Source organism: Mustela nivalis, assembly GCF_964662115.1.
Source record: "Mustela nivalis genome assembly, chromosome: 6".
NCBI classification, from domain to species: domain Eukaryota; kingdom Metazoa; phylum Chordata; class Mammalia; order Carnivora; family Mustelidae; genus Mustela; species Mustela nivalis.
In genome coordinates, this window is record NC_139025.1 from 124,625,094 (window position 1) to 124,913,451 (window position 288,358).

Here is a 288,358-nt window from a genome sequence, read left to right on the forward strand (position 1 = left end):
TAATGTTCTCAGTCATAATTCTAGCTGTTGTTTATATAGACCAGAAATAACTCATTTCCTGTATCAATTTTGTTATAACGAATTCTCATCTTACCTTTGCCATTTTTAAGGTTTTTGCTGTTTACAGACAATTATTGTTTTACTCCTTTAAAAAAAAGACTTCATTTATTAATTTGACAGGGAGAGACATAGTGAGTGAGGCAACACAAGCAGGGGGAGTGGGAGAGGGAGAAGCAGGCTTCCCGCTGAGCAGGGAACCCAATGCGGGGCTCGACCCCAGACCCTGGAATCATGACCTAAGCCAAGGCAGACACTTAAGGACTGAGCTGTCCAGGCGCCCATTTTATTCTTGATGTTTTTATAAATATATTTCATCTTCAGATAAATTTATAGAAAATACCCTTATTAGTACTCTAGAATGCAAGTTTCTGATAACTATGATCATAACACTGAGCTGGATAAGAATTTCTAAAACTGGGCCACAGGGGTGTCTCAGTTGGTTAAATGTCTGCCTAGGGCACAGGCCTTGATCTCAGGGTCCTGGGATCCAGCCCCTGCATCTGGCTCCCTGCTCAATAGGGTGTCTGCTTCCCTCTCTCCCTCTTCCCCTCCCCACTTATGCACACTCTCTCTTTCTCAATTTCTCAAATAAATGAATAAAATTTTTTAAAAAAGAATTTCTAAAACATTGATGGAAATTTCCAAATTCATAAAATTGCTAACAAAAGATCAAAATCAATAATCATTAATTATAGGAGACTAAATGAAATAATGAACATGATTATAACTTTTATCACTTCATTTAAAGCATTCATCATTCTTTAATGTTTTGTTTTCCAGATTTAAAAATGTCTATATGGCCAATCATTATTCCTGCATGTGTATAAGTAATCAGGCCAACTTTATTAAAGCTAGACTTAATTTGCAGACAAATTAGTCTTGCTATGGTTGTCTGTGATGGAAACGGAAATACTGTGGAGGAAAAATTACATTTCAGTAATTTAACCTTATGGATGTCAGATTCTGGAACTGTTCATTGTCTTTGGAGATTTTTTTTTTCCTACCTATAAAATGGACTGGGTCCTAATTTCTAATTTTCTCTAGTATGTGGCTAGAATTCTATAAATCAGCATTTCCAATTTTTCCCACTATTCTGGTTTGGAATCACTATGTAACTAAAATTGTTCTTTTCCCAAAGCTAAACTAAAGCTGGACAACTTGATACACACCTCAGAGATGTCACCACAATAGCACATGTGTGGATGATCCTCACAATTGTTGCTATGAGGCCACTCAGAAAGATTGCCAGTGACATTCACACTCCTAACTGTGATGGCGACTGCTTTGCCCTTCCTCCATCTAAACATGCTTAGAATCCAATATTTAAAAATCTTCTCAACTGGCTAGCTCTCCAAACTTAGAAAACTTAATCCATCGTTTGCTCAAACTATTAACATTTAGTTTTCTTTAGTTTCGATAGAAATGTCTCTCATTATATTACCTGATTGCTCACATCATAAAAAGGCCTGGTTTCAATGAAAGCCCACCCACAACACCTCTTCCTGAAAAGAAAGTCATCCTCTCCTATGTAATCATGAGCGTTATGTGTTTGCTAATACATCACATTGTCCCTATGCAAATAACATGAAAAGCGATTTGTAAATTGACTTAGAAAGGTAAAACCTGAATCTGATTATAATCCTCTTGATTTATTTGATTGGTTAAATCTTGGCTCCTGGGAATCTCTGTTCTGGGTAACGTTCAATCACAGGTTATTATGTATTCTTTTTATAGTCATCATATTGTGTTGTACACTCTCAAAGGTATTAAATGCCTGTCGGCAGCTGCTCACATGCAAGTGATATCCATCAGGATCAGACAACTAGATGAAACCAACAGTAATAACCACATGAATGATGAAGATGGTGATGGTATGGCCGTCTAGTCTAATGACTCAACGAATAGAAACAGGAAATGTGTGAATCTTCAGCTTGACTACATCAACAGTGATAACTGAGAAAAAAGAAAAAAAAACCACCACCACCAACACTCTAATGGTCAGTCATACTCTCAGCCTGCTGACAGAATGACCAAAAGGGGGGGACTTGTTAATAATAAGGACAGATGGAGACTAGGCTTGAAGATTCCCTGAGGAGACAGAACCAGTTTAATCATGCTGGCAATAATTGAGATTACTTTGCAAAGCTAACTTGACCTGCATCATTTCTTGCTTGTGCATCTGGAAATGATAAGCGAAACTTGAACTGTTTCCCAAGATTTATATGAGGGAACCACAGAAAACTGTAATATTGTAATCAATCACCATGAAGAATAATCAGCCATTGCTTTCTTGCTATTTAAGCTGTTTTATAACAATATACCCCCTGAGCCTCATTCTTTTTTCTAGTTTGAGTGTTCCCAGTTTGCAAACAGTCTTTTTGGTGCATGCATGATAAATTTTTACTAATTACTACTTTGGTGATTCACTGGTTTTACTTTAGCTGTTTTGAATTTTTTACAAAGCTGTGAACCCTGAGCTCAAGCTGTATAGTTGTGTGGACTCCAAGTGATGCCACCTCCTGAGATGGGACTCATCAGCTGCAGAGACCTCCTAGACAGGTTTGGAAAATTCCAATGGTAAGAGCTCCATTTGTGTGGAGCTGAATATTTCCTCCATGTAATTTTGACCTGTGGGTCCTAGCCCCAAGGTCTGGAAATGGCACAACAAATGGAATTTTATTTTCTGTGATGGTTCTTCCAACCTTTGCCCTGGGAGAAGTGCTTGGTACTGTGAGAGGCATCTGTGAGCAGAGGACTCTGGGGTCATTCATCTTGGTGCACTGTGACCTGGAGGGGATAGCCTGAATGTGTCTGGGCTCTCCTAACAACTGTAACATGCAGATGTTCAACCTGACGTTTGGAGAAAAGTAGTGGAATTGCAGAAATAATCTTCTAGGAATCCAATTTCTTTGTATTTGGGAAAATAACTTCCAGGTGTGCAAAAAATATTTTTTGAATATACTACAAGCTTATATTGATAGCATGAGCAAGGCAAGCTTCAGGCATCTGGTCAGTGGTAGAGATGAAAATGAGACCCCAAACCCAATGCTTTTTTCCAGCACTTGATTCAACTCTCTAACTTTTTTTTTCTGTCAAAATTCTGGCTTCCCTTTCATTGTCCTAGACATAGAGACCAGCTTAGAGCTGTCTCCCTGACTGACAGTTTAACACGTGGTAAATATCATCATTCTAGTTTTAAGGTTTCTCCCTAGAACCCCTTCCTTTCCCACCTCTCTACCCACCTGTCATTTCTAAATCATTCCATTTCCTTCCTTCTTTCCCCTTTTTAGCACTTGTCCTCTTCATCCTATTCCTTATTCCAGAAGGACATGCCCAGGTCCCTTTGCCTAGAATATATTCTCCTTTCCTGTCACTGCTTTTTATCCTCATGCCTCTTTTTCCTTCCCTCTTTCCTTTCTAGCAGCTTGTTCCTCACCATAAGAGATGAGGAAATGCAGACACAGACATTGGCAAGTTTACCTAACACAGTCCAGCAAAAAGCCCCTTTCCTGAACATCTGGGAATCTCCAGGTTCTTCTCACACTTGCATTGCGGGAACAGTGAGAATGAGACTCTCCTCCACTATACTCCATTATCCTTTGCTGCAAGTCCAGACTGGCATCATAGAATCCAGGGTTCAAATAGCTCCATATTAGGAGCTCTTAACCCTTTTTTACCTTGCCAGCATTCACCTTCTGAGTCTAAATGTTCCTGTCCTCCCTTCTTCACCTCCTCCTCTTCATCCAAATACCAGTTCTCCCAAGAATTCTTGTCCCAAGTCCTTAACTATGTAGAAGAAGCACCAACTGAAACACTAACCAAGCAAAATGGACCCTGGTGCCCCTTCCAGACAGTTGCTGTGGGGTGGGTTAGGAAAGGTCTGGAGGAAAGCCAGGATGAACATAAGGTCCTTGGGAATCTCCTTCTTTTAACAAGTAGACCACAGGAGTGCCTGTTGAATGTCAAATATGCTCATCATTGCTATTAGGTCTCCTGTTCTTTTGTCCTTCTCAAAAGATAAGTTTGGAGGAAGGAATCTGTAGGCTTCTTGAATCAATTTCCCAGTCCACTCAACCTCAAAACCATTCGTGGCTGCCACCAGAGGGGATCGACCCCTCTGCAGCACCAGTCAGCAAATCCTAACCCCAGCCAAGCTCTTTGTCCTTGAGACTTCTGTCTGCTCTTTTTATACTAGCAAAGATGGTAGCTGTCTTTTCTCTGGATGAAGGAGGTTCTAAGAACTGCTGACAGGACAAAAAACAGAAATGAATTTCACCATGAGGGCAAGGTTGCTGCTGCTTCACCCTGTCACCTGTTCTACCTAAACATTGTTATCTATTAGAGAAAATGCCCTAAAATATTTAATTATGTTTACCTCATTATTTTTTTTATTTTTTAAAGGTTTATTTACTTATTTATTTGAGGGAGAGAGAGAATGAGAACACAAGTGGGGAGGAAGGGCAGAGGGAGAAGCAGACTTCACACAGCAGGGAGCCCAACACAGGACTCCATCCAAGATTCTGGGATCATCACCTGAGCTAAAGGCAGACACTTAACCAACTGAGCTACCCAGATGCCTTGTTACCTCATTTTTTCTTTTTTTAATTAATTATTTTTATTAACATATAACATATTATTTGCCCCAGGGGTACAGGTCTGTGAATTGTCAGGCTTATGTACTTCACAGCACTCACCATATTGTTACCTCATTTTTTAAAAGGACTTTTTAAAAGGCTAACTTGGACAGAGGAGACTCTGTCTCCAACCTCCTTCTTTGGTCAATAAAGAACTCTAGTTACTATAGCATCATACTTGCTTTTTTTTAATCAATACATTTTCCTATTAGAATGTATTGGGTAATCAAAATACCCTCTACATGGCATTCCTTTTAAATCCCAGAATATTCACCAAAAACACAAGATTTATAAAAAATGTCAGCTCAGGATTATAAAAATCAAGTGGCATTTGGTTGGTTGATGTTGAAAGACCTGTAGCTGACAGAAGTGAGAAAGAACATTTGATGTAATGTGTGGATTTTTTGAAAAGTCAAATTTAAAAGCTGCATCTGTGACTAGTGTATGAGAACCTCTTTTTTAGTCTTCCATTTTTAATTGGATTAATTTGCTATGAGGTTGATGGAGCAGACTTACAAACTTGCTCACAAATCCTCACATTTTCATTCCTATCTTTTCGGAATTGAGTGAAAGTTTCCAAAGTTTTGTGAAGGCTGAAGAAAATGGCTGCTGACTTTACAACCTGTTTCAGCCCAATTGCAAGGCCCAAAGAGTGAGCCAAGTTCCTCCCTGGGATCATCATTCATTACATTTAGGAGGGGAAGGCTGGCCCCTCAGCCTCATGTTACCAGTGATGTTTGAAAAACAGTTATTTTCTTTTACAAGTTTTGGTGTTCAGCAGTCTGGGAAGTGTGCTATGCTACTCTTCTCCAAGGTCACAGGTAGAAATTTCAATGCTTTGTCTCTCTTTTTTCTCTGAGAGCTTTTCTCTCTCAAGGCTTACACCCCACCTCTCTCTGCAAATGACCCTCAAAACAACTGTTTTTTATACTAGTCTCTCAGCTATTTCAATGACCTTACTTCAATTCTTTGTTTGCAGGATGTTCTGATGAAAACAGTAACCAGTTCTGCATACAATTGAAAGGTCTGCTTGCAGTTTGTAGTGAAGGTCGATGCACCCTCCCAACTCATTCCCTTCAAACTTTTACTTGAGTAGTTCCTTAAAATGAGGTTATGGTGGTGTTTAGTAGAGCAACCCAGCAGTCATGCAGCACATCATGGGCTGGTGACCCATCCCAGCTGCTTCTGTGCATGCCCTAGAGATCCCCTTCCCTGTCATTGAAGTGCTGGCACATATGTCCCCATTGATACTTGTCAAATTATTTCCTAGCTCAAAGCTGGATCTCAAAGGTAATTTTCACTAAAATACAAAGCAGATCCTCTTACATGTCCCTGGAAACTGCCAGTTTCAGCTGCCTACATGGAGGAGATGACAGGAGACATCTGCAGATGTCACTAGGAAGGCAAACAGACCCAACCTTGTCAGGCCAGCCTGCATCCCCCTTTCCTGTTGCCATACTCATTAACAGTCCTGGAAAACTTTCCCCTTGAGATTGAAAGATCATCTTCCTGTGAGCATTGTGATGACCTTTCTTCCTGTGCCTCTGTGCAGGAGCTGAGCCATGGCAGAGTAGCGTAGGCCTTTTGTGGAAACCTGCCATCAAATTTCACCACTCCCTGTAACAAGTGTTGACTGAGCACTTACTTTATAGCAGGCGTTGGATGAGTCATTGCTGGTACAGGGGCCTACAGCCAGATAGTCTGTCTAAAGTCTAGCTGCATATAAAGAACATTCAACAAATAATTGCATATACTGGTGACAAGTACCAGAAATTAAAGCGTGTATTATCATAAAATGTACCATAAGATGGGTTCCTGAATTGGGGTAGAGATGGGATGTCTAAAAAGGTTCTCTCAGAGAAGTGTCATTTTAGAAGGAACCAAAGAATAATGGACCTGAGCCAGCCAGAAAATATAGGCCCTCCTCACTGGACCCTGCTATGGGGCAAACCCAGAACACTCTGAGAAATGGGGCCTGGGGTGGCAGGAACAGAGGCCATAAAGATAATGATGCAGGGTCATTGAGTTCAATGATCAAGAAAGAACTCTTGAGATGTTTTATGTTGAAAAAGGTGCTTTTATTATGGCATGAGGATGGCAGTTATGGTCAGAAAGAGCACTGTCTGTGATTATGAGATGGGACTGATATATATATATTTTTAAGTTGGGAGGGCAGGTAGAGATAATGGAAGCCTCCAAGGGATTTCTGTATATTATAGGATCCTGGAAGTCTGGCTATTGTCAAGATAAGCTTGCTTTTAGTCTCTAGCAAGAATTTACATTAACACAGTTGTGAGTTCCTTGAGGAATGTCACCCTCTGCATGTCTCAGGTATTTATCAATGAGCTGCAGGCTGTAAGGAAATTTAATTTTGTCTATATTCCTCTCGCCTTTGTTCTACTCATCAAAGAGGGGTCAGGTAGCTGTGCAAGTCAGGGGTAAGGCTTTGGAGTAGGCACAGATTGTTTTGGTGAAATTGAGTGAATTTGAGAATAGCAGGTAGTGGGAACACCAGGAAACCTTTGGGGAAAGAGAAGAGAGAGTAAATGTGGGCTGCATGGGCTCCATAGCTATAAGGGCAGCTTTAGAAGGTAGACACATTGTGCTGGGTGTGAGGTGGGTGAGATACAGAGAATCACGGTGCCAGCCTTCCATGGGGTCAGGAGCACACATCCCAGGGCAGATGAGAAGCAAAAAAGGCCCACAGGAGGAAATTTACCAAATGGGGCCAGTGAGGAAGGTAGGTAAGTAGGTTGGAGATTGAGAATCAAATTTTCCCTAATTCTGTGGACCAGGCTTTCCAAAATGCTCTTTCCTCAATTTTTTGAAATATATACTATTATTGGAGTAAAATGAACTTCTACATGCAAAACTTAAGCATAACATGAAGAAATGAAGTGAAAATTAAAGTCTACTTCACATCTACCCAACTTCTGGGACACCTCCTGAAAGGCAGTTTTTATTTATGTATTTATTTATTTATTCATTTATTTGATTTTATTCCTGTAAAGGATCTGGTTACCCCACAATTCTTGATTTAGACACTTTCTATTACTCCTCACCTATTCTCTAACTCTACTCACTTCCAGATTCTTCACAGTTATGTTATGATTTTTAGTTCTTCTACTGGTAACCTTTAACGTTTTGTAAGAGTTATGTAAGCCTATTTTTCTTATTGCATGGATTTGACAATCTCTTGTCTGCCTTGTACCTGAGATGAGAAAATATTCATCCCTGTACTTCCCTTTCATCTCCAGCTTCTGCTGCTGTGCATGACTTTCACATTTACATGCTTTAACACTTATACCGCTTTTCTTTTATTATTATTGTTTTTTTAATTAAATTGATTTATTTCTTTTCATAAAAACAGTATTCATTATTTTTTCACCACACCCAGAGCTCCATGCAATCCGTGCCCTCAATAATACGCATCACCTGGTACCCCAACCTCCCACACCCCCGCCACTTCAAACCCCCCAGATTGTTTTTGAGAGTCCATAGTCTCTCATGATTCACCTCCCCTTCCAATTTACCCCAACTCCCTTCTTCTCTCTAACACCCCTTGTCCTCCATGATATTTGTTATGCTCCACAAATAAGTGAAACCGTATGATAATTGACTCTCTCTGCTTGACTTATTTCACTCAGCATAATCTCTTCCAGTCCTGTCCATGTTGCTACAAAAGTTGGGTATTCATCCTTTCAGATGGAGGCATAATACTCCATAGTGTATATGGACCACATCTTCCTTATCCATTCATCCGTTGAAGGGCATCTTGTCTCTTTCCATAGTTTGGCGACCGTGGCCATTGCTGTAAACATTGGGGTATACTGCTTTTCTTAATCCTCAGTGTGTGTCTGCTCTAGATGTTGACTGAAAGTTAAGAAGCAGCTTTCACAATGCTAGCATTATCTTAATGACTGTCTTTGCAAATATGAGTACTGTAGTCAGATGCAGAGAGAGGGAGCGAGGTTTCCTGAATTGATAAATCTGAGAGGTATGGACCAAAAATTCAAGATCAAATGAAGTCTCAATGAAATTGAGCCTTATCCGATGTTCTACAGCAGAAGTTAACAAACATTTTCTGTCAAGGACCAAATAATGCTTATTTAGGCTTTGCATTCCCATGGTCTCTATCAGAGCTGTTACCCTCTGCTGTTGCACAATGGAATGAACCACAGAAACATTTTTTTGTAGTTACATGCATCCAGTAAAAATGTAAACAAAAACCGTCCAAGGCCAACCGCTGATCTAAAGCAGGGCTCCTCAAATTTTAATTTGCATCAGAATCTTGTACAGGGTTTCCTAAAGTCATATGACAGGGTAACACCTCCATAGTTTCTTACTCAGCAGGTCTGAGATGGGCCTGAAAATTTGATTTCCAGCAAGTTCCCAGGTGGGAATTGCTAGTGATGCTGGTTTGTGCTACATGCTTATTGCTTTGCACTAGAGCACGACCCCCTTGCACGTATCTGTTCATATTTTCCTGGCATTCCGATATTCTTTTTTTTTTTTTTTTGTACTTAGCACATGAATGCAACTTGTCGCCAAGATTTTCCATCACTATGATGATTGTTCTTTCATGAATTTGCCTTTTTCTTCAAATGTTTCCTCCCGGCACCCTCAATCTTACACTTTGGTAGACCAGGTGCTCTCTGAGCCTCCTGCTCAGCAGTAATCTGAAACTGTCCTTTATTGTCTCCAGGAAGGGCTACTGTCTCTCAGGTTCTGGGCCTTCTTCCTTCTGTCCTAATTTACGTTGGTTTTGCTGTACTATATCATCAAGATTTAACTGTTTCACTGAAGATGCATGAGATGAATTCTGACACTTAAGATGACTGAAAGTATATAACTTTAACATCACACTTAATAGAAATTTAAATTTTGACCAGGTATAGAATTCTAAGTTGAAAATAATTTTCCTTCCAGACTTTGAAGTTACTGCCTTATTGTATTCTAGCATCGAGTGTTATTACTGAGAAACCTGATGCTTTTTCTATTCTTTATTTACAGATCCCCTGATTTATGTCCTTTCTTTTCTAAAACATCCAAGATTAGGGGTGCCTGGCAGGTAGAGCATGCAACTGTTGATTTCAGGTGGTGAGTTTGAGCCCCATTTTGAGCACAGAGATTACTTAAAAAAAATCTAGGAGTATTTTTTTTTCTTTAATTTCTCATGTTCAACTGTCAGTGTCTTTGAAAGTATAGAAGCAGGGCACCTGGGTGGCTCAGTGGGTTAAAGCCTCTGCCTTCAGCTCAGGTATGATCCTAGGGTCCTGGGATCGAGCCCCTCATTGGGCTTTCTGCTCAGCAGGAAGCCTCCTTCCCTTCCTCTCTCTCTGCCTGCCTCTCTGCCTGCTTGTGATCTCTGTCTGTCAAATAAATAAATAAAAATCTTAAAAAAAAAAAAGTGTAGAAGCTCTCATACGCCTCCCCTAGGCTTCAGAAAATGATCTCCTAAACAGATACTCTTTGATCATTTCTTTTCTAACATTTTCTCTGTTTTCTTTCAGGAACTGTTGGGTCCCCAATGTTGGATCCCCCTATAATGGGTCCGTGATTAAAGGAGTGAGACCGATACAAAGAGAAGGTCAAGCAAAGCTTTATTTAGCCCCAAGCATCAAGAATCAAACCAATTGTCAAACAGACCGGTTGGGGCCACCCTTTACAGAGAAAGCAACCCCTCTCTGTTTCACAGACTAGCTTTTAAGGGCAAAGGCCATGTGGTTGGGCCTGACCATGCACAGGTAACCAATGAAATTGTAACACACAGAGAAAGCTGCACAGTCATGCTAGGTGATCAATTGAATTACAATTTACTCTAGTAGACATTTGAACCAGCCTATCACATTGTTCAGAACTGGCGCCCAAAAGGTGCCCAAAGGGCGGGGCCTATCCTCCTTGGTAACTAGGGAGACAGTATGCATGCTTTACTGATTGGATGTCTCCACCTGACCTGACTCATCCTTGCATTCAGGCTATTATCTCCATCTGACCTGACCCACCCTTGTATTTGGGCTTTGTTACCTGGGACTGGTTTCCCAGAGTTGCTTTTTTTTTTTTTAAGATTTTATTTATTTATTTGACAGACAGAGATCACAAGTAGGCAGAGAGGCAGGCAGAGAGAGAGAGAGGAGGAAGCAGGCTCCCTGCAGAGCAGAGAGCCCGACACGGGGCTCGATCCCAGGACCCTGGGATCATGACCTGAGCTGAAGGCAGAGGCTTTAACCCACTGAACCACCCAGGCACCCCCTCAGACTTGCTTTTAAGTAAGTTCCCCTGCAGGGGGACAGGGTCAATTTAAGTTTTACCGCATAAACAACAAAACGGCAGCGTGGGGTCGCTCTGGCTGAATAGGCCCTTACAGAACCCCTTGGACATCTTGTATTCAATTTCTACTACTAGAATTTTCTTCTTGTTGGGTCCATTATCAAAGGAATGAGACTGAGACAAAGTGAAAGTTATGCAAAGCCTTATTCTATGCCAAGCATTGGGAGTTAGACTGACCGGCCATGGGAATGAGACTGAAAGAAAGTGAAAATTATGTAAAGCTTTATTCTATGCCAAGCATTAGAAGTCAGATTGACTGGCCAGGGCCTACTCTGAAGAGAGGCACACCCCTTGGTCTTGCAGGCTAATTTTTATAGGGCACAATTGTATATATCTACATATGTGGCTTTGGCTGATTGGATGTCTCCTACCTGTGTGTTTTAGTAATGGTTACCTGGAACCAATACTAGTAATTGCTGATACACTTATTAAACAACAAAATGGCCTTGTTTTAGGTATGTGTTTTAGCAATAGTTACCTGGAACTGATATCAATAACTGTTGAGGCATTTATTAAACAACAAAATGTCTACCTAGGGAACATGGAGTCACTATGGCTAAGTTGGCCCAGGCAGGCCCTAGGGGTTTAACATGTTTTAACATGGAACTGACCCCAACATTCTCATATGTCTCTTCATTTTTTTTTCTTTTTGATCTATAGGTTGAGTGTTTTCCTCATTTTTTTTTTCTTTTGGACATTATATCTCTATTTACTATAACAGTCATATTTATTTCTTTTCTGATTTCTCTGTTTTTTGTTGCTGTATGCCCTTGTTTTATGGATACAATATTGCCTTGATTTTCTCTAAGGTCACAGGTTAGGATTTTTAAAAAAAAACATTTTATTATTTATTTGACACAGAGAGAGAGAGAGATCACAAGTAGACAGAGAGGCAAGCAGAGAAAGAGGGAGGAAGCAGGCTCCCTGCTGAACAAAGAGCTCAATGTGGGGCTCAAGCTCAGGACCCTGAGATCATGACCTGAGCTGAAGGCAGAGGCTTAACCCACTGAGCCACCCAGGTGCCCACAAGTTAGGATTTTTTTTAAGTATATTATGTTTTATAATCTTTTTGCCTTCTTCCAGCTGTGTCAGCATTTCTGGTTTATTATTATTATTAAGACCCTTCTTTTGAATGTACAGTTGACCCTTGAGCAATGCAAGGATTATGAGCACTGACCCCTGCACACCTGAAAATGCCCATATAACTTTTGACTCCCCTGAAAATTAACTACTGATAGCTTATTATTCGTTAGAAATCTGACCCACAACATAAGCAGTCAATTAATACATATTTTGTATGTTATGTGTACTGTGTATTGTATTCTTAAAATAGAGTTAAAGAAAATAAAATTTTACTGAGAAAACAAAATGAAAAAAGAGAAATTACATTTAATTCTCTGTACTGTATTTATCAAAAAAATCCACATGTAATTGGCCCCATGCAGTTCAAACCTGTGTTGTCAACTATAGTTGGGGTATTTTTGTTATTGTTATTTTCTGTTTATTTATTTGTCTTTAAAGATTTTATTCATTTATTTTAAAAGATATAATGTACACATGAGCAGGGAGAGGATCATAGAGAGCACACATCAGCGTGAAGTGCCACATGGGGTTTGGTCTCACAACCCTGAGATCATAACCTAAGCCAAAACCAAGAGCTGGGTATTTAACTGACTGAGTCAACCAGACAACCCCCCTGCAAATAGTTTTGCACTTTTAACTGATCTACAAGTTTATTCTCCCACCCTTGAATGACAGACTGCTGCCCAGTGCATATGTGAAAATGTATTTGTACAAGTCAATGATCAAGTATGTAGCCCTAATACCTCCCTGCAGTTTACTCAATAATGAATATATTGACTGCTGTTGAATGTCCAAGTCAGTATGTGCTCAAGTAATAGCCAACTGACATTTGCCTGCAGAATGGATGTGCTATAAAGTATGTGAATTACTAAAATTGATTTGTCAATGTGGTTTGGGAAAAGAGTGTTGCCTTTTCTTGAGCAAAACCTCAGCATGGGGTCTGGGGTCACCTCTTGCGAGATGGCCTAGTGCAGGTGGAAGCTAAGCTGAATTCTGATTAGCCCTCTTAGCACAGTGTTTAAATAGGTTTTTTGTGCTGGATGGGAGTTCAGGATTCACACCTCCTACTCAAAGGTTTTTCAAACAAAAATATTTGGAAAATCATGTAAGGCATATCTCTTCACCTTTGGAGACATAAGGTTATAAGAAGTTTTCCATGAAAAAAAAATCTTCTTTAATCCAACACTTCTTAAATGTTCTTGGTTTCCTACATAGAAACTACCTCCATGAAAAAAAAAATCTAATATTCAGAGAAACTCACTTTATAAAATGGGATTTCAGTACTGTTATTGGTGCTAAGTCACAAAAGGAAGGCCAAAAGAACCAAAGCTCATATTGCAGAAGGTCAAGCATGAAGATGGTTCTAAGTGGCATCAGGTTTCAGAAGGCACTAGACTTATTTTTTTATTTTTTATTAACATATAATGCATTATTAGCACCAGGAGTACAGGTCTGTGAATCACCAGGTTTACACACTTCACAGCACTCACCATAGCACGTACCTTCCCCAATGTCCATAACCCAACCACCCTCTCTCTACCCCCCTACCCCTGGAAACCCTCAGTTTGTTTTGTGATTAAGAATCTCTTATGGTTTGTCTCCCTCCCAATACCATCTTCTTTAATTTATTCTTTTCCTACCCCCCCAAACCCCTCATGTTGCCTCTCAACTCCCTCATATCTGGGAGATCATATGATAATTATCTTTCTCTGACTAACTTATTTCGCTCAGCATAATACCCTCTAGTTCCAACCATGTTGTCCCAAATGCCAAGATCTCATTTCTTTTGATGCCTGCATAGTATTCATATATATATATATATATATATATATATATATATATATATATATCTCACATCTTCTTTATCCATTCATCTGTTGATGGACACCTAGGTTCTCTCCATAGTTTGGCTATTTTGGACATGGCTGCTATAAACATTCAGGTGCACATGCCTCTTTGGATCACTAAATTTGTATCTTTAGGGTAAATATCCAGTAGTGTGACTGGTGGGTCATAGGGTATCTCTAGTTTCAACATTTTGAGGAACTTCCATGCTGTTTTCCAGGGTGGTTGCACTGGCTTGCATTCCCACCAATGGCATAGGAGGATTCCCCTTTCTCCACATCCTAGCCAGCATCTGTCATTTCCTGATTTGTTAATTTTAGCCATTCCGACTGGTGTGAGGTGGTATCTCATTGTGGTTTTGATTTGTATTTTTCTGATAGAAGGCACTAGATTTACCTAGAAACTGAAGAAAACTACCACGTTTTCTTGGTAGTTTTTCTTGATTCTCTTAATGAAGAGCCAGGGAATAATTCAACATGGCTCTGGAAGCCAAATCATAGCTGTGGTGCAAACTGAACAGAGGATACCCTTGATGGGTAATCAGGAATTTCAGATGTGGCTTCTCAGGCAGAAGAAATGTGAGACTCTGAGGGGTAAGGAAGGATATAAGAACCATTCTGGGTGTTATGGGATGAATTTGCATCCCCTCCAAATTTTTATTGAAGTCTTAGCCTCTAGTAGCTCAGAATGTAACTGTATTTGTATATGGAGTCTTTAAAGAAGTAACTAAGGTTAAATGAGGTAATTAGGGTGTTCTCTAATCCAATATGACTGGTATCTATAAAAGAAGGGGTGATTAGGACACAGGACTATATACAGAAGGAAGATGATATGAAGATGCATGAAGAATATGGACATCTATAAGCCAAGAAGAATTAATTCAGTAGAAATCAAACTTGTTGACACCTAATCTTGGACTTCTAGCCTCTAGGAATGTGAAAAATAAATTTCTGTTCTATATATTATTAATTTAATTTTTTTTAGTTTTCCAAGATTCATTGTTTACTGAACTATAACCAGAACTCCATGCAATAATATGTTCCCTCCTTAATACCCACCACCTACTCCCCCACTTCCCTCCCCTCCAAAACCCTCAGTTTGTTTCTCAGAGTCCACAATCTCTCATGCTTTGTCTCCCCACTCCAATTTCCCCCAATTCACTTTTCCTTTCCTTCTCCTAATGTTCTCTACAGAGTAGAGAGTCCAGATATCAACCTGCAACTCTGGCCAAATAATCTTTGACAAAGTGGGGAAAAAAATCCAGTAGAAAAAAGACAATCTCTTCAATAAATGGTGCTGGGAAAATTGGACAGTTACATATAGAAGAATGAAACTTGGTCATTCCCTTACACCATATACAAAGATAAATTTGAAATGGATAAAAGACCTCAATGTGAGGGAGGAATCTATCAAAATCCTAGAGGAGAACATAGGCAGTAACCTCTTTGACATCGGCCACAGCAACTTCTTTCAGGACATGTCTCCAAAGGCAAAGGAAACAAAAGCGAAGATGAACTTTTGGGGCTTCATCAAGATCAAAAGCTTCTGTACAGTAAAGGAAATGGTCAACAAAACAAAGAGGCAACCCATGGAATGGGAGAAGATATTCGCAAATGACACTACAGAAAAAGGGCTGATATCCAAGATCCATAAAGATCTCCTCTAGCTCAACACTCAGAAAACAGATAATCATGTCAAAAAATGGGAAGAAGACATGAACAGACACTTCTCCAAAGAAGACGTACAAATGGCAAACAGACACATGTAAAAAAATGTTCATCATCATTAGTCATCAGAGAGATTCAAATCAAAACCACATTGAGATACCGTTACACCAGCTTGAATGGCCAAAAGTAACAGGAAAGGAAACAACAAATGTTGGAGAGGATGTGGAGAAAGAGGAACCCTTTTACACAGTCATTGGGAATGCAGGTTGGTGTAGCTACGTTGGAATATAGTGTGGACATTCCTTAAGAAATTAACAATAGAGCTTCCCTATGACCCTGCAATTGCACTACTGGGTATTTGTCACAAAGACACAGATATAGTGGAAAGAACAGCCATCTGCACTCCAATGTTAATAGCACAAATGGTCACAGTCACCAAACTGTGGAAAGAGGCAAGACGCTCTTCAACAGATGAATGGATAAAGAAGATATGGTCCATATATACAATGGAATATTATACTTCCACCAGAAAGGATACAACTTTTGTATCAACATGGATGGGACTGGAAGAAATTATGCTAAGTGAAATAAGTCAAGCAGAGAGAGTCAATTATCATATGGTTTCACTTACTTGTGGAGCATAAAAAATGATTTCTGTTCTTTAAACCACCAATTCTGTTTGTTATGGCAGCCCTAACTAACACACTAGGGGAGCAGAATAGATGAGGGAAGTTAGGTGGGATTTTAAAAATCCAATTGCCAATGAAAATAGTTGCAAAAGAAAACCATGATTATAGCTTATGACAGTCAGCTTGAATCTAATCTTAAAACAATTGGCCAAGGAAGAGATAGACAACCAAGACAAGGTTTTGCCAGAGATTGGGCATTCCAGAACTGAAAGACAGGGTAAAGACTCAGCCTACATCAGACTGAATCAGAGACTTACAGCCACAAGGAGTTCTTTAGTGCTGTAGCTACAGCCATTGTCAAGATATGAATCCATGTGAGTAAAAATGGGATAATGAAGAAACTGATCAAAAGTTGTTCTGATATGATCTTGAATATATGATACCGGTGACATGAGGCAATCCTAAGTATTTCAAACAATTTAAATTATGGTTTTTAAATGTAACTCCATTTTCATCAAATAATTTGGAAATCAGGGTAATAATAAAGAAATTACTGCCACTTAGTCTCAGGAAATCCAAATTCAACTTTTAAGCGAAGAAGAAGAAGGAGAACAGGAAGAGAAGGTGGAGAAGGAGGGGGAAGATAATATATTTTCCAGTGTTTCCAAGAGAGAGCTAGTATACAGGCCCTTTACAAAAGAATGTCTGGAGAAGCACAATTTAAATATGCTTTTCACTATGTCTGGAGAAGTAACAAAACACATTATGAGAATGAACTAGGTATTTTGAAATGGTGAAGTCTGTTAACCAGAGACTGATTACTCTTGTTGAAAATGGCCAAGTCTTTAGTTCCTCTTCAACTCTTCCACTACTTATTTTTCATTTTCTTATTGTTAGTTCTTATTTTAGAGAATAAAGAAGAAAAGGGCATAGAGGGTACTATTGTGTGGATTTTTAGCACACCTGAAGCAAGTGTAAGTAGGCATAAAAGCAAGATAACCCAGAGTTTTGAAATTTTAATTAATTACAGTTTTATAGAATGGGAATGCAAGGTTACACTAAAAGAAAAGGCTGGCTCCAGGCAAGAACAAGACACAATTGTGTTCCAGTTGATAGTATTGATCCACTGAAAGAATAATGCATCTTTTAGAAGAAAAGAGTCCAGTATGCATTTTCTATTTTCCCTATAAAATTTTCAGATTATCATTTGACTTATTTTAAATCAATACAAATATGTAGTTCTGTGGTAGTTAATGCTTTTTTATTATGACATGAATAATTATTTAGCTTTATATATTGGATTCCTTTCCATTATTTTTAATTCTCTTCAGTGATGAGATGGAGCTGTGTTAGGCCATGGAGAAAAGTTTTCATGAGGCAAAAGAGGTGTCAGCCCCTAAAATGCCGTGGCATAACTCAGTATTTATGGGGAAAGTGCCCCTCTTGGAGAAAGTATGCAAGACTCCCTCTGATATCCTTTCACATGTCCTTGGACTGACATTGACTACAAGTTTTGGGGGAAAAGACAATACCTTTAATGACAGGGGATTTGAGGAATTTATGTGGTTCTACTTGTGTCTGTTCCTTGATTATTTTTGACAAGTAAGATTGAGCTGACCATAAACTTTATTGTTGGAAGATTCCTGGGAAAGGGAATTGTTGGGCACATTCAAAGATGATATAAAATAATCTCATTATTGTTTGCTTAGTGAAATGATTATCTCAGCTTAATAAAATTTCCAGGTGTGTTTTATTTCTTGCAGCTAAAACCATTATGGTGGTTTTATTTTTTTAATATTTTATTTATTTATTATTTGAGAGAGAGAATAAGCAAAAGGGAGAGGCAGAGTGAGAGGAAGAAGCAGACTCTCTACTGAGCAGGGAACAAGACATGGTGTTTGATCCCAGGACCCCAAGAGATCACAACCTGAGCCAAAGGCAGATGCTTAACCTGCCGAACTACCCAGGACCCCCTTTAAGGTAGTTATAATGATAAGATGTTTGCAAGTGACATTACAGATAAAAGGTTAGCATCCAGTATCTATAAAGAATTTCTCGCACTCAACACCCAAAAAAAAAAAAAAAAAGTTAAAAAATGGGCAGAAGACATGAACAGACACTTCTCCAAAGAAGACATATGAATGGCTAACAAACTCATGAAAAGATGTTCAACATCATTAGCCTTCAGGGAAATTCAAATGAAAACCACAATGAGATACCACCAGTTAGAATGGCAAAAATTAATAAGGTAGGAAACAACAAATTTTGGCGAGATATGGAGAAAGAGAAACCCTCTTACACTGTTGGTGGGAATGCAATTTGGTGCAGCCACTTTGGAAAACAGTATAGAGGCTCCTCATGATGTTAAAAATAGAGCTACCCTATGACCAACAATTGCACTACTAGGTATTTATCCCAAAGATACAGATGTAGTGAAAAGAAGGGATTCATGCACCCTAAAGTTTGTAGCAATAATGTTCACAAAAGCCAAACTGTGGGAGGAGCCAAAGGCCCTTCAACAGATGAATGAATAAAGATGTGGTTCATATATATAATGGAATATTACACAACAATCAGAAAGGATGAATACCCACCATTTGCATCAACAAGGATGGAACAGAGAGGATTATGTTAAGTGAAATTAGTCAAAGAAAGACAATTATCATATGGTTTCACTCATATGTGGAATGAAGAGAATAGCAAGGAAGACAATAGGGAAAGGAAGGGAAAACTGAATGGGGGGAAATGAGAGAGGGAGAAAAACCATAAAAGATTATGGACTCTGGGAAACAAGCTGAGGGTTTCAGAGGGGAGGGAGAGGGAAGGATGGGATAGCCGGGGATTGAGTGTTAAGGAGGGCATGTGTTGTAATGAGCACTGGCTATTATATGCAACTAATGAGTCATTAAACACTACATCAAAAACTAATGATGGTGGCTAAATTAACATAATAAAAAAGATTTTTTAAAAGATTAAAAAATAGAATAAACATTTTAAAAGTGAAAAAATGTGCATGGGAGTATTTTGGTTTTTTGTTTTGTTTTGTTTTGTTTTTAACTTTTTGAGAAATGAAAATAAATGCATCATTTTCCTTAGGAAGCTGAAGCTTTGTAATACTTATTTTCCCTAGAGCTTTCTCTTTTTTTAATTAAGATTTTATTTATTTATTGACAGAGAGAGCGAGAACACAAGTGGGAGGGCAGCAGGCAGAAGGAGAGAGAGAAGCAGAGTCTCTGCTGAGCAGGAAGCCTGATGTGGGGCTCAAAACCTAGGACCCTGGGATCATGACCTGAGCCAAAGGCAGACACATAACCAACTAGCTACCCAGATATTCCATTTTCCTAGAGCTTTCTATGACTTGTTTGTAAATTGAAAAATCAACAATGAGAACTTATCTTTTTAAAATATTTTAACTATATATTTAATAATTATGCCTTTCAACTTCTTTAAAATTAAAAACTTGAGACAATATGGGGGGAAGTAGGAGGAGGTGATTTTTCAACCTATACCCTAAACTGAGCTGATTACCTACCAAAGAATTCCAATTACCCATGAAAACAGCCTGAGATCAGAATTATACACGTCTGGATCTCTACAGGAGCAGAAGACGCCAGTGGGCAGTCTTTTTGTTTGTCTGTTTTTGTTTGTATACTTCCTAAATATTACCTTGGGGCCCATTTGGGCTGAACCTTCTCTTTTATCTTCCCTTTTTTTCCCTGTCTTTCTCTCTCTCTCTTTTTCTTCTTCTTTTCTTTTTTTATCTCATTTGGGTGGGGAATCCTGATTACTCAGAAGCACTCCAGGGTGCACCTTGACTGAATCACAGTCGATAAATCCAGCTACATCGATTCAGTCATCTCTCACCAAAATAACTAGGAGGAGGAATGCTCAACAGAAGAAAAATACAGAGGATGGGCCTTCTGCAAAAGAGCTAATGGCTATCAATATACACAGTATATCGGAAAGAGAATTCAGGCTAACAATTATCCAAGCAATAGCTAGGTTGGAGAAAGCCATGGATAATCAAACAGAATTGATTAGGGCCGAACTGAAGGTGACCAGGGAAGATGTTCACCATGTTAGGGCTGAGCTGAAAGCTACTAGGGAAGAGGTTCACAAAGCTCTCAATGAGTTCCAATCTAATCTAAATTCTCTAAAAGCTAGGGTAACTGAGACAGAAGATAGAATTAGTGATCTGGAGGTCAAACAAATAGAGAGAAAGGATCAGGAGGAAGCCTGAAACAAACAGCTTATAAGCCACGAAAACAGAATCAGGGAAATAAATTTTGCCATGAAACGTTCCAACATCAGAATTATTGGAATCCCTGAAGGGAAGGAGAAAGAAAGAAGTCTAGAAGACAGAGTGGAACAAGTTCTTCATAAAAATTTTCCCAATCTCACGAATGGAACCAGCATTCATGTACTAGAGGCAGAACAGTCTCCACCCAAAATTATAGATTCCAGAAAAACATCAATGCACCTGATAGTCAAATTGAGGAATCATAATTATAGGTATAATCTCTTGAAAGCCGCTAGGACAAAGAGGCTCCTTACTTACGGAGGAAAGCCCATCAGAATAACATCAGACCTGTCGACAGAGACCTGGCAAGCCAGGAAGGACAGGCAAAATATATTCAGGGCACTAAATGAGAAGAATATGCAGCCAAGAATACTTTATCCAGCAAGAGTGACATTCAAAATGGATGGAGAGGTAAAGAATTTCCAAGACCAGCAAGGCTTAAAAGACTATGCAACTACCAAACCAACACTGCAGGAAATATTAAGGGGAGGTACTACAGAAGAGGAAAATCTTAAGAATAACATTGAATACAAATATAGAGACAATCTACAGAAAGAAAGACTGCAAAGGTAACACGATGTCAGTAAAAACGTATCTATCAATAATCACTCTCAATGTGAATGGCTTAAATGCACCCATAAAATGACACAGGGTTGTATATTGGATAAAATGACAGGACCATCCATATGTTGTCTACAAGAGACCATTTTGAACCTAAAGATACACCACGACTGAAAGTGAAGGGATGGAGAAGCATCTTTCATGCCAATGGGCCTCAAAAGAGGCTGGGGTAACGATTCTCATATCAGATAAATAAGATTTTAAACTAAAGACTATAGTCAGAGATACAGAAGGACACTACATCATTCTTAAGGGGACTATCCGCCCAGATGATCTAACAATTGTAAATTATCTGTGCTCCCAATATGGGAGCAGCCAATTACATAAGAAAACTGTTAATCAAGATAAAGAGTCATATTGATATGAATACACTAATAGTAGGAGATCTTAACACGCCTCTCTCAGAAATAGACAGATCATCGAAGCAGAAAATCAATAAAAAAACAAGAGCACTGAATGACACATTGGATCAGATGGACCTCATAGATATATACAGAACATTCCACCCTAAAACAACAGAATACTCATTCTTCTCAAGTGCACATGGAACCTTCTCAAGAATAGACCACATACTGGGTCACAAATCAGGACTCAACCGATACCAAAAGATTGAGATTATTTCCTGCACAATCTCGGATCACAACGCTTTGAAACTGGAACTCAATCACAAGGAAAAGTTCTGAAGGAACTCAAACACCTGGAAGCTAAAGACCACCTTGCTTAAGAATGCTTGGATCAACCAGAAGATCAAAGTAGAACTGAAACAATTCATAGAAACCAATGAGAATGAAGACACTTCGGTCCAAAACCTATGGGACAGTAAAGGCGGTCCTAAGGGGGAAATACATAGCCATCCAAGTCTCCCTCAAAAAACCTGAAAAGGGGGCGCCTCGGTGGCTCAGTGGGTTAAGCCGCTGCCTTCGGCTCCGGTCATGATCTCAGAGTCCTGGGATCGAGTCCCGCATCGGGCTCTCTGCTCAGCGGAGAGCCTGCTTCCCTCTCTCTCTCTCTCTGCCTGCCTCTCCATCTACTTGTGATTTCTCTCTGTCAAATAAATGAATGAAATCTTTAAAAAAAAAAAAAAACCTGAAAAGTTCAGAATACACCAGCTGTTTCTACACCTTAAAGAACTGGAGAATCAACAACAAATCAAACCAACTCCACACATAAGAAGGGAAATCATCAAGATTAGAGCTGAGATCAATGAGGTAGAAACCAGAGCTACAGTAGAACATATCAATGAAACTAGAAGCTGGTTTTTTGAAAGAATCAATAAGATGGATAAACCATTGGCCACACTAATCCAAAAGAAAAGAGAGAAAGCCCAAATTCATAAAATTATGAATGAAAAGGGAGAGATCACAACGAACACCAAGGAAGTAGAAACAATCATCAGAAGTTATTATCAACAGTTATATGCCAATAAGCTAAGCAACCTAGATGAAATGAATGCATTTCTGGAAAACTATAAACTACCAAAATTGAACCAGGAAGAAATTGACAACCTGAATAGACCAATATCTAGTAAGGAGATTGAAGCAGTGATCAAAAATCTCCCAAAAAACAAGAGCTCAGGACCTGATGGATTCCCTGGGGAATTCTACCAAACCTTAAAAGAAGAAATAACACCTATCCTCCTGAAGCTGTTTCAAAAAATTGAAGCAGAAGGAAATCTTCCAGACTCTTTCTATGAAGCCAGCATTACCCTGATCCCCAAACCAGGCAAGGACCCTACCAAAAAGGTAATTTTAGACCAATATCACTGATGAATATGGATGCTAAGATTCTCAACAAGATCCTAGCCAACATCCAACAGCACATTAAAAAGATTATCCACCATGACCAGGTGGGATTCATCCCCAGGCTACAAGGATGGTTCAACATTCGCAAATCAATCAATGTGATACAACAGATTACTATGAGAAGAGAGAAGAACCACATGATCCTCTCAATTGATGCAGAAAAAGCATTTGACAAAATCCAGCACCCGTTCCTGATTAAAACACTTTAAAGTATAGGGATAGAGGGAACATTCCTGAACTTCATCAAATCTATCTATGAAAGACCCACAGCGGGACGCCTGGGTGGCTCAGTTGGTTGAGCAGCTGCCTTCGGCTCAGGTCATGATTCCAGCGTCCTGGGATCAAGTCCCACATCGGGCTTTTTGCTCGTCAGGGATCCTGCTTCTCCCTCTGCCTCTGCCTGCCATTCTGTCTGCCTGTGCTCTCTCTCTCTGATAAACAAATAAAATCCTAAAAAAAAAAAAAAGAAAGACCCACAGCAAATATCATCCTCAATGGGAAAAAGCTTGCAGCCTTCCTGTTGAGATCAGGAACACGACAAGGATGCCAACTATCACCACTCTTGTTCAACATAGTATTAGAAGTCCTAGCAACAGCAATCAGACAACAAAGAGAAATAAAAGGTATCCAAATTGGCAATGAAGAAGTCAAACTCTCTCTCTTTGCAGATGACATGATTCTTTAAATGGAAAACCCAAAAGACTCTACCCCCAAACTACTAGAACTCAAACAGCAACTCAGTAATGTGGCAGGATACAAAATCAGCATACAGAAATCAGTGGCTTTCTAATACACTAACAATGAAAATACAAGAAAATACAGAAAGAAAATATATAAGAAAATACAGGAAAATACAGAAAGGGAAATTAGAGAATCAATTCCATTTACTATAGCACCAAGAACCATAATATACCTGAGAATAAACCTAACCAAAGAGGTAAAGGATCTATACTCAAGGAACTATACACCACTCATGAAAGAAGTTGAAGAATACATAAAAACATGGAAGACCATTCCATGCTCTTGGATCGGAAGAATAAACATTGTTAAAATGTCTATACTACCTAGAGCAATCTATACTTTTAATGCCATTCCGATCAAAATTCTACCGGTATTTTTCAAAGAGCTGGAGCAAATAATCCAAAAATTTGTATGGAATCAGAAGAGACCCCGAATCACTAAGGAAATGTTGAAAAACAAAAACAAAACTGGGGGCATCACGTTACCTGATTTTAAGCTTTACTACAAAGCCGTGATCACCAAGACAGCATGGTACTGGCATTTAAACAGACACATAGACCAGGGGAACAGAGTAGAGGGCCTAGATATGGACCCTCAACTCTATGACCAATTAATCTTTGACAAAACAGACAAAAATATACAGTGGAAAAACTAAAGTCTCTTCAATAAATGGTCCTGGGAAATATGGACAGCTACATGCAGAAAAATGAAATTCGACCATTCTCTTACACCGTATACAAAGATAAACTCAAAATGGATAAAAGATCTCAATGTGAGACAGGAATCTATCAGAATCCTAGAGGAGAACATAGGAAGTAACCTCTTCAATATCAGCCACAGCAACTTCTTTCAAGATATGTCTCCAAAAGCAAAGATGAACTTTTGGGACTTCATCAAGATCAAAAGCTTCTGCACAGCAAAGGAAACAGCCACGAAAACAAAGTGGCAACCCACGGAATGGGAGAAGATATTTGCAAATGACAGTACAGACAAAAGGTTGATATCCAGGATCTATAAAGAACTCCTCAAACTCAACACACACAAAAGAGACAATCATATCAAAAAATGGGCAGAAGATATGATCAGACACTTCTCCAATCAAGACATACAAATGGCTATAAGACACATGAAAAAATGTTCATAATCACTAGCCCTCAGGGAGATTCAAATGAAAACCACATTGAGATATCATCTTACACCAGTAAGAATGGCCAAAATTAGCAAGACAGGAAACAACATGTGTTGGAGGGGATGTGGAGAAAGGGGAACCCTCTTACACTGTTGGTGGAAATGCAAGTTGGTGCAGCCTCTTTGGAGAACAGTGTGGAGATTCCTCAAGAAATTTAAAATAGAACTTCCCTATGACCCTGTCATTGCACTACTGGGTATTTACCCCAAAGATTCAGATGTAGTAAAAAGAAGGGCCATCTGTACCCCAATGTTTATAGCAGCAATGGCCATGGTCGCCAAACTGTGTAAAGAACCAAGATGCCCTTCAACGGACGAATGGATAAGGAAGATGTGGTCCATATACACTATGGAGTATTATGCCTCCATCAGAAAGGATGAATACCCAACTTTTGTAGCAACATGGACGGGACTGGAAGAGATTATGCTGAGTGAAATAAGTCAAGCAGAGAAAGTCAGTTATCATATGGTTTCACTTATTTGTGGAGCATAACAAATAGCATGGAGGACAAGGGTAGATGGAGAGGAGAAGGGAGTTGAGGGAAATTGGAAGGGGAGATGAACCATGAGAGATGATGGACTCTGAAAAACAATCTGAGGGTTTTGAAGGGGCAGGGGGTGGGAGGTTGGGGGATCCAGGTGGTGGGTATTATAGAGGGCACAGATTGCATGGAGCACTGGGTGTGGTGCAAAAACACTGAATACTGTTACGCTGAAAATATAAAAAATTAAAAAAAAATCAAAAGCTTGATGTTGTCTCCATGCATCACTGAGAACTTTGTGAAGAATCAAAACTATACCAAGAAAAAAAAAAGATAGAAGGAACTAAGATGGTGGAAAATGGATTTAATATTTCTTCATGAAATAGTATTATTTTTAGAAAGTATATCAGAAAAGCCAATATTCTCCAAAATTGTTAAGTTGTTCAAACTTTCCATAAATCTGTTTGTATTTGAATATATAATTTATAAAGAATGAAATCAAGAATAGTCAGATGGAAGAAATGCACAGGGCAAAGTATGGGGACGTAGACATCAGCATAGAGCTTCTCTATCCTCTCTAGGTGCACCGCTCTCCCAGCATATTGATTTGTTCACCAATCCTGATCTTTCCCAAATCTTGCTATTCAAGAATTTTTATTAAAGTTTCTTTATGTAGGTATGATTGATGAAATAACTGGACATTGGGAATTGAGCTCAATATCAGGCACTCACCCCTCCTCAGAGGTCAAAGGGTAGGGCTACTACTTCTAACCCTCTAATCAAGTGTTTGTTTTCTCTGCTAATCAACTCTTACCCAGAAGCTACTAGTACTGCACACACCCACCAAAAGTCATCTCATTAAGGTAAACTTGGGTCTCAGTTATGGTTGAAAGGGACTCATTATAAATAACAAAAGACACTGCTATCAGTCAGGAAATTGCAAGGATTTTAGGTGCTCTGTGCCAGGAGTCAGGGGCAAATATCAGGGGATATATATGTGACTAATAATATATTATATACCTACATTAAGACAGTGTGCTTTTGACAGAGGGTTATCCATATAGATCAATAGAATAAAATAGATACCCCAAAGAGACACAAAGCCCAACTGAGTTTTGTCAAAGTTTTTCAAGCAGTTCAGTGGAGCAAGGGGTAGCCTTTTTACAACTGGGACTGGAGCACTTGGACATCCATAGCAAAACAAAGTTTAAAAAATGACAAACTTTATGACTAACACAAAAACTAACTCAAAGTGGATTGTTGACATGTGTGCAAAATATAATTTTTTAAAAAGACACAAGAGAAAATCAGGACATATAGCTAAGCAAAAATATTTTAGACTTGGCACCAAAAGCATGTTCTATAAAAAGAAAAATTGGACCTTATCAAAACTATTGCCCTGTGAAAGATCATGTGAAGTGGATAAACAACTAGGAGAAAATATATGCAGCTCATATAGCCAACAGTGACCTCGTGGCGCAATGGTAGCGCGTCTGACTCCATATAGCCAACAAATGACATATCTATAATATAAAAAGAATCCTCAAACCTCAACAGTTAGAAAACAATCTAATGAAAAAATGAGCAAAAGATATTTTACTGAAGAGGGTATCCAGATGACAAATAAGCACCTGAAATGATGTCACCATTAAACGTTAGGAAAACATAAATGAAAATGAAAATCACAATGAAACATCCATAAACACCTATCAGAATGGCCAAAAACAGAAACTACAGAAACAAAAAAGTGAAAACATCAAATTCTGGCAAGAATGCAGAGTAGCTGGAATCATTCATAGTTTATTGATGGAAATGTGAAATGGTACAGCAGCATAGTCACTCTGGAAAGACTATGGCAACTTTTTAAAAAATACAATGTAATTATTATAGAACTCAGCAATTATATTCTTAGACACTTCTTCCAGAGAAAAACTTTTGGTCACAAACAATGTGTATATGAATGTTTATAGTAGCTTAATCAGTAATCGTAAGAACCAGAAATGACTAAAATATCCCTCACTAGTTGAATGATTAAATTATGGTACACCTATACCATGGAATTATCACATCAACCAATAGGAACAAACTATTTTCATACTAAAAAAGTTGGATAACTCTCAAGAAGATTATGCTGAGTGAAAAAAGAAACCATGAGTTATTATATACTGTGTTTTGTGCTTTTATGTACTATATACAAAAATTTATATAGTGTGTGATCCTACTAATATAACATTATTAAAATGATAAAAGTGGGGGCACCTGGGTGGCTCAATCAGTTCAGCATTTGCCTTTGGCTCAGGTCATGATTCCAGAGTCCTGGGATTGAGGCCTGCATTGGGTTCCCTGCTGCGGGGAAAGCCTACTTCTCCCTGGCCCTCTCCCTCTGCTTCCTGTTCTCCCTGTTCATGCATTCTCTATCTGTCAAAAAAAATAAACAAAATCTTTAAAATAATGACAAAAATGCAGAGATACAGAACAGATTACTGGTTGCCATGGGTTAGTGACAGAGGGAGAAGGCTGTGGCTGCAAAGACTAGTAAAAAATTCTTTTAATGGATTTGTTTTGTATCTTGATTGTGGTGTTAGTCACGTGAATCTATAAATAAGGTAAAACTGCATAGAACTAATGTTTACACACATACCAATAAGTGCACATAAATAGGTGAAATCAGAATAAGGTCAATGAATTGCATCAATGTCAACCTCTTGCTTATGATATTGTAACTGCAGTTATGCATGAAGTTACCATTATTGGGGAATGAGGTGAAGGGAAAATGGGATCCCTATAATTTTTTTAGACTTTATGTGAACCTATCATTATCTCACACTAAAAAGTTAGAAAATATATATACAAAATATATTAATCTATCATGTTCTGGCTCCCAAGTTTACCACTAAAATTTGATGATGACAAGAACATAACCAGGGTCTCTGGGAACAAAGCCATGCTCATTTATGGGGATGAATAACCTTCTCATCATGTTAGGGTACAGGGTAGCTAATTTTGAGGTGGGGGAAGCATAGAGCTGAGCAATTTTGGTAGTTGATATTTTAATAGACAGATTTCAGTCGTCATTATGGGAGGGGTGGGGAATGGGAGAGAGAATGAGAGAGAGAGAGAAAAGAGCAAGTGAACAAATTTTAAAAATCACCATTTTTAAACTTCAGTAAAACAAGTGATTGAGATAAGGAATTCATCAAGAAATGCTAAAAGCACTAGAGGAAAGGTGGTAAGGAGCAGCATATTTCTAGTTTCATAATATCACCCTATAGAGTACTTGCTAATTAGAAAGAGGAAAAATGTACCTTTCTGACAGAGCATGCAGGCTGTTACACTAAGCTATGTGATCAAATTAGCTTGACTAACAGAGACTCTTTAATGTTATCCACCTCCTGATGGGATGTGGTATGAAATATATGGAAGCTGTATTATTGCCAAAAGCCTTTAGTCTAAGTCTGTACAAGTTTTTAAATTTGATTTTATAGTTTCACAAAATGTTGAAAATAGAACAAAATAGAACAATCAACTATATAAATCCAGAATATAGAATATTCCATAAGCTTAATTTCTTCAATAAATCAGGCTCATTTTAAAAAGGGGGGGGGGATAAGGACACCTGGGTGGCACAGGTGGTTAAGTGGGTGACTCAGTTTTGACTCAGGTCATGATCCCAGGGTTGTGGGATAGAGCCCCACATGCAGTTCTGCACTCAGCATGGAGTCTGCTTGAGATTTTCTTTCCCCTCTACCTTTGCCCCTCTCCGCTCTTTCTTTCTCTCTCATAAGTAAATAAATCTTAAAAAAAATAGAAAGAAGAGAAAAAATAACATCAGCAGGATGACAGAATAGTAGTGGTTCTCTGCCTTCATCTCCTGACAGATCATCAATTTTGATAACACCCATGGATAATAATACCTTTGTAATAGAATGACCAGCAGAGAAATTCTATCACACTGTTGAAGCAAAAAAACTCCCTGAGAATAGATACACTGAGCATGGTAAGAGGGAAAACTCATTTTACCCACATCACCCCTTCCCCAAAGCAGACAGCTCAGTGGCAGGAGAGGCGTCTTCAGTCAGTGATTTCTCCCACAGAGAAAATAAGAACATTTTCTCTGAGTGACTGATGGGTTATACAAGATGCTTCCCAAGAAGACCATTTTTTCTTGCCTCACCTAGATTATTGAGGTGATATCCAAGGCTGGGGGGTTGAGAGCCTGTGAGCACAAGAGCCAAGCTTGAAACTCATCAAAGATTGCTACTAACAGCTTCCTCAGCTCTTCCTATTAACTAATTTGTGGAGTGCATCAGGAAGACCACCCATGAGCCGCTGGGAACACCTCACCTGCAGAACTTCCCAACTTTCCTACAGGAACCACCAACACTTTGCACACTTCATCCCAGGCACATACTTCTCCCTACCATGTCTAGCCAACCAGCACATACTCACTGTGAATGGTAAATGGAAGCCAATTGCAGACAGCTAGCAAGCAAGTCCAGAAAGCCAGATCAACTCTACGGAATTGGAAGAAGGCTTACAAACTTGAGCATTCCAAGACACTATCTTGGGGGAAACAAATAGAAGGATCTTAAAAATTAACATGGTTTTGTGGGATTACTGTAAGGCATATGATCTCAAGAATTTCCCAGGAGGGAAGAAGAGTGGGATCCATAGAAAAGATATGAGAACACCTCAAAATCCTTAGCTGAACTGATTTGTGAAGTTTTATCTCAAAGTCACTCAGTTAAGACTAGAAGAAGTTACTGTTTCCTTGAATGCAAAGACAATAATGCAAAACTTCGAAGAGCACACAAATTTCAGCATCCATTCATGATAAAAACGCTCAACACATTAGGTGTAGAAGGAATGTCCCTCAATACAATAAAGTCCATATACAACAACCCCCCATCTAACATCATACTTACTAGTGTAATGAGAGTAATCCCTCTAGGATTAGGAACAAGAACATCATTCTTACTAGTGTAATGAGTGTAATCCCTCTAGGATTAGGAACAAGACAGGATGTTTCACTCTTGCCACTTCTATCTACATAGTACTGGAAGCCCTAGCCAAAACAATTTAGCAAGGGGAAAGGAACCAAATATCCATATTAGAAAAGAAGAAATATAATTGTCTCTGTTTGTAGTTGGTGTAATATTGTATACAGAAAATCCTAAAGGCTACACACACACACACACACACACACACACACACAGGTTATTTTTTTTATTATTTTTTTTTTTTTAGCCCTGGGTTTCCCCAGGGAGCCCTCAGCCCAGCACCTATTCCCAACGCCCAGCTGGAGCAGGCCTAGCTCCAGGCACGGGGCTGCCCCAGCAGAGCTTCTTGTGGAATGTTTTCCAGAGGGTTGATAAAGACAGGAGCGGGGTGATACCAGACAAGGAGTTTCAGCAAGCACTATCCAACAGGTTTGAGTTACACTTAGAGGAGTAGAAGACAGGGTTACTAGAAATATGTCAAAACAAGCTTGGAATCCAACAGGCTATGATCTGGCAAATCTTGCTTAAAACTTTCTAAGTGTTGGGGTGCCTCAGAGGCTCAGTTGTTAAGCATAAGTCTTTGGCTTAGGTCATGATCCCAGGGTCCAGCCCGGGTTCCAGCCCCACATCCAGCCTGGCGTCGGGCTCCCTGCTTGGCAGAAAGATTGCTTCTCCCTCTCCTTCTCCCCCTGCTTGTATTTCCCTCTCTCACTGTCTCTTTCTGTGTCAAATAAATAAAAATTTAAAGAAAAAATTTTTAAAAGATTTTTATTTATTTATTTGATAGACAGAGAGAGATCACAAGTAGGCAGAGAGGCAGGCAGAGAGAGAGGGAGAAGCAGGCTCCCCCGCTGAACAGAGAGCCCGATGTGGGGTTCGATCCCAGGACCCTGACATCATGACCCGAGCCATAGGCAGAGGCTTAAACCACTGAGCCACCCAGGCGCCCCAAAAGAAAAAAATTTTTAAAGATTTTACTCATTCATTTGAGAGAATCGATTCTCTAATTTCCCTTTCTGTATTTTCATTGTTAGTGTATAAGAAAGCCACCGATTTCTGCACATTGACTTTGTATCCTGCCACATTGCTGAATTGCTGTATGAGTTCTAGTAGTTTGGGGGTGGAGTCTTTTGGGTTTTCCATATAAAAAATCATGTCATCTGCGAAGAGAGAGAGTTTGACTTCTTCATTACCAATTTGGATGCCTTTTATTTCTCTTTGTTGTCTGATTGCTGTTGCTAGGACTTCTGATACTATGTTGAACAAGATTGGTGATAGTTGGCATCCTTGTTGTGTTCCTGATCTCAACGGGAAGGCTGCAAGCTTTTTCCCATTGAGGATGATATTTGCTGTGGGTCTTTCATAGATAGATTTGATGAGGTTCAGGAATGTTCCCTCTATCCCTATACTTTGAAGTGTTTTAATCAGGAACAGAAGCTGGATTTTGTCAAATGCTTTTTCTGCATCAATTGAGAGGATCATGTGGTTCTTCTCTCTTCTCATATTAATTTGTTGTATCACATTGACTGATTTGTGAATGTTGAACCATCCTTGTAGCCTAGGGATGAATCCCACCTGGTCATGGTGGATAATCTTTTTAATGTGCTGTTGGATCCTGTTGGCTAGGATCTTGTTGAGAATCTTAGCATCCATATTCATCAGTGATATTGGTCTAAAATTACCTTTTTGGTAGGGTCTTTGCCTGGTTTGGGGATCAGGGTAATGCTGGCTTCATAGAAAGAGTCTGGAAGATTTCCTTCTGCTTCAATTTTTTGAAACAGCTTCAGGAGGATAGGTGTTATTTCTTCTTTTAAGGTTTGGTAGAATTCCCCAGGGAATCCATCAGGTCCTGGGCTCTTGTTTTTTGGGAGATTTTTGATCACTGCTTCAATCTCCTTACTAGATATTGGTCTATTCAGGTTGTCAATTTCTTCCTGGTTCAATTTTGGTAGTTTATAGTTTTCCAGAAATGCATTCATTTCATCTAGGTTGCTTAGCTTATTGGCATATAACTGTTGATAATAACTTCTGATGATTGTTTCTACTTCCTTGGTGTTCGTTGTGATCTCTCCCTTTTCATTCATAATTTTATGAATTTGGGCTTTCTCTCTTTTCTTTTGGATTAGTGTGGCCAATGGTTTATAGATCTTATTGATTCTTTAAAAAAAAAAAAAAACCAGCTTCTAGTTTCATTGATACGTTCTACTGTATCTCTGGTTTCTACCTCATTGATCTCAGCTCTAATCTTGATGATTTCCCTTCTTATGTGTGGAGTTGGTTTGATTTGTTGTTGATTCTCCAGTTATTTAAGGTGTAGAGACAGCTGGTGTATTCTGGATTTTTCAATTTTTTTGAGGGAGGCTTGGATGGCTACGTATTTCCCCCTTAGGACAGCCTTTGCTGTATCCCATAGGTTTGAGAGAGAGCAAGGGAGAGCTCCTGTGCACCAGCAGAGGGGAGAGGGTCCTGGGATCACAACCTGAGTCAAAGGCAGATGCTCAATCAACTGAGGCACCCAGGTGCCCCCACTCCTCAAAAATAAAACCTTTTAAAACCAATAAATGAAATCGCTAAAGTTGTAGGATTCAAAAATTAGCTTTGTTTCTATACACAAAAAACAAACTATGTGACAAAGAATAAGAAGACAATCTTATTTACAATAACATCAAAAATGATAAAATACTTAGAGATGTATTTAACCAAAGAGGTTAAAGATACATACATTAAAAAGTGTAAGACATTGATGAAGAAACTGAAGAAAACAAATAAATGAAGAAATCTCTGTATTTAAAAAACTGCATTATAAAGTTAGACTAATCAAAACAGCATGGTACCGGTATAAAAAGAGACATATAGATCAATGGAACAGATTAAAGACCTCAGAAATGAATCCATGCACATACAGTCACTAGTGTTTGACAAGGGAATCAAGAACATAATGGGGAAGGGAAAGTCTTTTCAATACAGAGTATTGGAAAAACTGGATATCCATATGCATATGAACGTGGACTTCTATCTTATACCTGAAACCATAAAATATCTATAAATAAACAGTGGAAAAGTACTTTGACATTGGTCTTTTGAATGATTCTTTGGATATGACACCGAAAGCACTGGCAACAAAACCAAAATCAACAGAGGAAATACAACACACTAAAAACCTTCTTCACAACAATGGAAATCATCAACAAAATGAAAAAATAACCAATAGAATGGAAGAAAATATTTGCAAGCCATATGTCTGATAAGGGATCAATATCTAAAATATGTAAGGAACTCATCCAATCTGTAGCAAAAGTAATTATTAATAATAATAATCCAATTTAAAAAGGGGCAGAGGATCTAAATAACATGTTTTCAAGAAAGAAATCCAGGTGGCCAAGAGCACAAGAAAAGAGGCTCAAATCACTGATCATCAAGGAAATACAAATTGAAACCACAATGAGCTATTACCTCACACCTATTAGAATAGTTATTATCAAAAAGGCAAGAAATAACAAGTGTTGGGAAGCATAGAGAGAAATGGTAACCCTTATTCACTACTGGTAGAAATGCAAATTGGTTCAACCATTATGGAAAACATTTGGAGGTTCTTCAAAAATTAAAAACAGAACTACAATATGAGATAGCCATCCCACTTCTGGGTCTATATCTGAAGAAAATAAAATCAATATCTCAAAGAGATATCTTCACTCTCATGATTATTGCAGCATGATTCACAATAGCCAGGATATGGAAGACAGCTAGGTGTCTGGATGAACAAATAAAGAATGAGATAAATATTGTGACATATATGGGGATATACATAAATAAATATTATATAATTACATATAATATGTAATATAGCATTATATTGCATATGATTATAAATAATCATAATATATAATAAACATAAAATACTAATATGTACAAAGAAATATTAATCAGCCTTAAGAAAGAAATTGGACAGCATTATTCTAAATGAAATAAACCAGTTGTATGTGCAATATATATTTACATATATATTTTATTTTATTTTATATATAATTTATATACAATCTGTATTATAAATATATATTTATATAAATGTATTATATTTTATATAATATATTATATATAATAGATAATGTGTGCCTATTAATAATTGTTTTTATGATTATATATGATTATATGAATATATATTTAATATATAAAATATATAAATATAATAATATGATTATTAATATGAATGTTATTATAATTTATATATATGATTATATATATAAATATATAAATATATATAAATATATAAATAAAAAAATATATATCTATATATAACTATATATTTATATATATATCTATATATAAATATATAGTTATATATAGATATATATATAAATATATAAATAAAATATATATATAAATAAAATATTTATATATCATTACAAATATTTATATATGATTTTATATATTTCATATATATAAATGTTATATATTTTTAGACATATATATGTCAAGCTCAGGAGCAAAGTGTTGAATGTTGGTTCCCAGGAACTGGACAGGGAAGAGGGGATAATTGGATGTTGGTCAAATGACATAAACTTTCAGAGTTAAGTTGAGGGTTTAATGTATAGCATGGTTACTATACATAATAAAACTGTATTATACACATGAAATATTAAGCATTCTCACACCACATACACACACACACACACACACAAAATATGTGAAGTGAGATGATGGATGTGTTAACTTGATTGTGGTAATCATTATACAGTGTGACACAGTGTGACAGTGTACACTTTAAATATATATAATTTCATTTGTCAATTTTACCTCAATAAAACCAATTAAAAAAGAAAAAAAAGTGAAAAGGACAAAGGAGAGGACTTTCTAAACTAAAGAGATATATTAACAAAATGTAATGCATTAATGTAGATAGTTTTCTGGTTTTAATGAAAGTCGTAAGTCATGTTTGAAACAGCTGAAAAATTTAAATATGGACTGTGTATTAGATAATATTAGCAAATTACCTTGAATTTTCTTATCTTTGATTATGAGATTATAAGATTTTTCTGACAGTTCAACAACATAAAATACAATAAAAATATAATACTTCACAAATATTTACAACTGTTTATTGTAATGTTTATCTAGTATAGGGTTTATCAATGTACTATTCTTCCAACTTTATTGGATGTTTGAACGTTTCATTTTATGAATGTTAAAAAGCAGAAGAACCATACAAAGATGAAAGAGGTACTTTGAGAGGTGTGAGTGTCACGAAAGCATGATTCCACTTAGGAACGGTTTCTGTCAGAGAAGTCATGAGGGAATTTCTCCACTAACTATAAAAATTGAAATTTTTATAGGTCCTTCCCATCTCTAGAGGTCTATAACTCCATGAAAATGTATCATGTTCCTACAAAACAGCTTGGTTTAATGAGAGATTAAATTAGATAATGTCTGTGTCTGGCACAAGTACTTGATTTATGGGAAAAACAGGTCCTATATTAATGGAACTAAGAATTTCAGGTACAGAAAGATATTATGCTGAATAACAGGAATATCCACTGTGATCTTAGTATGTCCATAGCATCACTGATAGACAGAAGGTAGGATTTTATTATTTCCTGAATATCTTTCCATAAAGGCACATACCATGATGGGCAGTGCATCTCTAGAAAGTGGAGAGTAATAGGATACAATGTATTTCTTCTTTTTAAAAAGAGTCCTAGCACTGTTGGGTTATAAACTAATGTAACCCTGTTTTCATTCAGGCACAATTTTGATTTCAAAAATACTAAATAATAGAGGAGAAGCATTTTAGTTTTTGGAAGTCAGAATGACAAAGAGAAAAAAAATCTTGGAAGTAGCCCTTTTTAGAGCCTTCAAACTCCATGCGTGGTGTTGCCAGCTAAGAAAATCAAGGAGCTAGAACTCTTCCCTGGTCTCAGATAAGTTTTCAGACCTGGACCAGATTGTAAGGCATTTTTTGAATGTGACGTCACAAGGAACAGAGTCGGGTACTTCTTAAATTCCCAGATTTGTGCACAGCATTTTTCCATAAATATCTCGTTTAATCCTTACAACAATCCTCTGAATTGAACATGTAGGGGGCTTTCTACTAAGATTATCTGAAAGAAGAATCATCTCGTGTAAAATAATAGAAAAGTGTCTTTCTTAAAAAAAAAAAAAAGAGTGAAGATTCTAAAAAGGATTCATTTGGGTGCATACAGCTAATTGGAAACTTAGTCCTTAATGCAGAATCCTTTTCAGAAATTGAACCCTTCTGATGACCAGATAGACTCATTTTTGCCTTTATAAGATGTTATTATTTTAAGTGTTCCTAGTGATTTTAGTATTATGACTCCAAATCTTTATACAAGAATATGGATTTGAACAATGAAAACTTAGACAATTCCTCCTGCACATTAAGTCTGAGTTCCTTAACTTCACAGTCAGTTTTGAATGAGTAATGCAAATATGGGCATAGCCTGTGTATTATGCAGAAAGTAGAAACTCAGGTAGAAATAATAGCCATAACTCCTTAAAAACCTGAATTAATAACATGTGTGTTCTTAGTTCCATTGTAGATCTAGAATACTGTTGTAGATAAAGAGTATCAATGAACCACTTCCTAAAAGTCAGGCAGAAGTTACAGTTTTATATAGCAGCAAGCAATCTTTCCTATGTGTCTAAAAGTTACAACCGGAAGGTGGTGAATGAAGTGGAGACAATCTAGTAGTTACAGATCCTGGAAATGGTCTACAATCTTCTTTGAACTGGTCTGATATTTTAAAGTCTGCACAGAGCACTTCAAATGAATTAAATGAGGAAATTAATTTTACGGACACTTTTGAAATAAGGAAAAATAAAAATCTTCCATAGGATTTTGTGAGATTTCAGAATTCCACAGAATAATTTATAAATGAAGATGAACAAAAAATGTGAAAAACTCTAATGGCTCAAAATGGATAAAAGACCTCAACATGAGACAGGAATCCATCAGAATCCTAGAGGAGAACATAGGCAGTAATCTCTTCGATATCAGCCACAGCAACTTCTTTCAAGATATGTCTCCAAAGGCAAAGGAAACAAAAGTGAACATGAACTTTTGGGACTTCATCAAGATCAAAAGCTTCTGCACAGCAAAGGAAACAGCCAAGAAAACAAAGAGGCAACCCACGGAATGGGAGAAGATATTTGCAAATGACAGTACAGATAAAAGGTTGATATCCAGGATCTATAAAGAACTCCTCAAACTCAACAAACACGAAACAGACAATCATCAAAAAGTGGGCAGAAGATATGAACAGACACTTCTCCAATCAAGACATACAAATGGCTATCAGACACATGAAAAAATGTTCATCATCACTAGCCCTCAGGGAGATTCTAATTAAAACCACATTGAGATATGGGCGCCTGAGTGGCTCAGTGGGTTAAGCCGCTGCCTTCGGCTCAGGTCATGATCTCGGGGTCCTGGGATCGAGTCCTGTGTTGGGCTCTCTGCTCAGCAGGGAGCCTGCTTCTCTCTCTCTCCCTCTCTCTCTGCCTGCCTCTCTGTCTACTTCTGATCTCTCTGTCAAATAAATAAATAAATAAATAAATCTTTAAAAAAAATTTTAAAAAAACCACATTGAGATATCACCTTACACCAGTTAGAATGGCCAAAATTAGCAAGACAGGAAACAACATGTGTTGGAGGGGATGTGGAGAAAGGGGAACCCTCTTACACTGTTGGTGGAAATGCAAGTTGGTGCAGCCTCTTTGGAGAACAGTGTGGAGATTCCTCAAGAAATTTAAAATAGAACTTCCCTATGACCTTGCCATTGCACTCCTGGGTATTTACCCCAAAGATACAGATGTCATGAAAAGAAGGGCCATCTGTACCCCAATGTTTATAGCAGCAATGGCCATGGTCGCCAAACTGTGTAAAGAACCAAGATGCCCTTCAACGGACGAATGGATAAGGAAGATGTGGTCCATATACACTATGGAGTATTATGCCTCCATCAGAAAGGATGAATACCCAACTTTTGTAGCAACATGGACGGGACTGGAAGAGATTATGCTGAATGAAATAAGTCAAGCAGAGAAAGTCAATTATCATATGGTTTCACTCATTTGTGGAGCATAACAAATAGCATGGAGGACATGGGGAGATGGAGAGGAGAAGGGAGTTGAGGGAAATTGGAAGGGGAGGCGAACCATGAGAGATGATGGACTCTGAAAAACAATCTGAGGGTATTGAAGGGGCGGGGAGTGGGAGGTCAGGGTATCAGGTGGTGGGTATTATAGAGGGCACAGATTGCATGGAGCACTGGGTGTGGTGCAAAAATAATGAATACTGCAATGCTGAAAATAAAATATAAATTTTAAAAAATTCTAATGGCTTGGAATACTTTGTAATTTGGTGTCAAAAAAAAAAAAAAATTAAACCATCATGTTGAATCTCATGCCAGGGGATCTCTTATGAGAGAGTCTGGAATTGCCATTACCTGCCGAAATGGCTTTTCAGTACAATGAATTAGTTTCCTCTGTAGGTATTGATTCAGGGTCTTTTACATTTGAGGATAATGTGGCTCATAGATCTGAGTCTAGGAAAAGTGATTCACAAAAAATTAAAAGAATCTGTAGTGTCCGCAAACTTCTTTTTATAAAGAATTCCTTTGTGTCAATTTTGTTACTTTTAATCTAAGAAAATCTACCACATTATATGATATAATCTTATTGAATTTTAATTTTGAGAATGAATTAACTTTTCCCAGTGAACAGGGTACTAATTTTCCACCCTCTGTCCAGGGTTTTAGATTATCCTCAGACCTGCCAAATTATAATGAATAGAAATGGAACCCAGTATGATATTTTTTATAGTTCCTGAGGATAAAAACAACAACAATGAGTTTTCTATTCCTTATGTGAAAGACACCAATGCTGATTGAGGATTTTAGAAATAGTTTTTTTTTTAAATGCAGAACTATTATAAGTGGAGAGATAATACAGATTTAACCATACCTCATAATTTTATTTAGTTTTATTTCTTTACTTAGATTTACTAGGAATGATTTGCCCTACATTTACAAGGCAATATAATTTCTAGACAAAAATAATATAAATATTTACCAATGCACTCATACTCTGCCAATTCCCTGCTCTGTACTTGTGTTTAGAGCAACAAAAACAGAAGTGTTCTATGACAAGCTTATACCAGACCTACCCTTGGTTAGGCATATTGATCTTCATAGTTCTAAACAAACATCATCTCAGAGAAAAGAAAACAAAAGATTACTAAAGATTTTAGCATCCCTTTTTATGCTACTGTTAGGATCATTGGAAAACTCATACCTAAACCTTGATCATTCTCTGTATTTGAGTCTGGTTTGTGGTTAATTTAGCTTGTTTCTTTGAACAAGCTGGTGGTTGCCAGGAGGGAACTGGGCGGTGGGGGATGGGTGAAATAAATAAAGAGGATTAAGAGGTCCATACTTCCAGTTATAAAATAAAAAAGTCACAGAGATGATAAGTACAGCACAGGGAATACAGTCCATAATATTTTAATAATACTGTATGGTGACTACACTTATCATTGTGAGCACTTAGTAATGTAGAGAATTATTGAATAAATATGTTGTACATCTGAAGCTAATATAACATTATATGTTAATTATACTTCAATTAAAAAAGTGTTACTGAGAGAAGTACTGTCAGAATAAATTGCCTTACAGAAAAAGCAGGATTTGAAAAGGAAATCAATTATGTTGATAAAAGCAGCTCTTCAAGACATTTGTAGTCATTAACCAAAATTTTCTGGTAGACATTTTCAAGGACGATAAATATTTCTTACGATTCACTGTGCAATTTTTCAATGGTGTTCTCAAAAGGGACCCTATAAAAACCATTATAAATGCACACAAGTTTTTCACTAAAATGTGTCACTTCTGCATAGAAGGCTAAAGAGAAAAAAGGAAAGAAAGAAACTGAAAATATACCTACTGGATTGTTTCCCTGAGGAGGATGACTACAGGGCAGTGGCTTTCCAGCACCAGGAGAAGAGACGATGGAACAGCAAAACAGCAAAGCAGAAGAAGCTCATTGAATGGGCAGTGTAGGGGAGGCAGAGGGGCTGCCACATTTTATGCCCATCAGGGAAATCCCCAGGAACAGATGAGTGGAGTCATTTGCCTGCTACTGCAGAGTTCTTTGAGAAAGTCAATTCCTCCTTGCACCATGCAATGTTTCAGACATCCATGGGCTGCTTGGGGACAAAGGGAGAGAATACTCCATGTTAGTGTTGCAGCAAAAAAAAACTGAAGAATTAAAGAAGAATGGTGGTAATTCCTACCTCTCTGTGATTATAGGGATAGGAAAGCATAGCCAGGGAATAGTCTTTGGCATTGAGCCAGTCACCAGTATATTCCTCCCAAGCACCGCTTCAGGCTCTCCAAAATTAGACCATGCAGCTCGAAAGTCATGCTGAAGTAAAGGCCACTTCCTTGACTTAGAAATGTAAAGAATTTAGTAGAGAAACCAATCCAGAATACATTTGCATACTGAAAGGCTTTTTATGACTTCACGTTATGTATGATAAATTTTATCAACATTGTCCTTTACACTGAGCAATTGATTTGTATGGTTCAAATGGTGAAACTGTTTTCAACAAATGAATGAATTAACTGTGAGACTACTCATTAAAATGTAATATTGCAGCTATCAGTTGGGGAATACATTATAAAAATTTCAGCCAGTATGTGAGAAACAAATGTTTTTATTTGTACTATAAAGATAAAGTAATTCTGCTGTCAACTCTGTACGTTTTTATTGAAATTTTTTATAATTTGTTTTTTTTAAATTTCCTCTAAAACCATTTGCAAATTATGTGCTTAGTTTAATAAAATACTTTAGTCACCCTCTGGCTCCCTTGCCAAATGGCTATTACGTGTATGCCAAATAAACATTATATTGTCCTTGAAGACCAGAAGTTTGCTTGGTCAGCCTATCTGCTTCCTTAAGTTCTGCTGACTTACCATGGTCTTCCATTGCCACCCCTGAAAGGGTTTAGGGGTATGTGTTATTTTCCTAGGAATTTTTTTTATCACAAAATGAGTGTCTTAAACAACAAAAACTTACTGTCACACAGCTCTGGAGATAAGAAGTCCGAATTCAAGATGTTAGCAGGTTTGGTTCCCTCTAAGAGCTCTGAGGAAGAATCCATTCTATTCCTCTCTCCTTCTTCCCTCCATGTATACATAGCTCTGTGTCCAAACTTCCCCACTATATAAAGTCAAGAGTCATATTGGATTAAGATCCTTCCAGTGACCTCGTTTTTCATTCCTATCTCCAAATAAGGTCACACTCTGATGATTGGGGGTTAGGACATTAACATATGCATTTGAGGGGGATGCAAAATCCAACCTATAACAAGATAGATTCCCCTTCTGGGAGCTGTTCTACCCATACCATCCCAGGCAGAGTACCAGGATCAGAGCTGAGGAATAAAGGGCCTTTATTTGCCAGGCTTGGGTTTCTCTCTTGCAACACAATTCCCCTAAAAGTCCTACTGGCTGAACACATCAAGAACCTCCAATATTCAGTGACTAAGGCCAATCTTTTTGCATGAAAATCTTCTAAGTGTGGACTTGCCCTCAGGGTATTTCTAGCTATAAGTATGTCTCTCTCCACTCCTCATGCCCCCAGATAAATGAATTCTACCCTTCCCTTTGCTTCTAACTACAAGAAAGGAAGTACTAGCCTCCACTTGCTCAATAGTCATCCTGTGGCAGGCTGTGTGCTAAGTTCCTTACAGAAAATGTTCTCCTTTTATCTTCCTTATAAGCGTAAAAGGTAGGCAATAGTATTTCTGTTTTATAGACAAGAACACTAAGTCATAAAGAAATTAAACTATTTGCTCAAAGTGTGTGTTTAGCCTTTCATACTTTTTCTGAAAGGCAAAGGGAAGGAGTGCTAAAAGAACAGAGAAGTTAGAGGAATCTCATGAGTCTCTAGGATTAGGACAAACTCCCATGTTTAAAAATAAAGAGTATTATATGTTCCCAGTAACATTATTCATAATAGACAAAGGGAGGAAGTAACTCAAGTGCCCATCAATGGATGAACAGATGAACAAAATATGATATGTACACAATGTCTTAAACAGGAAGGAAATTTTGACACCTGCTACAATGTGGATGAAACTTATGGACATTGTATCAAGTGAAAAAAGACAAACACAAAAGAAAGAATACTGTATGGGTCCACTTATATGATGTTCCTAGAGTCATCAAGTTCCTTGGATGTGGAAAGTAGAATAGTGATTTTCAGGGGCCAAGAGGAGTGAGGAATTACTGTTTAATGAGTATGGAGTTTCAGTTTAAGAAGATGAAAGAGTTTTAAAGATGGCTGGTGGTGATGGTTGCAAAATAATGATTGTACTTAATGACATTGAACTGTACACTTACAGTTAAGGTAGTGTAATTTACCACTATTAGAAATGATTTTTAAAAACTAAAAACTATTTTGAATCCATTTATCCCTGCAATGATATAAAAAGTATTCTGATCAATCACTCAGAAAGGTCTACAGGGAATTCTGAATTTATATAGGAAATAATAACCTTGAGACAGAAGCTGGGTTTCTGTGTGAATCTTCAGTAAACATTTTGATAACACATCCTTGTTCCACTTAAAGGCTGGTTTTAAGATCCATTGTTTCATAAGGGGTTGGCACATGTATGCACACTCCTGAAGAACAGCTTTACGGTGTGGGCTCTGGGACTTCTCACTACAGTTAAGTTCTTCTTTCTAGGGACTTCTTACTATAGTTAAGTTATTTTTCATTTTCGTCTTCTTCCTCTTCTTCTCCTCCTTCTTCTTCTCCTCCCTCTCCCCCTCCCCCTCCTCTTTCCCCTTCTTTTTCTTCCTTTTCCTCTTCTTCTTCTTCTCTCTTCCTCTCCCTCCTCTGGCTCTCCTCCTCCTTCTCCTCCTTCATCTTCTTTAACCAGCCTGTGCTCAGGTGAGTCTAAGCAAGACAGGTGGTGATAGGTAATAGAAATGACAAAAGGCACATCCATTGACTCAGCCTTGACTGAAAAATGAAAGGGTGCTTGGATTAAGGGGATAGCTAGTCCTTGAGAAGCTCACTCCTTAACCAAGAATGGGGGTATGGAGATGACCTAGGCACACCTAGAAAAAGACTTCCCACCAACTACCTCTTTTTCTCTCAGCCTCTCTGCTATGGCCACCAAAGTTTAACCCTCATAAATTTTTATCTGGCTTATTCCTCAGAGGTCTCCTCTGTTCAATCTTAAAAACATTCCAATCCTTCTACAATTGAAGTAAGAATGATGATTATAAAATGTAAATTGAATTACACTATCCCTCTCCTTAAACTCCTCCCTATGTCCCACTTTGTTATGGGAAATGACTGAAACCCAATGAATTCATGTCAAGATCTCCTTCTTGCCCATTCATCTAGCCTCTGCTCTTACCAGTCATCACCCTGACATAGACTCACACTCAACTTATAGTCTGCAGCCCTGGAAAATGGTGCTCTGCCAGGCTGCACCCCATCAATCCTTCCACTGCTATAACCCTCCATTAATGGCTGTTTCATAAAGGCAAGTTAAGTTTCCCTACTTACTTTAGACCTCAACATTCACTGATTGTTTTTGTCCTCCATCTCCAGCTCTGGAAGGAGAGTCCTTTAGAGGGGTTTTCAGACCCTTGGTATAGTGCCTGCTTCTTCACGGGATTTAGTAAACTGTGCATGTTAAAAGCATGGTGCTAAGTATTTTTGCCTCTCACTTAACCTTTTCAAAGCTCCTCTGGTCTTTTTATGTGCAACAGGCTCAAGTCCATCCTTCCAGGTGTCCTTGCAAGGCGCTACTACAGTGCATTGCACAGTACATTGCACAGACCTGTTTTTGGAAGTACATAGGATATATCAAGGACTTTTCAACATTCATTATCTATTAAGAATCTGAACAACAACAAATAATCCTTTGGATTATTTATGAACCGATTGCCATAAATATAGTGAGAAAAAATAGAAATGTTATCATTTGCTTTTATTTTTATTTTTTTATTTTTTTTATTTTTGGTTAAAGCATATCATTTGCTTTTAGAGTAATTCTCAAAATATGAAGAAAAAATTCTAAATTTCTAGAGATGGTTATTTGCTTTCTTTCCCCTAGAATAACTGAATTCTTAAAAATCAGAATCTAGGGGCGCCTGGGTGGCTCAGTGGGTTAAGCCGCTGCCTTCGGCTCAGGTCATGATCTCAGGGTCCTGGGATCGAGTCCCGCATCGGGCTCTCTGCTAAGCAGGGAGCCTGCTTCCTCCTCTCTCTCTCTGCCTGCCTCTCTGCCTACTTGTGATCTCTCTCTGTCAAATAAATAAATAAAATCTTTAAAAAAAAATCAGAATCTACAGGGGGAAATAAAATCAGTCAGTTGAAATGATAGACTGATGCACTGTTGCCTTAATACAGAGGCAACAGAAATGATAGACTGGTGCACTGTTGCCTTAATACAGAGGCAACAGACGTTTCAGACAGGTTTCACCCCATGTTCCTCTAACTAATTGGATAAGGAGACCATAGAGTTAAAGGAAATTGCCAGGTTGGGAGGGTAACAGGAATTTCAAGTCAGGGAAGGGGCTTAGGTATAGTAGACAAGAGGATGATCAAATTTAGTGTTTTCCCATGACAATATTAATAATTGTATTTATGATCTACAATCTTTCTTTACTTTTTTCTATTTAAACACAACAATGAGAATATTTTGCCATGATCATGATCATGATGATTATAATTACTATTACTATTCACACTTTCAGAGTGCTGTTTTCTATCAAGTCCTAGCTCTATCTATCTATCTATCCATTGCAACATAAGTAAATGGCATTGGCTGAGTTCTCTGGTCCTCCAATACCAGTACTTCATGGGGGATTAATCCAAAGGATTATTTGTTGCTGTTCATTTGTTTCCTATAATGAGTACACACTCCTTGCCACATTTAAATAAAAGCCCAATTATATCTCCATAGCTACAAGTGCTATTTATTTTTGTCTGGCTATAAAAGTTAACGAGTTTCCTATTGCTTTACAAACTTTAAAATTCTTCTCATAAAGGCTTCATAAAATAAGATCCACTCTGCTTTGCCTTTTTTTTTTTTTTTGAGTGACCCAGGACTTTAATTATTTTACCCTATATTGCTTCTTACTTTAGAATATGGTCTTCTAAAATAATAGAATATGGTCTTCTTTGCATGTCTCCCCCACCCTCTTTTTTGGACATAAGTATAAAAAGGGCATTAAATATAACTAGACAGTCCTGAAAAAAATTGCATCAAATCAATTGAAGAAAACTGAAGTACTTTTTTATGGGCTACATTTTTTTTGAGGAGATATACAGGGCTGACAGCCTAATAAAAAATTAATACCATGTGCTCACCCACTTGCTGGGGGATCTCAAGGTCTTCTGCAGCAAGGATGCGCCTGGGAACTGCCAGGACAGATTCTCAATTATTAATTATCCACTGACCTCTGTATTAAGGCAACAGTGCACCAGTCTATCATTTCAACTGACTGATTTTATTTCCCCCTGTAGATTCTGATTTTTAAGAATTCAGTTATTCTAGGGGAAAGAAAGCAAATAACCATCTCTAGAAATTTAGAATTTTTTCTTCATATTTTGAGAATTACTCTAAAAGCAAATGATAACATTTATATTTTTTCTCACTATATTTATTGCAATCGGTTCATTTTACATAAAAAGAAGCAGAGACCTGGAAGAAGTGCCAGGTGGCCTGGTGCAGGTCTGGTTATAAATGACTAGTGAACTTCAAGGACCACAGTAAGCAGAGAAACTTAGTGCATGCTTATTTGATGTTTACAAAAATAAGCTTTAGTTTTTCTTTTAAAAGTGGGTCAGACTAGTTTAGTGTTCCTGATTTCTTCTAATCTTATCCCTCCTCCATTTCATGTAGGGAAACTCAAAGATGATGACCAGAATTTTAAGCTGACATCTATTTAAAGATGACTTTTCTTACTCTTAATCTTCTTCAACACTCACAAAAATATATATATATATAAACAGCAAATATAGATATGTATATGGAAAAAGATAACCATCTTAAACAGAGAACAAGAGGTATCCATTCTCTAAAACAGGAACATAGTTATAATTTTAAGTTATTTCTTGAGATTTATTTATTTATTTATTTATTTATTTATTTATTTTAGAGCAAGAGAATGCACAAGTAGGAGGAGAGGTAGAGAAAGGGAGAGAGAATCTGAAGCAGATTGCACATTCAACATGGAGGCCAACATGGGGCTCAAACCCACAACCATGAGTTCATGACCTGAGCTGAAACCAAGAGTTGGATGTTTGACTAAGACACTCAGGTATCCCCATATTTATAAATTTAAAGTAAAAGCTTTTTTTTTTCCTTTTTCTTTTCTTTTTTATTTTTAAGATTTTATTTATTTGAGAAGGAGACAGAATTAGCAGGAGGGAGGGGAGGAGGGAGAGAGAGAAGCAGACTCCGTGTTAAGGAGGAAGCCTGATGCAGAGATGAATCCAAGGACCTAGACATCATGACCTGAGCAGAAGGTAGATACTTACCTGACTGAGCCACCCAGGCACCCCAAAGAAAAAGCTTTGACATCTAGACTGGAGCTAGGGAGTACATAAAAATTTGTGCTCTGCCCTCTGAGACCCCAGGTCAGCCTAGCCATGCTCTTCAAAGGGAGAGTCCATGCTCCATCTCTGAGTTCCAGTCTTCAAATTCTTCCTCCATTGGAAGAGAGAAAAAGATGTACAGGATACAAAGGGTGGGCAGCAGCAATTGCCAATGTCAAGTTGGAGAGCCTTGGAAAGACTTGAGAGGTTAAAGGAGGGTTGGGAGTTGGAAGGAAGATCCTCAGGGCAAAAACACATACATAAATAATAGCAGCTTTTATTGAAGGATATTCAAGAACAAATGCAAGTGAAAACAGTAGCCAGGACCCCAAACCACTTCCTGCCACACTCCCATTCCCACCTTCTCTACCACTAGCTGAACAGGACTACAGCTTGTTCTCTTCAGAGGTAAGTCACACTAAGATAAACAGTCTGAGCCTATGGGTAAAGATTGCCATCAAGCATTCAATCAGCTGCATCTTTTGATGGAAGGAGAAAAGACAAGACAGGGAAATATCAAAGACACACAGCACAAGGGCCATTACCCAAGGAAACAGAGAGGAATTCTGACTAAAAATATGTGTAGCAGATAGCATGCCATGTCTTGAAATAAAGGCTCCTATAAAAGTTAGGATGCTCAAATAACAGGCCAGGTGAAGGTGGGAGAGGATGTGAACAGAGCTTTGGAGTTCAGAGGTTGGAAGAGAGGAAGAACACTACAGAAATGAAAAATCTTTATGAAGAAATTAAAAAAAGATTAAAAAAAAAATACGAGGTGGATGATACCTGATTAGGTATCAGCAGATAGACCTGGGGGACATCTCATAAACTAAGTATGATGATCTAGAGAATTTTGAAAATGCTTTTAGAAGAAACGATGGCAGAGAAGCAAAAGATACAGGAGTGGTGCAGCTTTGCCCTGATGATTTAAACCTCCCAGCCTTCCAGTCCACACCGCTGGCCTTGATGGGGCAAGCAAACACGCTGCCCATCCTCATTGCTGTGCACTTCTTCTTGGATGAAGCTGTTTTACTGGAATTGGCCTCCCTGTTCTCTCTGCCAGATAATATCCTTTGCTTTCCAAATATTTTCATGAAACCTTTTCTCTGTGAAATCTTCCTGGTGAACTCTGACACCGTGCCTTCCACAGGGACAGTGAAAACAGGTCATCTCAAAGTTCCCTTCCTGCTATGGTTCAGTGGCCAGCAGCAGAGCTGCCTTTGACCTTCCTGCCACCCCTGGTTGGCCTCTGAGCCCAGAGAATGTCTTTCCTCAGAAGAGATGGCATTTTCTGCTCTGACATATTTCAGGTCAGGGCACCAGTCTATCTCCACATTGGTTAATTTCCTGCCCATTGAAAAGAAAGAAAACAACTTCAGCTTTATTTCAGACAAAAGAGGGCTCTTTATTATGAAAAAGGTATGATTCTCAGTGAAAACTACCAGTCATGAAAATCTGCACCTAATTTTACAATATCAACAGTTAGAATACAAAAACTATGGAAAATACAGGAAAGAATGGTAAGGGACTTGATGCTTCACACTTAGTCCTTGAGAGGGCAGTATTGCCACCAGAAAGAGTAAAAGATATTTAAATCATGTAATTGACCAGGTAAATTATTGATCAAGTAAATTATTATTATTTTTCTTTTTAGAGAGAGAGAGTGTGTGCAAGTGGTGGGAGAGGGGTAGAGAGAGACAGAGAGAGAGAATCTTTTTTTGTTTTAATACTTATTTATTTATTTGACAGAGAGCGAGTACAAGTAGGCAGAGAGGTAGGCAGAGGGAGAGGGAGAAGCAGGCTCCCCAAGGAGCAGAGAGAGCCTGATGTGGGACTCGATCCCAGCACCCAGAATCATGACCTGAGCCAAAGGCAGATGTCCAAAAGACTGAGCCACCTAGAGGCCCTGAGAGAGAGAATCTTAAGCAGGCTCTACACCCAGCACAGAGCCTGACACAGGGTTGAACTCACAACCTTGAGATCATGACCTGAGCCAAAATCAAGAGTCTGATGCTCAAGTGCCCCTAAGTAAGTTATTATTATATTTCAATGTGGAGTTTGGAATTTGTATACATGTGTTGCACTTTATAGGTGAATTACACCACATAAACCTATTTATCTGTACATATATGTATAGACACATATGTATAATTCATTTATACATACATATATAAATATATACTTATATGTGTAAGGTATGTGTATATATATACCTACACTCAGACGATAGAGAATGTACCATCATTCTTCCACATTCAGACTATAGAGAATGTAACATGGTTCTTGCAGGTGACCAAACATACACAAAATTTGACCATGTATTAAGCCACAAAGTAAAACCCAATAAGTTCCCAAAAGTAAAAGAAAAACAGACAAAACATTTTCTGAATCCATTATAGTGAAACTACAATATTACAGCAAAAATATCATACACAAATATCAGAAACTGGAAATAAAATCTCTTTGATTAAAAAATAAATTGAAGCCAGTATGCTATAAGGAAAATGATAATGAAACATATATATCGGGCACTATGGGTCCAGCTAGAACAATGCTCAGGATCAAATTCATGAAATACAACAAAATTAACTGGAGCAGAAAGAAGCCGGTAATAAGGACAAAAGATTTTTTTAATAATAAAATAGAGGGGCACCTGGGTGGCTCCGTGGGTTAAGCGGCTGCCTTCAGCTCAGGTCATGATCTCAGAGTCCTGGGATTGAGGCCTACATCGGGCTCTTTGCTCAGTGGGGAGCCTGCTTCCCTCTCTCTCTCTCTGCCTGCCTCTCTGCCTACTTGTGATCTCTGTCTGTCAAAATAATAAAATATTTAAAAATGATAATAATAATAATTAAATATAGGAAAATTGTATAACCAAATTCCAGAATCAGATCTTTAAAACTAATTAGTTTTAGTCAATGTAATCAAGGGGGAGGGGAAGCCGTTTTTTTGATACCAAAAAAAGAGAACATTAATAAATAAGACTAATTGGCTCAATTAGTAAGGAAAACGTAAGGAAAGAGGCTCAGTTGGTTAATTATATGACTCTCGATTTCTTCTCAAGTCCTGATCTCAGGATCATGACCTTCAGGTCCTGAAATTCTGCCCAGAGTCAGACTCCATGCCCAGCATGGAGCATACTTAAGATTATCTCTCTCTCTATCTCTCTGCTCCTCCCCATGACTCTCTTTCTCTTCCTCTTTAAAAACAAAACAAAAGAAAAAAAAAACAACAACAACAAAAAAATGGAAGAACCTAAATGAACTAGATTACTTCCTAAGAAATACTTGGGAAAATACCAAAAATGATCTCAGGGGAAATTGAAAATGCAAACATAACAATTTTCATAAAAAAGTTAGAATAATTTGTCAGTAAGTAAGTTATTCAAACACCAGGCCCAAACACTTACATGGAGAAAACTTTACTAAATATTTAAGAAATGCATAAATGCTGGGGCGCCTGGGTGACTCAGTGGGATAAAGCCTCTGCCTTCAGCTCAGATCATGGTCCCAGGTCCCGGCATTGAGCCCCGCATTGGGCTCTCTGCTCGATGGGGACCCTGCTTCCCCCACTCTCTCTGCCTGCTTCTCTGCCTACTTGTGATCTTCAAATAAATAAATAAAACCTTTAAAAAAAAAAAAGAAAGAAAGAAATGCATAAATGCTATATTAATGCATTCAGAGCACAGTAAAAAAATGAAATTTTCTTAATGAAACAAACAAAATTTATAATTATTTCAACCAGATAGCACAAAAAGATACATATCCATCTTTATCATGAATATTAATGTAAATGTCCTAAATAAAATATTAGAAACAGAAGTCAGAGTATAGCATTATTCCAACAATACCAGAATGGCTTAATGCTGCAAAACCAATTTATCTAATTTATTATGTATTCAAATGATATATTATATTAAATTAAAAAATGAAAAAAGTTATCTCTACAAATTCCGAAAAGATATTTTAATAACCTTCAACATTTATTCTTGGTTTTAAAAAATGGATTTTTTAAAGAAATCAAGACTAATGAAATATATATACCAACCTCAAATACATTATTATAATTATTATATTATAATACACTGAAGCTTTCCCATTAAGGTCAGGACCCAGATTAGGATATCAAGCACCATTATGGCTATTAAACATTGCTATAAGAGCAATATCTTAAAAATTTAGGAAGAAAGAAGACATGTGGAAACTGGAAAGGAAGAGGTAAAGTTATCTTTGATTGCAATTAGAATGATTGTATACCTGGATAAACTAAGTAATCAACAGATATAAGGTAAATAAAAAGAATTTGATAAAGGAGCTGGGTAAAAAATATTATATATATATACAATTTTTATATGGATGGAGAATATATATATATCTATATGTATATATGTAGCATATATACATATTGCACACAACACTTGTAAGTGATACCAAAAACAACAGGAAGAATTATCCACCATTAGAATAAGAAATCCAAGACCTTTATGAAGAAAATTGTAAAGTGCTACTGAGGGACTTAAAAGAAGTCTGAAACTGAAACAAATGGAAAACTGTACAGTGATGTTGAAGTGAAAGAGACAGTAATCAGATGTCAATTACATTAAGCTGTATTTGAGATCCAATAAAAGTACCATTAGGATTTTTTCTTTGGAACCAGAGAAGTTGATTCTAGATTTGAAAGAGGAAAATGGTAAAGGAAAGTAGTAGGAAAATTCTGAATATGAAAAATTATGAGGGTAGAATACCCATTCAGATATTAAACTATATTATAAATATACACTTAATAAAAGAATGTGCTACTGGTACATAAGTAAACAAATCCACAGAATAGAATTAAAAGTCCATAAATACAGCACAATATATGAAGGCATTTAGTCAGTTGTTATGGCAACATTTTAAATAAGTTAGAAAAAATATATAATCTTCAAAATATAATGTTGATAATTTGTATCTATATGGAAAAAAAAGTTAGGGCCCTAGTTGACATGGGGCACAAATCCTAAATAATCTAACTTTGCTATCCTAAGAGAGAAAACATAAAAATACTAGAAAAGTATTTTCAACGAAGAAGTAGAATAGGGAAGGCATCTTAACCTATTACACAACAACGAACCTATGAAAGTATTGATAAATCTGATATTTAAATGAATATGATATACTCTGCTTAAAAAAGATAATTAAAAAGAGAAGTGAAAAACAGAAGCATAATATTTGCAAGTTATATGATGATAAAAGAGTGAAATATATAGTCCCATAATATATAAAGATTACCAATTAAGTCAATGAGAACAAAGACCAAATGCTCAATAAAAGTGAACAAAAAATAATAAAATATTAAAGTACAGAGTAAGAGAACACATAACAACTACTGTGCTTCTTTTATCAGTTAAAGATGCAGTCAGGAAAGGACAGATGCTGGCGAGGATGTGGAGAAAGGGGAACCCTCCTACACTGTTGGTGGGAATGCAAGCTGGTGCAGCCACTCTGGAAAACAGCATGGAGGTTCCTCAAAATGTTGAAAATAGAACTGCCCTATGACCCAGGAATTGCACTACTGGGTATTTACCCTAAAGATACAAACGTAGTGATCCAAAGGGGCATGTGCACCCGAATGTTTATAGCAGCAATGTCCACAATAGCCAAACTATGCAAAGAACCTAGATGTCCATCAACAGATGGATCAAGAAGATGTGGTATATATACACAATGGAATACTATGCAGCCATCAAAAGAAATGAAATCTTGCCATTTGCGACAACATGGATGGAACTAGAGCGTATCATGCTTAGCGAAATAAGTCAAGCAGAGAAAGACAACTATCATATGATCTCCCTGATATGAGGAAGTGGTGATGCAACATGGGGGCTTAAGTGGGTAGAAGAAGAATCAATGAAACAAGATGGAATTGGGAGGAAGACAAACCATAAGTGACTCTTAATCTCACAAAACAAACTGAGGGTTGCTGGGGGGAGGGGGGTTGGGAGAAGGGGGGTGGGTTATGGACATTGGGGAGGGTATGTGTTTTGGTGAGTGCTGTGAAGTGTGTAAACCTGGTGATTCACAGACCTGTACCCCTGGGGATAACAATATATGTTTATAAAAAATAAAAAATTTTATTAAAAGCCTTAAAAAAAATAAATCCAAGTTATAAAAAAAAAAATAAAGGGCATTCTTTAAAAAAAAAATACTTTATTTATTTATTCGAAAGAGAGAGTGAGAGAGAGGGAGCACAAGCAGGGAGAGGAGCAGAGGGAGAGGGAGAAGCAGACTCCCCACTGAGCAAGGAGCAGGATGCGGGGCTCAGTCCTGGGACTCCAAGATCATGACATGAGCCAAAGGCAGCGGCTTAATCCACTGAGCTACCCAGGTGCCCCTAAAGAACATTCTTAATGAAAGAAAAGAAAAGAAACAAACAAACAACAAACAAAAACAGACTAGAGGGAAATATGTATAATATGGGTAAGAAAAAAATAGTTGTTAACCAGAGGAAAAAAAAGGACTGAATCCTGGAAAAATAACACAAAACTGACAGATAAACACTAAAAGTCCTAAAATTTAATATACTATCTTGACATCTTTGAACCTCATGGGGCCCCAAATGTCTATCTGTAGCTTCTTCCCCTGTTTTCCCTTGAGAGCCCCCCCCCCAGTAGGAAAAGTCTCCTAACTGGCTAATTCCCATTTCAGCTGGACCAGATGCAGTCCACCTGGTCCTCACCCTACTGGCCTTCACTTCCCCGCCAGCCCATGAAATTATTCAAACAAGTTAATTGCATCCTCTGGAAAGCCTGTCTCCCACAGGCCCCCTGCATGGTATTCAGTGTCTTCCTCTCTAAGACCATGAGCATATGTGAATAATAACCTGCTGAGAATCTCCTCTGCCCAGTGTCAGGTGTCATCTGTCTCATCCTATTTAGGACAGAGGATCCTCCCTCCCTCATTTCCCACTTTTCATACTGTACTCTTTGGAATGAAGTCACTGTAAATCAGTTCATACTTCAGTGTGAGTATACAGGTGATCAGAACCATTACTTCATTTGTAATTTGAGAAACATTTACTGGAACAGTAACAAGGTGGGATATTTTACTCAACAGATTCACAAAATTATGAACAAATGATTGTAAACTGATGGCAATAGTTCGGCTGGGCGTATAAATTCGATGATTTTTTTTCTTGTGGTATCTCTAATTTGTCTTCTATTTATCTTGTAGAAACACTGACTTAGATGCACTGTTGATAACAAAAAGAAATGGATAGAGCTTAGAGGTCGACTAGTAAGACAATAGTTTGATGAATTTTGATAAAAACACCTGTATTTGATTCTTGTGAATTGGCTCATTCATCATCATTTCCAAACTTCGTATATGCTTTTTTGTACTACAGAGGTTGGAAAGCTGAAAACTGTATTTGCTAAGCTCCGTTGATTACAAGCATAACTTAAGTCTGTGAATTAAATGTGCTCATGTGTGATTTGACTTTGTATCTACATTAAGTGGGATAGAGGCAACATGAAGCACCATTAAAATATTTAATTTTTAGAACATTATTAGATTTAAAGAAACAATTGAGAAGATAGTACAAAGCTCCCACAATACCCTCATACTCAGTCTCTTACATTTGTAAGATGTTTCTTCTCCTTCTTCTTCTTCTTCTTCTTCTTCTTCTTCTTCTTCTTCTTCTTCCTCCCCTCCTCTTCCTCCTCCTCCTTCTTCTTCTCCTCCTTTCCTCCCACTCCTCCTCTTCCTCCTTGTTGTTGTTGTTGTTGTTGTTGTTGTTGTTGTTACTACTAAAGTCTATAGTTTACTGAGATTTCCTCAGTTTTCACAGAATGCCTTCTTTTTCAGGAACTGCCAAAGTTTCAGTGTTTAGTATTTAACAGCATGACTGACCAAGGTCCAAGATGTGGAGTTAGCATGTTCAAGAAACTGGGGACAGAATCACTCTATAGACTAACTATATAGTGTGTGGTAAGAAGAACTCACTCTTTAGAATAGAAAACCTATCTACACACAGTCATTGCTTGGTGTTCTGAAGTACAGAGTGAATTAGCCACCTTCAACTCTTTGGTGTGTCAGAGATCTTGTTTTCAGCCTCTAGCTCTTCCACCCCAGCCTGTGTCATGAGGTCTGCAATTTTTTTCTCCAGGTCGTCAATGCAACTGCTCATGTCATCAATTCTTCCAATGACCTGGTCAGACATGGTCTGAAATTTATCTTGCATCTGTTGCAGGAGTGTCTGCACCACTGAAGGAAGATCCTATAAGGTCTTGGGGTCATTCTCAGCCATATCCCCAGTTCCCAGCTTGACAGAAAATTCCAGAATGTCCTTTTCTGTTTTAGAATTTTGTTCAGGATCCCACTTTACATTTACTTGTCATTTTTCCTTGGGTTCATTCTTTCTCTTTTTCTTTCTTTCCCTCTTCCTTCTTTTCTTTCTTTCTTTCATGTTATGTTAGTCACCATTAGTCATCATTAGTTTTTGATGTAGTGTTTCATGATTCATTGTTTGTGTATAACACCCAGTGCTCCATGCAATATGTGCCCTCCTTAATACCCAACACCAGGCTATCCCATCCCCCACCCACCCCCTCCCTTCTAAAACCTTCAGTTTGTTTCTCAGATAAATGATGAAAGACCTCAGTGTGAGACGGAAATCCATCAGAATCCTAAAGGAGAACACAGGCAGTAACCTCTTAGACATCAGCCACAGAAACGTCTTTCAACACATGTTTCCAAAGGCAAGGGAAACAAAGCGAAAATGAACTTTTGGGACTTCATTAAGATAAAAAGTTTCTGCACAGCAAAGGAAATAGTCAACAAAACAAAGAGACAACCCTTGGGATTTTTCTTGGCTGTGGCATAATTCTCAGACTTTCCTTGTTTTTAAGGATCTTGACAGATTTGAGGAGCATTGGTGAATTATATTATAGGATGTCCCTCAAATGGAATTGTCTGAATTTTTTCCTCATGATTATACTGGGTTTGTAGGTTATTGGGAGGAAAACTGCAGAAGTAAAGTGCCATATTCATCTCTTCATATCACGGATACATACTGTCAACGTCACCTTATCACTGGCAGTGTTGACCTTGAATTACTGGGTTGGGATAGTTTGTCAGGTTTCTCCACTGTAAACTTTATGTCTCCTTCACACTTTTCATACTGTACTATTTGGAATGAAGTCACTGTAAATGAGCTCACATTTAAGGAGTGGGGCTTTAAGCACACCAGAATGGTTTCTCCGCTCTAAAAATCCCTTCTGCTTCATGTGTTCGACTGCTCCACACTCCTGAGCCCCTGACAGTACCTGATCTTTTTATTAACTCTATACTTTTTCATTTTCCAGAATGTTATAAATTGGTATCAGATTATACTTACCCTTCTCAATTTGGCTTTTTTAATATAGCTATATGCATTTGAAGTCCATCCATGTCTTTTCTTGAATTGATAGTTCAGAAAGAAAGGAAGAGAGAAAGAATGAACCCAAGGAAAAATGACAAGTAAATGTAGAGTGGGATCCTGAGCAAAATTTTAAAACATACATACCCCTGGTTTTGAAATAAGGACAATGATTGTCTCAGAATGAGTGAGGAAGTGTTACTTCTGCTTATGTTCTGGAAGAGAATGTAGAGATTGGATATCTCTTCTTTCTCAAATGTTTGACAGATTATGTCAGTGAAGCATATTTTGTTCTGGTGCTTTTGTTTTTGAAAGATTATTAGTTACTGATGTAATTTATTTAATAAATGAAGACTTTTTATGCTGTGACTTTTGGTAGCTAGTATCTTTCAAATAAATGTTCATTTCACACAAGTTATCAAATTTATGGGTATAGAGTGGTTCATTTTATTTATTTACAATTTTCTTTTAATATCCAAGGGATCAGCACCTTCAACTTTTTTTTTTTTTTTTTTTTTTTTTTTTTTTTTTTTTTTTTTTTTTGGAAAGACAGACTGCCACATGCAGTGCCTCATTTGGATATGTCTGGAATCTTGGAAACCTGACTTTTCTACTGTTTTCCTACAAATGGACCTGGAGAGATTGTTTGGAGAGTCTACCAGGCAAGTGCAGGTGCACCCATACCTTGACTGAGGAAAATGGTCCTCCTGTATGGAGGAAGGTTGTTCTCTTGGGCCAAGCACTCAGCTTCAGGAGGAGAAGTGAGGGAGAAAGGGGACACCTACCCAGCCAGCAAGACCAGCCAAGTCAACACTGGTGATTAGTGAAGTGACAGATACCACAGCCAGATCACCCTCACATCCTTAACTAACTTTTAACTACTGGTATTGGTAATTTTTATCTTCTATTGTTTCTTTGTTTGCCTCACTGGAATTTTATCAATTATATTGATATTTTCAAAGAATCTGTTTTTGATTTTTTTCCCTATCATTTTCGTGTTTTCACATCCATTGATTTCTGTTTTATTTCTTTTCTTCTGATTGTGTGAGGCCTAAATATCTCTTCTGTCTGCAGTCTATTATGGTGAAAGATTAAATTATTGGTATTGATCTTTTCTAATAAATACATTGAATGCTGTAAGTTTTCCTCTGAGCATTGCTTTACTGTATCTCATGCAATGTTACAATTTGCCTTTTCATTTTTTTTAAGAATTTATTTATTTCACAGAGATAGAGAGAGCACAACCACAAGCAGGGGGAGGGAGAAGGAAAAGTAGGCTCCCTTAGCAGGGGGCCCAAGTGGAACTCAATCCCAGGACCCTCAGATCATAACCTGAGCCAAAAGTTTAACCAACCAACCAACCAACTTAACCAACCAACCCAGGTGCCCCTGCATTTTCATTTTTAATTAGGTCAAAATTTTTTTAAGTTTATCTTTACACTCCTTCTTGACCCATATGTTATTGAGAAGTCAATTTATAGATATTTTCAGACTTTTGAGCCATATTTCTGTTAACGATTTTTAGTTTAATTCCATTAGCATTTGAGTTCATACTATATAATTTGTATTTGTTTAAAAATATTAAGTGTATTTTATGGTCCAAAATATGGTCTATATTGGTGAATCTTTCATGGCAGTTTAAGAAAATGTGTATTCTGCTATTGTTTAATGGAGTAGCCTATAAGTGTTACTTAGGTTCTGTTGATTGATGGTACTGTTCAGTTCCACAATAGTCTTACTAATTCTCTTCCTTTTCATTTACCAATCATGGATAAGGGTATTGAAGTCCCCAACTCTAAGTATTAATTCATCTATTTCTACTTGTCATTCTATCAAGTTTTGTCACATGTTAAGATACATTTTATAATATATACATTTTATAAATACACACAATGATTATTATTATATCCTCTTGGAAACTTGGCCTCTTTTATCATTAAGTAATCATCTATGTTATTCTTTTTTTAATTTATTTTTTATTTATTTTTAGCATAACAGTATTCATTATTTTTGTACCACACCCAGTGCTCCATGCAATCCGTGCCCTCTATAATACCCACCACCTGGTACCCCAACCTCCCTCCCCACCCCGCCCCTTCAAAACACTCAGATTGTTTTTCAGAGTCCTTAGTCTCTCATGGTTCACCTCCCCTTCCAATTTCTCCCAACTCCCTTCTCCTCTCTAACTCCCCATGTCCTCCATGCTATTTGTTATGCTCCACAAATAAGTGAAACCATATGAAAATGGACTCTCTCTGCTTGACTTATTTCACTCAGCATAATCTCTTCCAGTCCCGTCCATGTTGCTACAAAAGTTGGGTATTCATCCTTTCTGATAGAGGCATAATACTCCATAGTGTATATGGACCACATCTTCCTTATCCATTCGTCTGTTGAAGGGCATCTTGGTTCTTTCCACAGTTTGGCGACCGTGGACCATTGCTGCTATAAACATTGGGCCCTTCTTTTCACGACATCTGTATCTTTGGGGTAAATACCCAGGAGTGCAATTGCAGGGTCATAAAGAAGCTCTATTTTTAATTTCTTGAGGAATCTCCACACTGTTCTCCTTGATAGTTTTCCTTGTCCTGAGGTCTTTAACTTGTCTTAAATTAACTTACCCTAGATTTATTTTGATTAGTGTTAGTATATTAGGTCTTTCTCCTTCCATTCAGAGGGCTTTTTTCCCATTCATTTTTAAAACAGTGAAATACACATGACACAGAATTTACCTTCATAACCATTTGTAAGTATACAGTTCAGTAGTGTTAAATATGTTCTTAAATTTGTGCAACCATCACCACCGTCTATCTTCATAATTCTTTTCCTTTTGCATAATTGAAACTCTAAACACACTGAACAATAACTACATTCCTCTCCCTCCCAGGCCTCTGGCAATCATCATGATCCTTTCTGTCTCTATGAAATTGACCACTCTAAGTACCTCATATAAATGGAAGCATATATTTATGTTTTTGTGACTGACATATTTTACTTCACATAATGTCTTCAAAGTTTATCCATATTATAAGATTCAGAATTTCCATTTTAAAGCTGAGTACTATTTCATTGTAAATATATCTCACATTTTTCTTATTCATCCATCTGTCTATGGACACTTGGGTTGCTTCCATATTTTAGCTATTCTGAATAATACTGCTATGAACCTACAAACATCTCTTTGAGACCCTACTTTCAAACCTTTTGGGTATACACCTAAAGGTGAGATTGCTGAATCACACGTTAATTCTATTTTTATTTTTTTTTAAAAACCACTGTTAATGTTTTCCACGGCAGCTGTGCCATTTTATATTCCCACCAAAATTGCACAAAAGATTCAATTCCTCACATCCTCACCAACGCTTCTCTTTTTTTCTGTTTTTCTTCATCAGAGCCATCTAAGTTGTCCTTTTATTGGTAAATTCATTTATAAGGCTTCAAGTTATGTCTAGCGGCCTTTCATCTTGCAGGAGTCTCTTGAGCAATTCTTACAGGGCAGGTCTAGTGGTAACAAATTCCTTCCGCTTTTGTTTAGTTGGAAAAGTCTCAAATTTCCCCTTATTTTTGAAAGTTAGTTTGGTTGCAGGGTTGCAGGATTCTTGTCTCAGTCAAAGAATAAATCTCTTGGACAAATAGATGAAATGAAGTGAAAGTTTATTAAGTAAAGGTGAGAACAAAAAGGAAAGGGAAAAAACCTCTCCAGAGTGAAAAGTGCCCTGAATGGATTAGCACTGAGGGTTTTATGGTTGGTCTTTTATAGAAAACTGATCAGGTACTAAGGAGGGAAGTATTGCATGAACACTGGATGTGATGCATAAACAATGAATCTTGGGACACTAAAAAAAAAAATAAAATAAAATTAAGATGTTAAAAAAAGAAGATGTGGTATATATACACAATGGAATACTATGCAGCCATCAAAAGAAATGAAATCTTGCCATTTGGGACAACATGGATGGAACTAGAGCGTATCATGCTTAGCGAAATAAGTCAAGCAGAGAAAGACAACTATCATATGATCTCCCTGATATGAGGAAGTGGTGATGCAACATGGGGGCTTAAGTGGGTAGGAGAAGAATCAATGAAACAAGATGGGATTGGGAGGGAGACAAACCATAAGTGACTCTTAATCTCACAAAACAAACTGAGGTTTGCTGGGGGGAGGGGGTTTGGGAGAAGGGGGTGGGAATATGGACATTGGGGAGGGTATGTGCGTTGGTGAGTTCTGTGAAGTGTGTAAACCTGGTGATTCACAGACCTGTACCCCTGGGGATAAAAATATATGTTTATAAAAAATAAAAAATTTAAAAAAAAAAGAAGAAGAAGTAAGAATATGACACAAGGACAGTCTGTCCTTAGCCCACTAACTCACTGGGCCCATTCAGCTAGAACAGTGAACAATATGATTGAAAGAAGAGGTAAAACAAAAGAAAACATTTTGTGTGTTTCTCTCTGAACTGCCCTAATATGATGTCAATTTAAGAGATTTATTAAATGTGTATAAAGAGAAAAGAAAAGAAAAGAAAAGAAAACTGATCAGGGAAACTGATAAATATTTAGTCAATAACATGTCAAAGGTACTGGATTTATAAGTATCATGAGAATATCCTGTCTATATTTAGAAAGAACATGGTAGATGTTAGGTTCCCTTCTCTCTAGTTGATATCTTGTCTATAAGGTTTCTTCACATCTGGGATTTCTATAAGCCTGATTAGTAGCCTCCTTCCCAAAAGGGGAAAAAAGAGAAAACTGAAGGTGAAAGAAAAGAGTGCCAGTCTTTTAAATGCCATGGAGCAACCTTCAGCCAGAGAAGGAAGGGCTTACAACAAATGGGGTCCATGCAACAACAACGTCCTCCACCTCTCTGTCTGCAGCTCTGTGATCAGAAGCAGCAATACCAGCACTGATTCCTGACATTTGGAAGAACTTTTTGCCTATCCTGGCTCCCCTAAGATTGCCCTAGGACCACCTGCACAGTTGCCTGCATGAGGGTTGAGTTCTACTATGAGCTGAAATAGACTGAAATTAACTGTCATTGACCATTCAAATCTTCCCCTGGAAGTTGAAACATTCAGTACATTCCAGAGTTCCAAATGAGTTACATCAGACAGATTCTGCAGAATAGTTGTTGTCCAGATGGGGAGAGGGATTCTTGGTGCTTCATACTCTGCCATCTTCCTCCACCCGTTTACTGTAATGTGTCTGTGTCTTCAAACTTAAAAGGGGTATGTTGTGTAAAATATATAATTGGATACTTTTAATCCCATATGACAATCTTTGTCCTTCAATTGGCATACTAAGATATTTCACATTTAATATGATTGTTGATATTATTGGATTGATAACTACCATGTTTAGGATAGTTTTCTGTTTATTATAGTTCTTTCTATTTTTTTCTTCTTTTGCTCCTATCTAGTTTTAATTTTACATGCATATAATTAAATTTTTCTTCTCTCTTTGCATACTTTATACTTTAAAAAATTTTAGTGATTGCCCTATAATTTGCAATATACATTTACAACTAATGTAAATTTATATAACATGATACCTCTTCATGGGTAATACAGTAATTATAAAAGAATATTCTTAATTCCTCCCTGCCTCTTTTATAAAATTGTTGTCCTTTATTTGCCTTATTGTATCACGTAATCACACAGTACACTGTTCTGTTACTGCTATTGTTTTAAATGAGCATTTCTCCATTAGATCAATTAAGGATAATAAAAATAAAAGATTTTATTTTACTTTCTTTTATTCCTTCTCCAATCTGTTTTCTGGTCTTTTGAAAATGTAAATTCAAGTTTCCAGGCTATGATTTTCCTTCTTTGTGTAGATCTTTTCTTGTATGTGATGAATTCTTATCATTTTTTGGTTTTCTCGTAAAGTCTGTATTTCTAATTCTCTTCTGAAAAATGATTTTTTGGATATAGATTCTTTGAAGGGGATTTCTTTTAATATATTATGATATGCCTGGATGCAGAGTCTTTGTTATTTATCCTACTTTGTATTCTCTGAGCTTCCTAGATCTGTGGTTTGATGCCTGCCATTAATTTTGAAAAGTTCTTATCCATTATTGTTTCTAATATTTATTCTACTCCATTCCTTCTTTTTTCTCTTGATATTTCATTATGTATGTTAAATCTTTTGAAATTATTCCAAAGTTCTTGGATATTCTGCTATGGTTTTTTTTTTTAATTCTTTTTTTGTTCTCTTTGCATTTTAATTTGGGAAGTTTCTGTTGACACATTTTCAGGCTCACTGATTCTTTCTTTGGCTGTTTCCAGTTTACTCATTAGCTTATTAAAGGTATTCTTTATTTCTGCCACTGTTTTGTTTTTTCAAACATTTTCTTTTGATTCTTTCTTACAGCTTTCAGTCTAATTTAACATTATTCATCTGTTCTTAAATATTGTTTACTTTTTTCCCATTATTATCCTTAGCAAATTAATTATAATTATTTTAAATTCCCTCTCTGATAAGTCCAAAATCTATATCAGGTGTGAGTTTTATTCAGATTTGCCTTCAGTGTAAGGTTTTAAGTTAATCTGACTAGAAGTGTTTCATGTTTGCTATAGCTGTAGATGCCAGTGGTTTTAAATTTGTCTAGTTTTCATGTTTCTGTTTCTCTTGTCTGAGTTTCCTTAAGAACTTCTCAAATAGGGTCTGATCTTTGCAGCAATTTTAGCTTTTCTAGTTGTAACTCACTGTTAACATATTGAAGCCCTGTTAATGCAACGGTGAGAAGTGAAGGAGAGTCCCTTATGGTTTAACTCCCTTTCTGTTTTTATCACTTAACTCTAGGAAACAAACTGAAGATTGCTGGAGGGGAGGTGGGTGAGGGCATGAGGTAACTGTGTGATGGGCATTAAGGAGGGCACTTGAAGTAATGAGCACTGGATGTTACATGCAACTAAATAGTCACTAAATTCTATCCCTGAAACTAATAATACAGTATATGTTAACTAAATTGATCTTTAAAAAAGGGAGGGTTGGGAGAAGAATGGCAGGAGAGAAGTGTTCCATAGTCTTATGATTAAATTTCAAGGTTTTCTTAGTGGACCTGAGTCCTTGGGCACTGATCATCACATTTTTTAAGTGAGATAGAAGGCCATGAGCCTTTACATATAAGCTGTTTTTGATTCCAGACATCCTGGAGTCATTTAATGAATGAAAATAGAAGAGACACATTTGGTTGCCCAGATCTATCTTAGGTCTAGAGATCATGGCTTGCCCAGCCCTGCATGAGCCTGAAGGCACAAAGTAAGAACCTCAAAATTATTAAGAAAGAAATGAAGTAGTTATGGAGTTTCCTCACTCCCATTTGACTTCCTGGAGAAGATATGGCTTGTACAAGACCTGGCACTTTCTGTCCACAAAGACACACAGGAGATTCTGATCAATCCTTAAAGTGCACTGTTGATAATATGAAAATGTGTTTCTAGGGAACTTTCTCAGTGGCTATGACTTTCTCAGATGACCTGGTGCTATATTAATAAAATGTTAAACCCACAAACTCCCCACTAGTCAATAAATAATGCAAGCTGAAATCACTAAATATTATGCCTCCGAGGGCTGTTTCATTGAAATTCACTGATTCAACAATTTTCCAAGGAAGTTCTGCCTCATTCAGCATTCTTACTCTAGAGTTTGCCAGCCTGAATACCAAGGTCCTTCAAGGCCCTTCTTACTGCTGTCACCCTTTCTCAGCACTCAAATGATGGTGATATAAGCCTGGTTCTCAGAGAACTGCAATTGTATTGAGTCCCTAAAGGCTGGTTCATTTCTACTCAGTCTCCAAGTCTGTGGGAGAAAATCAGATATGCTATCTCTGTGCCTGATGAGCAGATTTTGCTTCTCTCTACTCCCACTATAAAGTTTAAAAACACAAATTAAAAAGCTTTAAAGGCTGACTCAAAGCCTTTCCTTCTGTTAACAATCTCTTAGAGTATTATATTTGGAAGACTTGGTTTCATAATGTATCAGTGCGCGTATTCTGGAATTTCTGAGCCAATTCTTCAAAAATGGCTTCTCCATAAAGCCCATGCAAGTTGTGTGCTATCAATATGTCTGCTAACATCAAGGTTAAAAAATTCAGCAACACTTCTTATGTTTCCTTCCATAAGTGAGGACAGAGGGTGCTCATCGGAGGAATTGTGGGAAGAGGACGGGAAACACGAGCCCAGTTGCATCCTCAGAACAATTGCAGTTGGGACACAAACCACACATTGAAGAAAGTAACCTGACTCTTCATTTCCAAATTCCTGTAGTATCACATGTTTCTTTGGGTGGTGTGTGTCCCCAGGCACAAAGATGTCTCATACTGACACCTAGGCATCTGTCCTGTATGTGCTATCCTTAACTAGAGAGCAAGGAGAGAGTTTCAGAGCAGGTTTGTATACTCCAAGCAGGTCTGATTCCCCATAAATCTGTATATTGGACTCCACACTTGCTTCTTTCCCCTTCCATAGTCAATGGTGATTTATAAGTATCCTTCTGAATGAATTTGTGGTATTGAGGAAAGACCTGGGAACATCAAATTTAAAACAAAACAAAACAAATAGGGGCCAAAGTAAGTCCTGAGCCTTTCCTTGTTAGTCATGAGTTTGGGGGCAGAGACATCATTTAACTTAACACTTTCTCACCACTAAAGGGGGACCACTGATAACATCTACACATGGATATAATCAGAGGAGATAATGGGTATTTGCAAATAATTGTAAATGTCGAGGAAAACATAATGTACCTCTACTCTGCCTTTCATTCCTTCTTCACTAGGTTATATGTTTCTTATAACTTTAATCATGCAAGCTACAAGGGATAAGACTTCTATCAAACTAATTCAAGACTGGCTTCTGGTGGGATATTATATACAAAACAATGGGTAAATGGTTGCAGGCATGGATGCAAGGAACAGTACAGCTGCTTAAGGCAGAATGGAACTCCAGGTTGTGGCCAACACTCAAGGCTGATGGTCAGCAGAATGAATTTGATGTTGGCATCTAGAGCAATTCTTAGTCCATCAAAATCCTTTTGCAAAATGCTGAAGTGTTTGTGCAGAAGGCTAATTTCTTTCTAGAACAAGGTTTTTGCATTACATTTCACAAAAAGTTCTGTTCCAGATCAAGACTAAAATGAGCTTTCTTGTGTAAATATTTGCCAAGTATCTAAAGCTCTGTTAGTATCTGTTAAAAGGCAAAAGTCTGCACCAGCCTTTTAATATTTATTTGCTCTTTGAGTCTGGACGAAGTCATATTGCCCAAGCAAAACATTCAGGATGTTTAGAACCACCTAATGGACAGAACCAGGCCAGCTCCAATCTAGAAGGGATACTTGATTTCATGATCTCAGTGTGCTAATTTGTAAAGGAGGATAGAACCTCCTTTGCCCTAGAATGATGGGAAGGCAGACCTTGGCAGGATTCCCCACCCCCACTCCTATGTGAAACCCCTGCCTTAGGTCAAGAAGGAACTGGCCATTTCTAGATAAAGATCAGGCTATCTTAGACATCAAGTTAAGAGATCCATCATTTCTGGTTGCAAGTTTTGAGGTTATTTTCTTCTTCCCTTGGGGGCAGTGAGAGGTAAATTTCAGTGAAAAAAAATATAAACATTTTGTAATTTGAAATATTGGCCTCTATCGTCCTTATGTTAGTTCTGTGGGACCTGTTCCCTTAATAAGATCTTAATTTAAGAGTAGAGTTGCAGATCCCAGCTCAGTTCACAGGGACCAGTTAACTCTGCCTGCATGTAACAAGCAAATTATAAAAATTATCCAGAGGATAAAAGGTGCAATATACAGACAATCAAGCCCCAAGATGCTGGGATCCTTAGACTAGCAGAAGTAAAGCAATGAAAGCAGCATGATCCCTCTGCCCACCCAAAGAGAGGATTTTGAGGTGTCAATGCCTTGGACAGCATACTATGGCCTGCTCCATGCCATTAAGTCATTCACTGAGGAGTTCTTGAACCTCACCCCATACCTACAGCTTACAGCCCAGCCCTGGGCCTGAAATGTACCAATTACTCATCCTTATCCTCCAGGGGTTCCCACTCTGGCTTTTGAGAGAGAAGACCTCAGAGAACAATCATCTTATCACAGTGAAGAAACCTGAATTTGAGGAGTTGTCATTAAATATTCATGTTGTCTCTGGCTATATATTTAATCTCTCTCATCCTCAGTTGTTTATTTTTTATCCTTGCCTTTCACTGCAATGAGTGCATCTTACTGTTTCTAAAGCATAAGAATTCTGTTTCCAAATGAAGATTAACTCAGAAAATGCATATGTATATATGCATAAATTTATATACCTATGCACAAGTACACAAATACATACATATCGTATGTGTATATATTCACATATGTATATATATTCATACATTCACACATGTAGATACACAAAGACACATGCATATAAAAAGCACAACTGCTTTGGTTGAAATTCATTCTCTGTCTCCAGTCTAGCTTTCATGGTGACCCCAGGAACTTTCACAAAATTCTTAGGTTCCACCCACCTCTGTTAAAATTGCCAAGCTTTACAATTCAAAGTCAAAGGCCTGTCTCCACCAACCATATTGCCAATAAATCTGAAAGTGCAGATTTTCACATCAATCAATACTGCTTAAACCAAATCTCTTGAAGGAAAAGGGACAATTTTTTTTAAATTTTATCTTTAGGAATTAAATTTGGCAAAAAGCAAACTTCCTTTAAGAACCATGAGAGTTAACATGGGGGGTTTGGGGGTAGGAAAAAAATAAATGAAACAAGATGGGATCAGGAGGGAGACAAACCATTAGTGACCATTAATCTCACAAAACGAACTGAGAGTTGCTAGGGGGAGGGGGGTTGGTAGAGGGGGGGTGGGGTTATGGACATTGGGGAAGGTATGTGCTATGGTGAGTGCTGTGAAGTGTGTCAACCTGGCGATTCACAGACCTGTACCCCTGGGGATAAAAATACATTATATATTTATTAAAAATTTAAAAAAAAAAATTTAAAATTTAAAAAAAAAAGAACCATGAGAGTTCAGTGAGTGTGGGCCTTAGATACTCCAAACCTTTAAGACCTTTAGACCACCCAAAATATCTTTAAAGTGGACAGTCTATGTTGTAAGCACTTTTTGTCACAAATAAACTCTAGTTTTCTGTGCTTTCTGCCTTTGGGCAAGTTACTTAACTTCCATAAGCTTCAGTTTCCTTGGGAGTAAAGCAAGAATAAAGATAACACCCATCTCATGAGGTTTTGCTGAAGATTGTACAAGATGACCCATGGAGAGGACTTAGATGAACACAATGTTGTCATTTTTACAAGTTCCTGCTCTTGCTGTGGCAGAAGGACTAGAGTTAGCAGCACTGGCAATAGTCATAAAAACATTTTTGGAGGAGAGTAAATGTGACTTGGTGACCTTTCAACTTTAGGGGGCATAGGAGAAAGAAGGAAGCATTCAAGCCAGATAGAAGACATGTTATGGGATACAGAAGCATGAGGTGATGAAACAAAAACTCATCAAATGAAAGGAGGGGCATTAAACACTCACTATGTAATACTAGTGGCTTAGAGCCAGGTGAAGACCTTGGGACAGGTATGGTATGCGAGCCGAGCATTTAGAAATTGATGGGTCTTTGGATATGTAGGAGGTAGTATTGTGGGAGGGGAAAAGTGACGAAAATCATAGCTCCTGATGATCACAGAACTCAAAGGAGTAGAGAAGTTTACACTATGAAAGGGAGAGCTTATAGTTGAGATCAGGGAGAAGATGAGGGAGGTTTGAGGGACCTGTGGAGGGCTGATAAGGGGCAGACAGAATGTAGAGCCTGATCTCTAAGTGGGGTAAGAGCTTTGCTATGCTGGGTTCAGGACTAAGTGAATGAAGGCAGTGGTCTCACCCAGACTTGCAATGAGTGAGCAAATAAATGGCTCAAAAGAAACAGTGATTAGATTACCTTAGTTCCCTGCTGCATGGGCATCTTCTGGTAAAATTGATGACAGTTTCTGTCAACTTTGCATTAAAGGTGTGTCTCACCTTATAGTATATCTCAGTGCCAAGCATTCACATACTCCCATCAAAAAGATCAAATAGACTCTCTCTCTCTCTCTTTCTCTCTCTCTCTCTCACACACACACACACACACACACACACACTCCTAGTTGCTACTGCCCTTATTTCTGTAATGATCATGGGGTCATAGCTGATATGTGTCTTAAATAGTTGTGGCTGTTTTCCCAGTTTAGGTGACCTAAACTTTAATTCCTGGAGGGTCTGAGTCCTTAGCTGTCCCACTTTTATGAAACTGTTGTTGTCTGCATCTGTTTCCAAAGGATGCCAAGCAAATCATTACAAACTGGGTGTCTTAAAACAATAGAAATGTATTCTATTATACCTCTGGAAGCTATCAGCCCCAAATCAATGTGTCAGCAGTGGCAATTCCTTCTGTAGTTCTTGAGTAAGAAACTATCCCATGCCTCTCTCCTAGTTTCTGGTGGTGGCTGACAATCTTTGTCATTCCTTGACTTGTTTCTACACAACTCCAACCTCTCTCCATTGGCACATAGTGTTTGTGTGTGTGTGCGTGTGTGTGTGTGTGTGTGTCTACATTTCTTCTACACTTCTTATAAGGACACAAGTCACATTGGATTAGGATTCACCCTAAGCCAGTATGACCTTAACTTGACTATATCTGCAAAGATCCTACTTCCAAGTAAGATCACATTCACAGGTACCAGGGTTTAGGATTTCAGCTTATCTTTGTGAGTCACACAACTAAATTCATTAAAGTATTCACTAATATCTACTCTTGGACATGACAGAGACATTCCAGAGCATCCTCTGTGTTCCAGATAGAGTCCTCCCAAATCCTTTGTGTAACAGAAATGCAGGTCCTCCTTAGTAATCAGAATCAATCAGCCTGGCCAGGACAGTAATTCTCTTCTTTATAGCAGAATAAAGAGCCCCAAATAACAGGCTACAGCTTCAACTTCAAATTCAATGGATATATCATTGTGTTCTCTGGCAAAAGCATTCCTCCCTTTGGAACTAAAACTTTCAAACCGGCAAAGCACAAAGTTATAGCGGTGAGAAGCCAAAATCCTGCAGAAATATTAGGCATAATAATGAGAAGAACCATTTCCAATAATGTCTCTTCAATTTCCAGATTAGTGTATTCTGATCATTGGTTGTTATCTCAAAGTATATATCACTTCCACAATGCCATCTCCCAATTGGTGGATAACTGAGTCTTCTCAGGTCATTCTGGCATTATATCAAGCTGACTATTTCTGAGTGACTAGGAATATAGTAGGATGTATAAATCGGGTATAAGCCTATGGCCATAATCCTTTTATTATGAAGTGAATTCCTGGATCAGAAGCAGTGTTGTATGAAATAACTTATTGTGGAGATGGCATTCCACATCCGGAAATGTTAGGGCTGGGAGAAACATTACCAATATGGAAAAAATAATTCATATCTGGAATGTTGGTTTTTTTTGTTTTTTTTTTCCAAAAAGAAAAGGCAGCAATTTAGGGAAATCAGTGTTGTAATAGGCTTGCTACCATATGACTGATTCCTCTAGAAGGTAAGTGTTGTTGAGCCCATGCATGGCCTCCATCACTGCAGCCTTAGCCACTTTGTACATGGCGTCATGGAGCCTTTCATGTCACCCATAGAATGTACCAAATTGCCCACCTAATTACTTCCCTATAGAGGGAAGCTTGACTTTTGATGAACATTCACATAAGACACAAATATGGCATCTTGTTTCCATTCTCAGTGGTCATTTACATACCGCTTCTCCAATTTCTTTCAATCTCTTCTTTCTTCCAATCTCCATTTCTGGCCATTTCTTATCCACAAAGTGAAAAACTAAATGTACTGTTCAAACTTGTGTCCACTTAGAAAATATCCCTCTCCCTTGTTTTTCAGGGCCACCCTTGAGTGAAGCTGGAGAGTGCAGAATTCTGCCTACGGTTGGTGCCAGTGTATCAGGCAGAACCATCTATAAACCCGACTACCATAAGGAATACCCATGAAGTTATACATGTAAATTGTGAGGAAAAAAATGCAGAGAAGCAGGACAGGATGCAGTAGGAGTCTGAGCTAACAGACCATGAAACTTTCTGTACCCTCTAGATTTGCTCAAATTTATTCTCTTATAAAAAACTTCCACCCAATTGCCTGGTGTGTCGGAGTACACCAAAGTCATGATGAGTAGCTTAGATCACATTGTCACTGAGTCCCCATTCTGTCTTTACAGTGCATATCAATATAAGACTTGATTCTTAAAATTAATAATAATAATAATAATAATAATAATAATTGTATACAGCATAGAACATGGCTTTGCTCCTAAACCTGGATATTTGCATTTTAATTTTCTCATTTAAGCTTGCCAGAAGTTCCATACAGCATCCCTGTTGGAAACAGACATTTCAATTACCATTATGCTGGTCCATTAGGCCCAAGACACCTGTTCCAGGTCCCACTCGAATCTGGAATTTTGTAGATTATTCAGTAAAGGTATTATAACAGCACTTTCAAATATGGTATATGTTGTCTTCAAAGAGACCCATCCTAAATGGTCTACTTTTAAGTGGTAGGCAGTAGAAGAAATAGCAACTTTTCTTTCACTTTGGAGGGAATGCTCCAACATGTTTCAGACACCTGGTCATTAGAAACAGCTCCAAGGTCTGGGCCCCTGAGATTTCATGTGGGTTATTTCTCATCCTCTGTTACACACGTGTCTCATTAAGACATTTAAAGTTCTTGCTATACCTGCTTGCTAGGTTCTTCATACCAGGAGATGAGTATGTTCTTCTACAGAATGCAGAGATTTCTGCACAAGGGGCTATCACAGAGAAGCAGGACAGTTTGGCCTCACTGGGTGTGGGGCATTGTGGAATCTAGTTTTCATTCTGCCAAACAGCAAACTGAGAACTACTCTAAGGTACTCAATTAACCCATTTAGCTTGAATCTCTGTATATCTTCTCCTGGGCACAAAGTCAGCCTTAGCCAGTGTTGAATTTCTCATTCTATGGTTTAGCATTCTTAGAGTCCATGTCCATACACTCACATATGTCTCTGGTCATTTAAATTAGCAAATATTTCCCTTTTTATCTTCTTCCTTCTTTTCCCTTTCTTTCTGTACATTCCTTTTTCTCTCTCTCCTTCTGTCTCCCCTCCCCCTTTCTCTTAGCATCAACTGTCTCTTCATGGATCAGATTTTACGTTTGTCTCCCTGAATCTTACTTGATTATTTGTGACCCTAATTTCGGGTCCCAAGTCAATACCAAGTGATAGGGGTAGTTCTTGTGGATCATAAGCATCACCCCATGTAAATATTAAGGGATTTTTAAATAAGGAAATGTTCTTCATACAGAGTGAGTGAGCTTCTTCCAGCAAGTGTGGATCAAAGAGTCTTGGGAGTTCAAAGTCCCCAGCTTTCCTTGAATCCACACACATATCCCAATTCCAAGTCTCAGAAGGGCCATCTGTATCACAATCAGAGCCTCACTATACACAAACGTATAAACAAGTCTGAGAATTCAACTGTCATTGTGATTGTGCAATCCACTCAATTAACCTCTGAATCCATTTTGCAGTCATATCTGCCTTCCTGCTAATAAAAAAGGAAAAAGATGTTTTGTCTTCTTTTGCTTTGAACGTCACTGCAGAAGCTGTCTGATTTCTGATCATGACAGCAGTCAATGGTTTAAAGTCAGGCATGTTGTCTTGGGGCTGCTTCCCTGCGCAGTTGCCATGTGGTTTTCCCATCCCTCCATGCAGGTCTTGTCATCATTGTCCCCACCATGAATGTCAAGTACAGCACCCAAAGCATTTGCTTCAATAAGCGTTTCTTCCCCAGCAACCTCAGGTGACAACTGAATCCTAATGTCATTGCTCATTGTGGATTATTGGAATTCCATTTTCCACTCTGCATTACATTCAAGGTGAAGGGAATAGCCAAATCAATCCTGAAATCCCATATTGGATGTTAGTAACAGGCTCACACTAGCTGTGTGTGTATATAGATATATAGATAAAGATACAGATGATATAGATGTAGATATATATCTGTGTATATCTATACATATATATATATATAGAGAGAGAGAGAGAGTGTTAACTGGATATTAACTCTACTAAAGTTTTAAAAAATAATTTAAAAAAGTCAAAGGGGTGGGAAAGCTCTGGAAGACACTCATTGTTATTGGAGTTCATGATTTTGTTTTACTATGTTCAGTAAGCCAACATATAGTATATCATTAGTTTTTGATGTGTTGATTAGTTTTTGATGTTTTTGACGATTATTTAAGCTTCAAAAATACAGGTGGTGGTGAGTATTAAGGAGGGCATATATTGCATGGAGCACTGGGTGTGATGCATAAACAATGAATCTTAGAACACTGAAAAAAAACTAAATTAAATTCAAAGAATTAGAGGCCAAAAAGAGGAATAGTAAGACAGTTTGAAGTCAAACCTCTTACATAAAAAGTCACTTCTACTAAAGGAGAACTATCTTGTTTAAGTAAAAAAAAAAAATAAATAAATAAAATACAGTGTTTAAACACGACTTACTGGATAAAGGAGTATGTTTTGGTCAGTGCAGATTTCCTGACTGTAACCATTAGCTCTACTACCATGAAAACTCATCATTAAGTACTTATTAGTGAGTGCCCTTTTGACTTCATCCCCACCTCAGTGTCTTTGAATGGCATGAACCATATTCCAGTAAATATCTGTCCTGGTAGTATCCAGAGGGCTGGATACACCACACACCACATCACCACCTGTTTGTGGCTGTGTATAGGGACCCTGCTTACATCCACACTCTAGGATCCTAACTCAACAATATTGGCTGGATGCAGTCTGTGGTCTTCGTAAGGCCCAAAAGGGCAAACTTGGTTAACTTCTTTATTCAGAAGGAGTAATGTTAATATCGTTAATGTGGCTTGTACCATTAAGGTTATTAAAATTCAAGCACTTAATAGATTTCTCCATCTACTACATCAATGGTAATTATAGGAATGAGCTGAAATGCACTACCACTTAAATGCAATGGAAAAATACTTTGTCTTTTAGAATTCCTCCCTACTGACCCCCACTTTTTTGATACTAAAAGAGTGAGAAAAATGTTATTTTTCTTTAAATGTTATTTAATGTTTAATATATTTATTTAAATGTTAAATTTATTTAAATGTTATTTAATGTTTTAAATGTTATTATAAATGTTTTCTTTAAATGTTATTTAAAAATGGGCCATTTTTATTATGTGTGTGTGTATATCTATATACATATACACAAACACACATAGATATCTATATATTATATAATATATATTATATATATATATATAAAATATAATATGGGATTATATATATAATCCCATATTAAGTGCTTCATGAAGCAGGAGGGGTTTTTGTTGTCTGGCCATTTCTGCAGTTTTGGGCTGGCAGGTGTTATTCTGTGCCCAATGGATCTAATGGCTTTTCTTATTTGGGTTCAATCCCGCTGTCACCCCTGAAAGCAACTTCTGGTGTCTGGAATATGGTATCCACGGCTAGAAATGCTTAGGCCATCTATCCATCTTATAATTTACTGGGCTTTTCAGGAATCATCTGGATCATAATTTTTTTTTTCTGATCAGAGAAATTCTAATCGTTTTAGTCATAGAGCAGTTTCCCCAAATCCCTGATCCATTTACTACCAGTCAAAGCACAATCCATAGAGCTCTTGATCTTGATCTATTACATCTTGGTTAACTGAGGAAGAAGAAACTATTTTGTGGAGCCTGAACTAGGACAAGAGACCCACATAAACAAGGAAAGAGTTCTGAGGGATTTACTGTCATTGGAAAGCCTAGTCCAGTGGACACAAGAAAGTCACAAAATAACACCTGCTTAGGAGCAGGGCATGGGAACAGAAAATAAGTTAGTGAGAATACCTGAAAATCCAAAGCAGGAAAACCCAAGTGCCTACAAGTATGCATCTTTGAACTGGGCTGCAGTCCCTGGCAAGCACTTGTCAGGAACATGACTGAGTTCTGTGACCTCTCTGACTAAATCCTTCTACTCTTTCCCTTGTTCATTCTGCTTCAGCACCATGGCATCTCCTCTTTCATGAACACTTTGGCTGTGCTTTTATCTCAGGGCTTTTGCATTTGCTGTTCCTCCATCCTGGAAGGTACTTTCCCCCTGATATACAAATGGGTCTTTCCCTCACTTCCTTCACAGCTTTACCTAAAAGTCATCTTCTCACTCGTTGGCCTTCCCTAACACGTGATCTCTATTTTTGTATTCCCTCTCCCTACAGACCAAATGCTATGTCTCTTTTCTGTTTTATTTTCCTCTTGAACACTTATCACTATCTAATCCAGTATATATTTTCTTATTGACCTCATTTATGGTGTCTCCTTTACTAGAATGTAAGGTCCATGAGGGAAGGGCATCTATAGGGTGATGACTTTTGTTCATTGTTAATTGCCCAATGCCTAGAATAGAGCTTGGTACACAGTAGAAGCTAATAAGTATTTATCAAATAAATGCATAAAATAATCATGCAAAATCTTGTCTTGAGGATCAACACTTAAGTATATGTAGTAGATTGACATACTGGCCCCAGTCCTGTACTCCTATAGGCAGGGATGTCAGACCAGCAGTGTCTTGACTTTGGACTCATCTCTGGGACTCATTTTGGCCAAGGGAAGGTAGTCAAGAGTGATGGTGCACAGTTCCATGCCCGGGCATTAAGGAAGTCTTGCATGTTTCTGTTCAGGCTCTTGAGCTTCTGCCACCAGGATGAGAAGTATATGTCCTAACCAGTCTATTGATCGAAAGAGGAGGAGAAACAGGTGGTGCATACCAAAGCATGGCTTACAGGCTAAGACAAAGTTGCTCCATAAATCAGAGATTCATGAGAATAAGAGATTGTTGTCCAGGTCCACTGAGTTTGTTACACAACAGGATTGCGACAAAATCTAACTGATCCAAGATGTGTCCTTTCTATCATTTTATTACATAGTTACAGAATTGATCACTCTATATGCATTGTTTTTTTAATGATATGTCTTAGGGATCCTCCAAGGTCAGTACATATAATCTAACCTTTTCATTTTTAATGGTGACATAGTATCCCACAATATGCAAGTAGCACAATTCATTTAGTGAAACCCCTATTGATGAATATTTAACTTCTGATCTTTCTTTAAATCAACAATGAACATTTCTTTAAATCAGCAATGAACATTTCAGTATATTTACCTCTATTCACATATAGGAATATTTAAGATAGATGCCTAGTGCAAAGTTCATGAATAAAATACATACACATTTTATTTATTTATTTATTTTTACATTATAGATTTTGACAAATATTCATTTTTTCTGAAACCAAAACTTCGAGATTTTCACCAGAGATGAATAAGAACACCCATTATTCTTCATATTTTAAATTAATCCCAATATAATAGATGAGGGAAAAAATTTATTATGGTAGTAATTTGCTATTTCTTGATTTTGAGTGAGACCTAACATCTTTTCATATGCTTGCTTATTGGCTCTTTCAGGGTTCTGTGAGAATCATGTCCATAGTCTAAATTTTTCTATTAAAGTGTTTTCCTCCTAATTGTTTTTTTAGATCTTTATACATTTTGCATATTAATGCTTTATTGATTAACTATGTTGCAAATATCTCCCACCAGTCCATCACTTACTTTTAACTTTACAGAGACTTTTTTCTCTACAAAAGGTTTTAGGTTTTATGAAGGCAAATACTTCATTAGATTTATTTGTGGATTCTGAATTTTACACTTTGCTTGGACATACTTTCATGCCACTCCAACATAATGCAACAGTTCCCTACATTTTATTTATCAAGTGCACAATTTTGATTTTTATCTGGCTTTTGCAACACTTCCATGTTATAAAAACACTCTGTAATATTTTTTCTACGTTTAAAAGTTCTGCTTTTTATTATAAACTGTATTTTTTTTTATTATTTATAAGGGAACATTTTCTTCCATATGGGTATGGAATTACCACCACATTATTTCTTAAATGTACTACCCACTTACCACTAACTTGAAACACCCCTTTTTATTATCATAAGCTACTGTCTTATCAGTACACTAAAAGATCTGTTTTTAAACTAATTTAATTAATTTTTTTAAGATTTTATTTGTTTGACAGAGATCACAAGTAGGCAGAGAGGCAGGCAGAGAGAGAGAGGGAGGCAGGGTCCCCACTGCTGAGCAGAGAGTCTGATGTGGGGTTCGATCCCAGGACCCTGAGATCATGACCTGAACCAAAGGCAGAGGTTTAACCCATTGAGCCATCCAGGAGCTCCTAATTTAATTAATTTTAAATGGTGGTTAAAAGAGTAACAGAATTTATCATTTTAATGTGTATGATTCAGTAGTATTAAGTATATTCACATTATTGTGCAACAGATCCAGATTTCTGGATCCTCTAGTCTATTTGCCTGTCTACGCATCTATTTTTGCACCAATACCACTATGTTTTAATTATGATAGATCTATAGTGATAATAGCATTATAATATCCTCTTTTAAAAATTTGATACTATCATATAAAATTAGAATCATTTTGTCAGGTTCCATTAACATTCAGTTAAGATTTTGGTTGAGGATTCATGTGAATTCTAGACAAGTATGGGGAGAATTTATAGTTTACAGGCCTGTATCTTTCATAAAAAAACAAAATATGTCTCTCCTCTTTAGTATTTTTTAACGTCCTTAAGCAAACTTTAAAGTTTTATTCACATAAGCCTTGTACATTCTTTGTTAGATTTGTGGCAGAATTTGCTGGAAGTTTAAAATCTAGTTTTCCATTCTTCTTGGGCAAACAGCCAGACTTGTTGTCCAGCACTCTTTGCAATTAGATTGGGTGATGTAACTGAGGTCTTAGTCAGTAGAATGTGAGCAGAAGTGATGGGTGTTACTGCCAAGCCAGACCCTTAAAACATGCTCACACTTTATTCCAAGGTCTCCTCTCCTACCTCCTTTCTCCTTCCAGAATGCCTTGGAAACCATGTGCTATTCAAGAGTCAACAGTATTTGAAAAATGTGTACAAATTTCTGCCATTGGGGAAAACCCATGCCTCAGTTTAGAGAAATACTTACATTTTTTTTCCTCTTTGGATATTTTATGTAGAATTTCAAAGTTTGAACTGAAAGTGAACTTCATCCACATCAGCTCCATTTATTATAACAAGTAGAATCTTTTGAAATTTTTAAACTGGTATACATAATTAATATGCTGTTCATACTTTTATTCTTTTCATTGTATATCATGGAGACAATAGATTTGTTCTAGCTGATTCCTGCGCGTGTTCCATGAATTTGGGTTTGGTGTCCTCACAGTTACACACTTCTAAATAATCTAAAATGTTGTGATTTCCTCCCTAATTTAAGAAGTATTAAGAAAGGTGGGCTTGTTAAACGGGGACAGATTTTTTTTTTTTTTTTTTTTGCTATCCCTTCATTCTTAATTTCCGATTTCATTGTTTTATAAAAGGAAATATGCATGTATCATTTTTAACTTTCAGAAATTTATAAAGATTTTCTTTGTGGACCAACACATGGTTGATTTTTCTAACTATCTGATGGGATGGGCTTTAAAAAACACCTGGGGACAGGAAGAAGGATCTTTGAGTATCCTAAAACCATGATCAGTCTTGGCTTCCCAGCATCTCAGGTGTTTGGCATCAGACAGGTTTCAGGCTGAACCCCTGGATTAAAAGCTAGGACCTCTCCTGACTTTTGTCCCACTGCCCTGGAGGAAGAGCTGAGGGGAACTATGGAAAAACCATATCCACTTCTTTTCTATGCACTTGTATCAACATGATCTTTTTTTTTTTATTGACATATAATTATCATACAATATTATATTAGTTTCAAATGTACAACACAGCAATTTGATATTTCAAACATTACTCAGTGATCACCACAGTAAAGTGTACTCACCCTGCAAACCATTACAATATTACATTACTGACCGTATTCCCCAAGCTATCCTTGGCATCTTTGTCATGACTGACTTACTTTATAATGGAAAGTTTGCCACCCTGTCTTGAAATCCAGTACAATCATCCTGCTTGTAGAAGCCAGCACTCTGGGTATTCTGACTAACCTGGGTTATGGGAGGAGGAGGTAAGATAAAGTAAAGGGAGGAAGTTCAGGTGCTACTTCTGTGGCATGGTGCACTTTGAGGGAAGCAAGACTTTGAGGATGGGATTTTAGGAACAAAGAGTGGAAGGAGTGTCCTAGAATCCTAAGGAAGAAGAGCAACATGTGTCCAAGATAGGCCCTTCCCACCCCTTTCCCTAAACATGAAGATGTCATGTCATGCTAGTCTTGTGTCCTGGGCTTGCAAGACATGGTTTCTATTTTTCTTATAATTAAGCAGAGGTGATAACTTGTTTAAGTAAAAGACAAAACTAAGGGACTCTCTGGCCAGTCTCAGACAGCAGGCTGTGTATTTTAGGATGGTGAGAGTTTTGTGTGAGTTTTGCCAACACTTATGGGGAAGTGTAGAGAGAACAGGTGCAGCAAAAGTTTATGCAGCAGCAATCGGAGAGACGGGGGCGAATTCTGATGTTCAGATTTGCCCTAGACACCCCCGTCCGCCCCAACTATTTTAAATTACAAGTTATCCATACAGAAACCGGAGTCTCTTTTAACTTTCTATTTCAATTTTTGGTCATATTTTGTCTTAGATAATTTTCTAAAATTGGATAACCTGGAGACTAATTTATTTGCTTGTCACTTTCCCATTAGAGGGTTGAATTCATTTCTGTTTTCATTACCGGTACACAGTGACTTGTCCAAAATTGCTTTCACCCAAATCCCACGTGGATGAACTTACAGCATTTTAATAAGATGGCTCTTTGCTTTGGGAAGGATTTATAATGGATAAAATAAATCTTCTTATCTTTGAAGTAATACCTCACTTTTGCCAGCAGACATATAGACACACAGTCTTAAAGGTTGGTAGGTTAGCTTGAATGTGAGACTAAAGTAAGTCCTTTATACTGGGCCACATGATAATCCAGGATTCTTTCTTTAGAAGTTCAATACTGAAGTTGTTATGCAACATTTTATTAGATGATAAAAAGCCCCTTTTCTTCATATATACTCCATAAACTGCTGAGTTGTCAAAGTTCTCCATAAATAATGCAAGCCTCTTGCCCATCATTAACAAAAAAACACTGCTAAGTGGACAGAAAATTCAATGATTCCCTTTTATGGAGATCATAGGACACATACTTAGCACAATTTGCTGACCTTGCCCTCAAAAAAATAGTGTCTGCATAAACTCTGGCCTGGATCTTTTATGGGAAACAGGGACGTGGGGATTTTAAAAGGAGACATTGAACATTGGTTAAAACTCTGACTTGACTTTAGAAGCGGTCTACTGAGAAAAAAACAAAACTATTGCTTCTCTTCCTTTCAGAGCACACTCCTCCAGCAAAGGCATGCTGAGCCAGGAATCTGAGCTCTTTCAAGAAATCAACTTGCAGGAAGCCCAAGTGAAATGCGGAGTCAGATCCCAGTGTGGTAAGTTACATTATCATTCACCATAGTCCATGAATCATCATTCATGTGTCTCATTTGTACCACCAGGATTATGCCAGTCAAACAGACTCACTGTATCTCTGTCCCCAGGAATTCAGCTTGGGAAATGCAACATAAAGTAATAGGTGACTTGGTAAGTTTATGAATACAAAGAAAGCAGGTGTCCATAGGGCAAATTTGCCTAAGACAACCAGATGTCAAGGTATTTGGTCTGGGCACATTCTCCCCCAGCCCTAAATATGAAGTTTTGGTGCTGCATTTCTCAATATTCTAAGCAGAAACAAAGCTCAAGTCTGTGCTAAAATCTCTGGTTAATATATGGCTTCTGTATACTGCCTATCTATTCCCTGATTTGAAATATTACTCAACAGTCAGTTGACCCTGTATTCTAGAAAGTGCAGTTAGACGGACTGTATTGTAGAAACTCTAGCAGCCACTCCAGATTTCTTTCCAGCAAATGCACAAGTTAGACGCTAGCCATCCCCAAATATCCCATTCCATACCTTGAAATCCACCTTTCACTTTTTTCTCTTACTCAAATCAGAGTCCAGACTGCCAAAACCCTTCCAGGGTGCCTGGATGGATTAATTGATTAAGCATCAGACTCAGTTTCAGCTCAGGTCACGAATTCCAAAGTTTTGGGATCAAGCCCTGCATTGGGCTCTGTGCTCAGTGTGGAGTCTGTTTCAGATTCTGTCTTTCTCTCTCAAATAAATAAACAAAATATTTTTTAAAAAGAGAAGATGGGGTGCATGGGTGGCTCAGTAGGGTTAGTGTCTGCCTTCAGCTCAGGTCATGAACCCAGTATCAAACCCTGCATCAGGCTCCCTGCTCAGCAGGGAGTCTGCTTCTCCCTTTGTCTTCACCCTGCTCATGCTCTTTTTCTCATGCTCTCTTTCTCTTACCCTCTCTCTCTCCTGCTCTCTCACTCTCTCTCAAATTTTTAAAAGAAGAATCATTTGCCATTTTATGGTCATATGATTCACCATAACTAGCCTCCATGATACACAAACCCGTGCTCTCAGAAGGGCTAATGCTCCATTCCAGAAAACATGCACTACCTCTCTTAGATAAGTCCTGATGTCTTTCTTTTCTATCCAATTGCTTCAGAGCATGTTAAAAATGCTCTGGGCATGCTAAAGATTGGATTTCTGGTCCTTACCCCTGACCTTCTAAGTTAAAATTCCTGAGAACGGGGCTCAGAAAATTTTAGGTTTTATAAGCAACCATATAGCTGTGTAAATGTTGTACTTCGGGTAGCACATGTAGAGGGTTTTCAGCAGGACTCATTTCTGCCTTACTGTTCTGTGGTTCTGGATACATCCAAAGATGTGCCTGCATGCCTCAGAGAGACAGTCACAGGGTCCGCTGCTGCCAGCAGCCACCCCATACTCTGACCATTGCAGGACCTCGCTCAAGGAATGCTGAACAAGGCAGAAGGGGGCTGAAGGACATGTGAGGGTTGGAAATTACAAACCCCCATTTGAGTTCAGCACCTTCATGTCTGACTCTGCTGTCTTAGTTATAGTGCTTCACCTTTCTATTGTTGGGTTTCTCTACAGGAACAAAAACAGTCAAAAACAAAACTATTTCCCATATCGTAAAGGGATTGCATGAAGCAATGAAAAGACAGGACCTTGCACATAATAATGCTCAATTGGTATCTGATTTAACTCAGTAAATGTTACTTTCCTTCCCAATTTCTCATTTGCAAAGGAATCGTGACTGACTACTGGCTTGTGGGTGGTTTTGAAGAGCATACCGGATGTATGTGAGTAAGACTCTTTACAGATAGCTCTGTGAGGAGCAGGGGACCCAGTAGTCCCTCTGCCTTGAAAGAGGGACAGACAAGGCCATCAGTTCAATCTGAGATAAGGGCTGTGTGGTCAGCTGAATGATGGGCTCTTCCACTGCCCCTGTCCTAACCCTTGGAATCTGTAAATATCTTACATGGCAAAACGACTCTGCAGATGTGATGAAATGAAGGATTTTGAGATGGGGAGATTACCCAGGATCACCCAAGTGGGCCTTACATGTAATTATACATGCCATTTCAAGAGAGACCAGAGGAAGACTTGACGTGAGAAAGGAAAGGCAGTATGATGGAGAAGTAGGAGAAGAAAGGGCTGTGTGCTGCAAAGAAGGTGTCATAATCTAGAGAACACAGGTGACTTCAGAAACTGGAGAAGGCAAGGACGTTGATCCTCTCCAGAGCCTCCAGAAGGAGCCAGGCCTGCCAACACCTTGGTGTGTTGTCCCTATTAGACTCATTTCGACCACAAGAATGGTTGGGGAATCCATTTATATCGTTTTGAGCCACCGAGTTTTGGCCATTTGTTGCACTGGCCCTAGGAAACTAACACAGGTGGGTTTTAAATAAAATTATTTCTAAGAAAGTAAGGGAAATGTTTTAATAATTTACAGAGGAGAAGTATCTGAAACTCTAATAAGGCAGTTTGAACTTGTATGTATGTTCCCCGTCAACGCTGACAGGGCATGTGCTAAGTGCCTTGCACAATCCAGTGTCCGTGGCCTCAGTCCCCCTGCCCCACTTGAATGAAGCATCTCTGGGAAACAGACGAGATCCCTCTTCAGACTTCAGATCCTGGATGGAGCGACACTGGCACAGTTTCCCCAGAGCCGGATCTCAGTATCTCTAGAAACAGCTTCCTGGAATCCTTTTCTGGAGTGAGTTTTTCAGGTTCGCTCCAGTGAACCGGTCCCTCTGAGGCCTGCAAAGGTCAGGAGACCCAGGAGGGAAGGGTAGGATTTCTCCTCTGCATTCCTACCATTTTCTCTCCTGTCTTCATCTTTTTTGTTTCCTTTTTGTCCCATTTTTCCTCATCTTTGTTCTGTCTGCCAGAATCATATTGCCCCCCTATTGCAAAGGTGGATTCTATGGTTAAAACAAAGCTGATGCAATCAGCTCAACCCAGAGAGGCCCCTGAGCTAAGAATAGGATGATCATGTAATTTATCATTCACAGCAGGACACTTCTGCATTAAAAGCAGCCTTGTTGACCTGAGACAGAGTAACTGCTGGAACTGGCAAGCTCCAACCAGAGACAGGCATAGCCAGCCCAGAGCAGGACGGCTGCTGGGACAAGGAAAATAAAGGCAGGCAGTCCCTCTATCAGGCTTCTGTCTTCCTTCTTGTCCACACTGAGCACTACAGGCCAGTGACTGTCTTTGGCTTTCAGGAGAGCCCAAGGGCGGACCAGAGTCCTGTTGGGGTAGAGAAGCAGGACGTGGACCTCTTCATTCACTTTATCTAAGAACACTGCCTCACAGCCAGTCAATTTTGAGCCAAGAAACTTGACTCAATTTACTCCACTTAGCAGCACATACCTCAGCCTCCTGCCCTACCATTCTAGGCTCTGATGGGTAATCAGACCTTCCTAAAAAGTCAGAGATCTTGAAGTGGTTGGATGGCTCAGTTAGTTGAGCATCTGACTCTTGATTTTGGCTCAGGTCACGATCTTGTGGTTGTGAGTTCGAGCCCCGTGACAGGCTCCATGCTCAATAGAGAGTCTGCTTGGGATTCTCTCCCTCTACCCATTCACCCCTTCTCCCACCCCATCTCTCTCCAAAATAAATAAATAAAATATTTTAAAAAGGAGTCTAGGACTAGACTATCTAGAACCCATCAACAGGCAATCCTGCGCCACTCATACTGTTCCCATGTTCTCCTTTGCCCAACCATTGGTTCCTGTTCCAGCCAAAGCTTCTTGGTCATTTTCAGAGCAGTCAGGAACTGCACACCTGGAATCCCATCATAGGCCAAATCTTTCTTAATTTAGAGCAACACCTCCACCTGACTGGTTTTTAATATTATTTTTTTGTGATGACCTCTGGGAAGATAAAACACAGGGTACCCCGTGAAACTTGAATTTCAGTTGAATAATTTTTTAGTGTAAATATGTCTCATGTACTCTTATCCTATCCTGTATTTTTATTTTCTAGATCTACAAACCCTACTTTCCTTCATTCCCTTCTCCCAAACTCAAGGAGATATTTTCCGAAATCCTATCGTGGTTGTATCGTATCAAAAATATATGTCTAAAAGCTTTATTTGCTTGTTTATTTATATTAGGGTTTGATGTAAGATGCAGTGGTGACGATTTCATACCCACACCGTGAATTCCATGAAGGGAGGATCACCCAGTGGTAGACACTGTGCCTGTTCAGATTTCCTCCACATCTTCTCCTGGGAGGGGTAGAGAGAGCCACTGTGCAGAGCTGACAATGTCTTCTGGAAGCTTCTATAACTTCATCTTCAACTCCAGACTCAGTCGATATGTAGGCTGCTCAGACATGTGTGTCAAAGGCTTCATATGATGTGCAAAGATCCTGATTTTGAATATTGTCCTTTGAGCCATTTTTCTAAAAGTCTATAACCAGAAACTTTAAGTAAGTTCTAGTTATTTATTTTGTTTGTTTCCTTATGCTAACATTTAAAATGAACAATTTTGTGCAACTCAGTGAGCACACTGGTGGTGGCTATCCATTATAGCACCTTTTTTTTTGTTTGTTTTTTGAAAAAATACATTCTTTGAAAGCAGATACAAAGTAATTGGAAGCTAATGGAGTGTGTCTCTTGGGGACAAATAGCAGGAGAGGTGAGAAGGAGAGTTTAAAGGCATCAGGTGGTTTTCATTTGTCATTAGTAGAATCAGCAGATTAATAATTGAAGAAAATGTGATCTCCAATCTCATTAAGTTACTCCTGCTATTTATTCATATACCACAAAAATTACAAGGATGTTCTTAGCTCAGAAGTTAAAATCTGGAGTGTTCCAGAATCCTAGGATTTAGCAAAAGTTGCATTGTCATGAGGTTGGTGGCCAGGTGGGAGTTAAATATGTCAGTTTTTTGACATATTTCAAAAGGCCTCATGGAAATTAGCCCATAAATGCTACCTGAGTATATTGTAACTGAAAACGTCCTTCAGCTGGAGACCCCCTAGGAACATGTCTGCATTTGAACAAAGCAAGCTTATTGCTCCTTTGGAGCTGGAGCAACAACCCATGGGGCCTCTCTGGGGAACTGTGGGGCATCTGGGTAAGGGGGTGTCAGAAAGGATTTCTTACAGGACTAGGGCTAGCGTTGGGTGACTCTGGAGGAGGGTTAAAAGAAGTGGGGCTTTGTTTTGGGTTGGATGCTGTCAGGAAGCATAATGCTTTGCTTGGTGACCTAATAAATCACATCTAGAAGAAGGGCAGACAGAAGTGAGGTGGCATTCTTTTAATTATAAGGAAGCAGCACTCTCACTTCATCTGGGAGAGGGGGATGTGTGGCCAGTTTTGGAGCTTGAACAGTGTTCCTGCTTTGTCTGTATTCAGACATGATGATGTACTGGTCTCGCTCTCACCCTGATCCATCACAAACACTGAATGGTTTTGCCTGCTGCATGCAATGTGATTGTTGACGCTTATCAGGAGAGCACCAAGGCCCAGCCGTGAGCGCCAGACGAGTGCCTGCCCATCATTTCTCTTTCTCATATCAAATCAGTAATAATCGATGCAAAATATGACTAAATTAGCACTTTTTTTTGTTTTTGTGTACTGCAGGATTATTGATGAATAACATATCATCAACTTTCTTTTCTTTAGAAACACTGGGATATGATTAAGTGGGTAGATATGATATTTCAAATTATGGGATTCATAAAGGAAAAGTAATAAAAAAGTCTTGGGCTACAGATAATCATATCTTGCACTATTCAAAGAGGCAGTGATACTGCAGCCACTAAACTGAACCCCAGGAGACCATGGAGAGGCTACGTCTGTCTTCATGAGTGCCTCTTGCACTGTGGTTCCCTCACTTAGGATGCTCCTCCGCCCATAGCCCTGGGGATATCTACCCAATATCTTCACAATTCCTGGACTCCATGTTTCCCAACAATCCATGGCCATACATTTCCCCCTCCAAAAACAGTCTATGATAAACATGTAATGTGTCCCCATTTCACTACCCCATCTGCCATTTGGCCAAGATGCATAGACCACTTCTTGCTGCTCCAAGCACAACCAGATATTTAGAGTAACCCACAAGAGGCAATCATAGAACTCTAAAAGGTGGTCAGAGGGTGGAGGGCTGCTTTGGGACCCTAGGAAGGAAGGAACAGTGGAAGGAAGACCTGAGTTTCTCCAGCCCAACAGAAGATGATCCTAGCCCAGAAGCTGAAGATGGCAGGATGGACGTGTTCCTTCTCTGATGAAGGATGTTCTTCTGACAATTCCAGCTCAACACCACTAGCAAGGGAAATGGATCCCAAGAACCCCCAGTAAGAACTGCCAGGGGAGGCACTCTCCCTTCTCAAAAGCTGAGATCTTCCTCGCCACCTAGGGATACCAGATGAATAAATGGTACCTGCAGGGGAACTCCACCTGAGAGGCCTCTTTGTCCAGCACAGATCACTCTGCCTCACCGGGAGACGCCCAGGGCTGGGGGAAGACCCTTCTGTCCATCAGGCAGCATCAGTAGGGACCATGGGAGATCCAGTGACATCAGAGAAACCAACAGGGGAAAATAACACAGCAGAGACTCTGATACTGTCATCGGAACCACAGCACACAGAATAGGCCAGGGCATGCATTCTTAAATAGGTGACTGCCTGCTAAAGTAAAAGATTTGAAAAAGACCCAGAGTTCCCTACATGACAGACAAAATGTCTACAATATACAGGAAAATCACCTGTCATATCACGAACCAAGAAAATCACAACTTGAATGAGAAAAGACAAGGGCCACCAACACAGAATGAATCAGATATTGGAATTACCTGACAAGAAAGTCGCCATCACAAAAAATTGCTTCAAAAATGATACATCGGGGCACCTGGGTGGCTCAGTGGATTAAAGCCTCTGCCTTCGGCTCAAGTCATGATCCCAGGGTCCTGGGATCAAGCCCTATTTCGGGCTCTCTGCTTAGTGAAGATCCTGCTTCCTCCTCTCTCTGCCTGCCTCTCTGCCTACTTGTGATCTCTGTCTGTCAAATAAATAAATAAAATCTTTAAAAAAAAATTTTTAAAAATCTTAAAAAAAATTTTAAAAAAATGATACATCACCTTTAAATAAATGAAACCCTGGAAAATCTGTCTTTCCCCTCAGCTCCAGGGCTGGCAGCTGTTTTCTGTGACCCAGCCTCTCTATACACATGAGAGTCCTTGATCCCTCCTTTCAGTCTTGGCTACCTTTGACTGCTTGATGGTTCTTCGAATGAAATTTTCCATGCTCACGTTTCTGCCTCCCGTCTGCACAGACTGGCAGATGGGGCTTTGCAAAGTTTAGAAAATATCATTTGATGAGATGGAGGAGAGTGTTTATATCATACCTGTCTAGAAAAATGCCTCAAAATCCCTTTTGACTTTGTGCTTTCTTCTAGGTCCCTCTGTCCTGGGCTTTGATAAAAGATTGGTTACTCATTCATTCATTAGCCAAGTCTCATTGGTTGTGACCTTCCATCCCCCATTATGCAATTCTCACCCCGTTTCTCACCTTAAAAATGGTCGGGCGGGGATGCTGAAGGGGTGACTGGATAGGTCAGTTGGTTAAGCATCCAACTCTTGTCTTCTGCTCAGGTCATGACTTCAGGGTCATGACATCAAGGTCCACACTGGGCTCTAAGTTCTGTGGTGAGTCTGCAGAAGATTCTCTCTTCTTCCCCCTCTGCCCCATTCCACTGTGTTCTCTCTCTCCCTCAAATAAATAACTAAATCTTAAAGGAAAATCAGGGGGCTTCGGCTTCTGCTGTCAAACTTGTTTAGGCTTTCAGCATAGTCCTCAATATGTGGGGTGGAAGTGGTAGCAGGGGATATGCTGTCTCCCTCAAACCTGTCTGTAAGAATCTGAAGACAAATGGGATTATACCACCGTCCTGCTGGAACCTTCAAAGCCTCCCCATTGCTCTGAGGAAAAACAGTGACACCCCAGTGTTACCACTACCAGCTCTTAACCTTAACTGACTGCTTGTCCCTCTGGTGCTACACAGGGTCAGGGGCCTCTGCTGTGGGCTGCCACTCCCATCCACCACGCTGGGTTACTCTGCTCATCCTTGCTTTATATATTGCATGAGGTTGCCTCCAGAGAGACTCTCCTGACCCCTTCCCTCCACTCCACTCTCCCAGGGCTTCATCCTGTCACGCCCATCCTATCTCATTCATGTCCATGTCTGTACACAAGTTCATCACACTCCCTACCAGACTCCCAGACTACCAGACGTGTGGATAGGCTTCTCCCTCTTTCCGTGTGGGAACCTGTGGAGCGTGTAGGAGGCATTGAATATGTACTCATTCTGTGATGGCTCTGCTGCTTTTCATGTGGAATGGCCCCTCCCTACCCACTGGCCAGCTTTTCTGGGGGTTCACTGCCAACGCCCCTCTCTACGTGTTTGACTTGTGCGTTTCAGTACTGGGGTTCTGGAAAATACCACTCAGAAGAGATGGCAGACAATGTCTCTCTGAACTGCTTTTTCTCCCCAGGAACATGTGGCTGGATGTCCTCACCAGTGGGGCAGGAGCAGTTTGTTAAACTTGAAGGCAAAGCCTGTGACAGAACAATTGGGAAGCTGTTTGTCATAAGCCTTTAAAAACAAGATCCAACTTACCTCAAATGTTTTTATTATGGGCACTTTCATTCTTTCACATTCTTGCAAGGCAATTTTACTGTTGCCCAATATGGTAAGTGTGTAATAGTATGTCATTTTAGGTTTTAATTTATTTTTAATTTAATTTAATTTAATTCCAGATTCATAATAAAGATAAACAGTTTTTATAAAAAAAAAAAAAAAAAAAAAAAAAACAAGAACCGAATGTCTCCCGTGTGGGATGATGAGGTTTGAACCTGGTGAAAATGAACTTAGCTCACATTTTCTGATTGTTTCCTGTGTCCTGTATCTGGAAACCTGTCTCAGCAGATAGAGCTATTAGTCATTTACTCTTTACGGATGGGGAAACTGAGGTTGAGTAGCGGGCTGGAGGTCAGTCATTGAGTCATTGCCGTGCCAGAGTTGGGTTTGCGGGTGTGATGGGCTGACCTGGGCTGGCCATTTCTAACCACTGCACTAGAGAATTGATAGACAGTTTGAAGGGAATGGATTTGCAAGCCACAAAGTGCCTTGGAGAGATTTTCTTAATCACTCCCACCTGAACTTATTTGATTTATGGCAGCTGAACAGAGCCCTAAACCACTCTGTGGGAAGCTCTAGATACAGGGTCTCAGGGCACCATTCCCAGTTGCCCCTTGCCACCCATGCTTCAGCTAAAAGCGCTTTCAGGACCACCAGTGTCCCCAAAATGATGGCATTGAAGAATTAACCTTTCAAAGAAAAATGGTTTCAGACAAAATTTTCATCCACAGCTAACTAATGAAGACAGCACACGCCAGTGACAGAAAAAATAATCACTTCGAAGGATGTAATGCTGAGTCGGCAAGGCAGCCATAGCATCTCTACACTTTTGTTTAAATCTGGGTATTGAAGGACAGGACAGCATTCTCCATTTCCAAATTAGGACAGACGCGTCTGGGGTAAATGAATACAACCTTAGGACATCAAGTCTCCAGTCCTAATTCAAAAGCAATAATTTGTGAGAAACTCAACACATGATTGGTTTTGGCCCCAGTCTGGCTGTCTGATTATAGCTGAGGCACCACCTTCTCTGGGAAGTCTTCCGTGATTTCCCAAGCCTGAGATGCCTCACTTCTTGTCTATTTCTGCATCTAAGTCTCTCCCTGGGAAGACCTCTTTTTCTGGATGAAGAACTGTTGTTCTTGCACATGACAGCACCCACTCTTCACCGCAGAGCCTGACAGGGGACATTGCATCATGGGTGGTTTATTAGTCTGATAGAACTGCTGTACAGAGAACAGAAGACTGGGGGTCTACATGACCAGGGTTTACAGTCTCACAGTTCTGGAGGCTAGACGCCTGAGATTAAGGTCCCAGCAGGCTTGGTTTCTCCTCAGGCCACTCTGCTTGGCTTGCCAATGACCTTCTTCTCCATGTGCCCTCACATGGCCTTCCCTCTGTGGGTGTCTGTGTCCTAATCTCCTCTATTTAGAAGGACACCAGTTAGACCAGATTAGAATCCACCCAGATTGTAACTGAAACAACATGACTTGACTCCTTGGGGAGTCATAAACTGCACGGGGTCGTTGTGGCACAGAAAAAACTTTATTTGCAACAAATAAGAAAATCACAGGGAATGACTTTCAAAGCTGTGACTCCCCATGCAAGGGTGGATGTGACCCTTTTATTTAGGGTTAAGATGAATATTTAGATAACGAAGCCTTGTATGTATGTAGGGGTGGGCATAAAGAAACAGGCCTGTACCTGCATTGTATGTATGTGAATGAGGCTCATGCTCCTCCTTGAGTGGGAGTTGTAGTATTATAATGAGGTAAAGGTAGTCTTTGGTCATTCTGGAGGTCACTCCAGGGTCATATCTGCACAGGCACGAGTCAGAGTGCCTGTGGGTGTTCTGGGCCAGCTGCAAGTCTTGTCAGGGAAGCTGCTGTTGTTCAAGGGTCAGTTTCATTGTCCATTTGCCTGACTTAAGAGATAACCTGGAAAGAAGAGCGGAAGGAAAAACGTAGAGCAAAGGTCGGTGAGCACAAGCAGGTGGGAATGAAGTTCAGGTTTGGGGATCTTTCTAGCTGGTGACAAATTTAACCTTATTCTGCAAAAGATTTGAGACACTGCTTTCTCAAATGCATAACCACACTTCCCTCTGTAGAAAGCATGTGAGCCTCGGCAAATGAGGACGCCTGAGGTCATCACAGAGGAACCAGAAGGCCGAGGTCGACAGGGTATAGGGATCACACCGAAGTATAGACAGGACGAGATCATATTATAATTTCAAATGGGTAGTTCTTTTCTGAGCCCTATTACGTTTGAAGAGTGTAACGGCAGTTCACACTGTATAGTAATTACCAAAATGCACAGGAGAAAACACACCACTCACTTTAAGTCAGAAGTATTTATTCCTTCAAGACTGTCCATATCTTAAAAGATAGTTTGGTATAACAGGTCTTGAAAAACAGTTATGTCATTAGTATTAATAGAAAGATATACTACAATAAATGGCCAGCTCTTGGCTGCTTTCATTTACCCTGGGGAGAAAAATGGGCAAATAGAGGTGGAGGAATATTAAGCTGCACAACCAGATGCTCCTTCAACATAAAGTTAAAAATAACCTGCCAGGATACTTTCAAGTGATTGAGAATATAACTATCCACTAGCCTTGGTATTTAAGGATACAACACTTATTCTCCTCTGTTACTCATTTTTCCGAATATAGGTCAAGGGCCTTAAAAAGGCATCATGAGCGGAGGAAAGCCGAACCAGATATGCTCCCAGCCAAAACAGCGAGAATGCTAAGCAGCAGAGGGAGGTAAATGAAGTGACAGAATTGCATGCTGCACTTTTCAAAATACTGCAGCCACGAAGAGAGAGATGAGAGTGGTGTGGGCCTGCAAGGCTCACACCCTGCCTCCGTGTGACACCCCTACTACGTAGACGTCCCACCGAAGCAGCTGACTCCACTCTGCCCAACCCCATCCACACCAGTCTGGCATACTGAAAAGGGAAGTTGTAATCCAGAGGGGAACATTTCTAGAAACCCCATGAGTGCAGAATGCCCTATGGACCCCTTGAGGATCTCTGCAGAAGCCAGAAACCTACCACATTACCCTTTGGAGATGGACGGGAAAAAAGGGGGGGAATGCGATTTTTAACCACCTCAGAGGCACAATCAGATCAAAAGGTAGTGTTTCCACATCGCACCCATTGGCGGGAACAGCAGCTCTGTCCACCAGTATTTTTTCTTCTCTCTGTCCTGAATGAATGGATTTAAGGGTAAGGGCTGGGCCATGCTGCTGCTGAGATCAGGCTTAAATAATCAGCTGGTGGGAGGCTCCAGGACTTCATGCTGAGTTAGAGAAAAAAATGGAAGTTTCTGAAAGTGGTACCTCATTTGTCAGTGGCATTTAGCAGGCCAATAAGTACAGCAAAAAGGTAAACATAAACCCTAGATCTTCCATCCTTCCTCTCAGAATCTTAGGGAAAAGAGCAGAAGAGGGAGGAGTGGGCTTTCACCTCAAGCTTGAATGGGAGAATAATTAGAGATTTGGGAAAGGGGGTCAGAGATCTTCTCAACCAGAGGAAATGGAAGGTCCACACAGAGCTGCTCAAATTAAGCAGAAGGAAGACAAAAATAAATGGCAAGGCATTCATGCAAACAGGTTCCTGGAGAACAGAAAGGAAAGTGTGACCCATCTGGAAGAAAGGCAAAGATTCTACTCAGCAAGGACAAAGAACCCAATGAACAGAAGGAAATGCTCCAAAATTGGTTATAGGAAGTTAATGAGAAATTGATTTCAATAAAACAAGAGCTAAAAGAAAAGATCGATGAATCAAATGAAAGGCAAATTGTAGAGCTTGAGAAACAAATTGAGAATCCAAAACCCACCATTTCAGAACATGTGAGAACACTGAAAACAGGCTCAGATAGATAAATCATGAAATATAGGTTTTATTAAAAAAAAGAAATATAGGTTTTTTTATTATGTAAAAGTATATAGGTAGCCACTTTAAACAGATACAAATAATAAATCTTTGATTTTAACAAAAAGAAAACCCACATCCCCAAAAGAGGGGAGAGGAAACCCAAAACATAGGATGCAAAAAATTTATATTAATACAGAAATCATTTGAGGAAAAATAATATCAGGACAACCATATCAGTTACATTTAAAGTTTAAATGAGTTTCAAGATGAACCTACAACAAAGTGACTCAAAAACGGTTAAAAATACAATCAGGAAACAACATGTGTTGGAGGGGATGTGGAGAAAGGGGAACCCTCTTACACTGTTGGTTGGAATGCAAGTTGGTGCAGCCTCTTTGGAGAACAGTGTGGAGATTCCTCAAGAAATTAAAAATAGAACTTCCCTATGACCCTGCAATTGCACTCCTGGGTATTTATCCCAAAGATACATATGTTGTGAAAAGAAGGGCCATCTGTACCCCAATGTTTATAGCAGCAATGGCCACGGTCGCCAAACTATGGAAAGAACCAAGATGCCCTTCAATGGACGAATGGATATGGAAGATGTGGTCCATATACACTATGGAGTATTATGCCTCCATCAGAAAGGATGAATAACCAACTTTTGTAGCAACATGGACGGGACTGGAAGAGATTATGCTGAGTGAAATAAGTCAAGCAGAGAGAGTCAATTATCATATGGTTTCACTTATTTGTGGAGCATAACAAATAGCATGGAGGACATGGGGAGTTAGAGAGGAGAAGGGAGTTGGGGTAAATTGGAAGGGGAGGTGAACCCTGAGAGACTATGGACTCTGAAAAACAATCTGAGGGGTTTGAAGTGGCGGGGGTGGGGGAGGTTGGGGGAACCAGGTGGTGGGTATTATAGAGGGTACGGATTGCATGGAGCACTGGGTGTGGTGAAAAAATAATGAATACTGTTTTTCTGAAAATAAATAAATTAAAAAAAAAATAAAAAAATAAATAAAATCATGAGGGAGGATATATGAAGCATAAGCTCAGGGAAAGAAATCTGGGGCCCTGATTTTGAAAGCAGACAAGTATGTATTCAAGGTAAACATTTAGAACAGAATCAAAATATGATGTATTGTTAGATATCACCTGGTAAAAGAAAGAAAAATGAAAGAAGTACAGCTAATAGAGTGTGACCCCTCTTGCCAGACTCTGACAGTTCAGTGTGAAAAGGCGGAACTCCAAGGTCATACTCTGGGAAGGACCCATTCCTACAGACTGATTATATTTAAAAAACAAAAAAACAAAACAAGAGTAAAACCCCTCAAAATATAGCTTAATAAATTATAAATAATAAAAATAGTACAGAATACATGGTGCTCAAAGAACAATGTAATACAATAATAAATTTTAATTTTTAAAAATGTGGAAATTTTTTAGATGCTCAAAAACGTTCATTTCAAAGAAGATGTCAAAACAGAATGTAAAGAATATCTAGAAAATGAAGGTTAAAAAAAACTACATCTCAAAATATGAATTGCTGTTAAAGCTTTGGTGAGAAGACTATTTAGACCGTAAAGTACTTATATGAGTAAGTCAGAATTAATGAAATTAGATGAACTAGCTATCTACCGAATGAATTAGAACACCAACAAAATAAATGATATAATAGAAAAGAAGCTACAACTTGGATGAACCTGGAGGACATTATGATAAGTGAAGTAAGCCAGTCACAGAATGACAAACGACAAAGTGATTGCACTTATGTAAGTTACTTAGAATAACCAAATTCATAGAGACAGACGACAGAATGGTGACTGCCAAGGTCTGGGGAATGGGAAATGGGGCGTTAGTACAAAGTTAGGTGTAGAGTTTCAATTTTGCAAGAAGAAAAGAATTCTGGAGATAAATGGGTGATGGTTGCACCACAATGTGACTTACCCTTAATGCTATTGACCTGTACACTTAAAAATGGCTAAAACTGGGGGCATCTGCATGGCTCAGTCAGTTAAACATCTTTCTTTGGCTCAGGTCATGATCCCAGGGTTTAGATTGAGTCCTGTTTGGGGCTCCCTGCTTAGTGGGGAGCCTGATTCTTCCTCTCCCTCTCCTTCTGCTGCTCCCCCTGCTAGTGTTCTTTCTGTGTCTGTCTCTCTCTCTGTCAAATAAATAAATAAAATCTTTAAAAAATTTGTTAAAATCATAAATTTTATGTTGTTTATATTTTAGCACAATTATATATTTATAATAGTTTTCTAAAAATATTACCTTCAAGACTTACTATAAAGCTACTGTAATCAAGATAGTGTGACATTAATAAAATGATAGACAAATAGAACAGAATAAAGAACTCAGAAGAAACCCAGTGGAACAGAAGGGAGAGCCCAGTAATAGACACATATAAATACAGTCAACTGCTTTTTGACAGAGGAGCAAAGGTAATTCTGTGGGAAAGGATAAATTTGTTTTTATGTTTGTTTTGGCTTTTTGAGGGGGGAGGGGCAAAGGGAGAGGGAGAAAAATAATCTTAAACCAGCTCCATACCCAAGCAAGATCCCAACGCAGGGCTCTAGCTCACATGACCTGAGCTGAAATCAAGAATCAGATACTTAAGTGACTGAGCCATCCAGGCACCCTGGAAAAAGACAGTTTTTTTTAAGCAAATGATGCCTGAAAAACTGAACATCCATATGCAATACAATGGAGCAAACAGCTTTTTCAATAAATGGTACTGGAACAACTGGATATCCACAGAAAGAAAAGAAAAGAAAGAAAAGTGAAATAAAAGGAAAAAAAAAAGAAAGGAAAAGAAAAGAGAGGAAGGAAAGAAGAAAGGAAGGAAGAGAGAGAGAGGGAAGAGAAAGAAAGAAAGAAAGAAAGAAAGAAAGAAAGAAAGAAAGAAAGAAAGAAAGAAAGAAAGATTTTACACGGTCTAAAAAATTAACTCAAAATGGATCACAGGCTTAAATGTAAAACATAGAATTATAAAACTCCTAGAAGATAATGTAGCAGAAAATCTAGATGACCTTAGATATGCAAATGAGTTTTTCAATACAATAGTAAAGGCATGATCTTTGAAAGAAATAATTGATAGACTAGACTTCATTTAAATGCAATACTTCATTCTGTGAAAGACAATGTTAAGAGAATGAAAAGACAAAGCACCGATTGGGAGAAAAAAATTGAAAAACACATCGGATAAAGGGCTGCTATCCAGTATCTACAAAGAACTCTTAAAACTCAACAACGAGGAAAAAAAACAACTTAATTTAAAAAATAGGCCAAAGCCCTTAACAAATACTTCATCAAACAAGATAGACATACGGCAAATAAGTATATTGAAAGATGTTCCACATCATATGTCACCAGGTAAAGGAAAATGAAAACAACAAAAAGGTATTACTATGACCAAAATCTGAAGGCTGAAAACACCAAACTCTGGAAAGAAAGAGAAGCAACAGAAACTCTAATTCACTGCTGGTGGAAAGACAAAATGCATTTCACTTTGGAAGAGGGTTTCTTACAAAACTAAACACATTCTCACCATATGATCCGGCAATTGCACTCCTTGGTAGTTACTCAAAGGAGTGGAAACATTATTTTCAAACAAAAATCCGCACTTGGATGTTTTTGTATCTTTCTTCATAATTGCCAAAATTTGGCAGCAACCAAGATGTTCTTCAGTAAGTGAGTGGATAAATAAACTATGATACATCCAGACAATGGAATACTCTTCACCTGTAAAAAGAAATTAGCTATCAAGCCATGAAGAGACAGGGAGAAACTGTAAATGCATATTACTAAGCAGTCAGTCTGAAAAGGCTATATACAGTATGATTCCAACTATGTGGCGTTTTGGAAAAACAAAAGCAGAATTTGAAGACAAAGATCAGTGGTTGCCAGAGGTTGGTGGGGGTAGGGGGATAAACAGGCAGAGCACAGTTTTAGAGCAGTGAATCTGTTCGGTGTGTTACTATAATGGTGTACACATGTCTTTGTCCAAACCCATAGAATGTGTAACATCAAGAATGAACCTTAAAGTAAACAATGGGCTTTGGGTGGTTATATAGTATATAATATACATTGACAATGTATTTTTGTCAGTTGTAACAATTATGCCACCCTGGGTAGGGGGTGTTGGTAGTGGGGGAGGCTGTGCATGTGTGTGTGTGTGGGGGGGGTAATATGGAAACTCTCTGTACTCTCTCGTTATTCTGTATCTAAAACTGCTCAAAAACGAATCTTAAATGTAAGAAAATAAAAATAAGAATAGAGGAAAAGGGCTGAAATATTAAAAATAAAAGTAGAACTTTAAGAATTATAAAACGTTTCCGTAGAATTTGTTGATGGGCAGTATTTGTTAGAAGGTAAATTCATAAAAATCCAATACAGCAGAAGAGGGACTGGTAATAAGGTTTCTGGAGAAAAAATAATTTTTAGAGAATGTACAATTTTAAATGAGACATTGGAGTCAGGAAAGGTTGAAGAACTGGGCTGAACTGTGGAATATCGCGCACTCCTAATTGGGGTGTGAAAATACGGTGACAATCGATCATAAGAGTTCAAAAAGGCTGAAACTATGGATAGTACCTTCTTCCCCTTCCCTCCCCCCAGGTATGTATCAGGACCCCCTCTCCATATTATCATAATACCTGATATCATAATGTCATATGCAAATGGAGTAAATGGTTTTTAGTTAAGGAGCCATGAGCAGTGAGGTCAGTCCTGTGTGGATTGGGGAGGGTTTGGTCAAAAAGAATGCATTAATGAGAGAACATTAAATTATGTGAAAAAGGGATACTTTCAGTGGCCTGTGCCTCAAGATGGCTTCTGGTTAAAGCTTTAAGTCCATCTATTCTCCAGCAAACTATGGTCGTCTCTTCAGTAGAATGGTTATTCACGTGTGCCACATCTGTGCTGCCTGGCCTGGTTTGACCCCTGAGCTCCCTCTGCCTAGTGATACTCCTGCTGTGGCCCCGGAAGCCAGTGGGAAGGTGGCTCCTCATAGCTGGGGCTCCCTTGAACAGTATACAAGCTGTCCCAGGACAGGTCAGGTCAGCATAGTGCCAACAGGGGCTGCACCGAGTTCTCCAAACGGATGAAAACGTCTAAGGGTTTGGGGTCTGAAAACACAAAAACAAAATCCTTGGTGAGCCATATCAATAAAAACAGAAGAAAGGAGAAATGTACACAATTAAAAATGAAAGCCTGAGAATAAGCTACCAACACAGAGGAAATTAACAAATCCTAAGTGCCTATATTGTAAAAACTATGCAAATATGTTGAAAAAAGGGACTGTCATTAATTTTCTTTAACATCTGTAACTAAAGTTGACTCCAGAAGTCAACTTGAGGATCTAACCTTCCCAAATGGGAAGAATTCAGACACATACTGGTGGATGCCCAGACAGCCCCCAGGTGTGTTCTTTTACCCTTAAGAAGATGATTCTCAAACCAAGTAACCAGGTGCAGATTATAGAGATATTTGCTTAGTACACAAAAGCAAGCAACAGAATGATTAATCTCAATTATCAGTACTAATAGGGAAAAATCACATGTAGGGATCACCTCACTCTAACAGTGGTTTGGTCTTAAGAAATCTATTAATATAATACAACATACTATTAGAGCAAAGGGAAAAGCTTTCTGATCATCTCCATAGATACTGTGGGGCTGTCACAATAATCTAACACCTATATATTCCCCCAGAAAGCCTGAATATTTTGAGAATACACGGACACTTTTTTATTATGACAAGGAAAATACATGTCTTCATACAAGTTGAATATTGAGACACTGAACCATCCCATTAATGTCAGGAACAAGATAGGTATGCCACCTGAATCACTATTATTTGACACTGTTCTCAAGCGCAATTGCCTAAGGGAAAGAAATAAGGGAAATTATTGGAAAGGAGAAGGCAAAAGAAAATCTTAGAAACAATAAAAAAACACAGTTAAAGCCGTTATGGCATTAATATACAAAATCAACTGTATTCTTATACATCCAGTTATCAAATAAAATGGAAGAAATATTCCATTGAAAATGGTAACGAACAATAAACTATCTAGAACTAGACAAGAAATTCATAGAACCTATCTGAACAAAACCATAATAATCTATGAAGCGGCATAAAATTAGATTTGAACACATGCCTGCAGCACTCTTGAATAGGAAGACTCATATAAATTCATTGTGACCTCAACGAGGGAGACAAACCATGAGACACTCTTAACTATAAGAAACAAACTGAGGGCTGCTGGAAGGGGAGGGGGTGGGGGTGAGGTAACTGGGTGGTGGGCATTAAGAAGCGCATGTGATGTGATGAGCACCAGGTGTTCTATGAAATTGGTGAATTACTGAACTCTTCATCTGAAACTAATGATGTGCTATATGTTGGCTAATTGAATTTAAATAAAAAAAATGTGTGTATGAGAGAGGGAAATGGAGGAGAGAGAGTAAGAGAGAGAGAGGAAGGGAAAGGCAAGAAATGTTAAGGGGATGGTTAACTTGAAAATATCGATTTGTGAATATTTAATATTAACATGAATAAAGCTTCAGAAATGAAAAGCATTCATGGAGAGACAAACCAATAAGTAGAAACAGCCCCAAAACACTTGACAGGAATTTAGTTTACAAACAAGGAGCCATTCTGAATAAAACGGGGAAAAGACTAACTATATTACAGGGATACACTATTATATATTTTGTTGGCACAACTGACCATTTGGAAAGAAAAAAAAAGTGCATTTTTACCTTTATTTCCTGCAGTAAGTGAATTCCAGGGAGTTAGAAGATGTAAAGGTAAACAAATGAAACCATAAAAATTTAGAAGAAAATATGAGTAAATTTATTTATAATCTCAGAATGGGGAAGGCCTTTTATAACTGGAAACAAATCCCAGGATCTACCCAGGCAAATATGGATAAGTTGACAACATAAAAGTTTAAACTTTCTATATGCTAAGAAATAAACAAAACAATAAATAACATCAAAAGACAAAAATAAACAAATAAAAATATTTTCTAAACAAATATTTTCAAGATAGAAGACAAGAAAGTTCCAAAGTACACAGGCAAATTAATTAAGAAAGAGCCAAATAACCCCAAATTATGTAAAGGACATAAATTACAAAAATTGAAATGTCTAAAACATATCTGAAAGATACTCAACTTTATTCCTAATAAAATAAACTAAATCAGAATAACATTGCAATATAATTTTTCACCAGATTGGAAAAAAATATATTAAGTTTGATGATACCCAGTACTGAGAAAGTTGAGACACTAGCCTTTTCATTATATTCTTGGTAGGTATATCCATTGATTGGTATTTGGAGGGTAATCTATCAATATCTACCGAATGGTAAATGCACAGAGCCTTGAATCCAGCAATTCCATTTCCCACTTATACCATTCCCATTTATACCAAGATATGGTCACAAATGCATGCTAAGGTATAAATCAAGGATGTTCATTACAGATTTGTATATAAAAATAAAAAAATCCTGGAAATTATATGTTCACTAATAGACTAACCAAAAAAAAAAGTCCATCGAGACAATGGAATGCTAAGCAGCTATTAAGAAGAATGAGGTAGATCTTTTTATGTTGCCATGAAAGGATAAAACACTAATCACAGAAAGCAAAGTGCAGAGTGCTGTGCATAGCAGGAGGGGGTAGCAAAGGAGTCTCTCTGAGCCCCCTTACACCCCCTCCCGGCCTCCCTCCCTTTCTTTTTCTTCCTTTCTGGAAATGCCCCCCAGTCCTCAGAAGCTCATTCACCAATGGTCCCTGTAGCTATTTATGCTTTTCTTACTACATGTGCATCTTTTCCTTATTATCACTTTCTAAAATGGCAGAGTACTGGTCAAGGGGTCAAAAAATAAACTACTTCTGTTTGCTTTTTTAATGTTTTTCTGTATAAAATACAAAATCAAAGTCAGTTGGTTTTTTTTTCCCAAGCAAAAGTGTTACAGAGGTTTTCAGGTAGCAATAAGAAATGAAGCATTCTCTTATATATCAAAACACTTCTACTTGTGTCTACAATAGGAAAAAAAAAAAAAAAAAGGAAAGAAAAGATTGTGCATTGTTCATCCATCCCATGTAGAACGGCTGAACTCTGAGGACAACCCTGCTCCAAACGGCATGATGTTGGCTAGAATGCCCTCACTTATCAACCTGCTTGCCCCTCTGCAGCTGCACACTCAGCTTTCATGCACACCCACATTCGGAGCATACCCAAGCCTCCATTCTCCTCAGTGCAAACAAATCCATGTGCGTTACCCAGAAATGAGTGAAATAAATGGCCGGAGAAAAGTCATTTCTTTCTCTCTGAACACATAATCTTCCCTCATAATACACCCATCTCAGGGGTTAGAAGCAAATTAAAGATCTCCAGGAGCTCAAAGCCTTCTGCGGTTTTGAGCTCTGATCTGTTTCTAGATGAAACAACAGAGCAGGAGAGATTTTGTTGTGTCTCCTTCTGATTGCATTAAAAAATAAGGAAACTGGGAAGAGTCAAAGTGACCACTGTCAGCTAGATAATGTAACTAGAGAATTCTGTCACTACACGGGTTTAAAATGAAAGATTCCTTTGCTTTCAAAATGCTTATCTCCAGTGAATCTACCTTTTCAAGCTACCTTTCTGGGCTAACATTGGAGCTGTTGAGCTGTGCGAAAGCAGATCCCTAAAAGCCAGAGACTGGAGTTACTGCTCCAGGAAAGCTGCTGCCCACATCATCCCCTTCCCAGTTCCTGCCATACAAGGAACCAGAAAGGTCCCAGATCCTGCTCCTTGGCCTTGACACATAAGGAAAGGCATAGCATACTTTCACTTTATATTGTGCATTTGTACAGACCCACAATTTTCTAAGACTAATCAACTCAAGTACATGAGAAACATCTAATGCATTATTAAACACACACACACACACAAACACACACATAGCTGGCTTAATTTAACTTTAGCTATTACATTGGGCTTATATTTTTAACAGAATTCTATTTGCCCTTTGGGTTTTTCAGAATAGAGCAAATTCAGCTCCCCAATGTCTGAGGGCAGCATAGGAAGTTTGGGAGTCCCCTGGTATCTACAGACATCCCCCTGACTGGGCCAGGTGTGGTCCTAGTTCAGAATCAACATACATCTTTGTCCCTCCTGATTCCCACCACAAGGTAGCTTGGCAGAAAATCAGACTGGTAAAAGCATAATTTAAAAGACCAACTATGCCTCTTTCTCTCTAATAAAATGCAGGAGCGGTGTAAAATTGTTTCTCTCTACCATCTATGGCAGAGAAAAATAAAATCTGAATCACAGAAAAACGAGCAGTTAGGTTTTCCCTTTTAGTTTTGTGTCCTTTTACCAATTATCTGAATGGATCTAGTGAGGGTGGTTTAATACTATTATTGTTACTTTCCTTCGAGGTTTGTAAACAAGCAAAAGCTTATGTTGAATTTTCAAATAGGCCTTCTGGCAAGTGACATGCAGGCATGCAAAACCAACTGTACAGGCCTCCCCTGGCGGTCTGGAGCCACCCTGACCTCTCTGAAGGGCTCACCAGGCATTAGGGAATGGGCAAAAACAGCTTTCAGTGGTCCTAGTGACCCTAAGGATGTTCCAAGAATATCAAGTAGCCCATCTGAGAGGGTTCAACAAAACGTGCTGAGATTGTATTATTCAAAGTAACAAGGAAACTAGAACGGATATGACTGGCAGCGAGCGCTCTGGGTACATCAGCATCCCCATGTCTAGTGTAGCACCCCAGATTCTCCCCAAGCCAACGGCATCGCCTGTCGGTGCGTTTCCCACATGCTGGGGACCAAGACCAGGTTAAGCGAAGTCTTTCGACACAGCCTCGACGAAGTTTGGAGCGGACATCAGGATGCCGATGGTGCAGATGATGGTGAAGACAGAGAAGGCCATGAGACACAGGCGGTCCACCACGCACGCCGCGAATTTCCACTCACTGCAGATGGCCTCGCTCTCGTCCTGGCAGCGGAAGCGGTTGGCGATGTAGCGGACCTCCTCCAGGATCTTAGCCAGCTCCGGGTCCCCCTCGGAGGACTGCCCACCATGCAGGAGGTGCTCATCGTGCGTGGGGGAGCAGGCCATGCGACCACACACGACGCCCGAGTCGGGGGTGGGGGCACAGTGCACCCCATCCAGGCCACGGAAGCCGATGTAGAGCAGGTTGCCGTTGGTGGTGGGCGGTCCGGCCACCGCACTCATCTCCACGCTGGCCAGGCTGCAGCGACGCTGACGCTGCTTGTGCTGGCAAGCCGGCCTCACCTTGTCCTCCCCCGGCCTCTTCATGCGCAGGAACCATGCGCACCAGTTCAGAAGGATAACTCTGGTCTGGGGAGACAACAGGGAAGTTAGGAGCAGGTGGAAGCGAGCATCAGCGGGTCCTGATCACAGCCCTACTTGTCGGGGAAAGGGGTTCCTGGGGGAGCCAGGCTCCCACTTCTTCCCTGAGTTTACACAGGCAAGCAGTGCCAACATGTTGCAATGGTCGGGTCAAATGTGAGCCTAGAATAAACCAATCCAGAAAGTCACCCTGGGAATGAGCGGAATTCTCAGTGGCAGACACACTGCAGTCTTGGGGCAAATAGGCATAGGGGAGGAGAGAGCTGTCTTGGAAACAGAGCCCTGCCTGAGATGTGTAAACAAAATAAGTCACCTTCCCTCTCCAATCTTCCCCCATCCTCCACCAGCCACCATCATACCCAGCTGTCTGTGGGGCATCCCAGTGCCAGGGCAGACTTGCAGGGGCACACCGCTGGAGATTTTAAAACTTTCAAGGGGAATTCCGTGACACCTATCAGATGCTGCATGAACCCCCAGCTTGAAATAGTGCCTGCTGGAACACCGGGTCCCTTGTAAGGATGGCATATCATTGCAAAGCAGGTTTTTGTCCTGATGAAAAGCAAGTGCCAAGAAAGTCAACATGGAACAGAAAACGGGGACACTGTGCTCCTAAGATTTGAAAGGGTGTGCTGTGCCAACAGGTGCCTCGGGGTCAGGACATAAATACTTAGTACATTATTTTGACCACCTTAATAAAGAGAGCCATTAGGTGGGGTTTTTTTGTTTTTGTTTTTGCCCTAGGGCCTGTGAAAAAAATCCACAAGACACTAAAAGAGCTGTGAACCAGGAAAGTTTAGGGACCTCTAACCTAATTCATTAGGCTGCAATGAGGACAGTCAGATGATGTGCAGGAAAGTACTTGGGAAAGTCGAAAGCAGGGGTTGGCAGAGTTTAAGGGGCCACATAATAACCTCCATAAGGTCTCTGTTGTAACTACTCAGCTATTAATAAAGTATAGAAATAGTCATAGAAAGCTTGTAAAAAAATAAACATGGCTTTTTTCTACTAACATTTTATTTGCAAAAGCAGTTGGTAGGCCAGATTTGACCACTGGAGCCACAGTTGGCTGACCTCTGGTTTAACATGTTTTATCAACATATACTGCCTACGTGCAGAAGATGCTGGAGAGAAATCACTGAGATTTCTGGTTTTTCCCTCTAATGAAAAGAGGGAGCCATGCAAAGCCTTAATTCAGGTTAAAAAATTTCTTGGAAACTTAATTGAGACAAGTGTGGGAAGAGTGGGCCCTTTCCCTGAAGTTATCCAGATACCAATTTTAATTTTGGTTTAGGATTGCGGTGAGTTCCATCAGCAACATAAAAGGCATGTTTCCATCTATAAGTACAGGCAGTAAGTTGTGAAGTTTATGCCTGTAGCACTTTGATGGCATCTTCTCAGAGATAACTGCAGTAGACCTGTCTGGAGACAGGCAATGAAAAGAACAAGAAGCGTAAGTGCAGGTTCACTCCAGCTGTAAAGAGAACCCTTTGCTCAGGGCAGAGGCACTCTGCATATCCTGCCCACACCTTATGGACAAGTCTCCAGAGCCGGGAAATGCCTGTCTGCATACCCTGGAGGGTTTTCCATGACCAGTAAGGAGCAGGGACATATGGCACCCCATGAATCTGCAGGTCAGTCTGGCCCTCCACAGGAGGCTGAGAAGACATGCCAGTTCAGTTGCTCCTATCAGGGCCTTTGTGAAGTGAGTATAATTTCCCCACCCATTTTACAGATAAAGAAACTGAGGCTTCAAAGAGGCTAATAAATTGGCTCAAGGTCACACAGTAAGCAAGCCATCTATGCGTTTAAGCTTTCACGGCTCATCTGTGAAAGGGTCTATGAAGTCTTTTTCAACACTCCTGTGACTTTAGCCCAACCCCCACTTCAAGGAAATGCATTGGGCAACGAGTGCGTCCAAGCCCAGAGACAGCTATACACATGGAGTGTGTGTATGTGTGTGTGTGTGTGTGTGTGTGTAGCGGGGGGCGGGGGGCAGGGGAGTCTGTGCCTACCCTGGAGCACATCTCAAGCTAATGTGGTCCACACCACCAAGTCTGTTCTGAGTTCCATGGCTTGAATCATTAGCTTTCAAGGCTAAAGCATCTCCAAAGATGCAATTATCCTCTTGACACTTATCAAACTGTGCTCATGACCTCTTCTGTTGGGTTATGGTTTTGTGTCTGGCTGTGTAAATGTCACATAATGCCACGGCACCGGCAATATCTTCTTCATAGCAACACATCATAATAAAAGTTCCTTGGAGGCTATTTATTTTTCAAATACACACAGAGAGAAAGAAAAATGCAGGAGGTTATATAAATTGAAAGTGAGAGATCCAAGCTTCATATTTCATTTGCAGCCATTGGTTTTAACACACTCCCGTGCTGAGAGGTGAATAATTAGCATAGACTCTTAATTAAGATTTTTTTTTTTTCTGGGCAGTAATACTATATCAGGTCTTTAAAAATGGTTTTGTGTCTTAAACAAAGGAATGATAATATGTGTTTTTAGTTTTACATTTGCATAAACACTTGAAGGATAATGGGGAAATTGCTTAAAATGGCTATCAGTATTGGTGGTGGAAGCAATGAGGGCTGGGAATGAGAGCAGGATTTCCTTCCGCATGATTTAACTTTCACTTCGACTTTTGAAACATGTGAATGTATTACCTTTTTCAAATGGAAGGAAGGTAGCCAGAAAGTGTGTCAGGGCTGTAAAAGTCAGATGACAATGTAGCGAATATGTGCAAATGTGTCCCACTTTTTAATGGGGGGACCTTCTCAAAACAAGCCCACGGACTGCAGTGATGGGACATATGTAGGAGACAGCACCATTTCTGGGGGCTCATTCCAGTGCTGATGCAATGAGCTATGAGAGAAAGTCATTATTAAGTGTATGAAATTGCTGTGGAAAAGAATCTAAGAGGATACAGTAACTCGGTAAAGTAAAAAAAAAAAAAAAAAAAATTTTAAATTGGTCTTTCCAATCACTTTGGGTAACTGTAAAAAGAATCTAAGAGGACACAGTAACTCGGTAAAGTAAAAAAAAAAAAAAAAAAAAATTTAAATTGGTCTTTCCAATCACTTTGAGTAACTTTAAATTATTGCACAATGAATAGTTTTAGAAGGCCTGGGAATGCTTTCTTCCCAGAGGTTCACAAAATGTCCCTGACTTCTTGCACCTGCATTTAGTGTGTGTGTGTCGGGGTGGGGGGGGGGGGTTCTTAGAGTCCCTTCCAAACTTGGATGCAAGGTTATAAATCTCCAAAGAACACAGCCTTGTTTTGACAAGAGAGGGCTCCTTCAGAACCCACTGTGCCTAGGCCATGCTCTCTGGACAAGAACACTGGAAGGTCTGCAGGGCCCAAGTAAGGATCCATCCCTCCCCTGGCCCTGGGTGTTGTCACAGTGTGCTGAGGTGAGGAAAGCCCAGGCCATACTTGGCCCTAATCAAGGTTTCCTGAGTGTCAGGTGAGGAACGGAATGGAGCTTCTGATCCCGGACCCCAAGGGCACAGCTTGGTAAGCATCTGCCTATATCCCAGCGCCCAGTGCTGAGCAGGAGCTGGGAAGGTATGGCATGGCCCAGGGCTGACATAATAGGCTGTTATATTCAATCATTTATCTTTTTCCCTTTTGCTTTTATCCTAGCCCCCCTGCCCACTGGTAAGCACTAACCTTTATTAGATAAGCCTGTGGTACGCTGGCATTCGTCCAGGCACTAACTACCTGTGTTAATACATGGCTCACTCTCTCTCACCCCGTTGGTCTTCATTCTGTTTGGAAGATCCAGCCACATGGCTGGGTGCTTATCTCCTCTGCTGCTTCCAACCACTGTCCTGTTCTCCACAGCGTACGTGCAAAATGTTTTAGAAACACACTGGTACCCAAACGTAGAGAGCGGCCAGTGTGTGGGCCCCGTTCTGGAATGTCAGGTTGCAAGAACAGTGCCATGGGCCCCTAAGAGCATGCTCACCGTAACAGGCCAGAGATAATACAATAGTGCGGACCGATGAGGTCCTGTGGGATACATGGCTCTGTGTTGAGGGCTGCTAGCTGTCGGTGGGAGTTTTAAAACAGATAATTCATCTGCGGAGTCACCCGCGCTGAGGGCCCCTGACTCCCTGTGGTGAAGAGCAGGAGGGACGCACCCACTTGGGCATCTTGCCGCCGTCGGGGTCATGGTGGTGGTACTGCAGCACGATCACCGTCACGACCACGGAGAGGCCCACGATGATCATGGTGCTGGCAAAGTACTGGGCTGCGGAGACAAGAGATGCAGGGTGAGCCCCGGGCCCTCCACGGCACAGGCATCATGGCATGGAAGGCAGAACCAGATGGCGATCTCTGACTGCCTGGGACCATGTGGCAGAGCTTGGAGCAGGGCAGGACTGTCTACAGGCCTCCAGAACCCCCGCCCACACTCTTGGCAGGCAGAGGCCAGCCTGGAGCACGGGGACCAGCTTTCCCATCCATGCCAGCTGCTTGGCTTGGCTGACCCCACTTTTGTGACTCCGCCAGCCTCCTCCTCCAGGGAGGGTTAACAGTGCCTCACAGGACGCTGATAAGGTTGTTCCTAGGACAAAGGCTGTGGACTGTGATGGGAGCTGAGAATACCGCGGTAGTGAAGGTCTGGTCCCCATCGTGATAACTGTAGGCCAGGGACATGCTGGAGGCAGGGATGTAATAAGGACAAACCTGGGCATCACTGGCAGGGTACCTAGAATTAGTGTGGGAAATGAGCCTGGTCCCATCTAATGAGAGATAGGAGGAGGTGTCAGGTGTCTGAAGAAAACGTGAAAGATAGTGACTTCCCTGGCTGAGAATGCCAGCTTCAGCTCTGGTGGGCAAGGATGCATTTCTTCTCCTTGGTCCACATGAGAAGCATGGCACATCCTAAACAGCTCTCCACTAACCCACTGCCTCCAACCATGAGTTCAGACATCTATGAGTTTAGACAGGCTACTCAGCCTGTCTGGGCCTCAGGTTCTTCAGCAGTATAACAAGGATGGCAATGCCTTCTTTTGTGGGGTTGGTGCAGGCATTAGCAATTATATGAGCTGAAGATCTAGAAGAAAGCCTGGAGAAGGGAAGACATTCCTTGATTGGCAACTCTCATTACTAAACCTTTGGTGTGGCTTTCAGCTCAAGGGGGCTGAGCTCGAAGCAGAGGACATCCTGGTGCAGAGGCTAAGTGCATGGCCACACACTCAGTTAAGAATGCCTCCTTTTCTCTGGGCAGGAAGGAAGTCACTGCCCTACTGCGGGAATCAAGAGGTACATGTGAGAAGCTGTGAGAGAAGGATATCTGAGACTTCAAGTTAGCACCAGGGATCTCTAAGAAAAGGAAGGAGGTAAAACAAAACTGTGACTTCTGTGGGCTGAGTTTATATTTATATGTTGAAGCTCTAGCCCCTGGTATCTCAGAATATGACTGTATTTGAAGACAGGGCCTTTAAAAAGGGGGTTAAGTTAAAATGAGGTCCTTCGAGTTGGGCCTGATCCTATCTGACTAGTGTACTTATAAGAGGGGAACTTTGCACACACAAAGGGGTACCAGGAATGCACCCAGACAGGAAAGACCATGTGAGGGCACAGCAAGAGGGTGGTCATCCACAAGTCAAGCAGAGAGGCCTCACTAGAGATCAAACCTGCCGGCACCTTGGTCTTGACTCCTAACCTCCAGATCTATAAGCAAATACATTTCTGTGTTTTGATACCCGGTCTGTGGAATTTTACTGTAGCAAACCTAGCCAACCAAGACAAAGACCTGTGGAGACATGTGGGGTCAAAGGATCCCCACAGCTGAAATCCCATCTTTCTAGACATGGGCTATGCACCAACCATGTCTTTTGCTCATCGGTTCATCGGTCAAGGCAGGGATGCCCTCTACCCCACAGAGCCTGCTTTCTGTTTGAAGTCTCTACTGAAAGCATTGTGTTGAAAGGTAGGAAGAGTGGGCTGAAGCATGGTTTCTTGACGTCTGGATGGTAGTGAGAGAACTAGGAACACCCACAAAGGCTTTTCATAGCAATACTGTCTCTCTCTGGTCAAAATATCACACATTAGAGGAACAAAGGAGAAACTTGCCTTTGTAGTTTGTGAAGCCTGGGAGTATCTGTGTAAGATAAATAGGCTCCCCTAGACCTACCCTCCCTTGTTAACCACACAGGGTGGCCCTCAGGTGGCCGGGAAACAGGAATAATCATAGACTCCATTTGTCTTTCTGAACTCCATCACCCAATTGGAGGAGTGATGCTCATATTAAACCCAATATCCCCTATGAGGCTGTTTGCTTCCCATTCTCAAAACTGGCTTGAAGGTTTGGTTCCCTGACCAGGAACAGAGCCCTGGCTGTAGTGGCGAAAGTAGCAGATCCTGACCACTAGACCTCTGAGCACCCCTCTGCACGTTGCTGCTTATTCCAATCCAGGGAGGTACACAGCCACGGGCAATGCTATCTCCTGTTTCTGTCATCCTGTCCTGGGCTGGAGGTCATGATTTATATGTGTCTTGTCCAAAACATATTTATCCTGTTTACATTTTCTCACAAGCTTTAACTTTATCCAGAGACACTGAGGCATCTCAGAGTTAAAATGTGAGCTCCTCCGATTTTGACAAAGGATTTGTGGAAGAACAATGACTCAAAGCTAAAGTGACAAATCTCTAATGGTAAAATCTCTGGCCGCATAAGTGTGAGGGGGAGAACAATGGGAGGAAGGGTGCATTTCTGTACCTTCAAGTCAAACCATGAAGCTTGACTCCCCACACTGCCTTACATGTACCCAGGGAAGCAGAGTCTATAGGTCACTCAAACAGTTCTAGAAAGTCACTCCTCCTGGGACCATGTGGCTCTCCAGGACCCTCACTAAGCCCACATCTTTAAAAGAGACCTGACATTTGCTTACCTATCAAGGGCACCGAGTCAGATGTCGCAGGCATGATCTCAGCCACCAGCAACATGAAGACAGTAAGAGAGAGTAAAACTGTTATCCCTGAAACATAAACACAGCAGTGCCTGAGACAAAAGAGACGATAATGCCTCAAGTCCATTAACTGTGCCTAATCTGAGATTCAAAGGAGGGAGGTGTGGGGTAGGGACCAGTGATGTCCTAAAAGTGAATGCAGGGTTCTCTCTCTGTCTGTAAGGGTATGGCCTTTTTCTGGGGGCTGTTCACATCAATTATCAGAGTCCCAGATCGAGGTAAGTTTAGGAGCCAGAACTTTAGAACAAGGATACAAAATGAATTACTGAACTCAACACAAGTATCTCTCGTTTTCTTAATTACATTAGAATTGAGAGGTAGTTACATATAGCAGGAAAACAAAAAACAAAACAAAGCAAGACAAAAAAGCCACACAATCTTAAGACCTCACTTTTGTTCTTGACTTTGCTATTTACTACATGTGTGACTGTGGATAAGTCACTTAATGTGCCTGAGCCTTGCAGTCAGAAGATAAGGGTTTGAGGATGATTTCTACATGTATGACATATGACCTTTAATAACTCTTTACGATGTTGAGAAATTCATTTCACCATTCTAAGTCTTAGTTTTCTTATCTTTCTATTGGATGATCGGAAGGAATTATCCTGTGTACAGCAATATAGAGATGCAAACAGATACTGAACTAACTAAAGTGTTGCCTCTGCATAACAAATGCTGGCCAGCTGCTCCCCAAGAAACAGGATGGCACAAGAAGAGAAAGTAATGCCCCTCAGGACAGAACCCAGTAGTCTCTTCTTGGGCAGTCCCATCTTCTGTGGAGGAGCCTACAGATTCTCAGGAGGGCACTGGGCATCTAGCATGAAGCTAAATCAGGAGGCTGGGGTGTTGAGGAGATGTCCCGGGCTGGGAGGTCAGTGTGTGACCCCACATCTCTGCCCCCATAGCCATGACATGTCCTGCATCATCCACCGGGATCCCTAGAGAGCTGACCTCAAGGCAAGGGCCTCCCATCCTGTCTCAGACTCACACCCAAGATCAGGACACTTACCCAGGGAAATTTTCTCCCCTGAATCTGCAGGAAGCAGGAAGACGAGGAGGGCCAGTGCAGAGATGAGCACACAGGGGATGAGTAGGTTGAGGCCATAGTAGAGGGTCCTGCGGCGAATGGTCACTGTGAAGGTAACGTCTGGGTAGGGCTCTTTGCAGCACTCATAGAACTTCTCACTCCGCTTGCCTGGGATTCCTCCATGAACAAAAGGGGAAAGGAAGAGTGTCTGAAGAAAATTACCCTGCTTGTTTATTTTAATGGGCATATCATACAAATGACCATGGAGTTTGTTAGGTGCTAAAACAAAAAAAAATTAAAAAAAATAATAAAACTGGGTAATCAGTGTTTGAATAAACTCTTTCTGGTGTATTTGAGTTGTTCACGAGTATCTTAGTGATAGTGGAGCAAACCAGGAGAATTTTTTTTAATGGACTGAACTAGATGAGGTATAGAGTAAATGTTTGTGTCCCCGTAGGAATATGTTTAACATATTCCTATGTTGAAATGTTAACCCCCACAGTGATGACTTTCGGAGATGGGGACTTTGGGGGGGCACGCTTAAGTCATGAGCACAGAGCTCTCATGAATGGGATTATTGCCCTTAGAGAAGAGGCCCAGAGAACTCCCTAATCTCTTCAGCTGTGTAAGAACATAGACAGAAGACAGCCATCTCTGAACCAGGAAGCAGGGCCTCAGCAGACACTGGATATGCCTTGATCTTGGACTTGATCTTGGATTTCCCAGCCTCCAGAACTGTGATAAACAAATTTCTGCTGTTTATAAGCCACCTAATCGATGGTATTTTGTTTTAGCAGCCTGAATGGTCTAAGACACCATGATTATAAATAATACATTATGCATTTTACACCATTATAAATGTAATTACTATTTTTTTCTATTAAAAATAATCAAATATAGGTTTTTGTGAACTGCAATTTGCTATCCAACCTGATTTTAGGAATGGAGCAGATTCTAATAATATAGTCATGCCTATACTAGCACTGACTTCTTTAAATGGCTGCACGTTTCTCATGGAAAGCTCTGAATTTTCTAATTGTTTTTTGTTTCTTATTGTATAGCTCTCAGTAAATTATAGAGATTGCCGCAGGGTTCAATAAATGCTTACACTGAAACCAGAGTGGAAAATCCAGACTTTTAAAGCCAGTCCAGGAATAAAAAGCAGCTTTCATGGGGAGGGGGGGTTTAGGGAGAGGGTGGTTGAGTTATGGACACTGGGGAGGGTATGTGCTATGGTGAGTGCTGTAAAGTGTATAAACCTGGCGATTCACAGACCTGTACCCCTGGGGCTAATAATATATTATATGTTAATAAAAAATAAAAAATTTAAATTTAAAAAATTGAAAAAAAAAAACCCTAGGAGCTAATAAATGGGTACTGTTTTATAAATATAGATATATTTTTTAAAAAGCAGCTTTCTACAAGGCTGCTAGTCTCAGGTCTTTGCTGGGCTTACCCACAAGGTCCCATTCTCCGTTTGGGATATAGCCGCTGATATCTGCCTCTTGCATCTGTAGATCCAAGGACCACCCTCCATAGGACCAGGACCCAAACTTCAGTTTGCACTGCTGCACATCGAAGGGGAACCAGCGCACGTCAATGTAGCAGGAGCTCTTGAATATGCCTATGTGGGCAAGAAAACAGTCAGAAAACCGAAATGGAAGGGGACCAAGCCCGGCTTTAAATACCCAGCAGATTCACACTGCTGGTGGAATGTGAACTGGTATAGTCATTAGAAAACCGTATGGCGATTCCTAAAAATATTAAAAATAGAACTGTTTTATGATCCAGAGATCCCACTTCCGGGAATATATCCAAAGGAAACAAAATCGCCCTCCGGGAGAGAGAACTGCATCCCCATGTTCACTGCGACATTATTAGCAACAGCTGAGGAATGGAAACAAGCTAAGTATTCATCGATGAATGAATAAAAACAGAAAAAGATGATCAAACCATACACACATGCAAATGCGTACACACACACAGTGAAATACTATTCAGCTTAGAAAAGACAGAAATCCTGCCTTTCGCAGTACCACGGATGACCACGAAGGACATCTTGCTAATTGAAGTAAGTCAAAGACAATACTCTATGATCTCCCTTACATGTGGATTTTGAAGTAAAAAAACAAAAAAAACAAGAACAAAAAACTGAACTCACAGAAACAGTGAGTTCCCAGGGGCCTAGGGGAAGTAGGAAAATGGACAGGGGCTGGTCAAGGGGTACATTTGGAGGATCAGCGGTACAGCAAGGGGACTCTGGTTAGTAACACTGTGTACTTGAAATGTGCTAAGAGAGCAGATCTTAAACATTCTCATGAAAAACAAAACAACACAAAACCCAGCCCTGTAAGGTGATGTATGTGTTAACTTTGGGGCATCATTTCACAGTGCATGTGTATGTGCAGGATAATTTTAACTAGTTTAGATCTTAGATTAAGAACAAAGACTGATAGGTTTAAATGGAAGACAGTGCTTGGGCTCAAGTAAAAGTTTCCACTGAAAAGAGTGACTTCAGCCTCAGACAAGTTGGAAGTGAATTTTTGGCAGGTTATGAAGACGAAACCAGATAAGCCCCCTTCAGTAATTTATGCCCATGTGCTCCTCCCTGCCCAGAAAAAGGCTTGAAGGCTGTGGAAGGCACAAAGAGCTAAGGGTGCCCCCTATTCCTGGGGACAGGGTTAGTGCTCCATACATTTCTGCTAGTAATTGAAAAAAAAGAAAAAAGAAAAAATGAATGGTGGAAGGGACTCAGCAGCCTTGCAAACACAAACCTGCACTCCACAACCAAGCTGGGAAACGATAAACAATGTCCTATCCTCACAAGTTCCTTTAAGTGCCATGTCTGCTGTTTATAGGAATCCACAGATGCTGCCCTCCCATTAATGGACGAGATCCCCCTGAACCCACACTGCTTGTGGAAAATGTAACTCCATGACTGAATTATTCCATTTCCATGAAATGGCCAGAGAAAGAGTATCCCTAGAGATAGAAAGCAGATCAGTGCTGGTCTAGGACTGGCAGTAAGGGTGGGGATCAACTGCGGGATGGTAAAAGGGATCTTTTGGGGTGGTAAAAAGTGTTCTAACACTAGATTTTGGTATTGGTTGTACAACTCTGTGAATTTATTAAAAATCGCTGAATTGTGTACTTAAAATGGGTGACCTGTATGATATGTAAATTATATAATAAACCTGTTAAAAATAAAAACATGAAATAGAATTTCATAACCAAGTCTTTATTTCAAATCATGCACCCAAAACACTTTTTTTTTTTTTCTTGCCTGTACTTGGTTGCATAAACAGAACAGCATCCCAGGTCAGTCCTACATGACCCCAGGGCACAGGCTTGCTGCCCCAGGCCAGAGTGCTCCATTCTGATCCTGCCAAAGTAGGGGAGACTCCCACACTCACAGCACAACTGCCCTGTCCTTCCCAGGCTCCTGGGGCCATGAAGGCTGGGACACAGGCACAGAGCCCTAGAGGAGTTTGCTGCACACAGGTGGCCTAGGGCTCAGGAATGCTGCTTCTTGTAGCTGAAAATAGCCTCCGCCCTCAAAACAATGTGCAGCACCATATTCTTGTACACTGATGACTACCGGAGATCATTTTCTAAAATAGCTCTCATAATAGAAACTGTAACTCCCAGGCTGGGGAAAAAGAATGAATGCATGTGTGATGGAAGACTCCTCCCATAGCCTCAGTCCCCTAGGGGCCTGCTGTTAGGCAGAAAGCAAGCTTCGGCTGGGGGAGGGGTGAAGGAACAGGGGAAGCAGCAAGGAAGCACATGCTTTCAGGTAGAAAACCTGGAAATCTGTGGTTCTTCAGTCTCTACAAACATTATTGGGAGGTATCTGCCTTTGATGGGTTTAATCACTCACACATTCATTTATGAACAAGTGGGCCAGGTGCCTGGTTGATTAGTGGTGGTTCTAAGGTGTGTAAACACAGAATCTGCCCACGGGATGCTTATCATCTGCTAAGGAGGAAGAATGTGTAAGCAACAACAAGAAACAAGGCTTTGCTGTGTTCTGTGAATGAAGGTGTGAGAATGGGGTTTACTACAGCAGAAAGGCTGTGTGTGTATGTGAGTGTGGTATGTATTGTGTGTAGTGTGTATGCAGGGGAGGGGTTGTGGTTGGTGTGTGGATATGCGTGTGCAGGAAGTAGGTATGTAGGGCATATATGTGGGATGTGTGGTGTGTAATGCATGTGTGGTGTGGGGTGGGGACAGTAGATAGTGTGTGGATATTGTGTGGGTGTGTAGTATATGTATGTGGGAGAGGTGGTTGGAGTGTGAATGTGTGTGGATTTGTGGGGGGGAGGTATGAGTGTGGGTATATATGTGGGGTGTGGTATGTGTGTGTGGTATGTAGTGTAGGTATGTGGGAGATGTGACTGGTGTGTGAACATGCGTGGATATATGAGTGGGGGAGATATGGATGTAGTTGTATATGTGAGGTTTGATGTGGGTCGTGTTATGTGTGATGTGTATGAGTGGTGTATTGTGGGCGGGGGGCTTGCTTGGTGTGTGAATGTGTGTGGATATGTGTGTGGGGGAGATATGGATGTGGGGTGTATATGTGGGGGGGTGTGCGTGTGATGTATAATGTGTGTGTGTGGTGAGTGTGGAGTGGTAGGTGTGTGCATATGGTATGGTGTGTGTGTGTGTGTGTGTTTGTTGGTGTTGGGATAGGAGTTGGCTGCAGATTGCCTGGAACAGGAAGTTGAACAGTTGCAGTGGGGGAGATAATCCTGGAAAAGAACATGTTAAAAAAAAAATCATCTAAAAGATTTTTAAAACTCTGTTAATATCTGCCTCAAAGCATTAAAACCCAGATTCCCCATGCTCTGTATTATTCAGTGAGCAGCCTAGGGCTCAATGAATGGAGAGAAATGAGGGGCTGGTGGGAAAAAAAAAAATCAATCCCAGGAAGCAGTTAACCAGCAACTGGCTGCGAGGGAGAGAAGCTCAGTCAGGGATAAGACACTAATGAGCCCCACTTTGAAACCACTTGCTCTTCTATCTAACATGCAAGTTTTTTAATGCACATGCTCAAAAAGCCCGCAAGTCCATCATCTTGCCCCCAGCACCTGGAGAACAGCCCCGGCCGAGATACGCTGTCTGGCGGGAAGGGAAGCAGCCAGCTGAAATGGTGGAGGGAAAGGCCAGGGTGCTTGCCTTGAAGACTGTAAGGAGACCTGGAAGTGACCTGATGAGGGAGACCTGCTTTAACTGTGGGTTAACTTTAAAGAACACTTGGCACACAATAAGGACATATAACACATTTTGGCAAAGACAGTTTGAGCCACGACCCCAAGACAAAAAAGAGGAAGATGGCATTGTCATGTTCAGGAAATATTTGCAAACACAGGAGGGGTTGGGTATGAACGAGGCCACACTCATGTGAGGACCATTGGAACTGGCACCCTGAACTCACTTAAATTGTCTAATTATAGAAGGACAAAGGAAGCAGGTCTTACCTGGAGGAAGGTACTGGCAATGCCCAGAAGAATTAACTAACACGTTGGTGTGGAATGTGGCATCGAATCTCTCATCAGCACTAGAAACACGAGAAGGATTTCATGAGTCAGCACTGCCAGGCGGTGGATTTCTCGGGGCTCTTACGTCTGTCCTGACTGCAGCTAGAAAAGCTTAAGAAGTGCTACCCTTGGTGCTTAGACCATGCCGACACCATTTGCAGCTGGCCTGGGAGATCTTCTCAGAGCACAGGCTGGTAGTGGCCAATGTCCATCTACGCCACCCATTTCATATACACTCTGATTTTCATATGCACATAAAACAAAGTTTTTAGCAGAAGTTAAACCTGAAGACAATTTCACAGGACATCAGCAGATGAAACATTCCGGTCTCTCTGTAGGAAATAAAGAGCGGGTAAGCATTCTGCTATGGACAGCCCCATGTGGGCAGGGATTCTGACCCACTACCTCCAAAGCTCCAGTTCCCGCCTCCTGAATGCCCCCAATGCTTAGCAGGTGCTCAACCAATATATCTTGAGGGACTGAACTGACCAGCAGAGCCCAGAGGCATTCTGGGCCCCATGATCAGCGATGACAGGAAGGAGGGCAGGTGAAGAGAGCAGAGATAGGAACAGGTTTCAGACAGGTACACCCCAGGCCCCTCCCTGTCCTTGTTCAGAACTTCCTGCAACCAGAAGTTACCAACTTGAACAAAGACATGAAACAGGAAAAAAGAACAGTTAAAGCCATCAGCCTTTATTATTCACGTCTTGTATCTTCTGTATTCTGATGCTTTCCTGACCCTGGAGGAATTGTCCCCCCTCCACTGCCAAGTTAGCCAGTTCCTAGAGACAGGAGACAACATGCTCACCAGTGCATCTGTCAAACGCAAACCATCTAATCCAGAGCCCATACCCCAGCCCCTTCCTCTAGGTCTCACACTCTGGCCCTCTCTCCCTCTGTCCTGATTACCTGAGGGCAAGGAACCAAGCAACTAGCGATAGCCCCTATGACTCAGAACCCACTGACATCCTTCACACCAGCCAAGCCTAACCCAGCTCACCCTGCCTCGCCAGTTCCAGTCCACGGACACCACAGTAAAGGCTCTTTCCCTCCAAGAAGATGCCATCAATGAAAGGAATAAAAATTTCTCCTTAAAAAAGTAATATCCTCTCAGAAATTCAAGAGGGCATTGCATTTAGAAAGAGAAATATGAAAGTTAAAAAATGATTTATGAAATAAATTTTTATAAATGGGTGGGAGGTTGGGCTGAGAACAATCAGAGATGAAATTGTAGGACAGAGACGAGGAAAGCCTCCAGAGCCCAAGACCCGAGGAACTCACTTGACAGATGCTGGAGAGACAAAAGGGCGGGAGACAATTACTCAAGAAATCACACAGAGAAATGCTGGAGCTGAAAGAAACCAGTCAAGCACGAAGGCAAAGGGAGGCACTTTCACAAACGTTAAAGGGGTCAGAGGGCTTGTGTCCCACATGTATTTTCTTGATCATGGATTTGAGGATGAGCTCTAGGAAAATGAGGGTGAATACTGAAAAAGGAAGGAATAAACTTTTGGACTAAACCTGGGGATCAAGTAAATGTATTTCCGTATTGAGCTGTGCAGCGGGCCTAGAAGAGGAGGGACTGGGAGACCTGTCCAAACTACAGCAAGAGATGAGGGGTCTCAGGAGAGTGAAGTAGATTCAGAGCAAGGGAGAAGAGAAATAAGCTGGAAAACACCATGCATTCTATCAAGAACACATTTTTTTAAATTACAGTAAAATATCAACCAGAAACTTCAGGGGGAAAAAACTATACAAAAAAGCCAGGGCTTGGGGGCGCCTGGGTGGCTCAGGGGGTTAAAGCCTCTGCCTTCAGTTCAGGTCATGGTCTCAGGGTCCTGGGATCGAGCCCCACATAGGGCTCTCTGCTCAGCAGGGAGCTTGCTTCCCCCTCTCTCTCTGCCTGATTGTGATTTCTTTCCCTATCAAATAAATAAAATCTTCAAAAAAAAAAAAGGCTAGGGCTTGAATATGAAACAAATATGTGTTGAGGTGCAGAGGAAGAAGCAGAGGAGAGAGACTAAGCTCCTAGCTTTGGGATGAAGGACACTCCTACATCCTTTCTGGCAAAACTGCACAGGGAGAGAGAGGAGGAGGCCGGCTCAAGGTGCAAATATTCTCTGCTTGACTGTGGTCTGTACCCAACTGTCTCCATGAAACAAATGATAAACAGTGACTGAGCACAGAAAAGCTGAACATGTGGACCATCACAAAAGCGCTCTAGCTCAAACCATGATTTTCAAATCGGGTTCTCTGGAACCCTGAGATTTTCTGAGTGTGCTCTGGAGTTTCTGTACATGTAGATTCTGATACGCTCTTTTCCTTGTACTTGGAAATACTAATCAAATTCCAAAGACACTCAAAGGACTTTTAGAAAATTCTACCTCTTCAGACTAGACGACAGATAGATTACTACCTGTGGCCCATTTGCCCATTTAACTCCCTTCTGGCTGAAAGTTAAGCTAAAACTTCTCTTGCCATGCCTGTGCATGGATTTGAATCTCTTGCAAACGAGTTACCCGGTAAGATTTCAGTTTTGCACTGCTCTTTTTAAAAATCCACATTTGAGCCTAGAGTTCTAGCACAGAACCTGGAGCCCACTGCACAGCCCCTGTTCCCACCACTGCAACAACTGAAACTGTCTCGGGATGCATGACACAGGATGCACGGTTCTGCTTATTCTAAGCTTGGGTTTCTTCTTGTCTGATTTTTATATTTATAACAAAGGCTGTGAGCATCTGTTAGATCAGTGACTTAATTCTAGAGGAAAAAAAAAAAAAAAAGAATTCCTCCCCGCTCTTCCTCCACACATTTGGATCAACTTAATTGAAGAGACTCTTGAGATGAAAAGACAAATGTGTAAAAACAAGATAAAAATCGGTTTCCATTAGCAACAGTTTACCTGTGTGACTCACTGATTTCTAAACACAGTTCAACCAAAACAGAATATTGAGATAAACAGAACTGTGACACTGTTATCATTATCAATGGTCAAATCTTAATATTAGTTTTGACAGTCTTAGAGTTCTTTGCTATTTTCTATACCAATGATGTAAAAGTAAACTGCTGTAATAATTGTATGCTAATACCACTTTATCTGTTTTGGCCATGAGAACTGGAGATGAGATTTGTTTGCAAAAGGGCTCTCTTGCTAAAAACTGAGGCTGAACAAAGCTCTGTGAAACACGTGTGGCCCCAAGCCACTGCCATGACATTGGGGTGTGACAGTGTCAGTGAAACATGTCCCGTGGCCCAGCACTAGGTCATGCAGTGATGTATAATGGGTGCCAGGGGAGAGGGAGCATGAGGGGTGAGATCACACAGCTTTGTAGCCAGCAGACACTGCTAACCAACCATGGGAGCTGGGGTAGGTGCACAGGCCTTGGCTCACTCTTCCCTCTGCTCTGGTGTGCACGCGAAACTTCCTGTATTAAACAGTTTGAATATGTATACTGGTTATGTCCTTAAGACATGATGAGCCCTCAGAGTTCTTGACAACTCAGGCACATGGCCGCTTCATTCCCATCAACAGCTCCTCTTTCCAGCTGCCTGCATCCTTGTCCAGCCAGAGGATGACAGACAAGCCCTCCACTGGTGTGAGGAGAAGTCTGGGTACACCCCCCCTCACACACACACCAATGGGGCAACAAAGGGCAAAGTGGCTTTGTCACTGAGAAGTGATCATGGAGAGGATGGATATTTAGCCCAATTATTCAGACCCTAATGTCCTACATAGGGTGGTCAGGAAGAAAGGGCAACTGGACAGGCTTGAAAGGTGGGCATAACTCCAGCAGGTGGAAAGGAAGGTTGGTACATCCCCAGCAGAATGCATGGTCTGATCATATACCTGTAAGTAAACTATACGGAGGGAAGCCCTGTGAAGGTGTGGTTTGCCTGGATGCTGGAGTGAGTGAGGTTTGCCCCAATACCTTATCATAGCACTTGCCTTAACAGGAAAGCTAGCATCAGGGCTTGAGGGCAAACCATGGGTAGCCGTGCCTGCAGGGTCCAGGGTTCAATGCTCAGTGAGTTCATTGCAAACTGTACTTTCAGAATTCAAGGAAGGCACAGGCAGAGATGAACTTGGTGGTCTGGGATTAGATGTCTTCCTGTTCTCCATCCCCCTGGGGCTGTAGTACTGGCTCCTGACCTGGGAAGCAGAGCCTCTGAAGCCAGTTCACCGTAGCCTCCTGCTTAGCTTGCCCTACAGCACAGACCCCTACAGTCTGCAGGAGTTTAGCCTTAAGCCAGGGAAAAGAAAGTGGCCGTGCCACTCACAGCATCATCTGTCCCTGGAGTCCAGCTGTCAGTGCCCTGAGAGAGAAGAACAGGGGGGCCAGTCATCAAGGAAGCCCAGAAAGACCAACCCCCAACAGACACATGCTCACTAAACCTAAGACTCTGAATATTAGTAATGCAGAAGGATTAGAGAAAAAATAATCCAGGGTCACCCTGCTGTACCAAAGAGCCACTAGGTGTGTGAGTTCATGAGGACCTTGATGAATAAGAACTCATGTGCAGCCCATCCTGTCCTCTCTGAGCTCACATCATCCTTCAAAGAGAAACAGAAAAGCAGAAGAGAAGAAAAATGATGTCAACTGTTCCCACCGCAAAATGAAATAATGATTATGTGATGTGCTAGAGGTGTTAGCTAATGCTCCAGCAGTAATCTTATTGCAATATACACATGGATCAAATCAACACATCACACACAGTAAACTGGCATGTTACATGTCAATTATATCTCAAAAAAAATAATAAAATTAAAATATTGGAATGAAAAAAAGTAAAGGAGGAAGACAGAGAGAGCCAATCTATCTCAAAAATATAGTGGATTTAAGGTATCATTTATATTAAATCTCTTGCCAAAAAAAAAAAATGTTGTCAATTACACGATAAAACACCTCTTATGGGGGCGCCTGGTTGGCTCAGTAGGTTAAAGCCTCTGCCTTCGGCTCAGGTCATGATCCTAGGGTCTTGGGATGGAGTCCCGCATCGGGCTCTCTGCTCAGCAGGGAGCCTGCTTCCTCCCCTCTCTCTCTGCCTGCCTCTCTGCCTACTTGTGATCTCTGTCTGTCAAATAAATAAATAAAATCTTTAAAAAAAACAAAAACAAAAACAAAACACCTCTTAAGTAAGGCATACCTAGATGTCAGAAGGGAAAACAGTCTGTTTAAAAGAGATGATTTTTTTTTCAAAAGTAATGAGTCCAGTTTCTGGATTGTTTGATTTAGTTTTGCCTTTTTGATTTAGTTCTTTTTTTATTTAGTTCTTTTTGATTTCTGCCTGTTTGATTTGGTTCTGCCTTTTTATCTAAGATGTTAAGGGTCTACAACCAGCATTGTGGCCAGTCATAGTCCATGAACAAAGTCCTGAGCAGAACTAAAAATTCATGGTCATTTCTACCTGTCAGAGATCCCAGGAGGCAGCTATCAGCATCAGCAGAAGGCTTCCAGAGGAATGCATTCAAGATCCTTTCTTTATCCACCAATTTACATGTTAGGTGGCACATAACATGGATATTATTATAACAATTGAACGTAACATTGGATGGATTATAATAATGTTATGAATAGGATAATGTTAGCACAGTATCTATCAAGTTTCTGAGCTCCCTATTTTGTTCTTTAAACTGTATGACTATCCATGACCTCCTACAATATTATCTTTGTTTTTAAAGAGAGGAAGAGAGATGGTGAGGGGAAGGGCAGAGAGAGAAGGAAAAAGAATCCCAAGCAGGCTCCATGCTCAGCACAGAGCCTGACTCCAGGCTTGATCTAAAGACACTGAGATCAAGACCTGAGCCAGAATCAAGGACCAGACGCCCAATTGACTGAGCCACCCTGAACCCCTCATATAATATCATCTTAATCTACAAAATAATAAATTGTTGTATTTAGCAGAATAAGTCCCCCAACTTTGTTCTTTTGTTAAAACATTGTATTATCTATCCTTAACACTTCCTTCATCATCGTAAACTTTAGGATCCACTTGTCCAGTCCCACAAAGACCTTGCTGAGACTTCAGCTGGAATCACATTAAATTTATAGAATAGTTTGGGAAAATTGGACATCTCTGTGATACTGAGTTTTCCCAGGATTAAATATGACATAATCCATCCTTTATTTTGGTCTTTCTCATGTTTGTTTATTAGTAATTCTTGCCATTTGCAGATATTGGAAATAAAACTGGTTAACTTACATTTTCTAATTGTTACAAGGGCAAAGGAATACATTCAATATTTTCACACTTGTTTAGTATCCAACATATTTTGTCTGTGTAGTCTCTAAAGAGTTCTTCTTAATGTAAACAAACAACAGTCTACGAATAATGGTTAATTTAGTTTATTCCTTTCTAATCCCTGATATTTTAGTACTTTGCTTTTATTACTACTTAGATTCATACCATTATTTTTTTAAGATTTTATTTATTTATTTGACAGAGAGAGATCACAAGTAGGCAGAGAGGCAGGCAGAGAGAGAGGAGGAAGCAGGCTCCCTGCTGAGCAGAGAGCCCAATGTGGAACTCGATCCCAGGACCCTGAGATCATGACCTGAGCCGAAGGCAGCGGCTTAACCCACTGAGCCACCCAGGCGCCCCAGATTCATACCATTATTAAGATATATGATGACAATGGGTATCCTTATTTCGTTCCCACATACAGAAACTTCTAATGTTTCACATTAAATGGGCTTTTGGTAAAGATCTTACATCAACTGAAATCAAGTTTTATTCTATTTCACAAACGGGTATCACATACTATCAGTTGATTTTTCTCCACTTACCAAGATACCATATGAGGATGAATTATATAAATGGATTTTTCTAAAGTTAAACAAAACTTGTATTTCTAATAGAAAACTAAATTTGATTGGATTTATTTTTAATTATTGCTAGATTTAGCAAGCTAATATTTTGGTTAAAATTTATACATGTGTGTTCATAAGTGACACTGTATGTTAGGTGGAACTTGCCTATAAACCCCACATTTTCTGCTTTCTTTTTCAAAATGTGTCAATCAAAAGAATGAAAAGGCAAGCTTCAGATGGGGACAAGATATTTGAAGAAGACATAACTGATAAAGACTGTTATCTAAAATATACAAATAACTCTTGAAATTCAACAATAAGGATAAAAACAACCTTTTTTTAAATATTTTATTTATTTGACAGAGAGAGAAAGAGAGATCACAAGGAGGCAGAGAGGCAGGCAGAGAGGGAGGGGGAAGCAGGCTCCCTGCTGAGCAGAGAGCCCAATGCAGGACTCAGTCCCAGGACCCTGAGATCATGACCTGAGCCAAAGGCTTAACTCAGTGAGCCATCCAGGTGCCCAACAACAACCTGATTTAAAAATGAGCCAAAAACCTGAATGACAATTCAGCAAAGACATACAAATATAAAATAAGAATAAGAAAAGATTTTCCACATCATAGGTCATTAGGGAAATGCAAATTAAAATGGATTTTGGCCAACCAGCCTAGCCAAAATCGAAAACACTGACAACACCAAATGCTGACAAGGATATGGAGCAGTAAGAACTCTGATTCATTACTGGTGGAAATACAAAACAATACAAACTTTGGAAGACAGCTGGGCAATTTTTTACAAAACCAAACATACTCTTACCATACAATCCAACAATCACACTCCTTGGTATTTACCCAAAGGAGTCGAAAACAGGTACACAAAAATTTGCGCATGGATATTTATAGCAGCTTTATCCATAATTCCTAAAACTTGGAAGCCACCAAGATGTCCTTCAGTGGGTGACTAGATAAATCAACTGTGATACATCCATACAATGGAAAATTATTCAGTATTAAGAAGAAATGAACTAACAAGCCACGAAAAGACATGGAGGAATTGTAAATGCTTATTACAAGGTGAAAGAAGCCAATGTAAAAAGGCTGTATATGTATGATTCCAACTATATGACATTCCAGAAAAGGCAAAACTACAGAGACAGTAAAAAGGTCAGTGTTTTCCAGGGGTAGTGGTGAGGGAAGTATACACAGATAAAGCAGAACATTTCTAGGGCTGTCAAACTACTCTGTATGATATAAAGGTGGCAGATACGTGCTATTACACATTTGTCCAAACCCAGAGAATATACATCGAGGGAACCGTAATGTAAATCATGGACTTAGGTGATAATGATGTGTCAATGTAGGTTCATCAGTTATGTTAAATGTCCCGCTCTGATGCGGTGCGGGGGGGCGGTTGCGTAAGTGGGCACAGGGGATATAGGGAAAAATCTCTCTCTTCCACTCAATTATGCCATGAACCTAAAACTGCTCTTAAAAGTAAAGTCTATTTTTAAGAAATACATGTTGATTCAATCTTATCTATTTTTTTTCTGTTTTTGTCTAGAATCAGCTTCTGTTTTTCCAGAAAAAAATAATTCTGGCTAAATTTTTAAATTTATTGGCATAAAATTATCCATAATAGCCCCACTTGTTTTAAAATGCCTGTCGAAAAATAAAATAAAATAAAATAAAATACCTGTCCGCAGTTACAAACCCTTTTTACTGCTAATTATCATTTGTTTGTATCTCCTTTATTTTCTTGGCAATTATTCTGAGGTATATTCATCTTATTAGTTCTTTTAAAAACCAGCTTATTGGGACACCTAGGTGGTTCAGTCAGTTAAGTGCTTGCCTTTGGCTCTGGTCAGGATACCAAGATCCTGGGACTGAGCTTCACATCAGGTGTCCTTCTCAGGAGGGAGTCTCCCTCTTCCTTTGCCCCTCCCCCACAACTTGTGCCCCCTCTATCTCCCTCTATCAAATATATAAAATCTTTAAAGAAATAAAATGAATATAATCAGCTTATTCCTTCTTGATTTCTATGTTTCTTATTTAAGGTATTTCTACTCTTTGTTCTTCCTTCTTTCTACTTAGTCGTTTTCCTAACTTCTTGTGATTGATGATCAAATCACACATTTGCCTTTTTAAATCTTTTCTAAAGTAATTATTTATGGCTATGTATTCTCCCTACACACACAGACACAGACACTCAGGCACACAGACACACACACACACCAAAGTTTTTATTCATATATGATATTTAGTTCTGCAGATATTTATTTTTCGCATAACAAGGATAAATCTATTCCTATATCTGTCTCCATGTGTATCCCTTTAACTGTACATATTTATATATTGGATAAGTCTTGTTAACTGTGTAGTTCAAAACTGAGAAATCCTTACGCTTTTTTCTCTTCTTAAACTATCAATTACTAAAAAAGGACATCAAAATCTACCATAATTATAGATTTGTCTGCCAATTTTCTTCATTTGTTTTAAAGGTATTTTGTATTTAGTACATACATTCTTAGAAATTGTTTCTTTTTTATCATGGACTTGGCCTTTAATATTTTTTTTTCTTACAGTGTGTGTTATGACTTTTGGTTTTCTGTTTTTGGGGGTTTATTTTATTTTTGGTTGCTGTTTTTCTGTTGTAAACACAGTCATTCTCATTCCTGGTTCCTCTTTGTCAAGTATACCTTCTCATTTTTTACGTTTTACTTTAATTAATGTGTTTTGTTTCTTATGTACTTAAATGCTTTAGTTCTATCCGAATGACCTATAGCTAGATTTTTAAAAGTATATATAACATAGTTGGGAAACATCAGTACTTTTAATCAGCTGCCTAATCCATTTACTTTTATCTTCTCTGTTGATACGCTTGGTTTTTCTCTCTACTACTTAATTTTGTGCTTTTGATTTCTCTCTCCTTTGACTGCATTTTCCCCTCTTTCCTTTGGTTTACTCATGTTTTCCTTATTCTCCCACCCTACCTCTTTGAAAGTTCACTATATTATTCTTATACTTCTAATGGTTCTTCTTACATTTTTAACATGTGTCTCTTACTCAGAACTGACCACTCTGTGGCCTGCCAGAGCAACAAGGGAGTATTTTACCTCCACCTGCTATCCAAGTACCACCTTTCATGTTACTATTTTCTAGCATCTTAAACTCTTTGTTTTTAATATCCCCAAGTTCATTATTATTTTTTTAAATATTTTATTTATTTATTTGACAGACAGAAATCACAAGTAGGCAGAGAGGCAGGCAGAGAGAGGAGGAAGCAGGCTCCCTGCTGAGCAGAGAGCCCGATGCGGGACTCGATCCCAGGACCCTGAGATCATGACCTGAGCCGAAGGCAGCGGCTTAACCCACTGAGCCACCCAGGCGCCCCTAGATTCTGTATACCAGCGGGGGAGGAGCAGAGGGGCAAGCAGTCTCCTCAATGAGCACAGAGTCGACCTCAGGTCTCCATCCCACAACCTGAGATCATGACCCGACCTGAAGTCAGACCCTTAACCAATTGAGTTACCCGGGTGCCCTTATATTTACCTGAATTTCTAACCAACTGCTTTGCTTATCATTCCTTCTCAAAACTTGTTCCTAAATGTTTGTTCTGACAATTTTCTTAATAGTAGTATTTCTGGTCATTTCCCCTTCATGGGAAACTCTTTTTGTCTTTGTTTTCCTGAAGATGTCAGGATGTCTAATTTGCCCCTAAAAAATGTTTGCCTGGGGAAAGAATTCTAAGTTGATAATTATTTTCTTTCAGTATTTAGAAAATACTCTCTCTTTTTTTCCCCCTTAGCTTCTATTGTGGCTTCTAAAAGGTCCGCAGGCAGTCTAATTCTCAGCTCTTCATTAAGAAGCTGCCCTTTTTGTCTTCCCTTGTTCCCAGGATCTCCTCAGCTTCAGGTGTTCTGCAGCCTTTAGCACAGTATGTTTAGGGGCTCATTTTTTACTATCCACCTTTTCTTAGGCTTGTTGTATGTCCTACAAGCTGAGGACTTGTGTTTTTCATCAATATTATTAAATTTTCAGCTATTCTTTCAGAATATGGCTTCTGTTTAAAAAAAAAAAAAAGATGTATTTCAGTGGAAAAATCTCATCCTCTCTAACACAGTTCTGAGTTAGCCTGTACTGTGTTCAAGCTATTTTGCAGTTCTTTATAAGCCATAAGCAACTGATAGATGTATAAATTATATGTTGTCTGGTACCGATTTAACTGACAGTGACTTGACTTTCTGTGCCCTGTAGGAAAACAAGTTTTGTGTCCACCTCTAATTTATCTCAACATTCCAGTCCATATAAATTTGTCCTGATTTGACTTCTCCTTTGAACTGGCTCTAACATCTGCCTGGTTTCCTTGTGTTTTATGAGTAAAATAAATTCTTTAACATGTGTTCACTTTTTTATCTGTTTACAAGTCACAATTTTATCTTTCTTCTGAAAATAATCTTTGAACACTTATCCCACATTCTTTCTATTATTTCCTTCTATTGTACTAGCAAACATGTGTGAGAATACTAATCCTACATATGAAAGGAACCCATACTCCAGGTCTTGCAGGATTAAGTACATGGTATCTCCTGGATGGATTCATGCTTCCATATATGTTTTCCACATAACCTCAGACATACTGTACTTTATTGTGATTTTGATCAATTAGTCCTATTTTTCCCTATTGGAAAATAGGAATAATAATAGTACCTTACTATTATTATTGCTATGAGGAATAATAATAGTACCTTCCTTGTTAGTCTATATGAAACTTCAGGACCAGGACCTGGCACAGAGAAGCATCATAGAAGTGTTAGAAATTTTTGCAACTGTTCACTGTTCTTTCATATTTTCATCTATTTAGCTCACTGTGATTCATCTGGGAAATAGCTTTTTCTTCAACTGTGCCTCATTTGATAATCAATGTCTCCACCGAGTTTTTCATTTTGATGGCTAAATTTCTCAATCTATTAGTTTTACTTGACTTTTAGAAGGTGCTTTCTAGGGATGCCTGAGTGGCTCAGTCGGTTAAGTGTCTGCCTTTGGCTTAGGTCATGATACCAAGGTCCTGGGATCGAGCCCTGCAACAGGTTCTTTGCTCGGGGGGAGCCTGTTTCTCCCTCTGTCTGCTGCTCCCCCTGCTTGTGCTCGTGCTCTCTCTCTCTCTCTGACAAATGAATAAATAAAATCTTTAAAATAAATAAATAAATGGTGCTTTTTAGAGGGTGTGCCACTCTTTTCTTGTGTTTTCAATTCTTAATCATTTTTAATTACCTTAAAATTATTTGTTTCTATGACCTAAGATTTAGATCTAAATCTGTTGCTTGCCATGTTTACTATTTGCTCGAAGTGAGCTGTTTCCTTATAAATTTTATAATTTTAATTTTCAACTCATCTTCAGCAGGGTGTGTGTGTGTGTGCGTGCATGTGCACATGTTTAATTGAGTTCCATCTTACCTTCCCTACTGCTTTATTTCCGGTAGAGTCTTTGTACAATTTTCTGTAAGAATGAGAGCTCAGGAGGCATCAATGCAGCAACAGTGCTGGTGGGAGAGGAGGCTGAGGGACGTGAGGGGACAGTGGGGAAAAAAAGAGTCCTGTGGCTTTCTCCTCACAGCTGTTGCCTCCCACTCCAGACATTTATCTACTTGTGCCTTGTACTACTTGTTAGGCTGCACAAAACTCTTGGCTCAAGTGCAGATTTCCCACCCACAGAGCTTGAACAGGGCATGCTGTAGCTTTTTGCTGAGACAGACCAGAATGAACCTTGAGCCTTTTAGCCCCAGGAGGCAGCTCCCCCCCAGCACAGCATAAAACAGGCAAGCTTCTTTTTAATCCTCCTGTGCTGAGAAGCAAATGCTTTTCAGTCCAGCTTCTCACTGAGGGCAGCATTTCCACAGCCAGCCAGCTTTCTCAGTTCCAATCCACCTTGTATGGGGCAAGAGAGCAGAAGCACCGCTATCACTCCTGCCTTAGTTTTGTGACACAGAACAGTTCATTGAACTTCTCCAGGGCTCCATGCGGGAAAGAGAGCTGATCTCCATTTTCCTAAATCTGCTACCTGGGCAGAAAAGAAAGCCTGGGCATTCCTTCTAGCGGTGTTTTAGCCCATATAATCGATATGAAGACCTCAATGAAACAAAAAGTAGTTTTTCATTCCTAAACTATGCAAACTACGACTTCCTTTCTGGCTCCAGATCTGTGGAACAAAGAGAAAAAGAGGAAAAGCTAATCGCCTGTGCTAGTGGGCAAAGTATTCTGCCACTGGTATGATTATATGTTAAAAGATTATAAATCATATGCAGAAATTCACAAGTGTGTGTGTGTGTGTGTGTGTGTGTGTGTGTGTGTGTGTGCAGGGTGACTGGAAAACACAATGGTAAATGTAACAAAATCACACTTTGCCCCCCTGGGCTCCAGCAATCTCTGTCAGTTTAGGAAATGCCTATGTAAATGGTGGCCTGAGATCCATGCTGAGGTAACTGGCTAAAAAGTGACCACAGTAATTTTTTAAAGGGACTTTCCTTTTTAGACTGAAGATAGTAAAGAACTCCATCAGCATTAATCTGAATGAATATGATGTCTATATAAAGTAAGCATATGCTTTCAAAAAATATCACTTGCTATGTATGACATTATATTAAAAAAAAAACCAATAAACTCAATCTAAAGATTTCCTGCCCATAATTATTTCAAGTATTTCCACCAAAAAACTGAAACAGATTAATAATTAATTATAAAAATCAAACTTGGTTTAGAGTATGTGGAATATAATACTGGGGCCTTATTTTCTTCTTTTTTTTTTTCCTTTCTTTTTTTTTTTTTTTTTTTAGAAATTATGCAAAGTTTAGGCCAAAGAAGTAAAATTAAAAAAGCTGTTGGAAATGAAGGGTCTTATTTTCTTTATGAGTAAACCACGTATAACAAGCTTGGAAAGAAATTTCACAAAATATAGTAAGAGCATTTAGGAGCCTTAACATTTCCATATTTTGTCTGAACTCTATAATCTGGGATTACCTATCAACGAACTAGAAAAAGAAGAGAAAAATAAACTCATACTAAATAGAGGGAATGGAATAATAAAGATAGGAACAAAAATCAATGAAAGTGAAAAGAGAAAAAAATAGGGAAAATCAATGAAGCAAAATCTACCTCTTTGAAAGGATCAATAAAATTGACAAACCAGTATCAGGAAGGAATCTGAGTATAACACTGCAAGTTCTATAACAATGAAAGGATGATAAGGTGATAAGGGAATACTATAAACAACTCTTGACACATAAATTTGACCAATAGATGAAATATGCCAATTCCTTGGAAATCACAAACTACTAAAAATTTACTAAGAAAATTTAGCCAAGAAGAAACTGAATAGCTTTAAAGCTATTTTACAAATTAAATTAATAATTTTAAAAATTCTTATATGAATTCTCTAGATCCTGATGGTTTTACTTGAGAATTTCATCAAGCAATCAAAGAATAATGAATACTAACTCTGTAACTCTCTCCCAAGAAGCAGAGGATGAGAGAATGTCTATCAACTCATTTTAAACGGCTAATATTCTGAAACTAAAACCACAAAGATAGGACCACCCCACACCATCCCCCCCAAAAAAAGGAAAAGAAGAGTAAAAGGAAAAATATAGCTAAAAACTACATTCCCTCATAAATAGACATTAAAAAAGCCCTTAATAAAATATTAGCAAATATAATTCAGCTGCATATTTAAGTAATTGCACATATGACCAAAAGGGGTTTAGTCCATGGATGCAAAACTGGTTCAGTATTTAAAAACTGATCAGTGGAATCAAGCATATTAAGAGCCTAAACAGCATGATTATACCAATTGGTAGGAAAAGATAGAGTGATAATAGTCAACACTTAGCCATAATAAAAACTTTCAGAAAACTAGAATAGTAACGAACTTCCTCAGCCTGATAAAGAACATCTAAAGACAAACTAAGCTAGCATTATATTTCATGGTAAAAGGACTGAATGTTTCCCCCCTAAGATCAGGAACAAAGCAAAGACACCTGTCTTCATCACTCTCATTCACCATAACACTGGAAGTCCTCACTTCGAAAATAAAGGGAAAAAAAGGCATAAAGATCAGAAGGAAAGAAAATTGTCCCTATTTGGGTTGACATGACAGTAGAAATCATCTACACGATTATGTAGGAAAAAGATCCCGAGAAGTCTCTTAAAAACAAAAACAAAAACAAAAACAAAAAACAGCTCTTAGAATACACGAGTTCAAGATCAGAGGATACAAGATCACCTTTAAACAAACAAACAAAAAAACAAAAAAAAATTATGTGTCTATAAGCTAGCAATAAACATATGGAAACTGAAAACACAATACCATTTATAATCACTCAAATAAATGAAACTCGAATATAAACCTAACAAGACATTCATGGGACTTTTATGCTGAAAATTACAAAATGTGGGTGAAAGAAATCGCAGAGGATTTAAATAAGAGACACATACCGTAATCATGGATTGGAAGACTCAACATAGGATGTCAATTCTCCCCAAAATGATCTGTAGGTTTAACAAAATTCCTATCAAAATTCCAGTAAGTTATTTTGTAGACATAGACAAGGTCATTCTCCAATTGATACAGACAGGCAAAGGAATTAAAACAGCTTAAACAATTTTGAAGAAAGAGGAGTGAAGTGGCAGAAAATACTCAATGTTTAAGTCTTACTGTAAAGCTTAAGCAAGGAAGACAATACAGTATCCGTGGAGAGACAGACAAAGAAACTAACAGAACAGAGAACCCAAGTGTACACCCACATGAATACAGTAGTTCCCCCAGCCCTTACCCAAGATTTAACTTTCTGTGATTTCAGTTACCAGGAGTCCAGAGGCAAACCATCTTCCTTCTGATGCACTGTAAGAAGGTCAATAGTATCTTAAGTTGATGTTACAATGCCTACATCATTCACTTCATTTCATCTTATCAGTGAGGCATTTTATTATCTCCCATCATCATAAGAAGGGTAAGTACAGTACAACAGGGTATTTTGATAGAGAGACCACATTCACATAACTGTTATTACAATATATTGTTATAATTGTTCTATTTTATTATTATTATTGTTAATGTCTTACTGTGCCTAATTGATAAATTGAACTTTATCATAGGTATATATCTATAAGGGAAAAAAACATATTCAGGGTTAGGTACTACCTGTGGTTTCAGGCATTAAGATCTCCACTGGGGAACTTGGAATATTCCCCATGAATAAGAAGGGACTATAGGACACCCCGCTGATTTTGACAAAAGTGTGACACACAAAGGAGGAATAAAGCCTTTGCAACAAATGGAGCTAGAGCAATTGGAAAACCATAAGCAAAAAGATGACCCTCTAGCTGAGCTTCACCTGTTATTCAATAATTAACTCAAAATGAATTAGAGACTGAAATGCAAATCTTAAAACTATAAGGCTTGGGAGAAAATCTTGGGGACTTGGGTCTAAGCTAAGAGTCCTTGGATTTGATACCAAAAACAATCCATTAAAGTAAAATTTGATGAACTGGATTCCACTAAGTTTTTTAAAAAATGCTCTGTGAAAGACTCTGTTAAGAATGTGGAAAGACAACCCACAGAATGGCAAAAGCTTTTTTCACATGGCATGTCGAACAAATGACTCATATTTACAACATACAAAGGACTCTCAAAACTCAACAGTAAAAATTAAATGAATAATAAAAAGCAACAATCCAAATAGAAAGAAGGGAAAAATACATGAACAGAAATTTGATTAAGAGAATATACAGATGACAAGTGAATACATGCAAAGATCAGCCTCATTAGCCATTATGGAAATGCAAATGAAAACCACAATGAGATATCACTACATGCTTATCAGAATAAAAACTAGTAATAACATCAAATCTTGGCAAGGACACAGAGTAACTCAGTCACTCATACATTTCTGGGGTTAGGGGATTGTAAACAATGCAGATACTCTGAAAGATTTATGGCAATTTCTTGTAAAACCAAATATCCACTTATTCACTTATTATGTAAGCCCACAATGGCATTCTTACTTAATTCATACCAGATAAATGAAAACTTATGTTCACATAAAACCTGTACACAAATGTTCACAGGAGATGCACTTATAACAGTTAAAGACTTTAAACACCCCAAATGTTCCTCAATGGATAAATGGTTACGCAAACCGTGGTACATCCATACCACTGAGTCCTATCCAGGATAGAAAGATAGACCTCCATGTATACTTTTTAAAAAATTTCTTGTGAACCTATAATTATTTCAAAATGAAGGTAGAATTTTTTTTTTAATTAGAAACTTGGGGCGCCTGGGTGGCTCAGTCATTATGCATCTGCCTTCAGTTCAGGTCATGATCCCAGGGACCTGGGATGAAGCCCCACATCTGGCTCACTGCTCAGCAGAAAGCCTGCTTCTCCCTCTCCCACTCCCCCTGCTTGTATACCCTCTCTTGCTGTCTCTCTCTGTCAAATAAATAAATAAAATATTTGAAAAAGTCAGAAACTTACAAAATATCCAACAATGTTCAATAAAATACACCTTCTCGATGGGCTACTATGTCACCATTTAAATGATGATTAGGAAAAGTCCATGGAAACAAAAAATATCTATAACTGAAAAATTATGTCATTATAATCCCATAAAAGCATATTAAGCAGATGGACTAAAGGAAGACATAATAAAGTGAAATTTAGCTATTTAGGAAAGGAGGGACAGAAATTAAGCATTTTTACTTTTTCATGGCCATTGATGGTAGTCTTTAAATATGAAGAGGATCTTCTTTACCTTGCTCTCAGTCTGAAGTTAGCTTTCATAATAAATAAGGGTCAACAGTGACAACACAAAAAGTAACAACATCTACTGGAAGGTCAGAAGGTACTGAAAGATGCTACTGCCACCGATCTTTAGGACGTCTTTTGGAGGCAACATCCAGAAGACCGTAAAACGGAATCCATACCATGTTCTGCATACCAACAACATCAAAAGACTATGTTATAATAACACATTTGTTGATTACAAAATAGGTAAGGAATCCTGTAATGATTCACTAAAGCTGTCTAGCATTAGTGCATGCATCCCAGGGAAAAATGAGAAGCACTCACTAGGTAAGTACCAAAGAGAAACACTCAGATGGTTACAATCAAGTTCTCATTGGTTCTTTTATCATAGCCCCCAATGGCATGAGTATAATTCACCATTCAGTTGGTATTTCTCTGGACAGCAAGAGGGAGACAAGAATATAACTGAGGTTAGCGTATGAGTTGAAATTCAGACTTCAGGCACTAAATTCCTGCTAACTTCCATCTAATTAAAAAAATGTAAGCAGGTGTTAGTGCTAAGCAGGCAGAGTCTTTCAAAGCTTGGTCTGGGGACCCTATGTAGCAGAGTCCTGAGCTGTACTTCTTCACACCTGCTGGGTCAGGCCCTGGAGGTGGGTAGAAGGGAAGTCTCCATTGTTAACAAGTACTGAAGGAGATTCTTATGGCAGAACCGCTGAGCAATCTGAAAATTTTCAAAACTAATCTGTCTCCTTGTGGACCCTTTGTCCTAGTACAGAGAGACTGCAGATAAAGTTGTAGAGCCTGATCCAGGAAGCTTCCCTAGCAGTCTTCCTGCAGCATGCTGCTTCCGATGTCTGGGTGGCCACATGGGGAAGAGGGTTAGGAAGAATACATATGCCACTTCTGGCTGTTTCACTCCCCTTGAGGTGCTTTGGTGAATTTTTATAGTTTTCCTAACAACAGGATGGTGCCTTTGTACCAGATTTATTCCTCTGTATCTCAGGGTTATCCCAGACCCTTTATTCCATGTTGCTATCCGCTGATGTGTAACTCAGCTGTCATCTTGCCTTCTTCCTTGCTCTACTCTCTTATTAGCTCAAAGTTTGTCAGCTAATTCTATTTTTAGGTAAATAATCAACTAGGAGCAATAACAGTGTTATGTCTTCCTCTGTAATATTTAGATTTCTTTTTATTTTTAATATTTAGATTTCTTATTTTTTTTATTTTTTTATTTTATTTATTTTTTTTTTTTATTTTATTTATTTATTTGACAGACAGAGATCCCAAGGAGGCAGAGAGGCAGGCAGAGAGAGGAGAAAGCAGGCTTCCCGCTGAGCAGAGAGCCCGATGTGGGGCTCGATCCCAGGACCCTGGGACCATAATCTGAGCCGAAGGCAGAGGCTTTAACCCACTGAGCCACCCAGGCGCCCCTAGATTTCTTATTTTTTTAATTTGCTATGGCTAGGGCCTCCCAGCAGACCGCTGACAGCAGGAATATCTGGCATCTTCCCTTTCTAACTTGGATGGAATTTATCTAACTTTTCAACAGTTAGCTGCAGGAGTTTTCTTGTGGATAATATTTATCCAGTTATAAAAGTTTTCTTCTAATCTTAGTTTATAATGTGTTTTTTAACATCTATTTATTTATTCGACAGACAGAGATCACAAGTAGGCAGAGAGGCAGGCAGAGAAAGAGGAGGAAGCAGGCTCCCTGCTGAGCAGACAGCCCTATGTGGGGCTGGATCCCAGGACTCTGAGACCATGACCTGAGCAGAAGGCAGAGGCTTTAACCCACTGAGCCACCCAGGTGCCCCTTTATAATGTGTTTTGATCAAGGATTGTAGCTGAATTTAAAAAGTTTTCTGTCATTCGAGATTTTGTCTTTGTTTCCTTGTTCAACATGGACATGCAATGAATTCCATTAGCAAGTCTACCAAGTTAATCCATCTTTGCATACCTGGGATAAAATTTATTTGTTTTTTTTTCACCTAATGCACTGCTGGATTTTATCTGCCAGCATTTCATTTAGAATACCAGCATCCATATTCACATGCAAGATTTGTTGATAGTTCTCTTCTATTGAGATCTCTTTACCATGTTAATTTATATCAGTGTTATACATTTTCCATCTTTTATGCATGTTCTATAATAATTTATATAACGTAGATTTATCTATTCTTGAAGATGCAAAAGTCCAATGTAAAAATGTATCTTTTAAAATATAAATCTTGGCCTACTTTTCCCATTTTTTAATGTATTTTTAAATCTATCCTGATTTTCTTCTCTTTAGGTATATTTAGTAATTTGTATTCCCTTAGAAAATCACCCATTTCAACCAGGTATATATAAATATATATATATATATATTTTTTTTTTCCATTGGGAGTTTATTTTTCAAAGAACTAAATTTTAGTTCTTTTCCTTTCTCTAAATGTGTATTTGTTTTATATCTTTTAGAAATAATTTCTGTTTATGCCTTCACTAATTTATTCCTTCTGCCTTCTTCAGGTTTATTCTGGTATGGATTTTCTAATTTTTTTAAAGATTTTATTTATTTATTTGACAGAAAGATCACAAGTAGGCAGAGAGGCAGGAAGAGAGAGAGGGGGAAGCAGGGTCCCTGCTGAGCAGAGAGCCTGATGCAGGGCTCTATCCCAGGACCAAGATTATGACCTGAGCAGAAGGCAGAGGCTTAACCCACCGAGCCACCCAGGTGCCCCAATATTTTCTAAATTTTTGAGGTACAAACTTACTAACTAAATTTCAAACTTCCTTCTTTTCTAATTTGTGCTTTGACAATATCTCCCTGGTCTTGTTATGTTCACTCTCATTGTCATTCATTCCTTAAAAGATATTTCTTGAAAGGTTCTATAAACCAAGTTAATTTGAGTGTCTTTTTTTAAAAAAGTGCAGATTATAGATACATATGCACACAGAATGCCCTATCATAATCCCTCTGTTGTTATTCATCTTTTAACATGTGATCAGAGAATACGAGCTATGTGAGATCTACTTTTTTAGAATACACTAGATATTACTTATAGTTCAAAAATAATTTCAGGGAGTGCTTGGGTGGCTCAGTCATTAAGCATCTGCCTTCAGCTCAGGTAATGATCCCAGGGTCCTGGGATTGGGCCCCACATCGAGCTCCCTGCTGGTGGGAAGCCTGTTTCTCCCTCTCCCACTTCCCCTGTTGTGTTCCCTCTCTTGCTCTCTCTTTCAAATAAATAAATTAATTAAAAAAAAATTTTTTTTGGCAAATATTTCAAGTGTTTAAAAGTATTTTTTGTTTTTTGAGTATGAATTTCTGTATTTCATGATTCGGTCTTATCAACTATTTTATTTCATCCTATTAACCAAATTTTTTTCCCTGAGATTATGGTTTTGTCTACTTCTCCTACGTACTTCATCAGTATTAGCTGCAAATGTCTTGAATTACATTGTTTGCTACATAACTTCTCATAATCACTTTGTTTACTCAGTAACTTTGCCTTTAATCAATATAAAAAGATTCATTTTGTTCCTTTTCATGTCTTTTGTATTCTATTTTTGATTTTTATTTCTTGAATAAGAACACTGCTAAGTCAGGTGTCTTTTTTCTTGGTACTTTCCAGACATAACTTTTTCAATTCTTTTCTACTCATTCTGCTGCATCATTTTGATGAAAATTTGTCCTCTGTGTACAGCCTACAGTTGGAGTTTTGTTTGTTTTTTTCTTTTTCTTTTTCTTTTTTTTTTTTTTACTGGGGTGCATATATCTTTTTATTTATTTATTTATTTTTAATTTTAGTTTTTATTTTCAGCATAATAGTATTCCTTGTTTTTGCACCACACCCAGTGCTCCATGCAATTCGTGCCCTCTCTAATACCCACCACCTGGTACCCCAACCTCCCACCCCCCGCCACTTCAAACCCCTCAGTTTTTTGTTTTTTTTTCTAAACCAATCAGAGAGTCTATTTTATGTTAGATATTGTTATGGGATGTAAACCTATTTGCATTTTTATGATTAGTGACTATTTTAACTTATTTCTGCTTTTCTCTTGTCATTTTACCATATTTTCTTATGTTGTTTCTTATTTTTCCATTTCTGCATATAATAACTTCCAAACCACTAGACACAAAACAAAGCAATCCTGATTGATTGCTTTGTTTTGTGTCTAGTGGTTTGGAAGTTATTATACCATGTCTGTCGCTCTAATATCTACCAAAATTTATAACCAATCAATTTAATCGTACTTTTTGTCCATCCTGTACACTTAACTAGGGTATCTATCTGTCCCATACACAAACCACAGTAGAGCGAACTTCCACGTCACTCCTCGATGCCTCAATCTCCTACTAACTTAAACAGCATATTAATTTATTTAAAAATATTATCAAATATTTAAACTTAGCTATAACTTCTAATGTTTTCTTTGGTAACCACTGCTGACTGTACAACAGTCTTTTTTGCCTCTCTTTTGGTTTCATCCCATTTTGTTCAGTCTATCCTTGAGTAAATCACTCAAGTCTTCACAAATTCTAAACTACCTTAATTTTTGCCTGGGTAGTACAGTTCATTAAAATATTTTATTATGAAAAGAATTTTACCTCTAATACTAGAAAGTAAGGCTCTATTAACTTAGGCAATTTTTTTTCCTGTTATAAAGATCTTTTACTTTGAGAACTTTGAGAGGTTTTCCTTTCATCCTCAACGTTTGTAAATTTCAAGTGATATTCAAGACATAAGTCTCTTTCTGTTTACCCTACTTAGTATTCAGTATGCTATTGGTACATGAAGAGACAAATACACCATCCCATTTCAATACATTGGGGAAAAGATGGAATGCTCAACCAAATCATGTTAATCATTTCCTATTCTTTAGAGTGAAATAATGTTAGACTCTTACCTCATACCATATAGGAAAATTTCAGGGAAATAACAAAAACCCACAACATAAAAAAATCTTCTCTTGGTTTACTTTAGCAGTCAGTTTAGCTCAGTACAAACTTCTTAAAGTATTAAAAGAAACTATAATAGAATGCACGTGTCATCTGTTGGCATGGAATCCCAAAGTCTTAGAAGACACATAAAAAAAAACAATAATAAAAACAAAATAGATCTGATTTACTAAGAATGAAAATTTATTTTAAATAAAAGACCATACATCATGCTAAAAGACAACTTGAATAATTTAAATTGAATAATCCTTCATGAGAGATTGGTATGGAAAGTACTATAGAAAAGAGAATGACAATCTCTAGGTTAATTTGTTTTTCAGGCTACACCATGTATATTTTAGGACCCATACCCAACACCCCCACCCCAAACAACCAAAATTCATGTATGTTTATAGGTAGGTAGGTAGGTAGGTAGGTATGTGTTTGGTGTTGGGGAGAGCAATCGGTCAATCCAGACAGTGTGAGTTCCAGTGCCATTACCCAAACTCTGGGCTCCAGCCACTCCCTAATGGACCCACCTAATGGCTCCAGTAGTGCAACTACTCACAGTAATTTGATGCTGTCTAGTGCTATTTGCCACACTAACTTTTGGGGATAAAACATGTGGACAGAACATGGCCTCCCTGACAGAGATCACTGGCCAGTGAGGAGGAAGGAGAGTGTTAAACCTGATTTTCTATGGGCCATGTTGCTTAGAAACAGCAAGTTCCTCCATGGTCCACAGTGGCCAAGGCAGGGACAGTCCCAGAGGAGGAGCCTGGCCAGACTGATCTGAACTCCTCATTGTAGTTCATCCTGACCTTACTATCTTATCTTCATCCCCTCCTTTGCATTAAAAGCAAATCCTGCAACATTTGCTTCCTTCCAAGTTTGACTCCCATCACTTCCTCAAGAGCCCTCTGCACGCCATGGCCTAATTCTTATTTTCTCATGAAAATGCCATATATCTTGGCTCCCATGTCTTAATCTAACTGTCCTCTCTAAGCAGATAGACACTGTTCCAAAGTGAGGCGACCACTTAAATTATGGTCTAAACTGAGTTACTCTTAGAAGTGAAATGAAGCATTATTAATAGCTGTGCCAGGACAGAAAACTGAACTCAGGCCTGTCCCAGGCTCCCAGGTAGAAAGATCTGGTACAGCCACCTTCCCACAGACAAGTACTCCTCTCCTGCCTCTGGATGAGGCTTTCGGTCTTCCAGATCCTTCTAAGATGCCGGATCCCTGATACATCATTTCTCCTCTGAAAGACGATCCATTGAGCCTTTGTCAACACCAGGAAGAAGGTGTCAAGCATTGCAAAAAGCAAAAGGGTTTGGAGTCAAGGCTGTGGTTCTGTGTGAACAGGCTGTTTAATCTCAGAAACAGATGAACTGGGGATAGTAATTTGATGAAATCAAATCAGATGAGACCACCTAGGGTAAAGTGATTTTTTTTCCTGATTACAAGTGCTTTCAGGTCACTGAATGTGTGTCCTTTTAGAAGCACAGAATCTCACACCTAGTAGGTCCTCAGAAAATCCTCCAGAGCTGAACTGATAGCATCAGCCACATCAGACAAGTAAAGTCTCGGCTCCTCCAGGTTTCCATACACTCTGATATACTCTATGGGGCACAGTCAGCTAGGGCCCCACACTCTGTAGAGGAGGTTGTGAGGGCTTGCTGGGGAAGACCAGTTTTTCTCCCATACATCTCTTCCTGTGACTCACAAACCCCTATGTGCTGCTCCATGCAGGCAGCCTTGAGCACAGTCCTGGGCAGAGGGCAGTGGAAATTTGCAGGGATCCCCAGAGCCGTCTGAGGAGGGCAGGCAAGGGCTGATCTTGCCCACCACCACTGTGCTACCTGCCCCGCCCCTTCCTCAGGCAGCTCATGATGATGACTGAACTTCCCATCGAATTCCTGTCTCACATATTTATTACACAGACCCTTACAACCATGTTGGCTCTGTGTCCAATGTCACTAAGATCAATAAGCTCATCTCCAAAAGCCATGCTCTTGGACTCAATCAGTCTCACAGGCCCTCAGGGTGCAGGGAGGGGGTGGCCGCTAGTGGACTGGCCCTGTGCCAAAGGCAGAAAGACCGTTTGCCTGGGCCATCTGGATGCAAAGCCCTCCCTAGCAAACCCCAATCGCTGCAGCACCTGGCCCTCTGTTTGAAATTCTGCTCAAACCCTTGCACAGTGGTTTGCATTTTGTCATCCCACTCTAGCTGGCAAGGGATTTGGTGAAAGAAAAGTTGGATGTCACATGCTCTGAGAGTGGGAAGAGACAGACTCACCTTTCCAGAATGAAAGACAAAAGAGAGGCCCAGTGAAGGTCTAAAAGTAGAGTCAACTCAGAGGGAGGGAGAGAGGAATTATTTTGTTTTGTCTAACTTGTAGAAAAATAAAGGATCTCTGGCCTGACCAGAGGCAGGCCAGCCTGAGGTACATCAGACTATGGCATTGGGCACACACTGCTGGGTCACTCTGGGCAAGTGACTAAAGCTCTCTGGGTACAGTTTCTTGTCCTGAGAAATATGGATGCGAAAGACTGACTTTGAAGTCATCCAGCCCTTTGCAGAAAGAATAGGACCAGACAGAGGTGCTAAAGGTCCAGCAGGGACAGTCTGTGATGTCCAGTGCAGACAGGCTGGCCTCTGAGTCAGCTTGAGGCAGACAAGTATGTGGGCTAACAGTGGCTGAATGACGGCATGTGTTCATGCGCCCTCCCCCACTCAGCATGACCAAAAAGCTAGAGGAAACAGAAGCAAAACACATCCTCTGCCATCGGCTGGGAGCAGTGTGCAAGCAGAGAACAGGTAACTTCTGGACAAAATAACCATGGGATGGGAACCATCTGGTGGCAGAAGGAGGAGTCAGAAGGAGAATATGAATAAGTATTTTGACAATTATTCAGAGAAAGAAAGAAATTAAATTCTACAAAAAGGATGAGAGCCTCTCCCATCTCATTCTTGATAAGAGCCAAGCCCTCGAATACTTGGGCCACATCCCATCATGTCTCTGCCCTTCTCCACCCACGCACTCCAGCCACACTCTCCCTCGTGTTCCCAGACAGACCCAAATGGCATGTTCCTATCTGAGAGTGATCAAAAAAGGTAAATTCTCTCAAAGATAAAAGCATGACACTTGCACAAAATACAAAGTGAACATGTGTCAAAATCTTTACTTAATCATTAATTAATTAGGGAAGAAGCAAGGTGTCAAAAACCAATTCTAAGGAGCATCCAGAAAGTAGACACATACAAAGGCAATCAAGAGTGGGGATCAGATCTGTTAACGGAGAAATCAGCCCAGGAGACAAAATCCATTTGCTTCTCTATGCACTGCAGTCATTTAAATGCATTACTCTCGGTTTCCTAGAATGTACAGAGTTGGAAAGTAGTTCAAAGTCCATGACAGAGTTTGAGATAGTTTCTGCTAACCTAGAAGGTGGGTGTGACCACACACAGCATGCCGTAGGCCACCTGGTCATCTTTCTCTTGTCTGTTTTGCTCTCACATTGCAAGGCTTTTTATAACCTTTCCTGAGAGGCCTTATTCTTTCAATCAAGAACATTCATCTCCCTGATGCCACATGACTTGTTACCCCACCTCCTCTGGACCTTCTGCTGACCTCACATCTTACCCATGGCTCTACCACTCCCTATCTTCTCTCCCTGCTTTCTTGTTCTTGGAGCCCCTATAATCTGGCGTGTGTGCTCCCATCTTTTCTCTCTCTCCCTTTCTCTAGAGAGCCGGGATTTCTGTCTGTCTTGATCGCTGCTGTGTCCTCAGATCCTAGACAGTGTGTGATAACAGCACATAAGCCTTCACTAAATATTGGTTCAGTGAACGAACAAATTAAAAACAAACATCAAAGGCACAGGGGTAAGAAAGGGGAGGTTTGGGCAGACAGCTCGGAGGACAGTTTTGGAAATGCACACATAGATCAGATCGTTCCACTCACTTCTTGAAAACAGGTGACTGCTCCGATCTCTTCCTGTTATACCTTCTTAGGAACAGCCTCCCTCCAGAGTAGGTCTGAATGTTTGATAAAGCAGATAATGCTGTAACAGCACATCCTAAAACCTCCTTCGCTGGGAGGTCTATAGTTGCAAAATTACCTTTGTTCAACTGGAGAGTTCTGCTGCATCTAAGAGCCGCTACTGATGTCCTTTCGGTGATGGCCTCCTGCCTCCAGCCCCACCCCCCACAACCAGCCATCACTGCACATGGGCTGTTGAGTACTAACTCATTAACCTTCTCCACGAGGCATTAACAGTGACAACACTGAATAAGAGATTCGCTCCCTAAAATCCCTTTGCATATGTAGACTGATGTGAAACCATGATAACACACGAAGGTCACAGAGGGGCTAAGGTCACTCGCAAGAATATAGGTCCTGGCTCTTCTCTGTTACCTTTGCTACCTGCCTGTCTCCTCTCTGCTTTGGCTGAGAAACCCGCCTAGTCCTTACGGTGTTCTCCCTCCTACTTGCATCACTGCTGCCTTCCACAACAGAGGGAACTGCACTGGAACCTCAATCAGGCCAAGGTGACAACGACTGAAACGTGAGTGTGCAACTCATCTGCACTGCAGCTGACCAGGATGACAGCCATCCTTCCCAGGCCCAAGGCCCTGACATCTGCCTATTGCAGGCATCAGCAGCCCGGCTTGAGGTTTGAGGACCAACTCACACTCGGTCTCTGCACAGGGCAGGCAAGCAGAGGTGGTGTCAGGGAGGTGACATTCCTGGAAGCAGCGGTCCACCTATCACAGGCAGAGGGCAGCTGGCAGATAAATAGCCCAGAGGTTTCCAGTGAGAATGGGCCCCACTGCCCAGAGCAGTAGCTTGCTTTTTAATTCATCTTACATTGGCTTCCTTCCTTCCCTGTCTCGCTTCTCCCAAATAAACCATGTGCTGAAATACTTGTCATAGATTGACTGCTGGGGGGAACAAAAGACACTTGGAAAGGAAATAAACTCTATTTCATGGGTGAGTCACTGATTAGCACACAATTACTGGCCCTCATGGGCTGGAATACACTGCATCCAGGCTTGTTCTGCACACATCACCCTTTCCCTAGGCTCTGCTATCAGGTACAGGGTTATGGGAATACATGACAGAAAGAAGGCTATAGCCAGGGGACTGGAGTCTCTGAGCCAGACATGAGCCTGCAGACATGGAAATGCAATTTTGCACAGGCGGTAAGAAAGGGATGGTTGACACATCATGCTGTCCTAAAAATACAGAGCCAACAAAAACACCTTCAAATACATTCATCAGCAAAGATTCCACTATTATAACTGATTGAGCAGCTCAGGAATGGAGAAGCCCAGAGAGGCGGAGGCAGTTGCCTGTGGTTGCACAGTGCAGGGCAAGCCAAGGTGTCCCCGCGGTTCAGGCTTTCTTCTATGAGTCGACTGCTGATAATGGACGCCTTTCATTCCATCCAAATGTGAAAATCATGAAAAGCTATCCACAATTGCTACTCACTTTGAGCAAGGCTGTGTTCAGAAAAATCCTTGAACTGCAGGCTTAAAGTAAAGCAGAATAAAGCAACCGAGAAACTACTGGGATCAGCATCCGGCAGGGATGCTTTTATCAGCGTCCGTCCTCTCCTCAGAGCAAGCCGGCCAGCTGGCTGGCAGCACTGTAACTTGTTCTCCATCCATCAGGGAAATAAAGCATCCTATCCCAGAAATGATGCAGAGATGGCTGTTTTGCAGTGACCCAGCCTCTTCAAAGCACAGAAAATGTATTCTATCCCAAAAACCATTAGTGGCTCACACTTGGACTCCATTATCAAACCAGAATAGACCAAGAAACGTGATGGACATGTTTGTGATGCTTCCCCTAACCTGAATCAATGCTCCTTTTAAAACCATGACTTACACAGAAATGCTGGTATGCCCCCGTCCTTTAGGAAAAAAGCTCCCCCTGCAAACACAACATGCTAATGAACCATCTCACAAGCCTACTGAGGGAACATACCATTTGGAGTGCCTGGAAGCTGGCAGAAAGTATTAAGCTCAACATCTCTCAAAATCTCTAATAACGGAATATCAGAAGGTCAGGATCCTATTAAATTCAAGCCTGTTTTTGCTACTTCCTGTGTCAATTTTTTGGCTCCATTACAGGTTCGTATTTTCCAGCTTGCCCATACGATTTCTTTTTCTTCTTTCCCTGCTGTTCTTAACAGCACCCACATCACATGGCTCCATCATCTTCCCTCGCTCCTCTTAACTCCTGCATCCTCCCTTCCTCCTTCTATCCTGCCTGTGCACAAATATGTATTAACCACCCTCTAGACCCCATGTGCTATGGGCGGCAGGGCCTCTTTCTGTGACAGAGCGTGACAGAGAGACACACACCAGGGACTCAGTGGGATAGGGCATCAAGCTGAGGCCCGAGGGAGGACAGAAGAGTGACCATGTCAAGAGGGGAGCTCAGAGAGATGTCCTGTAGTGGGAGAGTCCAGACACACCAAGGAGCTAGAAGACAAACTTCTAGCTAGGGAGCAGCACGTGTTAAGAGGCAGCTGGAGGGGATGGGCTGGGCCACTCCCGCCTGCTGGCCAGGCCTTGTGACTTCTGTCCGGACAGCAGAGGTAAGCCAGTGAATGGAGTCAGGGGATGAGAGGATGTTGGGAAGCTCTCTCTGCTTGCCTCCCTGTGCACTCTCTCCCTTCTACAGGTCCCTCCAGGGTGCACTTAACGGAGTCCTCCTTCATTACACGTGTCTGTTTTGGTTCTTCATCCCCTCCCCCCACAACCATCGAATCTGGCCTTCATGTTTCACCCCTTCCCTTCCACAGAGCCCAGCATACCTTTGTCTTCCTTTCCCTCCCTCCCTGCGTGCCCTGGTGAGGTTGACTTCTGCTCCCCTGATCCAAGCTGAGCCCTTGGCTATTCTGCCCAACAGGGTGTAGTGAAGGGGCTATTCTGGGGTTCTTATATGACCAGTCCCTACAGAGCCTCGTGGCCCTCACTTCCTTCCTCTTCAAGCACCCCACTGGGGGATGCCCATACCAAGTGGAAAAGATTTTTAAAAGGAAGCTGAGGCGGCAGAGGTGACAGCCCCAGCTGAGCTCCCACCGGCAGCTGCCATCCCTGCCAGCCATGGTGCTGCGGCCCTCCACATTCCAGCCTGTCTGAGCCCCAGGCCCCTGCTTCCTGCCGACATTTCACGTGCAGAGACAGGCAACCACAGGGATCCAGTCAGTCCATAGCCTGGTGAGAAGTAACATGTCCACAATTTTTTAAGACACCAAGTTCAGGGTAGTCTGTCAAACAGCAAAGGATAAATGACACTGTGTCTATGACAGGCTTAAAATATATTCTGTAACCTGCTTATGCTACAACATGTTTGTGTGGGCATGCAAGCCATATATTTAACAATTACTTCAGAAAGGAGGCTCTACCTCTCATTTCTCAGAAAAACTGAAGCTGAAGAGGAGGCAGCCTCTACAGATTCTATGAGAGGAAATAATGAATGTGGCCAGCAGGGAGGTGGGGAAAAGAGGGAAAAAAAAAAAAAAAGATAGTTATTTAGAGCTCAGGGGGAAACTGAGAGGAAAGGGTTTCTGGGGCCATTGGTTGGGTCAGACATATGGGGGGAAGCATTATTTCTGAGGGCCTGCTCCCTGGTGATGGCAGGTGGAGACTTTTCCTTTGCTCCTTGAAATTCAGTTTATATAGAATTCTTGGTAACTCTTCATTATCCAGAACATTAGAATCATCAAACATTTTATTTATTAGGGTTTGAGGCCCTCCATATAAACCATAAAAACCATCTTTATGGCCTTATTAAGATTCTACCGGGGCACCTGGGTGGCTCAGTGGGTTAAGTCTCTGCCTTTGGCTCAGGTCACGATCTTAGGGCCCTGGGATCAAGTCCCAAATCGGGCTCCTTGCTCAGTGGGAAGCCTGCTTCCTCCTCTCTCTCTAACTGCCTCGCTGCTTACTTGTGATCTCTCTGTCAAATAAATAAATAAAAATCTTTATAAAAAGAAAAGATTCTACCACATTGTAATATTTATTCTTGACTTCAAATAAAAAAGAACTAAGTTAGGCACAATGCAAAACCCGTACAGACATTTCCTTCTGCATTGCCATACCCTCTTACTCTACGCGGAAATCCTCATTACCATCTCTGTAAATGCACTGCCATTCAGTCTTTGCCAAGTACCACACCGGGCATGCTAGGTACATCCACAGAGTGATCCCTTCCAAATTCTGTGAAGCTGGCATCTCCCCCGTTCTGCAAAGCAGGAGTCTGAGACTTCACAGTTGTACACACAGTAAACATTACAGCTAAGATTCCAACTCGGACTTCTCCAGTCCTGACTCGTTGTCCTTAAGGAGTCAACTGCAGTGCCCCTGTTAGGGGCTGAATTGTGTTTCCTTCAAATTCACACGCTGAAGTCCTAGGTCCTATGCTGAAGTACCTCAGTACGTGACTGTATTTGGACAATCTTTAAAGAGGAAGCTAAGTTAAAATGAGGTCATTAGAGTGGGCCCTAATCCAGTATGATAGTTGTCCTCACAAGAGATCACAGAGCACAGACATGCACAGAGGGAGGGCCATATGAAGACAGAGGGAGAAGAAGGACATCTGCAAGTTACAGGAGAGGAGCCTCAGAAGAAGGAAACCTGCTGACACCATAATCTTGGGCTTCCAGGCTCCAAAATAAAAGACATTTCTGAGGGCACCTGGGTGGCTCAGTGGGTTAAGCCTCTGCCTTCAGCTCAGTCATGGTCTCAGGGTCCTGGGATTGAGTCCTATGTCAGGCTCTCTCCTCAGCAGAGAGTCTGCTTCCCCCTCTCTCTCTGCCCGTTTGTAATCTCTCTCTCTCTGTTAAATAAATCTTAAAAAAACAAAACAAAACAAAACAAAAACAAAAAAACAATTCTGTGAGAAAACAAATTCTTGTTGTTCTAGTCACTCAGTCTGTGGTATTTTCTTATGGCAGTCCTGGGACACTGAGGACCCAAAAGATGAGCCATAGGATTTCATGTGCTTCACCTACTCCGTAGGGGACCACGTACTCTGACTTTAGACATGTTGCAAAACTCAGGTATTGGAACTAATTTAAGGAGCTGAAGTCTGGCAGCAAATCAGGAAGGGATAATATTCTTCTAAAAACAGGCCCAATAATTCAAATGAAATGTAATCTCCAGCAAATTAATAGCTGATACAAGATAAGAATCATCCAGCCTCCTGGAAGCAGTCAATATAGGACAAACATATCAGCTGGTCCCAGAACCACTCTGTGGAAATCAAAGGCAAGGGCCTTTGATTTCAATGGTCACATTGGTCACACTGTTTCCTAAGTCAGGAAGGTATGGGGCTTCCTTCTTTTCCAGGTAGGACCAAAGGCAGCAGTTACCACTAGGAAACATCTTTCTTTTACATTAAATTCATTATCATATTCTACACCTTACTGGAAAGAGATGTTCTGGATCCCTATTTTGATCATGTAGCTTAGCCCAAAATTTTGTGCTTCTAGAAATTTACTCTGCCTGAATACTTGCCTTTTGGGCATCTAGTCTACAAATCAGAATGTCCTGGATTACTAATGAATCCCTCATTTCTTGACCTCAGGAGCAGGAGGACTATTAGAATAGGACTGTTATGTGCCTTCTGTCACTCGACCTGTATCACGAGCTTCCAAGCACAGCTAGAGATGACGATCTCATGCACCCAGCTACACACAGTGGGACTCTCCCAATGCACGTTGGGGAACGCACCCAATGAGGACCTGGGTCCAAAGAGTAGATTCCAGTCATGCACGCCATTGGCCAGCAACTTATGCTGTGACCATAATGCTGCCATTCAGGTGCAAAGGTTACTTCCACATGCAAAAATGCCTCAGTGCCAATATGTACAAAAGTATGTATGTATCTATCATGCACAGTCCTAGAGACATGGTCATCATAGGGAGAGTAGTAAGTAATACAAGCCTGCATGCCACAGCAGAGAACATGGGGGGAGGCAGAAGGCTGCTCAAAGGCCTGGGCATTCACAAAGCATCATGGACAGCAATGATCTCAATACAGATAATGTATCCAGTGTTTCTATAAAATATGTAAATATGCTTGGTTATTACATGTATGTAAGAATAAAATCATTTTTCCTTTTGTCCAGCATGCTTACCTGTTATAGAGAAGAATGTCTGGCTTCCAAATCAGGCCATCTGGGAAACGGACAGTCTTCACACCCGGATATTCTGACATATTCCATTGTAAATAGTAATCTGTCCAAGACTGACACACAGATACAATGACATTAGCAGCACTTTGCTTCCCTGCCTACTTATATTTCTTCTACAAGATTATTAGATACACTTAGAGCCAAAACGAGATCCAGATACTTATTTACACAATTTAATTGTTATCTACAAAATATAAGGAAACTGAGAATTAAATAATCTCTTCCAAAATGACCATCAATAGCACAAAAAAATCACATTTAAGATTCGGCTGTCACCATGATTACATTCAGACGGTAGCGGTAAAGTTAATTCTGGTCCACTGCATGCCCTCAAGCCTTTCCCTCCCACAGCAGATGGGGTTTTTCTAGCCAAATGAGTGACTGTTCTGCTTTCAAAGTTCTCCACTGAAAGGACACTTGGGAAAAATAAATTCACTTACTTCAACTGGAATACGAACTGAGCTGGAAAAAAGGAGAATATTTATTTCCATGAAACAATTTTGTGCAGCTGCTGGGGAACCTCTCAGAACCTTCTAATGGGGGGCTGTTTTTGGACTGGAGTCTGTATTCTCAGGCAGGAATAGTGCTTCTGATGTCACAACCGAAAAATACAAACACTTGGCCTTGGTGGTAAAACACTGAATCAGGACAAGTGTGCAGATGAGGACTCAAGAAATAGTCCTAGACACACCAGCACAGGTGCATCTCCTTGGGGCCAGGCCTTAAATTGGTTCTTGAGTGACCTCTGCCAGAGGAAGGCCCGTGCCTGGGGTCCCTTGTCCAGGACCACATACCCCAGTCCTACCTGGAGTCCACTAGCTCTATAAAGACTGGTCAGGAAGGATCCCACAGGCAGCTGCTATATACAAAGAGCACCACCAAGCCAGGGTTGCTGAGCTAGCCCATTTGGACTCAGCAGCTCCTATAAATGTGCCATAATCAGAGAAGACCCAAGCAAACGCCCCATCCTGTACCCAGTCTCCCTGGAGCTCAGACCTTCTCAGACTTAGAAAGGTATCTGATACAACACTTCCAGCTGGGACCAAGGCAACTCCCATAATCAAACTTATCATTATTTCTGCTGAAAAACATGCATACTGATACTAAGTCAGAAAAATAAATGCCTTCACTGCATATCTATTTCAGTTTGATTTTTAAACTCCATGAGTCTGATGCAGAGTTACAAAAACAACATCAAGGGAGACAAAAGTCCTTTAATTTTCAAAGCTGTTGAGATTTGTGAATTGCAGCCAAGTGGTAGTGGATCACAGAGCATGTCCCAGAGATCCCTGCATCCTCTGGAGAGGACAGGTAAGTATCTGGAAAGGTGGTCCCACTTCTGGGACCATCTGAAGTCAGATGAGAGGGAATAGCTGGGAGAGTAATGTCACTTGACAGCCAGGAGCCTCTGAGAATGAAGATTTGTCAATGCATAATGTGCTGGAGAATCACCTGGGGGTATTTAGGATAGAAAGCCACCCCACTGTTAGTTCTAATTGATGTGGGTGGTTGGTGGAGGAGAGGGGAAGGAAAGTTCCCAGAGGGCCAGTCTTGGTGAAGCTGGTTTGCAGGAATCCCTGGGCATCAACAAACTGTGTTTGCTCCAGACTGCTCCATCTCTGTAGCCACCGGCCCAGGGCACCATTCTTTTTCCTCCTTTGTCCTGGTGATGAGCCCGTTCATACCCAACACCTGTGATTTCCTTACTAGAATCTCATCTTACCCTGGGATGCTTCTCTGGGTTGGTGACTCATTATTGCATAGCCTGTTACTCTCAATATGTTAATGAGGGTCACATGGCTCCCAGAATGAAGATGTGCAGGGGAAGAAAATACCCATCTCCCCAGCCTGCTGAAATGAGGAGCAGAGCAGGGAGGTAAGGCAGGGAGTGGGAGTGCTTGGTTGGTTGGTCAAAGCTCAGCCTCTTCTGATGGCACCATGTGTGAGCTCTTGGCTACCTCCCCAGCATTCTCCCCCTACCCGAATCATGATCTTAGCTGCATGTGTCCTGTAGGCATATACCCTGACCATCTTGTTTGTTTCAAGTCATGTGTACCTCGCTGGCCATGATCCAGGAATACTAGCATGACAACTATTCCTATTTACAAGAGGAGACTGGAGCACAGAGAAGCAACATCCTTTCTTTCAATCACTGGGTCAAGACTCAGGGCTGCATTGTTTGACTTCAAGAAGAGTGATCAGGATATAGAAGGAAGCAAGATGGTGGAGGATTAGCAGACTAAAATATCATCAGGTCCCAGGAGTTCAGCTACCTAGTTATCAGACCATTCTGAACACCTACAAACTCAACAAGAGATAGAAGAGAAGAAGAGCAGCAATTCTTGGAACAGAAAATCGACCACTTTCTGGAAAGTAGGACATGTGGAGAAGTGAATCCAAAGCAATGGAAACAAGGACCGCGGGGGAAGGGGCCAGCTCCCAGGAAGTGAGAGAGCAGCGGAGCACAAAATTGGAACTTTTAGAAGTCTGCTCCACTGAGGGATATCGCTCCAGAGGCTAAGCAGAGGGTGGAGCCCTTGGAGGGACAGTGTGGTCTCAGGACCCATGGGGTCACAGAAAGACCTGAGTGTGGCAGAGTTCCTAGGTATCAGAGTGATGAAGCTGGCTACAGAGATGGAGCTGAGCAGTGGGCTCTCAGCTCCGGGCCACCTTAAACTGTGGTCTGAGGCAGAGTTGGGCCACTGTTCTTCGAGTGGGGACCCCACAAGTGGCAGATCCAGAGACCTCTCCTTCTTCCTCCTCTGGGAGAAGTGACGCGGGAGCATGCTGCAGGAATCTGCTGGATTTGGAGTCTCCAAACAGGGCTGTGCACCAGATATAGAAATGCACATCACAGGCTGGATGAGCACAGTGCTGGATGGCTAGAGACCAGGGAGACAGGAGGGATTAACTGCTTTTCTCTGAGGAGTGGGGCCCTGAGTTCTTGGCTCCTCTGGACAGGAGACTGAAAGGCTGCCATATTCATTCTCATCCTCCAAAGCTGTATGGAAAGCATTCAGGGAACAAAATCTACCTAGAGTGAACCCGAGCAGATTACTTAGCCTGGCCCCTGGCAATATCAAGGGCAGTGCAATTCCACCTCAGGCAAAGACATCTGAGAATCACTGCAAGAGGCCCCTTCCCCAGATCAGCAAGAACATCCAGCCAAGACCAAGTTTGCTAATCAGTGAGAACTGTGGAACTCCAGAGCTAGGGGAAAGCAATACATAGAATTCATGGCTTCCCCCCATGATCCTTTTGTCTTTCAAAGATAAATTTTTTAAATTTTATTATTTTCTTGTTCTATTTTTTTAACTTTTCTTCTTTCCTATTTTAACATTTTTTAACTATTTTATCTTATAAATACCTTTTTCAAAAAAACTTTTTAAATTTTCATTGGTAGTGACATCGTAGTGCAATGGTAGCACATCTGACTCCATAAATTTTCATTAGTATAGTCATATTTTATCCCTTCATTGTATTTAACCTTATTTACTGTATATGTATAGATATTTTTTTCTTAAAAATTTGGACATATTTTCTAATAGATCAAAATATACCCAAAATCTAGTGCACAGATTTGTTCTAGTCTCCAATCTGATCACATTTTCTCCTCTTTTTTTTCCAAATAACTTCTTATCAATTCCTTTTTTAGAATCTTTTTTTTTAAATTTTATTTATTTATTTGACAGACAGAGATCACAAATAGGCAGAGAAGCAGGCAAAGAGAGAGGAGGAAGCAAGCTCCCTGCTGAGTAGAGAGCCTGATACAAGGCTCGATCCCAGGATCCTGGGATCATGACCTGAGCAGAAGGCAGAGGCTTAACCCACTGAGCCACCTAGGTGCCCCCCTTTTTTAGAATCTTTTAAAATTTTCATCTGTATAGTCATATTGCATCCCTTCATCATCTTTACCCTTATTTTCATATATATTTAAGTTTTCTTTCTTTAAATTTTGGGAGGTAGTTTCTTCTAAGAGACCAAAATACACCCAAAATTAAGTGGGTGGCTCTGTTCTATTCACCAGTCTAATATATATATAATTTTATTTATTTTTTTATTTTTTCATTTTGCCCCCTTTCTTCTCCCCCTTGTTTTGTGTCTCTTCTGATTTGGTTAGCATCTTATTTTTCTGGGGTCTTTGCTACCATTTTCAGTATTTTGTTCTCTCATTCTTCTATTCTTATCTGGATAAAACGACAAGGCAAAAAAATTCACCACAAAAAAAAAAAAAAAAGAATTAGAAGAAGAATAACTAGAGGCAGGAACAACAGCTAGGGATCTAATCAATATGGACATTAGCAATATGTCAGAACTAGAGTTCAGAATGATGAATATCAAGGTGCTAGCTGGGCTCTAAAAAAGCATGGAAGATATTAGAGAAACCCTTTCTGGAGAAATAAAAGTCCTTTCTGGAGATATAAAAGAACTAAAATCTAACAAAGTTGATATCAAAAAAGCTATTATTGAAATTTAATAAAAAATGGAGGCTCTTACTGCTCAGATATATGAGGCAGAAGATAGAATTAGTGTTATAGAAAACCAAATGCTGGAGAATAAAGAAGCTAGGCAAAAGAGAGACAAACAACTACTGGACCATGAGGGGAGACTTCAAAAGATAAGTGATACCTGTTGGGTCAGCAGCCTGGGAATGCAGGAGGAATAATAGAAATGACCGCTGGGGGCGCCATCTTCCAGCCCCCTCCCCCTATTCTTCAACCCTTGACCCTCCTGCCAAAAGGATGTATGCCCAGGTCACATCTCCATAGGTAACCTGATACCAATGCAGGAAACAGAAGTATCAGGATGCCTCCGATCATCAAACACCCTACCATATATGGATGTGAGCCCATGCCCTGCCTTGGCCCGATAAAAGACCCCCACCGCCTCCCTCCCAGCGTGACTTCCCCAACTCTGCTTTCCAGATCATGGAACCTCGCCCGAGGGTTCACACCTCCTTCCTGTGCGACATTCCTGGCTCCTCTTTTCTTGAGCCCTGAAACTTCGCCGGAGAGTGCCTTTAATAAATCGTGCCTTGTGCCTACCTCGCCTGGTGTCATTTTATCTCGCCTATAAAACTTTACAATACCATAAGACAAAACAATATTGGAATAACTGGGATCTCAGAAGAAGAGAAAGAGAGAGATCAGCAGAAGGAGGGTGTATTGGAGCAAATTATAGTAAAGAATTTCCCTAATATGGCATAGGAACAAGCATCAAAATCCAGGAGGCACAGAGAACCCCCCTCAAAATCCACACTCCATCATCTAATAGTAAAACTTACAAGTCTCAGTGACAAAGAGAAAATCCTGAAAGAAGATTGGGACAAGAGGTCTGTAACATACAATCTTAGAAATGTTAGGCTGGCAGCAGACCTATCCACAGAGACATGGAAGGCCAGAAAGGACTGGCATGATATATACAGAGCACTAAATGAGAAAAATATGCAGGCAAGAATACTATATCCAGCTAGATTGTCCCTGAAAATAGAAGGAGAGATATCAAGTTTCCAGGATAAACAAAAATTAAAAGAATTTGCAAACACTAAACCAGCCCTACAGGAAATATTAAAAGCGGTCTTCTAAGCAAAGAGAGGACCTAAAAGTAACAGACCATAAAGGAACAGAGACAATATACAGTAACAGTCACCTTACAGGCAATACAATGAAACTAAGTTCATATCCTTTGATAGTTACCTTTGAAACTAAGTTCATATCCTTTGATGTAAATGGGCTAAATATCCCATTCAAAAGACAGAGTATCAAATGGATAAAAAAACAAGACCTATAGATGCTGTTTATAAGAAACTCATTTTAAACTCAAAAACACTTCCAGATTTAAAGCGATGGGGTGGAAAACAATTCACCGTGTTAACAGACATTAAAATGAAGTTGGGATGGCAATCCTTTTATCAGATAGATTAGACTTTAAACCAAAGATTATAAGAGATGAGGAAGGATGCTATATCACACTTAAAGAGTCTGTCCAGCAATAAGATCTAAAAATTTTAAATATCCATGCCCCTAACATGGGAGTAATTATATAAACCAATTAATAACAAAATCAAGCAAACATGACAATAATACAATAATAGTAGGAGACATTAAGAGGCCCCTTACTGAAATGGACAGATCATCTAAGGAAAAGATCAACAAGGAAATAAAGGCTTTAAATGACACACTGGACCAGATGGACATCACAGATATATTCAGAGCATTCCATCCCAAAGCAACAGGATACACATTCTTCTCTTGTAGAAGAGAACATGCTCCAGAATAGATCACATCCTGGGTCACAAATCAGGTCTCAACTGATAACAAAAGACTGGGATCATTCCCTGAATATTTTCAGACCACAATGATCTGAAACTAGAATTCAATCACAAGAAGAAAGTTGGAAAGAACTCAAATACATGGAGGCTAAAGAGCATCCTACTATAGAATGAAGGAGTCAACCAGGAAATTAAAGAAGAACTGAAAAATATTCATAGAAACAAGTGAAAATAAAAACATAAATTTTCAAAATCTTTGGGACACAGCAAAGGTGGTCCTGAGAGGAAAGTATACAGCAATACAAGCCTTTCTCAAGAAACAAGAAAGGTCTCAAGTACACAGCCTAACCCTACACCTAAAGGAGCTGGAGAAAGAACTGCAGAGAAAGCCTAAACACAGCAGGAGAAAAATAATGAATATCAGAGCAGAAATCAATGAAATAGAAACCAAAAAAACCAGTAGAACAAATCAAGGAAACTAGGAGCTGGTTCACTGAATTATTAAGATTGATAAACTCCTGGCCAGACTATCAAAAAGAAAAGAGAAAGGATCCAAATAAATAAAATCATAAATGAAAGAGAAGAGATCACAACTAACACCAAAGAAATACAATTATAAGAACAAATTATGAGCAACTATATGCCAGCAAATTTGACAATTTGAAATGGATGCATTCCTAGAGACATATAAACTACTAAAACTGAACTAGGAAAACAGAAAACCTGAACAGACTCATAACCAGTAAGGAGGTTGAAGCAATCATCAAAAATCTCCCAACAGGGGCACCTGTGTGGCTCAGTTGGTTGGGCGGCTGTCTTGGCTCAGGTCATGATCCTGAAGTCCTGGGATCGAGTCCCACATAAGGCTCCCTGCTTGCCAGGGAGTCTGCTTCTCCCTCTGACCACCCCCCCCCCTTCTTGTGCCCTCTCTCTGTCTCTCTCAAATAAATAAATAAAATTTGAAAAAAGAAATCTCCCACCAAACAAGGGCCGAGGGCCAGACAGCTTCCCAGGAGAATTCTACCAAACATTTAAAGAAAAAATAGTAGCTATTCTTCTGAAACTATTCCAAAACCTAGAAATGGAAGGAAAACTTCTAAATGCATTTTATGAGTCCAGCATTACCCTGATCCCCAAACCAGACACAGACCCTATCAAAAAGCAGAATTACAGACCAATATCCTTGATGAACACAGATGCAAAAATTCTCACCAAAATACTAGCCAATAGAATGCAACAGTACATAAAAGGATTATTCACTATAACCAGGTGGGATTTATTCCTGGGTTGCAAGGTTAGTTTAACATCCTCAAATCAATCAATGTGATATAATACATTAATAAAAGAAAGAACAAGAACCATATGATACTCTCAATAGATGCTTTAAAAGCATCTGACAAAGTACAGCATCCTTTCTTCATCAAAACTCTTCAAAGTGTAGGGACAGAAGCTATATACCTCAATACCATCAAAGCCATCTATAAAAAACTCACAGTGAATATCATTCTCAATGGTGAAAACCTGACAGCTTTTCTCCTAAGGTCAGGAACACAACAGGTATGTCCACTATCACCACTGCTCTTCCACATAGTACTAGAAGTGCTAGCCTCAGCAATCAGAAAACAAAAAGAAATTAAAGGCATCCAGATCAGTAGAGAAGTTGTCAAACTCTTACTCTCTGTAGATGATAAGATAACTTATGTGGAAAACCCAAAAGAATCACTCCAAAACTGCTAGACTTCATACAAGAATTCAGCAACATATCAGGATATAAAATCAATGCACAGAAATCAGTTGCATTTCTATACACCAACAGCAAGATAGAAGAAAGAGAAATTAAGGAGACAATCCCATTTACAATTGCACCCAAAACCATAAGACACCTAGGAATAAACCTAACCAAAGGGGCAATGAACCTGCACTCAGAAAACTATAAATTATTCATGATAGAAATTGAGGAACACACAAAGAAATGGAAAAATGTTCCATGCTCATGGATTGGAAGAGTATATATTGTGAAAATGCCTATGCTACCTAAAGCAATCCGCACACTTAATACAATCCCTATCAAAATCCCAACCATTTTTTCCAAATAAATGGAACAAATAATCCTAAAAGTTATATGGAATCAGAAAAGACCTTGAATAGCCAGAGGAATGTTGAAAAAGAAAGCCAAAGTTGGTGACATCAGAATCCCTGACTTCAAGCTCTATTACAAAACTGTCATCAAGACAGTATGATATAGGCACAAAAACAGACACATAGATCAATGGAACATAATAGAGTCCAGAAATAGACCCTCAACTCTATGTCCAACTAATCTTTGACAAAGCAGGAAAGAATGTCCAATGGAAAAGAAGACAGTCTCTTCAACAAATGGTGTCGGGAAAATTGGAAAGCCACATGCAGAAAATGAAACTGGACCATTTCTGTATACCATACACAAAAATACACTCAAAGTTGATGAAAGACCTCAATGTGAGACAGGAATCCACCAAAATCCTTGAGGAGAACACAGGCAGCAACCTCTTTACCTCAGTCAGCCACAGCAACCTCTTCCAAGAAACACTGCCAAAGGCAAGGACTTCATCAAGATCAGAAGCTTTTGCATAGTAAAGGAAACAGGAAACAAAACCAAAAGATAATTGACAGAACAGGAGATGATATTTGCAAATGACATATCAGATAAAGGGCTAGTATCTAAAATCTAGAAAGAACTTATCAAACTCAACACCCAAAGAACAAATAATCCAATCAAGAAATGGGCAGAAGACATGAACAGACAATTCTGCAAAGAATATTTCCAAATGGACAACAGACACATGATGCTCCACATCACTCAGCATCAGGGAAATACAAATCGAAACCACAGTGAGATACCAACTCACACCAGTCAGAATGGCTAAAATTAACAAGTCAGGAAACAACATATGTTGGAGAGGATGTGGAGAAAGGGGAACCCTCCTACACTGTTGGTGGGAATGCAAGCTGGTGAAGCCACTCTGGAAAACAGTGTGGAGTTCCTCAAAAAATTGAAAATAGAGCTACCCTATGACCCAGCAATCGCACTACTGGGTATTTACCCCAAAGATACAAATGAAGTGATCTGAAGGGACACGTGTCCCTGAATGTTTATAGAAGCAATGTCCACAATAGCTAAACTATGGAAAGAACCTAGATGTCTATGAACAGATGAATGGATAAAGAAGATGAGGTATATACATATATACAATGGAATACTATGCTGCCATCAAAAGGAACAAAATCTTGCCTTTTACAACAACATGGATGGAACTAGAGGGTATTATGCTGAGCGAAATAAGTCAATCAAAGAAAGACAAGTATCATATCATCTCTCTGATATGAGGAATTTGAGAGGTAAGGTGGGTGGTTTGGGTGTTAAGGAAGGGAAAAATGAAACAAGATGGGATCAAGAGGGAGACAAACCATAAGAGACTCTTAATCTCATGAAACAAACTGAGAGTCACTGGGGAGTAGGAGGGTAGGGATAGGGTGGCTGCATTGTGGACATTGGGGAAGGTATGTGCTATGGTGACTCCTGTGAAATGTGTAAGCTGATGATCCTCAGACCTGTACCCCTGGGGCAAATAATACATTATATGTTAATTAAAAAAAAAAAAAAGAGTGATCTGTAGGCTCTACCGTGGCCGGTTCTTCTTAGCAAATGTCTCTGCACTGGCAGACTTCCCACCACAAGGAGGTGGGCTCCTCATCATTCCAGAAGGTGCCTCGCATCTGCTCACTTGAAGCCAAGCTGGGTCTCCCCCACCTCAGGACAGGAAAGGTGGGCTGCAGGGAGAGGTGGAAATCAGGCAGCCCCAGGTTCTCACCAAGCCTGTGGCAGAGCCAGTTGTGTGAGCTCAAGCAAGTTGTTAAACAAAAAACCATGGGCCCCAAATTACTTGGCCAAGTCACCAAACTGGGCTTAATACTTAACTGCAGTTTCAATCAACCCCAGAGATTTAAGCCTTAAAGGGCCAGTCTTGAATTTTCTGATCAGCATCAGTGAGGTCAACTGTCAAAAGCCCACTTTGGAAAACAGTGTGGAGATTCCTCAAGAAATTAAAAATAGAGCTTCCCTATGACCCTGCAATTGCACTACTGGGTATTTACCCCAAAGATACAGATGTCGTGAAAAGAAGGGACATCTGTACCCCAATGTTTAGAGCAGCAATGGCCACAGTCGCCAAACTGTGGAAAGAACCAAGACCCTTCAACGGACGAATGGATAAGGAAGATGTGGTCCATATACACTATGGAGTATTCTGCCTCCATCAGAAAGGATGAATACCCAACTTTTGTAGCAACATGGACGGGTGTGGAAGAGATTATGCTGAGTGAAATAAGTCAAGCAGAGAGGGTCAATCACCATATGGTTTCACTTATTTGTGGAGCATAACAAATAGCATGGAGGACAAGGGGAGATGGAGAGAAAGGAGTTGAGGGAAATTGGAAGGGGAGGTGAACCATGAGAGACTATGGACTCTGAAGAACAATCTGAGGGTTTTGAGGTGGGGGTGAGAGGTTGGGGGAACCAGGTGGTGGGTATTAGAGAGGGCACGGATTGCATGGAGCACTGGGTGTGGTGCAAAAACAATGAATATTGTTACGCTGAAAAAAATAAATTAATTAAAAAAAAAAAAAGCCCCTCTCTATCCTCCAGTGGAAGATGAGATAATCTGCTTGATAAGACCCCCTACCCTTCCCTCTCAGGGAAAGTGACCTTGTCTGAAACAATTCTTTCTTTTCTCTTGCTTGTAATTTTCTTGCCCTGCCCTCCATCCTTTAAAAACTTTCCATTTTGTGCAACTCCTGGGAGTTCATTCCTCTCTACTTGCTGGGTAGGGTGCCGCCCAACTCTCGAATTGATCATTTAATTAAGCCAATTAGATCTTCAACCTTACTTGGTTGCAATTTGTTTTTTCACAAGGTAAACCTCCCTCTCTGAGCTGTGGCTTCGTCACAGGTGCCCTGCCTCGCAGGGCAGGATGGTGCTGTGAGGATGAAATGTGTACAGTAGCAGGTCAGTCACATGGCCATAGCAGGAATGTGACAAATAATGATGGCTTACCAAAAAAAGCAAAAGAAGGACTTCTCCATTTCACAAGACCCTATAGGACAAGACAGCGGTAATAACCAAGCTTTACCCAAAGGTATAGAGGCACCATCAACTGGGCACAGGAGGCTGTAGCAGGAACCTTGGCTCTGCATGCCCTGCAAGCAGGATCAGAGCCCAGGACCCCAAAGGTTTCCATGAACATTTCTGAAGACTGAATATGTAAAAGGGCTTGTAAGCAATCATGTTCCAGAAAGAGGTTTTTTATCCTCTTGAAGCACTCACTCCCCACTCAGAAAGTAGGTCCCTGGAGGGCAGAGGTCCTGCACAAAATCTTCCTACAAACTGTGCCTGGCATGTTGGGTACCTGATAGTAAGTGTCAACCTAGAAACGACAGCCATGTTCTTCATCTGGGATCAGAACGGTTGACTCAAAGAATTTTCAAAACATATAAGTGGGGCACCTGGGTGGCTCAATGGGTTAAAGCCTCTGCCTTCAGGTCAGGTCATGATCCCAGGGCCTTGGGATCAGGCCCTGCAGCAGGCTCTCTGCTCAGCAGGGAGCCTGCTTCCCTTCCTCTCTCTCTGCCTGCCTCTCTGCCTACTTGTCATCTCTGTCTCTCAAATAAATAAATAAAATCTTAAAACAACAGGACAACAACAAAACAGCCACAAAAAAAAACACATATGTACGGAATTTTCCAAAGCCAAGTCTTTCACACCAACAACCAGTTCTTGATTCTCTGGACAGGAACTGGGTGTCCAGGCATTCGGTTCAATTCAGATCCTCTTTACCTGGAGTTAGTGTCAGATAATCACTCCCAGAGCATCTGGAAGAATCTCTGCTTTTCCTTCTCTTCCATTTCTGAGGGATCCCTTCTCATTTTGTCTTCGAGATATGATTATGTAGGGTTGTTATGGGGACATACAAGGGAGGAAGGGGCCCTGGATGTGAAACACACCATAGGAACCCCAATTCTTTCATGCGTCTGAGAACTGGCCTCATTAGAATTTGCCTTGAGCCCACAGGAAACTTTTTAAGTGTGTGTGCATGCACATGCATGAAAATATTTATAGCAGGAGAACGAGAGAGAAGAGAAAGTACCTCTGGTATAATAAGAAACATATTTGGTCTATGTCCCAGGTTCTTGGCACAGGGTTTCTAAAACCTTGGTTATTCCCTGAGGATAGGAATGTCTCTTGTTATTCATATATCTGAGCCCATCTAAGATTATTCTAAGGAGGTGAGGTGACTTAAGGTGGACCCCCTAGATCACCTCAGGTAGCCAGGATGAAGCTGGACATCAGAGAGACCAAGCTTTGACTCCCGGGTGGGATTTTTCAGCCCCACCCAAACTTAATATCCAGGCAGAGGAGAGAGAATGAAGAATGGATTATAAAAACCCTTGAACAAAATTCAGAGCTTATGGGTTGGTGACCAGGTGCCAGGACAGTAGCCCACAGAGGGCAGAAAACCTCTGTGTCTCCCCCATACCTTGCCCTATGCCTCTCTTCCATTTACTTGTTCCTGACCAGTATTCTTTATAATAAATCAGTAAATATAAGTGTTTTCTTGAGTTCCATGAGCTGTTCTGAATTTGAACTCAGCTGGACAGAAGTAGGAGTAGCCTGGACACCCACACTGTGGCTGGCATGCTTTGGGAGTAGTCTTGCGGGACTGAGACCTTGACTTGTAGGATCTGATGCTAACTCCAGGTAGAGAGGATCAGAATAGAACTGAAAGGCTGGACACCCAGTCTGTGTCCAGAGAATCAGAGAACTGATCATAGGTGTGAAAGAGCATGTACTTGGTGTCAGAAAACTCCATACATGTGTGTTTTGAAAATTCTTCGAGTCAACTGTTTTGATCACAGATGAAGAAAGTAGGCCTCTGGGGCGCCTGGGTGGCTCAGTGGGTTAAGCCACTGCCTTCGGCTCAGGTCATGATCTCAGGGTCCTCGAATCAAGTCCCGCATCGGACTCTCTCCTCAGCGGGGAGCCTGCTTCCTCCTCTCTCTCTCTCTGCCTGCCTCTCTCTCTCTCTTTGTAATCTCTCTCTGTCAAATAAATAAATAAATAAAATCTTTAAAAAAAAAAAAAAGAAAGAAAGTGGGCCTCCTCCTTCCTCTTTCCTTCCTTGTTGGGTTGGTGGGCTCCGGGAGTGCAGGAGGAACAACAGAAATGACCGTGGGTCCTGCCATCTTGCACCCTCCTCCCACACTTTCCTTCACCCTTGACTCTCCCGCCAAAAGGATGTATGCCCAGGTCACATCTCCATAGGTAACCCGATACCTATGCAGGAAACAAATAAAAGACAACCCCCCCCCCCACAGCCAACTCCCTCCCAGTGCAACTTCCCCCACTCCTCTTTCCAGAGTCAAGGAACCTCGCCCCGAGGGTGCGCACCTCCTCCCAGTGCGACTTTCCTGGCTCCCTTTCTCCTGAGCCCCGAAACTTCACCAGAGAGTGCCTTTAATAAATCTTGCCTTGCGCCCACTTTGCCTGGTGTTGTGTTTATCTCGCCTATAAAACCTTACACCCTTGACACTTGTAACATTCTACAATGTGAATACTATTCTTTCCATAATTGGAATCAGGAAGTAGAAAATAGAGAACAAAAAGGATGGGGAATGTAGAGCCAGAAGAATGGTCAAAATTCCGAGATCAGAGGCCAGACTCTTTTGAAAAGCACAGGCAAGTCTTTGGATTTCTCTTCAGAAACCAAAATGGTTCTTCTATTTCTTCTCACAGATTAAATCAGATTATATCTGACAGGCTCCCCAAAATGATGAAACTACTCTATAGAAAAAAAATACCCCAAGTGCTTCCTCCTAGGAATAAGAGGTAAACAAAAAAGCAACTTTCTCTTCCTTCAGGTTATCTAAATAGCTGGAAATTCCTGCCAAATCAAGGGTGAGTGAAAAAAAGGAAAACACAGTAACAAACTGTAACTCAAAAGAAAATCTAATTAATTAATTTATTTTACTTTTCCATCCTTCTATTCAGACTGTATAGAAAATCTCTCATTTGCAGAATATTGACCTCAGAGTTCAAATACCCTGGGGGAAAAGATTATGCAGATTCAGGTTTTCAGAACAGCAATTCAGCAACAGGAAGCTCTGGGAAATAAAATTTGCTGAAGGCAATTTCCTTGATTTTTCTTTCCCCTCCTGTCCATATTTCTACCCTGGTCTACTGCTCTCTGATCTTCACATTAAGACATTAAGAGAAGGAAAGGAAAACTGAATTTGGGTAAATCAGAGGGGAAGAAAAAGCATGAGAGATGGTGGAATCTGAGAAACAAACTTAGGGTTTGGGAGGGGAGGGGTGGGGGATGGGTGAGCCTGGCCTCAGGTATTAAGGAGGGCATGTATTGCATGGAACACTGGTTGTGGTGATAAACAATGAATCTTGGAACACTGAAAAAATATTAATAATAAAATTAAGATGTTAAAAAAAAAAAACGAAACAGTCCATTTCTGTAAAGCAGAGATTTTCCCCACCTGTGAACTCCATTGTCCCTACCACCAGCTTGCCTCTTGCCATATCTCTAGGGACTCACTTGGTCACCATATTTTAACCTTTTTGGTTGAATGTAAATTGCACAGCCTGATTATAAATGGCTTAAGAGAAAAAGCTGGGTCTCATCTACTTCTGGGTCTCCCTCACATGACCTAGTTCAATGCCTTCCTCATAACAGGTGCTCAAAAAGATTTGTTAAATAGATAAGTGAGATAAGGTGAGTTTTAGAACAAATGAAGTTGCAGACAATTCTGCAAGTGCGAGAATTAATTAGAAACAAGCTGTGCTTGAGAGAAATTTAGAAGTCTCCAGCGACATCCTTCAAAGCAACCATGTTTATTTATGAAGACCGTGAACTCAATGTAATAAGTAATAATCTGGCAAAATAATATTTTCCTGAAAAACAACAACTTTGAAAAAAACATTTGCCAAGTCATATATGTCACTGAAGATCATTTGCTTACTGTGGTATAAGGAATGTAGGCTTCAAGAAGACAGACCTGTCTGTGACCTCACATGCAGTGAACATATTAGGTGTCTCTCTCTATATAAGAAAAATGGCAACAGCAGGACTGTACCATAGAGGACACGGGCAATTCTGGTTTTATGCTAAAAAGGAAGCATTTGTATTATCTCCCAGAATTTCCAGAGCTTCAACCTTACACTACAGTGTTCAGATGTTATTTGGAGTTGGCTTTATTTTGTATCATGGTATCTTAGCCCTTCCTAGGTTCCTAGGTTGAGTTTTTTTGTTTCATTCGTTCCACAAAAATTATTCAGTGCCCACTGGGGGTAGAGTAGTGAATAAACCCAACTGAGTCCAGCCCTCCCAGTGTACATTCCAGTTGTGGGAGGGAGACTCAGAGCCAGAGAACAAATAAACAAAGGATGGGACAAAGGCTCTAGAAACAAAATGAAATGGCCTTATGGAATGCACGCTTTCCTCAAATTGCTATGCTGAGCCCTAATTCCAATGTGAGGATGTCAGAGAAGGGGCCGTTAGCAGGTAGTTAGATCATATGGAAGAACCCCTCCCAAATGAGATTAGTGCCCTTATACAAAGAGGCCAATAGCTAGCTCACTCCCTCTCAACCATGTGAGAACATGACACAAACACAACTCAAAAGAGGGCCCTAATAGAACCCAACCATGGCTGTGTGGCACCATGATCTCAGACTTCCAGCATTCAGAACTGTGAGAAATAAATATCTGTTGTGTATAGCCACCCAGTTTATGGTATTTTCTTATAGCAGCCCAAACAAAGGCACCGGGTAAGGAGAATGGAGTGAGCTGGGGTAGCAGAGGAGGGTGTGAGACAGTAGTCAGGGACACCGGGAAGACCTCACTGGAAAGGTGATTTTCAGGAAGAGACTAGTAAGAAGTGAGGGAGAAAAGAAGTGGTTCTTGGAGAAAGAGTCTTCCAGCTAGAGGGAGCAAGCACAAAGGCCCTGAGGTGGATGTGTGCTTGGGTAACGTGTGCAGGGCATCAAGCAGGGCAGGGAGCACAGCAAGAAAAAGAGGACTGGGGGGGATGTGGTAGAAGCAAGGGCCAGGCTGACAGAGTCAGAGAATACCTCAAGGACCTCAGCTTGTTACTGGTGAGACAGGAGTCTCTGGAAGGATCTGGGTCAATGAGGCTTGTGGTTGAACCTTTATCTTCTCTTATTGGGATCATACTGACTGGTATATTGAGAACAGACATCACTAGGGGAGGTAAGAAATGACACAGAAAGTTGGGCTAGGAGTCTCCACAATAGCATGGGTGAGAGAGAATGATGGATTAGACCAGGGTAGAAGCAATGGGGTTGACTTGTGGTGATTAGAGTTGGATCTGTTTTGAAGATCGAATTGCCAGATCAGATGTGGTTGTGAAAAACAAGAGTTAAGGGTGACTCTGAGGCTTCTGCTCTGAGTAAATGAAGACAATGGAGCTACCATTTATCCCAAATGGAAACAGCTACTGTAGTGGCCAAGGGCAGCTGCCCAAAATGTTCCACTGTGTTATACTGATTATTTTATTTTATTAATTTATATTCAATTATCCAACATATAGTACATCATTAGTTTTTGATGTAGTGTTCAATGATTCATTAGTTGCATATAACATCTAATGTTCATCACATCACATGCCCTCCTTAACGCCCATCATACTGATTATTTTAAATAAAAGTTACCTAAAAAGGCCTGTGCAAGAAGGATACTCTGTCTCCCTGAAAGCAGGAAATAAATTTCTCCCATGAAAGATACCCTCCCTGGACCAGGAGCTAAAGAGACATAATTATCACCAGAGATAGGAAAATTTAGAGCCAAAAAGGCTGTAGAAACAATCTTTGTTACTTTTTGCTAATTTCCCAGCACAGTCCAAATTTCCTTCAGAATTCCTTACTAATTAAAACTCCCAAAGACAAGGGTCTTTGTCCTGTCAATTCCTCACAAATGTGTCTCTTTGTCTAAGAAGCTTAAAAGTATCTGTCTTGGTCATTTCTGTAGGTCTCAATGCCATTATTGGGCCTCCATATGCACATAACAAAACTGTGTTTTCTCCTGTTAATCTGTCTCATGTAAATTCAATGTTAGGCCAACTGGGAGGACCTTAATGGGTGGAGAAAGATTTTAGCTTCTCTTCACTATGGAGGTGGCAAGTGTGAAAGGAAAAGAATGAATGGTCTGGAATACACTAGGGTTAAGAGCCTACTGGGTGCCCACATGGGGACACCATGAAGGAAGTTGGGTTGGTGCTGTTAGCTCCTGAATGGTGCCTTAAGCCAGGATCCTCCAACTCCTGAGACAAGGAATGGCTGGACAGACATGAAGAGACAACAGTGGGAACTTAGGAGTCTGAGTGAATTAGGAGAAAAACTTAAGGAGAAGTATCTAGAAAGATTTAAGAAAGAGGGACCAATCAACTCTACCAAATGCCCTGAGAGACCCATTAAGATAAGAGGGGGGAAAAATCAATCCCTGAAAAAGATAAAACAATGGTATTCTACCCGTGGTGGGGAGTAGGGGGACAGGGCAGGTATTGACAGGTAAGGGACACAAGACATCACCCTGGATGATGGCAAAGTTCTGCTTCCTGAGGAGGGTGGGATTGAAGTGCTGAAAGCATGCCTGGCAATTCACTGACCAGTACACTTAGGATCTAGGCATTGTACTGTACCTAAAATTTTGCCTTGAAAGACACCCTAGTCAAAGAGCTGCATGAAACACATGGGTGAAGGTGACCACTGTCTGCTCTTCTACTTTAAACAGAATTTAAAAAGAAGCTAGATCTATAGGAAGATGGATAGATGGCCAAATATGGGAGAAAGCAAGAATTACAAAGTGCTAATTACAGAGTCTATGAGGCGAGGACATACACTCACTGTGACTTGACTGAGCTTGAAATTTTTGAAAATTTTCAACAAAAAAACTGGGGAAAATTGTTATTCATAGTACAGCATTCAGCAAACTGGGGTTAGTGGTTTGTTCACCCCAAGCCAGGCCAGGGTGAGTTTAACTGAGAAGCATAGGAAGAGGCTGGGGGCAGTCTGAGCCCAGGGAGGCACCACTTGGAGGAACATTCCTGTAAAGGTGAGGAGGAAACTAGAGTCACTGGAGGGGTTAATGCGGACAAACTGAGCTCTGCCTGTATGCTGAGAATGACCTGCAGACTCTATTATGAGGTTAGAGGCAACAGGGAGGACCATGAAAGCAAGGTTCTCAGCAGTTACCAAGAGAGGGAACCCCTTCCCAGGAGGGAGAGCCCTTCTCTAGGGGAGCATTGACCCTGTGCCCATGATAAAAGGAGGGAAGCTGGAGCAGGTGTGCACAGGCTTTGAGGTAGGATGTGCTCACTAAAGAATGTTGCTTTAAATCCTGCAGCAACATCTCTAAAATGTTCTTTGAGGGATCTCATGTAGAGTGAAGCTTACTTGTGGGACACAAGGCAGATGGCTTTGCATGAATCCATTTTCTCTCCCTCAACGTTCACATGCATTCCCACTAAAACTCACCTGCCCAAGAACCACCTGGGAGTACCCTTTTCCCCACGTTTCCTTCTCTCATTTCTCCTTACAAAGAAAGGCATATTTCCCTTACCCCAGCTCCTATCTTAGGACAGTGGCCCAAGAAGGAACAAGTCAATTCAAAATGTCAGTATCTATGCATTAAAACTTGGGTGACAATAACTTTCAAATGATCTTTGATGGGTTTTAATTCATTTCATTCCTTTCTTTCAACAAAATTGAAAGAGAAACTAATCAAGTTGTCAGCTGATACATCCTGATAAAACTATATTATCTTTGGCACGTCATCTGGAGGAAGTTCAAGGAATTGATTAACATTGCTGTAAGAAAATGTCTTTCATTATGAGTGACACATTATAACATCTATTTTAAAAAGTCATAGAACTGATGGTGAAATAGGCATCAGTATCTCATTTCTGATAATAAAAAAATAGTCATCCATGAATACATGAATTAATTTAAAACAAAAACCCATCTTTGGTGGAGAGATGAATGTCACCTTGATGAATTAAGTACCAATAATCCTTGTAAACCTAAATCAATCTAGAAGAAAAAAAATTAACACATTGTCTAAAGGAATAGTTTTTTATGTAAATATTTATATTTAAGAGAACCAAGACAGAGTGATTAATAAAAGACCTGCAAACACAAAATTATATTATGTTAGGGTAAAATTCTGTGTGAAAATTAGAATTGCAATGCCAGTGCAAAGACGACAAGGACTGTGTGAAATATCTGGCAGTTAAAGAAGACCTTGTTTATATATTTCTTAAGTGAATGATATGGATATCAAATTATTATGGCATTTAGATTCCACCGAAAATAGAGACTAACAGTTTTACTTTCAAATGTCAATATTTACAATTTGATGGAAGAGACATCATTTGCAATTCATTAAATTTAGGTGAGAATTTTAGATGTCAAGTTAAAAATCTATGAATGGAATATAGCGTTTCCAAATGTTTGCAGGGGCCACTGGAACACTAAGTGTGGAGGCCTCTGGCTTAGGCAACTCCTTAATATTCTAATATGTGCATCCAGGGGGCATGGCGAGGTGGGAGAGGCAGGTGCCCCTGAGCCCTGGGGTCCAGTTAGTGCAGGTTATAGACACGTTACAGACAATGCAGATCTTAGTCTTATTATTTGTTTTGCATGAAGTGGTTTTAAAATGTCCCTCAAATCACCGCATAGAGAAACATAAGCATGCACTCGATCCTGCAGGATGCAATGAGAAACCCCAGAGTGGGCATTCTAGTTCACATACACTGGCATGTGTGCAGTGAGGGAGGACTTCCCTGGCTTTGCTCAGGGGTCCTCTGCTTCCCCTGCATTTCAAGCACTGGCTACTGTGAAGTATGAGCAGGAAGACTGGCAGGGGAGGACTGCCATTGTCCCGACTTACCATCTGCAGCCAAATGTTGGTGGTTAAAACTTGGTTCTTCTCATCCTTCAAAGAAAAAGAAAGACCCATATAAATATGGTTTATATGGTTTACAAAAGAGGGAATGATACTGTTATTCATGCAGGAATCAGATTGCTCAGACTGCTGGAGTGTGTGGAAATTAGGAGGCATTGAGCACTTCCAAATACACACAAGCAGCATTTCCCCAGAGTTAAGCTTTTCTCTTTATCCTGAAATTATGTACATTATAGAGCACTTACAAAATATGAAGAAGTATAAAGAAGAAAATTAAAACCCCACAGCCCCGTTATCCAGAGATGACACATGCTAATGATTTAGCTTATTCTCCTTTGTACACTTTACCTTAATTAAAATGCTTAAGAAAATAAAATTGGGTACAAATTCCAATTCTTTAAAGTCAAGTTTATTACCAGAATGTATACAGTTTTAAACAAATATCAATATCTCGTGCTTCCCTCCCCCAGGAAAGGGAATATGACCCTATGGCAGCAGACACACTGTATGCCAATGGTGCTGCATGGGTCACATTTCTGCCTGGTCCCTGTGGATCTGCCTACCTTTTCTCTCATCTTCTAGCTACCAAGAAGGATGCCTGGCCCCTGACATACACCTACAAGGTAAATTCTGTCCTAATGAGCAAACCAAGTTTCAGCAAGGTAAGATGACTCTCCGACGGAGCTAATCAAACTTGGATCTCTGACTCAAAGCCCCTTCTCCCCACATTTCCAAACCACCTAAGGATGGGATCCAGCAAGGTGCCTAGACTGTGCTCTAAGCAGAACCTGGGATAGTATAATAACCATGGCTTTGCCCCAGCACAGGACGTCTACAGAAGATTCTAGGCAATATCAACCTTTCCAGCTGGGATGCAAGCATCATCTTATCACAGCTGGCCAAGCCCAAGATGGCTCAGCAAATACCAATGTGTGCAGGCTAATGAGCAAGTCTCCTGCAGTAGTTCTACTGTGATGGTGTTATGCAGAACTTAGCACCCAATTCCCACCTAAACGACTCTGTAAATTGGCAACTGCCAGTCTCTTTAGGAGAAAGTATTAAGCAATGCCCCCAAGTAGATGTGCCTAGAAGCTGAGACTGTGAGTTCCTCCACCAGGATTTACCTGGCCCCTTTAACTGATGGCTTACACAAAAACAGACCCAATGGAAGAAACAACATGGCATCTGCTGGGGCGTGGCCAGAGGGCTGGGATGCAAATGAGAAATAAATGCTGTTCCCCATTAAAATAAAAATGTGTTGAGGGGCGCCTGGGTGGCTCAGTGGGTTAAAGCCTCTGCCTTTGGCTCAGGTCATGATCCCAGGGTCCTGGGATCGAGCCTCACATCAGGCTCTCTGCTCAGCCAGGAGCCTGCTTCCTCCTCTCTCTCTCTCTGCCTGCCTCTCTGCCTACTTGTGATCTCTGTCTGTCAAATAAATAAATAAATAATCTTAAAAAAAAAATGTGTTGAACATGTAAGGATTTGGCAAAGATTCTTTGATGCACCAATGCCCCTGGCTCAGCCGCTCACACCCAGAGCAACTTTGAGAGCTGAACTTGGCAGGCAAGGAGGTATGTGAATCCCAAAGAAAGAACAGAGCTGCTTGGGAAGCGACAGGTGACAGCATCCTAGTAAAGTCTCGGGTTGCAGCTGTGTCCAGAAAATGTTGTCAGTTTGGTTAAAGCAAAAACACACCCTATTTTCCAAAATAAAACACGGCAGTGTCTTTTTGGTGGAAAAAGTTACGTAGCTGACGTTTCTCTGTATTCTGTACTGAGCAAATGGTCCCCGATAGAGCCGTGTATTTGCACTGCAAGAAAACTCTTGTTCCGGGTCAATCTCCAATATTATTTGAAAGCATCTCTTTAAGGACATATATCCATTGCATCAACTTATTAAGGAGTTGTTGTTTTTAATGGACTTAAAATTAGCCAGTGTTCCATTTGGGTGGCTTTCCTTCTTTTAATCGCATCTGTGTCTTCAGCTTCTGAGAAAAAAGCTTCTGTGGTTTGGGAACTCAATTACTACCAATCTAATTAAAAGGCTTTCTTCTTTCCAACATTCTAACTGAAACCTCATTAGAGTGAAACGGAATTTCTGTGGTGTGTAGCAGCATGGGACTGAAGTGCCGGCATTTCAAACTGTAATCAACACTAAGCAGCAGCCAGATACTGCCGGAGAGCACAAGGATGCCAGGTAGGGGAGCCCTCCGCGGAGACTCCGGGGACCAGCCCACAGATCAGCAAGGAGGCTGCTGTGTGCATCCCAGAGTGGGTCTCTTTCTCCTGCTTCCAGCCCAGGGCCACCCACTGGCTGTGTCTCTCAGCTTTCTCAGTCTGCCCAGCGACAAAATGTCCTACCTCTTTCCCACCCCCGGGTGTAGTACCCTCTCTCCATCACACACTGAATGTTTGTGTCCCCCCGGAAATTCCCATGTTCAAACTTAACCCCCACCGTGATGACATCTGGAGGTGGGACCTTTGGAAGATTAGGTCCTGAGAGCAGAGCCTCCTGTGAATGGGATCAGTGCCTTATGATAGAGACCCCAGAAAGCCCCCTCACCCCTTTGGCCCTGTGAGGACACAGGAGAGAAAAGAGCAGTCTATGAACCACGAAGCAGGTTCGCACAGATACCAGATCGACCAGTGCACTGACCCTGGATTTCCCAGCATCCTCACCTGTAAGAAATAATTGTGTGTTAAGCCACGCAGTCTGTGATATTTTTGTTATAGGAGCCCAAGCTGATGAAGATAGTACCCCACCACACACTGGCCTCCACTCAGCTCCAGATGGGGCTCTCTGCCCTTATCCAGCTGCACTGCTAACAGAATGAAGTCTACGGTTCCTAGTGTAGTACACAAGCCACAGTCCAGCCAAGTGTTCATTCATTTATTCATTCACTCACTCATTCAACAAATGTTTGCAGAGCACTTCCCGTCTCATTGCTATCCGGACATATACAGTAGGAACTGAACATCATTCTTGAGCTCGTAGAATGTAGAATGTGAGTCAGGAATGGGATTAGACAACTCAAGAATGATATAATTACAAAAGGTGACAGAAAAGGAACAGGGTGCCTTCAGACAGAATGACAGGGATGGAGTCCCAAGAATGAGCCTTCCTTTTGACACCCTATGATACTGGAAGACCAAAAGACATGGCTCCCTTATCACATCACCTGTATCATTTGCTCTTCAAGACCTCACTCCTTCTCACCTCCCAGGACCTGCCCTCTCCCTACCCTCTTCCTTTCTCCTGCCCAGACTGAGGCTGCCTCCTGACTCAACAGCGGCTCCAGCATAGAGCCGGCAACTCAGCTCAGGACCTCGGCTTTGCAAAGGAGAATGAGGAGCACTGAGGAGAGACATAAGAGAGATTACAGCCTGCAAGAATCCAGCCTACTTCAGAAAGCACCTGGTAACCAGCTCCTGGAGTTATAAAAACAGAGGATAGCCACCTGCCTGCAGAGGACACTTCAGTGGCCCTGCAAGCGTGCAGCTTAGGTGACCCAGGGCCTGCGCAGTCTACAGTGGCCAGATCTCCTACACACCCTGGTGCCCACGCCAGCCTCTAGCCATTCCTTCTTGCCACCCCCAGCATACCCGCAGTGCCCTACTTCCTGAGCCTTCTGCAAGAGGGCCCAAGGCAAAACTTAAGCCTGCATTCAACTATCATGCCTCAGGGTTTGCATTGCTGTCCATGCTGAGGTGATGTGGAGAACTGGGCACGGAGACTGAGGCTTTGGTTTAGAAAGTTGGCAGATGGAGCTGTGGTTCCCAGATGCGTCTCTGGCCTCAGGCATTTGGATGTTCCTGGCAGGGTTTGCAGGGGCTCCACTCTCACTGTCCAGAAGCTGTACTTATTCAACCCAGGAGGGAAGCTTCCTTCTCTCCCAAGTAAACATCCTCCACTGACAGAAAAGCCATCAGCCTTCTGCACTCCCTTGAGCTTGTTTAAATCCTGAATTAGCTGATGAAGCTGCTTTCAATAATCTCTTTCCTCATGAGCTGGGTGGCACAAAGGACAAACACTAGGATTCCTGCAGGGAGGGGGAATGATATCTCCAAACCCAAGTCCCAAACCCTAGCCCCAGGGTCTCTGAATAAATAACCAGCAAGCAGCGCAGAATCTGAACATGAGTTTCAGTGATTCCAGACCCTCAGGCGGCCACCTGGTCATCCCTGATCTGATCCAGCCCTGCAGGACAGCGTGGAGGGGCAGACCCCATACCAGCAGAAGACCCTCCAGGCTCCAATCTGAGCCCTCCAATCATAGGCACTCAGTTTCTGTGGGTTCCAATTTTCTGTCCTAGGAAATAAGGAGATAACAGAGGCCCTGACCACCTTCTAGAGTGGAAGAGGCAAGGAGAGCATCCTGAAAACTGTGACATGTGACTCAGTGCCAGTGGCTGTCCCTGTGCAGCTGCCCTCCCCACAGAGCTCTCCTGCCATGGAATCATAGGAGGCCCTTGTGACAAAGCAACCCCAAAGCCAGCTAGTCTAATGCCTCATTGTTTTTTTGTTTTTTGTTTTATTCTGAGCACCTCAGAATATTATTCAGCCTTAAAAAATATGGAAATTCTTTTTTATTTCTTTTTTTAAATTTAATTTTATTTTTTCAGTGTTCCAAGATTCATTCTTCATGCACCACACCCAGTGCTCCATGCAATACTTGCCCTCCTTAATACCTACCACCAGGCTCACCTAACCCCTCAATCCCCACCCCTTCAAAACCCTCAGTTTGTTTCTCAGAGTCCACAGTCTCTCATGGTTCATCTCCCCTCCAATGTCTCCTAATCTACTTTTCCTTGCGTTCTCCTATGTCCTCCATGTTATTCCTTATGCTCCACAAGTAAGTGAAACCATATGATGATTGACTTTCTCTGCTTGACTTATTTCACTCAGCGTCATCTCCTCCAGTTCCGTCCATGTTGATACAAACCTTGGGTATTCAGGCTTTCTGGTGGAGATGTAATATTCCATTGTATATATGGACCATATCTTCTTTATCCATTCATCTGTTGAAGGGCATCTAGACTCCTTCCACGGTTTGGCAACGGTGGCCATTGCTGTTATAAACATTGGGGTACAGATGGCCCTTCTTTTCACTACATCTGTATCTTTGTGGTAAATACCCTGTAGTGCAATTGTAGGATCATAAGGAAGCTCTATTTTTAATTTTTTAAGGAATCTCCACACTGTTCTCCAAAGTGGCTGCACCAACTTACATTCCCACCAACAGTGTAAAATAAGGAAATTCTGCTATTTGTGAGAGCGTAGATGAACAAGGAGGGCACTATCCTAAGTGAAATAAGTCAGACACAGAAAAGCAAATACCACCTATATGAGGAATCAACAAGTAGTTGAGCACAAAGAAGCACAGAATGGAATGGTGGCCGCCAGGGGAATGGGAGGTTTTAGGCCAGGGGAACCAAGGTTCAGCTCTGAAAGATAAACAATTCCTAGAGATTTCTGGTGAGGCATGGAGCTTATACTTGACAATACTATATTATATACTTAAAAATCTATTAAAAGGGTAGATCTTGTGTTAAATGTTATCATAGAAATAAATAATAAATAAATAAATACAAATAAAGTTTCTGTATATCACGCATACTTCAATAAAGGGAGTGTTGTTTTCTTTTAAAATTACACTTTGATTGGGGCCCCTGGTGTCTCAGTGGGTTAAGCCTCTCCCTTCGGCTTGGGTTGTGATCCCAGGATCCTGGGATCAAGTCCTGCATCAGGCTCTTTGCTCAGTGGGGAGCCTGCTTCCCCTCCCCCCTCCCCCCGCCTGCCTCTGTGCCTATTTGTGATCTCTCTCACTCTGTCAAATAAATAAATAAAATATTTTTTTTAAAAAGTGCACTTTGATTTAAGCAGCCATGCTTTTTGAACAATCTCCCAGAATAAGCATGTATCTGCTTTGGGCACACCAGTTCTGATAATGTGTAATGTGCTATCTTGTATTTCATATAGCAATTATTCTTCTGGAAGTTGTACGGCAACATTATTCAACATTATTTTGCAAAGCTCCCAACACTTTTTCTTTGCTTTTGTATAGAAGCTGAGAAAAAGTAGATAACAATATATCTCACTGTGTCTAAATTCTTGTTTGCAGAGAAAAATTGCTGGATAACATAAATTCCTATTTGTGTAGTCTCTATTTTATACCAAGGATTACTTCTTTTATCTAATTTAATTTTACACCAACCATATTTTTGTCTTAGTTTTACAGAATAATAAACTGAGATTTTCCCTAAGTCAGCAAGATAGATCTGACACACACGCCACAGACACATACCCCTCATATCCAAAATAAGAAATAAACTCCTATAAATCAATAAGAATAAGGCAGACAATCCAACAGAAAAATGAGCAAAAGATGAACAAGCACATGATTTTCACCACAGAGAATATCAGTAAATGACATCTGAAAATACCGTAGTTAAATCTTCAGTAGACATCTGCATTCTTCCCAAATGTCATGTGTGCACACAGGCACGCACACAGTTTTGCTTTTTTTTAAAGTTTGTGACAACAACCCAGCTAAGTCAGTACTATTATTATTTTCCTTTAATAATGGGGATTATGGGAAGGCTCCCAAATTTAGCCTAATATATGTCTCCGTTCTGCTCAAATATGTTCAGGTGAGCCTATGTCTTCCTTTATAATCAAGAGGGAAGGGGTGCATAAAAATATCAACTGTGAAACAAAAGAAGCTCCTGGCCCCATGCCCCACAGCTGAGCGTGGAAGCTGAGATCCACCCCCTTACCTCTTTATCCCAACACCTGTGTTTGAGCTACCATGAGACTCTGCTCCCAATGTCCGAACAGTGAGCACCTTGGTGATGTTAATGAAAAGTGGTTCCCTTTGGTATTTGTTTTGTACAGGAGTTCTCGAAATATCACCTGGAAACCTCTGAGGTTCTGAGATGCCTTGGAGAATCAGTGAAAAACTTTTCATAATCATTAGAAGTTATTAGGCTATTTCCCCCTCATTTCCTCATGAGCACTGAGCAGAGCTTTGCAGAGAGCCTATGGCATATGATGTCACCAACAGACTGAATACAGAAGCAGATAAGAGAATCCAGCTGTCTTCTATTAAGCTTGGCATTAAGGAGATTGGCAAAATATAAAATAGTGCCACCCTTCTCACTAATTGTTTTGCTTGGATAAATGTATTTACTTTTTTAGAAAAATACTGGTCACATTAACATGGCATGGGTTTATTATAATTTTAAATTAATTAATGGACTTAAACTGTTTTCTTAATTTCCATTTTTAATATGGTAAATATTGATAAATTTAACTCACATGAGAAAAATTGGGAGGAATTCCCATAACTTTTATGAGAGTAAAGGGGGTCCTGAAGCTTTCAAGTTTGAGAGTCACTGATAAAGGGCCTTAATTCATTAAGAACTTCTGTTTCTTATACCTAAAACCCAGCCCTCTCGTAGTGCAGAGCCCTACCACATCTCTGTTCTCCTTTTGGGGTTGCTCATGGTCTGTGACATGGGAGTACAACTGAAAAATCCAGACATCACAGGCAGACCTGGCTGTGTTACTTACAAGCTATGTAGACTTAGGGCAGTCACTGAACTTTCCTGAGACTCGGTTTCCTATACATAAAAATAGGAAACTGATTGCCATCTCTCCAGCAAACTGCAAGGATTAAACGAGTAGCACACAAGAAGTCCCGAAAACACAGTAAAGTTTTCTGGCTTTCTTTCTTTAAAAAAAAAAAAAAAAAAAAAGTTTGCTTATTTAAGAAAAAGAGAACATACGTGAGGAGGAGGGGCAGAGGGAGAAGCAGGCTCCCCATTGTGCAAGGAGCCTGAAGGTGGGCTTGACCCCTGGACCCTGGGATCATGACCTGAGCCAAAGGCAGATGCTTACCTGACCCAACCAGGTGTCCCAAGTTTTCTACCTTTCAGTGATCAGAAACAAGTTCCTCCAACAGAAAGGTACTGGGGTGACTTAGAAGGTTGTCCCACCAAGACAAAATCTCCTCTCTACTCCCAAAGGCCTGCCTTTGCAGGTGGCACATAATTACATTTGTTTTCTCACAGAAATCTGGGCCCAGAAGGTAGATGTCTTGATGTCAACATTCAATTTTCCTAACGGGTTAAGGGTATTGTGATATATGAATGTGCAGATGTGAATTAAAAAAAAAAATGTGTGCCACAGTTTCAAGTGCTGGATGTTTATGCCCTTCCACCAGCATCCGGCTTCTCAGCGGGCTTGGCCTTGGAACCTCACCATTTTCTTACTAAGGTTCTGGAACTCTTTACTCATCACTCAACTGTTTAGAGATATATACTTATTTCTAACAGTATTGTTAAGTACTTATAAATAAAGGAAATGTGTTATTCTGTGGTCCTTTAAAACATGGCTCTCTGAAGAGCCTGATACTGTAGACAGTGCCCCAAAGAACTCCACCAACGCAAATTATGGTCCTTGGAAAACTGCCTCTCGAATTCCCCAAAGTGATTTTTGAACCCTTTTATCCCATTTTTAATTACCAAAGTTAATCTTGCATAGCATTAGAACACTGTTTTCAGGAACAATGCAGAGGAAGCCTGGAAGAAATCTGTGAAATCAGACCAGAGTATTATTCCAACAGGTCAGTGTATAATTCCTTACTGACTTAAGCCCAGTTAAGATGCATCATAACCAAGGGTACAAAACTGGCCCATCAAGCTGTCTCCTTGGAAAGTTTCCATGCCAGGTGAACTAATAGCAAGTCTGTCTCCTGAGCTTAGGTCCTTGATTTGGCCAATGCGAACTGATTTTTTTCCCCTATAAAACCCATCACCCAGGGCACCTGGGTGGCTCAGTGGGTTAAAGCCTCTGCCTTCAGCTCAGGTCATGATCTCAGGGTCCTGGGATCGAGCCCCACATGGGGCTCTCTGCTCAGAAGGGAGCCTGCTTCCTCCTCTCTCTCTGCCTGCCTCTCTGCCTACTTGTGATTTCCCTCTGTCAAAAAATACATACAATCTTAACAACAACAACAACCCACTGCCCAGTGCAATATCGAAGGGACGGGGGCTCATGGCCAAGCCGCTTCTGCTACCTGTGTGTGCAGGTATGAGAGGATTCCCTGGGGAAGTAACCTGCCCTGACGTTATATGGTTCCTGCTGGGTGAACCCCATCCCCAGCACTGCCCAGGTTCCCCAAGGAGAGGGAGTAATTTCAAGAGTGCACTTTTTACTGAGACTGAAAGGCTTTCTTTCCACTTCTGCAAGAGGACGGGCCTCCCTATCTCCCCCCAAAGACCAAAATTTGGAGGAACGAAGCTGGGGAAGGTGATCATAAGAGTGATCCTAACCAAGAAGACACTGTTCCTGGAGTTTACAGAGCTGAGAAGTAGAGGACATGGTGGCAGGAATAGGGGAGATTATGGAGTGCAAGAGAGGGAGAAGTGCTTCAGTGGCCCTGCATGACCCAGGAATCAACTTTATCTCAACTCTGCTTGAACAGATACAATAAATTTCCCTTTACACTTAACCATCATCCTAACTGAATCAGTGTCCAAGCATTGCCTTCACTACTACACATGCAGTGCACATAAAACATTATCTTTGAATGGGCTAAGAGCAAAGAATCACATGTACCACCAGATACCCCACAGATGCCTGAGAAATTACAGAGATGTGTGCAGCTTCAGCACCAGGCTTTTCCAATGAACTCTGCCAGGAACTGACTGTGGTGTGTCTCATTACAACCGAGGTCTTCTAAAGACATCAGTTAGAGATACAGGGATCCCAACAGAACAGCCCATGTGTAACTGATGCAAAGGTGGGTTCAAAAGGCCAAAAAGGAGGGAATGAAGGGAAGGTAGAAGCAAGATATAAGAGAAGTAATATTTTCTCCCTTGGTTGTTATTTGGCATTTCTTGTATTTCTACAAGTAATATAGATTAATTGGTTTAATAAATTAAGGAAAAATAAATAGGACCACAAGTAAGGAAAGAATGATGGGAAAAAATAGTTCACTACCATTACAGCCCAGAAAATTAAAAATTAAGAGTAGGCACATATGAGGATAAGGCCTGGGCAAGATGAAATGACAGCTGCATAAATAAAATATGGCAATAAATGAATGAACAAATGGATGGATACATTTTTAAAAATAGCAAATACAAAGAAGAAAGGAAGGCTCGCAGATAGGCACAACTAAAATGTAAAATAATGTCTGGAAAAAAAACCCAAACAAGAAAAGCATGTTTCCCATGAGTTCTTTAATACTATATAACTTAATAAAACCTTGGATCAAATTAAATATGATTTCAAAGACAAGATTATAAAATAACCAAATGAAATGAAAGGGAAACTGCAGAGTTAAATAAATAAACTGAGAACCAAAACAACATGATTACATAGCTAATAAATTAGACCCAGAAAGGGACAAAACAGGCCCTTAAAAATTGAGTTACTGGCATGAAAATGAGGCATGAGATGATCACAGTTTGTGCAAAGGAAAAACACAAAGCAATTAAGTCCATTAGGGAAGAGGTCAGAGATGGAGGTGACATAAGAAGACAGAAGGAGAGCGGAAACGGAGAGCAGACCCATGAAAAAAGTTAAGTGCACAGGAGACATACTTCTGGTTCTGGCAAAATACTAGACTCCATGTCCTGAACACCATCGTGCCACAAAACACCTAGAAATGGTGAAAGAAATCAAACAAAAAAATTTTTAAATGAAAACCTAAGCTCATAAAAAAGGTACAAAAAATCCCTCGAAACAAAAATCCAAGAGAAAACTAAAAAGAACATTGTGAGTGCATGAATTGATGGTGCCAGAGGCCTGGGCATAGAACAGTGGTGGCCAGTTATATTCACAGAGAACTTGAGCAGTGCCTTGGTGGGACTGAGGACAAAGCTTTGACTCCATAGTTGGAGGGGAACTGAACCAAACCCCCAGACCGCATTCGTCCACATGACACAAGCCACAATTCTATGGACACCTCTATGCTTCTATGGATTTTTATCTCCAGCAGCACCCCCCTCAAGTTCTCATGGAAAATATGCAAAATAAGATCACTTTTTCACTCTGATACAGGATAGAGGGAGCAACTCTAGGGAAACAGGTCACTCAGAGCCTTCTCCTTAGCAAAGTCCTACTCTCCAAAAAGTCCTACTCTGACTTTGTCAGATTTATTTCTGCTGGGAAAGTGCACCTTGCCCACACCAATACCCTGTCATCTTTCTGTCTCACCAGATTGGGGAAGGGAAGAGCTATATCACTAGGAAACACCCAGGAGCACAGGCCCACCAAAATACTGTGATTTTACCATAAGATTATAGAATGCTTCCTCTCCCCCCACACTTCTCCACCACTACAACTCTCCAGTAGGACACCAGTATGGGTGTAGGGCACCAGGGTATGGCTGAAATAGTCTGCTGACTCCCTGAGCAAGAGTGCCAAGGGCAGCCCAAGGTCAAGCAAGGAGACAAAAATAAGGACACTATAGGAATGTGACAAAAATAAGGACACTATAGGAATTTTGGCCCCCAAAGCTACAGCAAACAGTAAGACCTAACCAATAGCCAAACTAACATAAATTTTCATACTAAGTTGTATTTGCCTCAACTCCTATTACAGGTCCTTTCTGACTTATGATAGAAAAACCACCAGGCAGGTAAAAGACAAGAAAAAATAATCTGAAGGGTCGAAGCAAGCATCAGGACAAGACTCTGACATCCAATCTTAGATGCCATTCAGCTGTAAGACACATGTATGTTACAAGAATGTTAAAATGTGAAAAATAATCTTAGAATTGATGGACTATGGTACAAAATGTATTTTTTTTACTCCTTCTTTCACAAGTTAAAGAAGGCATGAGCAGTAGCAGAGACTTCTAATGACCCATCTCAACCTCATTTGTTCCAGTGTTGGAAAACGCAAAGAGCCTACACGGGGGTTTCTTCCAGAATCAACGTTGAAATTTTTACACGCTATCTGAAAGGCAGAGAAATTTCTAAGCTTGCAGATATTCCTAAACTCATTCAAACGGAGAAGGCTGATGGGAATAACCTATAGGAGTATGTTGTTAAACTTAGGAACTAGAAAAACAAGGAATGTCATTGTGGTGGTTCCAGGACACTAACAACTACAATTCAGGAAAAGAAGTTGAGAGTCCTTGTCACCATTTCCAAACAGCATGTTACCCAGCACATCTTAATCAAGAAGCGGACAAGAAGCAAAATGAGAATATTCCCCTCTTTTGAATATTTCAACAAAATATTTCAATCGAAAAAGAAAATATGGCATTTAAAGCAACCAAAGATCTAGTAAGGAAGAGGCCAGATGGTGGGGACTTCTGTAAAAAGATAAGCCAATTTTACCCCTGGGCCCCTTCAGAGGAGTCAGAGGTCAGATGGTAGATAAGACTGGGCATGCGTACAGTCTATGCAGTAGGTCCACAACATGGTCCCCCCATGCATGTGGTCCCCCCAGCATGGGGAGAGAGCATCTCTGAAATAGTCTAAATTTCCTGCCCACAGCAGCTGACTCCAAGTGTCTTCCTCTTCAACCTGACTATGGGACCAAATGCCCACCCTGGTGATGCATTTTTATTAAGGACCTGCTCTCTGCCATACAGATACCTGAGGGAAAACCGGGAACATTATATGGCAACACTGCATCCTCCACAGAAGTTCCACAAGTCCCACGCTGTCCTAAAGGTGGCCCAACATGACCCAACATGCCTGTTCTGAGTTTTTGATGTTCTCACACATGCTGCTACCTAGGCAGTCCCCAGTGCCAACTCTGACTAGCAACACAGTAGCAGAGAAGTCTGCATTCAAGCTTCTACCCTTTAAAAAAACCAGGCTGGGGTCATCTTGGAAACCCCAGGGCTAAAGTGTATAACCTAAATGATGTATATCAACAAAGAAAAACACTAGGATGCACCCTCATAGACCCCAGTTCATGCTGTTATCACGAGGATTTTGATAAGTCCCAAAGAACCTGACAAAATTTGTGGTTCCCAAATGGAATTATAGGATCCTTTTTGTTCTTCTATACAAGCTATAATTAATGAGTCCTCTACAGATCTTTAGGCTCTAATCCTTTTCTTACAGACTTGTAGAAAGCGAATAAATGACCAGTACCCAGAAATAACTTGGCACTTCATTCTAACTAATCATCACAGAGTTCTAACACTAAGAAAGGAAAAGTCTACACCTTTCCCTTCCCCAGGATAGAAGTCCATTTCCCATCTAATACAGAGCATATTCAGATGCCCTATTCTACATGGAACAATAAGGAGCTAAATAAGCCAAATTCAGACTATTCACAGACCTCATTTCTTCTTCTGGAAAGTACAATGAAGTGACTCATGCCATAAAGCACACTATACCAATTACCAAGAAAAATGTTCCTATCACAAAATCAGGAACAGATGACTTTGGAACTTTCTTGTGATTCCAGTGATTAAATAGTTTGCCTAAAGTTCCAAAGTATGCCCTTCCTTAATAAATGACCTTTTGTTACATGTCAGCCACTTAATATTTCAGGGAAATCTTTTTCATTATAAACCCTGAATCCACTATTAAGAAAATGCTCGGTGCAGGAGATGCCTGAGTTGAAATCTACAACTGGAGCTGAATCTCTCTTCCACAACTTCCCATTTCCTAACCCCTCTCGATCTATAATCATGCCTTCACCAGTAGATCAAAATTAACCTGCACCTATTTTTATATTCATTATAATCGAGAACAGTCAATTTCTCTTTAGTTTAACAAGGGAGATGCACTTGCCTTAAATTGGATTTCATAAACAGATTGTTATAAAAGATTAGGTTATGAAATAAGGAGAGATTCCCAGGGAAGGAAGAGCCCCCTTGACATTTCCTAAGAACTTTCACCAACTTCCACAGTGAGTTGTTACCTTCTTCCTCACTCCTAAAGATACTTTGTAACCTCCCCTGATCAACCGCATGCTGAAGCACTCAACGTCCCCTTTTGCCTCCAGTAGGACCTTCCTGAGATGCCATCTAACTTATTTGGCAGAAGTTTAAATGCACCCCTCTGTCCTCATGTGTCTTCACAGTCCCTGACAGTGGCCAGCTCCATAAGTGGCACAGGGGAATAACAGTTAAGAGGATCAGAACACACCTTCTCTTCTGGCTCTTGAAAACTGAATAAGTACTCATAAGAAAGAAAATCTTGTCCAATTAACTCACAAGTGAAAAGGAAAGGAATAATAGCACAAAGATTGTGAATATGTATTGCTGATTTGGAAGAGGGAGAAAATGAGACAACTCAAAACATACAAATGGGAAAAAAAAGTGACAGATTGCACTGAATATGTTTGACTTCTCTCATTTTATTGGATTAATTATAACATCAAATTTATAAATAATGAACAAAACTTTGAAGTATTGCTACATTTCTACATCCTGGACTTGTCCTCCTTTAGGTATGGGTTCATGAATAGACAGTAGGAAATGATCCTGAGAAACTGAAAGAATGACTGGCTTCCACCACTGTGGGCCATTTTCTTAAATCTGCATTAATGCAAAGGTGTATGTGCTTAAAATAAACCAAGTCACCTTTTAAGTAAGTCTTTTAAAATGATAAGACTCAGAACTGATGATGTTATAGCAAAACTGGTAGCTTCCGATACTGTGAGTCAATGTGTAAAGTACTACATACTTTCTTCAAAGCAACCTTTAAATTTGCCTTTATGTAACAGAATTAAAAAAAAAATACTATTAAATTTGGGGGCTAATTCCACATCTAAGAAATGGCCTTAAAGAAATAGTCAGGAATCAGAATTAACAAGGAAGTCCAAAGGTACTGATTACATTACTTACAGTACTCACAATATTATAAGCAAATTAACTGCCCAATAATAAATTGTAGCATATCCATAAAGGGAAATGCCATGTAATTACTAAAATGTTTCTTAAAAAAAATACAATCATCTGAGAAACACATTAGAATGTGTTTTGGGAGAAAAACATCCCATAAAATTGTACTTATAGTATTATCCATTGTTTAAATTCTATTCTGTGATTCTCCTATTTTTTCATCCCCTGCTTACTCATGAATATAATCTGATCCTTTCAATACTGAACTGCTCTCTGAAATCTTCTCTCACAACCCACCTGCTTTACTAAGAGTTATTTGACCTCTCTAAATAAAATATATAGAGGATGTGATACTGACCTTAACATCCACGCAACTATGGGAGTTATAATTCTTATCTCATTTTTGATACTACATATTTTGGCTTACTGTAGAATTTTTAAATGCTCATTGCAAGAGCCATAAAAATGATTAAGTTCCAGAAAGATGGAGTAGATATGATTTTTCCCATTCTTACCACTAAATACAACTGAAAGCAACTAAAAACTCTAGATGTTATATATAAGGCAAACAGGAAAAGACTCTAAAAAGTGTGCAGGAGAAGGCACACTGCCTATAGACCTTAGTACCAAGGAATAACACTTCAGTGAATTCCCTGGGTTTTATTTTTGATTCTTATGTCCCAGAAGGACAATTTGAAAGCCATGACTTTCATTTCCACTAGGCAGTAATGGAGGCGGGAATAAAAATCTGTATCTGCCTAGCAGTAAAAAGGGGCTCATCCCTCTCCCATTCCTTCATGTAAACCAACAGAAGCCAAGTAGCAAATCTCAACGTCCACCCTCACCTAGCAATTAGGCATTGCCCCCTGTTCCTCTGCTAGAGTAGTGTCAGAGAAAGATACATAGATAGAAAGTTTAAATATGACCCAGAGTCTCATAACATAATAACCAAAATGTCTGGGTTCTTACTGAAAATCAGTCACCATACAAAGAAACAAGAAGATCTCAAAGTGAATTTTAAAAGACAATCAGGGGTGCTTGGGTGGCTTAGTGGGTTAACACCTCTGCTTTAGGCTCAGGTCATGATCCCAGGATCCTGGGATCAAGCCCCACATAGGGCTCTCTGCTCAGCAGGGATCTGCCTCCCTCTCTCTCTCTGCCTGCCTTTCTGCCTACTTGTTGTCTCTGTCAAATAAATAAATAAAATATTTTTAAAAAGTAAAAGATAATCAACATGGGGTGACTGGGTGGCTCAGTCAGTTAAATCTGGGATTAAGCCTGCCCCCACATCTGGCTTTCTGCTCAGTGGGGAGTCTGCTACTCCCTCTGACCCTCCCCCCTTTCATGTTCTTCTCTCATGATCTTTCTCAAATAAATAAAATATTTTTAAAAGAGACAATCAGCAGATGCCAAAAATAAGATGAACAATTCAAAGATGTTAGAATTGTCTAATAAAGATTTTAAAGCAAACATCATAAAAGAACTCAAAGAATTATGAGCAAAACAGTAATAAATGAAAACATCGTCTCAGCAAAGAAACACAAGATGCAAAGAAAAATCCTGAAAACTTCAGAGGTGAAAAATAAAATAACCTAAAGAAAAGCTAAGTGGACAGGCTCAAGAGCAGAATGATTGAGGAATGAGTGAACAGGCAGATAGAACAATGGAAATCCCACAATTTGAAAAACAGAGAAAAATTAAACTAAAAAAAATGAACAGAGCCTCAGCAACCTACAGGACTACAACAAAGATCTCACAATTGTATTATTGGAGTATTGAGTCAAAAAGAATGTGGAACTGAAAAAGTACATAAAGATATAATGGCTGACACTTTCCAAATGTGAGAAGACATACAAATCTATAATTTCAAAAAGTGGCAAATCCCAAACAAGACAATCTAAAGAAATCCATACCAACACACATCATAGTAAAAACTAAGGACAATGAAAAACCTTTGAAAATAGCTAGAGAGGGGCACCTGAGTGGCTCAGTGGGTTAAGGCTCTGCCTTCTGCTCAGGTCATGAGCTCAGGGTCCTGGGATGGAGCCCCGCATAGGGCTCTCTGCTTAGCAGGGAGCCTGCTTACCCCCGCCCCCCCCCCCCCACCGCTTCTCTCTGCCTGCCTCTCTGCCTGTCAAATAAGTGAATAAAATCTTTAAAATAAATAAATAAATAAATAAGAACAGCTAGAGAAAAACAATACCTTACCTATAGGGCAAAGACAATTCAAATGATAGTGTATTATTCATTAGAAATCATAGTGGCCAGAAGGACACGGCATAAGACTTCTAAGTGTAAAAACAAACAAACAAACAAACAAACAACAACAACAACAAAAAACACATAGTTTATTCCACGGTTTAACATTTAAGAATCAAACAATATAAAAACACCAGAATATTAATAAGCAAAACAAGAAAAAATTCACACAATCATTATCAATTGCATATGGATAGAATAAAAAGTAAACTCTAAAATAAATAATGGGAATAGAGGGAAATGCCTTCAACTTCTTAAGGAACACCTACAAGAAATCTATTCCTATTCAATATAGTGCTGGAAATCCTAGCATTGCAATAAGTTCAAGAAAAAAAAAAAGAAAGGCATATATATGGGGAAGGGTAAAATAAACTGTCACTATTTGCAGAAAACATAACTGTCTGCAAAGAAAATTTTAAGAAGTCTACAGAAAAAGCTCCAGTAATAAGAGTTTAGCAATGTGGTAGAATACAAAATGAATACATCAAACATAGTTCTATTTCTACATACTAGAAATGAACAAAACATGAACTAAATTAAAACTACATTACTATTTATAATTGCTTACAAAAAGAAAGAAGGCATAAAGGAAAGGAAGGGAAAGGAGGAAGGAAGGAGGGAGAGAGGAAATCTTACACAGGATCTACTGGACTTACACACTGAAAACTAAAAATATGGATGATAAAACAATCAAAGATCGAAATAAATGCATAGCCATAACATATTAATGAATCAGAAGACTCAATATAATACTCTCCAATTTGATACATATATTTATTTGAAATTATTTTAATTTATAACAATATCCCTGCAAGATATCTGTAGATGTCACAAGATTTTAAAATGCATATGGAAAGATTAAAAAAAAAGAAAACAATTTTGAAAAATGTATGAGAAATAATCCTACTACATTACAGTTTTATTAAACAGATTCAGTAATCAAGACCATGTGGTTTCAGTAGAGGGCTTAACATACAGATCAATGGAATAAAATAAAGAACCCACTAATAGAGTCACAGAAGTGTGGCTAACTGATTTTGACAAAAGTGCAAAAATTCAATAAATAAATGATAATCTTCTTAACAAATAGGTCTGCATCAGTTAAATAGCATATTAAAAAAGTCAACCTAAATTTCGTATCTTATACAAAAGGAACTCAAAAAGGGTCATAGATTTAAATAAAAAATGTAAAACTGTAAACTTTTAAAGGAAACATAGGAGAAAATCCTCAGAACCTTGGGCTTATCTTTTCACTTTCTTATACTATCCTTTCATGCACCAAGTTTTTCATTTTGACAAATCCAATTTATTTTTTGTTTCAGTACTTGTACTTTAGTTGTCCTAAGAAAACACTGCCTAATTCAAGGTCGCAAATATATACCACATGTTTTCTTTTAAGATTTATACAGTTTTAGCAGTTAAATTTAGCTCTTTGATACATTTTTAGCTAAATTTGGTATATGGTGGGAGGTAGATGTCCAATTCTATTTTTTAACATAGATACCCAATTGTCCCAGAACTGTTTGTTAGGGAAAAAAAAATCCTTACTTACCTTGGCACCTTTGTCAAAAAGCAATTGACTGATAATTTGTAGATTTCTAGATTCTGGATCCTAATCCATGGATCCAGATGTCTAATATTATGTTAGTATCATATACTCTTGATTGCTGGAGCAAGGCTTCCAACATTTTTTTCAAGATTCTTTTTCCTAAAAAAGCCATCTAGAAATCTGATAAGAATTGCATTGGATCTGCAGATTCATTTGGAGAGTATTCCCATTTTAGTAATACTAAATCTTTGAATCCATGGACATGGGGTGTTTTTCCACTTATTTCGATATTCTTCACTTTTTACTGAGGAATAATTGATATAAATTAGTTTTAGGTATACAACATAATGATATTTGTATGTATTGTGAAATGATCACCACAGTAAGTCTAGCTAATATCCATCACCATATATAGTTACAAAATGATGTGGAGTTTTAAAATCTGAAAATACATTAATTTTTGAAACACAGTGTTGCTGGATATAGAATTCAAAGTTGTGTCTTTTTTCTTTCAGTATTTTGAATATGCCTTCCAACTGTCTTTTATCCTTTATGATGTGTATAGATAAATCAGCTGTTAATCTGAAGATCTTTGCATTCTGTTTTCAAAATTCATTCTGTGTTTGGCATTCAATATTTTGATTATGAAGGGTTTTTTTTAAGTTTTTATTTTAATTCCAGTTAGTTAACAGACAGTATTATCTTGGTTTCAGGGGTACAATACAGTGAGTCCATACACAAATTTCATATACCACCTGGTGCTCATCATGACAAGTGCACTCCTTAATCCCCATCACCTAATTAACCTACCCCCTCACCTGTCCTCTGTTGGCCATAAGTTTGTTCTCTATAATTAAGGGTCTGCTTCTTGGTTTGTCTCTCTTTTCCCTTTGTTTGTTTTGCTTATTAAATTTCACATATGAGTGAAACCACATGGTATCTTTCTCTGACTGTTTTGATTCACTTAACATTATGCTCTTTAGTTCCATCCATGTCATTGCAAATAGCAAGATTTCATTCTTTTCAATGGCTGAGTAATATTCCATTATATATATAAATATATGTAATAATAATATATAATATAAATACATATGTATTATACATAATATAAATTAATATATAAAGAAAAAATACATATATGATATCTCACATCATCTTTATGCATTCATCAACTGATTATGAAGTGCTGATCCCTTTGAGTTTACCCTACTTGTAGTTCACTGAGCTTTTGGGATTTGTAGATTAATGTTTTTCATCACATTTAGGGAGTTTTCACCCTTTATATCTCCAAATATTCTTTCTTCCCCTTTTCCTTCCCTCCTTGTAGGACTCCCATTTTACATATGTTGATATATTTGTTGGTGTCTCACAGGTCTCTGAGACTTAGTTCATTTTTTTTAATTCTTCAGAGTGAATAATCTCAATTTATATTCATATTCCTAGTTATATTCTTTCACTTTACTCTGCTGTTGACATTCTCTGGTGAATTTTTTTATTTCAGTTACTATAATTTACAACTCCAGAATTTATATTTGGCTCTTTTTTAAAATATCTCTTTCTTCAGTATTTTGTGAGACATAATTCTTATATTTTCCTTTATTTCTTTATACATGGATTCTCCTTAGTTCATTGGACCTATATAAATTCAATGCGTGTGCCTCCTCAGAATAGTTTTATTGATTGCTTTTTTTCTGTGTATTGGCCATACTCTCTTTTCCACTGCATGTTTTGTATATTTTTGTTCAAAAGTGGACAGTTTATATAATGTGACAACTCTGAAAATCATATTCTCTAAACCTCCCCCAGGTTTGAACTTGTTGTTTATTTATTTAGTAACTTTTGTCAATTAATTCTGTATTCTTTGCTGTGTGTGGCCAGTGAAGTAACTGTTTGATTACTTAGTTTTCAGTTGTTGATGGAATAGAGATTTCCTTAAATGCCTGGAACTAATAAGTCTCCTAATCTTTGTCAGCAGGCTCTTTGTGTATGTTGAGGTAAATTTTCAACAGTCAGCCAGACAATTGACTATTTTTCTTTGGTATTTAGTTCCTGCTTCCACACAGCTTCAAGGTCAATCAAAGGTGAAGAGTAAGGGCTTCTCAGGTCTTTTCTGACCATGTGCATAGCCTTATATGTGCTTTCTGGATATTTTCAAGGGCCATATGGGCATCTAATTCCCCAGCTTTCCTTTCAGTCTTTGGGTTAGTTTGGTGTATTTCCCACATCCATTGACTCAGGCAGCTCCAAGCTTAAGCAATTACTTCTAAAATTTCCAACCTGGATAACATATAATTCAATAACAAAAACAGCAAATAATCCAATTTAAATAATGGGCAGAAGATCTAAATAAATTTTTTTTCAAAAGAAGATATATAGATGGACAATAGGTATGTTAAAATATGCTCAACATGATCAATCATCAGGGAAATGTAAATCAAAGTCATAATGAGATATCACCTCACACCTGTTAGAAGACCTCTTACTAAAAAAAAATTTTTTTAAGAAAATAAAAAGAAATAAGAAGTGTTAGCAAGAATGTGAAAAAAGGAAAACCTTATGAACTGTTGGTTGGGAGCATAATTTGTTGCAGTCATTATGGAAACCAGTAAGGAGATTCCTCAAAAAATTAAAAACGGAATTACCATATGATCTAGCAACTCAACATCTGAGTATTTATTCAAAAACAAAAACAAAAACATTAACACTAACTCGAAAAGGTATCTGCATTTCCATGATCATGGCACATTGTTTACAACAGCCAAGATATGAAAACAACATAGTGTCCATCAATGGATGAAAAAGTTGCTTATACATATACACAATGATATATTATTGAGCCATAAAATATGAAATCTTGGGCGCCTGGGTGGCTCAGTGGGTTAAGCCGCTGCCTTCAGCTCAGGTCATGATCTCAGAGTCCTGGGATCGAGTCCCACGTCCGGCTCTCTGCTCAGCAGGGAGCCTGCTTCCTCCTCTCTCTCTCTCTGCCTACTTGTGATCTCTCTCTGTCAAATAAATAAATTAAATCTTTAAAAAAAAATGAAATCTTATGATGTGTGTGAACATGGATGGACCTAGAGGGTATTATGCAAAGTGAAATAAGTCAGACACAGAAAAATAAATTCCATATGATCTCTCTTATATGTGGAATCTAAAACAACAACAAAAAACAAGCTTGTGGATACAGAGAACAGGTGGAAGTTGGAGGCAGGGGGGAGAAACAAGTGAAAGGAGTCAACAGATACAGAGAAAAAATATAAAAACAAAGCAATTAAGATGATACTAAAGAAAAATAGAGAAATGGGAGTCGTAGGGAAAACATTTTTTTTTTTTTTTCAATAAATCCCGCCAGGGAAAAGGCTTTACAGACTGGGAAAGCTCTGGATTAGGTCTCCTAAAGATAAATTTGTAAGTAGGGTTTTCTAAAAATCACCAGATGAAACAAACAATGACCATTCTCTGGAACTGAGACTATAAAGGAATCTTAATGCTGTTCTGTTCCCTACAGTGCTGTTAGGCTGCTGTCTTTTGGTACGATTGCAGACTAAAGGTTTCAAGGCTATAGGGAGGCTGGAGATAGGGGAAGAGAAATAGAGCAAGTTACAAAGTTTCTTGTTATTACCAAGATTCAGTTGATTTTCTTGAATAAATGTTCCCTAGCCATCTATAAGCCTTGGATTAATTTCCAAAGTTTTAAAAAAAAAAAGTTGATTTTGGAAAAATTGTTCTACTTGTTTTCTTTTTTTTTATGGAGGAAAGAATCTTTAGGGGTTCCTTATTCTACATTCTCAGTTATATCCTTCAGGCACTTGTATTTGACAAAGTTCTTCATAGGGTTCTTGCACATAGTCCTGGGTCAGTACCACCATTCAGAAAACCCCTATTAAGATACCATCTGGACATAAGCATACATCCTTTTCCTCCCAAATTAAAAAAAAGAGTTAAAGAAATGTGTCAAGGCATAAATCCATATTTACAATAAAAGGCAAAAAGGAAAGGAGATAACACAAATAACTTGTACTGTGAAACAGATATGAACAAGAAATAGACTTGTTAGAGTCTACAAAGTGCAAAACTAAGTCAACAAAGAGGAAGCTGACACAAAACCCAGAACAGCTTACAAATCAAAACGAGCAGCTCACTGTGACTATAAAAGTATAGATGGTGTTAAAACAGGAGGACTGGAATGAAGTATAAGAGTCGTTTATGCCCCAATATACTCACATGCACATCTGGCAATTGCTCCTCCCTGCCTGCCAGAACACTAGAACTCTCTGAACACAGAGACACAGGTACAGGTACAGCCATAACACAGGCAACATACTGAAAAGAGACATGGGGTTAAGAGTACTTGACCTCTCAGGGCTGCCTGGGTGGCTCAGTGGGTTAAACCTCTGCCTTCAGCTTGGGTCATGATCTCAGGGTCCTGGGATCCAGTCCCGCATCGGGCTCTCTGTTAGGCAGGGAGCCTGCTTCCTCCTCTCTCTCTCTCTCTCTCTCTCTCTCTCCCTGCTTGCCTTTCTGCCTACTTAGGATCTCTCTCTGTCAAATAAAAAAAAAAAAATCTTAAAAAAAAAAAAAAGAGTACTTGACCTCTCTAACCACAGTCCCTTTTTGGCTCTCAAAACTTGGTCAGGGTCATACTGCCCAGTCTACATAATAGCACTACATTCTCTAGGCAAACTGATCATCCCTAAGAAAAGATCTAAAAATACTAAGATCCCCCAAATATCTTCCCAGCCAGATCATGCTACAGTGAAGCCCACTCTGTCATAATCACTGAGAGATATCTGGACACACACACACACACACACACACACACAGTTCTTAGCAAGGATCGCTTCTCATTATGGAAAAGACTTTAATATGAAAAAACAGAAAACAAAATAAGCAAAGAAAATCCTTTGCAGAAACAGACAATACAGGGAGATGAAAACTTTCAAAACTTAAAAAAATAATAATAACTTTAGAGATGGAAGAGAAGCTATGGCATCAATGTAAAAAGAACAAGTTTCAGTAGGAGGCAGATACCACCAACAAGGAACAGAGTACAAAACAGAGCTCTTGGAAATTGGAACACTGGAATCTAGAAGAAAAGGAAACAACAAAATTCTGAGGAAAAATTTAGTTTTCCCAGTCAAACTATCTATCAAGCACAAAAATAAATAAATAAATAAATAAAGTCACATAAGACCTTGAAAACATGTTCCTCTATGCTCCTTTTCCCAGACTGCTACTAATGGACACCATCCACCAGAATGAGAACAGAAACCTATAAAGATGTCATGGGTCCCTGAAAAGGATATAACTACAGAACAGCAACAGGACTTCTCTACTTGATAGCTGTAGTATAGTATAGAAAAAAAAAAAAAAACAAACCTATATATACACATTCTCTGTTCCATGGTCCTGAAATTATACAGAACTTCAAAAAAGTTTTCAATTTCCTGAATTACAGGAATGACTTAATTAAGTCAATGAAGTACTTAAGGCAAAAGTAGGGGATTCCCTGAAAAGCTTTAGAATGGGGGCTGGTCATCAGAGAAAAATCTAGATGAGATTAAAGGGCTGAAACTTTCAGTTCAACCTTCAAAGATGGGGAAGAGGTACTGGAAATTGAGTTCAATAAGGTGGCAAATAATTTAATCAAGCATGTCTACAAAAAGGAATTTCATTAAAAATTCTGGACAACAAAGCTTGGGAGAGCTTCCTGGTTGGTGTACGAGAGGGTAGCATGATCTGGCTTCTGTGCTTGGGACCCTGCTAGACCTTGCCCTATATACCACTTTATCTGGTTATTCATTTGTATCCTCAATAATGACATAGCATTTTCCTGAGTTGTGTGTGTTGTTCTAGTGAATTAGTAAACCTGGGGGTTTTGGAAAGCCCTAAATTTGCTGTCAACAGGGCAGAAGTTCTGATAGCCTGGAGACCCCACTTGGGCTGGCATCTAAAAGAAGAGCAGTCTTGCTGGGCTCTGTGCCTTTTATCTTGTCAGATCTGATGCTAACTCTGGGTAGCTGGGGTGAGAATCGAATTGAATTGTAGGATACTGAGTTGCTAACAGAGATTTGTTGACAGAACCCAATGGTAAAAGAAAATACCAGTTTGACAGCTATACGGCAGACTCAAGGAACAACCAATTTAGTTTCAAATAAGAAGACAAAATGCTTCAAAAGATATGTCTCTGAGAACCAGAAACACTCAAAGCTACATGTGTCTGAACATAGGAAGAACAATTTAGACTTCTACTAAAAAGTAGGGGATGAAACTGATTTTTTTACATGAAAAAGCCAACAACTGAAGAAAACTAATAGCATTAGCCCTGAGGAAAATAAAAATAAATTATTATGGTAGCAAACAAATATAATCATAGGCTACTACATGGTTCAAATGTGAATAATATCATAATTACTTTGATATACATACTATACATTAACTTAACCAAAACAGTGATATAATGCCATTGAGAGAAAATGGGAAGAAAAGGGGAAGCATATTACTTGTTTGGCAATAGGAAGTAAATGCGGGAATAAATCCTCTTCTTTAGTATTGGGAAGTCCTTGATTATTGAACATAACTGTAAACCAGAAAGTAGTGGTTATAACAAGGATCTTATTTAGAGATCTAGATGTACTTCTCAAAGAAACAGCTAAGAATTGAAAGCGGTTGCTTCTGGAAATGGAGGCAGGTATAGAAATAAGCCATACAGATCTATTTCAGTGTTTAATTTATGTGCAAGAATTATATTAACAAAAATACAAAAAAATTTTTTTTTAAAAGCATCACCACCTACAACAGTACTGTGACATTATCACAGGAAGTATTATTATTTTAAGGGACAGGATCCAAGAGGTGTGGCAGCATTCCTGAACTCACACAATTATAGAAGGTGTGAGTTCAGATTTAAACTCTCTTCTTATGATCTCAAACCTTGTGTATTTCTCTGAATCTTCCCAGCAGCAACTTGTAAGTAAGCGAAGTGTCTTGATATCACCAAATGGAAAAAGATTGATTCTGACTAGAGGGGACCAGGAAATCTCTACAGAAATGTCATTTGAACTAGGCTTTGAGCCATCTCAGGCTGTTCTTTGCAGGCAGGGCAAGTGCCTGGATGGGCCTCCTCCCTTCTCTCTGGCCTCAACCTAGCTTCTGGTCTGAGCTGGGTGGAGGATGCAGTAAGTGCAGTCCACACAGCAGGATTCCTGATGCAGGCACCTGAGGAGCTCCCAACAGTCCGTAAGTCATATGCAGTTATCAGTGCCTCGTGATCCCACTTTTACAATTCCCCCAAACTCACACCAACTCTGGTGTTCAGTTAACAAAATAAGGTGAGTAGCAGTCCATCGGACAGGGCTGCAGCAAGGACTAAATGGAGAGCCAGGCATTGGCATTGGCTACTGCTGTTATCCCTCTGAACATGCACTCCACAGTGAGGCCACAGGGCTCCTCAGGGTATGCAGCTCTGCCATCACCCCTTGACAGGCATGCTTTGTCCTCCCACTGGACTTTGATACCTGCATCAGTGCCTTCACAGCGTAGGGAAGCCACCCTCCCACCCATGCCAGTTGCACATGGCTTTCCTTGATGAATGCATTAGTCAGGGTTCCCCTAAAAGGACGGAAGGAAGGAAGGAAAAGAGAAGAGAAGAAAGGAAGAAAGAAAGAAAGAAAGAGAGGGAGGGAAGGAAGGAGGGAAAATATATTACAGGAATTGATTCACACAATTACAAAGGCCAAAAAGTCCCATGATCTTCCATCTGCAAGCCAGAGAATGAGGAAATCTGGTGGTGTAATTCAGTCTGAGTCCAAAAGCCCAAGAACTGGGGAGCCAATGGTGTAAATCTTTTCAGAACTGAAAAGTTAGAAAGCCCGTGAACCAGGAGCACTGATGTCCATGGGCAGACGATGGAGGTCTCAGTTTGGAGAGAGAAAATGAAATTCACCCTTCCTCTGCTGTTTTGTTCCATTAGGACCCTCAGAGATTGGCTGATGCTTGCAGTATCAGTGGAAGTGATCTTGTTTACTCAATCTATAAATTCAAACGTTACTCTCTTCCAGAAGCACCCTCACAGATACCCTCAGAAATAATGTTTTACCAGCTATCTGAGCATCTCTTAGTCCGGTCTAGCTGACATATTAAATTAATCATCCCAGTGAGCCTGCAAGAGAGGAAGATACAATAGTGAGTCTACTGTTAACATCTCCCTGGTGTAGCTTTTTCCCCACCAATATTTATTTAGATCTGATTCTTTTTAGCTGAGTAGTACAAGTCGATTAATTTGAAATTAATTTGAAAGTAGCACATAGGTCAAACTTTTAAAAATGAATCTGGGGTTCCCATTTTTAAATAGGGTTACCTACCCATTTCACGGTAGTGATTACGGGATTATGAGTAAGACTGGCCTTGTTCTTTCACCAAAATGTGTCACTGTTTTCCGTACAGCGTTTTGCTGTGTTTGTTAAAAGCATTTCTGGATATTACTGGAGTGCTCAAATTTCTTTGCTTCATTTTTCCCCTTCAAGGTTTGAAAATTTTATAATTTTCTTAAGGACGTTATTTAAAAATTTTTTAAAGATCTTATTTATTTGAGACAGAGAGAGAATGAGAGAGAGAGAGCATGAGAGGAGAGAGGTCAGCTGGAGAAGCAGACTCCCTGCCAAGAAGGGAATCCCATGTGGGACTGGATCCTGAGCCAATGACAGTTGCTTAACCAACTGAGCCAACCAGGCACCCTGGTTATTACACACACACACACAGAGAGAGAGAGAGAGGAGAGAGAGGTGGGGGAGAACAGGAGAGATCTGGGTTACAGATTGCTTGACACTTCAGGCTTAAAAGGAATTTTTTCTGCTCTCCTACTATTTGCATTTCTTATACCCCACTCTTAAGGATTTGGTTAGGGTTCCGGGTTTTTTGTTTTTGTTTTTGCATAACTGGAATGCGCTTCCTAGCAATTCTTTCAGATAGTTTGTGGGTGGTAAACATTGAATCCTTGATACTTAAAAACTTTAAAAACTTTTTTTTTTTCGCTTTTCTACTTGTCTTTGTAGAGATTTGGGAGATAATAATCAGTTTGTCATCTGATCTTTGACACTACAGTCCACTGAATTCTCAAATCCAAGGTTTTTTTTTTTTTTAAGATTTTATTTATTTATTTGACAGACAGAGATCAGAAGTAGGCAGAGAGGCAGAGAGAGAGGAGGAAGCAGGCACCCTGTGGAGCAGAGAGCCAGATGTGGGGCTCAATCCCAGGACCCTGAGATCATGACCTGAGCCGAAGGCAGAGGTTTTAACCCACTGAGCTACCCAGGCACCCCCAAGGTTTTTCTTGGGCAAATTATTTTCATCTATTCTGAATGAATTAAAGATTTTCTTTTCTCATACTTGTTGAAATTGAAGTATTCAGTGTGACTTTTTCATCAGCTTTCCTGTCTTCCTTGAACTCTAGAAGCTTTTTTTAAAAAATCTTTTTTTATTATTCTTACTTCCCATTGGTGCAGTTATCTCTTTCTGAGATAGGTAGTAGACTCCAGTCAGAAGTCATTCTATTACCTACTGTCAATCAGTGATTTCCAAACATAATTCCCCACTGACAAGTTTCTTGATAAACGGGGATCCAGGTGTGGAGAGGGAGATATATGATAAGTCTGGAACATTTCATTGTATTTTGCGCTAGAAACAGAAAATACCCGTGGTCACAGAAACTACACCAAAAAGACAAAGGCGTCAACCTAACAATTTGAGCAACAGAAACAATAATTGTAATGAAATAGACATATCAAATACTCCCAAAATAATTCAAAATGATAATAAAATCTCATTGGTCACCTATATAAATATTTTGAATACTGTATATTTTTTTAAAAATCTCCAAACAAACCTGGGTTCAAGTCCCAAAGCTTCTCTGCCTACACGAGAAGAGAATACATTGTTCATGTGACCACTGAAGAAACAAAAATAAGGTGTATGACAGCGTTTGAAAACCTTAAAGTTATATACATACAGATGATGACATTTTAAGGTTCTTCTCAAATTCAGATATTGAGATATACACCCAGAGTCAAGCCATCAAAGCTACCTATTAGTGGGGGAGCCAGGCCCTGAATTCCAACCACCTCAGGTCATACCCACAGTCCTTCCCAAATTTCCTGACAGATGCAGAGATATGTCAAAAGGAGACTCATTTTCCTTCAAAAAGCTGATTTCTGAAATCAGTGCAATCTTTCCAATCTACCCAAAACTACAACATGTATCCCATCTTGCTATTAATTTCCTTTGAGATCAAGTCTCAAGCACTTTATAAGAATTTCTCTCTAATTTGGTGTGCCTTTAAAGTGATATTTGGAAAAATGCAGGAAGCCAGTGGAAAGATGGTTTGTGATGAGACATCAGTGACCAGCTGCTCCCTGCTGATGCAAACCACCACTGGAAAGGAAACAAATTTCCTGTCATGAATATTCCCTTTCAGCCTTTAATTTAATCCACTACCCATAATTTTCCCTGTCAAAGACAATGAAGGTGCCATCTGTACACTGCTGTTTTAATACACACCCGAAGGTTACTGACAAAGGATTGTTCGGGCCATGACCGTTCCATTAATTGCTCCATACACAGGAATAAGATGAGGGATCCAACTGGCCTGACTCCTGCTGAGGGAAATAAACTAAGGAGAAATTTCCTGTGGCTGTAGACCATCTTCCAGCTCAACTCCAACTTACAGGGAGCTGCATTAAATGTCTCTCTCATTCCTGGGACCCTAAGTCACCACTCCCTGGCCTAATGACTTTGGGGAAAAAGCCTCTGATGCAGTTTGCTCACTCCAGAGCAATAAGATACACAACTACTAACATAAAGAACAGGAAAACCTCAAAGCCGTATTTAGAGAACAGCTCCTGCTTTAATTACCTACACTGCCTACTCTTCGCCTAACTTTAAAAAAAACAAAAAACAAAAAACAAATATATAGCATCTCCTGACTTCCAGCTGACTCAGGGATGTACCTGAGAAAATTAACCAGAAATGTATGAATGTTTGCAAATACCAAGATTTTATGTGATCTGCCCATTTTTAATCAACATTCCTATTATTATTTAGTTATCATCCATTAAAATTTTATTGATCCTCAATCTATAGATATTTTAGGCAAATATAAAATATTGGCCTAAATGATTCAGTAACAATTTTCTGAGGATAGCTATAATATTTAACGAAAAATCTAAAAGTAGCACTTTCAGTTTTAAAGAGCAAACCTTGTAAAGAAGTTTTTAAGTGTGTTTTTTTAAAATATTTTTAGAAGTTTTGGCCAATGCATAAAAATAGACACATATATCAATGGAACAGAACAGAAAACCAGAAATGAACCTACAATTACATGGTCAATTAATCTTCAACAAAGCAGGAAAGAATAGGGAAATATAGGTGGTGTGGTCAGTGAAATCTCTGACTCATTGCTTTGGCTCAGGTAGTGATCTCATGGTCATGAGATCGAGCCCTATGCTGTACTCCATGCTCAGTGCAGAGTCTGCTTAGAGTTTTTACCTCCTTTCCCACTTCCCCTCCCCTTAGCTCTCTCTTTCACTCTCTCTCAAATAAATGAATAAATCTTTTAAAAAAAGAAAAAGCAGGGGCACTGGGTGGCTCAGTGGGTTAAAGCCTCTGCCTTCAGCTCAGGTCATGATCCCAGGGTCCTGGAATCGAGCCCCGCATTGGGCTCTCTGCTCAGCGGGGAGGCTGCTTCCCTTCCTCTCTCTCTGCCTGCCTCTCTGCCTACTTGTGATCTCTGTCTGTCAAATAAATAAATAAAGTCTTTAAAAAAAAAGAAAAGAAAAGAAAATGCAAGAAAGAACAGCAAATGGAAAAAAGTCTCTTCAACAAATAGTGCTGGGAAAACTGGACAGCTACATGCAAATGAATGAACCTGGACCACTTTCTTACATCATACACAAAAATAGATTTAAAATGGATGAAAGACCTTAATGTGAGACAAGAAACCATCAAAATCCCAGAGGGGAACACAGGCAGTAACCTCTTGGACATTGGGCATAGCAACTTCTTACCAGATATGTCTCCTGAGACAAGGAAACAAAATCAAAAATTATTATTTTTGCTATTAGGACCTCATCAAAAGAAAAAGCCTCTACACAGCAAAGGAAACAATCAACAAAACTGAAAGGCAACCTATGGAATGGGAGAAGATATCTGCAAATGACATATCTGATAAACAGTTAGCATCCAAAATCTATAAAAGTACTTATTGCACTCAACAACCAATAAACAGATAATCTAGTTAAGAAATAAGCAGAAGACATGAACAGACGTTTTTCCAAAGAAGACATACAGATGGCTAACAGACACATGAAAAGGTAGTCAATATCATTCATCATTAGAGAAATGCAAATCAAAAACAACAAAGAGATACAAACTTAGACCTGTCAGAATGGCTAAACTCACAAATACAAGAACCAAGAGATGCTGGCAAGGATGTGGAGAAAGGGGAACATTCTTACACTATTAGTGGGAATGCAAGCTGGTTCAGCCACTCTGAAAAAAATAGAGATTCCACAAAAAGGTAAAACTAGAAATACCCTAATATCTAGCAATTGCACTACTAGGTGTTTACCTAAGGAATACAAACATACTAACCCAAAGAGATAAATACATCCCAATGATTACAGCAGCATTATCTATAATAACCATATCATGGAAACAGCCAGTGTCCATCAAATTATGAATGAATAAAGAAAAGTGGCATATATATATATATATACATATATACTTCATAATGTACATATCGTATTATATATGTGTGTGTGTATATATATATATACACATACAATGTATATATACACACAATGAAATAACACTAAGCCATAAAAAAGAATAAAATCTTGCCATTTGCAGTGACATGGATGAAGCTAGAGAATATTATGCTAAGTGAAATAAGTCAGAGAAAGACAAATACTATATGATTTCACTCATACGTGGAATTTGGAAAACAAAACAGATGAGCAAAGGGAAAAGGAGAGGAAAACTAAGAAACAGACTCTTATCTACAGAGAACAGACTGATAGTTACAAGAGGGGAGTTGGGTGGGGGATGGGTGAAGTAGGAATTAAAGAGGGTACTTCTGATGAGCAAGGGGTGTTGTATGGAAGCATTGAATCACTATATAGTAGACCTCTGAAAGTCATATTACACTGTATGTTAACTAACTGGAGTTTAAATAAAAACTGAAAAAAAAGAAGCCTTGGCCAATTAATTTTTAAAACCCATAAAACACTTCATTTAATATATAAGCTATGAATATAAACTAAAGCTTTTTCAAGCTTACATACTAAAAAGTTGATTACCTCATTACAGTCTCTCTTTGAAAATAGTATAGGAAGGTTTTATGTTGCTTAGGACACTTTGGGGAACTTTATTTTGATTTTTCTTCAGTATCAGATTATAAGCATCCAAAAGAAAGATAAAAACAGAAAATCCATCCCCATCTCATTTAAGAGCACCGACCTTCATGGCAAGACCCTACTTTGAGGTATACCCAGTCATCCATAATAAACTCATCCTGAAAATAAAAATAGCCCTGCTGAAAATTTTCAAATAATAGTGCTTTAAACCTAAAAGGAGTCCAAAAGTATTCAGTAAGTTAGTAGTGTTTTTAGAGTAAATGCATCATTTTCTACACTATTTTAAAAGAAAACATTTATTTACATTTAAATAGTATATGTGAGAAGTGTGAGAAAATGCTTATTATCTCATTCTTTTAAAGTCAAAGCTCTTGCCAAGGAGCAGGGAATTATAACTTTTAATTGTATTTTTTAGACAGTAACTTTAAGCATATATTCAATAGGTCACAAAAGGCCACCTGCAGGATATGATCATACACCATTCTGAGGAGATGCACTGATCTAAGAAAATGACAGAAAATAACTTTACCCAAGTGTTCACCACTCAGTTTAAAGGACCCAATTATATCTAAGTGAATTATAGAAATACTAACATGGACTTGTGAATCAAACAATGGATTAAACATACATAACAGCATATTTACGCCATTGGCTGAGTGGCTGGTAAGAATATCCTGTCAGTTTCTAGTTTAAGACGTCAGCTTAAAGATACCTATTTATTTCCCCTTTCCCTCTATGACCACTAGAATTAAAATAAAGGAGTGAAATCATTAAAATGCCTCAAAACAAAGAGAATGGGAATGGGATCACAAGAAGGCAAGATATTTCAATACATTACATACAGAGAGAGTACATACAGGGAGGCTTAGCATCTGCAAGTGTAGAGTGAAGGAAGCCCTGTGCTGAATACTGGTGAGGGGGCTGCCAGGTGAGAGGAGCAGGTAGGCCCCATGGTACCTGAAACCTCGCTGAGTTAAGAAGTAAAATGAAGGATGCAGGGAGGACGAAGGGGAGCTAACATGGGTGAAGTGACAGACAGCGTTGGAACAGAGTGTCAACTCCCTTCTGAGGATAACCATCACAGCCAGGGTTTCTCCTTACTCTACTGAGCCAAAACCAAAAAAAAAAAAAAAAAAAAAAAAAAGATTGATTATAACTGTGTCGTCTAATATGGTAGCGACCAGCAAAATATGGTTACAGAGTCCTTGACTTGATATGTGACTAGTGCTGAGATGGGCTATGAGTGTAACATACACTCTGGATTTCTAAGCCTTAGCTCTCCCCTCCCCCCAAAATGTAAACTATCTCAGTAACAATGTTTCTACATTGGCTACGTGTTGAAATTTTAATAACTAGGTATATTTTGTTAAATAAAATATCTTATTAAAATGACTTATACCTATATCTTTTTATTTTTTAAGTATGGTCACTAGAAAACCTAAAATTACACCTGCAGCTGACATTGTATTTGTATTGGGTAGCACTGATAGCTTCTATATAAAAGAAGCTAAGGTAACAGGAGACGATGCTGAGACAAAGCATCCAGCGCTTTGGCATTTAGTGTCTTCAAAGAAATGTAACAGTCCTCACCCAAGCCCTAAAACCACAGCTGACACTAAATTCTACCCTCAAATACAACACTTTCACCAATGCTTCTCTTCCTTAATTTTAAAATGCAAAGAGAAATCTAAGAATCAGAAGGCATTTTAGGAAAGCTTGCCAAACAAATCATAAAAATAAACAGAAAAACAAATAAATGAGCAAATTCAAAGAAAAAGGAAAAATTATCTTAGAAGGAATAATATTATTCAGTTTGAAATAAATGAATTTAAAAAATAAAGAAATGAATGATAACCCTCAACTAATTTCCTCTGAGAAAGGAAGTCAACTCTATAATGAACAGAGGGAATAAACAGCATAACTAAAGACTTGGAAAAAGAAAAGAATGATAAGATTTGGTGAAGAGTATAAAAAAGGAGAACATCTAAACTTGACACCAGGATAGATGACAAAAGAAACATTCAAACAGAAAGAATTATAGACTCAGAAAAAATGGCTTTTCAGAGAGTAGAGTCTACATTGTCACAAAAATTATGAAGGCAGTTTTAAAAAAAAATCAAGATATGATAGAATCAAACTACAGATAAATTACAGGTGGCTACAGGAGAGAATGTAATAAATGCTACCAACATGGAAATAGAGGTGGTTTAAAAAAAACAACAAAAAAAAGTAGGGACAGCACTCTAGTGCTTATAGACTAGGAAACCAAATTATGGTTAACAGAAATGACAGTCTTAAGACTATTTTTTGAAGGTATAAAAGTGATCAGTGGAAGTGACAACAGTACTATGAGAGCAGATAGGGAGAGCTCTGAGTGAATCAAGTTCATATCTCATCATAACAAGAAGTCAATAGCAAACGGATAAAGCTGATCAATCAAGGAATAAGAAATGAGTATGGAATCAGGAATCATAGCCAGAAACAGAAACTGCTGAAGGTCTCAGGGGAATGGACAGCAATGTGAAAAATGGAATATGACTGTGGCTTCTCATAAATCCTTATTGTTGGCTCTGTAAATGTTGTGTGTCACGCTGACATTCTTAAGTATTAAAAAATGTCATAGCCTATACATTTTCTGCATAGTATACACACATTAAATAACTGAAATATCTATCCAGGGGCCAACACAGTAGATAATAAAATGTCCAAGTGTGGTATAGTTCAACAATCACATAGCAATTATACTAACAACCCTTGAAATTAATCATCAGTCAAGATTTCCACAAAGCTACTTAAAAGTAATCACCTTTAAATATACTAAACTAAAAATCAACTTGAGGTAGATGGCACATAAAATATGAAAGGTAAAACAACAACAACAGAAAGCCTCTAAAGGAAAATATCTTCATGAGGTTGAGAAAGGGAAGGAGTTTTTAAATAGGACACAGTAAGCATTAAACATTGAAAAAAAGGTTTTATGAGTTGGGTCACATTAAAATGAAGAATTGCTGTGCATCAAAAGGCACCATTTTTCTAGAAGCATATTATACTTTAATTAAAGATTTACAAAAGACAGAAAAAGCAAAGCTCAAAAAAGCAAAAATACAAGCCAAAGAATCTGAGAGAATATTTGCAAAAACATTTAAGTGCCTAAGGGCTCATGTCCATAATATAGAAAAGTTAATGATACAAATCATTAAGGAAAAACTAAACAAACAAGCAAGCCGAGAAAAAAGAGGCAAGAGTCATGAACAGACACTTCTTGAAAATAATTGCCTGGGGCACCTTGGTGGCTCAACGGGTTAAGCCTCTGCCTTTGGCTTGGGTCATGGTCTCAGGGTCCTGTGGATCTAGACAGGCATCAGGCTCTCTGCTCAGCAGGGAGCCTGTTTCCTCCTCTCTCTCTGCCTGCCTCTGTGCCTACTTGATAAATAAAATCTTAAAAAAAAAATCTGCCAACTGTGGAAAGAGCCAAGATGCCCTTCAGCAGACAAATGGATAAAGATGATGTGGTCCATATATACAATGGACTATTACGCCTCCATCAGAAAGCATGAATACCAACTTTTGTATCAACATGGATGGAACTGGAGGAGATTATGCTGAGTGAAGTAAGTCAAGCAGAGAGAGTCAGTTATCATATGGTTCCACTTACTTGTGGAGCATAAGGAATAACACAGAGGACATGGGGAGATAAAGAGAAGTGAATTGGGGGAAATCAGAGGGGGAGACGAACCATGAGAGACTGCGGACTCTGAGAAACAAACTGAGGGTTTTCTAGGGGAGGGGGATGGGGAGTTGGGTGATCCTGGTGGTGGGTATTAAGGAGGCAAGTATTGCATGGAGCACTGGGTGTGGTACATAAGCAATGAATCTCGGAAACAGAAAAAATAAAACAAAATTAAAAAAAAAAAATAGGAATGCCTGGGTGGCTCAGTCTGTCAAACCGCTGCCTTTGGCTCAGGTCATGATCCCGGTGTCCTGGGATGGAGTCCCATATCAGGCTCCTTTCTCGGCAGGGAGACTGCTTCTCCCTCTGCGTCTGCCTGCCTGTTCTCTCTCTCTCTCTCTGACAAATAAATAAAATCTTTTAAAAAAAGAAAAGAAAGAAAGGAAAGAATCAACTTGAAAATTAAGAAATGAAATAGCCCTTGACTCCTCTAGTAATCAGTGGATCTGCTAATTGAAATCATAAAGAAGTATCACTCCCTACCCACCAGAATGGTGAATTAAAAGCACTGAAAATACCAAGGGTTGGTGAGTATGTAGAACAATAATGACTTTTCATACACTCCTGGTGAGAATGTTAATTGGTTTAGAATCATTCTGAAATCATTTCATTCGGCTTCATTTGGAAAACTGAAAGGTATTGCCACCTTATGACTTAGAGCATACACCCATATATATACGTATGTGATAGATAGAAATGCATTCACACAGGCCTCAAAAGACATGTAAAATAAGAATATTTATGACAGAGGTCTTCATAATAGACAAAAGCTGGCACCTAATTACCCATCAATAGAATAATAAATGTTACATTCATACAATAAAGATGTATACACTACAACCATAGGCAACAACTTGAATGTCACTCTCAAAAATAAAAGTAAACAAAAGTAACCAGACCCAAAAGAGTACACACTGTGTGCTTGTGTTATCCCACCTGTATACATCCCCAGAGAAGGGCAAAATTAAATCCTGGTGCTCAACATCATGCTAATGGTTTTCCAGTGGAAATTAAACAGATTTTTAAATTTTTTTTAATTTATTAATTGGACAGACATAGAGCACAAGTAGGCAAAGAGGCAGGCAGAGAGAGAGGAGAAGGCAGGCTCCCACCGAGCAGAGAGCCTGATGCGGGGCTCGATACCAGGACCCCAGGGATCATGACCAGAGCCGAAGGCAGAAGCTGTAACCCACTGAGCCACCCAGGTGCCCCAAACAGATTTTTATTGCTTTAGTGATATGCCTTTTCCCTCCAATATAGGCAATACCTCTTTTTGTCCAAGACAAAAATCTTTACAGACAGTAATCCAAGAGTAAATTCCACACTTTGAGAATCATCTCACAGGTGGCATTTGTTAACCATGACAGTTACAATTCCCTTCCTGTCAGCTTCCACCTGTCACAGACAGGTGAGACTACCTGAGTTAGAGACTGGAGTCAGGCCCACATCGAAGACCTTCCCACAACCCATTCTCCCTCAGTGGCTTTTAACTCATAATACAGGGTTTTATACAATTCCTCATTTAATTTTGTTAGTTTCAGCCAATTATTTTGGCATTCTGAGGGCTGTGATTCCTCAGCTTTTGTTCTAACTTCCAGCTTTTCTCCATGGAAACTTAAGCATATTATGTGATATCTTATTTTGAGGTATCAAAATAAATATTCAACAAGAAAATATTCAACAAGGAAAGATAAGACAAGTGTGTGTGTGTGTGTGTGTGTTTGGTTGGGGGTTGTATTTTTCGTTTTTTGTTTTTTGTTTTTTTGCTGAAATGGTTTATAGCTGATGTTGACTGTCAATGAGTAAATCACTGAAATAAATACCATGGGAACTGCTATTAGAAGGTTCTAAATGACTCTCTTCTCCTCTGAGGAGTAAAACACTACCTAATCCTAATAAATCAATAAAAGGACAGAGATTTTCGTTGGCATCCCTCCATAACAAGACTATTTCTCTTCCTTTAACAGCATGTCAGGGATGAATCAGGGGCTCTGAGAAAACTGAACCCTTTGGGGAATACCTTCAGTGGTAGACCAGAAAAGCAACATTTACAAGAAAGATTCCTTCAGTAAAAGCACCCATAATCCTCAGTCTATAAAGCTAAAGCATTTTGTATGTTTGTTTATGTCCCAAAGCCATAAAGAGGTTTGAGAGGGATAAAATTTCTAGCATAGTAAATCTGGATCAATTACAAAGGTGCATTGTAAACAAGTTTTAATTTAGAATTTCAGTTCTGCCCCCCAGCAATGAGGAACTAAGTGGTTCTCACAAACCCTCCAGTGAGAACAATTAACGAGGACAGAAAATGCAGCGATCGTGTGTATAAAAACACCAGAGCACTTAACAGGGCAAGGTCCAGGAGGGGAGGGAAGACCTGAGAAGATAACAGGTTTGGGGGCCACTTTTCAACAACCCCTTGATGATTCTTAAAACAATGTCTACAGGGTCAAAAAATTAAGCAGATCTTGATGAATGTGAGAGCTAGAGGGAAAAAACAGGAGCTCGAGTCCATTGAAAAGAGGTAAGACTCTAGTAAATTCTCTAGATTTACATCATAGTATGTATAATCAAAAATCAAAAGCAGATCAGCCCTTACAGGAATGGAAGGCCAGCTCCCCATCTTCTCAACGACTAACTAGATTGAAGCAATTTGTGCTTGCTGATGTCATGACCTGGATGTTGGTCAAAAACAAACAAAAATTATCCAAACAAAAAGTATCCTTAAAACCTTCAAATGATCTCTGCAATTTTCTACATGCACTGGCACAAAATGAAAAGGCTTAGAAACAACATCGTGAATCATTTCATGTAACTTAAAAGTAACATCATGAATCACTTCAATACATGCTTTTTAAATGATTTCTAAAATAAAAAGAGGGACAGAGATTGAACATGCACTGATGGTGAGAAATGCATGATGGTGGAAAAAGAATTCAATTTTAATCTAAAACCTGTATTTGTTTACTACTTGGCATATTTGTATCACTTTAAAATTAATGCCTGCTAATATTGTTTAAAGTATGGTAATGGGGTTATACAATTTTAATTTTTAAATACTTCTGTAAATAGCCTATAAATACAGAGAAAAGAGAACATGAAATACACCAGAATATCTTGAGTGATGGTGATTTGGGTGATGATTTCTTCTATTGTTTAAAAATTTCATTTCTTGCACAAAAAAATCATATAATATATATATGTATATACATATATATATATATATATATATATATATTACATTTACAGTTTTAAGAAATACCACATATAAAAACATCATTAGGATACTTACCTGTACCTTGGGCTTTCTGCACAGAAGGTGTTCAATGTAAACAATTTTTACAGCTAACATTGGATACTATTAAATGAGAGTTGTAGCATTTTAAACAGTGGCCAGTAGATGCAAAATCATAGGTCTGACAAAAGCAAAGCATCGCCATGGGGATGTCAGATAACACACAAGCCCTTACAACATCGGGCTCCACAAACATACCTGCCGTCATTTATAGCAAACCCCAAATGTGGAGCCACTTAGCTCTATTGTCTTGTGATTAAAGCTTCTAAAAGGTTGAATCTAAAAGTAGAATCCATAAAATACCAAAAAATCATTCGTGCATAATTATGTGTTTTACATTGTGTATAATTATGTGTTGATTCACATTATTCATTTTAAATGCCTTGCCTTCTGGACATGCTTTCATAACTGTGCACATTTATTGTATGCAAATCAACATCTAGAATGGCCTTAAGATGTATGCGTACAGGTGAATGACTACATGGCAGGAATAAAGGAGAAATATTATGGAAACTACTGGCAGTTTAGAACCTTGCATTTGTATCACTTCAAAATGATTTCTTGTGTATCATCTCATTCCCAGCCCAGTTACAAGCCCACAAACTAAATTAATAAATGCCATGAGTCAGAGTATGCATTTAGGAATAAGTTAGACATTTTTACATAACAAATTTATCTATGTAGCTACACGAAGTTTATATAAACAGTTACATATCATAGGCTGGATATCCAAAGTGTCTCTGGATTCTGTCCACTTCTCACTTTCCCACCATGTGGGAAGTTTCGACCTCTTCATCCCTTGTCTACACTTCTCCTCCTCTCCAATCTATCCCACATACATACTGCCCTCAGCATCCTCTATCTAAATAAACACAGGTCTAGTTATATCCCTCCACTGCTTAAAAATACACCACATCTTCCCACTCTCCACCTAACAGTTCACCAAGTGGCCTGTTAGATAGCTAGAACAGACCACAGCAGGTAAAACAATCCCTCTGAAAATATATGCTTTGTTCTTAAAATGTATGCATTTTTTTTTCATTCTAACCTATAATGTATACTTGTTAGATTTAATACCAGTATCGTGGTTTGGATTGTTTCCATTTCTAGGAAAATCTGCTATGGCAAGCTGATCTTTCAGCCTCACAAATCCCCTGGCACACTGTCTCCTCACGCTTTCAGAGATACCCAGGCCAGGGCAAAACCTCAACTCTGCAGAACACTCAACGCACCTCACACTTTGTTCCCCTCCGGTCTCTGAACTCAATGCATACATGCTCCCAAAAAATAATCCTATCCTGCATTTTGTAAAGTGCATTTCTAGAAACTAATTCTTACCAGAAAAGTCTGTAGAGAAAAATTACTTCGGTCAATACTCTACCCTTCTTTTAGAAATTCTCAATAAACACAAGAACACTCAATATTCTAAGAAGTCTTACATTAAAACCTGTAGCCAAGAATAACTGAGAGCCAGCGTTTCTTAGCACCTACCTTGCTGAAGTTGTCCTGTTCTCCACCAAACTCTTCTAACCCTGCCCCCATCACCTGGAGGGTCAGTCTTACTTTCTCCAACTGGCAAATTCCTACTCAATTTTAGAAATCTGACTACCTCTGCTTTGAAACCATTCCCAGTTACCTTCACTGGAAATAAATGTTTTCTATGTGTATTTGTAGCACTTGGTACAGGCATGTACGTTAAATTACACATGTGGTAATCTTGGATCTACACGTCAGTCTCCTTAGCCTGATTGTGAGTTTTAAAAGTAGAAACCATCCTTTATTCATTTACGAATCCCCAGAACTAGCAAAGTTCACAAAACGAGCTCAGTAAACATGTATGGAATAAATTGGTGAAATAGAAATGATCGTTCATGAAAATAAAATATGCAACATCATATGCCATTTCCCTATCACTCCAGCCAGGAAATCTCGCTGGCAAAAAGGGGAACAATAAGAACACTTGGAGGGTGGGGTAATGATGTCTAGAACAGCCCAGTCAGAGTAAGTAAATGACCCCTATTACCAAATTTATAAAGAGAATCTCACGCCAGTCAGGACTATCACATGAATCCTTATGAGAGCCACTGTATCTTTGTCTAGGGTGCTAAGATTCCAGCTGGAGCACCCTGGCTCTGCTTCAAAACCAGGCAGAGCCAAGTCCGAATGGATTACAAATGTTTGCATATTTCATTATTTCTGATATAGAGACTTCCTTCCCACCTAGGATCTCAGAGTAGTTGCACTCAATCTGCTTCAGTTCAGCCCATGTAAATAAATTAAGCTAACTCCTCTGTCAAAGACCTTACCCACTGCAAAGGAGGTAAGAGGCAAAGCACTTCAAAGTCAGATGTGGGTTTTCCTCGCAGCCCTGCCACTAACCAATAAGCAACCTTGGGCAAGTGACCATACCTTTCTAGGCATCAACTTCCCAACCTCTGAGTTGAGTAGCTACATAATTAAGATCGAGCAAACCTTCAGTGAATTACCAGTGAATGTCAACCATTTTTTCTTACTTAATCCTCTTGAAACCCTTGAAGTGGGTATTAATATTCTATTTTACACATGAAGAAACAGGGCTTAGAGAGGTAAAGTAATTTGTTCAAGGCCATACCATGAGCTTGCAGCACTGCCTGCCTGGGAAGCTCAATGGGTTCATGGCTGGATGGCCAGGGAGAGACCAAGGCTTTTTTCCTCCCACCTTCCCATGACCTCATGGCTATCTTCAGGTTTCTCCAACACTGGAATGATGATGATACTCAGTCCTCAAGGTTTCTTTTTTGTTTGGTTGGTTGGTTTTTGTTTTTGTTTTATTTATTTGACAGATGGAAATCACAAGTAGGCAGAGAGGCAGGCAGAGAGAGAGGGGGAAGCAGGCTCCCTGCTGAGCAGAGAGCCTGATGTGGGGCTCAATCCCAGGACCCTGAGATCATGTCCCAAGTCGAAGGCAGAGGCTTAACCTGCCCCAGTCCTCAAGTTTTTTGATAGTTTTTAAAATTTCCTAATTTGACACAAGCTTGTGTTTTATTATTTCTTTGTCACATCATGTAACCCTAGCTGACACTTAAACTTCTCAGAAGACCTTCGAATCCTTCATTTATGTTGACTCCTTAAGGATCTCCTAAAGAGATAAAACCACCTAGAAAGAAGCTTGCAGCTGCACTGGGAGTGATTTTCTCTCCCAAAGAGACTGCCACAGCCTTAGGAGGACTGTTCCACATGCTCACTGTTCCTGCTCCTTGGTTAAGCAAGCCTTGTACCTTCACATGCCATCCAGCCAGTACTCCAGAGAAGCAGCTGTGGCACATAGCCATGGTGAGGCCATCTGGCTAGCTGGAGCCAATCCTGAGCAAGTGGGATGGGGGAGGGCAGCTTTCACCTTTTCAGCCTACCATGCACCACTTGTGAAGTAGTGTTAGCTTAGCTGACAGGTCCTCTGCCATGTGCAGGGGGTGGGGTGGAGAGTGTTTGGTTTGGTGTGTTTTGATGAAAAAGACCATAGTCTTGTGCTAGCTTTGTAATCTCTCAAAGTTGCCTTCACATCTTTAGCTCATCACAGTCACCAATGAAATGTTATCCTGTCTCTTTCACTAACAGGGAAATACAGATTCAGGACACTTAAAAAACTTACCAAAGAGCAACCATTCAGAAACTGTGAGAGCCAGAACCCACAGAGGCCCCCAAGTACCTCTTGAAGTAATGAAGTAACAGAGAAGCTGCTCTTAAAGAAACTACTCCCTCCCCACAAGGGGCAGAGCCTTGTGGAGCTCCCAAAGCCTCCACACTGGCATTTCTCTGACCTGGCTTCATTCAGTCCTAGAGCTTCTTTTTCAGCCTCTCTTCCCCTAACTCCAAATCTACATCCTTTCCCCTCTCCTGAAATCCAAGCTCCGTAAACAGTGATTTTTGTTCTTTGGTAACCTCTAGACGGCACTTGTCTACACACCTCCTGATAAGTCATCTATGTTGTCACATAATCACTGAATATTTTAAGGATAGTTCTGTCTCTTGGAAGAAGTGCACATTTAACGCAGGTATATTATGGAAGAGGGAGCCGTTCATCACGGCAATTCTAGCTACGTTAAGTGATGTAACGTGCATCAGTGTGGTAACGTGGGTCCTCTTTATTTGTAAGATTATGAAATATCACCTCTCTTCTTACACCACTTATCTGCACCCCTCTGGTGGATCGTAGCACTTTCTACGTGGAACTGAGGCTATCTGGACACCTCTTTCCCACCACAGTCTTCCCTCCCCCTGAACACCAGCATCCCTGTACCCCAGAACAGAGGCTAATACTTTGTACAAATTAGACCCTGTACCCCAGAACAGAGGCTAATACTTTGTACAAATTAGACACAGAAACCCATTTATAATGAATCAAACACTTCTGTAAAATATTTGTATTGTATGAAGAATATGTCATGAACTCTGAACATTCAACGCTGTCTTTGAGCAAAAGAAAAGGAAAAAAATAACTTACACACATTATTTAGATTTGTCAACTAAAGTGAGCACTAATAAGTCCACAAAGAAAGAACCCCATGGGGCTGGGAGCAGCTGCCTGACCGACAAGTGTATCTCGAGTGCTGAGGCTTGCTCACCATCAGAGCGGGACTGCCAGCACTACTATCACCAGGAAGGGATAAAAAAAAAAAAAAAAAAAAAAAGCCCATTATTGGAATTGGGGCAAAGGGGGCGTGTAAATGCTCACAGCTGGCCATCTGGCTGGACAGATTAACCAGCTGCAAAGCCCAAGACCAAGCCCCTACCCAAAGAGGCTACATACTACAGGCAGCAATAAAGTCTAGAGATGGCCAAATTGACACGGACAGCATGCTAACACTTATACCATAACGGATACGGCAATGTGACCATTTGGACCCTATTCTTGCTGATTCTGGCTCAGGATGGGAATACGTTCATCCTGAGTTTCAGGCTGAGGGAAGGGTGGGGCTGGAGTACTCATGCACAGGTGGCCGGAGCAGTGGAACATGCTATACCGGGTTCCTTCGACGGGAGGGGAAACTGAGGCACGCAGCAGTGAGCAGGCTCAGGTCAGGGGCAGAGTTCTGGCCCTCCTGGCCTTGAGCCAGCTGGCTTGTCCCATACAAACTACCCCGCCTAGCTGCCTGATGCTTCCGCGACCCCTCAGAACCCACGGCGGGGAGAGGACAGCCTTGCGGCCGGGCCGGACTCACCACGTCCATGATCTGCAGGAGACTGAGGGAGAAGTAGACGGTGAGTGGCTGCGAGTCGTTGGCCACGGGCCTCTCCAAGGGATTGTAGTTCTTGATCAGCTCCTTGTAGAGCTTCCTCTGGAACTCGCCTTGCAGGGACACTTAAGGAAAGGAGAGCCCGGCGGGCTGTTCAGGGAAGGCCAGCGGGGGTGCGCCCCACGCCCCCTGCCTGTGACCCCCGCCACCTAAAGCAAGCAGCCCAGACGAACGGGTCTCGCCCTTCCCGGGCACCCCCATAGCGCCACCCACCGTCCCTCCTCGCGCGAGCCCCCAAACCTGGCCCCGGCGCGGGGCGCTCGGAGCCGCCGGAATGCGCCCGGGATCCCGCGGAGGAGGAGTAGAGGGCTGGGAGACCTGGCGGCTTTACCGTGCAAGAGCGACGCGGCCAGCGCCAGCCAGACCGACCGGCGCATGTTGCGACTCGGAGCTGCCACGGGCCGGCGCGCCCCGCGTCTCGCTGGTCCGCCCGGGCCTGCGCCTGCGGCCGCGGAGCCACCTTTCCCGGCTCGGCTCGCGCGCCTTTAAAGAGCCGAGCGCGCGCGCCCCCGCCCCGCCCGCCTCCGCGCACTTCTCCACGTGATGAGCCCCGCCCCCGCCCCCACCCCAGCCTGTCCGCGGGGGCCTAGGGAGGCTCGGCGGCTGCCCGGGGAACTGCAGCCCGCGGGTGCAAGAGGGAAGTGCACCCCGGCACTGGTTACAGTGTGGGCACCCCGCCCAGCCTCTGTCTCCACCACATCACGCCTCCAGCCAGCCGGGGGCTATCCAGGGCCAGCGCTGCCTCTCCTTCTGTCCTTGGTCCCTACTCCGCTCCCTCCTGCGCTCAGACAGAAGCTGCGCGGGGTCCTTGGGAGAGAGCGGGGCAATTCTGGGGTGCAGTCCTCCAGGGTCCTCCCTCCCTTACGCCAGTGGCTAGGTGTCAGCGACTGGGAACCTGGCTTCCACAGGTTGGGAAGTCTCTCCAGCCTGACGAAACAGACCTGGGAGGAAGTCCCCTCCTGCCTCTGCCCCGGTGTTCTGTCAGCAACCATTTGATGGGCATCACCAGCCGGATTCTCATTTAGGTTCTGGAAGTGCTGAAAGGAGAGGGGGAAATCTCTGCCTGGGAGACATTCTATAAGGGAGGAGAAAAGCTGTAAAAGTGTGTGATGGGATTCCCAGTGGGCATCTTTGTGTCTCATTCTCTTTCAAAGGAGATTTAGAAGATTGAAGTTACTCCCCCAACCCTTTTCTGGAAAGCTAGCCAAAACTTGGTGGTCTAATCTACACTTTTTTTTTTTTTTTTTAAACCCGGGAGATAGTTAATTGGCAAGGGGAGGCTCACCGGGGGTCGGGGGGGAGTCAAAACGTCAAGGGCTAAGCCGAATCCTAGATGTTAAAGAGGCGGTATGGTTTTGGATGAGCAAGGGAATGAAGGTATTGAAAGAGGGGTTTCTACAGAGGCGGAGAGCCCTGCCCCATTTGCTCTCAGCAAGCAGGTTGCAGAAAACTGAGTGCAGCAGGTTCCCTGCGCTCAGGTAGGGGGCGCTGCCCCTCGCCTCGGTTCAAGCCACAGAGCTTTTGAACCAAATCCAGAGCTCAGGCACTGTGGACCAGCCTAGGCAATGCCCACATTTCTGAGCTGCGTAAGACACGGGATTCTTGGATAACATTAAAAACCAGAGAAAGGCTCTCCAAAACGTGACTACCCTTGAATATATCCCAGCAGCAGGAATGGGCAACCGAGCCAGTTATTTGATTTGGAAAAAGAAAGAAATGTGACAGCCTTGCAAGAAGTGTCTGATAGCAAATTCGCACCTGTTAACTGAACTATGTATAAACAAATAATCAGTGAGGCTTTGATAACTGCGGTAGGGTCCTCGCGGAAGAAAAGGTTCATTCTTTCCGGAGAAGTGTTGGTGGAAATGACAAGGATCCTGGGCTTGCCACAGAGGAGGTATTCAGCCAGAAGATGGGAGGAACAGGACAGAGCTTCCTGGTGAGCAAATAAGCGTGCTCTTAGCTTCAGTCAGTTATGAAATTTGTGGCCGTCTGGATACCCATAGACCTGGCACCAGTGAAGAAATGAACTAAAGTGAGTTGGGGGACATCGGAAGGGGAGAGGAACCATGAGAGACTGTGGACTCAGAAAAAAAGGAGGATTTTGGAGGGGGTGGGGTGCGGTGAGTAAGCCTGGTGGTGGGTATTAAGGAGGGTACCTATTGCATGGAGCACTGAGTGTGGTGCATAAACAATGAATCTTGGAATACTGAAAAAATAAATAAATAAAGTAAAATAAAGTGAAGGTTTACAGCCACTGGCAAAAAGGGAATAAGAGAAGGAAAATAAAACAACAGAATAGAAGGGGCATAAGAGGTATCAACAGGAAGATTCTCACTGGCACGCCATCTCCACTGGTCCTGTGAATGCAGCACTAGCTCTCAAACACAATTCCTAAAAGTGTCTAAAAGCCCTGCCTTCCATTCTAGTGGGGCCACAGGAATTCATGTGCCTTGAGTTTGGTCACTGGAATCACTTTCCTAAAAGCTTAACTACTTCCTTACATCCCTTGTGCCCATAATATCAGAAACCTAGAAATAAACTATTTCCCAGTGGGTAAGCCAGTCAATACGTTTTATTTATGCCGTGTGCTCTGTCTGCTAGGTGTCTGGAGGAACTGGAGGAATACAATCCACTCACTCAGTTTACAGTTTAGAGCTGACCCGAGCTTGGGAAAATAAATTCCAGTATGTGCTATGCCATTAAGTAGATCTGTGAGTTTGGCTATGCTTCCTCCATGTATGGGACTATGTTTTTTCATTTATAAAATAAAGAGGGTAGTAGGACATTCTGGGAGTTGAGCTGACAGAGCCACAGGTCATCATCTCACTCCTATTCCCAACATGAATGGGAAATAAAACTTAAGAGTAGATTAATACATACTTGAGCTTAGAAAAGCAGGGATGGGAAATAAATCCAGAGTAGTTACTGAGGCAGAAAGAACAGAAAAAAAAAAATAGTACTCCACAAATTGAAATAATAGGATGATCTGGGGAAAAAGAAACCTATAAAATAAGTGTGTTTAAAATGCCAAAGTTTTTGATCCTGGTGAGTTATATCAGCTACAGTAATAAACCACAAATCCTATTGGCATAACACTATAAAGTTAATTGCTCCCTCACAATGATATGAAAAAGTTCCAGTGACTTTCCTAGGTATCTAAGCTCCTCAGATCTTTCAGAGATACAAGATCCTTTCAGCAACTGGATTGACTGTGTTTTGAGGGCCAGAGGAGTATGCTAATTGAACTTTCTGCTGGAGCCTCAACATTTACACAGCTTGCAAACAAGTAGGAGTGTACCAGGGCCAGGTCTAGAAGTTGCTTGTAGTATTTCTGTCTACATTCCTTTGGCTGGAGTCACTGATCACAAACTCAGGCAAGGGAAACTAGAAAACAGTCTTCTTACCTGGGCCTGAGAAGAGAAAAAAGTAAGCAGTGCTAGGAATATAATATACAAGGAATAAAGTAAGAATTAATGGCATAGGGAGAGAACAAAGCACAAAGGAATAGAAACAAACAGAAAATAAAATATGAACACCTAGAAAAAAAAGCCATAACTATTAAAATTGAAAATCTATGTTAAAGAGGAGACTGGCTAATGATGAAGAGAGCATTGGTACTCTGGGAGCAACAAGTGAAAAAGTACCAAGGAAATCACCCAGATAAGAATGGTTAAGAGATTGAGGATAGAATAAGAGGTCACCTAATAGGAGTCCTAGAAAATATTGATAAGAATAGGTGAGAAATTATTTAAAGAGAAAATGACTAAGAATTTTCCCACTGAAAAAAAAATGTAGATCTCAAATTGCAAAAGTACAAGAAGCAAGGATCATGTTAAATAAAAGATTCATCCCTAGGGGCGCCTGTGTGGCTCAGTCCTTAAGCGTTGCCTTGGGCACAGGTCATGATCCCAGGATGCTGGGATCCAGCCTGCACTGGGCTCCCTGCCCAGCAGGAGGCCTGCTTCTCCCTCTCCATTTCCCTTGCTTTTTGTTCCTTCTCTCTGTCTCTGTCTCTCTCTCGTCAAATAAATAAAATCTAAAAAAAAAAAAAATTCATCACTAGATAATGAAACTGGTAAAACCACTTAGGAGGAAAAATGCAGCACAGATTTTTAAGGGAGACAAAGAGTGGCAACCTACATGCAAATTTAAATAATCAATGATTGCTAAATAATAAGAATAATTTGGAAGGGAAAAGGTATAATTAAAGAGGATATTTCTGGTCCTTGCAAGATGGCAAATTCAAGTAACAGCAAAATCTGCTTCAAAAATAAACTCATTTAGCCAAAATTATATTGGAGATTGAAAAATTTACTTTTAAGAAATTTGATCTGGGGGCACCTGAGTGGCTCAGTGGGTTAAAGCCTCTGCCTTCAGCTCAGGTCATGATCTCAGGTTCCTGGGGTTGAGCCCCCCATCAGGCTCTCTGTTCAGCGGGGGGCCTGCTTCCTCCTCTTTCTGCCTGCCTCTGCCTACTTGTGATCTGTCTCTCAAATAAATAAAATCTTAAAAAAAAAAAAAAAGAAATTTGATCTGGTGGACACTTAAAATAGCATTTGCAACCAACAGTTAGTGAAAACTTGGGATGCCTGGGTGGCTCAGTTGTTAAGCGTCTGCCTTCGGCTCAGGTCATGATCCCAGGGTCCTGGGATCAAGCCCAGCTTCTGGCTTCCCGCTCAGCAGGAAGCCTGCCTCTCCCTCTGCTTGTGTTCCTTCTCTCCCTCTCTCTTTAATAAATAAATAAAATCTTCAAATAAAAACTGGTGAAAAAACATTCTTCTTAAACGAATGAAATATTTACATGAGGTTCCTCCTTTTCATTCTCAATATTATTTTTGTATATTCTTCTATTTTTTCTTATTCTATTTTATTAGGCTTTCAGTTTTTCAAATAACAACTTTTTAATTTTGTTGGTCAACCCTATTAGGTGTTTGATTATTTTTTCATTAATTTCATATCTTTTTAAATTCCTTCCTGCCTCCATGCTCCGATGCTAGTTTATTTCTATTTTAACTTCTAAGTTAAATGATGTCAATAATGTTTAATTTTTTTTTTCTTGTCTAATAAAAAACAGACCTAACTACTAAGGCTAGTTAAGTACTATGAGAAGAAAGAAATATAGGGCAGTACAACTTACAGAATTAGATGCAAAAAACACATTACAACTAGCATACCAAATCCAAAAAAGCCTAACAATTCATAATTATCGAAAGGATCATATTAGTCAGCTACCATAATAAAATGGGCCAGTCTTGGTGGCATAACCAACAAAAATGTATTTTCTCACCATTCTGGAGGTTGGAAGTCCATGGTCAAGGAGTTGTTAGGGTGGGTTTCTGGTTAGGCCTGGTTTGCAGTGGCCACCTCTTCCCTGTGTTAAAACACAGCTTTCCCTCTGTGCATACAACAGGGAGAGCGAGTGAAACAAGTGTGATATTTCCTCTTCTTCCTGAAAGGACATCAGTCCTATCAGTTTAGAGCTACACCTTTATGACCTCATATGGGTGTGCCTAAAATATATTTTGGATTTGATTCTAGACCACTGCAGTAAGATGAATATTCCAGTAGAGCAAATGTAATAGGGCTTCTTGGATGGCTTAGTCTGTTATGTGTCTGCCTTCAGCTTGGGTCATAATGTCAGGGTGCTGGGAGGCCCTGTACCCTGCATCGGGCTTCTGGCTCAGGAGGGAGCCTGCTTCTCTCCCTATCCTTCTGCCTGCTGTTCCTCCTGCTTATGTTCTCTCTCTCTCTCTGTCAAATAAATAAGATGTTTAAAATAGAAGTAAATGTTATAAAGATTTATTTATTTACTTATTTATTTGAGAGAGAGAATATGTGTCCCTAAGTGGGGGGAAGGAGCCCTGGGAGAGGGGACGTAGACTCCCTGCTGAGCATGGAGCCTCACCTGAAGACCGTGAGATCATGCCCTGAGTCCAAACGAAGAGTTGGTTTCTCAATGGACTGAGAAACAGGCACCCCCCGATTAAGCAAATATCGTAAAACAAGCCAAATTAATCTTTTGGTTTCTCAGTGTTTGTATAAGTTATGTTTACTCTGTACCGTAGTATATTAAGCATGCAGTAACATTGTTGAAAAAAAATCAATGTATACACCTTAATTTAAAAAAAATATTGCTAAAAATTGCTGACCATCCTCTGACTTTTCCACAAGTTGTAGGATTTAGCTGGTGGAGGCTTTTGCCTTGATGTTCGTGGCTGCTGAGTGATCAGGGTGATGGTTGTTGAAGTCGGGGTGGCTGTGGCAATTTCTTAAAATCACAATGGAGTTTGCCACATTGATTGACTCTTCCTTTCATGAACAATTTCTCTGTAGCATGCAGTGCTGTTTGATAGTATTTTTACCCCCAGTAGAACTTTCAAATTTGGAGTCAATCCTCTCAAACCCTGCTGCTGCTTTATCAATTAATTTTATGTGATATTCTAAATCCTTTGTTGTCATTTAGATAATCTTCACAACATCTTCACTAGGAGTACATTCCATCTCAAGAAACCGCTTTCTTTGCTCATCCATAAACAACTCCTCGTCTATTAAAGTTTTATCATGAGATTGTAGCAATTCAAAAAAGTTTAAAATACTGTGAGAATTACCAAAATGGGACACAGAAACATAAAGTGAAGAAATGCTGTAGGAAAAACAGTGCTAATAGACTTGCATAATGTAGAGTTGCTACAAACCTTCAATGTGTACCCCTTCCATGGCCAGAAAAAGGCATATCAGCAAAGTACAATAAAATGGGATATTCCTTTAATCATTAGCACATTTACAGGCCAAAAAAATATCATCACGTCAGCATATATTGAATAAAATTCAACACATATTCAGGATTAAAATGTCACCAACCTACGACTGAAGGAAATTATCTTAATCTGATTAAGTGCATCTTCTAAAAGCTTACAGCAAATATCATGTCTTTGTTTTTGTGTTTGAATAAACTTTTATATTAAGAAAAGTTTAGAAAAGCTTTTCTTCTTTCTCACACTCAAGGAGAGTATGACCTACCGTTAACATTTGGTACGTTTTTCCAATTAATAAAAGAATATTGACACATTATTACTATGGACCATAATTTAAAGATTCAAATTTTCTTAGTTTTCACCTATTGTCTTTCTCTTCTGGGTTCTCATGTGAGACACCATATCACATTTAGATATCATATCTCCTTGGGATCCTTTTGGCCATGATAATTTTCCAATAATGTGTGGCTTTTGCTGAGCTTGTTAGTTTTGAGGCATATTGGCCAAATATTTTGCAGAATGTCTCTCAGTTAGGGTTTGCTGATATTTTATTGTGATTAGACTGAGGTGGGTGTGGAAAGGAAGTCTGCAAAGAAAGAGTGCCATTCTCATCAGATCATATCAAGGATACACGCTATCAGAATGACTTATCACTTTTGATGTTGACCTTGATCACCTGGGTTGACACAATGTCAGATTTTTCTACTGTGAAGTTACTCTTTTTTGCCTCCTTGCCTATACTGTGCTGTTTGGAAGGATATCAGTATTCACAGCCCACGTGTAAGGATCACCTCCTTAAGGTATTCTCATAAATTTTAAATACTCCTTAAAGTATTTACATAAATTACTTGAAATCCTTCTGCATGAGAGATTTATCTCTCCTCTCTCGTTTATTTATTCAATCATTTATTTATATCAGTGTACTCAATGATATTTACTTTATACCTTGGGTCATAATCCAGCATGACTTCATTTTTTTGCTCAAAGCGTTTCAGCTTTGATCATTCAGAGTTCTTTCATTCGATTCCTGTGTCTCTTTCATACACTCCCTTGTGGGTTTTTTTCTGAGTACTCCCATCTTTTCTAACACTACAAGAAACTCTAGACTCATAATATTTCCGGCCCCAGTCCTAGAATCAGCCATTTCTCCAAGGATCCCTAGATCCTTTTGATTGAAAATGGTATTAGAAATGAAGATCTGAGCACAGGGTATGCTTGTTGCTACTGGGTGAGGTTGCTTCTAGATCTCCTGACGCTGTCGGAGGAAGGAGATTTATATTTATCTAACCCATGTACACACGCATGCCTATCTATAGCTGTTGCAAGCCACACATGAGTTTACCCTAACATCTGCAGCTCTAAGCTAATACCACATAGATCAATCTAGCCTCCTCCCCATTGTCTATGGGTAACCTCCAACTCCAACAGTGAGAAATGGCTCCTGCCGTTGCCATCTACTTACCTGCTGGTTGAATGCCAGTACATGTGTACAAAGGTTTCAGATTTGTGCATTATCCATGGGAGTGCAGTGCTTACCTTTTTGCCTTTCATCGTGAAGTCTTCACTCATTTCCAAAGTTACTTAACTCAGTACTCTCCCCACAACCTCTTCACTGAGGATATTTCAAATATTCGTAATATCATTAGACATTTTTGTCATAGTCAACATTCCACCATCAGATCCCTTGGTGATGTGGATGATCCCCTAAATGATTTTTTTAAATTTGCATCTATTGAGGCTCACTCATTTTGCATAAAGTTCTAATTTCTCTATACTATAAGCTACTCCCCCATGACTCACTTATTAATATTTTAGCCCTTCCTGAATCCCTGGCAAAGATGGATCCATTGATCATCCTTATAGTTTGGCCTTTTCCACAATGTCATATAAATGGAATCATACCATATGTAGCCTTTTAAGACTGATTTCTCTCATCTAGCAATATACATGTAAGATCCATCCATGTTTTTGCATAGTTTGGTAGCTTATTTCCTTTTATTGTTGAATAATATTCAATTATATGACTGTAACGTAGTCTGTTTACCCATTCACCTACTGAAGGACATCTTGGATGCTTTCAATTTGGGGCAATTACAAATAAAGCTATAATTATGGTTCAAGTCCAGATTTTCATGTATGTATGGACATAAGGTTTCAGATAAAAGATTTTATCTAAGTATTTAGATACTTAGAAATGTGATTGAGCATCTTACAATCAGACTATGTTTAGCGTGTAAGTTTCCTAAGGCTGTCTTAAGAAAGAACTACAAACTAAGGGGTTTAGACAACAAACGTTTACTGTGTCACGATTACGGTGTCTACAAGTCTGATTATTAAGGTATTGCATGGGTTGGTTTCTTCTGAGAGCTGTAAAGTGGAGTCTACTGCACATTTCTCTCCTGTCTTCTGGTGGTTTTCTGGCTATCCTTGGCATTCCTTGGCATGCAGAAGCATGATCTGATCTTTTCCTTCATCTCTGCATGGTGCTTTCTGTGTGCTGTGTATGTCTCCAAATCTCCTTTTTACAAGGATATTGGTCATATTAGATTAGGGGCTTACCCTACTCCAGTATGCGTATTATATCTGTAGTGTCTCTATTTCTAAACATCATATTCTGAAATACTGGGATTTAGGATTTCAAGATATTGAGGGGTAGTGTGGAGGACAATTCAATTCATAACATTTAATTATTTTAAATAAATTTCCAAATTATCTTTCCAGTCGCCATACCATTTTGCATTCCCATCAAAAATTAGAAAAGTCTTGGTTGCACTGTATTTTTGCCAGCAATTTGTATTGTGTTTTTTTGAGTTTGTTTTGTTTGTTTTTTTTTTTCTTTTTGTAATTTTGCCATTCTAATAGGTGTATAGTGGCAACTCATTGTTTTGTCTTTCTCTAATGACAAATGATGATGAGCCTCTTTTCACATAATTATTTGCCATCTATATATCTCCTTTGATGAGATATTTCAGTCTTTTTCCCATTTTTAAATTCTTGTCATTTATTTTCTTATTGTTCAGTTTTTAAGTAGTCTTTGTATATTTTAGATAGATGTCCTTTATCAAATATGTGATTAGTAAAAGTTTTTCTCCTTATTGATGAATTGTCTTTTCACTCTCTTAACAATATTTTTGCAGGACAGTTTTTAATCTTAACAAATGCAAGTTATCATCTTTTTCTCTCATGTATTATGCTTTTAGTTGTATGTAAAGACTTCTCAACAAACCCAAGGTCACATGGATTTTTTCCCTAAAGTTCCGTAGTTTTATAGTTGCCCCCTATAGATTTTTAATTTGAATTTTGTTGAATCTATAGATCAAATTGGGAAGAACTGATATTTTAAAAATAGTAATTCTTCTAATTCATGAACATGGAATTTTAAAAATTTATTTATATCTTTTTTGATTTCTCTCATTTATATTTTGCAATTTTCTGCATAATATATCTTGTACATATTTTGTAAGATGTATTCCAAAGCACCTCATTTTTTTAGTGCTATTGTAAATGGTATCACTCTTTGAATTTCAAATTCCAATTTCTTGGTATACAGAAAAGCAGTTTACTTTGGTATATTGACTTTATATCCTGTGTGCATGCTGTACTCATTAAATTAGTTCCACAAGGTTTTGTTGTTGTTCCCCTGCTCCCCAGGCTGGGGTGGGGGGTTGGTAAGAGGGTAGGTTCTTTGGTGTTTTTCACATAAACAATCATATTGTCTGAGAATAAAGGTGCTTTTATTTTATCCATTCCAATCTGTAAACAATTTATTTCTTTTTCTTGTCTTCCAAGAGGATAATGAATAGGAGTGATGAGAGAGGACATCCTTGCCTTTTTCACAGTCTTAGAAGGAAAGGGTTTAGTTTTTACCATCAAATATTGTTGTAGGTTGCTTTCCAATATTCACTTGAGTAGAATAAAGCCATTCTCTTTCACTCCTAATTTTTTTTCATGGAGAAAAATAGTTTATTTACTTTTTTGTACATTTTTAAATTTATTTTTTATTTATTTTCAGCATATCAGTATTCATTATTTTTTCACCACACCCAGTGCTCCATGCAATCCGTTCCCTCTATAATACCCACCACCTGGTACCCCTAATTTTGTTGTGGTTTTGTTTTTAAAGCTGTACTATGAATTTGTATCTAATTTCATCAAACACTTTTACTGCTTCTAATGATATCATATATCTTTAAAATTTAATTTTTTTAATATTCATACATTGAAGGTATTATTTTTTTGAACTTTTTAAGTTAACATATAATGTATTATTTGTTTCTGGGGTACCAGTCTGTGATTCATCAGTGTTGCCAATTCACAGCGCTCACCATAGCACATACCCTCCCCTATGTCCATCACCCAGTCACCCCATCCTTCCCAGCCCCCTCCACTCCAACAGCTCTCAGTTTCTTTCCTGAGATTAAGAGTCTTTTATGTTTTGTTTCCCTCTCTGGTTACATTTAAGGTATCCTTAAAATCAGGAACAGTATAAAGTTACTTGTTACTGTATTTTCTATTCAATATTACTTTAAGTGTCTCTATACAGCTCAACAACCTTATAAAAAAATTCTTTACAGTAGCTTGTTCATAATACCAGCAACCTTATACCTAGAACTCAATCAATCAAGCTTGCCTAACTTTTATTTTGAGAATATTTTAAGACATTGTTTAGTTTCAACTTAGTTTAATAAATGGAAATATGATGGATTTATAGCTATTAAAAGATGTCAGTGGTCCGGTCACCAAACTGTGGAAAGAGCCAAGATGCCCTTCAACGGACAAATGGATAAGAAAGTTGTGGTCCATATGCACTATGGAGTATTATGCCTCCATCAGAAAGGATGAATACCCAACTTTTGTAGCAATATGGACAGGAATGGAAGAGATTATGCTGAGTGAAATAAGTCAAGCAGAGAGAGTCAATTATCATATGGTTTCACTTATTTGTAGAGCATAACAAATAGCATGGAGGACAAGGGGAGTTAGAGAGAAGGGAGTTGAGGGAAATTGGAAGGGGAGGTGAACCATAAGAGACTATGGACTCTGAAAAACAATCTGAGGGTTTTGAAGGGGCGGGGGATGGGAGGTTGGGGGAACCAGGTGGTGGGTATCAGAGAGGGCATGGATTGCATGAAGCACTGGGTGTGGTGCAAAAACAATGATACCGTTATGCTGAAAAAAATAAATAAATTTTTTTAAAAAGCTGTCAGTGGTCTCCAAATTGGACTGTAAATTTAATGTCATCATTCAAAATCCTGAAATATTATTTTGTGAAGACTTACCAGCCAATCCTAAAGTTCATATTCCACGAGTAAATTAACAAGAAATTTCCAATTTCTGTAATGGCAGAATTGATAATTCTGAAAGACTCATTGAGAACAATTAGAATATTAGAATATTAGTCAAATATACTTTAAAATTCTGTTTGGCATTATGCTTAAAGAAAGAAACCAGACAGTAAAGTATGTACACCATATGATTCCATTTTATGGAACTCAAAAAAAGATTAAAGCAATCTGTAGTGAAGAAACAGATTAGTATTACTTGGGGCCAGAGATGAAGATTGTTGAGTTTAGAATATGTGGGAAGTTTTTATTATGATGAAAATGTTTCATACCTTGATTATGATGGTTGCTACACAAGCATATACATTTGTTATAGCTAATTAAACTACATAGCATCTTACTATATGTAAATTATCCCTCAATAAAGTTGTTTTTTTTCCCCCCAGCAATGAAGACTTCATTACATAAACTTGGTGTGGGTTTCTGCATCTTCATTGATGAGAACATTTATGATATCATTAAGAAATTCAGTTTATGGGGTATTCTTTTTTTAAAAAATTTTTTTAAAATTTCGTTTCAATGTAACAGAATTCATTGTTTATGCACCACACCCAGTGCTCCATGCAATACATGCTCTCCATAATACCCACCGCCAGGCTTAGCCAACCCTCCACTCTTTGCCCCTTCAAAACTTTCAGATTGTTTTTCAGAGTCCATAGTCTCTCATGGTTCATCTCCCCCTCCAATTTCCCTCAACTCCCTTTTCCTCTCCATCTCCCCATATCCTCCGTGTTATTTCTTAAGTTATTTTTTTTTTTAAATCTATTTGAAAATACCAGTGGACTAACAAGACAGTGAACAGATTGTCTCCACTAAAGACAAGGGTCTTGGGTTCCCTGGGTGGCTCAGTGGATTAAAGCCTCTGCCTTCAGCTCAGGCAGAGGCTCAGGTCATGATCCTGGGGTCCTGGGATTGAGCCCCACATTGGGCTCTCTGTTGAGCAGGGAGCCTGCTTCCTCCTTTCTCGCTCTTTGCCTGCCTCTCTGCCTACTTGTGATCTCTGTCAAATAAATAAATAAAATCTTTAAAAAAAAATAAAAAGACAAGGGTCTTGAGAAAGGCAAAGACACAGTTAGGTTTTTAGAGAAACTTTTTCCAAGGTGCATTTGGAGAAACTTTTTCTGAGGTGCCACTTGCCACTTCCAGAAGAGGAAGCTAAAGGAAGATGAACTGACAGCCTCATGGAGGCTAGAAAGACAAGAACCGATGGAGGGCCAAAAAGGAAAATAGAGCTAGTAAATCTCTTTTACCTGGTCTTAGTACCTGCATTGGCTATATCATATACATTAAGTGTGAATCAGAAGTAGACAAGACCATTCAGGGGATACAGCTCAGCTTTGAACCGTATCAGTGTGGGAATTACTCTGAAGGGAGCCCAAATTGAACTCCCAGTTACTTGGCTGAGGTAAATGTGAATCTTCTGCAGTGGGAATTATTATTGTAAGCCTCAAAATATTTTAAGTAACAATTTTGCAAATGCAACATCCAACACACAAGAAATAGTAACTGGGCAACATTCTAAAAACTTTCACTCATCAAAAACATGGAAAGTCTAAGAAACTGCCACACACCAGAAGAGGCTAAGGAAACATAGTAACTAAATGCAATTTGGTATTCTGGATGGGCTCCCAAACATGAAAAGAATACTAGGATAAAACTATTGATAGAGAAAAAGAGTTTGGAGATATATATGTTATGAGATATATATATATATATATATCTCCATATACATATATACACACATACATATTTTACATATGTATATTTTATATGTATGTGTGTATATATGTATATGAAGATATATATTATACATGTAATGTATCTGTACATATATATGTAATTTTACATATATATGTAAAATATAAATAAAATATATATAAAATATGTGTGTGTATATGTGTAATTATTATTATTTTATTAGGGAGAGAAGGACAGTGGGAGAGGGATAGATAGAGCCCCAACTTGCTCCATGCCCAGCACAAAGCCAAACATGGGGCTCAATCTCACCACCCTGAGATCATGACCTGAGCAAAAATCAAGAGTCAGATGCTTAACCGACTGAGCCACCCAGGTGCTGCAAAGATGACTATATTTAATGTGCTCAAAGGATATTAAACACAAAAGTAGTATGTTGTCACAAAGTGAACACTATTTTTTGTAAAACTGGAAAAAAAAAGTCTAAAACTAAAAAAAAAAATTTAAACACTTAAGCTCAGAACTTAAATTAATGAATTCAATGGATGGGGCTTCTTCTTTGATCTCTGACATGTAAATAGCTTGGTAGTCACACTGCTGTCCTTACAGCAAGAAAATTCAGGCAAATGGCCACACTAGAACTTGGAGTCATGCACAGCCAGAGGGACATAGCAACTAAAATTTGTTCACATTTAGAATAGAAGCTGCTAGACACCCTAAACTAGTAGGATCACTGACTTAACTAGCAGTTTAATCAATTTCAGCAAGCTGAATGAGGACTAGCTTGAGAGTAAGAAATTCCTAGGGTCACATTCATAGAAAGATCCCCACACAATTATAGGCTCTTTCCCTCTGGGAACCACACCAGGTTCTCAAAGTGGGTATAAGAAAGATTCCCTTGTGGTCATGGCAAAGTTTCTCAAAGTGGGTATAAGAAAGATTCCCTTGTGGTCATGGCAAAGGAGAGGAAGATTAGGCATTGATAATCCCTTCTCCCTAACAGGGACTTACTTCCCAGGGAAAAGGTCTTCACCTGAGGGTAATACCAAGACCTCATTCCAGCTACAACAAGGAAAGTCCAATCCACTTCAGTCTGCTCTAGGCTTTCTGTCTCATCTACAAGCAACAACAGCAACAACAAAAAGTCAATGAATAAAAAATAAAAATAAAAGTCAATAGGGGACACAACTTCACCAAAATAGATTGGAAATGCCTTGGAAGGAAGTAGGCAATAGAGAGGGAAAATCTACACCAGTGAATGTGGGATAGAAACATTTGTAAAGCCACACTGCAAAGACAGAAAAAATACCTGAGTGATATATCTGAGATCTTCCCTAAATTAATGACAGGTGACAAACCACAGGTGAAGGAATCTCAGAGAACCTAAGCAAGACAAATACAATAAATAAATAAATAACAACTGGGCAAACTGTATTGAAACTGAAGACAAAGAATATCTTGACAATTTTAAAGAAAATATTCAATGCATGGATTTAACAGCTGATGAGACATGGCTAAAGAATGAATTAGAGATCTGAAAGATAGGACAAAGCATAGGCTGAAGCATGGACGGACAAAAGGAACAATAGCAAAGAGAACAAGAGAAACAAAGTATTAAGGTCTTTCATGTATTTGTTATTTCAGTGGAAGAGGAGAGTGGCTATTTGCTTGGAGTTTTCTTGGTGGGAAGTTTAATTTTTTTTTTAATATAAACTCTAGTTTTCATAGATATCATGCAACTCAGAATTTCTTGCAAAAAGATTTACCAAGTTGCATTTTCCAATTGTCTATTTTATTTGTTATTGTATTTATTGGCACAAGGTTATTATATTCCTGTATTACCATATTTATGTCTGAGAACAATATAATGATATTTCCTCTTCATTCCCATTTTCAGTAATTTGTGTTTTCTCTCTCATTTTTTTAAAATTCTTGATGACTCTTGGCAGGCTTTGCCAATATTATTAATCTTTCCAGAAAACCAATTTTTTACTTTGTTAATTTTCTCAACTTTGCTTTCTTAAAATATTTTGTTGATTTCTAGTCTTATGTTGGTTATTTCCTCCTACCAATTTTGTGTTTAACTTACTGATCTTTACACATGTCTTAAGGTATAAACTGAGATCATTGCTTTCAGACTTCCTCTTTGATGCAAGCATTTAAAGATATAAAACCCTTAGTGTGCCTGGGTGGTACAGTTTGTTGAGTGTCGGACTTGGTTTTGGCTGGGGTTATGATCTCAGGGTCACGGGATCAAGCCCCATCTTGCGCTCCACACTCAGGCTCCCCACTTAGCTTGGAGTCTGCTTGTGTTTCTCTCTACCTCTCCTTCTGCCCCTCTCCACTACACCCCCCTCCCATGTTCCCTCTCTCTCTCTCTATCTCTCTCTCTCTCTCTAAAATAAATAAATAAATAAATAAGTCTTGAACAAAATAAAAATAAAGGTATAAAATCTCATTTGAGTATTGCCTTAGTTGCTCATACTAACTTTGGTATATTATATACCCATTACCTGCAGTTCAATACATTTTTTATTTTGTGTGTGTGATTTCCTCTTTGACCAATAATTTATTTCTGAGTGGGATATTTTGTTTCTAAATATTTATGTCTCTTTTAGACACATAGTTTTCATTTAATTAATTTGTAGTGAGGATAAATATTTTATGATTTCAACACTTTAAACTATATTAAGACTTACTTTTGGCCCAACATATGATAAATGCTCTATCATGGTGAATATCCCCTATGTACTTGAAAAAATATGTTTTCTGAAGTTGTTGAGTATAGTATCCTATAAATGTCAATAAGACAAGTGAGTTGGTACAGTTGTTTGTATACTCTGTATCCTTACTGATTTTTTATTTTTTTAAAGATTTTATTTATTCATAAGAGACACAGGGAGAGAGGCAGAAGGAGAAGCAGTCTCCCCACTGAGCAAGAAGCCTAATGCAGGACTCAATCCCAGGACCACAGGATCATGACCTGAGTTGAGGGCAGCCACTAAACCAACTGAGCCACTCAGATGCCCTGATTTTTTAATTTTTCAGAGACTGTCCTTGATGATTATTCTAATCTCCTTTTAGTTTTGCCAGTTCTGCTTCATGAATTTTGAATCTGTTATTATTCATATGGGCATTAATGACTGTTAGGTTGATAAATTGACTCTTTTAACATTATAAAATATTGTTCTTCAATTCTGATCACTCTCTTTGGTTAATTTCATATAAATATGCTTACACCAGCTTTCCATGCTTACTGTTTGCATGTCATACCTTTTTAAAAAATCTCTTACTTGCAATTTGGCTTCATATTTAAAATACATCTTAGAGATAGCATACAGTTTTTGTTGCTTTTTTACGGTATAAATACTTCAGATATTACTTAAAGTGTTGGTCTATCTATTTTCAATATAATTATTGCTTATTGGTTAGGTTAAGTCTATCATTTAGACATATATTTTCTAGTTAACCAATCCATTGTTTGTACTTCTATTCCTACTTTCTGGTCTTTTTTTGTTGTTGTTCACCAAAATTGTATATACTATCGCATTTTAATTTCTCTGTTGCATTTTTAATTACACTATTTTGCATTTATTGGGTGTTTGCTCTAGGAATTGCAAATGCATCATTAACTTACAACTGTCTGTTACGGTTACTATTATACTAATTCCTATAAAGCATAAAATCTTACAGTAAAACTCTGTTTACTTCTCTTGTCTTTTGTACAATTATTATCATATATTTTACAACTACATGGTTAATAAAACTCACATTACAATGTTATAGCTTTTTTATTTAAATGGTGAGTTGAGGCATTCCTGGCTGGCTCAGTTGGGAGAGCATGTGACTCTTGATCGTGCAGTTGTAAGTTCCAGCCTCATAATGGGTGTAGAGATGACTTAAAAATAAAATTTAAAAAAAATGTTGAGTTTTTAAAAAATAAAATTTAGAAAAAGAGATAATCTTTAATAATTATTAATAACTTTGTGGAGCTCTTCTTACTTTCCTAGTTTCCATCTCATTCCCTTGTAGAATTTCGTTTTGGTATTTCTTATAGGGTACGTCTCCTGGAAACACATAATCACAGCTGTTACTTTCCTTTATTTTATCTTCATTTTTAAGAACATTTTTGGTGGATACAGAATTCTGGGATGACAGGATACAAGTTTCCCAGTAGGATCATTCCTTATGAATATATTCTTATGTTTTAGAAGAAACTCAAAAGAGTTGACTTAATATCCTTCTCTGTTATTTCCAACGTCTAGGTCTCCTTGGATTTTGTTTCTATTGACTATCTTTTTTCTTCTTAATAACGAGAAACATTTTTTTCTACTTCTCATGTGTTTACTCATTTTTTAATTATGTCAGAGATTATAGATGATACATTGTAGTAAGTGCTTTAAAGAATATTAAGTTTTGTTCTGGCAGGCAGTTATTAATACGGTGTTATTCTGTCCCTGGTTTTATTGGTTTTATTCTTTGTTTAGGTGTATTATTTCACCTAAGTTATTAATTTGGTCCATAGCCTAGCTCTTACTAAAAAATGTGATCCTAATCTTAAGTCTTGGCTTTTCAGGGATCACAACTGAATGACCAAGGTACTTGGCAAAGCGTCTCCACTCTGACTGGTCCAGAACACCAACATCAGTCAGCATATACCTGGCCTCTCTGTTCAAGTTTCATCCCCATAACAGGTAATCTCCCTTAGGTTCTGGGGAGTTTCTTCTGTTGAGGTGCAGTCAAGTTCTTGGCCAAAGGCTCCTGGTTAGCTTTTTCACAAATCTGCTTGTGTTTTTCTTTCCATTCTGTAATCAGTCTTACACTGCCTGTTACCCAACATCTAAAAACAGTTGTCTGATAATTTTATAGCTGTTTATGATACACTTACTCCTTCATGGCTTGAAGAGTATAGCTTTTCTACTCATAACACTTAAAAGTGAATATCTAGTATACCATGGTTTAAAGTTAAGCATTGTATTCTCCTTCCTCCAACACCAGGAACTTAGAGCACTTTCAATGTGACTATAGCATTCTAGTATTGTATGCTGTCGCCACTGGAAGTTTCATTTCTTCCTTGCTTTTTACCCATGAATCTATGCATCATTATTGTTGTTTAGTTATTATTTTTACTGTTATTGTTTTAATCAATAGATATCTGTCTGTATTTATTCCATGACTCCCATGTATCTTAACCACATTTTTTCTATTTGTATCTCAGGCTCTGATTATTTTACTTTTTCAGAAATACCTGTGATGTTACCACACTTAAGATCTAATGATTTTAAAATCGTCAAGCTTTTGTTTTCTAAATGTGCTTTATTTCAGCTCCACTTTAAGATAGACATTTTGTTGATGGAACACAAAATAAAAAACAACCCAAATCTTAAAAATCTTAAAAGTACCACTGGATGAATTTACAAAATTAAAGCACCTTGTAATCAGGGCCCAGATCAAGACACAAAATATTAGCTACAAAAGCAGGAAATTCCTTTTCAGTTACTAGCTCTCCTGCCAGAGTCATGATTCTTCTGACTTCTAATACAAGAGGGTTAATTTGAATGCTTTTGTATTCATATTTTTTAATTTATTTTTTATTTTCAGCATAACAGTATTCATTATTTTTGCACCACACGCAATGCTCCATGCAATCCGTGCCCTCTACAATACCCACCACCTGGTACCCTGACCTCCCACCCCCCGCCCCTTCAAAACCCTCAGATTGTTTTTCAGAGTCCATAGTCCCTCATGGTTCACCTCCCCTTCCAATTTCCCCCAACTCCCTTCTCCTCTCTATCTCCCCATGTCCTCCATCCCATTTGTTATGCTCCACAAATAAGTGAAACCATACGATAATTGACTCTCTCTGCTTGACTTATTTCACTCAGCATAATCTCTTCCAGTCCCGTCCATGTTGCTACAGAAGTTGGGTATTCGTCCTTTCTGATGGAGGCATAATACTCCAGAGTGTATATGGACCACATCTTCCTTATGTATTCGTCCGTTGAAGGGCATCTTGGTTCTTTCCACAGTTTGGTGACCGTGGCCATTGCTGCTATAAACATTGGGGTACAGATGGCCCTTCTTTTCAGTACATCTATATCTTTGGGGTAAATACCCAGGAGTGCAATGGCAGGGTCTTGGGAAGTTCTATTTTTAATTTCTTGAGGAATCTCCACACTGTTCTCCAAAGAGGCTGCACCAACTTGCATTCCCACCAACAGTGTAAGAGAGTTCCCCTTTTTGTTTCATATTAATTGATTCTTACAGCATATATTACTTGGGGTCTGATTTCTTTCACTCAACATTGTGTTTGAGTTTTAGTTTTGTTTTGGGTGAAGTTTCAGTTTCTTCATCCTAATTGTCAGATAGTACCTGATTAAAGTACTATACCAATTATAGTACTACAGCCCCGTACCTACTATTGATGAAAAACAGTTGTTTCTAGTGTAAAGTTATAACTAATACTGTTGCAATGAATTTGGGTGAACATGTCTTTTAGGGAACATGTGTACATATCTTCATTGCATGTTGTAATACTGTGCATAATTTTACCTGTTAACATGAGTGTGCTATGGGTGCCGAGAGTTTTGATACACATTCAACATTTTTCTGGGTGTTTCTGTGAAGGTTTTTTGGTTTTTTGTTTGCTTGTTTTCAAATTTTTATTTAAATTCCAGTTAGTTGGGGAGTGGGAGGAGCAAAAAAATAAAAGTAAATAAATTTTAGTTTGTTAGTTCTAGTTATAACACAATATTGATTTCAAGAGCAAATTCTAATGATCCATCCCTTATATACAATACCTGGTGCTCATCAAAAAAAGTGCCCTCCCTTCTACCCACCACCCATTCAACCCATACCCCACCAACATCCTTCCATCAACCCTTAGTTTTTTCTCTATAGTTAAGAGTCTCTTATGCTTTCCTCTTTTCCCCCCTTCCATATGTTCACCTGTTTTGTTTCTTAAATTCCACATATAAATGAAATCATATGGTATTTGTCTTTCTCTGACTCACTTATTTCACCTAGCATAATATTCTCTAGCTCCATCCACATCATTGCAAATGGCTAGATTTCATTCTTTTTTATAACTGAGTGATATTCTATTACCATTTCTTGATCCATTCATCAGTTGATGAACATCTTGTCTCTTTCCATAATTTGACTATGGTTGATAGTGTTGCTATAAACATCAGGGTGCATGTGCCCATTTGATTCAGTATTTTTGTGTCCTTTGGGTAAATACCTAGTAGTGCAGTTGCTGGATTGTAAGGTAGTTCTATCTTTAGCTTTTTAAGGAAACTCCATCCTGTTTTCTAGAGTGGTGCACCAGTTTGCATCCCCACCAACAGTGTAAGAGGATTCCCCTTACTCCACATCCTCACCAACAACTGTTGTTTCCTGTGTTGTTAATGTTAGCCATTCAAATAGGTGTAATGTGCTATCTCATCATGGTTTTGATTTGTATTTCCCTGTTGATGAGTGATGTTAAGCATCTCTCCATGTGTCTGTTGACCATCTGGATGTTTTCTTTGGAAAAATGTCTATTCCTGTCTTCTGCCCTTTCTTACCTGGATTATTTGTTTTTTGGGGTGTTGAGTCTGATAAGTTCTTAATATATTTCGGATACTAACCCCTTATCAGATATGTCATTTGCAAATATCTTCTCCCATTCTACAGGCTGCCTTTTAGTTTTGTTGATTGTTTCCTTTGTTCTGCAGAAACTTTTTATCTAAATGAAATCCCAATAGTTCATTTTTGGTATTGTTTTCCCTTGCCTTAGGAGATATACCTAGTAAGAAGTTGCTATGGCTGATGCCAAAGAGGTTACTGCCTGTGTTGTCCTCTAGGGCTTTATTTGTTCCCTGGCCTTTCATCCACTTTGCATTTGGTTTTGTGTACACTGTAAGAAAGTGGTCCTGTTTCATTCTTCTACATGTGGCTGTCCAATTTTCCCAATATCATTTGCTGAAGAGACTTACTTTTTTTAATGTTATTTACTTATTTGACAGAGAGAGAGAGAGAGATCACAAGTAAGCAAAGAGGCAGGCAGAGAGAGAGGAAGGGAAGCAGGCTCCCTGCTGAGCAGAAAGCCCGATGCTAGGCTTGATCCCAGGACACTGAGATCATGACCTGAGCCAAAGGCAGAGGCTTAACCCACTGAGCCACCCAGGTACCCCAAGACTGTCTTTTTTCCATTGATATTTTTTCCTGCTTTGTGGAAGACTGACTGACCATAGAGTTGTGGGTCCAATTCTGTGTTCTTTATTCTGTTCCACTGATCAATATGTCTGTTTTTGTGTCCATACTATACCATCAAAGCTCACAGCTTGATAATACAGCTTGAAGACTGGAATTGTGATGCCTCCTGCTTTGGTTTTCCTTTTCAAGATTGCTTTGGCTATTTGGGGTCTTTTGTGGTTCCATACAAATTTTAGGATTATTTGTTCTAGCTCTGAAAAACACTCATAGTATTTTGATGGGGGTTGCATTAAATGTGTAGATTGTTTTGGGTAGTAGAGACATTTTAACAATATTTGTTCTTCTAACCCACGAGCATAGACTGTTTTTCCATTACTTTGTATTGTCTTCAATTTCTTTCATAAATGTTTTATAGTTTTCAGAATACAGATCTTTTATCTCTGGTTAGGTTTATTCCTAGTTATCATGGGTTTGGGTCCAATCATAAATGGATTGATGCCTTGATTTCTCTGTCTGCTTCTTCATTATGGGTGTATAGAAATGCAACAGATTTCTGTATGTTGATTTTATATCCTATGACTTTGCTGAATTCGTGTATCCATTCTAGCAATTTTTTGGTGGAGTCTTTTAGGTTTTCTACATAGAATATCATATCGTCTGGGGATAATGAAAGCCATCCAAATCATCAAGGAAGAAGTCAAAATTTCACTATGGGTCTGTTTTTGAAGGAGATTGACATTTAAACCAGTAAACCAAGCAAAGCAGATTCTCCTCTATAGTGTTAACAGAACAAAAAGACTGACCATCCCCCAAGTAAGAGAGAATTCCTTGTGCCTGTGTGTGTTTGGGACGCTGGGACGCTGGCTTTTCCTGTCTTTGAATTGGAAATACACCATTAGCTCTCCTGAATCTCTAGCTTGCTGGCTCACCCTACAGTTCTTGGAACTTGTTGGCTTCTCTAATTATGAGTCAATATTCTATAATCAATATACATATATGTATATGTTTCTATGGAGAGTCCTGCTATTCCTAGAACTTGCAAATATTCAGGTTTAGAAGATACAGTCAATTTCCCAAAGCACTTGCTCTAATTACGCTCCTACCACAGTGTGAGTGATCTAGTTGCTTTGCATACTTATCCACTTGTCTTTGATTTAATTTCAGACATTCTGGCTTATGGATAATTTTATTTCATTGTGGCTTTCAATTTGCATTTCCTTGAAGACTAAGGAAGTTGGGTAGCTTTTCATATGTTTATAGATATTTTGAATATTCTCTTTTGTCGTTCTTCTATTAGGTTGTCTTTTTCTTAGTTATTTGTAGGAATTCATTATTCAGATTATATGTCCTTTATCAAACATATATATTGCAAACATTTTTTTAAGATTTTTATTTATTTGACAGAGAGAGAGAAATCACAAGTAGGCAGAGAGGCAGGCAAAGAGAGAGAGGGGAGGAAGCAGGCTCCCTGCGGAGCAGAGAGCCAGACATGGGGCTCGATTCCAGGACCCTGGGATCATGATCTGAGCCGAAGGCAGAGGCTTTAACCCAGTGAGCCACCTAGGTGCCCCTATTGCAAACATTTTTTAACTCGATGTTTTCATTTGTACTTTTTTAATGTTATCTTTTGAGGAACAGATCTTTTTACTCTCAGCATAGTCTAATTTCTCAAGATTTCTAATCACAGTTTGCATTTTTTGTATCTTCCTTTAGATTTCTTTGTTCATCCCCAAATCATGAAGATATTGTCTTATTTTTTTCCTAAGAGTATTATGATTTTTACCTTTCACATTGAGACTTTTCACCCATCTGGAATTAAGCTTTGAGTATGCTGTGACGTATGGTAGGAATAGAGATTTATTATTTTATATGGATATCCAATCAACCCAATCTTATTCAATGAAAAAGTAATTATTTTCTCCCTTTATTGCCACATCACCTTTGTTGCTCAGATGGCAATACCTATGTGGGTCTGATGTACTTAAAGTGACATCAGACTCTCTTAACTACTATAGCATTGTAATAAGACTTTATACCTCTGGTAATGTGAATTCTCTACTCTTTTTTCAGTTTCTTCAAGATCACTTTGGGTATTCTCAGCCCTTTTTATCTTAATATAATTATTATTCATTTTATAATTTGGGGACATTCTACAGAATTTTTAGATCAATTTGGGAAGAATTGGTGTCTTTACCATATTAAGTTTTCTAATCTATGAAAATTGTATTTTTTTCTGTTTATTTAGATCTTCTCTAATTTCTCTCAATAATATTTTGTCATTTTTAGGGGTGCCTCTTTGGCAGTCAGTTAAGTATCTGACTCTTGGTTTCAGTTCAGGTCGTGATCTCAGTGTCATTAGATCTAACTATATATCAGGCTCTATGTTCTGTGAGGAGTCTGCTTGAGATTCTCAACCTCTGCTCCTTCCCCTACTTTAACCCTCTTCCCTCTCTCTCTCAAATAAATAAATAAACAAAATCTTTAAAATACATTTTGTAGTTTTCAGTGTAGATATTTTGAGAAAGAAAAACCTTCTTAAGAATTATTCATAGACATTTGATTTTTTAATGATGTCAAAAGATATTTAATTTTTTTTTTTTTTCATTTTAGGGATTCTGGGTGGCTCAGTGGGTTAAAGCGTCTGCCTTCGGCTCAGGTCATGACCCCACGGCCCTGGGATTGAGCCCCAAATCAGGTTCTCTGCTTGGCGGGGAGCCTGTTTCCCTTTCTCTCTCTGCCTGCCTTTCTGCCTACTTGTGATCTGTCACATAAATAAATACAATCTTTTAAAAAAATAAAATAAAATAAAATTTTTTCATTTTATAACTTTTTCATGTATAGAAATATATTTTATATTCACATATTGGTCTTATACCCCATGAAATTCCAAACTTATTATTAATTCTGAAAGTTTTTCTATAGATTTTTCTAAATGTTCACAGTCAAAACAACTGCCAACATTTTTCCTAATTCTTATTCTTTTTTTTTTTTTTTTTTTTTTGAGAGAGTAAGACTGAGCAGCGGGGGCTAGAGGGAGAGAACTTTCAAGCTGACTCTCCACTCCACTTGAGAACACAGAGCCTGATATGGGGATCAATCTCATGACCCATGAGGACATGGCCTAAGACCAAACCAAGAGCTAGACATTTAACTGACTGGGCCACTCAGGCACCCTAATTTTTTTTAAGGATTTATTTATCATTTCTATTTCTTGACTTATTTCATTAGCTAGGACCATCACATCCAATATTTAATAGAAATGATATCATACTGTTTTGTTTCACTTCTGATCTCGAGCTGAGAAGGTATTCAATAATTCACCTGGGTCTTCCATAACAAAACATCAAAACTTGAGTAGTTTTAAGCACAGGGATTTATTGTCTTACAATTCTGGAAGCTATGAGTCTGAAATGCAGTGTTGTTCAATTATCTCTTAACTTTTATATTCTGGTGACTCCTTAGTCCTGTTTGGCTATGTGACTCACCAATTGTTTAATGCAGATGTAGCTCATAAATTGCAGATTTATTTATATTAAATATTGTAGACAATCCAAGTATGTTATGCTAAAAGTGCTTCTAGATGGTAATCAGTATCGAGCAACCCCTGCTGAAACCTTATTTGTCTTACAACTGGTACCTTTTATAATAGCAGCCCTTCTTTGCTAGGAGTTTTTAGCTGGGATTAAAACTGCCTCCGAAGTAGGAGATGCACTGTTGGCCTGCTCCTACCTACCTTCTAGTCCTAAAAAATAACCCACTTAAACTTAGTTATTATTATTTATTAGAATATTGTTGAGGGGCACTTGGGTGGCTCAGTAAGTTAAAGCCTCTGCCTTCGGCTCAGATCATGATCTCAGGGTCCTGGGATCGAGCCCCGCATCGGGCTCTCTGCTCAGCAGGGAGCTTGCTTCCCTCTCTCTCTCTCTCTCTCTCTGCCTGCCTCTCTGCCTACTTGCGATCTCTCTCCCTCTGTCAAACAAATAAAATCTCTAAAAAAAATTGTTGAATTTGTTTTGTAACTATTTTCCTTAGAACTGTGCATCTGTGGTTATCAGTGGAACATCCCTGAGATTTCCTTGTTTTAGAAATAATCTTGTATGGTTTGGGTTATCTAAACTATGCTGATCTCATAAAATGAGTTGGAAATTATTCCTAATTTCCTATATTGTAAAGCATTTTGTGTAAATTTTGTGTTATTTCCTCCTGAAATCACCGCCCAATTTGGTGTTACCTTCCTCAGGAAGTTGCATTTTGTCATTTGTCCTGGAATCATAACATACAAACAGAAAATATCATGAGTTTGTGATACTTGAGATCAAGAAAAAGAGTATGGCCAGCACTCCATTCTTTTCTTCCATTCCAGTTTTTAGCTTTCAAAGGGTAGTATTGTCTTGATTTTTAAGATCATAGATAGTTTTACCTACTACTGAATTGCACAATGCACTCTCTTGTCAGACCATTTTTGCTCAAATTTATATTTGTAGTATTTATCCATATTTTGTTGCATGCAGCAGCAATTCATTGATTTTCTTCACTATATAATATTATGTCATATAAATAGCCACAAACCTTTCTGCTGTTGATGGGCCACAGCTGAGTATTTTCCAGTTTGAAGCAATTAAGAATAGCTCCATTGTCACCATTTCTTATAACTCCTCTTTTAGTGAATGTGTACATCTCTGTTGAATGTTGGTTATTCCACATTCTTATAACACTTGATTTTTTTCCCTTTTATTATAAGCATTTTGGATGGAATTAATGGTATTATTTTTCTGTTTACTCATTAATTTATGAAGCTCAGGAGCTTTTCATTTATTCATTCACAATTTAAATAGCTTCTTTGTGAAGGTCTTATTCAGAGCTTTTTAACCTTTTTTTTTTAATTGAATGGACTTTCTTTTTCCTTTTCATTTCTGGAAATTCTATGGTCTAGATATGAGTCTTTTGTCATAAAAAATGCTCTACAATTATCTTCTTCCACCTTGTGCCTTTCTTTTCACTCTTGGAAGACACATTTTGACACATAAAATTTACTAACCTTAGTATAGTACAACTTATACAGTTTTTATTTAAGGTTGATGTTTTTTCTGTCTTGTTCAAGAAATATTTTCCTGCTCTAAAATCAGAAAGTTATTTTTCTATATCTCTTCAAAAAGGTCTACTATTTTATCTTTCACATTTAGAGCTGAGATTCGTCTATCATTAATGTTTGTCTATGCTCTGAGGTAAGGTAGGGTTCAAGGTTATTTTTTTCTGTGTGGATGTGCAGTTGTCTTAACATACTTGTGGAAAGGACCATCTTTCTTCTTTGAATTACAATTTTACTTTTGCTCTACATCATATGACAGCAAATATGACAGTGTGTTTCTATGCCCTGTATTCTGTTCTCATGTTCTATCTGTGCTCGCAACTTCACTTTGGCTCTTCTTGCCTTTCTATATAAATTTTATTTTTATTTGTTTAAATATTTTATTTATTTGACAGAGAGATATCACAAGCAGGCATAGAGCCAGGCAGAGAGAGTGGGGGAATCAGGTTCCCCACTGAGAACCCGATGCGGGCGCTCGATTCCAGGACCCTGAGATCATGACCTGAGTTGAAGTCAGAAGCTTTAACCCATGGAGCTATCCAGGCATGCCCATATATAAATTTTAAAATCAACTGTATACTTTCCCTCAAAATCTACTTTTCTATTGTTTTTGTTCTATTTATTGTATATTAAATTAAAATAGAAGTTACACAAGGTAAACCACACACATCTTAAATTGAAACTTGTAAAAGAAGTCTCATCTGTAATGTACTGAAATAAAGTTATGGTAGTCTAGGGATCCTGTATCCAATGAAGTAATAACTCCTCTTTGGGGTAAAAAGAAGTCATTTTTTGGTCATACATTTATTGTTGAACGGTATTTTCTTTAGATAAAAAATTCTGGGTTAGCAATTCTTTCCTTTCAGTACTTTAAAAACATAGTGCCACTTCTTGGCCTCTGATGAGAAACCTGCTGTCATTCAAATCAATGTTTCTTTACAGGGATGTTTCACTTTTGTGAAGGTCCTTTCAAGATTATTATATTTGGCTTTAGTTCTCAGAAGTATGATTATGACATGTCTGGGCATGAATGTCTTTCAGCTTATCCTGTTTGGGATTTGTAGAACATGTTGAATCTGTAAGTTTATAGTTTTGTTTTGTTTTGCTTTGCTTTGTTTTTGCTGAACTGAGGAAATTTTCAGCCATTATTTCTTCAAATATATTTTAGGCATCTCACCCCTTATCCTCTTGTTTTTGGACTCTGATAACATATATTTGGGTCTGCTGTCATTACCCTGTTTGTTGTTTAGGCTGTTAATTTTGTCTTCTGTATTTTGTTCAAATTAGATAATTTCTAATGATAAATTCTTTAATCCTTTTCTTTATCATCCCCTTTCTGCCATGGAATCATTACAGTAGGTTTATCTCAAGTATCATATTTTTTCATTCTAAAACTTTCATTTGACTCTTCTTCATATCTTCTATTTATTTGTTGAAACTTTCAGTTTTAACTAGTTTGAAGAGGGCTCACGATTGCTCATCTGAGCATTTTTAAAACCCACCTCAGAGATTTCTCAGAGAATTAATGCCAACATCTCATCATAGATGTCTGGCAATTTTCTTTTCTTTTCCTTTCTTTTTTATTGTGTTATGTTAGTCACCATACAGTACATCATTAGTTTTTGATGTAGTGTTCCATGATTCATTGTTTGTATTTAACACCCAGCGCTCCATGCAATACATGCCCTCCTCAATACCCATCAATGGGCTCACCCATCCCCCCAAACCCCTCCCCTCTAAAACCTTCAGTTTGTTTCTTGGAGAGACTTCTCATGGTTCCTCTCCCCCTTCAACTTCCCCCCTTTATTTTTCCCTTCCTTCTCCTAATGTCCTCCATGCTATTCCTTATGCTTCACAAATAAGTGAAAGCATATGATAATTCTTTCTCTGCCTGACTTATTTCACGTGGCATAAACTCCTCCAGTCCCATCCGTGTTGATGTAAAATTTGGGTATTCATCCTTTCTGATGGCTAAGTAATATTCCGCTGTGCATATGATAGGACCACATCTTCTTTATCCATTCATCTGTTGAAGAGCATCTTGGCTCTTTCCACAGTTTGACTATTGTGGCCATTGCTGCTATGAACATCCGAGTGCATATGACCCTTCTTTTCACTACATCTGTATCTTTGGGGTAAATACCCAGTAGTGCGATTGCTGGGTCATAGCTCTATTTTTTTTTTTTTTTTGAGGAACCTCCAGACTGTTTTCCAAAGTGGCTGTACCAACTTGCCTCCCCACCAACAGTGTAAGAGAGTTCCCCTTTCTCCACAGCCTCTCCACATTTGTTGTTTCTTGCCTTGTCCAATTTTGTCTGGTGATTTTCCTAATGCAAATTGAGGTCGTTTTGCTTGGGTTTTTTTTTTGGGGGGGGGGGGTTGTTGTTGTTTTCTTCACATGCTGAACAATTTTGGATTTTTATCTTACATACTTTGAGTATTATGAGACCCTAGGACTTGTTTAAGTCCTATGAAGAATGATGATATTTATATTTTAGCCTTAGGTAGGCTGTGGTTCCAATACCAGTTCAGTGTTTTGTGCTTTTTAGCGTGATTCAGAGCTATCCTGTATCTGTGCAACCCAGCTGTCAGTCAAATACCTGGGCACAGGTTATCTCAACTCTTAAAGTATTTAGTATGTTGATTAGAATCAGATCCATGAAGGTATAGGTATACTTTTGTGTTCCCTGCTGGTCCCATTTTCGGCCTCCTGGCCAGGAAATGTCCAGTTCCATCATTGCACCATACATAAAGGCCCATGATATGGAAGACAGAGAGAAAAGAATCCTGAGATAGACTCTGCCTTCTTGGATCTCTAGCCACAACAAATGTTAGAGGAAGCTTCCTCCCTCAGAGATTTAGCTCCTGCAGTACTCTGTTGCTGGCTACTTTTGCTGCTGCTGCTCCATCGTCACAGAACTACCTTGGACACTAGGCTGCAAGAACTGAGAAAACGGAGAGAAGGCACGAGGGAGTTCCTTCATTCATCATTTTTTTCCGTAGCCTTTCAGCTCAACTAGAGGACTTCAGTTGGCGTCTCTTTGCACCACAATGCTCATTCTGGTTTTCCAGCTGTGTTGTTTTCAGACTGGGGAATATACAAGGAAAATATGGCAAATGCACTGCCAGTTCATTAGTATTTTGAATTCTGATGATTTCCTTTGATCTGCCAGCTTATATTTATTTTCAGAGTTTTAGATGGCTGTCTATGCATCCTGTTCAGGTTGTATAATGGGTGGTCAGTGAGATAGGAAGATTGGCTTGTGTTTACTCCATCTTCCCTGGACCTGGATGCAGAAAGTTACTTTCTGCACCTACTATTTAGTTAAGGATGGCAATAGACTTTATATAGTCAATGTTTAGTTAATTTATCAACATATATTGCTTCTTCCCTCACTGGCCTTCCCTCTAGGTTATGTATTCATATGACTATACATCTTTAATATTTGTTTTAGAGAATGTTTTTATGTGGTGAGTTTTTTCTGTTATGTCTATAAATGTCTTTAAATGTCTCTCCCATTAAATTTTGAATTTTTCTTTTTTTAAAAGATTTTATTTATTTATTTGATAGACAGCGATGACAAGTAGGCAGAGAGGCAGGCAGAGAGAGGGAGAAGCAGGCTTCCCGCCGAGCAGAGAGCCCGACATGGGGCTCGATCCCAGGACCCTGAGATCATGACCTGAGCCGAAGGCAGAAGCTAAACCCACTGAGCCACTCAGGCGCCCCCAAATTTTGAATTTTTCAATGCCAAAAATATACAAATACTGGAAACTGCTTAGAGCAAATGTACCACTGAGAGAGTTATTATATGATGGATATCCTTTTAACCCGATTCATAAATGAGAAGTTGGCCGCAACTCCAGAAACCTCATGCCCCTTTCTCGAAACAAGCACCTTCCTCCCATGGCAAGAAAACTACTGTTCTAGACTCCATGGAAATCCGTTATTACTTTTCTTTATACTTCTATTACCTAGCTGAGCAGCCCCAACCACCATAATTTAGCTTAGCTGGACTTTTAAAAATATGTTTGTCACCTATCTGTATATTTTTTAAATTTTTTAATTTAAACTTTATTTTATTTTTTCAGTGTTCCAAAATGCATTGTTTATGCATCACACAGTGCTCCATGCAATATGTGCCCTCCTTAATACCCAATTGTATCTTTTTAACCTTGAACATTTTTGTTGAAAAAAACCAATTCTGCAATTTTTCATTCAAAGTAGTGATTGGATCTATAAACTTAATCTGATCCAGATTTTCTCTGGGAGGAGAATTATTTTGATGGTGCTGTTGATTTCATTGTCAAGGGACATCTAGCAGTCTAATTATGCCTTTTTTTTGTGGTTGGCAGCCATATATTCTTAGTTGGCAGTGCTTAGATCTTTAATTTATACATGTTGCAAAATAGTGATGCTCCAGCTTTTTCCTTCTTCATTTAAATATATCCCAACATCTGCCATTTATTTCCCAGTGGTAGTTTGCATAAGAAAGGCAGGATAGATGTTTGAGTCTTTCCTTTTATTTATGAGTTTGCAAAACAGAACTGGTACCTTAGAATCCTATAGATGTAATTAATCTAATTGTGTGTGTGTGTGTGTGTGTGTGTGTGTGTGAGAGAGAGAGAGAGAGAGAGAGACCATGCAGACCTCCAAAATCAGATAACACAAGAGTCTCAGCTATGAGAGTAATGGAATCCATCTCCTTGCCTGTGCTGAGGATTTGCCCTTGACAGGTTGTTCTTTGTTCCTGGGAGACAGAACTCTGATAACCAACCACCTTTGGCTGGAGGTCTCTCAATAGCCTTACTAAACCTTACTGAATGACAGTCTAGGCTTTCCACCCAACATTTCCCCCCTCCTCCCTTTGCTTAGGATCAGACTTAACACTGCAGTTTGATAGCCACTCTATTCCACTCTCTGTTTTCTCTCACAAGGTCACTTCTTCCAATAAAACCCTTGCACATTTCACCCCACCTTGTCATCTGCTTCTTGGAAGACCTGGATGAATATCTTATTTCATTATGAGCTCACAGATTTACACTTCTTCAGTGTGTTTAAACCTATTTTGTCCTTATCTTACTGATCATCAAATTGTCCTATCTTTGATGAGTGGGAGGTTCTTCTGGTTGACCCCAAGTTTTTTAACACGACTCTACTAGTCCCTGATAATGGTCTTGCAATCTGTTGTAAGTATTCTGACCTTTTCTTCTCATCTTGTACTTTTCCTTCCCAGGACCTGAAATCAGTTATTTTAACCATTTCTCTATGAAGCCCTGGTATTTTTTAGTTGCAAATGTTTTTCGGCCTCTGCAATAGATAAATTTAGGGTATATATCTATTATCTATCATCTATCTATCTATCTATTATCTTTCTATCTCTATCATCTATGATAAAATGCCTAATGAGTTCCAATTCAGAATTATAGACTGCTTACTTAAGCTTTTCTATCTTACATTTAGAGCTCCTAAAAATTCTGGCTCTCAAAAGCACTAGGAATAATCAGATTAGAATAACACCTACATATTCATTTGCTTTATCTCACAATACAATCAAAGCACATTCAAAACAGCAATATCAACACTGTCACCAAAATGATTACTGAAAAAGTTTTAAAAATTGTGATTTTTTTGTGGTTAAGGTTTTTTTTTTTCCCCCCTATCTGCTCTTCCTCTTTTTAAAAAATTCTACTGTGGGGTGCCTGAGTGGCTCAGTTGGTTGTGTCTGTCTCTTGGTTTCAGCTCCAGTCATGATCTCAGAGAAGACCCCCACTTCAGCCTTCAAGCTCAGTGGGCAGTCTGCTTGAGATTCTCTCTTTTCTCTCTCTCTCTGTCTCTCCCCTCAAGCTCTCTCTCTCTCTCTCATCCTCTAAAACTAAAAAAGTAAATCTTAAAAAAAAAAAAATTCTACTGTATGCATGTTGTCAAAGCCTGTAACTATTACATGCTATATTCACTCTTGTACTCATATTTAATCTTGGTTCTACAAATAATAATAGTAATGCTTATAAAGTAGTCTTTGCCACTTCCTTCAGTAACACTTATTACCCAAAATTTGTTCTCCAGCACATTTCTAAGAAAGGACTCTTGGAAAATATTGCCTACGTTTTTGCATATTGATGACTATTTGCTTCCTATAATTGAAAGTCAGTTTGTATGAATATAGTATCTTTTGTTCAGTTTTTAAAAATATGAGTATCTTTAAATATAATTTTTCTTTCTTTTGACGTAAGGTGCTGCTCTTGAGAAGTCTAAGAGTAGTCTACTTTTCTGTTCCATATGACCTTTATCTGTTCTTTTTGTCCTGAATATTCAAAGGGCATCCACCTTTTTCTTCAAAGTTCAATACTTTCTGTCTTGTTTTGATTGTTATGAGTTGACTTTCTTAGATACGCACTGCATCCTTTCATTCTATAGTTTTAAATCCTTATTTTTGGAAAGCTTTATTAAAATACAGCTCCTAATATTTGTTTTATTCTCATTTTGGTTTTTCTTTTTTGATCTGTTTTTTGGTTTTGTTTTGTTGTTTTGTTTTTTGTGATCAGTTTTTATATTATCCTTTTCATTCAAATCTTTTACTTATCTTTTTAAAAAGTTAACTGTTCTCTTCTTTTTTCATTTCTCTTGACATAACATTATGATTATTTGTCTGTGTTTATTTATCAAATGCAATTCTTTTAAAAATATTTCCCCTCAGTTCTGTTAATTGATATTCCCTCATCTTTTGTATCATCTTCTTAATAAATTATTTTAAAATATGAAGATATACATTTCATTTGTATACATTTGTATATTTTTAAAAAAAGTTTTTTATCAAAATGTTTTTCTGGTATGCTTTTAATTTCTGTTTTCTATAGAAGCTTTGGTTCTATAGAACCTTTCCTGTTACTGCATTTACATTAAATTTGGTTCTTCTAAACTTTCAGAATGGAGGTATGGCTTAGAATGGTTTCATATCACAGTTCTCAAATACTGTGGTGGCTTTTGATGTGTTTACTTGGCAAAACCAAACTGTGTTTTCTAGAATTCTCTTCACTGTATTTTTCCGGCTAGGGCAGTGAGATTCTCCCGGGAGATTTGGAAGGAAGAAGTAAAACAACAACCAATTTGTAGCTCACATGCATTGTTGATAATTTGCTGAGCTCACCTTGTGAACATGAAGCAGAGACAGACTCCATTTTCCCTGGATTCTCCTTCAACTTGTCCAATTCCTGGACCAGATACATGTTTAGTTCCATAGCAAAGAGGCTTTGCAAGATGCCCATCGCACCAGTTTCAAATGCAACAAGATCTGACACAGGTTTCAGTCCATTCTTAGGAGTTTCCCGCATGTGCTTGTGAGTTCTAGCTAGTTCTTGCTCTCATTTGCTATACATACATCTTGTGGTCCTGACCACCTGTCCTGAGAACTTCAGACTCCAGGATCAGGTACAAGGATATCAGCCTTACAAAGTCTGCTTGACTGCTCCCAGAGTTTGACCTTATTCAAGTTCTCAGACATATTTACACACACACACACACACACACACACACACACACACACACACCTCAGTGGTTCTGCTTCTCTGAATCTTGACTGCTGATATAAGTAACATTTTAGTTGCTTTGAGAAGTATTGGAATATGTGACATCTTGCTTTATTCTCTTCCCCCACTTATAATCTGGACTCTCTTTTCCCTTTGCTTCTATTGTCCCTTTCCAGTTCAATTTGGACTCGTTTCTTAGCAGTTTCCTTTCTGTGTGGGGCTTTGTCTTGGAAGGGAGGTTTGCCTATTATTATTGAGAGTTGGTATGACCCAGTCTGTGCTGGTCCCTTCAGATATTACTGAAATCTTTGTGCCCCCACTTCCATTAAGAGTGAGCAAACCCGAGCGCCTGGCTGGCTCAGTGGGTTAAGCCGCTGCCTTCGGCTCGGGTCATGATCTCAAGTTTCATTCCTCCATATATAACTGTCCAATTTTCCCACCACCATTTATTGAAAAGACTTTTTTCCACTAGATTTTTTTTCCTGCTCTGTTGAAGACTATTTGACCATAGAGTTGAGGGTCCATATCTGGACTCTCTACTCTGTTCCACTGGTCTATATGTCTGTTTTTGTGCCAGTACCATGCTGTCTTGGTGATTATCGCTTTGTAGTAAAGCTTGAAATCAGGCAACATGATGCCCCCAATTTTGTTTTTCTTTTTCAACATTTCCTTAGCAATTCAGGGTCTTTTCTGGTTCCATACAAATTTTAGGATTGTTTGTTCCAACACTTTGAAAAATGCCAGTGGAATTTTTATCTGGATGACATTGAAAGTATAGATTGCTCTGGACAGTATAGACATTTTAACATTTATTCTTCTGTTCTACAACACTCAAAAACAGATAATCACTTTTTAAAAATGGGCAGAAGACATGAACAGACACTTCTCCAAAGAAGACATACAAATGGCTAACAGACACATGAAAAATGTTCATCATCATTTGCCATCAGGGAAATTCAATCAAAACCACATAAAGATTCCACCTTATACCAGTTAGAATGACCAAAATTAAGAAGACAGGAAAAAATAAGTGTTGGAGAGGATGTGGAGAAAGGGAACTCCTCTTACACTGTCAGTGGGAATGCAAGTTAGTGCAGCCACTTTGGAAAACAGTGTGGAGATAACTTAAGAAATTAAAAATATAGCTACCATATGACTCAGCAATGGCACTACTGGGTATTTGCCACAAAGATACAGATGTAGTGAAAAGAAGCGCCATCTGTACCCCAATATTTATAGTAGCAATGTTCACAATAGCCAAACTGTGGAAAGAGTCAGGATGCCCTACAACATATGAATGGATAAAGAAGATATGGTCCATCTATACAATGGAATATTATGCCTCCATCAGAAAGGATGAATACCCAACTTTTGTATCAAGATGGATGGGACTGGAGAAGATTATGTTGAGTGAAGCAAGTCAAGCAAAGAGAGTCAATTATGATATGGTTTTACTTGTGCAACATAAGGAATAACATGGAGGACATTGGGAGAAGGAAAGGAAAAGTGAATTAGGGGAAATTGGAGGGGGGATGAACCATGAGAGACTATGGACTCTGAGCAACAAACTGAGTGTTTTGGAGGGGAAAAGGGTAGGGGGTTAGATGAGCCTCGTGGTGGGTGTTAAGGAGGTCATGTATTGCATGGAGCACTTCGTGTAGTGTATAAACAGTGAATCTTAGAACACTGAAAAAAATACAATTAAATTTTGAAAGTAAACAATGAGAAGGTTTACCACATCATTTAGTAGGGCCTCTTACTCAAAAACCAAAGAAAAGGGTTTTTCCTTTTCTCTGTGATTCACTCCCAACCTGTCATGATTGTTCTTATTTGCTATTTCATGTTGTATTTGCTTGAACACAGGACACTTGGAGAGTGAGTGAGGCCGTCAGAGAAACCCAAAGTCCTAGTCTGTGATTTACCTCACAGACTGCATGCTTCCTGTACCAGGTCCCGAGAGGAGTTGGGGGTGGCTGTGGCCTTTGGCCATGGGCAGGTAAGTAAACTGCTGAGAATGCATCTCAGAGTGGCAGGGAGGACATGGGAAGCAGGACCACGCATAAGTTCTCCAAACTCCCAGTGCGTGTTCCATTGTTCCATTAGTCAATTAAAAAATCATTAAGACAACAAATGCCCATCATCAGCCTCCAAGCTGGAGCCTCTCTGAGTGTGAGGTCTTGTGCATCAGCACTGGTCATGTGCTCATGAAGTTGCCCTGCCTGGTGGTGATATTGAAGGTCTCAAACCCATCAAATGCCCACTGTTTCCCTCAGCTGACACTATGCCTTTCTTTTGGAAGGTAGTGTTTCTCTTCATGATCTTGTGTTCTGGAATTCTCAGGAATACTGGACTGTCTAGCTGTTATTTCAGAGGTTGTCTACAAAATTTGGGTCTTGCTATCCCCACTTATTTGTGTTCACAGGGATTTGAAGAGATTCAAAATGAATACTACTAGTTACACCATCTTCCCAGAGGCCTTGAAAAAATATCTTAATTGACTATAATTTTTACTTTAATAGTTGTTTACATTCACCACTTTGTAGATATTATTCCACAGGGTTCTGGTAATTGTTTTCACAAAATCTACCACTATGCTGTATCATTTTAGGTAGTTCCTTTATCTTTTCTCTTCCAAAGATTTGAAAATCTTTAGTTTCACTAGAAGACACTTTGGTGTGTATATTTTCATTTATTCTGCATAATACTCAGAGTAAATTTTATTTTGAGAGCTCCTTACCTTAGAAAACATTCTCTCATATTACCTCTTCTAAAATTGCTTTCTACCATTTTTCTCCAGTGTTTTATTCTGAAACTCCAGCCAGATTTATGTTGGAGGCTTTTATTGTCTCCTCTAACCCCTGTCCTTTCACTTTTCTTCCCTTTGTGACTCTGAGGTGAGTTATAGGCAGTGGACTGTATTCCCCAATTTACTGACCACTGGGGCGGAGGATTGACTCTCTTAGTTTTGGAGTGGTTCATGCATATTGTTCCCTTTCACTTTCCAAAGTCCCTCTGTTTGGATGGTAAATCCTATGATCCTCAGTTTTAACTTCTAATTCATTCATTGTCTAGATATATTTTGTTAGTTGAGGCTCTGTAAATGTCATTGCTCATTTTCATTATTTTTCGTTGTATCCACTTGTTCTTATTTCATTTTTGCCTGCTTTGTTTCATAACTTCTTGTTATTTTGATAATCACAGTCCTTTCTTTTCTGTGAGTATCCTAAGCAAACACCCTGGCTTGGAGTTGAGGGGTATTCTGGAACTGTGTGGTGGGGGGAGGGGATCCTCCTTTGCACTGGGTGATGGTTGAAGTGTAGGGCCCTCGCATGGCTCCCAGTGACACCATGAAAAGGAGACTTATTAGTTCTGTGTGTGGAGCAGAAGTTTCAACTGTCTACTCCTCTGATAGATGGAGGGGGCCAATAGCCTCCAGCCATGCACACTTACAGTCAAGGGCGGTGAAGATTTAGGCTCTCCACTGGGCCATTGTTGATGAAGGTGAGTGTGTACATGTTTTCTAAATATTTTCTCTCTTGTTGGTTCTTCTTTCCTTGTCCATGGGCTAGAGACAGCAAGCTTTTATTGACTGATTTTTGTCTGAACTCATTAGCTATCCTCTGATGCAGGCTTCTCCAAGATCCAGTCTGGGATATTAAGTCAAAAATAAAATACAGAGAACTCACTGCTGTGTCCCAGGCTGTGTGTGCCTGTCCCCAGGTTCCTAGGTGTTTTTTGTTAGTTTGTTTGTTTACTTAAATTCCAGTATAGTTAACATATAGTGTAATATTAGTTTCAGGTGTACAATTTAGTGATTCGACACTTCCATGCAACACCTCGTGCTCATGTCAACAAGAATACCCCTTACTTAAACCCCTTCATCTATTTCACCCATCCCTCCTCCCCCCTCCCCCTTGGTAACCATCAGTTTGGTCTCTAGGCTTTAGAGTCTGCTTTTTGGTTTGACTTTCTCTCTTTTTTCCTTTGTTCATTTGTTTGTTTCTTAAATTCCATATGAGTGAAATCATATGGTGTCTGCCTTTCTCTGACTTATTTCCCTAGCTGATTTATCCTTTTTCTCTCTACCTTTCGGAATCTTGTTTTGCTCATATAATGTTTAGAGTTTTAGCTATACTTAGCTGGAGGAGGAGAGAGAAGTGCCGTCTATTCCATTTTGGTCTTGAACTAGTTGTTTGTCCTGCTTATTTTAACAATGCTATTATTTTAATTATTTTTTTTAATTTTTTTATTTTTTAATTATTTTTTTTCAGTGGATATATGTTCCATTTAATGATATTTTCTAGGAGAAGGGTTGATTGTCTTAATTTTAGAACCCCTTATGTGTTTATGGAATTTTGTTATGTAGGCTCATTTCTCTCTCTGTCTCTGTCTGTCTGTCTTCCCTAACCCTGCTGCATCTAACAATTTTGCAATTGACAATACTTCCCCCACTTGGAACCTTCCCTCTTTGGAATCCAAAATGACATTTTACTTACTGAGTTCCAGTTAATGTTTCTCAGCAAAACTAAAGACATTGCACAGGGCATTCCAAGGTCAGAAGAAATCTAGGCCTGTCAGGGTTCCCTCGTTGGAAGGAGATACTCCACCTCCCCAGTGCCTTCTCCACACTCCCTTCATGAGCCAGGAAGATAGAGGGGGATTCTCATTTTAAGCACTGGAATAGATCACTTCTTACTTTTCCCAAGAGTCAGAGGTTTTTAATCAGTAACCCAGCTTCTGATTTTCAGGGTTTCTCAGCCACAGATACAATTTTTTTTCTGTCTTGAAGAATAGCTGAACATTATTAGGCTTTCATTCCCTTCTACATTTTATCTGTAGGACTGGATAAGGGGAAGCCTTCAAACATGATCTTTCAATGATGACTTAAAGTTGAGATTCCATATTTAGCCTCTCAAAGCAATGAAGATCAAGAATTCTGATAAATCTCAAAGCCTGGGGAAGTTTAAGAAAAGATGTACTCCCATACACTTACTCTTGTTGAGAGTATGCAGGCAGAGAGGGGTGGGGGGAAGCAGGCTCCCTGCTGAGCAGAGAGCCCCATGCGGGGCCCAATCCCAGGACCCTGAGACCATGACCCAAGCTGAAGGCAGAGGCTTTAACCCACTGAGCCACCCAGGCACCCCACAGTATATACATTTAAAATTTGTGTTTAAAATGTTTATGAAAAAACAGAAGATGAATTAGAATCACTGTGAATTCACTGTTGAAGTATCTAGCTTTACAATAGAGTTCTAATTCATCTATCTGTTTTTTCATAAACTCAAAACCCTGTAATTGTGATAGTTATCCTGATAAGTCCAATTATCAACATAAATGACTCAGAAAACCAAAAAAAAAAAAACAAAAATGTTTAGATGTGCCTGAGTGGCTCAGTCGGTTAGGACTCTGACTCTTGATGTCAGCTCAGGTCATGATCTCAGGGTCTTGAGATCAAGCCCCATGTGGGACTCCACACTCAGTGCATAGTCTGTGTGTCTCCCCGCTAAATAAATAAATAAATGAACAAGCAAACAAATAAAATCCTTAACATATTTATTACAGCATAGCTTATCTTAACAAAAAAAGAAAAAGAAAGAAATACAAACTCCTGAAAGCCCGTCATTAAGATAAAGGTTAAGTAAAGGATGGCATATCCACAAACTAGAATGAGAGGCATATTTAAGAGTGGAATTGATATGTGCTTACAGATAACAAAACATATACAAGAAGCTACATAGGAAAGTTACTAACCAATATAGTATAATCTCATTTGGGTAAGAAGTTCTGGAAGCCACTCAGGTAACTGTTAGCAGGCATTAGTTGTAGTCATTAGAAATGAAGTGAGAGGGACTTACAGATTTGTATCCTTTCATACTGTCTGTAGTTTTATTAACATTTCCTTAATTGTGCTTATATTTTTAAAAAATCTTGTCCTTATTTCTAGTGGGAATATAAGGAGGTACAGCTACCCTGGAAAATAATTTGGCAGTTTCTTATAAAAGGAAACATATGATTACCATATGATCCACCAGTTGCACTCTTGGACATTTATCCCAGAGAAATGAAAACTTACGTTCACAAAAAGTCCTATAACTGCATGTTCATAGTAACTTTATTTTTAATAGTCCCAAATGGGAAGTGACCTAGATGTCCTTGAGTGGGTAAATGGTCCAATAAACTGTGGTAAAGCCATATTATGTAGACTCTCTCTTATTTCTTACAATTGCATGTGAATATACAATGATCTCAAAATTAAAAGTTTAATTTTTTAAAAGATTTTATTTATTTATTTGACAGACAGAGATGACAAGTAGGCAGAGAGGCAGGCAGAGAGAGAGGAAGAGAAATGGGTTCCCTGCTGAACAGAAAGCCCCATGTGGGGCTGGATCCCAGGCAGAGGCTTTAACCCACTGAGCCACCCAGGTGCCCCTAAAAGTTTAATTTTCAAAAAACCAGTCCTCAAAAGTGTGATTCTTTTTCTCCATACAGATCTCATGGTTTGTTTGTTTGTTTGTTTTTTGTTTGTTTGTTTGTTTTGGCTGGGTTATCCTAAATATTTTAAAGATTTTGTTTCTATTGTAAATTGAATCTTTTTTTTTTTTTAAAGTAAATTGAATCTTAATATGACATTTTCTTAATGGCTATTGCTGATTCAAGGAATGAAATTCATTTTTATATGCTAATCTCCTATCTGGTAATTTTACTGTATTCCTTTATTTGTTCTTATTTTCTTTTTTTTTTTTTTAACTTTTTATTTTTTATAAACATATATTTTTATCCCCAGGGGTACAGGTCTGTGAATCACCAGGTTTACACACTTCACAGCACTCACCAAAGCACATACCCTCCCCAATGTCCATAATCCCACCCCCTTCTCCCAAACCCCCTCCCCCCAGCAACCCTCAGTTTGTTTTGTGAGATTAAGAGTCACTTATGGTTTGTCTCCCTCCCAATCCCATCTTGTTTCATTTATTCTTCTCCTACCCACTTAAGCCTCCATGTTGCATCACCACTTCCTCATATCAGGGAGATCATATGATAGTTGTCTTTCTCTGCTTGACTTATTTCGCTAAGCATGATACGCTCTAGTTCCATCCATGTTGTCGCAAATGGCAAGACTTCATTTCTTTTGATGGCTGCATAGTATTCCATTGTGTATATATACCACATCTTCTTGATCCATTCATCTGTGGATGGACATCTAGGTTCTTTCCATAGTTTGGCTATTGTGGACATTGCTGCTATAAACATTCGGGTGCATGTGCCCCTTTGGATCACTACGTTTGTATCTTTAGGGTAAATACCCAATAGTGCAATTGCTGGGTCATAAGGCAGTTCTATTTTCAACATTCTGAGGAACCTCCATGCTGTTTTCCAGAGTGGCTGCACCAGCTTGCATTCCCACCAACAGTGTAGGAGGGTTCCCCTTTCTCCACATCCTCGCCAGCATCTGTCATTTCCTGACTTGTTGATTTTAGCCATTCTGACTGGTGTGAGGTGATATCTCATTGTGGTTTTGATTTGTATTTCCCTGATGCCGAGTGATATGGAGCACTTTTTCATGTGTCTGTTGGCCATCTGGATGTCTTCTTTGCAGAAATGTCTGTTCATGTCCTCTGCCCATTTCTTGATTGGATTATTTGTTCTTTGGGTGTTGAGTTTGCTAAGTTCTTTATAGATTCTGGACACTAGTCCTTTATCTGATATGTCGTTTGCAAATATCTTCTCCCATTCTGTCAGTTGTCTTTTGATTTTGTTAACTGTTTCCTTTGCTGTGCAAAAGCTTTTGATCTTGATGAAATCCCAATAGTTCATTTTTGCCCATGCTTCCCTTGCCTTTTGCGTTGTTCCTAGGAAGATGTTGCTGCGGCAGAGGTCGAAGAGGTTGCTGCCTGTGTTCTCCTCAAGGATTTTGATGGATTCCTTTCGCACATTGAGGTCCTTCATCCATTTTGAGTCTATTTTTGTGTGTGGTGTAAGGAAATGGTCCAATTTCATTTTTCTACATGTGGCTGTCCAATTTTCCCAGCACCATTTATTGAAGAGGCTGTCTTTTTTCCATTGGACATTCTTTCCTGCTTTGTCGAAGATGAGTTGACCATAGATTTGAGGGTCTATTTCTGGGCTCTCTATTCTGTTCCATTGATCTATGTGTCTGTTTTTGTGCCAGTACCATGCTGTCTTGATGATGACAGCTTTGTAATAGAGCTTGAAGTCCGGAATTGTGATGCCACCAACGTTGGCTTTCTTTTTCAATATCCCTTTGGCTATTCGAGGTCTTTTCTGGTTCCATATAAATTTTAGCATTATTTGTTCCATTTCTTTGAAAAAGATGGATGGTACTTTGATAGGAATTGCATTAAATGTGTAGATTGCTTTAGGTAGCATAGACATTTTCACAATATTTATTCTTCCAATCCAGGAGCATGGAACATTTTTCCATTTCTTTGTGTCTTCCTCAATTTCTTTCATGAGTACTTTATAGTTTTCTGAGTATAGATTCTGTGTCTCTTTGGTTAGGTTTATTCCTAGGTATCTTATGGTTTTGGATGCAATTGTAAATGGGATTGACTCCTTAATATCTCTTTCTTCTGTCTTGCTGTTGGTGTAGAGAAATGCAACTGATTTCTGTGCATTGATTTTATATCCTGACACTTTACTGAATTCCTGTATAAGTTCTAGCAGTTTTGGAGTGGAGTCTTTTGGGTTTTCCACATATAGTATCATATCATCTGCGAAGAGTGATAATTTGACTTCTTCTTTGCCGATTTGGATGCCTTTAATTTCCTTTTGTTGTCTGATTGCTGAGGCTAGGACCTCTAGTACTATGTTGAATAGCAGTGGTGATAATGGACATCCCTGCCGTGTTCCTGACCTTAGTGGAAAAGCTTTCAGTTTTTCTCCATTGAGAATGATATTTGCGGTGGGTTTTTCATAGATGGCTTTGATGATATTGAGGTATGTGCCCTCTATCCCTACACTTTGAAGAGTTTTGATCAGGAAGGGATGCTGTACTTTGTCAAATGCTTTTTCAGCATCTATTGAAAGTATCATATGGTTCTTGTTCTTTCTTTTATTGATGTGTTGTATCACATTGACTGATTTGCGGATGTTGAACCAACCTTGCAGCCCTGGAATAAATCCCACTTGGTCGTGGTGAATAATCTTTTTAATGTACTGTTGAATCCTATTGGCTAGTATTTTGTTGAGTATTTTCGCATCTGTGTTCATCAAGGATATCGGTCTGTAGCTCTCTTTTTTGGTGGGATCCTTGTCTGGTTTTGGGATCAAGGTGATGCTGGCCTCATAAAATGAGTTTGGAAGTTTTCCTTCCATTTCTATTTTTTGGAACAGTTTCAGGAGAATAGGAATTAGTTCTTCTTTAAATGTTTGGTAGAATTCCCCCGGGAAGCCGTCTGGCCCTGGGCTTTTGTTTGTTTGGAGATTTTTAATGACTGTTTCAATCTCCTTACTGGTTATGGGTCTGTTCAGGCTTTCTATTTCTTCCTGGTTCAGTTGTGGTAGTTTATATGTTTCTAGGAATGCATCCATTTCTTCCAGATTGTCAAATTTATTGGCGTAGAGTTGCTCATAGTATGTTCTTATAATAGTTTGTATTTCTTTGGTGTTAGTTGTGATCTCTCCTCTTTCATTCATGATTTTATTTATTTGGGTCCTTTCTCTTTTCTTTTTGATAAGTCGGGCCAGGGGTTTATCAATTTTATTAATTCTTTCAAAGAACCAGCTCCTACTTTCGTTGATTTTTTCTATTGTTTTTTTGGTTTCTATTTCATTGATTTCTGCTCTGATCTTTATGATTTCTCTTCTCCTGCTGGGCTTAGGGTTTCTTTCTTGTTCTTTCTCCAGCTCCTTTAGGTGTAGGGTTAGGTTGTGTACCTGAGACCTTTCTTGTTTCTTGAGAAAGGCTTGTACCGCTATATATTTTCCTCTCAGGACTGCCTTTATTGTGTCCCACAGATTTTGAACTGTTGTATTTTCATTATCATTTGTTTCCATGATTTTTTTCAATTCTTCTTTAATTTCCCGGTTGACCCATTCATTCTTTAGAAGGATACTGTTTAGTCTCCATGTATTTGGGTTCTTTCCAAACTTCCTTTTGTGGTTGAGTTCTAGCTTTAGAGCATTGTGGTCTGAAAATATGCAGGGAATGATCCCAATCTTTTGATACCGGTTGAGTCCTGATTTAGGACCGAGGATGTGATCTATTCTGGAGAATGTTCCATGTGCACTAGAGAAGAATGTGTATTCTGTTGCTTTGGGATGAAATGTTCTGAATATATCTGTGATGTCCATCTGGTCCAGTGTGTCGTTTAAGGCCTTTATTTCCTTGCTGATCTTTTGCTTGGATGACCTGTCCATTTCAGTGAGGGGAGTGTTAAAGTCCCCTACTATTATTGTATTGTTGTTGATGTGTTTCTTTGATTTTGTTATTAATTGGTTTATATAGTTGGCTGCTCCCACGTTGGGGGCATAGATATCAAAATTGTTAAATCTTCTTGTTGGACAGACCCTTTGAGTATGATAGAGTGTCCTTCCTCATCTCTTATTATAGTCTTTGGCTTAAAATCTAATTGATCTGATATAAGGATTGCCACTCCTGCTTTCTTCTGATGTCCATTAGCATGGTAAATTCTTTTCCACCCCCTCACTTTAAATCTGGAGGTGTCTTCGGGCTTAAAATGAGTTTCTTGGAGGCAACATATAGATGGGTTTTGTTTTTTTATCCATTCTGATACCCTGTGTCTTTTGACAGGGGCATTTAGCCCATTCACATTCAGGGTAACTATTGAGAGATATGAATTTAGTGCCATTGTATTGCCTGTAAGGTGACTGTTATTGTATATGGTCTCTGTTCCTTTCTGATCTACCACTTGTAGGCTCTCTCTTTGCTTAGAGGACCCCTTTCAATATTTCCTGTAGAGCTGGTTTGGTATTTGCAAATTCTTTCAGTTGTTGTTTGTCCTGGAAGCTTTTAATCTCTCCTTCTATTTTCAATGATAGCCTAGCTGGATATAGTATTCTGGGCTGCATGTTTTTCTCGTTTAGTGCTCTAAAAATATCATGCCAGCTCTTTCTGGCCTGCCAGGTCTCTGTGGATAAGTCAGCTGCCAATCTAATATTTTTACCATTGTATGTTACAGACTTCTTTTCCCGGGCTGCTTTCAGGATTTTCTCTTTGTCACTGAGACTTGTAAATTTTACTATTAGGTGACGGGGTGTGGGCCTATTCTTATTGATTTTGAGGGGCGTTCTCTGAACCTCCTGAATTTTGATGCTCGTTCCCTTTGCCATATTGGGGAAATTCTCCCCAATAATTCTCTCCAGTATACCTTCTGCTCCCCTCTCTCTTTCTTCTTCTTCTGGAATCCCAATTATTCTAATGTTGTTTCGTCTTATGGTGTCACTTAATTCTCGAATTCTCCCCTCGTGGTCCAGTAGCTGTTTGTCCCTCTTTTGCTCAGCTTCTTTATTCTCTGTCATTTGGTCTTCTATATCACTAATTCTTTCTTCTGCCTCATTTATCCTAGCAGTTAGAGCCTCCATTTTTGATTGCACCTCATTAATAGCTTTTTTGATTTCAACTTGGTTAGATTTTAGTTCTTTTATTTCTCCAGAAAGGGCTTTTATATCTCTCGAGAGGGTTTCTCTAATATCTTCCATGCCTTTTTCGAGCCCGGCTAGAACCTTGAGAATTGTCATTCTGAACTCTAGATCTGACATATTACCGATGTCTGTATTGATTAGGTCCCTAGCCTTCGGTACTGCCTCTTGTTCTTTTTTTTGCGTTGAATTTTTACGTCTTGTCATTTTGGCCAGATAAGAGTAAATGAAGGGGCAAGTAAAATACTAAAAGGGTGGCAACAACCCCAGAAAAATATGCTTTAACTAAATTAGAAGAGATCCAAAATCGTGAGTGGGGAGAAAGGGGATAAAAAGAGGTTCAAAAAGAAAGAAAGAAAAAAAAAAGAAAAGAAAAAAAAATTTTTTTAAAAAAAGAAAACACCTGAGAAAAATGTAAAAAAGAAAATATATATATATTAGATAAACTAGTAAAAAAATCGTTAAAAAAGAAAAAGGTAACAGTTAAAAAAAAATTTTTTTTACCCGAAGGCGAGAAGAAAAAGAAAAAAAAAATGAAAAAGAAAAAATTAAATTAACTGCAAGACTAAAAAAAAATCACAGGAAAAAAGCCATGAGTTCCGTGCTTGGCTTTCTCCTCCTCTGGAATTCTGCTGCTCTCCTTGGTATTGAAACCGCACTCCTTGGTAGGTGAACTTGGTCTCGGCTGGATTTCTTGTTGATCATCTGGGGGAGGGGCCTGTTGTAGTGATTCTCAAGTGTCTTTGCCCCAGGCGGAATTACACCTCCCTTACCCGGGGCCGGGATGAGTAATCCGCTGGGGTTTGCTTTCAGGAGCTTTTGTTCCCTGAGCGCTTTCCGTAGAGTTCCGGAGGACGGGAACACAAATGGCGGCCTCCTGGTCTCCGGCCCGGAGGAGCCGAGAGCCCAGGGCCCCACTCCTCAGTGCGCCCTCAGAGAACAGCGCCCAGTTATTCCCGTCTGCCTGACCTCCGGCCGCGCTCCGAGCTCACCGAGCCTGCGACCGGTTCAAGGTCACCCCGAGCTCCGAGCTTACTGTCGGCTCTGTCTCTGCAGCCGGCTTTCCCGTTCCAATACCCGCAAGCTCTGCGACACTCAGACACCCCCGATTCTTCTGTGACCCTGCGGGACCTGAGGCCACGCTGACCCCGCGTGGGCTTCGCCCCGGTTTAGCCTCTGGAGCGATGTCCCTCAGCGGAACAGACTTTTAAAAGTCCTGATTTTGTGCGCGGTTGCTCCGCCGCTTGCCGGGAGCCGGCCCCTCCCCCCGGGGTCTATCTTCCCGTCGCTTTGGATTCACTTCTCCGCCGGTCCTACCTTTCAGAAAGCGGTTGTTTTTCTGTTTCCAGAATTGCTGTTCTTCTTCTCTTCGGTCTGCCGATGCATTTTCAGGTGTTTGCAATCTTTAGATAAGCTATCTAGCTGATCTCCGGCTAGCTGAAGCAGTCTCAGCTTGCTACTTCTCCGCCATCTTGACTCCTCCCTCTTGTTCTTATTTTCTATTGTCTCTTTTTATATGTTGCCAATGTAAATTATCAGAAAAAAAAAGGACTAGTATACAAAGTCTATAAAGAACTTTTTAAATTTAACATCAAAAAACAAAAAATCCAGTCAAGAAATGGGCAGAAGACAGGAACAGATATTTCTACAAAGAAGATATACAAACAATTAACATACGCATGAAAAAATGTTCAAGATCACTCATCATCAGGGAAATATGAATCAAAACCACAACGAGTACCTCCTCATACCAGTCAGAATGGCTAAAATTAACAACTCAGGGAACAACAGATATTGGTGAGGATGCAAAGAGAGGGGAACCCCCTTACACTGTTGGTGGGAATGCAAACTTGTACAGCCACTCTGGAAAACATAGTACTTTAAAAAACGTTTTTTAATGATGTATTGAGGAGCACCTGGGTGGCTCAGTCAGTTAAGCATCTGCCTTTAGCTCAGGTCATGGTCACAGGGTCCTCGGATCAAGCCCCATGCTCAGCAGGATGTCTGCATCACCCTCCCCTTCTGTGATCTCTCACTTTTGCTGCCTCTCAAATAAATAAATAAAAATCTTTTAAAAAAATAATATATTGCCAATGCCATGTGATTTTCCTCTTACTGCATTCATGTAGTAAATTGCACTGGTAGATTTTCTGATAATGAAATAATCTGATGTTGAATCTTTTCTGATGGTGCCCTTGCTTTCTTGGTAGAAACTCTACATAACTATTTTGTTTTGTTAATTTAAAAATACATCAATGAGTTTAATTAGCTAACATTCCATTTCTCATTTCTGTATGTATGTTCACCCGTGAAATCAATCTGTCATTTTCTTTCCTTGTAATTCTCTTGCTGTTTTGATACCAAAGTTATTAACTGACTTCACATAATGAGTTTGGAAGCCTGTCTTCAAATTCTATTTTCTGCAAACAAGGGTTTTGTATTCTTTGAGAGTTTGGTAGAGTTTACTTATGTAAAACTGTCTCAATCTACAAGGGGAGTGTTTGGTTGTCATTTCAATACATTTATTGGTTATTGATTTTTACAACTTTTTCTTTCTCATGGGACAAAATTTAGTATTTTAAGTGTCTCAAAAAATTTTCCATCTCATCTAAGTTTTTATATTTAGTACTCTATAGTTATTTGTATTGTTTTTGTTAGTGAATCTTAAGTTAAATTGCCATATTTTGTTTTGTGGTTTGTTTGGGGTTTTTTTTTGCTTTTTAAATTCATAACAAATAAAAACTTCACTTCCCAGTTTAAAAAAAAAAAAAACATATCTCCCAGTACTTCCAAACTTGTAATAACTTTCCATTTTCTGCAGAGACTCTTCCCATTGAATCTTCAGTCTGGTTGAATCATGTTCTTGTCCAATTGTCATGCTAGAGATTTCTCTTATCATCATTCCTTCTGCTTATTTTATGAATTAGTTACTTATTTTTATATCTCATGATTTCCTCTTTCTTTTGCTACTGTCACATTTTAATAGAGCAAATTCTTCTTTAAAAAGTGCATGGCAATCACTTTGAGACCATATTTTCTGAAAGTATCTTCACTATCTTGTATAAGACTGATAGAATAGCCTGTATAGAGTCTGGATTGGAAATATTTTTCTTTAAGTTTGTTTTTTTCTTTAAGAATATGAAAGCATTGCTTATAGTCTGAGGTCATTTTACTGACTTATCTTTTGCATCTATAATTTTTCTTATCCTCATCGTTGCCTCCTTCCCACAGTGTTCTGAAATGTCATGGTTGGTTTTTATGATTCTCTTTCCAACATTATGTTGCTCAGTGGAAACTTTCAATCTGGAGACTCTTGTCCTTAAATTCTGAGAAACTTTCTAGTATTATTTCATCATTATTTTCTTATCAGTTCTCATTTTTTAAAACTGCAGTTATTCCAATGCTGGCTCTCCCAGAATGATTATTATTTTTTTTCTTAAATCTCATCTGTTACTTTGTTCTACTTTCTTAAAGAGCAATGTCACTTTATCTTCCAGACCTTCTATTGGATATATTGTTTTCCCAATATATTTTTAATTTTCATGAACTTTTGTTCTCTGAATATATTTTAAAGGCATATTTTTATTCTGTGGATGCAGTATCCTCTGTTATATTTATTGGCTCCATTCTCCATACACACTTAGCTGTCTCTGAACTGGCAATTCAAACACCATTTGTCAATCTACTTTGCTTCTGTAAAATTTTTTGATAATTTTCTTCTTTTTTTTTTCTTTTTTTAAATTTAATTTTATTTTTTCAGTGTTTGAAGATTCATTGTTTACACACCATACCCAGTGCTCATGCAGTACGTGCCTTCCTTAAAACCCACCACCAGGCTCACCCAACCCCATAATCTCCTCCCCTCCCAAACCCTCAGTTTTTAATAATTCTTAATTGATGTCATCTTTTGCTTTGTCATTTCACACTGATGTTGTGTTTTTCCTCTTTACTCTGATTTCAGTAGGATTTTGAATGGCTCCATCCGTCGTGTTCAAAAGAAAAAGCCTTTATTTATTTATTTTGTTATTTTTATTTTTTAAGTTTTTATTTTAAATCCAATTAGTAGACATTTAGTGTAATATTACTTTCAGGTGTACAATATGGTGATCCAACAATTCTATACATTACTCAGTGCTCATCACGATAAGGATACTCTTAATCCCCATCACCTATTTCCCCCTTCCACCCACCTCCCCTCTGGTAACCATCAGTTCATTCTCTATAGTTAAGAGTTTGCTTTCTTGTCTGTTTCTTTTTTTCTTTGCTTGTTTGTCTTGTTTCTTAAATTCTACATATGAGTGCAATCATGTGGTATTTGTCTTTCTCTGGCTGGCTTATTTCCTTGAGCATTATACTCTCTAGCTCCAACCATGCCATTGCAAATGGCAAGATTTCATTTTTTTTATGGCTCAGTAATACTGCATTGAATATATATGCCACAACTTCTTTACCCATTCATTTGTCAATGGATACTTGGGCTGTTTCCATAATTTGGCTATTGTTAATAATGTTGCAATAAACAAAGATGTGCATGTATCTTTTTGAATTAGTGTTTTTGCTTTCTTTCAAATTAGTTTCTCTTGTTTTAGATTTCAATTTCTACTGGTAAATATCCAGTAATGCAATTACTGTATCAGAGGGTAAGTCTATTTTCCATATTTTGAAGAACCTTCATACTGTCTTCCACGGTTGCTGTAGCAGTTTGCATTCTTGCCAACAGAGAACAAAAGTTCCTTTTCTTCCACACCCTCACCAACTTATATTGTTTCTTGTGTTTTTATTTTAGCCATTCTGACAGATGTGAGGAGATGTCCCATTGTGGTTTTTATTAGCATTTCTCTGATGATGAATGATGTTGAGCATCATTTCATGTGACTGTTGGCCATCTATATGACTTCTTTGGAGAAATGCTTAATTCCTGTCTTCTGCCCATTTTTAATAGAATTATTTGATTTTTTGGTGTTGAGTTGTATAAGTTCTGTGTATATTTTAGACATTAATCCCTTTTCAGTTATATCATTTGTCAATATATTCTCCCATTTGGGGGGTGGTGGGTTGTTTTTTCATTTTGTTGGTTGCTTTTCTTCGCTGTGACAAAGTTTTTTATCTTGATGTAATCTACAGATTTAAAGCAATTCCTATCAAAGTACTAAAAGCATTTTTAACAGAGTTAGAACAAATAATTCTAAAATTTGCATGGAACCACAAAAGACCCCAATAGCCAAAGTAATCTTGAAAAAGAACAAAACTGGAGGTATCACAAAAAATGGAACAGAATAGCAAGACCAGAAATAAACCCATGATTATATGGTCAATTAATCTTCAACAAAGAAGGAAAATATGCAATCGGAAAAGGTCTCTTCAACAAATGAGGTTGGGAAAACTGGACAGCTACATGCAAAAGAATGAAAATGAACCACTTATTTACACCATACACAAAAATAAACTCAAAATGGATTAGAGACCTGAATATGAGACCTAAAACATACACAATAATCTCTTTGACATCAACCATAGAAACATTTTCCTAGATGTGTCTCCTTTGGCAAGGGAAACAAAAGAAAAATTAAACTATTGGGAACATACAAAAATTAAAAAAAAAACTCCTTTAAGGAAAAAAAAAACTTCTGGTAATTTTATGTTAATTTCCCTTCATTTGATATCTTATTTATTTGCATGTTTACTCTTTGAGAATAACTTTGCTAAATATTAGTGTACACAGTCAGCTTCTTTCTAATAACCAGGCTTTATTTTTTTAATAATTATCTTATTAGGAGAAAACTGAAAAAGTAACTCTAAAAGTTTATAAATTACTATGCATTCTCTGAAAGTAACATACAAGGTGTGGTAAATATCCTACCATAAAATAATACAAAGTACAAAACTTTCCTCTGCCACAAGAGCAATAGAATAACCTATATAGCCCATACAGTGGCAAGAATGTGTTTAGGGATATGGTATATGCTAGTGGTTACAATAGCCATCAGTAAGAATGTGGGTTTTTATAAATTTAATTTAATTTTTTTTTTAGTGTTCCAGGATTCATTGTTTATGCACCACAACCAGTGCTCCATGCAAAATATGTGCTCTCCTTAATACCACCATCCACCTCCCCTCTAAAACTATCAGTTTGTTTCTCAGAGTCCAAGTTCCTCATGGTTCATCTCTTCCTCTGATTTCCCCCAATTCACTTTTCCTTTCCATATCCTAATGTCCTCCATGCTATTCCTTATGCTCCACAAATAAGTGAAACCATATAATAATTGACTCTCTTTGCTTGACTTATTTCACTCAGCATAATCTCCTCCAGTACCGCCCATGCTGATACAAAAGTGGGTATTTATCCTTTCTGATGGCTGTGTAATATCCCATTGTATATATGGACCATATCTTCTTTATCCATTCATATGTTGAAAGACATCTTGGCCCTTTCTACAGTTTGATGACTGTGGCCATTGTTGCTATGAACATTGAGGTGTATATGGCCCTTCTTTTCACTAGATCTGTATCTTTGTGGTAAATACCCAGTAGTGCAATTGCAGGATCATAGGAAAGCTCTATTTTTAATTTTTTGAGGAATATTCACACTGTTTTCCAAAGTGGCTGCACCAACTTGCATTCCCACCAACAGTGTTAGAGGGTTCCCCATTCTCCACATCCTCTCCAACACTTGTTTTTTCCTGTCCTTTTAATTTTGGTCATTCTAACTTGTGTAAGGTGGTATCTCAATGTGGTTTTGACTTGAATTTCCCTGATGGCAAATGATGATGAACATTTTTTCATGTATCTGTTAGCCATTTGTATGTCTTCTTTGGAGAAGTATCTATTTATACCTTCTGCCATTTTTTTTTACATGATTATCTGTTTTTTGTGAGTTGAGTTGGAGGAGTTCTTTATATATCTTGGATATCAGACCTTTTTCTGTAGTGTTATTTGCAAATATCTTCTCCCATTCTGTGGGTTGCCTCTCTGTTTTGTTAACTGTTTGCTTTGCTCTTCAAAAGCTTTTTATCTTGATGAAGTCCCAGAAGTTTATTTTCACTTTTGTTTCCTTTGCCTTTGGAGACAAGTCTTTAAAGAAGTTGCTGTGGCTGATGTCAAAGAGGTTACTGCCTATTTTCTCCTCTAGGATTTTGATCGATTCTTGTCTCAAATTGAAGTCTTTCATCCATTTTGAGTTTATCTTTGTGTATGGTGTAAGAGAATGGTCAAGTTTCATTCTTCTATACATAGCTGTCCAATTTTCCTACCACCATTTATTTAAGAGACTGTCTTTTTTTCATTGTGTATTTTTTTCCTGCTTTGTCGAAGATTATTTGACCATAGAGTTGAGGGTCCATATCTGAGCTCTCTACTCTGTTCATTGGTTGATGTGTCTGTTTTTATGCCAGTACCATGCTGTCTTGGTAATCACAGCTTTGTAGTAAAGCTTCAAATTGGGCAACGTGATGCCCCTGGCTTTGGTTTTCTTTTTAACATTTCCTTAACGATTTAAGGTGTTTTCTGGTTCCATACAAATTTTAGGACTGTTTATTCCAGCACTTTGAAAAATGTCAGTGGAATATTTATCTGGATGGCATTGAAAGTATAGATTGCTCTGGGCTGTATAGACATTTTAACAATTATTTTACGTTTTAACAATTATTCCTCCGATCCGTGAGCATGGAATGCTTTTCCATCTTTTTGTGTCTTCTTCAATTTCTATCATGGGTGTCCTGTAGTTTTTAGAGTACAGATCCTTTACCTCTTTGGTTAGGTTTATTCCCAGCTATCTTATGGTTCTTGGTGCTATAGTAAATGGAATTGGTTCTCTAATTTCGTTTTTTGTATACTCATTGCTAGTGTATAAGAAAGCAACTGATTTCTGTGCATTGATTTTTGTATCCTGCCTCATTACTGAATTGCTGTATGAGTCTAGTAATTTGGAGGTAGAGTCTTTTGGGTTTTCCATATAAAGTATCATGTCATCTGTGAAGGAGAGTGTTTGACTTCTTCTTTGCAAATTTGAATACCTTTTATTTCTTTTTGTTGTCTCATTGCTGTTGCTAGGACTTCTAGTACTATGTTGAACAACAGTGGCTAGAGTGGGCATCCTCATCATGTTCCTGATCTCAAAGGGAAGTCTGTCAGCTTTTCCCCATTGAGAATGATACTCACTGTGGGTTTTTCATAGATAGGTTTTATGAAGTTGAGGAGTGTTCTTTCTATCCCTATACTTTGAAGAGTTTTAATCAGGAATGGATGCTGTATCTTGCCAAATGCTTTTTATGCATCAATTGAGAGGACCATGTGTTCTTCAATCTTCTCTTTTTTATTTGTTCTGTCACCTTGGTTGATTTGTGAATGTTGAACCACCCTTTCATCCCAGGGATAAATCCACCTGGTCATGGTGGGTAATCTTTGAATGTACTGTTGGATTCTATTAGCTTGGATCTTATTGAGAATCTTAGCATCCATATTTATTTAGGATATTGAACTGAAGTTCTTTTTGATAGGGTCTTTGCCTGATTTGGGGATCAAGGTAATGGTGGCTTCAAACAAAGAGTCTGGAAGTTTTCCTTCTGCTTCAATTTTTTGAAACAGCTTTAGGAGAATAGGTATTATTTATTCTTTGAATGTTTGGTATAATTCCCCAGGGAATCTCTCAAGTCTTGGGCTCTTATTTTTTTGGGAAGTTTTTGATCATGCTTCAATCTCATTACTAGATATTGGTCTATTCAGGTTGCAATTAATTCCTGTTTCAGTCTCAGAAGTTTATGGGTTTCCAGGAATGCATCCATTTCTTCTAGGTTGCTTAACTTATTGGCATATAGCTGTTGATAATAGTTTCTGGTGATTGTTTGTATTTCCTTGGTGTTAGTCATGATATCTCCTCTTTCATTCATAACTGTATTAATCTGGGTTCTCTTTATTTTCTTTTGGATTAGTTTGGCCAGTGGTTTATCAGTCTTAGCTTTTCTTTCAAAGAACCAGCTTCTAGTTTCATTGATAAGTTCTTTTGTATCCATAGTTTCTAACTCATTGATCTCTGCTCAAATCTTAATTATTTCCCTTCTTTTGCATATGAATACATTAATTGTATTCAATTTGTTGTTGATTTTCCAGTTTTAAGGTGTAAAGAGAGTTGGTGTATTTGGAATTTTTCAATTTTTTTTGCAGGAGGATTGGATGGCTATGTATTTCCCCCTTAGGACCACCTTTGCCATATCCCATAGATTTGGGGCCAAAGTGTCTTCATTCTCATTGGTTTCCATGAATTGTTTAAGTTATTCTTTGATTTCCTGGTTGGTCCAAACGTTCTTGAGAAGATTGGTCTATAGCTTTCAAGTGTTTGAATTCCTTCTAATTTTTTTTTTTACTTCTTGTTGAGTTCCAGTTTCAAAACATTGTGGTCTGAGAATATGCAGGGAATAATCTCAGTTTTCTGGTATCAGGTGAGCCCTGATTTGTGACCCAGTATGTGGTCTATTCTGGAGAAAGTTCCATGTGCATTTGAGAAGGATGAGTATTCTGTTGTTTTAGGGTGGAATGATCTGTATATATCTGAGGTCCATCTGGTCCAATGTGCCATCCAAAGCTCTTATTTCTGTGTTGATATTCTGCTTAGATGATCTATCTATTGCTGAGAGTGGCGTGTTAAGATTCCCTACAATTAATGTATTCATATCAATATGACTCTTTATTTTGATTAGTAGTTGGCTTATGAAGTTGGCTCTCCCTTGTTGGGGGTATAAATATTTATAATTGTTAGATCCTCTTGGTGGATAGATCCCTAAAGAATGATGTGGTGTCCTTCTGTATCTCTGGCTACAGTCTTTAGTTTAAAATCTAATTTATATGATATGAGAATCACCACCCCAGCTTTCTTTTGAGGTCCATTGGTATGAAAGATGCTTCTCCATCCCTTCACTTTCAGTCTGGATGTATCTTTAGGTTCAAAATTCATCTCTAGTAGACAGCATATGGATGGGTCCTGTCATTTTATCTAGTTTGCAATTCCATGCCATTTTATGGGAGCATTTATGTCATTCATGTGGAGAATGACTATTGAAAGACAAGTTTTTATTGACATCATGTTGCCTGTGAAGTCCTTGTTTCTATAGATTGTTTCTGTAAATTTCTTTCTTTTTCTTTTTTTTACTTTATTTTATTTTTCTCACTGTTGCAAGATTCTTTGTTTATACATCAGGTAGTTTCTGTTCTATGTCACTCTTGGGTTCTTTCTTCTTTTATAGACTCTGCCCACCCTAGTATTTCTTATAATGTCAACTCACATACTCGTAAACCTTAAACCTTGCAGTCTTGGAAGCTCTTTATCTCTCCATTCATTCTGAATGTCATCCTTGCTAGATAAAGTATTCTTGGTTGCATGTTCTTCTCATTTAGTGCCCTGAATATGTCTTGCCAGCCCTTTCCGGCTTACCAGGTTTCTGTGGACAGGTCTGACATCATTCTGATAGTCCTCCCTCTATATAAGGGATCGCTTTTCTCTAGCTTCCCTTAAGATGTCTTTTCTGAATTTATGACTCGTGAACTTCACAATTGTGTGCCTGGAGGTCCTTCTACCCTCATTGATCTTGGGGTGGGGGGGGTGTCCTCTCTGTCTCTAGGACGTGAACACTTGTTCCATTCCCCCAGTTAGGGGGATTTTCATCCAGGATTTGTTCAACTATACTTCTAGTCTTTTCTCTCTCTCGACCCCCTCAGGGATCCCAAAAATTCAGACATTGAAATATTTCATGGCATCACTTATTTCCCTAATTCTGTTTTTATGGCTTCTAAGCTGTTTGTTCCAGGCCTCTTTCTTATCCTTCTTTTCTATCAGTTTTTCTTTTAGATCACTAATTCAATATTCTGCCTTGGTTACCTTAGCTGTCAGAGTATTTAAATTAGATTGGATCTCACTGATAGCATTTTTACGGTCTGCCAGATCAGGACTCACTTCTGCCCTTATAGAGTCTATTTTGCCACTAATGGTCTTCTCCAACCTAGCCATTGCCTGGATAATTGTTACCCTGAATTCCATTTCTGACATATTATGTACATATCCAATAGTTCTGTGGCAGAGGCCACCGTCTCTGATTTTTTTTCCTCTGTTGGTGTTCCTCTCCTACTAATTTTGGTGAGAGGTGGTTGAGGGGATATACACACACACATATATCACATATATAAATAAAACCGTATTCCTATCTTACACCTATATATATAGGTATAATATATTCCTTACATGTGTGTGTATATATATATATGTGTGTGTGTGTGTGTGTAAGATAGGAATACAGCTTTATTTATATATATATTTCATATATATATTTCATATATATATGTATATATGATTGAATAGACTAAATTTCTATAAAGGAAATAAATCCATTAAGTCAATAGGAGAAGACTCAATGTTTTTCTCAACTCAGGTGAATAAGTGTTTCTTACTTAAGATCCAAAAATCACATACACTGAAGGGAAAGATGTATAGATTTGACCTATTCAGAATTTGTAATTTCTGTTTATTAGCAAAGTAAAATCTAACATATGGATGACAAATTGAGTTCTGCTTTTTCCAGTATCTAGAATATACAAAGAACTCCTGAAAATCATCAAGGATAAGAGCAACAATGCAGAGGTGGGGTTGGGTGGGGGTGGAAGCAAGACACATGGGAGAGCTTTTCAGATAGAAATCCAGGCAGAATACCTACTAACAGAGTAAGTATATGCTTAATCTCACTAGTAATTTGAGATTTACAAATTTAACATATTTCCATATTGACATCAGATGAATGAAAATTAGAAAATTTGTTAATGTTGAATGTTATTGAGCATTTAGCCCTTGTTGACTTTGGGCACTGAAAACTGGGGGAGTTGTCTGGAGGCTAATCCTGCAAAATTATGTATGTATGTACCTTATTACCTGGCCATTTTCCCCAGGGGCATATACCCTGAAGAAAGTGTCAGTGATATACACAGATATTGATACAAAGATATTCAGTCTTAGTTATATGAGTGAGGAGCTGGAGACAACATGGGTAGCCATCTTTATAGAAATGGATAACAATGTATTTGTACATGGTACAGAACTAGATAGCAGTAATGAAGTAATGAATTAGATTTACATATGTCAACATATGTATGGCTAATAAAACAAAGCAATATTTGCATTCATCACATGCACACCAAATAACTTAATATCACATATATACATAAGTGAAGTATAAAATGGTTTGAAAGGACTCTCTTTAAATACAATGTGTGCACAATTTGATGGTCAGGGTAAAGAGTAGAATGGGAATGAAGATAATGGATGAAAGAGGAAATTAATAAACACATAAATAGGGAGCAAATAAATGAAGGAATAAATGAAGTAACACAAATGGGGATTTGCAGAGAAGACTGGTGGTGCATGTGCCGAAGACTGAGTAATATGGTTGAGTTTACTTTTTCATTTGTGATCTTACAGAGTAAAAGTAGGTACAAATTAGAGGCCAGTGATTAACAGGTCATTTCTAGAGAAACTCAGAGCCTAGTTGGAGTGTTGGGTAAAATACCTACAGAAATGACTGTTATTCTCGGGAGGACAGTAATCTTGCCACCCAGATGAACATTACTATACAATATGACAGAAAATCTATGAGAGGAAAACAAGACTTTGACCTTTTAGTGATCTTCCAGGGAAAAACATTTTTTTCTATATCCCATTACCACTGAGATTGATGATTCAGGCTTAAGGTCCAAGCTCTCTGATCATGTGCTTGGGTTACATAACAGACTAGAGACTGATGGAGGGCTTCTGGGTACCCAAATCCAACCAGCTTGTACTTCATCTAAAGCAAAACTTTTGCTAGATTGATTGTTGATTGAACAGCCCTTTTTGTGCTGTGTCATGTTACAGTGTGATGGCTGAGGACAAAGAGGCAAGAGAATGAAGTGCCTGAGTCCATGTTGGAAACTAATAGTTATGAAGGTCTCTCTGTGTGCTGGGGGCCTAGGTGAGCTCTATAAATTAATCTTCATGACAAATTCAGTAGCCAAATATTCCTCTCTTACATATTACAGATGAGATAAAGAGAGGTGATGTAAGTTGCACAAGATCATCTGATAAAAAACAGGCTCTGGCTCAAACACAAAAATTTCTGATATATATAGCGCTTTACCTTCATCTCTAAAAGGCTAAAACTGCATTTCATTTTCCACATGGATTCTTCCAGAGCTAAGATTTTATCATTTTACTAAGCATGCACTCACAGCGTTTCTCATTGCTCCCATGATAAACTGCTACATCCATAACCTCCACTGAAAGAACAGCTGAGGTAATTCTCAGTCCTAGCTGATAGACTACTGACCTGTGAAGACCTGAGGTAACCACTCCAAAAGTCAGTGGCCTAAGGTGAAAGTAGTTTCCTAGTCAGGTATTATGGTTATCAATTGAGTAAGGTAGTCTTCTCTGAAATTTGAAGTAGGAGATTTGCCTTGATAAACAAAGGAAAGCTGATCCACAAAGGGAGGAGTGTGCAAATAGCATCTAGCTGAGTGTTCCATGAGTGGAACTCTGCAGTGGAGGCCCCTGGATTCCTACCACTGAGGGTTGGAGCAGTATTGGTGTCAGGATGCCTTTCGATTCAAGTCTTCCTGGTGGGCAACTCAGGGTTCTTTGTCTTTTTATGAGGCATGGCTGTTGGGTGTTATAGCTAAGATTCCTGTTTTCTATTTTCTTAAATTAATTCTTAAGATATACTCTCAATCACATGAGGTATTGTGAACAAGTCTGTTCCATGAAGAAAAATAACCCAACTGAATTATTGTTCTGTTTTCTTAACTTTTAGAGGGTGACATTGAACTTTGACTAAACAGACCCAAGTGTAAGAAGAGAGAACTAGGGGGTGCATTTCACATTTGAGTTCCAAATGGCTACAAGCCACAGATGGGGAGGAGCCATATGCTTTAACATGACTTGTGGAGGCAAAGTTGGGGGGAGTGAGATTCTGGCTTAGAGGTGTCACTAAATCAGGGTCCAGGAAGAGTGTTAGGTAAGAAACAGAAGTGAAAGGGGCAGTTGTGTGATGAGAATGGGAGCTACTGAAGGCTGAGATGACATCTCAGGATATATGTGGGGAAGTACTCAGAGATCTATGTGGTTGACATAAATCATGATGGTGGTTTATTTATAAGCCCTGGTTAGGGAGCTGAAGAGAAGTCATTCCAGGAAATCCAGAAAGAAAATAAATTAGTCAGAATGCTGTGATCACAAGTCGAGTGACTGTCCATATTAGTTTGCCTACAGCTACAAGATTTCTTTGGATGTGGGATTTTCAGTGCTAAAAGCAGAAGAGTCCTGGGCAAATGGGGATGCTTGGTCAGCTCTAGAACTTGCAATTGACAGAAAGTCACCATTTGAGCAAAAATCAGTGATTTGTTGATTCACAGGTGAAACCATGGAGAAGAAAATTCTACAAGCCAGTATAAAAAATTGCAGGAGAGGTTTATGCAGTTCTGGGAGTTCATGACTTGACCTTCCAGGGATGTTATCTCTATCATCATGAGTAGCTCTTGAAAATTATCCAGCCTAGGCTTCCCTCAGCTATTCTCATGAGAATCTCCTAGAGATCTCACTGGTCTGGATTTGGGATTTTGTTTCAATAATTTTTTAAAGGGATTATTTGTTTCTTATTTGAAACCACTGCTTTTCATGAATAACAGAATAAATCTGTGGTTCCCAAAATCACTTCCCAATGCAATCATCTGGAGAGTTAAAAAGAAAAAAAATACCAATGCCAGTATCCTGCCCCTCAAAGATCATGGTTTAGCTGCCCTGGGGACAGCCAAGGCTTTTGAACCTGTTAAAGATCAGCAGGTGATTCTAATCTGCAGACAAATTTGTGATCCATTCCTGTATCTTTTCCCAGAATAGCCCTGGGATTTGAGCAAGGGAAGAGTAAAGATTTGTGGTCAATTTAGTCTTAGATAAATCAACATGGAACCTTAATAAATCCTGTCAGTTGGTTGAATATCTGCTCTTGTTATTCTGTTAGGACAAAAGGTATTTTGCTGAGAACTGGGATGGGACACTGACCAGACTGAGCCAAATAAAAGCTGACTGCTCAAGGAATCTCTAGCTTCCCTCCTGCTGGCCTGCCCAAGACTTCTGTCTGATGTGGCATTAAAGTCCTGGCATGTATCACTTGACCTTTGATGTGAAATCATTCTCGGCTTTGGTCTCCTCAACCCTAAAATGGGGGATAATACCACATAATTTATAGATAGTAACATGTTTAAGCAACTGATAAGTGGTTAATACACAAAGCATTTGTATTTCCCACCTTCCCACAACATTGAATATTTATGTTGCCCTGGGGATTTCCTTTCATAATGGGTAGTGGCAGACAAATATTCTCAATCTGCAAGCACTTTCACAGCTTGTATGAGCACTCCTCCAGCATCTACAGATGCATCTTTGAGACATTATGACTCTCTATGACTCAGTTTCTCAGGATTTGTGAATTTGCCATCACAGAATGTTTGAATAAAAGCTGAGCTTTTCAGAGAGACCAACTGTGGGATTCCACAGTTGTGATTCAAATATTGTGCTAATGCAAATCTAGGCCTGCATTCGAATGTAGTTTTCAAATATCATGACTTAGCAGATTTCAGACTCCATAATTCATAGATATTCAAAACCCATGACCCACTGATTCTCTGATATTATGACACAGATTTTCTATTTCAGTGATCCATAAACAGAAAACATAAATCTTAATCTATAACAACTATGCAAAGAATATTCATCTTAAAGGTAGTCTCAATTTGACTTATCAAAAAGAAAGTAAATAAATAATAAATAAATAAATAAATAAATAAATCACCAATGATTGAGGAGATCACAACCAGCACCTTATAAATACAAACACTTATAAGAGAATATTATGAAAAACTATATAACAACAAATCGGGCAATCTGGAAGGAATGGATAAATTCCTAGAAATATATAAACTACCAAAACTGAAACTGGAAGAAACAGAAAACTTAGACCAATAGCCAGCAATGAAATTGAATCAGTAATCAAAGATCTCCCAACAAACAAAAGTCCAGGACCAGGTGGTTTCCTGTAGGGAATTCTACCAAACATTTAAAAAAGAGTTAATACCTATTCCTCTCAAACTGTTCCAAAACATAGAAGGGAAAGGAAAATCCAAACTCGTTCTATGAGGCCATCATTACCTTGATTCTAAAACCAGACAAAGACCCTACTAAAAAGGAGAATTACAGGCCAATATCCCTGATGAACATGGATGCAAAAAATTATCAATAAGATACCAGCAAATCAAATCCAGCAGTACATCAAAGGAATTATTCACCCCAATCAATTGAGATTTATTTCTGGGCTGTAGGGGTAGTTCAATATTCATAAATCAATCAATGTGATATACCACATCTGTAAAGGAAAGCATAGGAACCATATGATCCTCTCAATTGATACAGAAAAAGCATTTTACAAAATACAACATCCATTCTTTTTTTTTAATTTTTTATTTTTTTATAAACATATATTTTTATCCCCAGGGGTACAGGTCTGTGAATCACCAGGTTTACACACTTCACAGCACTCACCAAAGCACATACCCTCCCCAATGTCCATAACCCCACCCCCCTTCTCCCAACCCCCCTCCCCCCAGTAGCCCTCAGTTTGTTTTGTGAGATTAAGAGTCACTTATGGTTTGTCTCCCTCCCAATCCCATCTTGTTTCATTGATTCTTCTCCTACCCACTTAAGCCCCCATGGTGATACAACATCCATTCTTAATTAAAAAAAAAAAAAAAAAAAAACCTGAACAAAGTAAGGATAGAGGAAACATACCTCAACATCATAAAGACCCTATACAGAAGACCTACAGCTAATACCATCCTTGATGGGGAAAAACTGAGCATTCCTCTAAAGTCAGGAACAAGACAAGGCAGGATGTCCACTCTCAGCACTGTTATTTAACATAATACTGAAATCCTAGCCTCAGCAATCAGAAAACAAAAAGAAATAAGAGACATCTAAATCAACAAGGAAGCTGTCAAACTTCTGCTATTTGAAGAGGACATGATATTCTCTACATAGAAACAAGAAAGTCTTCACAAAAAATTCCTAGAACTAATAAACAAATTCAGTAAAGTCGTAGGATACAGAATCGATGTATCAAATCTGTTCCATTCGCATACATTGAACAATGAAGGAGCAGAAAGAGAAATCAAGGAATCCGTCCCATTTACAACTGCATCCAAAAGCATTAAATACCTAGGAATAAACCTAACAAAAAAAGTAAAATATCTGTATGCTGAAAGCTATTGAATGTGGCACAAAGAAAACATTCCATGCTCATGTATTGGAAGAACATTGTTAAAATGTCTCTACTACCCAAAGCAACTTACACATTTAATGAAATCCCTATCAAAATACCACCAGCATTTTTTCACAGAGATAAAGCAAATGATCCTAAAATTTGTATGGAATAACAAAAGACCCCAAAGAGCCAAAGAAAAAGAAAAAGAAAACCAAAGGTGGAGGCATCACAATTACGGACTTCAAGCTATAGTAAAAGCTGTAGTGATCAAGACAGTATGGTACTGGCAAAAAAATACATAGATCAATGGAACAGAATAGAAAAACCAGAAATAGATCCATAGCAATATGATCAACTAATCTTCAGCAAAGCAAGAAAGACAGTCAATTCAACAGATGGTGTTAGACAGTTGGTGGGAACGCAAGTTGGTGCAGCCACTTTGGAAAACAGTGTGGAAATTCCTTAAGAAATAATAGAGGGACACCTGGGTGGTTCAGTGGGTTAAATCCTCTGCTTCCAGCTCAGGTCCTGGTCCCAGGGTCCTGGGATTGAGTCCCACATCAGGCTCTCTGCTCAGCGGGGAGTCTGCTTCCCTCTCTCTCTCTGCCTGCCTCTCTGCATACTTGTGATCTCTGTCTGTCAAATAAATAAATAAAATCTTAGGGCAAAAAAAGAAATAATAGAGCTACCCTATGACCCTGCAATTGCACTACTGGATATTTACCCCAAAGATACAGATCTGGTGAAAAGAAAGGCCATCTGACCCTAATGTTCATAGCAGCAATGACCACAATCACCTAACTGTGCAAAGAGCCTAGATGCCCTTCAACAGACTAATGGATAAAGAAGATATGGTCCATATATACAATGGAATATTATGTGTTCATCAGAAAGGATGAATACCGAACTTTTGTATCAACATGGACAGGACTGGAAGAGATTATGCTGAGTGAAATAAGTGAAGCAGAGAAAGTCAATTATCATATGGTTTCACTTACCTGTGGAGCATAAAGAATAACATGGAGGATACTAGGAGAAGGAAAGGAAAAGTGAATTAGGGGAAATTGTGGGAGGGAGGATGAACCACAAGAGACTGTGGACTCTGAGGAACAAACTGAAGGTTTTGGAGGGGAGGTGGGTGGGGGGTTAGGTTAGCCTGGTGGTTGGTATTAAAGAGGGGATGTATTGCATGGAGCCCTGGGTGTGGTACATAAACAATGAACCTTGCAACACTGAAAAAATAAAATAAATATTTTAAAAAGCAAATGGTGTTGGAAAAAATGGACAACAACATGCAGAAGAATGAAACTGGACTATTTTTTTACACCTTATGCCCAAATAAATTCAAAACAAGTGAAAGACCTAAATACGAGACAAGAAACCATCAAAATCCTAGAGGAGAACACAGGCAGCAACCTCTTTGACATCTACCATAGCAATAGCTTCCTAGATACCTCTCCTGGAAGCAAGGGAAACAAAAGCAAAAATGATCTACTTGTGTTTCATCAAGATAAAATGTTTCTGTACAATGAAGGAAACAATCATCAAATCCAAAAGGCATCCTTCAGAATGGGAGAAGATATTTTGAAATGACAAATCTGATAAAGAGTTAGTATCCAAGGTCTAAAAAGAACTTACCAAACTCAACACACCCCCAAACCCCAAATAATCCAGCTAAGAAATGGGCAGAAGACCTGAATATGTATTTTTCCAAAGAAGACATACAGATGGCTAACAAACACATGAAATGTTGCTCAACATCACTCATTATCAGGGAAATACAAATAAAAACCACAATATCACTTCACTCCAGTCAGAATGGCTAAAATTGATAACACAGGAAACAACAGATGTTGACAAGGATTCAGAGAAAAGGGAACACTTTTACACTGTTGGTGGGAATGCAAACTGGTTCAGCCACTTTGGAAAACAGTATGGAGTTTCCTCAAAAAGTTAAAAATAGAACTACTCCATGATCCAGCATTTGCACTACTAGGTATTTGCCCAAAAGATACAAAAATACTGATTTGAAGGGGCACATTCACTGCAATGTTTATAGCAGTATTATCAATAATACCCGAATTATGGAAAGAGCCCACATGTCCACTGACTAATTAATGGACAGAGAAGAGGCGGTATATATGTACATTGTGTGTATATTTTCCGTTATATATAACGCAGTATTACTCAGCCATAAAAAAGAATGAAATCTTTAGATTTATCAGGGAAATATCATATGGTTTTGCCTATTTGCAGAACTTAAGGAATAACATGGAGGACCTTAGGAGAAGGAAGGAAAAAATAGAAGGGGGGAATTGGAGTTGGAGATGAACCATGAGAGACTGTGGACTCCAGGAAACAAAGTGAGGGTTTCAGAAGGGAGGGGGATGGGGAGATGGGTGAGCCTGGTGATGGGTATTAAGGAGGGCACAGATTTCATGGAGCACTGGGTGTTAAAACCAACAATGATTCATAGAACACTACATTTAAAAATGAGGAGGTACTATATGGTAACTAACCATAACATAATTTTTTAAATTAAAATTATTTTAATTAATTATTAAATTAAATTTAATTATTATTGTTATATTATTTTAATTTGATCATTTAATTAATTGCTTGATTAATTTAAATATGTTAAATATTTAATATGTTAAATATTTAAATATGTTGATTTAAATACTCCAAATTCTAAATATTCTAGTTATTTTAAGAATTTTTTTAATTTACTAATTTTTTTTTAGAGTAACAGTATTCATTGTTTTTGCACCACACCCAGTGCTCCATGCAATCCGTGCCCTCTATAATACCCACCACCTGGTACCTCGACCTCACACCCTCCCGCCACTTCAAACCCCTCAGATTGTTTTCAGAGTCCATAGTCTCTCATGGTTCACCTCCCCTTCCAATTTCCCCCAACTCCCTTCTCCTCTCTAACTCCCCTTTTCCTCCATGCTATTTGTTATGCTCCACAAATAAGTGAAACCATATGATAATTGACTCTCTCTGCTTGACTTATTTCACTCAGCATAATCTCTTCCAGTCCTGTCCATGTTGCTACAAAAATTGGGTATTCTTAAAGGGACTACCCACCAAGATGATCTAACAATTGTAAATATCTATGCTCCCAATATGGGAGCAGCCAATTACTTAAGAAAACTGTTAATCAAGATAAAGAGTCATATTGATATGAATACACTAATCGTAGGAGTTCTTAACACACCTCTCTCAGAATTAGACAGAGCATCGAAGCAGAAAATCAATAAAGAAACAAGAGCATTGAATGACACATTGGACCAGATGGACCGCATAGATATATACAGGACATTCCACCCTAAAACAACAGAATACTCATTCTTCTGAAGTGCACATGGAACCTTCTCCAGAACAGACCACATACTGGATCACAAATCAGAACTCAACAGATACCAAAAGACTGAGATTATTCCCTGCATATTCTCAGATAACAATGCTTTGAAACTGGAGCTCAATCACAAGGAAAATTTCAGAAGGAACTCAAACACCTGGAAGCTAAAGACCGCCTTGCTTAAGAATGCTTGGATCAACCAGGAGATCAAAGAAGAACTGAAACAATTCATGGAAACCAATGAGAATGAAGACACAACCTATGGGATAATAACCAAAACCTATGGGATACAGCAAAGGCAGTCCTAAGGGGAATATACATAGCCATCCAAGTCTCCCTCAAAAAAACTGAAAAATCCAGAACACACCAGCTGTCTCTACACCTTAAAGAACTGGAGAATCAACAACAAAGCAAACCAACTCCACACATAAGAAGGGAAATCATCAAGATTAGAGCTGAGATCAATGAAGTAGAAAACAGAGATTCAGTAGAACGTATCAATGAAACTAGAAGCTGGTTTTTTGAAAGAATCAATAAGATCGATAAGCCATTGGCCACACTAATCCAAAAGAAAAGAGAGAAAGCCCAAATTCATAAAATTGTGAATGAAAAAGGAGAGATCACAACTAAACCAAGGAAGTAGAAACAATCATCAGAAGTTATTATCAACAGTTATATGCCAATAAGCTTAGCAACCTAGATGAAATGGATGCATTTCTGGAAAAATATAAACTACCAAAATTAAACCAGGAAGAAATCGACAACCTGAGTAGACCGATATCTAATAATGAGATTGAAGCAGTGATCAAAAACCTCCCAAAAAACAAGAGCCCAGAACCTGAAGGATTCCCTGGGGTATTCTACCAAACCTTCAAAGAAGAAATAACTCCTAATCTCCTGAAGCTGTTTCAAAAAATTGAAGCAGAAGGAAAACTTCCAGACTCTTTCTATGAAGACAGCATTACCCTGATCCACAAACCAGGCAAAGACCCTACCAAAAAGGAGAATTTTAGACGAATATCACTGATGAATATGGATGCTAAGATTCTCAACAAGATCTTAGCCAACAGGATCCAACACCACATTAAAAAGATTATCCACCATGATCAGGTGGGATTCATCCCTGGGCTACAAGGATGGTTCAACATTCACAGATCAATCAATGTGATACAACAAATTAATATGAGAAGAGAGAAGAACCACATGATCCTTTCAATTGATGCAGAAAAAGCATTTGACAAAATCCAGCATCCGTTCCTGATTAAAACGCTTCAAAGTATAGGGATAGAGGGAACATTCCTGAACCTCATCAAATCTATCTATGAAAGACCCACAGCAAATATCATCCTCAATGGGAAAAAGCTTGCAGCCTTCCCGTTGAGATCAGGAACACGAAAAGGATGCCCACTTTCACAACTCTTCCTCAACATAATATTAGAAGTCCTAGTAACAGAAATCAGACAACAAAGAGAAATAAAAGGTATCCAAATTGGTAATGAAGAAGTCAAACTCTCTCTCTTCGCAGATGACATGATTCTTTAAATGGAAAACCCAAAAGACTCCACCTACAAACTACTAGAACTCATACAGCAATTCAGCAACGTGGCAGGATACAAAGTCAATGTGCAGAAATCGGTGGCTTTCTTATACACTAACAATGAAAATACAGAAAGGGAAATTAGAGAATCAATTCCATTTACTATAGCACCAAGAACCATAAGATACCTGGGAATAAACCTAACCAAAGAGGTAAAGGATCTGTACTCGAGAAACTACAGAACACTCATGAAAGAAATTGAAGAAGACACAAATAGATGGAAGACCATTCCATGCTTTTGGATCGGAAGAATAAACATTGTTAAAATGTCTATACTGCCTAGAGCAATCTATACTTTTAATGCCATTCCAATCAAAATTCCACCGGTATTCTTCAAAGAGCTGGAGCAAATGATCCTAAAATGTGTATGGAATCAGAAGAGACCCCGAATCGCTAAGGAAATGTTGAAAAACAAAAATAAAGCTGGGGGCATCACGATACCTGATTTCAAGCTTTATTCTGAAGCTGTGATCACCAAGACAGCATGGTACTGGCATAAAAACAGACACATAGACCAGTGGAACAGAGTAGAGAGCCCAGATATGGACCCTCAACTCTACGGTCAATTAATCTTCAAGAAAACAGGAAAACATATGCACTGGAAAAAAGACAGTCTCTTCAATAAATGGTGCTGGGAAAACTGGACAGCTATATGTAGAAGAATGAAACTCGACCATTCTCTTACACCGTACACAAAGATAAACTCAAAATGGATAAAAGACCTCAACGTGAGACAGGAATCCATTAGAATCCTAGAGGAGAACATAGGCAGTAATCTCTTCAATATCAGCCACAGCAGCTTCTTTGAAGATATGTCTCCAAAGGCAAAGGAAACAAAAGCGAAAATAAACTTTTGGAACTTCATCAAAATTAAAAGCTTCTGCACAGCAAAGGAAACAGTCAAAAAAACAAAGAGGCAACCCACGGAATGGGAGAAGATATTTGAAAATGACAGTACAGACAAAAGGTTGATATCCAGGATCTATAATGAACTCCTCAAACTCAACACACATGAAACAGGCAAACATATCAAAAAATGGGCAGAAGATATGAACAGACACTTCTCCAATGAAGACATACAAATGGCTATCAGACACATGAAAAAATGTTCATCATCACTAGCCCTCAGGGAGATTCAAATTAAAACCACATTGAGATATCACCTTACACCAGTTAGAATGGCCAAAATTAACAAAACAGGAAACAACATGTGTTGGAGAGGATGTAGAGAAAGGGGAACCCTCTTACACTGTTGGTGGGAATGCAAGTTGGTGTAGCCTCTTTGAAGAACAGTGTGGAGATTCCTCAAGAAATTAAAAATAGAGCTTCCCTATGACCCTGCAATTGCACTCCTGAGTATTTACCCCAAGGATACAGATGTCATGAAAAGAAGGGCCATCTGTTCCCCAATGTTTATAGCAGCAATGGCCACGGTCGCCAAACTATGGAAAGAACCAAGATGCCCTTCAACAGACGAACGCATAAGGAAGATGTGGTCCATATACACTATGGAGTATTATGCCTCCATCAGAAAGGATGAATACCCAACTTTTGTAGCAACATAGACAGGACTGGAAGAGATTATCCTGAGTGAAATAAGTCAAGCAGAGAGAGTCAATTATCATATGTTTTCACTTATTTGTGGAGCATAACAAATATCATGGAGGACAAGAGGTGTTAGAGAGGAGAAGGGAGTTGGGGTAAATTGGAAGGGGAGGTGAATCACGAGAGACTATGGACTCTGAAAAACAATCTGAGGGGTTTGAAGTGGTGGGGGGGGGTGGGAGGTTGGGGTACCAGGTGGTGGGTATTATAGAGGGCATGGATTGCAGGGAGCACTGGATGTGGTAAAAAAAAAAAAATGAATACTGTTTTTCTGAAAATTAATAAATTGAAAAAAAATTAGGTATTCATCCTTTCTGATGGAGGCATAATACTCCTTATTGTATATGGACCACATCTTCCTTATCCATTCGTCTGTTGAAGGGCATATAGTTCTTTCCACAGTTTTTTATTTTAAGATGAAACAGGTAACCAGACCAAAATCAGGTAGAGGTTAATGAATTAAGATTATAAAGTAAATACCCTTGTAACAACCAATCGAGGTCAAACACTAGACTTTCAATGTACCCCTAAAAGCCCTTTCTCATGCTTCAAACCACAGCCTCTCCTTTCCTCTAAATGTAACTCTGCTAACTTTTTGTAGTAGGAACCTCCTTGTATTTCTTCATGATTTTACTATCCAAGCGTGTATACTTAGTGAATTATCACCATATATATTTTGCTAACTTAGTTATTTAATTTTCATTCAATCTAGATACCATTTTTCTATCCATTTCTTTTCCTTCCTTCCTTCCTTCCTTCCTTCCTTCCTTCCTTCCTTCCTTCCTTATTTCCCCTTTTCTCCTTCCCTTTCCATTTATCTATTGAAGAAGTAGTACTTTTATCTGTAGATTTTCTTATTGCCTGGATTTCAAACTGATTGTGCAGCCCAGCATGTTTCCTTGCCCTATTTTCTACAAACTAACAGCTGGATCTAGAAATCTAGACAGACTTAGGTTCAAAGCTTTCAACAAAACTATAGATTGTGTTGTGACCTTTCAACAAGAAGCACAATGTGGCTGGCTTTCACTCTTTTGATCTCACCAAGGGAATGATACTAAGTGCCTAGATTCCTGAATTGCTGTTTTGTAAAAGGCTAATATACTTATTTTGTAACTTTGTTTCCATTTATTCTTTTAAATTTATTAAGGTTTATTTTATAGCACAAAATATAGTTTACCATGATGGATGTCCTGTGTAAGCTTGCGGAGATTGTGTATTCTGTTATAGTTAGACGAAGTATTCTATAAATGTCAATTAGATCCAATTGATTGATATGCTGCTGTTTGGTTTAACTATGTTCTTACTGATTTTCTGCCTGCTGGATCTCCAATTGCTGGTAGAAGGGTGTTGAGGTCTCCATTGAGAATAGTGGATTCATTGGTTTCTCTATCAGGTTTTGCCTCATATATTTTGACACTGTTGTTAGACACTCACTAAGGATTGTGATGTCTTTTTGGTAAATTAATTAACTTGTCATGATGTAATGCCTCTTTGTATTGCTGGTAATTGTCCTCTCTCTGAAGTCTGATATGTCTGAAATTCATACAGCTACTCCAGCTTCCTTCTGATCAGGGGTATACTATGGTGTATCTTTCTCTATATCTTTATATTTACCCTATGTCTTTATATTTAAGATGGGTTTCTTGTAAACAATATATATCATTGGGTGTTGTTTTCTGATCTATTCTGATACTCTGTATTTTAATTGGTGTACTTAAATCACTGATGTTTAAAGTGATAATTGATAAAGCTGGAATTCTACCTACCATATCTGTTACTGTTTTCTATTTATTGCTCTTGGTTTTGTTTTTCTCTGCCATTACTATACTGGGGCTTCTAATTTTAAGTGAGAATCTTATACAATTCATCTATTTCTCCTTGGAGCTCTTGGCTTTTGAATCATATATTTCAATTTATCTTTGTCTGTTAGCATATTAGTTATACTTTTTAAATGTTTTCTGCATTGCCCTTAAGTTTACAATATACATTTATGACTAATCCAAGTCCACCTTCAAATACACTATACCTCTCGAAGGGTTCACAATCCCTCCAAGGGTTTGCAATGCCTCCCTCCCATCTCTTATAAAATTTCTGTCATTCATTTCCTTATCTCTATGCGATAGTCACAAAATTAATTGTTACTTACTATAAATACTTTGAGAAAAACTGTTAAGAACAACAAAAACCATTGGGGTAGAGATGGCCCTTCTTTTCACAACATCTGTATCTTTGGGGTAAATACCCAGGAGTGCAATTGCAGGGTCATGGGGAAGTTCTATTTTTAATTTCTTGAGGAATCTCCACACTGTTCTTCAAAGAGGCTACACCAACTTGCATTCCCACCAACAGTGTAAGAGGGTTCCCCTTTCTCTACATCCTCTCCAACACATGTTGTTTCCTGTTTTGTTAATTTTGGCCATTCTAACTGGTGTAAGGTGATATCTCAATGTGGTTTTAATTTGAATCTCCCTGAGGGCTAGTGATGATGAACATTTTTTCATGTGTCTGATAGCCATTTGTATGTCTTCATTGGAGAAGTGTCTGTTCATATCTTCTGCCCATTTTTTGATATGTTTGCCTGTTTCATGTGTGTTGAGTTTGAGGAGTTTATTATAGATCCTGGATATCAACCTTTTGTCTGTACTGTCATTTTCAAATATCTTCTCCCATTCCGTGGGTTGCCTCTTTGTTTTTTTGACTGTTTCCTTTGCTGTGCAGAAGCTTTTAATTTTGATGAAGTTCCAAAAGTTTATTTTCGCTTTTGTTTCCTTTGCCTTTGGAGACATATCTTCAAAGAAGCTGCTGTGGCTGATATTGAAGAGATTACTATGTTCTCCTCTAGGATTCTAATGGATTCCTGTCTCACGTTGAGGTCTTTTATCCATTTTGAGTTTATCTTTGTGTACGGTGTAAGAGAATGGTCGAGTTTCATTCTTCTACATATAGCTGTCCAGTTTTCCCAGCACCATTTATTGAAGAGACTGTCTTTTTTCCAGTGCATATGTTTTCCTGTTTTCTTGAAGATTAATTGACCGTAGAGTTGAGGGTCCATATCTGGGCTCTCTACTCTGTTCCACTGGTCTATGTGTCTGTTTTTATGCCAGTACCATGCTGTCTTGGTGATCACAGCTTCAGAATAAAGCTTGAAATCAGGTATCGTGATGCCCCCAGCTTTATTTTTGTTTTTCAACATTTCCTTAGCGATTCGGGGTCTCTTCTGATTCCATACACATTTTAGGATCATTTGCTCCAGCTCTTTGAAGAATACCGGTGGAATTTTGATTGGAATGGCATTAAAAGTATAGATTGCTCTAGGCAGTATAGACATTTTAACAATGTTTATTCTTCCGATCCAAAAGCATGGAATGGTCTTCCATCTATTTGTGTCTTCTTCAATTTCTTTCATGAGTGTTCTGTAGTTTCTCGAGTACAGATCCTTTACCTCTTTGGTTAGGTTTATTCCCAGGTATCTTATGGTTCTTGGTGCTATAGTAAATGGAATTGATTCTCTAATTTCCCTTTCTGTATTTTCATTGTTAGTGTATAAGAAAGCCACAGATTTCTGCACATTGACTTTGTATCCTGCCACGTTGCTGAATTGCTGTATGAGTTCTAGTAGTTTGTAGGTGGAGTCTTTTGGGTTTTCCATATAAAGAATCATGTCATCTGTGAAGAGAGAGAGTTTGTCTTCTTCATTGCCAATTTGGATACCTTTTATTTCTCTTTGTTGTCTGATTGCTGTTGCTAGGACTTCTAATACTATGTTGAACAAGAGTGGTGAAAGTCGCCAAACTATGGAAAGAACCAAGATGCCCTTCAATGGACGAATACATAAAGAAGATGTAGTCCATATACATTATGGAGTATTATGCCTCCATCAGAAAGGACGAATACCCAACTTTTGTGGCAACATGGACGGAATTGGAAGAGATTATGCTGAGTGAAATAAGTTAAGCAGAGAGAGTCAATTATCATATGGTCTCACTTATTTGTGGAGCATAACAAATAGCATGGAGGACAGGGGGTGTTAGAGAGGAGAATGGAGTTGGGAGAAATTGGAAGGGGAGGTGAACCATGAGAGACTATGGACTCTGAAAAACAATCTGAGGGGTTTGATGTGGCGGGGGGGGTGGGAGGTTGGGGTACCGGGTGGTGGGTATTATGGAGGGCACAGATTGCATGGAGCACTGGGTGTGGTGAAAAAATAATGAATACTTTTTTTCTGAAAATAAATAAATTTATTTAAAAAAAACAAAAAAAATAATTTTTATTTTACCCTTGTTTATCCTTTCTGTAATGTTACTTCTTTCTTTATGTGAATCCAAGTTGCTGACCCATATCATTTTCCTTTTCTCTAAAGAACTGATTTTAACATTTCTTGCAAGACTTCCTTAGTTCTTATTTTTCTGTGAAAGCCTTTATTTC

The 288,358-nt window shown here is 39.2% G+C and overlaps 1 protein-coding gene and 1 pseudogene across 2 annotated transcripts; both read right to left on the reverse strand.

Moving 5' to 3' along the window:
• Nucleotides 1-55,047: 55,047 nt before the first annotated feature.
• LOC309867463 (heat shock factor-binding protein 1 pseudogene) lies at nt 55,048-55,306 on the reverse strand (annotated as a pseudogene). The gene has a single exon. The product of its transcript is annotated as a heat shock factor-binding protein 1 pseudogene (transcript).
• Nucleotides 55,307-99,343: 44,037 nt separating this feature from the next.
• CHRNA7 (cholinergic receptor nicotinic alpha 7 subunit) lies at nt 99,344-214,278 on the reverse strand. The gene is given in 12 exon segments (XM_082736329.1): nt 99,344-102,872; nt 107,034-107,143; nt 109,791-109,877; nt 110,878-111,072; nt 112,352-112,519; nt 116,379-116,458; nt 149,132-149,241; nt 169,468-169,512; nt 213,743-213,882; nt 214,058-214,078; nt 214,081-214,126; nt 214,129-214,278. Coding segments are annotated over 12 exon segments (1,593 nt in total). The 5' UTR covers nt 214,195-214,278; the 3' UTR covers nt 99,344-102,347.
• Between the last annotated feature and the right edge of the window lie 74,080 nt (nt 214,279-288,358).